Source organism: Oncorhynchus kisutch, linkage group LG3 (genome assembly GCF_002021735.2).
Source record: "Oncorhynchus kisutch isolate 150728-3 linkage group LG3, Okis_V2, whole genome shotgun sequence".
Lineage (NCBI taxonomy): Eukaryota > Metazoa > Chordata > Actinopteri > Salmoniformes > Salmonidae > Oncorhynchus > Oncorhynchus kisutch.
The window spans coordinates 41,563,668-41,793,933 of NC_034176.2; the positions used below are offsets into that span (position 1 = coordinate 41,563,668).

The following is a 230,266-nucleotide window of genomic DNA, read 5'->3' on the forward strand; positions in this document are numbered from 1 at the left end:
TTTATTTATTATTCTTATCTGTATTGTTTTGTTTAACTGCATTGTTGGTTAGAGGCTCGTAAATAAGCGTTTCACTGTAAGGCGAAACCTGTAGAATACTACACCTGTTGTATTCGGCGCGTGTGACTGATAACATTTGATTTGATTGGCAGAGCCAGATGTTAGATGATGAAGCGTATTATCGTGGAAAGCGCTCTTACTCACATGGCACACACACAAACACACTGCTGTGTGCATTCAGTCATATCATGCTTAGTGCTTAATAACATGCTAAGCATACTGCAATGAGTTGTCTTGAAAACAACACATTGCTATCCATTTGGTTCATTTTCAGTACTGAAATGACAGAAAGAGAGATTGTAAAAATGCTATAATTGTGAGTAAATCTGAAAGTACCTTTTGGCCTAATAGTTTACCGTCAGTAAGCTTTCACTGCTGTGACCAATAGAGAGACCAAGAGACAGATGAGACTTACTTTAAAGTCCCCCACAGCAGCGTGTTTTACTGGGGGGGGATTTCCTGTTATGACAGTCAGGCCCTCCCCTGCTGCATTATTAATAACTGAATACACACACACACACACACACACACACACACACACACACACACACACACACACTTTCCTCTGTCCCTGTCCCTGTCACCATCTCTGTCACTGTCACTGTCTCTGTCCCTGTCTTTTTCATTGTCTCTGACCCATTCTCTGTCTCTGCTGCTGCCAAGGGAGGAGAGACACGCTATCCAGTACGGAGTTTATTACACAGCTGGCTCTATAGATAAATCCTGTGTAGGCTATTTGAGGGGGAGTGTGTGTGTGTGTGTGGGGGGGGGGGGGGGGGGGGAGCATTACATAGACATCATGAGCATACTGTTTCTCAAGCAGCTCATTCCTTTGGACAATTGCAATTGTAAAAGTACTTTACAGTAAATGTTACTGTTCCTCTCCCACTCTCTAAGACCAACCCTCTCTGATTATGGAGGAGACTCTGAAAGAATGTGTATCTATCGCCTCGGATCAGACGTCAGCCCCAGAGATGAGGAGACATTCCAGGGATGCCATTCATTTTAACACACACACACAGACACACACACACACAGGCCCAAAGGAGTCCCCATGGGGCCTTCTCTTCTTGGTAGAGGCTAAATGCTTACAGGAGCAGCTGCAACACAAGTGTGTGATGTTCAGAAGAACCTGCTGCCGTCAAACAACAGAACCCCCCCCACCCCCACCAGAGTACAGCTCCACAGATTATACTGATATCTTTACACTTTCTAGTCTTTCTAGTCTTTCTAACGTTCCCCAAATTCAAAGGCTTTACTTCGTTATTCCAAACTGATTTCAGGAATCTGCCAACCAGGATGTCTGGAAAACCTTGGGATTTTATAATTTTGTTTTCACCTGAATTTTTAAACCCTAGTGGTGATTTACATAATCGACTTCACCTTGGAAAGTAGATGTGAAACGTGTCCTGCCTTTCACCGATATTGTTACATTATATTACACAAGTTGAGTTAATGCTGAATAAATCAATGGCCACAGTCACATCTCAAAGGTTGCATCTGTTTAGAGTCGGTAGGTACGAGGCGAGGTAATGACAGACTGTAGTTAATCTAAAACACTCGTTTCTGTCTCTCAGTGCTTCAATGGAGATTACAGCCCAACTGACAATGGCAAACGTGAGGAAGTATTTAACTACAGCCTCATTTACCACCACAGTAGATCAACAAGACAAAGGAGAACAGAGAGGATAACACGAGTTAACACAAATAGAAAATACACACAACACAATGGTCCTCTCCAGTAATAAACAACAGGATTCATCATTGAGATGATTTTCGCTCCCATCTGGGCAGATATTAGGTTGTTCCAGCTAGTAGCGGACCGAGAGAGAGAGAGAAAAACACACCCGGAGATAAAGATCAATCCTATTGTTGCATCACAGCTTGTTTACTGGAGTATTAGTTGTTATTGCCGTATGTTTATTTAACATGCTCTGCACTCAGTGGTTAAGAAGGGGGATTTGTATAAGGTTCTGGGGGGTTGGGGAGGGGGTGTCGGGTGTGTGTGTGTGTGTATGTGTGTATTTTGATTTTGATTCATTCCCCATCCCCATTAGCTGCTGCGAAGGCAGAAGCTACACTTCCTGGGGTCCAAACACAATTACATACAATCAAACAATGTGTTACACAACCCAGTATGACACAATACTTCACCTTAACATATCTACAATAGAAAGTCAACAATACAGTAAAATAACAATATTAAAATAGTAAAATGGTCATATGTATGTGTGTTTAGAGTGCTTGTGCCAGATTATAAACTTGTGCATGTGGTTTGGTATAATCCCTCTCCGTCAGATTATGAGCTTGTGTTTGATGTGTTTACCCGCTCTGCTGTGCATTAACCATCTACCTGAGCGGAGAGAGGGAATGGCGGGAGAGAGGGGTGAGGGAGGAAGTGGGGGAAGAGAGTAAAAGAGGAAAGAATGCAGCAGGAGGGGAGGAGGAGATGGGAAAGGGGAGACAAGAAAAGTGGAGGGAGATAAATGTGGAAAGAACTGAGGAGGGCAAATGAGGAGGTGAGGGGAGAAGGGGGAGAGAAAAGAGGGCGAGGCTCGTGGGAGGAAAGGAGTGGGGGAGAGCAGAGAAGAGAGAGAGAGAGCATTGGGAGGATGATGGGAAGTCCCCTGAATCTGGTGTTTGATTTAAAGCAGCTTGCCATAGCAGGGTTTAGGAGAGAGAGTTGATGGGCTGTCACTGGGAAAGCAATGGATTATGACAGATTCTCCTCAGCAACAGCGTGAGATGTATGGGGCCTTATACAGACAGCTACACACATTATTTCAAACACACGCACACGCACACGTACTCACACACATGCACACTCTCTCTCTCTCCCTCGTTGTCACACGGAGGCACACACAAATCCTGGGTTGGACCAGCCAAGCAGTCAGCTGTTGGTTGCAGTGGGGAATAACATCCCAGGGGGATTTAATATCAGCATCACTGATCCCCTCTGAGTGTGTGCAATATGTAAACATGTGGATGGGGGAGCATTGCTCTGTTGTTGTTTGTGACTGTATCAAGGCAGCGGCACATGTGCTGTTCTTATAGGACATATTTAAACGGTATGTTTGTGTGTACAATGCATTTAGAAAAATACTGTCAACAGACGTAATAATGAATGTCAGTGATGATTGCTTATCCTTGAACGTGAAGCGCCTAGGAGGTAGCCTAGTGGTTAGAGCGCTGGGCCATTAACCGAAAGGTTATGGATCGAATCCCTGAGCTGACAAGGTAAAAATCTGTCGTTCTGCCCCTGAACAAGGCAGTTAACCCACTGTTCCCCAGTAGGCCGTCATTGTAAATAAGAATTTGTTCTTAACTGACTTGCCTAGTTAAATGAAGTTAAAATAAAAATCAACTCTGCCTAGTTTCCAAATTCAGAAAAACCTTTGGTATTTCTAAACCATAAAAGTGCAGGTTTTCAGTGGTGACAGTTACTTAAAGTGTCAGGGATGGGGACAGCACTGACCTCATGACTATATCTCCATAAAATAGATGTTACCTATACTAATGGTGCTTGGCTTGTCTGGTTTAGTGGCAATGATGCTCGACCTCTGACTTGGAGTGTTGACTACGTGGCATCCAGGGTCGGTACATGCCAGATGAACTGATTGACCCCAGGTGGCGGTATGTGTATGTCTTAATCGCCCCAGATGAAGCCGGTGATCCTAGCAGGCTCTACATATCCCCAGGCAGTGACTCTGCAGCCAGACAGTGCAGTACAGTCAGCCCAGTGACAGCCGATCACCCACACAAAGAGCCTTGTAATGATGCAATAAAAGGCAACAGAACAGCGGAGTGGAGTGTGCAAGCACACGTCTGCCCCCCAGTTGATGCTTCAGACCCCGTGTGCGTGTATGTGGGTTCAGTGACTGGCTTTGCCTTTGTTCATCATTACGTATGTCCCAACTCGGCTCTGGCCACAGCCTCTGTCTCTGTCAGTACCACAGGGTCTCACTGTGTCCTAGGACTAATCAGATGCTAAAGACCTTGATGAGGAGAGGGAAATCATCAACTATGCCCACTGCAGCTGGGGAGAGTTGACCTCTCTTACGTCAATGGAGGCTTGGAGGCACGGGCAGAAAGAACTGCTCTGACTCTAGTGCTGCATAAGCAGGAAGGGGGGGCGGGGAGTTGGTACCGGTACTGTCTGCGTGTGATTTTCTTCAAATTGCTCATTGCTTTACTTGCAGTCTTGTCTGAGGACCAAAAAGACTTGCAGTGGAGATGTGTGGTGTTGTCCTGTGGATTTTAATGTGGTTCACTGTGAGGCTTACTACATGACAGTACTCTCTGTGGTAACGAAATACCCTATGCCACATATCATTCAAGCTGAGGCAGTATATTGCAGTGATGTCATTGAGGTTGAGTGTACGGAGTAGAGGCATGGTTGTCTGTTTTATGGTGTTGACAGTGGTTCAGCCATAGAGGTCCTGTGTGTCTGATCACCTCAGTGGCTTTAGCTCTTAGGTAAGATGACAGAGCACAGTGGACAAGGGAAGTGGTCAGGGGGAGGTTAGGAAGAGGGCCATACTAGGTTTGTAGAAAGGGGAACTACAGTATATTAGTGGTGATGATGTTAAGTCAGTGGTTCCCATATATATAATTATGCTTGACCTACTGGGAACCATGAGCTTCTTTGACACACCAATTAAACAACACAAAAACAGTCATAGATTGTTGGGCATTGTGGTTGTGGATTCAATTTATCATACGTGATAGCAACCCTCTATAAATGATTCCTTTCGACAATCCCATTCACAAATGGAAACAGTAAAGGAGTCTGTAAAGGCCTTAAAGGGCCACTCCACCACTTTTTAACCTCATATTCATTGTCCCCAGCACAAAACCAGTGTCTATGTATGTGAAAACAGCGCATTTCTATGATCTGTGGTTAAATATATGAGACGAAAGGTCCTAAAAAAAAATGCATCTCTGTGACATCACAGGGTAGGATTAAAAGTAGAAAAAAACAGCGATTTTCAAAACCTGCAAGTTTCTAACCAGAGGGAGGATATTTTCTTGTTCCCCCACGTCACCGCAAATCATGTTTTAACTTTTGATGATGTCATTGGGTACAACTTTTTTACTTGAAATATTTTAATACAAAACCCTATGTGCTGTTTTCACATTTGTGGACACTGGTGTTGTGCTGGAGATAATGAAAACGGGATTGAAAAGTGGTGGAATTGCGCTTTAATGAGCGTTCAATTAGGATATAATCAGATCCTACTCCCTCAACACAAAAACATCTTGTTAATTCATGATCAAAATCAAAACACCATCAAAAGCAATATATCTTCTTTTTTTTTTACTATTTACATTTCCCTAACGGAATCTTGGTGTAAAAATAGATTAGATGTATTTGGAGTACACCTACAGATGAGTCAGAGGAGTATTTCACATGTACCCGTTAGAATCTCTGTTCCATCCAGCCATAACACATAGACACTATTAACCATTCCATTCTCACAGCCTATTTCAGACCTGATAGAAAGCCGCTATTTTCAGACATAACAGATGAGCTGAGAGGTGAGAGATATGAATAGATCGTTGATGAGTCATACTCTTTTGTGACGTGTGGCATATGTTTACGTCTGTTTTCCCTGAGTCTGTGAGAGCTAGGCTTCGGCTGACTGAGACCTAGTTATGCAACCAGTTGGCTTGGCTCACAGGGGAGGGCAAACTTTTTGGCTTGATGGCCACATTGAGATTTCAATTTCTTTTTTACCGATTTGTTTGCCCACCCCTGATGTAGAAGCACAGAGTAGTGTTATAAAAGTCATTGTCACCAGGCTGAAAGAAATGAGGGTAACACTTTACATTAAGTTGCCCCTATTACTATGTAACTACACAGTAATAACTACAGTAACAACATAGTAGTTACATAGGTGTTATTATGTAATTACATGGTAATAAGTTTGTAGCACTGTAAGTTGTTAGAATTGGAACAAGGAATATGTAATTACACATCTACTGAAGGTTATTCCACATTTGTAATTACTGATGTTATTACACTATGTAAGTAATGTTTTGCAATTAAATGAATTAGCATGGGCGAAAGCGAAAGCATTTGCCAAGAATGTTCAAATCGGAGGTTTACATGAATTAGCATGTTATTAAATCAAATCCAAATCTGAGCTTGTTACATGTAACTACAAGGTGAATCTACATGTGATACCAGGGTTGATAAATAGACTAGGACCAGATAACAACAATTGTAACAAGACACACCCTGTTACTTAATTTCTATGTTATGACCTGGCTCAAAGGCTATACCAAATCAAGTGTAATGTAACCACAATGTAGTTACACAGGATATACTTGTAATGATCATGTACCTACCCAGGAGCTAGCAACTTAATGTAAAATGAGACGCAGTAGTGTATAACCTTCATAATTACAATGTAGTGACTATGTAATAACTTATGCAGACAATAGGCTAACCAGGATGATTAAGGATACAGGAGAACAGTTTTCAGTTGAACTTTTCTTTAATGTGTTTGAGAAATAATTTATATTAAAACAATTCCAATTAAATTCCCCATTTCAGACTCAAAGCAATAACTATTTTAGTAAGTAAAACATATTAACACAGGGTGGTAAATCTAGTTAGCTAGCATTTCCCCATTATTCAGTAATGTAGCAGCTAGCTAAGCACTGGCACAATGATAACACGTTTTCCAACTCAGTCTGTAATGTCACAGAATCATCACAAAACCCATGAAACATTTAGTTAACAATGTTATTTCACTATTTTGAGAGTTTCATTGTACTTGTTCACATTACAAACCTTTAAAAATACAATAAATTAAGAGAGAAATAGCATGTTCTCCAAAATTGAAAAAATAAATAATAATAATAATGAAACATTTAGATACTTCAGGATTTGTATCAACTTCTCCGGAGTCAGATGAACTCCATTTTTATGTCTCTGCATGCAGTTTGAAAGAAGTTGCTAACAAGCGTTAGCGCAATTGCTAATTAGCATTATCTAACTTGCATTAGCATAATGACTGGAAGTCTATGGTATCTACCATTACACTAACGCTAGTTAACATTGGTTCACAAAACTACCTCTAATTTCCTTCATACTGGATGCAGAGACGTAAAAATGATATCCATGCACATTCAAAAGAAGAAAAACAGGAAGAAAGAAAATACAGTATGACAGTTGGGTCTGACAGTCGGGTCTGACGACATCTCGCACCAAACTGAAAATTGATTTCGAGAAAATTAACAACTATGGAAAATGTTTCACTTCTCTCATTGACTTCTCAAACTCCAAACTCCGGCATGGTATACTTGGTCTGTTTCGCAAGCGTTCCCCGAAGTCTAGCAATGTTGCACCTTTCGGTTTAGAAACTCTGTGACAAGAAGTCAGAAGAACGCTGGGCTGTCACCATCGAAATTTGACGTTTGGAGAAACTTCGAAATTTGACGTTTAAAGTCATGTGGATTAACGTCAGAATCTGAAGTCAAATTGGTAAAACCATGAGATCTTGTAGTTTAAGCAGGGTTAGTTGAACCTCTGTGGGCCCCCTGGACCAGGTGTCCCTTAGCTCTGATTTACAATGAACAGCATTCAGGGCCATACATACTCCTACAGTAGCACAGTGATACAGAGTAGTCTATGAGGTTGTTGTCAAAATAATACCTTTGTGTATTATTTGCACTTAGTCATACAGAACAATGATGTCATCCTTAATGTCATCCTTGCTTTAGATAGACCTTTATGTGACCGATGACTTTAGTTCTGTTCTGTGATGTCAGTGTTTGATGAGAAGTCTGTGGCGGTGCTCCAAATGGCACCCTATTCCATATGTAGTGCCCTACTTTGACCAGGGCCCATAGGGATGTTTGAGATGTTTTTCTACATGGCCAAAAGTATATGGATACCCCTTCAAATTACCCTGGATACCCCTTCAAATTACCCCTGGATACCCCTTCAAATTCGGCTATTTCAGGCACACCTGTTGCTGACAGGTGTATAAAATCGAGCACACAGCCATGAAATCTCCATAGACAAACTTGGCAGTAGAGAGGCCGTACTGAAGAGCTCAATGACTTTCAACGTGGCACGGTCATAGGATGCCAATTTCTACCATGCTAGAGCTGCCCCGGTCAACTGTAAGTGCTGTTATTGTGAAGCCTAAGATCACCATGCACAATGTCAAGCGTTAGTGGTGTAAAGCTTGCGGCCATTGGACTCTTGAGCAGTGGAAACGCATTCTCTGGAGTGAAGAATCACGCTTCACAATCTGGCAGTCCGACGGACGAACTTGGGTTTGGCAGATGCCAGGAGAATGCTACCTGCCCAATGCATAGTGCCAACTGTAACATTTGGAGGAGGAATTATGGTCTGGGGTTGTTTTTCATGGTTTGGGCTAGGCCCCTTAGTTCCAGTAAAGGGAAATCTTAACGTACAGCATAAAATTACATTCTAGACGATTCTATGCTTCCAACTTTTTGGCAAAAGTTTGGAGAAGGCCCTTTCCTGTTTCAGCCTGACAATGCCCCTGTGAACAAAGTGAAGTCCATACAGAAATGGTTTGTCGAGATCGGTGTGGAAGAACTTGACTGGCCTGTACAGAGCCCTGACCTCAACCCCGTTCAAACACCTTTGGGATGAATTGGAATGCCGACTGCGAGCCAGGCCTTATCGCCCAACATCAGTGCCCGACCTCAATAATGCAGTTGATGCTGAATGGAAGCAAGTCCCTGCAGCAATGTTCCAACATCAAGTGGAAAGCCTTCCCAGAAGAGGGGAGGCTGTTATAGCAGAAAAGGGAGAACAACTCCATATTAATGCCCATGATATTGGAATGAGATGTTCGACAAGCATTTGTCCACATACTTGATTTGATATGTTTCTGATCCGCATTCTATTTCTGAACCACATTCCGAGATTCTGCTGCTCCACCCCCTGTAAATTCCATAAATGTTGGTAATTTCAAAGGAGCATTAGCTATGCATGGAATTCTATTGGTAATGAACTTGACATGCTTCAAATGCATGATATACAGTATGCTGTCTGCCAAGGTGTTGAAACCTAAGATACAGTGCCTTTAGAAAGTATTCATACCACTAGACATTTACATTTTCAGTAATTTAGCAGACACCGTTATCAAGAGCAACTTATCTTAATAAGGTACAGTAGCTAGGTAGGACAACCACATACAGTGGGGCAAAAAAGTATTTAGTCAGCCACCAATTGTGCAAGTTCTCCCACTTAAAAAGATGAGAGAGGCCTGTAATTTTCATCTTAGGTACACTTCAACTATGACAGACAAAATGAGGGAAAAAAATCCAGAAAATCACATTGTAGGATTTTTAATGAATTTATTTGCAAATTATGGTGGAAAATAAGTATTTGGTCAATAACAAAAGTTTATCTCAAGACTTTGCTATATACCCTTTGTTGGCAATGACAGAGGTCAAACATTTTCTGTAAGTCTTCACAAGGTTTTCACAAACTGTTGCTGGTATTTTGGCCCATTCCTCCATGCAGATCTCCTCTAGAGCAGTGATGTTTTGGGGCTGTTGCTGGGCAACACGGACGTTCAACTCCCTCCAAAGATATTCTATGGGGTTGAGATCTGGAGAATGGCTAGGCCACTCCAGGACCTTGAAATGCTTCTTACGAAGCCACTCCTTCGTTGCCCGGGCGGTGTGTTTGGGATCATTGTCATGCTGAAAGACCCAGCCACGTTTCATCTTCAATGCCCTTGCTGATGGAAGGAGGTTTTCACTCAATCTCACGATACATGGCCCCATTCATTCTTTCCTTTACACGGATCAGTCGTCCTGGTCCCTTTGCAGAAAAACAGCCCCAAAGCATGATGTTTCCACCCCCATGCTTCACAGTAGGTATGGTGTTCTTTGGATGCAACTCAGCATTCTTTGTCCTCCAAACATGACGAGTTGAGTTTTTACCAAAAAGTTATATTTTGGTTTCATCTGGCACTGCAGGGACACGTCTGGCACTGCAGGATTTGAGTCCCTGGCGGCGTAGTGTGTTACTGATGGTAGGCTTTGTTACTTTGGTCCCAGCTCTCTGCAGGTCATTCACTAGGTCCCCCCGTGTGGTTCTGGGATTTTTGCTCACCGTTCTTGTGATAATTTTGACCCCACGGGGTGAGATCTTGCGTGGAGCCCCAGATCGAGGGAGATTATCAGTGGTCTTGTATGTCTTCCATTTCCTAAAAATTGCTCCCACAGTAGATTTCTTCAAACCAAGCTGCTTACCTATTGCATATTCAGTCTTCCCAGCCTGGTGTAGGTCTACAATTTTGTTTCTGGTGTCCTTTGACAACTCTTTGGTCTTGGCCATAGTGGAGTTTGGAGTGTGACTGTTTGAGGTTGTGGACAGGTGTCTTTTATACTGATAACAAGTTAAAACAGGTGCCATTAATACAGGTAAACGAGTGGAGGACAGAGGAGCCTCTTAAAGAAGAAGTTACAGGTCTGTGAGAGCCAGAAATCTTGCTTGTTTGTAGGTGACCAAATACTTATTTTCCACCATAATTTGCAAATAAATTCGAAACAGAGACCTTTGGCTCTTACCTGCTAGGCTATCTGCCGGGGGACTTTCTTCATGTGCCACTTTATGCTTTTCCCCAACACTCCATGAAGGCAGTCATGACTTGTAGACCCAGGTCAGTAATGGAACCGTGTTTAGACAAGGCCGTATAAAGCAACAATCTTTCCCTCAGCCGACAAGTGGTCATATAAATGCACCTTTCAACCCTAGCGTCGCGTTCACATGTTGAGTTGCATTGTCTTTCAAGAACTAAGAACTCATTGGGGGAAAAAGCATTCCCAAGATAAAGATCAACTGGAAGATATTGAAGTGCTGGAACACTAAACTGTGTGCATAAGTTAACCATGTGAATCGCCAGTTTCATATGAGGAACTTTTGACTGGTCCAACAAGCTTGCCGGACCCGTGATTCTTGTCATCAACATCTCAGACCGAAAGGCAGCTTTGCAGCACATGGAGGTCAATGTCAACTGAGCAGCATAGAACATCAAAGGTTCATTTTGAGACCTGCCGTCTTTTACAAGTCTGCACAAGAGCATGTTTATCCAGCACAGTGAACTGTACAACAACACAATAGCCTCCAGAGCAAAGACGCTTAATGCATCAGTGCAGAAGAGAAGTCTGGGCTTCAAGCGCAATAGACATCAGTCGTCTCTGCGTATAGTAGTAAAGACAGACAAATACCAAGGAGAAAGGGAAGAAATAAATGCCTATTGGTTAGATTCTCTTTTAAACCGTTCTTCTTTAAATGCTGGAGCTTAGCATGTATTTACCTCATGTCCAGTTGGTGGAGCTTTGATGTGCTCGTGTAAAAGACCATGAGCTTGTGTGCTTAAATGGGTTGTTTCCAAAAAAATGTCTTTGGTGCAGTGGAGGCTGGTGGGAGGAGCTATAGGAGGACAGCCTTTTTGTAATGGCTGGAATGGAATGAATGTAACAGAGTAAAACATGTGGTTTCCATGTGTTGGATGTGTTTTATACCACTCCATATATTCCATTCCAGCCATTACAATGAGTGCATCAAAGCTCCACCAACTGGACACTTCCTCCTATAGCTCCTCCCACCAGCTTTGGTGATAATGGTTACCAGCACTATTGTACTCATTGCTGTCCAGGTTGGATGCTGTCCAGCTTGATGTTGCCTGAGGACAGAGAGCTTGTATCTGGAAGGGATGTTTTCAACCCCCCCAGTGCAGAACATGAAAAACAAGAAAAACCATTGGAGGGAAATGTTTACTACCAATGTTATTCACAATTCTGCCCAAGTAAGTCCAAGGAAAGTATGGTTAAAAAACCCAAGGACTGCTTCATAGAGTGATTTCTTAAGCGTGACATGGATCAAAAAGACTGTGTGGGGACTTATTGCAAATGCCTAATTTTGCTTGACAACTAGAATTCCTCATGTGTCACAACAACAAAAGAAGAAAATTCTCCCAAGGCACTTCAGATTCAACAGAACAAACACACACACAAATAGTACAACTATCAGATCAGGCCTGAGCGAACAAAAAAGTCCCTCACAACAACAGCACACATCAAGCAGGGAGTCAGCAGCAGTGTTTTGTCCTGCTAACTTGTGTAACGTATGTTATTAATCCTGGCTACTTCGCCGGATTGTTTACGTAGAGCAGGAAGTTGACCTGTGCTGGTGCAGTGTTAAATATGAATATGTTTTATCTGACACATCCCTTCACGTAAGTCATCTCAATATGAAGCTTGGACACAGTCCATACAATATTTTCAACATACAAAAACACACATGCACACACACACACAAGCTCAGGTCTGCACACACTCAAGCATCACCAACACGTGCACACTGACTCACACACACACACACACACACACACACACACACACACACACACACACACACACACACACACACACACACACACACACACACACACACACACACACACACACACACACACACACACACACACACACACACACACACACACACACACACACGCACGCACACAGTAAAGAGGCAGTGCAGTGACCAGTCTGCTCCAGTGGCAGTAACATGTGAGAGTTCAGGTTACCCACCTACACCTGTGGAAGAGAACATGTTCAGGCACACATACACACTTACACAAGCCAGACAGTGTCGTCGTAAGCAGCTTGTATCCCCATGCTCTTATAACACCACTTACACAATACCGTATCTCACACACACAGACACACACACCAGGTAGCTGAGACCACTGGGCTTTGATGCGTGTCCTGAATGGAGGGGCCAATAAGAGTTAAACTCACAGGACGTCTGCTTTTACACTGAGAACAACCACCGAATGTATATATAATTCTATAAGGTCTCATGTTGCATGAATGATAAACAGCTGAAGAACAGCTGTTTATAGGCATTAGGGTCTCTTGGTGCAGTGTTCTGAAAGCACACACACATACACACAACAAACATTGGCACAAATAGACACATTTCATTTTTTTTAATACATGGAGGGTCACCATTGAGACCAGGATCTCATTTGCAAGGGAGCCCTGTGAACATGAAAATACAATAAATATGCACTGTTTTCACTTTTAATCACAGGCCATTGACAGTAACGCAGTGTCAGGTGGGTTCTGAATGTCCCTGTCTATTTGAGAATGTTCAAGATCCCACTATCACAGTTCATATCCAGACGACATTCCAGCGTTTCTGATATGACAGGATCTCAGACAGAAAGATCAGCAGGGAGAGGGAAGGAGGACTGCATAAACACGCACATTGCCGTCTTTGTGTGCATTGCAATAGCAGCAAGACCCAGTGATGTCATCGTTCCACAATGTGGACGTGAACAGTGAGTTAAAGAAGAGAGAGAGGCGTGTGATTTTGATTTGATTGGATGTGAAATGGGTCATCATAAAGGTCAACCTACCGTAACACTACGAAGACGGAGTCTCTGCCAAAACATTGACCAAGCAGTCTGTCCATGCAACCAATCACTACGTGGCTAGAGAGAACCGTCCCACCTTACGCTTCAACCTTCCGTCATCTGAAGAAGAACCCAGATAACACAGGTGAGTGTGTAACTAACATGTCTGTCTGTTTTACAGGTGACCTCACCTGGGGAATGTTTCCCTCCAACGGTGATATGATGTCTGTGGTGGATGTGGAGATAACGTTCCCAGCTACTGCCGTACGTGTCTGAAATGATCTGCAGTGTTGCACACTGATACGACGATTGTAGCAGAGGTGGTTTGGTGAGCTATGCTCGCATGATGAATCAACTTGCCGGTGGACCTGAAGATTCTTGTTAGCTCCCATCGCTGATTCCTAGCTTTGTGTTAAAGCAATCTGGGGTCATGCAGATAACCCAAGTTGCATAACCAGTCAATCATACAAAAATATATGTAAATATATATGCAAATATATGCAGGTAAATGTAAAATAGACAGAAACCCACTGGGCACAGACGCCAATTCAACGTCTATTCCGTATTGGTTCCACGCAATTGCATTGAAATGACGTGGGAAAAAAACGTTGATTCAACCAGTGTGTGCCCAGTGGGAAGTAAACACGACGACAACATGTTTGGCTCAGGCTTTAATTGTTCCTGTTCGCAATAAAACCATTTAAAAAAGATCAACCCAGACAGGAGATGCAATGAGCAAATGTCACTGATAAGTCAATTCCCTTTACATAAACCAACTGTCTGTGGCATCAGCCAGAGTCCTCCATGTCCTCATGTCAATCCTTGTCCTTATCTCCTTAGCAACAGTCTTCTCGGACAATGGTCCTATTCTCTATGCATCTTAAAGTCTCCTTGTCAGGCAGGGCCAGACACACAAAGACACTACAGGAAGTTGCAGAGGGGAGGAGATAAGGAGGTTAGGAGGACGATAATTGTTACAGACACAGACATAAACACACAAACACACACACACAAACACACAGTGTATTGGGCCCCTATCAGATGAGGCTCAGTGGAAGGCTAGTATGCTGGGTGTGTTTGCACCACTGCCCTCCTCCACAGGGTAACGAGGGCATCCTGTCTGATGAAGCATCCTGTCTTTTCCTCTTTATCTGACTGTCCCAGGGAAAGATACGGAGATGTTTACAGGAGGTAGATGTTGTGTGAACTCAATTGAATCATGTCATTGAGCATGATACACTACATTTTCTCATTTCAAGTTGCAGTCTATTTGTTTTAGAGCAGTCTTGCCATTCGAAAAGATTATACCCAGTGTGTTTTTCCTCCAGAAGTGGAGTGCAAAGAGCTGTTTTAGTCAGAGAGGAGGCTTTTCTTTCTGTGACCATGGTGTACTGGATTAGTCAGTGAGTGCATCGCTTGGTGTTGGTTAGATGAGTGGACTCTCCTTCTGTCTCTGACAGTCAAACTGTCCTTGACTCATAAAGTCGGGTCGGGCGTAAAAGGGGGGGGGGGGGCAACAATTCTTTCTTTTTACTACTTGTCCATCACCAACAGTATAAAAACCACATGAAACCAAATCTTTTTCTGGGCAGCTGTCGCGTGCAGCTGGTAACCGGAGACGCAGAGCTCTGAGAGTCCCTTAATGTCCCACATGTGGCGTTACCTGTCCTGCAGGGATTGAAGGATTTCACGCAAGTGGGACAGCTGCTGCAGCCCTTAAGGCCGAAAAGGAGAAAAGAGAGAAGGAGCGAGGGAGGGCGGGGAAAACTGTAAAAATGCCCCTCTGAGACCCATATCATGCAACGTCCATCCATCCACTGCTGGTGATTAGCACCATCCCATTGGGCAAAAACTGGTTGAATCAATGTTTCCACGTCTTTTCAACCCCAAAATGCAATGGAAAACTGATTGGATTTGAAAAAAATCATCAACGTAAGAGAAGTTTGTATTTTCTTCACCAAACCTTTAACCTAAATCCAATGACACGTTAGTTAACAACTCAACCAAATGTAAATCAAAACTACACGTTGAACTGACGTCTCTGCCCAGTGGGATGTGTCTAGCCATGTCAAGGCCAGGCCAGAGGAGTAATGGGAAGCTGTCACCTCCAGAGGGTTTGTGTTTATGAAACATAACGACTCGCTACGCACTCAAGGGCTTTGGAGACAGACAACACAGGACAAAAGCCTATGGGGCAGAGGGGTGGGGTAGAGTCATTTTGGAACAATTGCCTGGTGGTGAAAATGTTCCTGCAACGGCCACTGCAAATTGATTGTGTGTAACATTGTAACACCAAATCAAATCAAATTTAATTGGTCACATACACATGGTTAGCAGATGTTATTAATGTGAATGTAGCAACGTGCTTGCGCTTCTAGTTCCAACAGTGCAGTACTATTTTTTTTGTTTTGTTTAACCTTTATTTAACTAGGCAAGTCAGTTAAGAACACATTCTTATTTTCAATGACAACCTGGGAACAGTGGGTTAACTGCCTGTTCAGGGGCAGAACGACAGATTTGTACCTTGTCAGCTCAGGGGTTTGAACTCGCAACCTTCCGGTTCCTAGTCCAACGCTCTAACCAGTAATCTAACAATTCCCCAACAACTACCCAATACACACAAACCTAAAGGGATGGAATAAGAATATGTACATATAAATATATGGATAAGCGATGGCCGAGCGGCATAGGCAACATGCAATAGATGGTATAAGATATAGTATATACATAGGAGATGAGTAATGTAAGATATGTAAACATTATTAAAGTGGCATTGTGTAACTAGTGAGTCTCTATGTAGGCAGCAGTCTCTCTGCGTTAGTGATTGCTGATTAGCAGTCTGATGGCCTTGAGATAGAAGCTGTTCTTCAGTCTCTCTGTCCCAGCTTTGATGCAGCTGTACTGACCTCGCCTTCTGGATGGTAGCAGGGTGAACAGGCAGTGGCTCTGGTGGTTGTTGTCCTTGATGATCTTTTTGGCCTTCCTGTGACATCGGGTGCCGTAGGTGTCCTAGGGGCTTCCCGTCAGAAAGTCCAGGACCCAATTGCACAGGGTGGGGTTGAGACCCAGGGCCTCCAGCTTAATGATGAGCATGGAGGGTACTATGGTGTTGAATGCTGAGCTGTAGTCAATGAACAACATTCTTACATAGGTATTCCTCTTGTCCAGAAGGGATAGGGCAGTGTGCAGTGTGATGGCGATTGCATCCTTTGTGGACCTGTTGGGGCGGTATGCAAACTGAAGTGGGTCTGGGTTGGCAGGTAAGGTGGAGGTGATATGATCCTTGACTAGTCTCTCAAAGCACTTCCTGACGACAGAAGTGAGTGCTACGGGGCGATAGTCATTTAGTTCAGTTATCTTGGGTACAGGGGACAGCAGACTGGGATAGGGAGCGATTGAATATGTCCGTAAACACACCAGCCGGCTGGTCTACGCTTGCTCTGAGGACGCGGCTAGGGATGCCGTCCGGGCCAGCAGCCTTGCAAGGGTTAACACGTTTAAATGTATTACTCACGTCGGCCACGGAGAAGGAAGGGGGGGGGCCCGCAGTCCTGATTAGCAGGCTGCGTCGGTGGACACTATTATCCTCAAAGTGGATAAAGAAGGTGTTTAGTTTGTCTGGAAGCAATACATCGGTGTCCGTGACGTGGTTGGTTATCTTTTTGTTATCCGTATTTGCCTTTAGTCCCTGATAGGTCTCGTATCTGACCCGTTTAATTGCCACTCCACTTTGTCCCTATACTGACATTTAGCTTCTTTGATTGCCTTGCGATGGAATAACTACACTGTTTATTTTCAGCCAAATTCCCAGTCCTCTTTCCATTGTTAAATGCGGTGGTTCGCGCTTTCAGTTTTGCGGGAATGCCGCCATCCATTCATGATTTTTGGTTAGAGTAGGTTTTAATAGTCAGAGTGGGTACAACATCTCCAGTGCACTTCCTTCCTTCACTCACCGAGTCAGCGTATAGATCGATGTTATTCTCTGAAGCTGTCCGGAACATTTCCCAATCCACGTGATCAAAACAATCTTGAAGCGTGATTCCGATTGGTTAGACCAGCGTTGAATGGTTCCAGTCAAGGGCACAACCTGTTTGAGTTTCTTCATGTAGGATGGTAGGAGCAAGATGGAGTCGTGGTTGGATTTGCCAAAGGGAGGGCGAGGGAGGGTGTAACGGCGTTCTTCGTTTGTCGAAAGAGAGGACCGAAATGCAGCGTGGTGGTTACTCATGTCTTTAATGAAGAAATGACGATACATGAAATAACTATTGAATACAAAACAACAAACGGAACGTGAAACCTAATTACAGCCTATCTGGTGAAACTACACAGAGACAGGAACAATCACCCACGAAATACAAAGTGAAACTCAGGCTACCTAAATACGGTTCCCAATCTGAGACAACGAGAATCACCTGACTCCAATTGAGAACCGCCTCAGGCAGCCAAGCCTATACTAGACACACCCCTAATCAACCACAATCCCAATGCCTACAAAAACCCCAATAGACAATACAATAACCCCATGTCACACCCTAGCCTGAACAAATAATTAAAGAAAACACAAAATACTAAGACCAAGGCGTGACAGAGGGCCTTGTATGCATTGCGGAAGTTAGAGTAACAGTGGTCCAGTGTTTTGCCTGCGCGAGTGCTGCAATCAATATGCTGATAGAATTTAGGTAACCTTGTTCCCAAATTGGCTTTCTTAAAATCCACAGCTACAATAAATGCAGCCTCATGATATATGGTTTCAGTTTACATAGTGTCCAGTGAAGTTCCTTGAGGGCCGTCATGGTATCTGCTTGTGGGGATATATAAACAGCTGTGACGATAACTTACAAGAATTTGCTTGGGAGATAATATGGTCAGCATTTGATTGTAAGGAATTATAGGTCAGGTGACCAGAAGTACTTGAGTTCCTGTATGTTGTTATGGTTACCCCATGAGTCGTTAATCATGAAGCATACACCCCTGTCCTTCTTCTTCCCAGTGAGACGTTTATTTCTGTTGGCACGACGCATGAAGAAACCCGGTGGCTGTACCGACTCCAACAACATATCCCGAGAGAGCCATGTTTCTGTGAAACAGAGAATGTTACAATTCTGATGTCTCTCTGGAAGGCAACCCTTGCCCTAATTTGGTCCACCTTGTTGTATGGACATTGGCGAGTAGTATACTCGGAAGTGGTGGGTGGTGTGCACACCTTCGAAGCCTGACCAGGAGGCCACACCGTCTACCTCTTCTGCAGCGACATTGTTTTGGGTTGGCCTCTGGGTTTATATCCACTGTTCTGGGTGGTGGTCCGAAGAAAGGATCCGCTTCGGGAAAGTCATATTCCTGGTCGTAATGTTGGTAAGTTGACATCGCTCTTATATCCAATAGTTCTTCCCGGCTGAATGTAATAAGACTTAAGATTTTCTGGACTAACAATGTAAGAAATAATACATAAAAAAACAATACTGCATAGTTTCCTAAGGACTCGAAGCAAGGCAACCATCTCTGTCGGCGCCATCTACATCTACCACGTATATGTAGACTACGTGTTTGTGTTTGTGTGTGTTTGACTATGTGGTTGTTGTTTGCGTGTGTACATAAGTGTATTCGTACGCATACTTGTTCGTATGCTTGTGTCTTTGTGTGTGGGGTGCGTGTTGGCATGCATTTGTTTTACTAAATGCTTGAGTATTAGAGAGAGGGTGTGTATGTGTAACTGTGTTTGGCCTCAGTAGTGTGCAGCTGGTATAGTATGTATTCAGCTGGGCTGAGAAAGGCACTCTGCTCTCACCCACACCTCCAGTACTCTCCTCTCTTCTCTTTTTGCTTTGCTGGCTCTGGTCTTGCAGCTAGGGAGAGACCAAGTCTATCCGTTCTTCTCACAGCCCAGGAGAGAGGGGGGAGAAGACATCGAGGGAGAAAGAAAGATCGAGAGAGAGAGGTTGGGAGAAAGAGAGAACAAGTGAGACAGAGAGAGAGTCACCTGTTGTGTTTGATGTGGTTATTCAACTCAGTATACAGACGGTAGTGGACCCTGTGAACCCCAGTCTATCCTAGTCAGCAACAGGCAGGTTCCCAGGCCTTCTCCAGTCCCGGACAGCCGGATGTACATGCCCTTTCTTGAGAGAGTTGGCAAGCTGAATATAACAGGAACTGACCTAACCCTTCTCTGCTGATGCAGGCTTTACATCAATGGTCTCTGGGTTAAACACACACACACATTGAAATGTTCAAGTGGTTATGATATCAAAGAGTTGATTCCTTGAAGTAATTAAGTGGTCTCATTTCATTTAAACCTTGTCCTTTTGATGTGTTTTAAAATGTCTCCATTCAGTGGCACAGCAGACTGTGAACTGTGAAAAATCTGAATTTGAAGTGTAATAAAGTGTAATGACACCGATCTAAGGCCGGTTTTGCATCCCCCCACTCCAATGGTTAAATCAAATCAAATCAAATTGTGTTAGTCACTTGCGCCGAATACAACAGTGAAATCCTTACTTACGCGCCCCTGACCAACAATGCAGTTTAAAAATATATGGATAAGAATAAGAAATAGAAGTAACAAGTAATTAAAGAGCAGCAGTAAAATAACAGTAGCGAGACTATATACAAGGGGGTACCGGTACAGAGCCAATGAGTGGGGGCACCGGTTAGTTGTGGTAATATGCCCATGTAGGTAGAGTTATTATTAAAGTGACTATGCATAGATGAAAACAACAGAGAGTAGCAGCGGTGTCAAAGAGGGGAGGTGGGGGGGGGGGGGGGGCAAGGCAAATAGTCTGGGTAGCCATTTTAGATGTTCAGGAGTCTTATAGCTTGGGCTTAGAAGCTGTTTAGAAGCCTTTTGGACCAAGACTCTGCTACTGCTTGCCGTGCGGTAGAGGAGAGAACTGGGGTGGCTGGAGTCTTTGACAATCTTTAGGGCCTTCCTCTGACACCGCCTGGTATAGAGGTGCTGGATGGCAGGAAGCTTGGCCCAAGTGATGTCCTGGGCCGTTGGCACTACCCTCTGTAGTGCCTTGCGGTCGGAGGCCATGCAGTTGCAATACCAGGCAGTTATGTAACCAGTCAGGATGCTCTCGATGGTGCAGCTGAAGAACCTTTTGAGGTCTGAGGACGCATGTCAAATCTTTTCAGTCTTCTGAGGGGGAATAGGTTTTGTTGTGCCCTCTTCACGACTGTCTTGGTGTGCTTGGACCATGTTAGTTTGTTGGTGATGTGGACACCACAATCCACAATCATCTTTGTCTTGATCACATTGAGGGAGGGATTGTTGTCCTCGCACCACACGGCTAGGTCTCTGACCTCCTCCCTAAAGGCTGTCTCATCGTTGTCGGTGATCAGGCCTACCACTGTGTCATCAGCAAACTTAATTAATGTGTTGGAGTTGTACCTGGCCGTGCAGTCATGAGTGATCAGGGAGTACAGGAGGGGACTGAGCACGCACCCCTGAAGGGGCCCTGTGTTGAGGATCAGCGTGGCGGAAGAGATTGAATCATCTGTGGATCTGTTGGGGCGGTATGCAAATTGGAGTGGGTCTAGGGTTTCTGAGATTACGGTGGTAAAACATGTTGGTATTACAGACTCAAATAGAAAGAGGTTTAAATGTTAGTGAATGTTGACCTGTTTAAAGGTCTTACTCACATCAGCTGTGGAGAGTGTGATCAAACAGTCTTCCGGAACAGCTGGTGCTCTCATGCATGTTTCAGTGTTATTTGCCTCGAAGCGAGCATAGAGGTAGTTCAGCTCGTCTGGTAGTCTAGTGTCACTGGGCAGCTCTTGGCTGTGCTTCCCTTTCTAGTCTGTAATGGTTTGTAAGCCCTACTCACATTCGACGAGCGTCAGAGCCGGTGTAGTACGAATCAATCTTAGTCCTGTATTGACACTTTGCCTGTTTGTTGGTTTGTCGGAGGGCATAGCGGGATTTCTTATAAGCTTCCGGGTTAGAGTCCCACTCCTTGAATGTGGCACCTCTAGCCTTTAGCTCAGTGAAGATGTTGCCTGTAGTCCATGGCTTCTGGTTGGGGTATGTTTGTACAGTCACTGTGGGACGACCTCATCGATACACTTATTGATGAAGCCAATAACTGATGTGGTCTACTCCTCAATTTCATTGAAGGATTCCCGGAACATATTCCAGTCTGTGAAAACAAAACAGTCCTGTAGTTTAGCATCTGCTTCATCTGATCACTTTTTTATTGATCTAGTCACTGGTGCTTCCTGCTTTAATTTTTGCTTGTAGGCAGGAATTAGGAGTATATAATTATGGTCAGATATGCCAAATGGAGGGCTCGGGAGAACTTTGTATGAGTCTCTGTGTGTGAAATAAAGGTAAAGGAATAAAGTTTTTTTCCCTCTGGTTGCACATTTAACATGCTGATAGAAATTTTGTAAAACAGATTTTGAATGAGCGACTTCTAGATCCCAGCAACATTATAAACTTAGATTAGAACAGTATTCCTCTCAGCCATAACATTATCTTGAATTCTTTCTGTCAGGAAATCTGATGTTCAAATGTGACTCACTAAAAATATCACACTAACTACTGTATGTGCAGTGTAGACTTAAATGACATCAGATCACTTAAGTGAGTCTCAATCATCTCTCCGTCTCACAATGGGAAAGGCTCCCTGAAACAAACATGAAAGGGTCTGTTGTGGATCTTAAGATAATGTTTTCTGACTCAAAGACTCTTCAAAGACATCTACTGTGTGTCTAAAAAAAGACAACGACAGACAGGTGAAAGCCTCCATGAACATGACTGATAATATCTCTCTCTCTTCCCCGCTCTCTCTTTTCTTTCTTCTTTTTCTTTAACTAGGCAAGTCTTTTCAGAACAAATTCTTATTGACAGTGACGGCCTACCACGGATGACGCTGGGACAATTGTGCGCTGCTGTATGGGTCTCCCAATCACGGCTGCATGTGACACAGCCTGATACCTCTTGCAGTGCCTTAGACCACTGCACCACACAAGGAGTCTCTCTCTGTTTCGCTCTCTCTCTCTCTGTTTCTCTCTCTCTCTGTCTCTCTCTGATTCTCTCTCTCTGTTTCTCTCTCTCTCTCTCTTTGTCTCTCTCTGTTTCTCTCTCTCTGTTTCTTCTCTCTGTGTTTCTCTCTCTCTCTCTCTCTCTCTCTCTCTCTCTCTCTCTCTCTCTCAGATTCTGTTCAATGGATGCCTTGCTCTGCAGTTGAAACTGAGTTTGAGTATGACAGCATGGTGAGTCATCCTGGACTTTCCAGAATCTTCTCTGATCTCTCTGGAACTCACCTTCAAACAAGACCCTTTTCATCTGCTGCACACACATATATACACACACACAAAGCCACACACTTCAGATCGCACCTAAGGCAGAATCACTTGGGGTAATAGAATTGAACACAGGGGTACTTAGTCTACCTCTCACGTTTGAAGCTATGTTGAAAACATGGAGCTGTGTTTTCGACGTGGTGTGAGAGTGTGCCACGGTAGAGGCAGGTTTCACACTCATTGTAACATCGACCTGAGACATGGTGAGTCGCTCTCAAATATGACCCCTCCTCGGTGCACTGGTGAAAGGACTGTGAAACACCTATGCCCCTTACTTTAAACCTCTCTTACCCAATTCCCTCAGGTAAGGGGAAATCTAAGCAGTTTGATGCAACTGGTATCAGGATCCAATAGGTGGATGTTTTGCTCCGTGTTGGATCCCAGAGGCGTAACTTACCGGAGTGATGTGATAAAGCCTTAATCCACATGAGTGTTTGCTCAAGACCCCGGCACACATACACAGAGCTGACACACTCCCTCACTCCATAGACTCAGTGGTCAGATGTGGAGATATAATTCCGCCCTCTCAAAGAAAGCATATGGGCATATGGTCCTGTCATGCAACTCCCTGATATTCATTCATTATTCAAGTCATTAAAACTAATGTACATTGTGTATGAGCACACACACACTGAACTGCTATGATAAGAGAAACCATTAGCTACGTAAACCTGGGCATATGGTGCTGTTTACACTGTATGAACACGCATGCACTCGCACACACACACACACACGCACGCACACACACGCACACACACACTCGCGCACACAGACAGACATTCTCTCTCTCTCCTCAGCCCAATGTGTACAAGCAAAATGTGACTGTTTCAGAGAGCCACTGTTAACAATCGGTTCTCCTGTCTCCTCTCAAAGTTTTTCAGTGTTCAATAAGAAAGTAATAGAGTGACATCCCCGCCCAGATGGTTATCTTTTTAAAGTTGTAAATACTTAACTGTTTGGTGTTTTATGGACTTTCTGACACTAAATTCTATTATGTATTCTGAACTGCAACGATTAAAGTGACTTGTTATAGTGAACACAAATGTAGGGTCCCTTAAATTATTAACCTTAAAAGAAAATGCCAGTGGTTGTGTCTTAATGTTTAACATTGTTTTATGCATTTGACGGTTTGTCAATTTAACCCACCTTAGCAGTCATTGTTGAGCACAGTACTCATACCTCTAGCAGTAACTGGGGGTAGAGCTGTAACCAGTCATTGTTGAGCACAGTGCTCATTCCTCTAGCAGTAACTGGGGGTAGAGCTGTAACCAGTCATTGTTGAGCACAGTGCTCATTCCTCTAGCAGTAACTGGGGGTAGAGCTGTAACCAGTCATTGTTGAGCACAGTGCTCATTCTTCTAGCAGTAACTGGAGGTAGAGCTGTAAGCATTACAGGCAGCTGCATTAATCTCTGTCATTAAGGGTCGTGCACATTACCTTGTTGACGGTGGGAATGGCTTGTCTCATTATTGTACGTCAATTTGCCCAACGGATTTGATATTCGTTCAACACGATCAATTAGGGACAGATCAAAATTTACTGTGGGAGGGGTGGTCCAAAATAAGGGAAGGTTGTGAAACTTTTCTTTTTGCCTCGGGGAGGGTTGTGTTGTTGTTTTTGGGAGCAGAGGGGAGGGTATTGCGTTTTTCCCTGGTTTACGTTTGCTCTTCTGCTCGTATTTTCCCTATAAACATTGGCTTGACTTACTTTTGACGTTACCCTGGTAAAGTTTAGAAGCGCTTGTGAAGGTTTGGTGTGGTGTGGCTATTATTAAGCTCTAGCTACTGCAGGCCTAAAATACGGAGGCAGTGCGCCCTGGAGCTTCAACGGACGCCGACAGTTGAACTTGAGGTATGGAAGAATGTCTCCTATAATCTAACACTATAATGCTTATCTTTATACAAAATATTCTGATTGAAAATGAACGAATTACCTTCCTTCTGTACGTCTATATCTATACAGCAGACTCAGTAGCCATCGGACATAAAGAAATGCATGTCTCTAGCTCCCTCTATCTCGCTGGGATTAGGCCTAAGCTTCTCTTCCTTTATATAGACTATATGTATCTATAAATTCAAATGTCAATATCATTCAGTGGACACCTAAGCCTATAGGCCTATAGGCATGCAATGCCCTGATACATGTACTGTAGTGCTCAAATCTCTGACAGCTGAACTGTGAGGTGGACAATTATTGTTTTAGGAAAGTAGCCTAAAAAACTCAACAACAAAAAATAGGCAAAAAATATGTTTTTATGAACAAAAGAGTGAGGTCTACACTCTTAGAAAAAAAGGTGCTATCTAGAACCTAAATGGGTTCTTCGGCTGTCCCCATCGGAGAGCCCTTTGAAGAATCCATTATTGGTTCCATGTAGAACCCTCTGTGGAAAGGGTTCTACATGGAACCCAAAATGGTTCTACCTGAAACAAAAAAAAAGGTTCAACCTGGAACCAAAAACACGTTCCCCTATGGGGACAGCCAAATAACCCTTTTTGGAAGCCTTTTTTCGAAGAGTGTAGGGAAGCTAGGAAGGGATGCTAGGATTCAACCTCCATATTGTGACACATTAGTAGAGGAGGTGAGATACCCCCTTACAAAAGTGCAAAAGTGCTATAAATGTAACTCATTCAAAATAATGACTAAATCAAAACCACTTTGATCTATTTCAGCAAAGTAAATAGTGTTTAAGCCCATAAAATGTGTTGAAAGCGCAAAGAGAGTGAAGAACCAACGGATGTAGCACTCCGACCTCATACTCCTACTGCCAAGATTATAAAAACATTCACAAAAATCTACAGATGTGTTAAAAGGTGCAATGAAGTTTGGCATCTCACGCTCTGGTCCGGTGCAGGAAACCACATACATTTACTGGACTGCCAGGCAGAAAAATCCAGCCACGAACACGCATACATCAGAGACACACACATGAGCACACACACTCGCCCAAGCACGCGCGCCCAAACACACACACACCTTCTACATGTTTTTTCCAGGTGACTGAGGCCACCGCAACCCAAACCTTATTTATTTAGCTGTAATACCTTGAGATACAAGTTTGGTTATTTAGGTGAACACATTAACATATATTATGTCCTGTTTCCTTGGTCATTTCCTGCTTAATGGGCTAGTTTCTGGTTAGGTGTACTGTATGTGCCAAAGGAGCAGAAGAAAGGTCCATGTCATTTTGGATGGATTAGAGTACAGAGGAAAGTTTCAGATGAGAGATTAGCAGTTAATGAAACATTGCTGAGACTAGAATACAACTCAACAGCTTGAGACTTGACACGACCAGAAAATGAATGAACAGTCTATCCCACTCGCATATAACAGTGTGTGCGGTTATTGTTCTGTGACATGTTAAATACCTTGCATCCCACACCTTTAGGGGAAAACATATAGAATACAGTAAGTCCTTGTCGACACATAACAATCACAACAGTGGAAACAGTTACTGTAACTGGGCTCACATGACTCCTAAAAGCCTCCTGGACTTAACTTCCTTTATTTTTTCGATGCTCAGACTATCAACAAACAAGACATTTGATGTAGAATGTCAGCTGTACTTTAAGCCACCCTAATAGTCAAAACAGTTGTTAAATAGAGCCAAAACATAAATCTTAAGTTGGCTTGTCATACATGTAGGTGTCAGACACTGTGTAATTACAGTAGTTTAACCCTTCAGATAATTTAGATGTTGCCAGGCTGTTGTGTTTTAAGTTTTTTTTTTAAGTGGACTGGTGCTTTCTAGAACCACACAGCCTGACCACATTAAACAGACGTATGCTTTGGAACGTAAATGTGTTCACCTCCATTTAGTATGATATGTTACATTATGCTGCAAATGCAGTAATAGTCTGGTTACTTAAGACAGAATCTAAAATAGGGAGGTTGGTCGGGGAGGATGGCTGGGCGTATACTGGGACCATCTAGCAATCCGAAGATTGGATGTTCAAGTCGTGCCTGGGCCAGCAGGACCATTTTAACTAACTCTTCCCCTAAACTAACCATTTCCTAACCTTCCTGATCTAATTCTCCAAACCTGCTCCGTAAATTCTCCTAACCTGTGTCGTTAGTTCTCCTAACTAATGTAAATTATCCCAACCTTTGCTGTTAGGACGGAACAAGCAGCCTGGTCTCAGAACAAGACCTACAATACTATATGTCCTTCAAGATGTATGGTATGTAATGTATTCCAATTCGTATGATATTGTCTGACCGGGTAAGACGTATGGAACTATACAGTGGAAGTCGGAAGTTTACATACACTTAGGTTGGAGTTATTAAAACTCATTTTTCAACCACTCCACAAATTTTCTGTTAACAAACTAAGTTTTGGCAAGTCGGTTAGGACATCTACTTTGTGCATGACACGAGTCATTTTTCCAATAATTGTTTACAGACAGATTATTTCACTTATAATTCACTGTATCACAATTCCAGTGGGTCAGAAGTTGACTGTGCCTTTAAACAGCTTGGAAAATTCCAGAAAATTATGTCATGGCTTTACAAGCTTCTGATAGGCTAATTGACATCATTTGAGTCAATTGGAGGTGTACCTGTGGATGTATTTCAAGGCCTACCTTCAAACTCAGTGCCTCTTTGCTTGACATCATGGGAAAATCAAAAAGAAATCAGCCAAGACCTCAGAATGAATATTGTAGAACTCCACAAGTCTGATCATCCTTGGGAGCAAATTCCAAATGCCTGAAGGTACCACGTTCATCTGTACAAACAATAGTACACAAGTATAAACACCTTGGGACCACGCAGCCATCACACTGCTCAGGAAGGAGACGCGTTCTGTCTCAGAGATGAACGTACTTTGGTGCGAAAAGTGCAAATCAATCTCAGAACAACAGCAAAGGACCTTGTGAAGATGCGGGAGGAAACAGGTACAAAAGTATGTACATCCACAGTAAAACTAGTCCTATTTTGACATAACCTGAAAGGCTGCTCAGCAAGGACGAAGCCACTGCTCCAAAACCGCCATAAAAAAGCCGGTCTATGGTTTGCAACTACACATGGGGACAAAGATCGTACTTTTTGGAGAAATATCCTATGGTGTAATGAAACAAAAATAGAACTGTTTGGCGCTAATGACCATCGCTATGTTTGGAGGAAAGGGGGAGGCTTGCAAGCCGAAGAACACCACCATAACCGCAAAGCACGGGGGGGGGGGGGCAGAATCATGTTGTGGGGGTGCATTGCTGTAAGAGGGACTGGTGTACTTCACAAAATAGATGGCATCATGAGAGGGGGAAATTATGTGGATATATTGAAGCAACATCTCAAGACATCAGTTGGGAAGTTAAAGCTTGGCCGCAAGCATACTTGGCCACAAGCATACTTCCAAAGTTGTGGCAAAATGGCTTGAGGACATCAAAGTCAAGGTATTGGAGTGGCCATCACAAAGCCCTGACCTCAATCTTATAGAAAGTTTGTGGGCAGAACTGAAAAAGTGTGTGAGATTGAGGCCTACAAACCTGACTCAGTTACACCAGCTCTGTCATGAGCAATGGGCCAAAATTCACCCAATTTATTGTGGGAAGCTTGTGGAAGGCTACCCGAAACATTTGCCCAAGTCAAACAATTTAAAGGCAATGCTACCAAATACTAATTGAGTGTATGTAAACTTCTCACCCACTGCGAATGTGATGAAATAAATAAAAGCTGAAATAAATCCTTCTCTCTACTATTATTCTGACATTTCACATTCTTAAAATAAAGTGGTGACCCTAACTGACCTAAAACAGGGAATCTTTACTAGTGTTAAATGTCAGGAATTGTGAAAACTGAGTTTAAATGTATTTGGCTAAGATGTATGTAAACTTCCGACTTCAACTGTAGGTCCTTTAAACTTAAAGGTCGCTCCACCATTTCCTACTTGCGAAAATTCTAATTGTTCGCCTAATTTCAGTTTATGTGACTAAACCGCTGTGAAATATATTTTCCATATCCCAAAATATTAGATTTTCAGCTGTTAAATCTGGTGTAGAAAATCGAAAGTATAACGAAACTTAAGAACGGGGAGCATAGAAATAGCGCACATAGAACAGATCTACCACTTCTTTCAATGAGAATTACGTATCTATAACTCACATTTATATGTGAATTTGGTCGGGGTTCCCAAAAAGTTACATATTGTAGCATATTGTGCCTTCAGACAGTATTCACAGCCCTTGGTATTTTCCAAATGTAGCTGTTTTACAGCGTGAATTTAAAATGGATTAAATGAAGATTTAAACAATTCTACACAATCATATAGAATGAAAAGCTTAAATGTCTTGAGTCAATGAGTATTCAACCCCTTTGTTATGACAAGCCAAATAAGTTCAGGAGTACACATTACCTTAACAAGTCACATAATATGTTCCATGGACTCAATCTGTGTGCAATAATAGTGTTTAACGTGCTTTTTGAATGACTACCTCATCTCTGTACCCCAAACATACAATTATCAGTTTGGTCCTTTAGTCGAGCAGTGAATTTCAAACACAGATTCAACCACAAAGACCAGGGAGGTTTTCCAATTGGTAATATGGGTAAGAATAAAAAAGCAGACATTGAATATCTCTTTGAGCATGGTGAACATATTAATTACACTTTGGATGATATATTAATACACCCAGTCATGACAAAGATACAGGCGTCCTTCCTAACTCAGTTACCGGAGAGGAAGGAAACCGCTCAGGGATTTCACAATGAGGCCAATGGTGACTTTAAAACAGTTACAGAGTTTAATGGCTGTGATAAGAGAAAACTGAGGATGGATCAACAACATTGTAGTTATGCAACAATACTAGCCTAAATGATAGAGTGAAAAGTAGGAAGCCTGTACAGAATAAAGATATTCCAAAACATGCATCCTGTTTGCAACAAGGCACTAAAGTAATAGTTGAAAAATGTGGCAAAGACATAGTATTTTTGTCCTAAATACAAAGTGTTATGTTTGGGGCAAATCCAATACAACACATTACTGAGTATCACTCTCCATATTTTCAAGCATAGTGGTGGCTGCATCATGTTATGGGTATGCTTGTAATCATTAAGGACTGGGGAGTTTTTCAGGATAAAAAATGAATGGAATGGAGCTAAGCTCAGGCAAAATCCTAGAGGAAAACCTGGTTCAGTCTTCATTCCACCAGACACTGGGAGATTGATTCACCTTTCACCAGGACAATAACCTAAAACACAATGCCATATCTACACTGGAGTTGCTTACCAGAGAATGTTCCTGAGTGGCCGAGTTACAGTTTTGACTTAAATCTGCTCGAAAATCTATGGCAAGTTGTGGAAATGGTTGTCTAGCAATGATCAACAACAAATTTCACAGACCCTGAAGAATTTAGAAATTTAATAATGTGCAAATGTTGCACAATCGAGGTGTGGACAGCTCTCGGAGACTTACCCAGAAAGACTCACAGCAGTAATCACATCCAAAGGTGCTTCTACAATGTATTGACTCAGGGGTGTGAATACTTACGTAAATGAGATATTTCTGTACTTAACTTTCAATAAATTAGCAACATTTTCTAATAACATATTTTACGTTGTCATTATGGAATACTGTGTGTAGATGGGTGAGATTTATATTTGTGTCACATCCTGACCAAAGTTTGCTTTGAATGTTTCTATGTTTTGTTTGGTCAGGGTGTGATCTGAGTGGGCATTCTATGTTGTGTGTCTAGTTTGTCTGTTTCTGTGTTTGGCCAAATATGGTTCTCAATCAGAGGCAGGTGTTAGTCATTGTCTCTGATTGGGAACCATATTTATGTAGCCTGTTTGGTGTTGGGTTTTGTGGGTGATTTTCTCCTGTGTCAGTGTTTGTTCCACACGGGACTGTTTCGGGTTTACACGTAGTTTTCTTATTAAAAACAAACATGAATTTCAACCACGCTGCGTTTTGGTCCTCCTCTCCTTCCCAGGAAGAACCCCATTACAATTTGATTGAATCCATTTTGAATTTGAGGCTGTAACACAACAAAATGTGGAATAAGTCAAGGGGTGGGAATACATTCTGAAGGCACTGTTTCATTCTAAAGGGAGACAAATATATCTCCATAATCTTACGAATTTCCCTGAGGCCATGTTGGATCACAACACTCCATCACCCTGCTGTGTGTTTTTGTATTGCTAATTTACCCATGGTTTGGAGGGCGGACCATATCTGACCATTGTTTACTCATTGTTGTTATAAATGTTGTTCAACTGCTGTTAGTGTAGGGTCAAATACTGTCAATACCCAGACAAGGTCTTGTCTCACATAGATTACATGGATAAAAATGCTTTAAAAATGTTGACTGCATTTCAAATCAGATGCATTGTACGTGTCCCTCTCTGACAGTGCAAAAGAGAACAGTCAGTCACAGAATTAGCATCATTAAAGTGTAGGAAAGAATCATCAACAAATACCAGTTCTCATTCTACTGCATAACTCTGCTGATTCAGAGATTACGAGGGAGACAAAGAGACAGAGTTAGACAAAAGGTCTGAAAGAATCAACCGCCATTTGAGTTATTGGAGCATCTTTTACACTAATTAGACGGTTGCTGTCACGAGAGACAATGTCAACCTCAATAGAACTGTCAGTGTGCATCAGACTTAAGCATTGCCGTGAAAACAAGGCTGGGAATAGAGAGCAGGATTTTTGGAAAATGAGGAAAGAAGAAGAGGAGCAGGAGGGAGAGATTAGGTGGAAAAGGAAGATGAGATAAAATGAGAGAAGGTGAACAAGTAAGAGATGGAGTTGGAGGAACATGTAGCTGAGGGCAACATGCATCCAACCACATACACCATACACAAACACTCCAAATCAGTGACAATGGGTCTAACTTGAGAAACACACATAAATGTTTTGCATCAATAAACATTTAAGTCAGTGTGACATTTCCCAGGAAATTACGATTCCAATTACTCTATCATAGATAGATAAATTCGTCGCCAAACCCACTGGCTCCAGGTCATCTATAAGTCTTTGCTAGGTAAAGCCCAGCCTTATCTCAGCTCACTGGTCACCATAGCAACACCCATCCGTAGCACGCGCTCCAGCAGGTATATTTCACTGGTCATCCCCAAAGCCAAAACCTCCTTTGTCCGCCTTTCCTTACAGTTTCCTGCTGCCAATGACTGGTACGAATTGCAAAAATCACTGAAGCTGGAGACTTATATCTCACTCTCTAACTTTAAGCATCAGCTGTCAGAGCAGCTTACCGATCACTGTACCTGTACACAGCCCATCTGTAAATAGCACACTCATCCCCATATTTTTTTTTGTTGCTCTTTTGCACCCCAATATCTCTACTTGCACATCATCATCTGCACATCTATCACCGTTTTAATTGCTAAATTGTAATTATTTCACCACTACGGCCTATTTATTACCTTGCCTCCCTAATCTTACTACATTTGCACACCCTGTATATAGATTTTTCTATTGTGTTATTGACTGTATGTTTGTTTATTCCATGTGTAACTCTGTGTTGTTGTTTTTGTTGCACTGCTTTGCTTTATCTTGGCCAGGTTGCAGTTGTAAATGAGAACTTGTTCTCAACTGACCTACCTGGTTAAATAAAGGTGAAATGCATTTTTTTTAAATAGCAAATAATGTTATGGCTCTAAAGCATTTACAATTTCTCTTAGTGTTTTCCATGCTCCATTGGCATCATAAACTAGGGTTTTCAAGCATGACATAGTGCTCTTTGAGCCTTTTAACCATCATCCCTGTATCCTTTATGAGATGCGTAGGAAAGTCAAACTGATTGTGTTTGACTGTGTTTGTGTTTGACGGCCAGATTACCATACGGCCCATTACCCTGTATTGCAGGGTAAATATCAGTAGCTGTTTTAAAGAGCTCAATGACTCCTTTATGTCAACATCGACTCTGTTCAGGCATCCTTTTTTGTTTTAGTAGATTGACATGGAGAAAAACAGCAACAGTTAACCATTGTTAACCATTGTTTATTTCTCAAGAAACGCAATGTGTTAAGTTTTTAAAGTTTTAGTAAATGTTCAAATGTAAAGCTGCTTTTTAAATGTTTACATGGACTTGCTCCACAACCCTTAGGTAGTCAACTACTTTACTATCTACTGTATACTGTCTACTTTACTATCTCAAAGTCAATGGTGAAGAGGCGACTCCGGGATGCTGGCCTTCTAGGCAGAGTTGCAAAGAAAAAACCCTATCTCAGACTGGCCAATAAAAAGAAAAGATTAAGATGGGCAAAAGAACACAGACACTAGGACAGAGGAACTCTGTCTAGAAGGCCAGCATCACAGAGTTGCCTCTTCACTGTTGACGTTGAGACTGGTGTTTTGCGGGTACTATCTAATGAAGCTGCCAGTTGAGGACTTGGGAGGCATCGATCTCAAACTAGACACTCAAATGTATTTGCCCTCTTGCTCAGTTGTGCACCGGGGCCTCCCACTCCTCTTTCTATTCTGGTTAGCGCCAGTTTGCACTGTTCTGTGAAGGGAGTACAGCGTTGTACAGTACAGGTCTTCTGGCCATTTTGAGCCTGCAATCGAACCCACAAATGCTGATGCTCCTGATGCCCAACTAGTCTAAAGAAGTCCAGTTTTATTGCTTTTTTAATCAGGACAGTTTTCAGCTGTGCTAACATAATTTCAAAAAGGGTTTTCTAATGATCAATTAGCCTTTTAAAACTATAAACTTGGATTAGCTAACATAACGTGCCATTGGAACACAGGAGCGATGGTTTCTGATAATCGACCTCTGTACACCTATGTAGATATTCCATTAAAAATCTACCATTTCCAGCTACAATAGTCATTTACAACATTAACAATGTCTACACTGTATTTCTGATCAATTTGATGTTATTTTAATGGACAATAACGTGCTTTTCTTTCAAAACCAAGGACATTTCTAAGTGACCCCAAACTTTTGAACGATAGTGTATGTTTTGTTGTACATTGTCCCTTTTCGAATAAACTTAGGGATCTATTCAATCCGTATCACAGAAGTTCAGCGTTACAGCGGGATTTAAATTTAAAGGCAATGTTAGCGGAAACTGCATTCACGGTAAACGCTGCATATGTCGGCTCAATCGGAGATTAGCTTTACATTTCTATTGTGCAATCTGTAACACTTCAGCAATACAGATTGAATAGAGCCCTTAATAATAATAATAACACTAATAATAATAATAGTAACTTTTCTTTAGGTGGTGAAAGTCTTCCTCCCCCCCTTCCCTTTCTCCATCCCTCCATCCCACCCTCATCCAGAACACTCTTTTCATTAGTAAAAGAGACATTTGGGTGAAATGTGCCTCTCTTTATGTCTGTCCAGACCCACCCAAAACCCATTGTACCCAACCAAAACCCATTGCCTCATAACACACACACACACATACGCACACCTCGCCCCTCTCTATCCCTCAGACCCTTGTATTTGTGAAAGGAACCGTCTCAAATATCTCTCTGCAGGAGTAACAGCTGCCACAAAGCCACCATGGCCCTCTCAGCACCCTACAGAGGCCCAACTCTGCTCTGTCTCCATCCCTCTATCCTCCAAGCCGCCTCTGTCCTGTCTATCTCCCTATCAACATCTATCTTCCTTCTATGCCTAATTCTCTTCATCTGTAAGGAGGAGAGAGAGAGAGAGAGAGAGAGAGAGAGAGAGAGAGAGAGAGAGAGAGAGAGAGAGAGAGAGAGAGAGAGAGAGAGAGAGAGAGAGAGAGAGAGAGAGAGAGAGAGAGAGAGAGAGAGAGAGAGAGAGAGAGATATTATGTTAATTGGGTTAATATTTTAAATCTCCAAGTAAGCTTTGGCAATATGTACATTCTTACATCACGCCAATAAAGCAAATTTAATTGAATTGAGAGAGAGAGAAAGAAAGAAAGAGTGAAAATAGTGAAAGAGAGAAAAATAGAGAGGGATAAGGACTCTTCCATTCATCCATTGTTTGTCTCCAGAACAGGCAGCACGTGCCCTCAGCCCTCTAATCTGCACTGTTCAGCCCTGAGGCCCGGGGCAGTGGCAGCTGCTATTAACACTGCCAGACACCCAGCTCTCCTTACACACAAGCAGACCCTCCTACACACACACATACGTACACAAACACTGAATCTCATCAAGCAGACACACACCTATACACCCACTCCTCAATATCGCGCGCGCACACTCACACACACACACCCCTCCACCCCCTCATCCTATTCAGGAGGGACAATGGAGCCAGGACAGGGGGGGGTTGCTGTCAGAGTGTGCCGTGACCAGGGGGGTCATTTCACAGTCAGTAAAATGGTTTTATGTTAGCTGAGTTTCAGCAACTGTTGGCAGCACGTGTCTCAATGATACGCCTCCCTCTCATATTGTTAACCAAGACAGTGGTTGAAACACACAAAGAAACACAAAAACACACACACACAGACATAGCCACTCGTGTATGCACACACATGCACATGCATACTTAGACATTATAAAACATTTTTACACTCATGATCATTTGGAAGCTGTATTTTGGTCTTTTGCACTCAAACAATCGACTCTTAATAAGGTACACAATAACACTCAATCTTTCTCTCCTCCCTCCCTCCCTCCCTCTCTCTCTCTCTCTCTCTCTCTCTCTCTCTCTCTCTCTCTCTCTCTCTCTCTCTCTCTCTCTCTCTCTCTCTCTCTCTCTCTCTCTCTCTCTCTCTCTCTCTCTCTCTGGTCAGATACTCGTGCTTCAACTGCAAAGAAATCATCACTGATTGGCTCTTTCCTTTGTTGGTTATCGCAGTTTGGTTCACAGAATGCTCTGCCTCAATCTCTAGCTGCCTAGGGCTGTTGCTGGCTTCGTCATTGGTTAGCTCTACCCCTCTCTTATTGGCTCAACTTCCAATAGGCTGTGTCTGTGATTGGTTATTTGATTGTGTCTCTGGTTAGCGTGTGTGTATCCTGAATGGTAGAGGAGCCGAACACTGTATACTGAACTCACCAGCAGCTATGGAGACTGGAAGAGTGGCTGATGAAAGTGTGAGTGGGTGAGCAAGCGTGTGGTTGTGTGCTGTGGGCTCGTGGGTGTGTGTGATAGAGGGTGAGGTGTGTGAGGGGGTCAGGACAAGTGGGCCATATGGCTGATGACTAAAGTACACACACACACACACACACACACACACATCTTACTGCAGCTTCGCACCTGCCACGCTGTCTATGGATGACTAAGTTACAGATTAAAGCCAACAAGCCCTGAGGGATCTTGTGTGCGCGCCTGTGTTATGTGAAGTCTGTCTGCGGCCTGCGTGCCTAAACAGTGCACAGTTCATTATTGTATATTTCAATTGTCATATTAGTGCTGCATAACACAGAGTATGGCTATATATCCATGTGTCTGTGTGTTTCTGTTGGAGACTCTAGATGCTCTGAATCCCAGCCAGTTGTTGTGTGTCTATGTCTCTTTGAAGAGGGCACATGTCTGATTGAGGCCTCTTCAAGATGAGTAGCCTGTTAAGCTGAATGGAGACATTGGGGATGGCTGCCCCAAGCTGCAGACAGACTACACACTCACACACACACACACACACACTTACACACACACACACACACACATACACATTCCAGTCAGAGACAGAAACCCAGATCTGTCACACTTACATAGACAGTCAGTCATGGACAGGGTGTTCAGGAGGTGTGGTACACAAGATGGAGGGAGATGGAGGGAGAGGGGTTTCATTGGGTCGGGGTGAGGGTGTTGCAGAGTGGATATGCAATGAGTGTGTCAGGGGGTTGGTGGGGATTCAAGTGTCTGTTAGAGTGAGCCATGTGGTAGGTACCCTCCATGACTGAAGGGTACAAGTTATCACCTATAGAGAAAGATGAACCTGGAGAAGAGTCCCCTAAGCAAGATGGTGCTTGGGCTCTGTTCACAAACACAAACAGACCTCCCTAGAGCCCATGGATAGCAACATAATTAGACCCAACCAAATGAGAAAACAAAAAGATAATTACTTGACATATTGGAAATAATTAACAAAAAAACTGAGCAAACTAGAATACTATTTGGCCCTAAACAGAGTGTACACAGTGGAAGAATACCTGACCACGGTGATTGACCCAAAATTAAGGAAAGCTTTGACTATGTACAGACTCAGTGAGCATAGCCTTGCAATTGAGAGAGGCCGCCGTAGGCAGACCTGGCTCTCAAGTGAAGACAGGCATGTGCACACTGCTTACAAAATGAGGTGAAAACTGAGCTGCACTTCCTTACCTCCTGCCAAATGTATGACTATATTAGAGACACATATTTCCCTCAGATTACACAGACCCACAAAAAAATTGAAAACAAATCAAATTGTGATAAACTTTCATATCTATTGGGTGAAATACCACAGTGTGTAATCACAGCAGCTAGATTTGTGACCTGTTGCTACAAGAAAAGGGCAACCAGCAAAAAATAAACACCATGGTAAATACAATCCATATTTGTGTTAAATCATTTTCCATCTGGTACTTGAACTATTTGTACATCGTTACAACACAGTATATAGCCATAATATGACATTTGAAATGCCTCTATATTCCTTTGGAACTTTTGTGTAATGTTTTATATCGTGTATTTCACTTTTGTTTATTATCTATTTCATTTGCTTTGGCAATGTAAACATATGTTCCCCGTGTGAATAAAGTCCATTGAAGAGAGAGAGAGAGAGAGAGAGAGAGAGAGAGAGAGAGAGAGAGAGAGAGAGAGAGAGAGAGAGAGAGAGAGAGTAAGATGGAGCACTGTTGCTAGGGACCCCTTGGTGTGTTAGTAGGGCAAATTAAAGAAAGATAGACAGAGAAACAGAGAGAGAGAGAGCGAGAGAGAAGGCAAGAGAGAAGGCGAGAGAGACCCTGGTCAATTAGGTCGCCCACTGAGGACCTTGGGGCAACAAGCAGACTCCTTGTGCTTCCCTGTTGGACCTCAATGAAAGTTGCCTTGTGCTGCGATTATCCATTCAGCTCACCCACAAGAGCGCGCACGCACACAAGAACACCCACCATATACGCTATCCCCGTATACCCACACACAACCCCCATCAAACACACATACGGCTCATCATAAACACACAAGAACATCACACCGCCCATCTATACACACACACACGCACAGACGCACAGACACACATACACACGCACCCACACACACACGCAGTCCTTTTCTCTGTTCCTTTGTGTTGTGCAGCAGATGGAGAGGAGTGGAGTGTGGTTGCTGGGTAGACTAAGTGGCCCAGGAGTCACTCAGCCAGTGGTTGGCTTTCACGAACTGTCAGAGGACAAAGAGCCAAGCCAGGTTGTAAACTTCGATTACTTATTCGATTACTACTGCCCTCCTTTTCCTCTCCTCCCTCTGCTGTTTGTCTCTATCTGTCAGGCACACTTTGAGTAAAAGTTTTAGGTGGATGACAAGATAGCATAGAGTGGGGCTTAGAGAGAGAACACAAACAACACAAACAACCAGCAATTAACATTTGAAGAAACACAAAAGGCCCCATGCAGACACATACAAACACACACTCTCCAACTGCATCTGCAGCTGCATCCTACATGGCTGAATGCACAGGGCTCTCTTGTCATAGACACACACAAAGGTCTTTGTACGCACACACTGCATGTTTAAACCTGTTACCCCTCAAAAGGGAAATAAATATTTTTGGGGGTTAAACAACCAAGACAACTGCCAAGAAGCAGCAGACACAAACCACAGACACAAAGGCATCATGATGAAAGTTATGAAACTTCATTTGATTGATAGGTAATCATGAATTAGCTCGGACGTCAAAGAAAATCTCCACACATGAAAGCCTCAGTTGTAGATGATCCTTTGTCTGGCTGATCCCAAGTCTTTTTAATCTTTGTGTAATCAGAGCAGATGATAACATCCTGTTTGATTACCATGTGTCAGATTAATAATCCACTCTGCCCGTCAGGAAGTGTTGCTGCCTGTTTGAATAACAGGGTTTTACACTGCATAGTATCCTCTAATTTTATTGCAGAATAAATACGAAGGCTTTTACATGTGATAAACAGACAATATGCAGGCAGTTAGCAAGGACAGTTAGCGAGGACAGTTAGTGAGGACAGTTAGCGAGGACAGTTAGTGAGGACAGTTAGCGAGGACAGTTAGCGAGGACAGTTAGTGAGGACAGTTAGCGAGGACAGTTAGTGAGGACAGTTAGCGAGGACAGTTAGCGAGGGCAGTTAGCGAGGACAGTTAGTGAGGACAGTTAGCGAGGACAGTTAGCGAGGGCAGTTAGCGAGGACAGTTACTGTAAAGTGTGACAGGTGCACAGTTGAAGTCGGAAGTTTACATACACTTAGGTTGGAGTCATTAAAACTCGTTTTTCAACCACTCCACAAATTTCTTGTTAACAAACTATAGTTTTGGCAAGTCGGTTCGGACATCTACAGTGCCTTGCGAAAGTATTCGGCCCCCTTGAACTTTGCGACCTTTTGCCACATTTCAGGCTTCAAACATAAAGATATAAAACTGTATTTCTTTGTGAAGAATCAACAACAAGTGGGACACAATCATGAAGTGGAACGACATTTATTGGATATTTCAAACTTTTTTAACAAATCAAAAACTTTAAAATTGGGCGTGCAAAATTATTCAGCCCTCTTAAGTTAATACGTTGTAGCACCACCTTTTGCTGCGATTACAGCTGTAAGTTGCTTGGGGTATGTCTCTATCAGTTTTGCACATCGAGAGACTGAAATTTTTTCCCATTCCTCCTTGCAAAACAGCTCGAGCTCAGTGAGGTTGGATGGAGAGCATTTGTGAACAGCAGTTTTCAGTTCTTTCCACAGATTCTCGAATGGATTCAGGTCTGGACTTTGACTTGGCCATTCTAACACATGGATATGTTTATTTTTGAACCATTCCATTGTAGATTTTGCTTTATGTTTTGGATCATTGTCTTGTTGGAAGACAAATCTCCGTCCCAGTCTCAGGTCTTTTGCAGACTCCATCAGGTTTTCTTCCAGAATGGTCCTGTATTTGGCTCCATCCATCTTCCCATCAATTTTAACCATCTTCCCTGTCCCTGCTGAAGAAATGCAGGCCCAAACCATGATGCTGCCACCACCATGTTTGACAGTGGGGATGGTGTGTTCAGGGTGATGAGCTGTGTTGCTTTTACGCCAAACATAACGTTTTGCATTGTTGCCAAAAAGTTTAATTTTGGTTTCATCTGACCAGAGCACCTTCTTCCACATGTTTGGTGTGTCTCCCAGGTGGCTTGTGGCAAACTTTAAATGACACTTTTTATGGATATCTTTAAGAAATGGCTTTCTTCTTGCCACTCTTCCATAAAGGCCAGATTTGTGCAATATACGACTGATTGTTGTCCTATGGACAGAGTCTCCCACCTCAGCTGTAGATCTCTGCAGTTCATCCAGAGTGATCATGGGCCTCTTGGCTGCATCTCTGATCAGTCTTCTCCATGTATGAGCTGAAAGTTTAGAGGGACGGCCAGGTCTTGGTAGATTTGCAGTGGTCTGTTACTCCTTCCATTTCAATATTATCGCTTTCACAGTGCTCCTTGGGATGTTTAAAGCTTGGGAAATCTTTTTGTATCCAAATCCGGCTTTAAACTTCTTCACAACAGTATCTCGGACCTGCCTGGTGTGTTCCTTGTTCTTCATGATGCTCTCTGCGCTTTTAACGGACCTCTGAGACTATCACAGTGCAGGTGCATTTATACGGAGACTTGATTACACACAGGTGGATTGTATTTATCATCATTAGTCATTTAGGTCAACATTGGATCATTCAGAGATCCTCACTGAACTTCTGGAGAGAGTTTGCTGCACTGAAAGTAAAGGGGCTGAATAATTTTGCACGCCCAATTTTTCAGTTTTTGATTTGTTAAAAAAGTTTGAAATATCCAATAAATGTCGTTCCACTTCATGATTGTCCCACTTGTTGTTGATTCTTCACAAAAATAAAGTTTTATATCTTTATGTTTGAAGCCTGAAATGTGGCAAAAGGTCGCAAAGTTCAAGGGGGCCGAATACTTTCGCAAGGCACTGTACTTTGTGCATGACACAAGTCATTTTCCCAACAATTTACAGACAGATTTACAGACAGATTATTTCACTTAAATTTCACTGTATCTCAATTCCAGTGGGTCAGAAGTTTACATACACTAACTAAGTTGACTGTGCCTTTAAACAGCTTGGAAAATTCCAGAAAATTATGTCATGGCTTTACAAGCTTTTGATAGGCTAATTGACATCATTTGAGTCAATTGGAGGTGTACCTGTGGATGCATTTCAAGGCCTACCTTCAAACTCAGTGCCTCTTTGCTTGACATCATGGGAAAATCAAAAGAAATCAGCCAAGACCTCAGAAAGAAAATTGTAGAACTCCACAAGTCTGGTTCATCCTTGGGAGCAATTTCCAAATGCCTGAAGGTACCACATTCATCTATACAAACAATAGTACGCAAGTATAAACACCATGGGACCATGCAACCGTCATACCGCTCAGAAAGGAGACGCGTTCTGTCTCCTAGAGATGAACGTACTTTGGTGTGAAAAGTCCAAATCAATCCCAGAACAATAGCAAAGGATGTTGTGAAGATGCTGGGGGAAACAGGTACAAAAGTATCTATATCCACAGTAAAAACCAGTCCTATATCGACATAACCTGAAAGGCCGCTCAGCAAGGAAGAAGCCATTGCTCCAAAACCACCATTTAAAAAAAACGACTACGGTTTGCAACTGCACATGGGGACAAAGATCGTACTTTTTGGAGAAATGTCCACTGGTCTGATGAAACAAAAAATAAACTGTTTAGCCATAATGACCATCGTTTGGAGGAATAAGAGGGAGGCTTGCAAGCCGAAGAACACCATCCCAACTGTGAAGCACAGGGGTGGCACCATCATGTTGTGGGGGTGTTTTGCTGCAGGAGGGACTGGTGAACTTCACAAAATAGATGGCATCATGAGGCAGGAAAATGATGTGTATTGAAGCAACATCTCAAGACATCAGTCATGAATTTAAAGCTCGGTCGCAAATGGGTCCTCCAAATGGACAATGACCCTAGGCATATTTCCAAAGTTGTAGCAAAACGGCATTAGGACAACAAAGTCAAGGTATTGGAGTGGCCATCCCAAAGCCCTGACCTCAATCCTCATAATGTTTGGGCAGAACTGAAAAAGAGTGTGCGAGCAAGGAGGCCTACAAACCTGCCTCAGTTACACCAGCCCTGTCAGGAGGAATGGACTAAAATTCACCCAACTTATTGTGGGAAGCTTGTGGAAGGCTACCCGAAATGTTTGACCCAAGTTAAACAATTTAAAGGCAATGCTACCAAATACTAATGTGTATGTAAACTTCTGACCCACTGGGAATGTGATGAAAGAAATAAAAGCTGAAATAAATCATTCTCTCTACTATTATTCTGACATTTCACATTCTTAAAATAAAGTGGGGATCCTAATGGACCTAAGACAGTTTTACTAGGATTAAATATCAAGAATTGTGAAATACTGAGTTTAAATGTATTTGGCTAAAGTGTACGTAAACTTCTGACTTCAACTGTAAGTAAGTAACCAGATACTGAGACGATACTAACAACAACATTGATATACTTAGCAAAAAAAAAAAAAAAAACTACAACTTTGTAAGGAGAGTGACAAACTTTTGTGAGACACAAACACTTTTGTGAGATACAAACACACACACAGCCACACACACACACATAACCACACACACACACTTCTAGCTGACCCTTCATGCCAAGATTAAATCAGAACCAAAGACAACTGAGTTGCCACATTCAGTAACAATAACAATTGTATTAAAACACACACACACTCACTCACTACCTAACCCCTGATGTCCAGATTATGACTATGGTATTTAATTGGCTTAGCAGCATTTGTTTATTTGATTCTCGTTCTTATTCCCCGCTGTGCATTCTTCCTTGAGTGAGCAGATTTAAAAAATCACCTTCTGTCAACATGCTGTTTGATAGCGCTGTTTGATTCACACACACTCATTATAATCCTCTCTGCCCATTGGCCGCTGTCAGAGCCCTGTCTCCAAAGCAACATCGGAATGCCGGGTGAAGCTCCGCCCCTTTGAGGAAGGAACGGTACGTAAACATGTCAACAAACAGTGCATGTGTCAATCCCAGCATGTGTCAGCGCTGTCTTTGAGGGGTCAACAGAGTGTTGCTCACACCTGGGTTGACCTCTAGGATTGATCTACTGTAGGATCAGTGAGATTATGATGGTTTCACGCTGGACATCTCATGCTTGGAAAACAGAGCTCTCCAGAGGCTCCAATAGTCCAATAACATGTTGATCCGATATGAATCCGTCCCATCCAAGCAGAACAGAGATGGGGAAATGGAGATATGAATAATAGAGTTTAGAGGGAGGCCCCATGCCACATGACCTTGTGCTGCAGAGGGACGAAAAGTACATCGTGGTCATAAGTCAGTAGTGGTATGCGGGAGATGCACACAAACACCCACACACTCTTTCCCACATGAACACTCACACACATGCGGACAAAGCTTTAGAAATCAAATTATCTTCACTTTACCGTCACATCCTCCTCTGTGAGAGATAAAAATACAGAGAGAGAGAGAGAGAGAGAGAGAGAGAACGTGTAATATAAAAAATAATTACAAGGTTATTAAACACCAGTGGACTAGGTTAACACAATCATAACAGTGCTCAAAATACCAACATGCTCTGGGACACCTATCCAATTGTGCAAGACCAGCGTCAGCCAATCACATCTCTGTTACCAACAGCAACAATCCCTGTTTGAGCTTGTGATCTGATTGGCCACTGCCACCCCAGCCCCTAGCAGAGGGCCCCACCCCTCTCTATATTTCACTGTGCTCTTCCCTCCATCCCTACAGATTAAGATACACCACCAAAACAAAAAGAGATTATTTTTGTTTTTCATTAATGGCAGAGCACCCATAAACACTGGGCTTGTTTTGCTTGAACTTGCTGATATCTGAAGGCATGAGAGAGAGAGAGAGAGAGAGAGAGAGAGAGAGTAAGATGGAGCACTGTTGCTAGGGACCCCTTGGTGTGTTAGTAGGGCAAATGTGACGTGTTGCTATGGAAAAAGCCCATGTGCAACCAAGAGGGGACGATTGCATCAGTTCCTTCAAAAACCTTACTGCACCCTATGAGCAAAATGCAATTGTTACCCTCAGTTCGTCCTTTGAGTGATAATGGATGGAATTCTAAACGTTTCACATACGTCTCCATGCAGACTCAAAACACTTTGTTATTCAGTCAGGCGTGGGAGAAAATGCTAAGTTTATTGTTATTGTTGACCGCCACTGTGCACATGTTAGTGATGATAACGGTAGTGCATTGTTCTCCCTAGGGATGGAGAGTGTGCGAGTATGAACACAGCTGCTGTTTGCTTGTCCTCTCACAGTACTGCGTGTTAGTCCGCGGACTGTTCTGAAAGTTCATGGACCTGTAGATAAGATGGCGGTGCAGGTGGCCAGTGGGACTTTACAACAGTAAGTAATGTAGACATGGTTCAGGGGGCATGGCTTCAGCGTATTCTGAAGATCATGCCCTTCTACCCGACATTCCCTACCCTACGCAACAACATGTTATGGCCCAGTATTACATCAGTCTATCTTGCATGTTTTTACATTCTCAACACACTTTCAAGGGGAAATAAGCTGTGTTTGTGTAAGGAGCCAGTGCATCATCATTCCCCTAATAACCCTGACCTTGGACACACAGCGACCTGAACACAAACAAGGCCTCTCTCTCTCTCTCTCTCTCTCTCTCTCTTTCTCTCTCTCTCCCCCCTCTCTATCTCCTCTCTCTCTCTCTCTCTCTCTCTCTGTTCACTCAACGTCCTTCTGGGTTTCTCATTAACATGGTTGGAGGGGCTACTGAAGAAGAGAGAGAGAGAGAGAGAGTGAGAGAGAGAGAGAGAGAGAGAGAGAGAGAGAGAGAGAGAGATTGAGAAAGAGAGAGTACTCTAGTCATGCTGTTTACTCTTTTAAGTGTGCTGGCCATTCTGTTTTTGTGTTACTCACCAGCCAAAACAACATGCCTGCCTTGACCACCTTACCCTCACAGAACTCTCACCCCAGATCTAGCCTGGTCCCAGATATTGAGTTAGCACCAACAGATGCAGATTGAGAACCACATGGGGAATGTGGAAAACAGTGAGGCTCTTTACCGATAATAGCATTACCGGCTTCCTTTGATACTTTCTAAAGGATAATCTCATTGTATCTAAGGAGCAACTTATTACAACAGAGTTACATCTTCTGTGTGTGTGTGTGTGTGTGTGTGTGTGTGTGTGTGTGTGTGTGTGTGTGTGTGTGTGTGTGTGTGTGTGTGTGTGTGTGTGTGTGTGTGTGTGTGTGTGTGTGTGTGTGTGTGTGTGTGTGTGTGCGTGTGTGCGTGTGTGTGTGTGTGTTTGGAGGGGTGGGGGGGGGGTTATAAGAGTCCGCATTGCCTTTTCGGATAGTCTCCAAATAGATCCTTTAGCCTGACGCAGCCTTTCCCATCAGATTTACACCTTCTAAACAGGCATCTCTCATTTCTCTCTCTCTCCTTTCCCTCGCACCTCTCTCTCCTTCTACCTATCCTTTCTTCCATCCATCCCACCAAATTGTACACCAGCCAATCTGCCTGTAAGTCTGAATACCCAGGCACCAGAGCCTGTTATCAAACGAATATGCAAATGAAGCAACAGACTGTAACTGCAGGGCAGCTGTCTCCTACAGCATGTGGATGAGCCCATTGATGGGTCAACCGTTGCAATAGCATTTTCACTTTCGTGTGTCGTACTGGCATTCAGTAGCATCCAAGTATCAAATGATCATGAAGGCATAACTGCATGAAAGCATGTGTTCTTATTGTAAATATATGTAATTCTGTGATGTACTTGTCTATTAATGTTGTCTCATGTCATGTTTTATGTTTTGTGTGGACCCCAGGAAGAGTAGCTGCTACTTTAGCAATAGCTAATGGGGATCCTAATAAATAACTAAAAATATATATATATTGCTCAAAAAAATAAAGGGAACACTAAAATAACACATTCTAGATCTGAATGAATGAATGAAATATTCTTATTAAATACTTTTTTCTTTACATAGTTGAATGTGCTGACAACAAAATCACACAAAAATTATCAATGGAAATCAAATTTATCAACCCATGGAGGTCTGGATTTGGAGTCACACTCAAAATTAAGGTGGAAAACCACACTACAGGCTGATCCAGCTTTGATGTATTGTCCTTAAAACAAGTCAAAATGAGGCTCAGTAGTGTGTGTGGCCTCCACGTGCCTGTATGACCCCCCTACAACGCCTGGGTATGCTCCTGATGAGGTGGCGGATGGTCTCCTGAGGGATCTTTTTTATCTTTTTTTTTTACCTTTATTTAACTAGGCAAGTCAGTTAAGAACAAATTCTTATTTTCAATGACGGCCTAGGAACAGTGGGTTAACTGTTCAGGGGCAGAAGGACAGATTTGTACCTTGTCAGCTCGGGGGTTTGAACTTGCAACCTTCCGGTTACTAATCCAACGCTCGAACCACTAGGCTACGCTGCCTCCCAGACCTGGACTAAAGCATCCGCCAACTCCTGGACAGTCTGTGGTGCAATGTGGCGTTGGTGGATGGAGTGAGACATGATGTCCCAGATGTGCTCAATTGGATTCAGGTCTGGGGAACGGGCGGGCCAGTCCATAGCATCAATGCCTTCCTCTTGCAGGAACTGCTGACACACTCCAGCCACATGAGGTCTAGCATTGTCTTGCATTAGGAGGAACCCATGGCCAACCGCACCAGCATATGGTCTCACAAGGGGTCTGAGGATCTCATCTTGGTACCTAATGGCAGTCAGGCTACCTCCAAAGAAATGCCACCCCACACCATGACTGACCCACAGCCAAACCGGTCATGCTGGAGGATGTTGCAGGCAGCAGAATGTTCTCCACGGCGTCTCCAGACTCTGTCACGTCTGTCACGTGCTCAGTGTGAACCTGCTTTCATCTGTGAAGAGCACAGGGCGCCAGTGGCGAATTTGCCAATCTTGGTGTTCTCTGGCAAATGCCAAACGTCCTGCACGGTGTTGGGCTGTAAGCACAACCCCCATCTGTGGACGTCGGGCCCTCATACCACCCTCATGGAGTCTGTTTCTGACCGTTTGAGCAGACACATGCAAATTTGTGGCCTGCTGGAGGTCATTTTGCAGGGCTCTGGCAGTGCTCCTCTTTGCACAAAGGCGGAGGTAGCGGTCCTGCTGCTGGGTTGTTGCCCTCCTACGGCCTCCTCCACATCTCCTGATGTACTGGTCTGTCTCCTGGTAGCGCCTCCATGCTCTGGACACTACGCTGACAGACAGAGCAAACCTTCTTGCCATAGCTCGCATTGATGTCCCATCCTGGATGAGCTGCACTACCTGAGCCACTTGTGTGGGTTGTAGACTCCGTCTCATGCTACCACTAGAGTGAAAGCACCGCCAGCATTCAAAAGTGACCAAAACATCAGCCAGGAAGCAGTGAGAAGTGGTCTGTGGTCCCCACCTGCAGAACCACTCCTTTATTGGGGGTGTCTTGCTAATTGCCTATAATTTCCACCTGTTGTCTATTCCATTTGCACAACAGCATGTGAAATTTATTGTCAATCAGTGTTGCTTCCTAAGTGGACAGTTTGATTTCACAGAAGTGTGATTGACTTGGAGTTACATTGTGTTGTTTAAGTGTTCCCTTTATTTTTTTGAGCAGTGTATATACGTATATGACATCGCTCCCCAGAACCTACATCTAAAGGCTATGAGTGGCTGGGGCCTGGAGATTCCTGGCATGGCCTAGAGACTTGTTCCTGATGGGCTAGGCTGAACTATGTCAGTAATGTGTGAGGCTTCATTCTGAGTGTTGAGGCTGCACTGCACCCCATATCTGGGCAAACACTTAGCATTTCCTCGCCAGTGCAAGACTGGCATCCACGATAAACTGGCAAAAATGGATGGCATGTGGGGAGAGTTGGAGGGTGGAGGGAAAAGAAAGCACTTTCTCCTTTAAAACCAGAACTGCTCGCTCCCACTACATGTTGGCACCATCCCACTCCGTGTTCAAACATTTCACGCGTCATTCATCTCAAACTATATGCATGTCTTTGCTCAGTTTTCCCTCCCCTCTCCATACTTCCGCTGCCAAGCTGTGTGTCTATACCAGGAGGTGCAGGCCAGGCATGGCTGTGTGGCCTCCCTAGGCTATTTAAGGAGCCCTTTCTCATTTACACTGATCTCATGTCGGCTTACGTAAGGGGACAGGCCTGAACCCTCAGCCTAATTTGATCAACAGGAGGGGAATGTGTTTGGCTTGACAGCGTCTTACTGTATGTACTAAGACCCTGCATGAACTAGATTGGGTTCAGTTAATGAAATGTCACTCTTTGACGTTTCACATTTTATTGTGTTTCAAGCCATTCTCTTTTTTGCTTTCTGTGCTAAGGATTTTTACAATTGCGTGAGTAAAATGCACTAACCTGAAATGTGATACGCCTGGTCTTAGTAGTTGCTTGCGAGGTTGTTTGAGGTTGTTATGCCGTGTGCATTCTTGGTGCGTCTCACCGTTTGCCTGTCCCACATCAGTTTGCCTGTTTGATATTTTCCTCGTTTGCATTTGATACCCCACAAACGTTATTGTTTGACGTACACTTTGGTTGGTGTTCTTCAAGGGAGGGGTGCACAACGACAACACATACAGTACGTCTACAAAACAGTGTACTTTCATGGAAATAGGGACGAGGCGTTTATTCACCAAAAATATCACACGTTTCACCCATTCCGAAACGTGATTACCATATGAAGAAGCCCCTGATGCAATGACTATGCAATGTTAAATAAATCCCCGTTGATGATTTTCATCAAGTTGAGAATGAGCATCAGTTCTTGCTTGATTAAACAAAGCCAAATGTGGGATTCTGCATTTAAACCAAATTAGCATGACAATAGACCTACAGTCTCATGTGGATTTTCAGGTTTTGCTTAGCAAATCAGGTACGTTATTGCAGGGCTGGGAGACAATACTGCAGAACCGCCGTTTTGTGACCACTAATGAACACTAGACCAAAAGACCTAGAGTATGTGTCCTCCTACCTAGGGGCCACAGTGAGGCTGTTAACTAATGGTCAAGTGAATGAGTGACTGTTGATCTTGGTCATCCTCCCTTCAGGTCAGAGACAGCTGTCTTACTGTGGCTGATCACAGGGCACTGAGCTAGCTACAGTCAGTCACTCTACAAAGAGTTTCAGTGGAGGTGAACTCATCGCTGCCTGTTACTAACCTCCCCCAACCCAGGTGTGCTGGGTCCATCCACCTCTACCTCTACTTATCCCCAGAGCCAGAGAGTGACACTGAAGCAAACTCTCCACCATGTTAACAGTGACACCAGGAAATCATTATTCCTTATCCATAACAAGGAGCAGTGTGGCGGACCAGAGCCCATATAAGTGATCTGTCAGTAAGCAGAAGCACCAGAGTAAAGCAGCTTCAGTCCAGTTTGAGACACATGCTTAGATTAGCAGCACATAACCAGCCCCAGCCAGCATGGAGCATGAGCTCATGGCATTAAACTAGGGGACAGGGGACAGTTGGAGGCACGTTGGCTGGCTTGGCGTCATCTGTCTGTTTGTGGTTAGTGTCAGGAAGGAGGAGCAGGGAGTGGGAAACTCTCTGTTCCTCTAGCCTGCCTGTCTGCCTGCCTGCCTGCCTGCCTGCCTGTCTGTCTGTCTGTCTGTCTGTCTGTCTGTCTGTCTGTCTGTCTGTCTGTCTGTCTGTCTGTCTGTCTGTCTGTCTGTCTGTCTGTCTGTCTGTCTGTCTGTCTGTCTGCCTGTCTGTCTGTCTGTCTGTCTGTCTGTCTGTCTGTCTGTCTGCCTGTCTGCCTGTCTGTCTGTCTGTCTGTCTGCCTGCTCCCAGATCTCTGTGTACTTTAGCCTAACTGATCTCACATGAATAGCATGACAACAGCAGTCAGTGAAGTTGGCTGAAGCACACATGGGAAAAACTGGTGCTGATCCTCTACCTTAACCAGGCATACATATCAGTATTACAGTTGGCCCATGTTGTGTGCAATGGTTTGGGATTGTTCTGAATACTAAACTGGTGCATGTTAAATGTCCAAAGCATGCAGAATGAACTTTTTTGAATTGGGACCGGTGAAATTAAGGATAAGCTTCCACACAGGGAGAGAGAACAGTGTCTGGGCTAGCCGTCTAACTGATAAACTCTCCATCTCCGGTTTACTCTCTCTCTCTCTCTCTCTGGATCACACTTTCATTTTCCCTCTTTGTCTATCTGAGCACAGATCTCAGCATAGACAGTCAGTATGTCTCTCTTAAGCCTTGTTTATACCTGTTGCTAACATGTGTCCTTTATCTTGATCTTATCCACATTCTAATCGTGCCCACATTGTAGCCATTGCATTTACACATGGTAGTAAAATGTGTCTCTTATCCGTACACTGTGTACACATTGTCACCAGATATCCTGGTCCCTCCCTGCAAATGATTTAACAGATATTCTTTCAAAATAATATTTATTTATTTTAAGACATGTTGATGCCACACGTCAATGGCGTCTCCTGTCAATGACTTTAGACCTTTAGATAATGATGATTTAAATGGTCCAGATCTGTCTACACTTGTAAGATATCCAGACACAATGCGTTTCTGACTACCTCCAGAGGTGGTCAGGAAGATCTGATCACAATCAGATCACAATGTGTCTTTTAATCATCTACACATGCCTAGAAATGTGGGCTCAGTCAGAATGTGGACAAGATCAGGACAAAGGACTTTAGGAGCAGGTATAAACAGGCTTCTGACGAGGTCTGTTGCTGCAGGGAGCTTCGAGTGGAAGAGAACATCAGGCAACACGAGGAGGTGAACTTGTTAGTAAACCACGAACACAGCATGTCTTTCTGTTTTCCAGCTGGAGCTCTATATTCAAACCAGAATAACCTTCTTCTCTCTCCACACTGGCCCCATGGTGCACCTGTAAAGAGAGGGTAAACAGACACGTTGTTTTTGTTCTGGGTACAAAGTTAAACTGGGTCGACTCGGGTAGAGAGACTCCATGCAGTTTCTCCACACATCCAGTAGCAGTGATCCTTTGTCTTCTTTTCACATTGGTTTAGGTCAGTCTTGTTGAGATACAATCACATTTCCAAGGAAGGTAGCTTATTGACCTAGGATCTGACATTTCATATTCTTTAGAGTCTAAAAAGATAGGGAAGGGGGGGCCATAGACAAACATGGAATTGTTTTAAGATGGTCATGCTATGGATTGTTTAGCTATTTGATTTAGAATTTTAGGACCCCTTTAGGAATCCCAAAAATATGTTTTAAAAATTATTTGATAGAATATTGATTTTGGCCGTTACTACTAAAGCCCAAATAAACGTGTCCCGTGACACTTGTGGGAGCAAAATAGAGCAAAATGGAGAACACCATGGTGTTCGTGAGAATCTCCCCTTTCCACAGTGGGGTCCCATTAGTTTGTAGCCAAGTTGATTCGGATGCTCCAAACAGAAGTTGGCACATCGATGGTACCGACTTCAGACAAGTCTCCTTTGTGGGGGTCGTAGAGCAAAACAGGACTCTCCCCTTTCCATAGAGGAGTCATTAATAGCTTGCAAGCCAAACCGTTCGGACGCACAGACGTTTACGTGAGAATACCGATTTTCGGGATGTCTTACGGTCTGACACCGCAGATGCAGAAGTGCGACACTGGCAGACGTGATGGATTGAGATGCATCCAATGCAACAAAAAAAAGCTGATATCTCTGGCTGACAGATTTTGATAGGTTTTTTGTTGTTGTTGTTATGGTGCGTCACCGGTGCGTCAATCGACTCTAGGAGGTTAAAGTCAATTGTATAGGGCCCCATGTAAACTAAGGCAAGGAGCTATCCAACAATTACCAGTTAAATGCTACTGACCGAGGCAATGTTTAACTAACATACATACAACATTTATATTTCTCCAAGATATGAGATTTATTTTATCTGGGGCATGACTGAAATAGTGCTTTTCATTTTTTTTTTTTTTAAATGGGTCAAGTGTGAGCAGTCAAGGAGCTGCTATTTCTGCGTCTTTCTATATGGTGTTAAAAGTTCAGACAAGTTGACTAAAGTCAAGGACTGGTGTGCTAGACTTTTGGCTTTAGTAATTATTGGCTTCAGGGCAAGTGCAAAAGAAAGAAGGACCCTACATTCACTGGAAATAGTCTTGATAGACCACATTTTGGGGAGCAATTTGTTGCCAAGACTATTTCAAGGGAGAGTGTTTTTTTTTAATCAGATAGGGACCTGCACAGCAAGACCCAACCAGCATCAGCAATATAGTCCGATTCTGCTTACATGAACACATTAAGACACTTCTTTGTTTTGTGGACTCACTGAGTTATTTTGGGGAGAATGTCTTTCAGTCATTGATTTACACAGCATGATTATTTAGATGAACATAAATCATTTTTGACTGCAAAACATATTGTCTTTTCAGTCTAGCAAAGAAATGTTGTGCTATAGTTGTTTCACTCCCCTTTAACTGAATGCACTTTCTGTCAAATTCTGTAAATGCAGTGCAAATGTACAAGTAATACTCCTACACATTGGAGGGATTGCAGTGGCTAGTCCAGTGCCTTCTAGTCCAGTGACTAATGGACAGGGGGAATTCCTATTGACTAGACTTCTATTAATCTCAACTCAGTTTAGCGGTCTTCTTCTCATAGAATAGCATGATGAGTGTTTACAGGAAGAGTGTGTGCGTGTGTGTGTGTTCCCCTTAACTCGGACTCTTTGATGTGGACGTGTTGACTGTCAGCTTAGGGCTACACCACATCCACCTTTCCTCTGACCGCCTGAGCCCCTTTCCAACTCACAGCCCCCAGCCCGGACTTTCAAGACCATGGCAAGGCGTGTGGGTATGCATGTGTTACTGGAAAGACCACATGCATACACATGGTAATTACTAATAGCTGTGCTCACTTTCCCTTTTGAAGAAGTTTGAATCTTTCCTTGGTTAGTGTAATGTTTTACGATAGTGTTTGTGCGCAAGAGCTATAGCATCTCGGAAACCTGTCACTCAGGATGTGCAAGTGTGCATTGCTGTTTCCTAACAGCGTGCAATCCCCTTCAGTGAAACAAAATGTGTGCAACTGTACTTCATGATTTATTAAGAAAATCCAGTTAGCACACTTTCCCGGTTACACACACACCACCAGCCCCCTCGCTGACAGTGCAGAAGCCATGCTCTGGAGACAAAGAGAGCCCTCTAAAGCACAGGCTCCTAGCCCCTCTTCTCCAGCCCGCCCCCGTCTCTGGCCCTCCCCAGCCCTGGTTGCTGGCTCCTGCGGTTGTGCAAGCTGTTGCAGTAAGCAGCTGGTGTATTGGGTGAGGAAAGGTCACTGCTTGCCTGCCTGAAAAAGCTTGTGTCTGAACCGCTGGTGTTGCAACTACCTCCTACCTGTCACCCAGTTATTCTTACTCTCTCCGTCAACCCCCCTTTGGGGTTCTTTGTGCCACACTTCCTGCCTCACCTATCTCTGTCCAATCAGATGCCACTTTGCAGCAGGTTCATCCTATCAGATTCCACTCCATCAGAGACAGGGTCAAGTGTGTGCAAATTGCGCATCACTGGAGATTGCTGCAGAGAACAATATATATTTTTTCAAATCACAGCATAGAACTTGGGTAAAGTTTAAAGCATTTATTAAGAAATTGTGTAAAATGTGTTTACAGTTTCATAACAAACAGAATGGCAGTAAAATAATCAATACAATTCATAGTCCAACAAATTGATGTTTGCCAAGTTCATTCAGTGGTAGGCTATAAGAACAGCTTGCATCATTTTAAGAAAGTTATTGTCTCTGAGTTTCAATCTGAGCACTCCCCAGTGTCTTTGTAAAACTTAAAAAATGAAGTCCAATATTTTCCTTTCTCTTCTGAGAACCTTCTGAAGTCCGTCTTCTTCCACATCTCTTTCTGCTACAACAAAACCACCTCACATCCAGCCATGTTTCACATTTTCACAAGTCCACCTCCTCTCTCTTTCTCTGACCATCCCCTCAGTTCACCCCTAACTGTTGACCTTAGCCATGGCAGCTATAGGGTCATGACCTGTCTCTGTGTACTGCAGAGTCCATTCCAGTTCAAGTCCCTATCCTGATCTGGGATTTCATGACATGACATGGGCCCAGTCCACATACACCTGGGCCAGTCCACATGAGTAATCCAGAACCACACTGCCTTCCCACACTGCACTCTGGGTCCTTGGTTACAGCCACAGCCTTATATTCCAATAGACAGGCAGGCTTCAAACCCTGAGGTTTCCGATTTATTTGATGCTTTCTTCGTCATCTTCATCATCGTCAAATGAAGCATGCAGAGGGTGTAGTTGTTCAGCGTTCAGGGAGGGTGATGGTGGGAACCCAGTCATACACACTGCGGCTCTCCTCACAGAACAGATGCAGTTTGTCCAAAGCAGGGTCTTTCCACGACTCAGCACCAGGGCTCTGTGAGGACGAAAGAGGGAGCAGGAATTAGAATCATGACAAACACATCAGATAGACAGCTACTCTATATCATATAGAATTAGATTGAATGAGTGACATGCTTATTGCTTTGTCAGCGCTCAGGGCAGCCACTATCAGCAAGACCTATGGGTAAAACATGCTGACTGGATGACTCGTGATCAAGCATGTAGACCAGGACGTACCGTGACAAGAATGCAATGTGCGTCCTTGGGTTCCCCAGTTTCGTCCGTGCCCACGAGGTCAGCCAGGCGCTCGATATCGTTTACTCGCACCACGTTGATGTCGTTATCGAAGCAGAAAGCCTGGATGAGGGTGAAGTGGATCTGGAGCGCGATGTCGCATTCGTACTCCTCGTCTGTCGCCAGAACGCAGAATGCCACATTGTCTGCGTCACTGTTGAAATAAACATGAGAGGCAGTTTAGAAGCGGGTCCTATTCTGTAATTGTACACTACGCCATACATCGGAGCATGAATACTTAGTGCATGACAAAAACCATTAGGAGTGTACTTACACATTCATAACTTTGGCAGACTCGTAGACTCCCACCGTAAGATAGTCCTGCTTCTTTGCAGACACCAACAGCTCCTCCAGGGCTGTGCCTGCAATTTGCAGTCTGAAGAGAAAAATATATATTATTAATCTCTGCACACTGTCATTACATAGTAACACAGTATCAAAAGGTTCCAACTGCAGTAGGTTTGCATTCGTTTGTAAAATGTGTAGGCTATTTACCTATCGGTGGTATCGAGTGCGCTCTCCTGTCCACGGATCTCTTCCAGTTCCAGAGTCATGATTATAATCCAAGTGTATATCGGGCTTGTTCAATAATTGATAGATAGATACAGGTTTACAGTTCACTGGCAGCTCTTGCGTTATTCTGGGCTCTCGCAGCGTTGCAGTTGTTATATAGCAGGTCAGCGGAGTTTCTCGGCAAGAGGCGTGGTTTTCCCCCGCTGACGGTCGTGATTGGCTTTGGGTATGTGCGGAGCCAAATGTCCCTGTGTGTTACAGTTGCGCTTGTTGACAACCCCACGTGGGGCAGGATTACAATATTACAAGAAATCCCCCCACCTTCATTGACTTTTGCCTTGACTCGCTGCCAACATCCAACATCAGCACTGTGCAAAACTGAAATTTCCCCTTTTATATCAATTTGAAAACACCTCACAGAAAAGAGGCTATGGGCCGCAGACTTGAAACGAATGAAACTTGCAGAACTGAATAAAGCTCCCAACCTGTACTCTTTGTTCAGTTACGGTATTAAAACATATTGACATGACGGTATTGACATGCACTCACTGGGCATGTGAAGCCTACATTTTATTGTCTCTTATAAGACAAAATGGAGGTCATGCATAATTCGTTTCTTTAGGGCTGTTTAGTATTGATAGGTAATAATGCCTTATTGGTTTGCAATTGAACCAATACCAAAAGTTGTAAAGGCTTTTGGTATCTGGGCTACTTGCAGCAACGTTAAACATAAAATGTGTGCCTTATCTATTTTCCCAAAGTTGTTATTGGTTCCAATACGTATCTGAGCAGCCAAGTGAAAGACGTTTTTTTTTTTTTTTTACGGAGAAATGACAAGCGGAAGAGAACAGCTTGCACGCGGCACACGCCAGTGTTTTGCATCTGAGGCGCAAGAACATAATTGCCCGTCTTGGCGCGTGGCGATTTATCGCCAAGACAACAGCCGCTGTCAGAATAATGGCGCGTGCCCCACCTGCCTCCTGTTCTTTCAGGATGAGAGTGAGGCCGGGGGGGAGTGGGGCCGGGGGGCAGTCAGGGTGTGTGTGTAACTGCAACAGTTACTGCAACAGCTGCGGACAGATGCACGTGCTCACTAAAGCCTCGTTCTTACCTGGTTCTAAACATGCTTCCTTTATTCTTATCTTGTCCACATTCTGATTGTGCCCACATTTTCAGAAATATGTGCACATGGTACTAAAATGTGTCTCTTATCCGTACACTGTGCCCACATTGTGACCCACATTGTGACCCACATCATGGTCCCTCCCTGTATGCAAATTATTTGACAGCTTTTCTTACAAAATAATATTTATTTATTTATTTATTTTAAGACACCTATTGATGCCATATGTCAATTGTGCCACCCGTCAATGATTGTAGAAGGTGGATAATGATTATTTAAATGGTTTCACTGTCCATATCCGTCTTCACTTGTAAGGTATGCAGACACAATGCATGCCGAACTACCTCCGAAGGTGGTCAGGCAAGATCTAATCACAATCAGACCACAGTGTGTTTTTTTAATTGCACAATGTGTCTTTTAATTGTCTAAACCTGTCTGGACATGTGGGCAAAATCAGAATGCGAACAAGATCAGGACAAAGGATGCATGTTAGAACCAGGTATAAACAGGGATTTAGAGTGGCACCGGCTGGCCCTTTCACTCTTTTATCATTCTGATGAATGGTTTTGATTGATACGTCTGATAGCTCGTTGAAAGATTCGACATACTAGCTCATTAACAGTTATCAACTATTTGTCTGCTATCCACACTCCCTTTTTACTCATCTGTCAGTCGCCTACGAATAATGACTTGATAGGCCATCTCATGAACTATTAGCTCTGGCCTAGGCTACTCAGCACTGAAATTGGAATACAATTCATGGCCAATCCTATAGGTACTTCACTCTACTAGGACTAACAATAGAAAGTTACATAATACATATGATTGTGAAACTTGTTATAATACAGTGACTATTACTAGATCTGATATAGGCCTACAATAGGCCTACATAGGCAGGCATCATTTAAAACAGTGTTGCCCCTTAGTCAAAGGATGGCTAAAACAGTTGAGCCCTACACGGGCATGAATTTTAAGCCCTACCCATGTCCGTGACGTTAAGGCCCTACCCTACCAAGGCCGGATTGCTTCTGCCAAATTTAAGGCCTGGCCCTGCCCTGCCAGACGCTCTAAATCAGAAATAACTTCCTCCATGAGTATATCCATAAACTGCTCCGATCTGTCTGTCACTCGCCTGCGCACAACTCACTCTGCATGCACTCTGCTCATGGCTGCTCTGAGTCTGTGAGTTTCCATAGCAACAGGCTCTGCTTGGGCTGCTCTGCTCAATGAAGAGACATGAGACATGAGATGGCAGTTAGCTGTCAGCTACTTTTCGTCACCCTAAACTCTGACAAAACTCAAGGAACATTATTATTTTCTGTGAAATAATCTCTCCTGTTGTATATTTGACGAGGTTTAAGTACGTCTGACACCATGTTATGATCTTGGTCAGATATCACTGTATTTACACAGCAAAGCACAAGCAAATGGCTCAACTACAAAATGTTAGCGATCAATTTAGTGATACCCGAGCCCTGCCTGTAGCCTAGTTATTGATGAAATAAACTGGTCCGACCAGGCCCTAACCCTCATATGTCAGGGCTGTCAGGCTCCAATCGGGTAGCAGAGCTCTACAAAACTGTGCAGAGGTCGCCACCCGGTGGTAGTAAATGAGAATGACCTTTACCCTACATTGCCAGACATAAGAGTTGTTGAATAACAAAGACTCATGATGACTCTATTATGAGTCATTTATTCCTTATAGAAGGTGGTGATCATGTGCTGTTATTCACTCTTCTGTTGTAAGTGATGAATCAATGATGCTATCACACACTATCCTATACTTCCATCCACCCCTCCAACCTCCTCTCATCCTTCCATCCACTCAAGTATTCCAGCATCTATCATCATACCTTCTTCACTCCATCCCTTTCTACATGCATCCCATCTTTAAAACATGTGTCTAGTGAAGTACAATTGTTTAAAACGAGGGGCCCAGATCTGCTAGCCTGGCCCCAGATCTGTTTGTGCTCTTGCACTCTACAGTCAAAGTGCACTAAAACTTGCTAAATTTTGGTATGACAATGAGTGACAGGGATTTTTTGGCATGATAGCACAGACTGGCACTCAGGCTAACAATTTGCAGATGTCTGAACACATTTATACTATGCAAAAATTAAGTGTAATTGTAGTATGCAGAGAGGACTGTTGGAGGTGGAATTGAATGTCTAACTATTAGGCCCAATGGCTGTCAATTCCCTATTTACTGAAACAAAAACTTAACCAACTTATAAGAGGAAGTCGTCAATGTTAGTTAAAAACCCTCATTTATTTAGAAGACATTTGACATTGAGCTTTGCAGCCCGGGTGTCTCCTCCTGCCTTCACGCAGGCTTGTGCTGCTGCGGACTGGGTGGGCTGAGAAGCCTCTACCTCTACCATTTTGATAGATGATACCAAATGAGCATCTTGCTCAGCTTCTATAGCTTCCAGTGGCCATGACTTTCATAACATTTCCATGATGACCCAATAATGTAGCCTATATTTTAACAAACCTATCTCATGAGACGGAAATAACCTCCTACCTCAAGTAATTGACTTACAACGAAGAAACCATTTATATGAGCATTTTGTATTGAAGATTGCCAACTAAACTTGAGCAAAACATGGTTTACACAACTAGACCATTTCATGTTCTTGATTTAACCGATTTGGAAGACCAGGTGTGATGAATTTAGTCCATCACTGGCCTAAGTGCGACACTTCAGGAACAGGGTTGCCAACCTATGAACTAGACCTTGGGAAAATCCCCAGAAAAACATATAGCTAGATCTAACAAACTGTGGTAACACCAATTTCTGCACAAAGAAACAACACACATTGTAAGCAATATTTGAGCACCATGGACAGTAGCACCAAACTCATGACAATCCTTAATAAAACCAAAAAATTTTAAAAGGGACTTTTAATAGTGAAGTTTAATGTCATACATTAATTGTTAAAAATGAACATTACAATCATTCCAGCCTATTTACATTCCAATTTCGGACTATGGCATATCAGTGCTTCTTTTCAACATGATTAAGCTACATCTAAATCTCTTCTTTGACATATCAAAAATAACAAAGAGTTCCAATACCATTTAGATTTCATAATTCACTGAACTGAAAAAAAAAAAAAAAAAGACAACAAAAATGCCTCACTGAATGAACTGACAGGTCATTACACTTGAGTATAGTTATACTGCAACACTGAATTAACATAGCTAATAGATTTTTAAAAAAATTGTTCACCTCCATATTACATACACTTAAAAAGTTGTCCAGAGGTTTACAGGGGTAAACATACTGTGGGTCCAGAGAGAGAACCACTGGATGAAGGACTCAAACAGCTCCTACCTAAAAAGGTCAAAACTAGTCACAGTTCCGTCACTGGCACTGGAAAATGGGGACTAATTCCAGAGCACTCCCATTTTCAGTCATTTAAATTTGTCAACGAGCTAAAAGCAAAACAAAGAAAACTCAAAAAGAAAGCATGAAAACCCTTGTTACAAGGAAAATACCAAGAGATGTCCACAAAATCCAAATGGCCAAATGTCCTGCAATGTCTAAAGCAGAGTATACAGACAGATCAACTACTAAGCTAGCATCATGAGTATACATTTACACTATGGATGCTGAATGTGCAAAGTAAACTAGCAGAGGACTAGAAATGCGCTATGGAAGGAATTGGTCATTCGCTAGCAAAGTGCTTAGCAACAAGACCTGTTGGAGACACGAAAACACAGATGGCAAGAACTAATCATTTTGTTATTCAAGAGAGAATTTGTGTTTTAAAGTCTTCAGCAGTCAAGCGATTCCAACAGATGACTATTCCCTTTCATAGTGTACTTCACCCCCCCCCCCCCCACCCCCACCCCCCCCCTAACGCATAACAATGGAAATCTCAGTAGTCCATTCTACCACTGGAACGGAACATCAGAACAAAGTGCTCAAAGAGGAACAGTAGTATCACCAGGAGAAGGAGGAACAGATAGAGGAATACTGTCATAACAGAACATCTACTACCCTTTTCCCACCGGGTTTCAATCAACATTATCAATAACAACTGAAACCTTTGATTCGTCCCCTTCATCCTAGCCCGCTTCATCCCTCTGTTAGTTGATTCAAATCTGGCTCTTATCTGTCTACATCTCATCCGAGCGGTGTTGCTGTATAATGATAGACGTTGGCTTCCTGTCGATCCAGTTTTCCTTGGTCCCTGGAACCTCGTAGGCCACAGGCGTTCCCACTGGATCTCTGGATCCCTCCTGCAGGCCCCCGGGCCCAGCCCCCGGCTTCAGCTCGTTTTGACCTGGTTTGGGGAAGTCTGCAGACGAGTTGCTGTTGACTCCGCTCTCTGTTTCCGACTGCTCCACCTTCTGGTAGTCCGGTGTGTGGTTCTGGCCTCCAGTGAACATTGCCTTGGGGTTCTCTACCTTGGCCACTAGGAGGAGGCTGAGAGGGGGCGGCTCAGCGCTGTCAGTTTCCTCCACAGGCTCAGAGTAAGCCAGGGGCAAGGGGTCTGGGGTGTCATCAACAGCCACGGAACGCAAGGTCCTGGACACAACTACAGTTCAAAGGGAAAAGGCTTGTTAACGTATTCTGCATTCTTACACGATGTTTCATACAGCACCTTAACTGGAAGAGACAGGAAATATTTGTGAACAATTGTAGATGTGGTTTATTGTTGTATACATAGCTATTCTTTGTACTCTAAATGAATGTTGTTTTCAACAGAAGAACATGTTATTCATAGTTTAGACATAGCATTTCAGACGACACTTCTCTCCTGACTTACCGGAAGAGGGGGTGTATATCTCCTTCTGTCCAGGGCTGCGGCCAAACGGGTTGACAGAGGGGAAGATGATGAGGCAGAAAGACAGCAGGAACACCTGAGCAGAGAAGAAAAAAAAACACAAGAAAGTTGTTAAAAATGTGGTGTGTGCGACCCAGATTTACAAACCCAGTAGATGAGATACATCGATCAACAAAGATGAACGCAAAAAGTATTTTACTGTGTAATTAAAAAAAAATAATCTTCCATTTGTTTTTCTACGCTAAAGTAACCTTGTTTTGTATAAGACCCAAGCAGCACTTGTCTTTTGTTAACCGAAGCGGAAGCACTTGTTGGTTTATGTTTCCAACATACCATTGTTTGGCAGTGGGACAAAATAATGGGTAGTCAAAGTTGCATTGGCCTCAATAGAACACTTTCATAAAATACACTAGTACAGTACAGGCAGGCACTCCTTGAGCACCATATAAAACCACAAGCAAGCCTCAATCAGGGTCGGGCTATCATGTCCCAAACAGTTGAAGCTATAAAAATGTCAACACAGGCTGAGCTGGCAACCTGAAAGAGCAGGATGTAGCACCCACCATGTTAAAGTTAACTTCCATTTGAAAAAGGTTGACAACCAAAATATCAACCAGATACATCTGCAGACGTAAACTTGTATGTGGGAGTCCTTCAGTACTAGTTTTGCTACTAGATCTACTCTGTGTTAGTCCTCTTACCATGACACAGGTGCTGGTGGTGGTTGTCTTCATGGTTGACATCTTCATCATGGACTGCAATTTCCTTAGCTGCTCTATCAGAGACCTAGACAGGGGGAGAATTATAATACCCATTGGACATTTTCTCAATATTAGTCTGCAAACGTTCATTCTCTGATACTCATCATAACAACATTCATTCCATAATCATGATAACAGCAGTGGTGTCTTACATGTTTTGTTTCTGCAGTTGTTGGACCTTCTTCTGCAGCTCCTGGTTGTGAGCGGTGCAGATGGAAACCCTAGGCACCAATCAGCAATAACTCAGTCAATCAACCAATCAAACTCTACTTAACACGAACACCTTTTGACCCGACGAAGACATAACAGGCTAAACATTGGTGAGGTGAAATGGTGAAATCAATCATACGATGACTAATACTTTATTAGTAGTGTGTGCTGGCTTTCAATTCATTTTCAGAGATCCCGCCATTCGTTCTCTCACCTGTTCTCCAGGCCGTCCACGTACACCTTCTTCTTCTTCCTACTCTCCTGGGCCGACTGCTTGTTGCGGATTTTCCTCCTCACCCTCTTCAGGGTCCTCTCCTCCGCCTGCGACAAAGACAGAGGAGGAATGGTTACCCATCACATGCTTGACATGATTGAGCGGATAGTACACAGTGCTGAGGAGCAGTCTGCCGTCACACTGCTGGAGCCAAACAAGCTATTTGGGACGGTTTCTCATTTGGTTTGATTGGAAGTGATTCTGCAGGGTTTTATATATTTTTTCTCATTTTGAAAAAGGGTCAACACATAATTACGCTGTAGTCAAACGTGCGTGCAGGAGAGATGTCTATTATTTAATAGACATTTTCTGTCCGCTGGCCAAATATGAAACATAGATTAGAGGAGGCTGGTGAGAATGGGCTCATTGTAATGGAATAGAGTCAAACGTGTTTCCATATGTTTGATACCATTCCATTTCAGCCATTACAATGAGCCCATCCTCCTATGGCTCCTCCCACCAGCCTCATATGATAGATTTTGCCTTCATAATAGCAAGCTCAACACTCTAAAGTAGCAACAAATTAGGTAGATTGTGTCACACCCTCCCTGGCTGTCATTTTTAAGGGGTGCTCCCTGAATGCCAATTAGATCAATGTTTACAATGGTTTCTAGGTTGGTCTCCAGCGCGTCAACAAGTATTTGTAATAAATCACTGGAGAAAATGACCTTAGTAAGAGGCATGCAGGACGGTATGGTTGCTCCTTCCTTAGCGAGAAGTCTCCTTTCCTCATCAGTCAGAACAATCTCCTTGAACTGGAACTAAAAGGGAAGAAAAACATTTATTTTTATGAGATGTGCTGAAGATCTGCTCAAGGCCACACGTACACCACTTTGCCACAAAGCTTAGGTCTTGTGAGATTACATTTTGTTCATGTCCTCCAGGGATAATAACTAGCAGCCGCGGGCCGATTATGTTCTCGAGCGGCTGGTCAGGGGGCCAGAACATAATTACAAATCATTTGCTGAATCTACTAGTTAATGATCCCTGGAGTACATTAACAAAATGTTCTCACACATTATGTTATTATTTCACCCTGCTGGTCATCTATGAACATTTGAACACTCTGGCCTTAATGGTCATGTACTCTTATAAAATCGGCATCCGGCACAGCCAGAAGAGGACTGTCCACCCCTCAGTGCCTGGTTCCTCTAGATTTCTTCCTAGGTTTCTTAGCCACTGTTCTCTCTACATCTGCATTGCTTGCTTGATGTTTGGGGTTTTTAGGCTGGGTTTCTGGCTAAGCACTTTCTGACATCTGCCGATGTAAAACGGGCTTTATAAATACACCCGCAGGCCAAATTCAGCCAGCCAGTTGGGGAACCCTGGTGTACTCAAATAATGTACAATCAATGCCATTCTTACTAAAACAATGAGTTTGGCAATAAGTTTAATGGTGAAACTGCCACTTCCATTTGCGATACTACATAAAAGAAGTTACTGCAAACAACAGACATGCGATACAACAGGATATGTACTGCCATTGTTTTTTGTACCACATTGGGCGACGCTCCTCACCTCCTCTTCGTCAACAAAACAAAAACAGCCTTTCCGGATGACATCTTCCGAGACTTCCTTGTCTATAATATATTAATTTGATTATGTGAAACTCACCAGATCAGCTTTGTTGTTCTGTGTAGAGTCCTCTATGGCGAGAGAACAGGGAAGTTCTTCACTGGAATAGATCTGTTCCACTTCCATCCCCTCACTGTCCAGGTCATCTGATGAACAGGAGAGCACAAAAACACAACATATTCATTTTTTTCTGTTCACATGAACAGTAAAGTTCTCAAACCTTACTAGGTTATTCTTTTGAAATCGTCTAGCCCAAGGACACGAGTCTAGTGACTGGACCAAATCTGCTAGACTTAATCCCCAAAACATAGAAGAGATAGCTGGAATTAGGTGGTGCGAGTCTAACTGATCTTTATAGTTTTAATGGGAATATCTAAGATGAATAAAGTTCATATTCAGTTAAGAGTGATTAACACAATACTTAACATATTTAAGTTTTCGCTTTCTGTAATACACATGATTTCCAGTGTTCTGTTCAAGTAAGGTTCTGTTGATAGGGATAGACACCAGACTGGAGGTACAAGGACAGAGGACACTGATTATTATTGTATTCTGTGAAACTGTGAAACTGTGACAACATTACTACATTCGATTTTGACTTCCTGAAAGGCTCTCAGCTGGCACTTACAGACCACTTGGTACCGTCTGATTACAATTAAAAATAGCATGTCTCCAAGAGGCCAGCTAGACATTTTCTCTGCTTCTGTTCTGGAGGTGTCTCCCTGCCTGTTGCAACTTGTAATAAACCAGATTGATTTCGGATAGATTTGATCAACGACTGCTCTCCTTTTGTTTCACCTGGAAATTCCCCATTACAATAGTTGATTGGCTGGTGTGCTACATTATTCACGATTCATGACCAGCTGGGCTAGTGTGTGTGTGTGTTATGTACGGTCACAACCTCTTCATTTGCAAAGCCCCCTAAAGTTAGTCTACAGTTAGTCTGTAGACGCTCAAACTACCAACAAACTATCCAATTAATTGAATTGTCAAGAGCCAATTTGATGTCATGCAACTATTCATACCACCCAAAGCTATGAACCTGCTAGACAAGTATAAAGGTCTAGATCAACATTTACCCAGATCAATAAAGACATCCATGTCAGGCTTCTCAGCCCTCACACTCTGTAGAGCATTCATGTCTCCTCCCTGAAGTAGAGAGTAGCTGTGGTCCGTTTGCACAGCCAGGGCTTCAGGGCTCTCAGCCTGGAGCTCCAGGGCCATCAGGGGACTGTCGGAGTAGCCCGGGCTGGGCTGGGAGTACCCTGGGCTGGGTGCGGTATCACTGTCACTCCCCTGGGGGCTGGGGCAGGCCAGGAAGTTCTGTCCAACTACGCCCCCAGTGCTGCTGTCATCAGAGATGCCGCTGTCGCTGCCCAGTGGAGAGTGTGAAGCACACGAGGCAGCCATGTTGTCTTCTCCCTCCAGCAGGCTGGACAGGAAGTCCTCAGTGTCCATGCCTGTCAGCATCTACAACAAACACAGCAGGATGTTGGTGTCCATTCAATGACTGTTTATTCCACAAAGAGAAAATGTGAAAAATTGTTATTCTGCTTTAAAGTAAGGAAGTAGTGCTGAGCAATCAGTGCTTTTCGAAGTCGTTTCGGTCGATTATAAAAAGATAATCAGGGTTTTCGATGTTGATATTTTTTTAGATATTAAATGCACTTTGCATTATGTGGGTTGAATGCTGTAACACTTTATAAAATAATGAATAAAAGTCCCATGATGGTAGTGGTTGCCCATTACTGCTTATCACATATGAATCCATCATTCAGTCAAATTACTTTACATTAATAAAATATTTTTTCATTACTATTATTTCATATCCAAGTCATCATCTCTATAGCGCTGTCTGACAAAATCACTATTTTAGTAGATCAAAGTAAATATGACTTCTGAATACCAACTTTCAATTACTTAGATCATGTATTTTCAGGCTCATGAAGCAACTGCTTTCTATCCCTGTCGATCCGCACGTTCTCTCAGTCTCAGTGTCTGCTCCGTTCAGACCGGACAAGTTTAAGCAGGCGCGCAATGGATTATGGTTATTGTAGTTAATTACTACGCTTTCTGCACTAAACTATGTAGAATATTGGCCTGCTGGAAACGACAACTACTACATCGCACAGTTCAGGCTTAATCTGATTTATCTCTACAGGAACTGCACATCGAGCTCACCAAACAAAAACAAAATAGAATTAAAAATATTGAACCAACATTGGTACAGTTAGTTGTTAAAAAAAAATCTAAAAAATAACTGATATTTCAGTTAATCGCTCAGCACTATAAGGAAGTTTATCACATTATTAAATTATTCTGCTTTACTAGATACCATTAAATTAATGGTTCGTTCCCTGACAATTACAAAACTCTATTAGCCTATTGGTTAGCAAACATAAAACAGTGTTATTCCTAAGTGGGAGACATACATCTTGCTCGGCGAGCCAGTTTTCTAGCCCATTCCCATCTGTGAAGAAGGGATCGTCGGCTCCAGTCTCTCCATACTGGCACAGGATCCCCAGAAGATCCACTCCATCCATATCAGGAAGATCCTCAGTGACTGACATCTGGGAAAACAGAATCAGCAATGTCACCATTACAATCAGGAAATATAAGACTTTGGTTTGGGGGCAGGTTCAGTTCAATGATGTGTGATAAGATAATTTTGACTGAACTCATTCTTGTTCAAATAAAAAGGCAAATATATAGGAATATCCTACCCAATAACTGTATCTTTCATTTTAAATTCTCTAACATGTAAATTCTGGACATGAGAAATTCTGGATAGAGACTAAAGTGAGAATTGACACCAGTCACTAGTGTTCGGCAGCCCCCACCCCGTATACAGCTGCGCGCTCCCATCAATGACCTCATTCTTATACATCGCCCCTCCCACTTCCCCCTTTGTCACATGAGAAGCAACAAAACAAGCCAGTCTTACCTGCCGCGTTCATATGAAAATCGGAACTAAGAAACTCGGAAAGGTCCGACTTGCTGATTCGTTGAACGCGGAAGGCGAATAAATACAACCAGTTAGCAAGTCGGAGATTTCCGAGTTTCCTAATTCAGACTAGTACATGAACGCGGCACAAAATGTTCGTGATAATATTGCACTTCAAATCTGGATGAAGTACTCACATTTGATATGAACTGCTGCTGCGAAAAATCGAGCTCACAAATAAATGTAAACCAGTTTGTGCTCAGTCGGCCGATGGTTAGTTAGCAAGCTTGCTAGGTAAACGTTAGCCAGATACATTTGTTGCCGGCCTAGTTTATCTAGCTTTCGTTAACTACAAGAAATAGCATTGTTAGCATAGAAATATAATGTACTGACAGTGCAGACACAAGGGTTAGTAGTTAACGTTAGGCTAGTTAGTTAGCTAATCAAGAGTTTGCTTGCCATACGCAACACAACTGCATAGTTGACCAGCCAATGCATGTTCCATGACCTACCAAATTTGACAAATAACTGAACATAGCATTTCCATAAAATATAAAGAATCGATGGTCATAAACTGCACACCACGGCTTTACACATGTTTAAACTGACAGCAGCTAACGTTATAACGTTAATAATGTGCCAGCACGACATATTAATCTGTGCAAATATTGCTGAGGGCGTGGTCGTTGTATGTGTTCGTTTATTAATAAAATAAATAGCATTCATTTATCATGTCTCAAATATACTTACCTTTCTCAGTATACTGCCTGACAAGTTACAATAGCATTCGAGTGAATCAGTGAAGCTATTTTCGTTTTCTATTCGCCGTTACTGTATGTAGAGTACACTCTCAAGTATGACTACTGTCTTCCTGATGAAATCACCTTGCAGTTCCAACAAGACAGAAATTGCGTCATCACGTATCGACGAGTCAGCATGCGCAATATTAGTCCATTATGGGAAATGTAGTATAGTGTGTGCAATACAGTATGATCACAGTACACAGACTCAAACTATACTAAACCATGAATCAAAGGCATCACAAATGGATGAGGTTTACTGCTTGTGAAAATGTATTCTTGATAGGATATAATGGCATTTTCTCTCATACATCTTTGATATTTTTGTTTCTTCAGAAAATATTGAGCTGCACGAAGAGAGACATACTGAGACGAGGGCACGACAAAGCCTATTTCGCCTCAGGAGACTGAAAAGATTTGGCATGGGTCCCCAGATCCTCAAAAGGTTCTACAGGTGCATCATCGAGAGCATCACTGCCGTGTATGGCAACTGCTCGGCCTCCATCCGCAAGGCACTACAAAGGGTAGTGCGTACAGCCCAGTACATAACTGGGGCCAAGCTTCCTGCCATCCAGGACCTCTATATCAGGCGGTGTCAGAGGAAGGCCCTAAAAATGGTCAAATACTCCGGCCACCATAGTTATCGACTGTTCTCTCTGCAACCACACGGCAAGCGGTACAGGAACACCAAGTCTAGGTCCAAAAGCCTTAACAGCTTCTACCCCCAAGCCATAAGATTCCTGAACAGCTAATCAAAGGTCTACCCAGACCCCTCTTTTATGCTTCTGCTACTCTCTGTTTATAATCTATGCATAGTCACTTTAACTCTACCTACATGTACATATTACCTCAACTAACCAGCACCCCCTGTATATAGCCTTGCTTGTTTTTTACTGCTGTTGTTTAATTATGTTACATTTATATATAGACTGTATATATATATATATATATACACACTTTTTAAAATGTATTTTTATTAACTTCTTAAAGCATTGTTGGTTAAGGGCTTGTAAGTAAGCATTTCACTGTAATACCTGTTGTATTCGGTGCATGTGACAAATACAATTTGATTTGATACTGTACATTAGGCAAACGCATATCATGCCCCCCTTCAGTTTCATCCACAGCTTAGAGTCTACATATGCCGATAAGCCTGATGTGTAGTCTAGTTACTGTTTCTGTACTGTAAGTAAGACATTAGGGTTGTTTCTTATTAGATACAGTTACCATTTATTGTCCATAATATAAACCCATTAACCCTAGATGAGAAAAATATGTTTTGCAATGAACATTGACATGTGAAGTTTATCAAAACATGACAGGACAACAAAGTATTTCAGCATTTTATTTAATATTTTGAAAATATATATTGGGCAGTAATATGGCATCATAACAATTGAAAATCAAATTATTGGCGTTGACAGGTAAGGTGTACAAATAACTGTCAACCCAACCAGGCCAATAAGGCCAATGTGTTCCTTTCAACCAGTTACCTGCTGATATCTAGCCTGGTCCCAGATCTGTTTGTGCTCTTGCCAACTCCATTGCTTATTGTCAAGCCAAACATGTTTTGCATGACAAGGAGTGACAAGGAGTTAGCACAAAAAGCAAAAACAGACTGGCTCTCGGGCTAAGAGATATAGACATCCCAAACCTCTCCTCGAGTACCCCCAGCCACCCCAGTTATTTTATGTATTCCAGAACTAGCACTGCTGATTCAACAAATGAAGGGCTTGATGATTAAGTAACCATTTGAATCAGCTATGCTAGTTCTGAAATACATCAAAGAAGAAGTGCACTGGCTGGGGCTACTCAAGGAGAAGTTGGGGAAGCACTGTGATAGGATATCATGTGCAAAATGAATAAAAATAACATGCATTTATGAAATAGGAGATGAAAATGTCTAGAATCATGATGGCATGTAACTGGAAAAAAAAATGTCTCTCAAAAACAGTGCAATAAAACATTCGAGAGATAATCACCTCCTGATTTCCAATTCAAATCATCACATTCTTCATTCTCATTAGCCTGGATGCTTGACTCTTTCTGCATTCCACAATGCTACATCTGGTTTTACCAAGCCTCAGTCGCTATACACCAGAGTTGTATAGGATTTATTGCTGCTTGAGGTCATATGAATATACGTATGCGTTAACAGTATATCACTTTGTAGAAAAGCGTCTGCTGGATGACCGTATGAACAATTTTAGCCTTGTCTGGTAAGATAAAGACGAAGAAGACGGGCACCCAGGCTAAAGTATATTCACACAGAGACTGATATAAAAATAAAACAAATCCTAACATCAATCCCAACATTTTGTCGATAAACATTCAAGACAGAAGTTGTACTGATTTAAAATTCACCACCTCATTCCTCATTCACAGTCACATAAATGTTTACTTTATTGACAAAAAAAACTACAACAAAAGTTCAACTATAGGAGCGAAGGCTTTTCGTCACAGAATCACACAGAGCTTGGAGGTGTGCCGTAAGCTGTGGTACGCCTTTAGCCGGTCCTTTTTACTCACGCTGGACCCGACCACATGTGTAACCACAGGCATGCTCTCCACCGCCCGCCTCTTGTGCGCACGGTGCAACAGAATCCTATAAACGCCCGTAACAGAACTCCTACAGTCCTTCCCCTGATTATTTAAGATATGCTCCGGGGTGATCCCTAGTATCTCCAGCGCCTCCCTCACCTCCGCCTCATCCTCCTCCAACTCTGAAGGCGTGCTCTCGGCCAGATAGGACGGGTCCAGTTTAAAGGGCTCCATGGCCCGAGGGAAGTCTATAGGCAGCAGCCACTCACAGCCCATCATCTGCTCCACACTGCAGCGGTCTGAGGGCTGGGGCTGGAGGATGCCTCTGATCAGCCTCTGGCAGGGCTCCTGTACCCAGGAGGGCAGCACATAGGCCCCCTCTAGAATGCAGCGCTTCAGTTTGGCCACCGTGTCCGCCCTGAAGGGCATGGTTCCTGTCACCATGAAGAACAGCATGACGCCCAGGGCCCAGATGTCTACGAAGACGCCTAGGTAGTGTTCGTCCCTGAAGAGTTCAGGCGCGGCGTAGGGCGGGGAGCCGCAGAACGTGTTGAGGGTCTCATCGCGGCGGCTCAGCGTGCTGAAGCCGAAGTCTCCCACCTTGACGCAGGTGCTGCAGGTGTAGAACACGTTCTCTGCCTTCAGGTCACGGTGGATGATGCTGTTGTCATGCTGTGGGGTGGGTCAAAGATTTATCTGGTTAACATACCGATATGTACCTTAAATACATCTCATACTCTTTAAATTACATTCAATGTTGCACAACGGAAAAGAAAAGAGACTGCATAATATTTATTTGGGTGGGCTCTGATGATTACACTGAAAAGTGTATGTAAGCAGGACTTCAGCCCTGAGCCATACCATGTGTTTGACAGCCGAGAGGATCTGAGAGAAGACGATCTTGCTGTCGATGTCCGACAGTTTCCCCTCCATGCTAATCTTGGTGTAGAGCTCTCCTCCACCAGCATACTCCATCACCAGGTGTAACCGTGACAATGTCTCCACCACCTGTCACCCGGCAGGAAGGCAGAGAGAGGATGGTCAAGTTGGCTTCTGATAAACTCTGTTTAAGAGCATTGCACTGATGATCTTAGCTTCTGACCAGGTTTTGTGTAACTCATTCCTTATCAACAGTGTGTGTGTGTGTGTGTGTGTGTGTGTCCGACCTCGTAGAGACGTATGATGTTGGGGTGGTGTAGTCTCTCCATGCTGGAGATCTCTCTGGACAGTAGCCTCTGGGTCTTCTGGTCCAGCTTGGTCTTATCCAGGATCTTAATGGCCACCTTGTCTGAAGGAGAACAGACAGAGGGACATGTTCATTAAACATAGAAGTTAGTACCAAAAAGAAGAGGCTGAGAGAAGGAGTAAGGCTATTTTAGCTTTTGGTGTTTTATTCTCTATTGAAAAGACTGTGCAATACTTTGTCGATGTCAACACACACTTCATTAGCATATCTGTATGCATAAGCAAGTTATGTGGCCGATTAAACGAGTGCATTCTACATTCTATTCCAAGCTAGGTGGCTTTCTCAAGTATGATGTCATAATAAGGACTGACATTTTTCATACTTTTCGGTTTCATTCTGTCACTATGATAATGGGATATTTATATTCAATATCAGTTGTGGAATGTGGTTCAATATTCCGGGAAATGCCCAAGTCCTGACTTAACACTTGTGGCAAGAGGATGTGCTTTACAGCGATCTAACCAAAGCGATCCAAAACGCATAGCTAGCTAGCCTATCCAAAGGCGAGTATCTGCAGATTTTTCTCGAAGTAGCTTGCTTGTTCTGCAGCATTGGCCATCAGTGTGTGCTTGGTGCTAGCTTCCTTTACTGCAGGAATCAGGAGAACCTGCAGGAGTTGACTGATTATGAGCCAGTCAATGTTGTGGATGTAAGTCCTGAGATGAGGCACGGGAGGAGATGGATAATGTTGACTTTAACTTTGTGGAACAACTGACCATTGAAAACCTCAAGGAGAGCTATTTGATGTCTGGGGTTCAGCTCATTCCGTTGTCCCCCAGCCTTCTCCTTTACCTCCATGGCTATAATTGAATGAACAGGATTACATACAACACTCCGCATGGTGCCTGGCAACACAGAAAACAAATCACAAACTTCCTAACTAAAATTTAACACTGCTGGGCATCTCCACCCATTATCTGGGGGTGCACCAGAGCAAGCAGCTAAAGCCTATGACTGTCTCCGGGACCAAATCCCAGGACGTAGTTTTAAAAAGAGCTGTAGAAGCCTAGACAAATCTGCAAACAGTTAGATATAGGCTTATGATGATATTGCTTTCTTGTATGCTATTGTATATTGTCAATTTTCTCTGAGGCAACTAACACATTTGTTAGAGAGCTTGATTTTCATGGAAACGCATTTTCTTGATTATAGCCTATTCTAAAACAATCAATTATAAGTATTACTCGTTTCAACAAGTACTTTCTTGAAGAGTCGTATTCGACTATTGATGAGACGACAGGACAGAGCACAAATAACCAAACGGAAATGATGATCACACATACTGTGTAGGTTGTAGAGAACAAAAAGAACATGAAAACATCCAATTGAACCCATTTAGGAGAAGGGTGAAGCTGGTTCAGATTTGGCTTTGGGGAGTATAAGCTCCTCAGAGGAGGAAAGGGAGGACCATCCTCCTCAGTGAATTTAATACAATTAAAAATAGTGAAACAACAAAAAAAGTTATCCCTTTTAGAAAAATTCTATACTAAATATACTATATATACAAAAGTATGTGGACACCCCTTCAAATTAGTGGATTTTGATATTTCAGCCACACCCATTGCTGCCTGGTGTATAAAATTGAGCACACCGCCATGCAATCTCCATAGACAAACATCGGCAGTAGAATGGCCTTACTGAAGTGGTCAGTGACTTTCAACGTGGCACCGTCATAGGATGCCACCTTTCCAACAAGTCAGTTCGTCAAATTTCTTGGTCAACTGTAGGTGCTGCTATTGTGAAGTGGAAACGATTTTTATATTTATTTTTATTTCACCTTTATTTAACCAGGTAGACTAGTTGAGAACAAGTTCTCAATTACAACTGCGACCTGGCCAAGATAAAGCAAAGCAGTGTGACACAAACAACAACACAGAGTTACACAAGGAATAAACAAACATACAGTCAATAATACAATAGAAAAAGTCTATATACAGTGTGTACAAATGATGAGATAGGATAAGGAAGGTAAGGCAATAAATAGTCCATAGTGGCAAAATAATTACAATATAGCAATTAAACACTGAAGTGATAGATGTGCAGAAGATGAGTGTGCAAGTAGAGATACTGGGGTGCAAAGGAGCAAAATAAATAACAATATGGGGATGAGGTAGTAGGATGGGCTATTTACATATGGGCTATGTACAGGTGCAGTGATCTGTGAGCTGCTCTGCTGGTGCTTAAAGTTAGTGAGGGAGCTGGTGCTTAAAGTTAGTGAGGGAGATAGGAGTGTCCAGCTTCAGTGATTTTTGCAGTTCGTTCCAGTCATTGGCAGCAGAGAACTGGAAGGAAAGGCGGCCAAATGAGGAATTGGCTATGGGGGTGACCAGTGAAATATACCTGCTGGAGCGCGTGCTACGGGTGGGTGCTGCTATGGTGACCAGTGAGCTGAGATAAGGCGGGGCTTTACCTGGCAAAGACTTATAGATGACCTGGACGAATATGAAGCGAGGGCTAGCCAACGAGAGCATACAGGTTGCAGTGGTGGGTAGTATATGGGGCTTTGGTGACAAAACGGATGCCACTGTGACTGCATCCAATTTGCTGAGTAGAGTGTTGGAGGCTATTTTGTAAATTACATTGCCGAAGTCAAGGATCAGTAGGATAGTCAGTTTTAGGAGGGTATGTTTGGCAGCATGAGCGAAGGATGCTTTGTTGCGAAATAGGAAGCCGATTCTAGATTTAATTTTGGATTGGAGATGCTTAATGTGAGTCTGGAAGGAGAGTTTACAGTCTAGCCAGACACCTAGGTATTAGTAGTTGTCCACATAAGTCAGAAGCCTCCAGAGTAGGGACGCTGGACGGGCGGGCAGGTGTGGCCAGCAATCGGTTGAAGAGCATGCATTTAGTTTTACTTGCATTTAAGAGCAATTGGAGGCCACGGAAGGAGAGTTGTAAGGCATTGAGGCTCGTCTGGAGGTTAGTTAAAACACAGTGTCCAAAGAGGGGCCAGAAGTATACAGAATGGTGTCATCTGCATAGAGGTGAATTAGAGAATCAACAGCAGCAAGAGCGACATCATTGACGTATACAGAGAAAAGAGTCGGCTTGAACCCTGTGGTACCACCATAGAGACTGCCAGAGGTCCGGACAACAGGCCCTCCAATTTGACACGCTGAACTCTGTCTGAGAAGCAATTGGTGAAACAGGCGAGGCAGTCCTTTGAGAAACCAAGGCTGTTGAGTCTGCCGATAAGAATGTGGTGATTGACAGAGTCGAAAGCCTTGGACAGGTCGATGAAGACAGCTGCACAGTATTGTCTTTTATCGATGGCGGTTATGATATCGTTTAGAACCTTGAGGATGGCTGAGGTGCACCCATGACCAGCTCGGAAACCAGATTGCATAGTGGAGAAGGTACGGTGGGATTCGAAATGGTCAGTGATCTGTTTGTTAACTTGGCTTTCGAAGACCTTAGAAAGGCAGGGTAGGATAGATATAGGTCTGTAGCAGTTTGGGTCTAGAGTGTCTCCCCCTTTGAAAAGGGGGATGACCGCGGCAGCTTTCCAAACTTTTGGAATCTCAGACGATACTAAAGAGAGGTTCAACAGGCTGGTAATAGGGGTTGCAACAATTGCGGTGGATCATTTTAGAAAGAGAGGGTCCAGATTGTCTAGCCCAGTTGATTTGTAGGGATTTTACAGCTCTTTCAGAACATCAGCTATCTGGATTTGGGTGAAGGAGAAATGGGGGAGGCTTGGGAAAGTTGCTGTGGGGGGTGCAGAGCTGTTGACCGGGGTATGGATAGCAAGGTGGAAAGCATGGCCAGCCATAGAGAAATGTATTGAAATGATCAATTATTGTGGATTTATCGGTGGTGACAGTGTTTCCTAGCCTCAGTGCAGTGGGCAGCTGGGAGGAGGTGCTCTTATTCTCCATGGACTTTACAGTGTCCCAGAACTTTTTGGAGTTTGTGCTACAGGATGCAAATTTCTGTTTGAAAAAGCTAGACTATGCTTTCCTAACTGCCTGTGTATATTGGTTCGGGGGGGCTATTTGATGCTAATCCAGTAGGTCCAGTAGGCAGTCAGGTCTTGAGTGAAACCAGGTCTATGTCTGTTCCTAGTTCTAAATATGTTGAATGGGGCATGCTTATTTAAGATGGTGAGGAAAGCACTTTTAAAGAATAACCAGGTTTCCTCTACTGACAGAATGAGGTCAATATCCTTCCAGGATACCCGGGCCAGGTCGATTAGACCCATTATGGACGCAGGCAATGAGGCAGTGATCGCTGAGATCCTGGTTGGCCGGGGTGTTAAGCATGTCCCAGTTTAGGTCACCTAACAGCACGAGCTCTGAAGATAGATGGGGGGCAATCAATTCACATATGGTGTCCAGGGCACAGCTGGGGGAAAAATGTGGTCTATAGCAAGCGGCAACGGTGAGAGACTTGTTTCTGGAAAGGTGGATTTTTAAAAGTAGAAGCTCAAATTGTTTGGGCACAGAGGTCAAGGAGCAACTACGGCTCAGCCGCGAAGTTGTAGGCCACACAAGCTCATAGAACAGGACCGCCGAGTGCTGAAGCACATAGCGTGTACAAATCGTCTGTCCTCGGTAGCAACACTAACTTCAGCACAAGAGCTGTTCATCGGGAGCTTCATGAAATGTGTTTCCATAGCCGAACAGCCGCACACAAGCCGGCTGGAGTGGCGTAAAGCTCGCCACCATTGGACTCTGGAGCAGTGGAAATGCGTTCTCTGGAGGGACTAATCACGCTTCACCATCTGGAATCTGGGTCTGGCGGATGCTAGGAGACCTCTACATACCCCAATGCATAGTGCCAACTGTAAAGTTTAGTGGAGGAGGAATAATGGTCTGGGGATTTTTTCATGGTTCGGGCTAGGCCCCTTATTTCCAGTGAAGGGAAATCTTAATGCAAACAGCATAAAATAATATTCAAGACAATTCTGTGCTTACAAATTTGTGGCAAAAGTTTGAGGAAGGCCCTTTCCTGTTTCAGCATGACAATGCCTCCATGCACAAAGCGAGGTAAATACAGAAATGGTTTACCGAGATTGGTGTGGAAGAACTTTACTGGCCTGCACAGAGCCCTGACCTCAACTCCATTGAGTTGGTGGTCAGATGGAACGCCATCTGTGAGCCAGGCCTAATCGCCCAACATACGCGCCCAACCTTACTAATGTGCGCTCTCTCTCTCGATTTGATTTAATTTGAGAGCTAGCTTTATTTCGATTTTCTTTTCTTCTCACTTTCACTTACCTGGCTAGCGAATGCAGCTAGCTAGTTTAGCCGACTCAAACACCTGGCTCAAACAGAGAGGGATGCTATGTTAGCTAGCTGGCTATCCAACACTGGAACTCTTTCAAATCAAGGTAAGGTTTTGGTTTTATTATTTTATTGCCACCGGGGCTCGCCGGTGTAACTGTTTTATCTGCCGGCACTGTACTGCATGATTGTAGTTGGTTTATTAACATGTTAGTTCTAGTACCTAGCTATGTTGACTATGACGTTAGCTAATATGGTGACAATGATGTAGGCTGTGTGTGTAGTGGTTAGTGATTATGGTGTGAAGGTTTGGCTTGGAAAGTTTTTGTCACCTGGTCACAGGCACTGAAGTCCACAAGCGAAGGAAAAAGTTGAGAGGAGGAGAGCGAGTAAATGCAAGAAGAAATTACACAATGAGCAACCATACTATTTGTATGTGGCTTCTATGAAAGTGAACTGTGTTTGCGGTGATCAAATCTGTTGATGAACTTTTCTTAAACAGAAGCAAACAGAACAAAACGGGGATAACATACCTGCATTTGTCCAACAGAAACTCTTGTTTGCAACTGCTGGACTGATAATTACACCTTAGGTCAGCTAGATACACACAAGAGTGTTCAAGGCGGTATTGAATGTGTCACTGTCTGTCTTTGATTACTCTAATTTGTCTCTTGACCTGTGCACCTACGTTGTAAACTTTCATTCATAGGCTAGGATGTATCAACCTCATGATGGGTTCAAGGAAAATTTGAATATCATGTAGTAGCCTAAACCTATCAATGTTACATTGAGCCGGGTGAATGGATTATGAATGACAGTCATCCAATATGCTGTAATAGAAATAAGGCCATGCTCATCTTAAACAGCTCTGACCACCCTGACCTCACCTGCAGCACCCATACTTGATATCAATAGCATAAATGAATTAATAATATAGAGGTCCCTAAGCGGTATGATGGTGCTGAGATATCTAATTGTGCTTTGACATGCATAATTAATTAAGACTGGTATTAGTCTCTCTTTCTGCTCTGCCACAGCTTTCAGTGACAGCCTTTAAAAAGGCCACGTAGCTCATTTTGCTTTGTCGGACTAAGCAAGCGATACCACACACGCACCCTCACTCACACTACATACAGTCTTTGATGAAGCATGCAGCAATTCCAGCCGTCGCTAGGGAAACACGAGATCTCTAATCAATCCATCTTTTCAAGGGCAGCAGACAAGCTGTCTCGCTGTGGCTGATTCCGACCACAGGCCCAAACCACTGGCTCATTAGCAAACAGCTATCTAAGGATACGTATTATTAGCTCATTGATGAAAACAGCTAGTCAGTCATCACTGTGGTTTGAGACTTTGCTGGAGCAGAGGAGCTGGGATTTTCCGAGAATGATTCAACTCAAGCCAGCATATTTAGTGAAGATTGGCCAGGCCTAAATATATCTTCTCACTTTTACTGGTCAATGAATTGAATAATTTAAAAGAGATTCAAAGGTTTAGTGAGCATCTACAGTACAGCAGTACAGTCTGTTATGTTAAACATCAGCTAATGTGTTTGCTGCTTGGCAGGGGTCTTCCTTACCGTTGGTGAGGGCGTGGATCCCCAGTTTGACATGGGAGAAGTTTCCACAGCCGATCTCCCCGCGGACCTTGTAGAAGCCGATACGTCGGCCCACTGTGAGCTCACGGACCACCCTGTCAGTAGGGTTACCAGAGGGGTTGCCAAATAATCATAATTAACAAAGGATCCAGAAAAACAATACATGATAATGAATTTCTTTCTTGTTGTGTTCTAAGGGAGCGTTGGGTGTCCTGGTTCTACCTGTCGTCCTGGCACATGTCGAGGTTGAGCCTCTCCAGGGGTGTGAGTTGGCGGGCAGGAACCCCCTCATCATCTGTAGCGATGTCTGAGCTGTCCTGACGGCTCCAGCGGGCATATCTCCTGTCCTGACCGCCTGTACTCCCAGCCCCAGAGCCCCTGGAGCTCCCCACCGTAGCCCCAGCAGGGCCTACCCCAGAGGGGCACACGGCCGTCATCCTACCCAGGATGCCTAGGATGGGGGTAGCTCATGGCTGGAGGGGGTTCTGATACAAGGCACCACCTGTGGGAGAACACACAGAACAGAATGATATCATGAGGGAAATACCCAGAGCCCTGTTCAATCCAGTCTATAAAACCCCTTTTCTGGGCTGCAAAAACACAGACTTCTTTTATTTTATTCATGATCTCATGAAAACCAAATTAAAAGCGAAGAGCAAAGTGTGAATCTCACCTTTATACATAGGGTCCATGTAGAGAACTTTTCTGTTGACCGAATGTCCAGACGACCGCAGATCTAAGCCAGCGAGACAAAACAGAGGCTACTATTCTATTCCTCAAGTGCGTCTCTCCAGACCTTCGATGGACTGCAGTTTGAACACTCCCTTAACCAAGGCGGTTGATGACAGTTTCTGACCCATAGCTCAAGGAAGTTAACCCCAGACCGTTTGTAAGCCCAACTCTAGATCATTCTTTGAAACAGAGGATGGCTTAGAGTGAACAACAGTTCACCTCAGTCTGCTGGCTCTCTCATTAGTGCAGCTGCGTTTTAATTGGCGCTTTGATTCCCTGAGATATAAATAGCCCACAGGTGGTGGAGGAGGGGGAGGGAGGAAAGGAATATGGCTGAACGTTAAGGTGCTGCCATGGGGTACTTCCTTAAACGCCCCACAAAGTTGTCCATCTCTTGGGGCGGCAGGTAGCCTAGTGGTCAATAACCGACAGGTTGTTGAATTGAGTCCCTCAGCTGACAAGGTAAAAATCTGTTGTTCTGCCCCTGAACAAGGCAGTTAACCCACTGTTCCCTGGTAGGCTGTCATTGTAAATAAGAATTTGTTGTTAATTAACTGACTTGCCTAGCTAAATAAAGATAAAAAAATGTCAATTGGAACAATGAACTCAGTTGAAACATTAACTTTAACATTCTCCCATTCTCTCGTCTCTTCTCTCTAAAACACTGGTGCAGGGATTAATGAAGACAGTTGCTACATCTTTTAATCCCGGCTTTATTCATTGTGTGTGTGAGCATGTGTGTGTGTGTGTGAGGGTAGTATACAGAATATGTGTCCATACTTGTGGACAAGTGTTAATGTATGTCTGCTTACCTGTGTGAACACTCAAACAAACTGATTAGAACATATTTTGTTTTCAGGAGATGATTAGGTGACAAGTGTGTGAGTGTGTGCAGGCGAATTTGTGCACGTGTGTCTGTGCTAGTTCATTCACACGTGTGCGTCTGTACGTGTGTGTGATTAGGTGATAACTCCTTGTTCTGGAAGCTCTAACAATGTCCCTGGAGTAGAGGCGGAGGTAGCTTTACACTCATTAATGTGTTTATTATGGATGGTAAAGGGAAACAAGGTTTTCTAACCTAGCACTAACTCACTTAGCACCACTGTCATGTGTCATGTCCAAGGGTCTAACCTATGCTCATAGGGCCAGTTTCCCGGACACAGATTAGCCTTCCCAATTAAGAACTTTTAATTGAGATTCTCCATTGATAATGCTTTTTTAGTCCAAGACTAGGCCTAATCTGTGTCTGGGTAATCTGTGTCTGGGAAATGCCAAACAGATTATAGGGCCCACTTTGTGATTATTAAGAATGAATCACAACGCACTCTTCAGCTGACGTATCAGAGGGATGCACTAACAGACAGAGAGAGAGCGAGAGGAGTAAAGAGGGTTTGAATCTTTGAAGGTGAGCACACTTGAGTTCATCGGTCTGAGAACCCACCCACACTATAATAACCTGTAATGCAGCATGATCCTCTCCATCATAGCAAAGGGTTAGGTCCTTTATCCTCAGCCCAAACACCAGACACACTACTGTTCTCACACAACCACACTGCTCTTTAATACTACACCGATGAATCTCAGACATGACCGGCCAATAGCCATACACCATCACCGACAGACAAACGTCAACAGAGGAGGGACGCCTGTGTATACAGGTTTTCAGTCCAATTCTAGGCATTTGCTATCTACATTTGCTTTTCCAGAATATACAACTACAGTACATTTCTACAAATACCGATTGATCGATTCCGCAGCAAGTACCAATCTAAATGTACATAATCATGATCTTATATAAACACCTCATTAAGACACATGATATCTCAAAACAGAATATCCCTCGTCTTGCCAGGAGCTCCCCTATTCAATGTCTATTAAGGGGAAGCAGTGGAGGTGGAGCATAGCAAATCAAAGAGATTCCCCTTTGTGACCTCTCCCATCTGTCCAGCCTTCAAACACCTTTCTGCCTTTCTGTGTCTCTCTAGCATGAATATCTAACGATTGATCTGAGGCCGACTAAAAGGACTCGCCAAGAGAGAAGAGGGCTCCGCTTTTACAGCACAAAGCGAACACTGCTCCGCAAAGTATAATTACGCTATAACAAGCACTGCACCTGCTATAACATCTGCTAAACTGAGCAATAAACTTTGATTTGATATTATCCATTTATGTGAGCGTGCAGACACACACACACACACACACACACACACACACACACACACACACACACACACACACACACACACACAAAGGTGTTGTTTATGAATTGTAATTGGCAGCTGATACACCTGAGTGTATAGAGTACCTAAAAGGTGACCTCAGTAAATCGATGGGCACCCGAGTGACACAGTGGTCTAAGGCACTGCAACTCAGCGCAAGAGGCGTCACTACAGTCCCTGGTTCAAATTCAGGCTGTATCACATCCGGCCGTGATTGGGTGTCCCATAGGGAGGCGCACAATTGGCCCAGTGCTGTCCAGGTTTGGCCGGGGTAAGCCGTCATTGTAAATAAGAATAATTTGTTCTTAACTGACTTGCCTAGTTAAATAAAGGTTCAATAAAATGGGAAATGTTTGTGTTTAGGGTCAGGTTGACAACTCCACTTGGTTGCTTGGCAATGGACAGTGAGCATATTTGTGTGCATCTCTCTTCTGGATTAGGTATTAACTGGTGAATGTGAAGAGAGAGCAGAGCACTGTGTTCACAATTACACATTGCTTCATTGAGTTTAAATCGCACACACCACAGGAGGTTGGTGGCACCTTAATTGGGGAGGATGGGCTTGTGGTTATGGCTGGAGCGGAACAGGTGGAATGGTATCAAATACATCAAACACATGGTTAGATGCCATTCCATTTGCTCCGTTCCAGCCATTATTATGAGCCGTCCTCCCCTCAGCAGCCTACAGTGACACACACATACATACATACATACACACTAGCTAAATGACGCTACCTTTCTGTATGGTGTAGGCAATATCAAATTAGAACTACATGGTAAAAATACTTATTCACGAGCCAGTAAAAGAGATTCAACTCACCAGTCAAATAGCAGCAGACAGGGGCTAAGGATCCATTAGGATGGTTGGTGGTGGAGGGCTGGTCCAAGCTCTGGTGATCCTCTTCGTTTACTCTGCAATAACAATGGCGAAAACTATAATGGAAGAATCCATCCACAACACGTAACGCAGGTCTGAAGTGCACTCCACTCTCCCTACATGTAGGCTACCAGTTGTATGAGAGGATGTATTTTCCTTGAGAGAAGCACTGGTACTGCAGCTCACAACACCAGGTAGCTTCGGGGAAATGCTTTCTATGAAAGGGATCCTCCTCTTCCTTTGACTAAAACTCTCTCTCACTGTCTCTCTCTCACTCCCACTGTCTTTTTCTCTCTCTCTCTCTGAATTCTCTCTCTTAGTCTTAGTCTGCTTGTGTGTGTGTGTGTGTCTGTAATTTCCTCTCTTTTACACACACACACACACACACACACACACACACACACACACACACACACACACACACACACACACACACACACACACACACACACACAGAGGGAGGGAGGGCTCTGGCCACACAAAGCTCCCCTGTGTGATAATTGAGATGTGTGGTTGTGGAGAATAAAGAGCTGAGCGGTGAAAGGACAGGGACAATAGCGGTTGTGGGCCTTAGTAACAGAGAGACAGGCCTCTCTAGAATCTGTGGGACAAACATTTCACATTTCCAAAAAGGACTGACCCAAATCTCCCCATTGCTATAACCCCTCTTGTGCACGCACACGCACACCAGAAATTGTCTCTGGCATTTTCCACACACTGGCTTATTACATTATTTGAGATAATAATAATTTTGCAAGAGAAAAACAAGTGAGACAGGCACTCTGGGCTAGAAATGGACGAGCCCATCTGGCATTTGCCCGAAACACCAGATCACCAGTCCGTCCCTGCACACACACACACACACACACACACACACACACACACACACACACACACACACACACACACACACACACACACACACACACACAATGTTCCCTTGCTCTGAGTCATGGAGCCCCAGCCAAAGAAACATAATCTGGGCATTTCTACAGGCCTGGTTAGGTACATGAGTGGGTCTGCTTTAAAAGCACACATGGGATGTGGTCAGTGCTGTTTTTACAGCTTGGCAAAAGAAATATTACAAAAAGAAAACCAGCCCTGTCGCGGACCAGGATGTCTTGCTCCCAGACAGACCAAAAAACTTCTTTGCTCTCTTTGAGGACAATACAGTGCCACTGACATGGCCCGCTACCAGAACCTGCGGACTCTCCTTCACTGTAGCCGACGTGAGTAAAACATTTAAACGTGTTAACCCTCGCAAGGCTGCAGGCCCAGACGGCTTCCCCACATATTCAATCAATCCTTATCCATGTCTGCTGTTCCCACATGCTTCAAGAGGGCCACCATTGTTCCTGTTCCCAAGAAGGCTAAGGTAACCGAGCTAAATGACTACCGCCCCATAGCACTCACTTCTGTCATCATGAAGTGCTTTGAGAGACTAGTCAAGGATCATATCACCTTCACCCTACCTGACACCCGCTCTAATTTGCTTACCGCCCCAATCAGTCCACAGACGACGCAATCTGCCCTAACCCATCTGGACAAGAGAAATACCTCTGTGAGAATGCTGTTCATCGACTACAGCTCAGCATTTAACACCATAGTACCCTCCAAACTCGTCATCAAGCTCGAGACCCTGGGTCTCGACCCCGCCCTGTGCAACTGGGTACTGGACTTCCTGACGGGCCGCCCCCAGGTGGTGAGGGTAGGTAAACAACATCTCCACCCCGCTGATCCTCAACACTGGGGCCCCACAAGGGTGCGTTCTGAGCCCTCTCCTGTACTCCCTGTTCACCCACGACTGCGTGGCCATGCACGCCTCCAACTCAATCATCAAGTTTTCAGACGACACTAGTGGTGGGCTTGATTACCAACAACGACAAGACGGCCTACAGGGAGGAGGTGAGGACCCTTGGAGTGTGGTGTCAGGAAAATAACCTCACACTCAACGTCAACAAAACAAAGGAGATGATCGTGGACTTCAGAAAACAGCAGAGAGAGCACCCCCCCCCCCCCCCCATCCACATCGACGGGACAGTAGTGGAGAGGGTAGTAAAGTTAAGTTCCTCGGCTTATACATCACGGACAAACTGAATTGGTCCACCCACACAGACAGCATTGTGAAGAAGGCGCAAACTTTTACAGATGCACAATCGAGAGCATCCTGTCGGGCTGTATCACCGCCTGGTACGGCAACTGCTCCGCCCATAACCCTAAGGCTCTCCAGAGGGTAGTGAGGTCTGCACAACGCATCAACGGGGGCAAACTACCTGCCCTCCAGGACACCTACACCACCCATAAAGATCATCAAGGACAACAACCACCCAAGCCACTGCCTGTTCACCCCGATATCATCCAGAAGGCGAGGTCAGTATAGGTGCATCAAAGCAGGGACCGAGAGAACGAAAAACAGCTTCTATCTCAAGGCCATCAGACTGTGAAACAGCCACCACTAACATTGAGTGGCTGCTGCCAACATACTGACTCAACTCCAGCCACTTTAATAATGGAAAAATGTCCATGGGAATGGAGAGGGGCTGAGTGGGGAAGCCCAGCTTGGACACCAGGGTAGCGTCCATAAAACTCTTATTGGAGAGTCAATGAGTACCCTGAGAGATTACGACAGGTTCACCCACAGCAGGATGGTGTGGAAAGCGGTGCGAGTAAGGGGAGAGGAAAAGTTATCCGTATTGCCCACCAGAGTACTCACCCCCACTAGTGAGCCTGGTCTTTTAGTGGACAGGAGGACATGAAATGACCAGTAGTCCCTCAATATAGGCAACGTCGTGTGAAGCCTGTGTAGACGTTCAGCTAGGGACAGCCTTGCTCTGCCTAGTTGCATCCGCTGAGGAAGAGGTGATTCAGCAGACTTCGGAGACTCTCGGGGGAACTCAAGAGTCCTCTCGGCAACGGAGACGTCGGGGACTTCTGGGATGCCTCGGAGACGAGGTGGAATCCTTGGGTGGGTAAGTGGAATCGGATCCCCTCTCCTTCCTGCGTTCCTGTAGCCATCCATTGATCCGGACAGTAAAGATCCGTCGGTAGTTCACGGGCTGCTAGTTCGTCCTTAACCTCCACCGATACTCCGTGCAGGAACGTGTCCAACAGCGATTCCGGGTTCCAGGCACTCTCAGTTGCCAACGTGTGGAAATCCACTGCATAGGTTGCCACACTGCGGGAGTCTTGCTGAATCTGGAGTAACTTCCGGGTAGTCTCTCTCCTGGACCATGGAGAATCGAAAACCTTCTTCACCTCTGCCACAAACTCCTCCAACAGTCAGCATACGGCTGACTGTTGTTCCCACACGGCCGTAGCCCAGGCGAGAGCCCTCCAAGACATCGGCGTGATGAGATACGCTATCTTCGAGCAGTCTTCGAGCAGTCTGAGGGGAAAGAGGAGGGCTGCAGCTCGATGATGAGAGAACACAAATTCCCAACTCTCCAGCAAATGGTTCCAGGGGTGGTAAGCGGAGCTCTCGGGAATCCAGGGTGGCCGGTGAGGCCACGCTGCCAACAACTGGGTCACTGAGGGGCTGGGAGGTTACCGTCGCGGTAGGCTGTCTGCCAGACAACCTGTGGATTTGCTCCAGCAAACAATGCAAATAGTTTGGGTAGCCATTTGATTACCTTTTCATAAGTCTTATGGCTTGGGGGAAAAACTGTTGAGAAGCCTTTTGGTCCTAGACTTGGTACTCCAGTACCGCTTGCCATGCAGTGGTAGAGAGAACAGTTTATGACTGGGGTGGCTGGGGTCATGCCTTCCAATAGTGGCTCCTTGGGAGTAGACGGTGTTGGAAAGCTGGTCCAAGTCTGCTGGGTCCGTCAAGGCCAGTTCGTACTGTCAAGGCTCAGGAAAAGACCCAGATGCAGATTGTTACTTTGAAACTAAAGTTTATTACAAAAACAGGGGGGCAGGCAAACGACAGGTCAAGGGCACGCAGAGGTTAGTAGTCCAGCGCAGAGTCTGAAAGGTACAGAACGGCAGGCAGGTTCAGGGTCAGGGCAGGCAGAGGTCAGTGATTCAGGGTGGTGTGACAAGGTACAGAACGACAGGCAGGCTCAGGGTAGGCAGAATGGTCAAAAAATGGGAAAGCTAAAAAAACAGGAACTAGAGACAGAAAGTAGCATGGGAAAAACACTGGTAGGCTTGACGAAACAAAACGAACTGGCAACAGACAAACAGAGAACACAGGTATAAATACACTGTGGATAATGAGGAAGATGGGTGACACCTGGAGGGGGGTGGAGACATGCACAAAGACAGGTGAACCAGATCAGGGTGTGACAATACTGGTACTACCAGGCTTGAAGTTGAAGTCTCAGAAAGTGTCCATCACACAATAAGGCAGTGGCTCTTAACCTTGTTGGAGGTACTGAACCCCACCAGTTTCATATGCGCATTCACCGAACACTTCTTAATTGGAAAAATAAAATGATTTTTTAAAATTCAAAACATAGGTATATATTTGACTGGTGCACAAAATGAACCGTGCATCAACATCACTGTGATCAAAGAACAAAATCATCAAAACATGATTCACACAAAAACAAAAACATAATAATTCATATTTACTGCAAATCAGTGTGACTTCTGCTGTTGCCTTTCAGAGACTAGTTCAGAAATGCGCGGCTTCACCTTGGCACCTTGCCACTCTGTCATTTTCGCAACAAAGTCTGTTCCTTTTCTTCGTTTTTATGTCCAGTCTCCTCCAAAAGGATTGCTCGCAAAGATATGTTGTAACAAACGGTATGAAAATCTCCAGAGCTTTCTTAGCAATAACAGGGTACGTTACCATTTGTTGACACCAAAACGTTGAAAGCGTTGTTCTGAAGAGCTGTTGTTGAACCTTGGATTTCAATGATTTCATCGAGGTATTCATCATTGACATCTGTTGTCTCAACACTAAACGTGAACGGCTGTCTCACCCATGCTGGATATGACTCTCTTGTAGGGAAGTATCCGTCGAGAGACTTTGCAAGCTCATCTAAGTGCGTGGCAATTGCTTGCTTCAGTTCCGCGGCTACAGAAATGTCTCCAATTCCAGATACATCTTCAATCTTACTTACACAGTCGTCCAGCAGGGGAAAGTTTGCGAAGTTATTGTTCTCTGTTCGTCGTTTCCATAACAGTAGCTTTTTTTTAAAAGCCTTCAGGTTTTCCTCCGCTTCGATGATGTTGACTCCACCGCCCTGCATCTTTTGATTGAGATGATTGAGAGCTGTGAAGATATCGGCCATGTACTCTAAAATGAGAATGAACTCAGATTTTTGAAGCAATCTGCATGACAATGTTGGTGCTCTTGCAAAAACAGGGCTAATTCCACACGCACGGCAAAAACACGATTCAGCACCTGTCCCCGGGATAACCACCGAACGTTAGAATGGTACAGAAGTACCTCGAATTCAGAGCCCATTTCTTTACACAGCTCACTGAAGATGCAATGCCGCAGAGGACTAGTTCGCACATAGTTCACGCATTCCACTACAATTTTTAATACTTCTGCCAGTTTTGGAGGCAAGGTTTTTGTTGCCAACGCATGCCTGTGCAGAATAAAATGCATAACAATGATGTGTGGTGCATCGGCTTTCACTAGCACTCCAAAACCAGACTTTCTTCCCAGCATGATTGGAGCTCCGTCCGAACAAACTGCAGAAACCATATCCCACGAAAGATTGACTTCTTCAAAGACAACATCCACAAGTTTCTTCACATCGGCTGCCTTAGTTGTTGTTGTAAGAGGCTTACAAAATAAAAAATCTTCCTTTATCACGTCGTCTTTCACATAGCGCACGAATACAGCAAGCTGGCTTAGATTGGAAACATCTGTGGTCTCGTCGAGTTGAAGGCAGAATTTTGCCGGGCTTGAAATCAGATCTGCAACTACTTGAGCCAAGATGTCTTTGCTCATGTCCTCTATTCTGTCGCTGATGGTGTCAATTGAAAGAGGAATTTGGGATAACTTAACTTCAGCCTCTTTTCCCAGCATGATATTCGCCATCTTCAACACAGCTGGTTTTATGAGTGTTTCACCAATGGTGTGTGGTTTGCCCTGCTTTGCGATCAGGTAAGCAACTTCGTACGATGCTGTGAGGATCGGTTTGTTGATGGGTACAAAGCCGAGAACAGGCAGAGTAGCCTTTTCATCGAATCTGGCTCTCTTCACCTTGAATTCAGCAAGCGTTGTGTTCTTGTATTTTCCATCTCCATGCAGCTTAAGGAAGTGTTCTTAGTTTTGCCGGTGCTAGACTAGAATTGCTCAATTTGGCATTGCAAAACATGCAGTTAGGACACGGACTCCCATCACGTTCCGTTATACATGTGAATCCATATTGTACATATTCGTCCGACCACTTTCTGTTTTTGCTCGACATAGTAAGTATGAAGGGATTCAAATATTAAGAAAGAAATCACAAGACGTACCATCACGACAGTCACAAGTCGACTACTGAGCGCACCAAATTCCCTGCAGCACAGATAGGCCAAGTGATGTAGCGTGATCACCTGCAGCCAATGATGGCCAAGCGGGGCGTGTCATCACGAATCATATGAATCGGATGTGTGTCTTGACCTCCGCCGAACCCCTGAGACTGACTCACCGAGTCAGTCTCTTAACCCAGGTTAAGAACCACTGCAATAAGGTAAATGCCAGACTGTAAAATTAAGCATTACTGACAAATGAACATGGAGATATAATGCATTCGGAAAGTATTCGGACCCCTTGACTTTTTCGACATTTTGTTACACTACAGACTACAGTCTTATTCTGAAATTGATTAAATCGATTTTTCCCCTCATCAATCTATATACAATACTCCATAATGACAAAGCAAAAACAGGTTTTTAGAAAGTTTTGCTCATTTATTCAAATAAAAAACAGAAATATCAAATTTACATAAGTATTCTGAACCTTTACTCAGTACTTTGTACAGCCTTGAGTCTTCTTGGGTATGACGCTACTATCTTGGCACACCTGTATTTGGGGAGTTTCTCCCATTCTTCTATGCAGATCCTCTCAAGCCCTGTCAGGATGGATGGAGAGCGTTGCTGCACAGCTATTTTCAGGTCTCTCCAGAGATGTTCGATTGGGTTCAAGTCCGGGCTCTGGTTGTGCCACTCAAGGACATTCAGAGACTTGTCCCGAAGCCACTCCTGAGTTGTCTTGGCTGTGTGCAAAGGGTTGTCGTCCTGTTGGAGGGGTACCTTCGCCCCCAGTCTGAGGTCCTGAGCGCTCTGGAGCAAGTTTTCATCAAGGATCTCTCTGTACGTTGCTCTGTTCATCTCTCTCTCGGTCCTGACTAGTCTCTCAGTCCCTGCCGCTGAAAAACATCTCCACAGCATGATGCTGCCACCACCATACTTCACCATAGGGATGGTGCCAGGTTTCCTCCAGAAATGACACTTGGCATTCAGGCCAAAGAGTTCAATTTTGGTTTCATCAGACCAGAGAATCTTGTTTCTCATGGTCTGGGAGTCGTTTATGTGCCTTTTAGCAAACTGCAAGCGGGCTGTCATGTGCCTTTTACTGAGGAGTGGCTTCCGTCTGGCCACCCTACCATAAAGGCCTGATTGGTTGTCCTTCTGGAAGGTACTCCCATCTCCACAGAGGAACTCTGGAGATCTGTCAGAGTGACCATCAGGTTCTTGGTTCCCTCCATGACCAAGGCCCTTCTCACCCGATTGCTCAGTTTGGTTGGGCGGCAGCTCTAGGAAGTGTCTTGGTGGTTCCAAACATATTTCATTTAAGAATGATGGCCAGTGTGTTGTTGGGGACCTTCAATGCTGCATACAGTTTTTGGTACCCTTCCAGATCTGTGCCTCGACACAATCCTGTCTCGGAGCTCGAAATCACATCAAAGTTTATTTGTCACGTGCGCCAAATACAACAGGTGTAGACCTTACAGTGAAATACTTACTTGCAGGCTCTAACAATAATGCAAACAAGGTATTGGGTGAACAATAGGGAAGTAAAGAAATAAAACAACAGATAAAAGTCAGGCTATATACAGTAGCGAGGCTATATACAGTAGTGAGGCTATATACAGTAGTGAGGCTATATACAGTAGTGAGGCTATATACAGTAGTGAGGCTATATACAGTAGCGAGGCTATATACAGTAGCGAGGCTATATACAGTAGTGAGGCTATATACAGTAGTGAGGCTATATACAGTAGTGAGGCTATATACAGTAGTGAGGCTATATACAGTAGCGAGGCTATATACAGTAGTGAGGCTATATACAGTAGCGAGGCTATATACAGTAGTGAGGCTATATACAGTAGCGAGGCTATATACAGTAGTGAGGCTATATACAGTAGTGAGGCTATATACAGTAGTGAGGCTATATACAGTAGCGAGGCTATATACAGTAGCGAGGCTATATACAGTAGCGAGGCTATAAAAGTAGCGAGGCAACATACAGACACCGGTTAGTCAGACTGATTGAGGTAGTATGTACATGTAGATATGGTTAAAGTGACTATGCATATATGATGAACAGAGAGTAGCAGTAGCGTAAAAGAGGGGTTGGTGGGTGGAGGGACACAATGCAGATAGCCCAGTTAGCCAATGTGCAGGAGCACTGGTTGGTCGGCCCAATTGAGGTAGTCTACAGACAATTCCTTCGACCTCATGACTTGGTTTTTTCTCTGACATGCACTGTCAACTGTAGGACCTTATATAGACACGTGTGTGCCTTTCCAACTCATGCTCAATCAATTGAATTTACCACAGGTGCACTTCAATCAACTTTAGGAAAGGGTCTCATAGCAAAGGGTCTGAATACCGAATGTAAATAAGGTATCTTTTTTTAGTTTTTATAAGTTAGAAAACATTTTTAAAAACCTGTTTCTGCTTTGTCATTAAGGGGTATTGTGTGTAGATTGATGTGATAAAAAATATATATATTTTAGAATAAGTCTGTAACGTAACAAAAGTGGAAAAAGTAAAGGGAGTGTGAATACTCTCCGAATGCACTGTATAGCCTTGGCCTAGTAATCACTCATGGGCCTCTCCACCCTATGAATGACATTCTGTGAACACTAGGTAAAGAACAGACGATTCAAACAAGAAACCCAGCAGACTTGATTAGAGCAATCATATAAAACGCCTTCAGAAGGGAGAGGAGTTTGATTACCTAGATAGCATCAGCAATTTGTCGGTGTAGGCAGAACAACAATCAGGAGAACGAGAGAGAGAGAGAGAGAGTGTGCGAGAGAGAGACAGGTTCATCTGATCAGAATAACTCAACTTCAATCAGTGAACACATTGAGTGACCACCACTCACCAAGATCAAGTAGAGCTGGAAACAGATCAAAGAGAATCTTCCTTTGAGACTAGTTCTAAATAGATCTATCTTACATAGTACAAGGTATGTGTTTTGTGCCCTGTTTGTGACGGGAAATAAAGGAAGCTGTATGAGGAGTGACTTCCAGGTCACACACACACACACACACACATCCCCGGGGGTCTGATGAAGTTACCATGACACTGTGCAGAGGGAGAGAGGTGTTTTCACACTGCTGTAAGCACTCGGGGGAACACATGCGCACCAACTAAAATGATGGCTTGGACGAGGTATCACCAGTGACTCATTGATTGTACCAACTCACTGGGCAAGTGCTATCCTATCCATGCCACATCAACAGAAACACATAAGGTGTTAGGTAGAGAACAGTCCCAGGTCAGTGAGAACAGAGTGAATTCTATGATATTCTACATTATATTTAGCCTACAACTGTTCTATTCAACTCTATGGTCTCTACATCCTAATGAATCTCTTTGGGACATATCTTTCATTTGTAAGCAATTGGCAATGATCTACAAAATAGAAAAGAGAAAAAGTGTTAAGAAGTTATGAGGTGCCTTGACCAGTGACAAGAGCCATTTCCGCTGCATTGTATCTCAATAATCTATTCACGTTCTTGTATTCTCTAATCTGAACACTTTAACGCAGCTTTTATCTTATAAAATCCAATTCATGTGTAATGTGCTCCGTGTGATGGAGCATCAAAGGCAAAGCAAACAGACAGTCTGTCTAACAGCCACACAACAGTAGCCTCCCCACATTTGAGTGTTTATAGAATTGTAATGGAAGTGGTCAGAATAATATATTTAGCCCTCAGACCTAATCACTAGGCATTAGCTCAATGGGATAAGGCATTCCTGAATTTCTCAGACAACCCAGGTTTGATAGCAGGTTAGTTGCGAATTCTGGTTCACATTACAGGGAGCATGGTATAAAGACCTCACAACTAATTTACCCTATCCATCCTACGAAACTAGGCAGCTTTGACTCAGGTATTCCATGCATCATTCTTGACACATCACAGAGAGAGAGAGAGAGAGAGAGATACACCTGTGTGTGGTCTCCCTCCACATTGGTGCTTCAGTCTCTAAACATCTAAACTTTAATGCTCAGTTAATCCCCTTTATCTATAGCAGTGAATCTCAAGTCAATGCTATTACATCACTCCCGACTATAGTAGCCTATAACCAATCTCTGCCCATTTAATCTGTCCACGAGAGAGTACTGCCCACTATGCTACCCCTAGACGTTGCTCATATGATCAATCTGTTGAATTAATAATAGGCCAACACTGTTCTTATAAGTTTCAGTGATGTTCACAACATGTCATGTACCTGGTCTGTTTCAACCACAGCCACAAGGTAGCCTAAACGTGACAATAAAACGACATCGAGAACAGCAAGAACAGAACAGATTGACACAGGGTAGGCTACAATAACATTCAGGACGTCAGAAGCGGCGTCACCTACACATAAACATCATGAGAACGCAGCCATCCAGCAGAATATTGCTATTAATTTTACTTGGCCAGCCTGTCAGCTATGCACAACACATGAAACACCCATGTCGCCTTACCTTTCTGAATTACACGCAGACGCCGATTCAAAAGGCAAAATTACCGACAGAATTTATTCGGAGGACAACTATTTTACCCTGTAGTGTTGCCACTGATGTCAATTGCCACTTTGCTTCGCAACCAGCCAGCTTGCGACAGAGGGAATCCCTTTGAGTGACAGTTTCTTTGGCGAATTAGGTACGGCAGGGTGTGTTATCTGCCTCTCTTTAGCCAATGCATAAATGCGTTTGATGGCCTTGGCTGGAGTCCACGGGCATAGACAGAGAATTCGTTCAGCACCACAGAGCTCTCCGTACACTGAGCTAGTCCTGTCTAAATTCTTTCTGCTTGCGGTTCAATTGTCAGTTCAAACAGGAGGGGGAGCGGGGAAATCCCTGTCTTGTGCCCCAATTTCATCAGATAATGTATTATTTGTGTACATTTTTGCTATATTTTTATTAAACATATTATTTCAGCTGGAAAGTTGAAAGCTTCCAAAGTTTTGAAAATAAAAAGGCAATTCAAGATGATAAAAGTCTTTGCAGCATCAACAGCCATTATTGATACATCTCTATCTTTTTTGTTGTTGTATTGTACTAAACTGAAACACGTTCTTCTATTTGTTTTGTATTTCATTTGAATAAACCCTGTTTGATATGTAGAAAGCAGAGGAAGGGAAGCGCTACTAAGGTACACAAGAGTACATTTTGGTAGACAGAAGTTGGTCTTTGGTAAAAGGGGTGAATTGGTCATCAAAAAGAAAGGAGGACCAAAGGCCCTCTTCTTATGATGAATTAAAATGCCTTTATTTGTAAGGCATGCTCAATAGAAACAAAAGTTTTAAAACCCGACGCGTTTCGGCTGCATGGACTTCGTCAGGGAGTACAAAGAAATAATACAGTGTCCTCTTTTGAACAATCGGAAAAGCTGTTGGAAAAGCTGTTCAAAAGAGGACATTGTATTATTTCTTTGTACTCCCTGACGAAGGCCATGCAGCCGAAACGCGTGGGGTTTAAAAAAAAAGTTGTTTCTATTGAACATGCCATACAAATAAAAGCATTTTAATACATTTTATGAAGAGGGCCTTTGGTCCTCCTTTCTTCCTGTTTGATATGTCTGGTAAGACCTTTTCCATTCTATTGCTTATAAGCTTTGTTCTTATTTTATTGTCACAATTTATTAAACTTGTTGGTCCACAATCAGCAGGGGAATCTTCAGATTGTCCTGGTTTTAATACAATTGAAATAACAGTTTGGTACATGGAACTAGGAAGTACTGATTTTGATTTGGGTGACATGTGTGGTCATTTGCGTAAATAGGGGTGGCTACTTTGTCACCAAAATGTTGAATATAATTCTATGGGAAAGCCATCCATTCCTGGTGCTTTTCTCCATGTGAACATTTTAACAGTATATATTATTTCTTATGTCTTGTCTGTTAATGAACAAAATAATCACCTATAGATTTCATTCATTTGGACTTAACATAATTCAACAAAGAAATATTCCATTCTATTGTTTTGAAAATACATTTTCCTTTTGTTTCTTAGGACCTGCCTAAACAAATGAGTAATGGATTTATTTTTGAGGGTGTCTATTCAATGTATTAAAATAGACACCCACCCACATCTGCACACCACTCCTACCACTCTTCCCTGCACAGGAGGTATTCAAAGCCATATGAAGGGAAGAATGTGGTAAAAATGGGCCAAATAAAATTTCAAGCAAAATACCGTAAATCCTACGTGAAAGCAGTATTGTAGTGTATTTGAGGTTTAAAAGGCTTCGGAAGTTTGTAATTTCCACTTATAGTAGACATTTCAGACTGTATTTTCCCTTATGAAAAATCTATCAACCCCTTAAAAAAATGTCCATTAATTATAACCCACTTAATAACTCACATTTCCTGTTGCTGCAGGATTATCTTCCAGCTGTAGCAAAGTGGCTCAAATTAAGATCCTACATCTGTACCTACTGTAAAATATTGTGGTGGACCTTTGATGTTGTGGGCCTATTTTGCTTTCACTGGTCCTGGGACCAAAAAAACCTGGTTGGCGCTGGCAGGAGGCTGAAACTTGGCTGCAAGTGTATCTTCCAGCACGACCATAACCCCAAGCACCCGTCAAAATTCACAAAAAAATTTTTTTAATAGGCCACAAAATCAACTTTTTGCAGTGGCCATCTGTCTCCGGACTCAGTCCCGTGTAACTGGTTTGAAATGGCTAGCTAGCCAGCGGTGCGCTCTAGTAACGTTTCAATCGGTGACATCCCTTACTCTGAGACCTCGAAGTAGTTGTTTCCCCTTGGCTCTGCAAAGGCTGTGGCTATCATGGAGCTGTGGCAATCGTGGAGCGATGGCTAACGATGCTTCGAGGGTGACTGTTGCCGGTGTGTGCTAGAGGACCAGGTTCAAGCCTTGGTTGCGATGAGAAGAGGGACAGGAGCAGTACTGTTACGTAGTTCAGCATTTTTACAATTGATTTGATAGTCTCTTCATCTGTTGCATATGGTGGCGTACAGGCCTTCTTGTTAATGTCATTTGAGATGCTCCTGCAGTCAAAGCAGCCCAGGAAACCCTCATTGGGCTCCCGTCTGTATGCTGCCCTCTCAAGGGCCTTCTGCTGTGGTGGCAAGAAGAGCACCAAAGCAGTAAATGACAGCAACAGTGGTTGACAGTCAGAACCAATGTGGTTTAAGTCAACCTTTTATTCACAAGCATATATAAAACATTTTTAAATAGCATTTAGTCCCAGCAGGTTTTTGTTCATTCTTGATGACTAGTAACCTAAACTTCCACGTCTCCGTCTGACACATTCGAAAGCATTGTAAAAAAAAAAATGTAATTGCAAAGTGTGAACACGTTTTGAGGATTCAATGTGTATTGATTACGCCACTCCCTCTTAATTGATCTGGACAAAGAAAACAATGCAATTATATGAACATTTGTTCAAATAAAAATAACATGTTAGCTTTTAATACTTTCTCACTTCTGGTTCTTAACAGCGTAACTCATAACAGTGTCGTGCATAAACCCCAATGTCTTGTGGGTACAGGGCTGTGCTGCAGGCAGAACAGGAAAGAGGTAGACGAGCAGGGGAATTGGTGGGCAGAAAACATACGTACACTAACAGCCATTATCTTTTTATTCAAATATTAAAGCATCCCCCCCCCCCCCCCCCCATCAGTTAGGACATGCACACCATCAAAAACATGCTCTTTAGTCAAGTGCTGAACGATTTATCAACAGATCTGTGCTTCAGATGGATTCCAACTGGGCAACAGCAGTCCTTAATATGTCTGCAGCTGTATGACAGTGAAACAGACTGTGCATTCCAATCAATAACTGGCGTCTGCTAGTGAAACCATTCAACGGAGTAGGGACCTTCACGGATCGCATACCGTCTTGGCAAATTAATTTTGATAATCTCAAATGTACATGCTAAAATGTTTTTAAAAAAACATAGAAAGCAAAAAAGAAAGAAAGCTTTTGATCGGTCTGTGACAAAACCTTGAACAGGGTCAGTGTAAGTGCATTCAGCAGGTATATCTCTGCCACAGACACACAGAGAGAAGACAGAAACATGCTGACAGCAGGTTCTAAAAAAAAATGATCTAAAAATGTGAGCAACTTCAAATACTTGTCTCTGTCCGTTACCCTATTAGTCAACAGGGTGAGGAGGTGGAGCTTTTCCAGTTTGACCATAACCAGTAGGCACATCTCAAATAAAACTATTTTCCTCATACAGTGCACTACTTCTGGTCAAAGCCAAGGTACTGTATTTATGGGTAACAGGGTACAATTTTAGATGGAGCTCCGCTCCTGCTTCATACATCCACAGTCTGTTGTGATTCCTCCTCCACCTGAATCTCAGAGTTCACCTGCCCCGCCGCTGACACCTGCACCACCCGGATCTCCACTCCTGCCTCCTTCAGTCTCTGCACGTCCTCCTCACACATCTCCGTCACCTCTTCCACCACCATGTCCGTTTCCTCCATGACTACCACGTCTACGGGCTCCACGGTAACATGCTCCACCCTCATCCCATCCTCCAGTAAGAGGGTCTCTCTCTCGTCTCCCTCCTCGTCCTCCTCCCCGGCCACTTCCTCTTGCGTTGCCATGGCACCGATGTCCAGTTCCTGGGTCATTAGCGTGTCGTCTGTGACACTGTGCAGTTCGCGGAGGTGTCGTCGCAGGTCGTGGGGCTGGGTGAACCAGATGTCACACATGGTGCAGTGGTTGGGCTTCTCTCCTGTGTGGGTCGTCAGGTGGTCTTTAAAAAGGTCCCAGCTGTTGAACACACTGCTGCACACCTAGAGAGAGCGAGATCATCTTAGAACCTCAGCAAGTGCACTATACAAGCGGTGTGATTGGCACACCATCAGCACAAAAACAGTACATTTTGACTCCTGATTAAATCAGGCAACAACAAAAAAAGGACTGTTCTCCGTACCTGACATTCGTAGACTTTTTTGCGTCCCTTCTTGGCCCCGACGCCGTTTTGACAGGCAGCCATGTGACATTTCAATGTGCTGTTCCTGGCAAAGCGCTCATGGCAGTCTGGACACTCAAACGGCTTCTCACCTACACACAAGGAACAAAAAAAAACGAATTTCATCCAATGCATAACTCAGGAGATCCTATTGAGGTGGTCGCATTCACATGAACAGGTCACACGGTCATCAACGCACATGATCATAGTCATAGAGGAGAAACAAAAAGGTTTTGTTGAAGTGAAGTCTTGCAAATAATTGCAATGAAATGCTGTGGATGCCGTTTTAGCCTGCCCAGGAACTGCACTTTGACACAGATGAACTCGAACCCCTAAATCACATGTCAAACTTGGAGGGCTGAGTGTCTGTGGGTTTTTACTCCACCCTTGTACATGATTGAAGAATCGAGGTCGCTAATTAGTAAGGAACTCCCCTCACCTGTTTGTCTAGGTCTTAATTGAAAGGAAAAAAAGAAAAATCTGCAGGACACTTGGCCCTCCATGGAATGAGTTTGACGCCCCTACCCTAAATGAATCCCTCTGGGTATTATCATTCTCACCGGTGTGTTTACGTAAGTGCTCCTTGAAGTGTCCAAAGTGGTCAAACTGCTTGTCACAGTAATCACACAGGTGCATCTTCTTCTTCTGGGACTGGCTGCGCGACAGCTCCTCTGCCTCGTAATGTAACGTGTTCAGGTGCTGCTTCAGCGCCGCCTCCCGCATGTACGCCTTACCGCAGTGGCAACACACATGCGGCTTGTCCAGGGCAGCCACGTGCGCACGCATGTGCTGTTTGAGGTGGTAGTAGAGGCGGAAGCTGCGGTCACATTTGTTGCAGCGGAACATCTTGTCCAGCTGAGAGATCTGGACCTCGACCACCTCCAGGCCCTCAAGAGTCTTGGGAGCTGTCACTGTCTCCTCCTGAGACACCACCTCCTGGATATCCTACACACACATACAACTTGTTTTAAGAAAGATTGGAAATGTCACCAAAAAGAATAGTCTCCTTATAATATTAAAATGAATGCTTTGAATCAAGGTTGGTCACTGTCCCAAGTGTGTGTTTTTTTACATGCGCATTAGAGAGGCCGAGTGCTTCGTTCACCTCCTCCAGTCCTTCCTTCTTCAGCACGTGCAGCATTGGCCCCCTCTGCTGGTACTTGCTGGTGATGTCAGCGAGCAGTGCCAGGGCCGAGTCGTCTGAGGCAGCCTGGGCGTTCCGAGCAGCATCCACCACCTCCTCCTCCATAGCAGTCTCCTCCACCTCGATGGCCCCCTCCCCGATCTCCACCTCAATCTCCACCTGCAAAGGACAGACTGGGGTCAGCACAGCAACACATATTAGGAGGAAAGGACCGAGGATTAGGATGATGATGAGGAGGATTTGGGACACTTTTCTTTTTTTATAGAACTTTATGCAGGTCATAATTCCATGTCATAATAACTCAACCATAATGTGCCATTGTAGACCTCTAACCTGCTCCCCCACCACTGACGGAAGAGTCTCCGCGATCCCGCTAAAAGTCTCCACTGGCTTCCTCTTTTTGCTCTCGCTCTTCCCCGCCGCCAGGGCCTGGTCCTGGGCCGGACTGACGGGAGTGCCATCACTCATCCTACGGACAGACAGAGAGACAGACAGAGAGACAGACAGAGAGACAGAGAGAGAGACAGAGAGACACAGAGACAGAGAGAGAGAGAGAGAGAGAGAGTGTTTTTAATTCCATCAAAGTGCTCTACGTTCAAATACACAGGGATAAAATATCAGCTAAACAAAAAAAGATGACAACCAAACAAGACAACACCAAAAAGGGACTAGCCTATATTGGTGGTAAGGGACTATAAGGAGTACGGGGCTATATTAGTAGTAAGGGGGTCCAGATGTTCTAATGGCAGGCTAACCTGATGGTGAGGGCCTTGATGGCCTCCTGCATCTGGAGGTACTCTGCTGCCTTCCACACGTCATTGACCTCCTCTGGCCCATTGACGGCAAGTGTAGCCGTGTACGTAAACTCCATCAGCTGGCGGAAGGCTGAGTTACTCACTCCTGGAGAACAAACACAGAGGATTGATGGGTGCACCGGGTTAGCTTGTGATAAGTCTTGTTTTTTGCTTATCTCAGGGCCTATAGAGCTCTTTCTGCAATTGTTTATTCTCTTGATATAACAGTAAGACAGAGGATGTGTCATTGGTTCAGCAGTACCAGGGTTTCTGCGCCAGACAACATGACCAAAAATATTTTAATTTACTGGCCAATAGAACATGACATAGCGGTGGGAATACACTACACTAGAAATACACTCTGCCAAAATTATATAATTACTTCTGTCTATATAGAAAGAAAGAAAAATACTTAAGCAGAAATCATGACTTGGTCAAAGAGGAATTGAGGATCATTATACTTTTTTACGGCTGTGGATTGTTTCAAATCACAAGCTTGTAGGTTTCAAATCACAAGCCCGTAGGTCTATGCCTATTTGGGAAGCCGGCAATTTGGGCAGCGTGCATGGCAATAGGCCTAGCTGATTATTGAGTAGTGGCTGTCAGTGAAAAGCTCTAAAATATGTTTGAAGATAATGCATCTTGAGTATAATTTTAAAATGTTGAGTGAAGAAGAAGAAGAGGGGTAGGTGGCAAAGATACTGTATAGGCGAGACTTTCTCCAGAACGGCTTAGCTGTCTCCCGTCGATTCTTGCGCATTCATTGTTTCATTGTGTGAATTGTTTTCCATTAGATAATTTTTTGGATCAATTCCCCATTACATATGTCACCAGTAGTAAATGTACTGTTAATCCCCGCCATTTGGTTACATTCATTTCTGTTAATGAATGTATTAATTTGTAATTTATCGTTCTCATTCTCGGAGTGAAAACGTTTTTTGCAGAGTTCACAAACTGCTACACTTGTGAGAAACAAGTTTTGGTTTATTTCATAACCATCATTTACGAGATTTATAAATTTTTCATTGTCTTTTGTTTGGAGTGCTTCATGAGAACAATGAAATATAGGATTTTTATTTTATTTTTTAACATCCATTGCGAATGATAATATATTAAAACTATAGTCCCTCACAGTAAGCTATTTGAAAAATCTTTACAACAATCTCCCCCTCGATAATCATCAATCTTCAGTGTGAAAGAGCAATGGAAGTTATAGTCCTACTGCAGCATTGGCCTATAGGCTATGAGTTCCATGCGCTAATTTCTTTAGCCGCCAATGGACCAAGGTGTATCAATGTGCCCATATGGCAAAGGCTGGTGATTATTCACATTAGTTCATTTATTTTTTTATATATAAATCATTATAATTCAGATTTTTCTGATAATGAGATAATATGAAAATCATAACTGGCACGCAGAACAGTAGAAATGGTAGGATAAATTGTAAGCATACCCAAACTAGCGCCGGCTATGAAGTCTTAAAATAATTGCCTCCACGTTTCCATGGTCGGATTTTGCTGATAGGCTACTTTGAAACAATGCAAGACATACCTCATAATAGGAAATAAAACATTCAGGTTCTTTTAATTAAGTATGTTTTCAAAATGTATACTGCCTCCAGTTCACATTGTACAGTGGTGGGTGACTCGCTGATAGCTTGCACTTGAATTGTGAATGGGAGGCACGCTTTAATTACCAGCTGAGAAATAAAAATAGTAGCTCTTTTTAATCCTGTACCAAAACTGTTTTTTAACACACAATTGCATTTTGAAATGTTGCGCAATGAATGGTTTATAAAAGCCCGTTTACTCCAGCAGCAACCAGCTGTGGAGCTGCAGGAAATATAATGCTCAAAATAGGCTTTATATGCTGTCCGTGTGTGATAGTTGTTTTGGATAAGATGCACGATGACTAATGAAAATACACACAGGCCAATTTAATTCCACTAAATTATGTAAATGAACCTATAAACATGGTGGTCAAATGTATTTCCATCGACTGATATTTCCATAAATGAATAAAAAGCATTATTTTGCACAACTTTTTGGCCGGCAACAGTTTATTTTATTTAAAAAAATAATTTTTAAAATTTTAATCCCTTTTGCCGGCTAACGGAAACCCTGAGCAATACACACCTTCAATCTCCACTAGTGGCTCTTGTGTGAAGTCCTGGAAGAACTTGTGGAAAAACTGACTGCATGCTGCCAACACTGCCTTATGAGCCCTGAACTGGTGCCCTACGGACCAGAGTAAGATGAGCCCATAAATGGTACAGCACAGAACATAATTAAATTGAATACTTCATACAAAGTGGACACTTGTCTTGAACACAATGATATCGAAACAGAAATGGTTTATTCTGAAGAAAATATACAACCTTAAACTGAATCTCCACTTTCTGCAATACAACAAGCGTCATTGAGGATGAGCTTACCATCCACTATGAGAGTGATGTCTGTGAACTGGTCCAACTGTCTCTGTTCGTTCAGTTTGTCCAGCATGACTTTATAGAGGGCTGGGAACTCACTGCCACAATCCACCTCGTCTGCCATGGCTCAGCCCCTCACCTAGGCACAAGGAAGAAATCCATGCAAAAATGGCACACTGTACAGATGATTACATCACCAGTAATGGTCTGTGTCTGTACAGTTACATGTGGGAAAACACGTTTGTTAAATATGACCAACATGCGCACAGCATGATGGACAGTACTGTGATTTTAACATTTTGATTTCAATAACATTTTATCATTGGGCATTTTGTAGCCTACTGAATATATGTTCATCATTATCTGCCAATGTGTGTTTATGTGAAGGGAAAAAACCGCTGTCGGACTGATTTCTCAACATTACATTATCAATTATATCTGGGGTCCTTGGGACGTCCATACCCTAACCACTTAGCTACCTAACCACTTAGCTACCTAACCACTTAGCTACCTAACCACTTAGCTACCTAACCACTTAGCTACCTAACCACTTAGCTACCTAACCACTTAGCTACCTAGCCACAAAGCTACCTAACCACAAAGCTACCTAACCACAAAGCTACCTAACCACAAAGCTACCTAACCACAAAGCTACCTAACCACAAAGCTACCTAACCACAAAGCTACCTAACCACGTCCCAAGGATTCCCGAAACTTCATGGTGGTAAACGCGTCAATCTCATGTATTATCCAATATAATAGTATCAATGCAAAGGAAAGAGGTCGAATTCAGCCAATCATGCGTTTGACAGCAAAGATAATCGTATTAAATTGGCCAATGGCAATGGAAGACGGTGGGCGCTATCGACATTGCAGTATACTTTAAAAGGCGAGGCAGATCTACAAATCACCTTGGTTCGTAAATAACTACTCAATATTATTTGTAGGTTAGTTCGTCAGTTAATTTACCCATGATACATCACGGATTTGATACTCTCAAACGCTAGCTAAATAGCTTAGTTACAGCGGAAGGCCTCTAGCTCTACTCTGGCTATAATTCAGAACGCAAAATCAAACTAACGATCAACATGTAATCATAATGTGTATCTAATCATACCAACGCTTTATGATACAGAATCCCGTTAATGTTAGCTAGGTAATCACTTCAAATAGGCCCCGTGAAGGCTGGCCATGTCGAGTTTGACCATCGCCATTACGTCATCAAATCGCGCATTAAAATACACTTTTTCCAGAGACATTTCCCAATTTAGACCTCATTTGGACGAAATATTTCAACTCATGCATCAGAAAACATACCTCAAGTTAGGTTCCGCAGCTTTAATTAGTTGTTTTTGCGTATATATCTCTCCCGACTCTAGCAGCGTTGCTCTACTTTCGTTTGTCTAAAAAGGGCGGTCACTCAATCGGGCCTCAGATTCCCGCAAGCCACTGCAAAAACCAGAGGACGCCGAGGCGTGTTGCTAGGCAACATACGGCCTTCCCCTTTCGATTCTCTGCATTTAGGTTGTCACTAGTTAACACCAACGATTGCCTATTATATTGACAAGATAATCGATAAACCGCGCTAATATGAAAAATACGTCCTCAAAGATGGAAGGCAGGCAGGAGGAAGCCATTTCAAGTGGGACCTATCTAGCCAATGAGAGGGCAGATACACGTGGGAAAAACAGGTAACTGAGATAAAGATTTTTATTTAACTAGGCAAGTCAGATAAAATAACACATTTTTATTTACAATGACGCCTTACCAAAAGGTCTCCTGCGGGGTCGGGGCCTGGGATATAAAATAAAAATACAATGTAAATATAGGACAATACGCACATCACAACAAGAGAGACAACACAACACTACATAAAGAGAGACCTAAGACAACAACATAGCAAGGCAACAACACATGACAAAACAGCATGGTAGCAACACAACATAACAACAACATGGTAGCAACACAACATGGTACAAACGTTGGGCACAGTCAACAACACAAAGGCCAAGAAGGTAGAGACAACAATACATCACACAAAGCAGCCACAATTGTCAGTAAGAGTGTCCATGTTCGAGTCTTTGAAGGAAGAGATTGAGATTAAACTGTCCAGTTTGAGTGTTTGTTGCAGCACTTTCCAGTCGCGACCCAGGGATGTGTGTGCTTTGGGGACTTTTAACAGAATGTGAATTGCAGAACGGGTGGAGGATGAGGGCTGCAGTAGATATCTCAAATAGGGGGGAGTGAGGCCTAAGAGGGTTTTTATAAATAATCATCAACCAGTGGGTCTTGCGACAGGTATACAGAGATGACCAGTTTACAGAGGAGTATAAAGTGCAGTGATGTGTCCTATAAGGAGCATTGGTGGCAAATCTGATGGCCGAATGGTAAAGAACATCTAGCCACTCGAGAGCACCCTTACCTGCCGATCTATAATTTATGTCTCCGTAATCTAGCATGGGTTGGATGGTCATCTGAATCAGGGTTAGTTTGGCAGCTGGGGTGAAAGAGGAGCGATTACGATAGAGGAAACCAAGTCTAGATTTAACTTTAGCCTGCAGCTTTGATATGTGCTGAGAGAAGAACAGTGCACCGTCTAGCCATTCTCCCAAGTACTTTTATGAGGTGACTACCTCAACCTCTAAACCCTCAGAGGGAGGGGCCAGCTGCGTATAAGACTGTATCATCTGCATATAAATGGATGAGAGAGCTTTCTACTGCCTGAGCTATGTTGTTGATGTATTTTGAGAAGAGCGTGGGGCCTAGGATCAAGCCTTGGGTGGGGTACTGTCTTGGTGACAGGCATTGGCTTAGACAGCAGATTTTCTGACTTTATAGACTGCACTCTTTGAGAGAGGTAGTTAGCAAACCAGGCCAAAGACCCCTCAGAGACACCAATACTCATTAGCCGGCCCACAAGAATGGAATGGTCTACTGAATCAAAAGCTTTGGCCAAGTCAATAAAAATAGCAGCACAATATTGCTGACAATCAAGGGCAATGGTGACATCTTTGAGGACCTTTAATGTTGCAGTGACACATCCATAACCTGAGCGGAAACCAGATTGCATACCAAAGAGAATACTATAGACATCAAGAAAGCCAATCAGTTGATTATTTACATGTTTTTCCAACACATTTGATAAACAGGGAAAAATAGAAATAGGCCTATAACAGTTATAACAGTTAGGATCAGCTTGATCTCCCCCTTTAAATAAAATATGAACTGTGGCTGCCTTCCAAGCAATGGGAACCTCCCCAGAAAAAGAGAGAGGCTTGGCGATGATGGGGGCAGCAACCTTGAAGAAGAAAGGGTCTAAACCATCTGACCCAGATGTTTTTGGAGGGTCAAGTTTAAGGAGCTCCTTAAGCACCTCAGACTCAGTGACTGCCTGCAGAATTGCCGTAGAGGCACCAGAACATACAATTTGAGAACATTTGGAAGATTGTTCCACAAAAAAAAGGGGGAATTGAAACTAAAAGTTGATTTGCCTCACTCAGTAGAGACTCTGGTATTTCCAGAGTTAGCCATCCCTGATGCCGGGTGTGGTAACACATATGTCTAAAGTTTAGTCATGATGTTAGGTACAGTGGGACCTTTTTGTAAAAGGGTTTTATAAATGGAAACATAACAATATATTATCCTACGTGACATAAAAGAGTGTCAACAAACTTTCTGGTAGAGAATGCAGTGATTAGTACAAAAATTGTTGCCCGTAATAAAGTGCAGTGCGCTATGATTAACTGCATCTAACGGCTTTAATGAAGTGGCAGCTGCATTCGTATAGATGTCGCCATAGTCTAGGACCGGTAGGAACATCGACGGAATAATCTACTTTCTACAGTTTAGCGAAAGGCAGGACCTATTTCTACCGAAGAAGTCCATTTTTATTAACCAACTCATCAATATGCTTTTTAAAAGACAGCTTTTCAACTATCCAGATGCCCAGATATTTATAAGCATGGACACGATCAACATGGACACCCTCCAATGTACATATGCTTAAAATCATCAGACGTATTTGTATGCGCTCTAAAGAACAACATATACTTAGTTTTACCTGCATTCAATACTAATTTCAGGTTAATAAAGTTTTTCTGTAACATAATGAAGGCAGACCGTAGTGCAGCTAGAGCCTGTTCAACCATGGGGGCAATAGCATACGCAACAGTATCATCGGCATACAAATGCAGGTTACATATTTTGACAGAGAAGTCGATATTGTCAATGTAAACAGTACAAAGTTCAGTACCCAGAATTAACCGCTGCAGGACACCTTTCGTAATATCCAGGAAACCTGATTTAACACCATCAGTAGCAATACAGTACATTGAGTTCTATCTGTCAAGTATTTTAAAACCAGTTACATGCAGCCTGGTCTAGGCCAATTTAATAAAACCTCTGAATTAGTAGTGAGTGATCAACAGTATCGAAATCCTTTGACAGGTCAATGAAGAGGGTAGCACAATGTTGCCTTTTATCCATACATTTATAACTAGGGATGCAGCAGAGACAGTGCTATGACCTGGTCTAAAACCCGACTGGTGTACATTTAGAATGCATTTAAAAAAGAAAAAATATCTTTGCTGAGAATTCATCAAGGATTATAATATTTTAGCAATCTAAATACACTATAATAATTGACTTCAATGTCTTTATCAGAGACAGAACCATTTAACCATGTTTCCAAGAGAACCAGAATGTCAGGACATGAGTCCTGCACCCGCATGTAAATCGTATAATAAAAAATATATATACTTAGCACATTTCGGTGCATTAGACCAAGCCTCTACGAGATTTAAAGTCAGAGCAGGTATTAAGCTCATTCCCATAAGATCTAACAGGCATGGGGTCATCTGCAGCGATTTGTATAGTGAGTGGAGACATTTCCAAGGTCCCTTGCGAACTATGTCAGAGCGGAGCAGACTGAACATTTGTTAGACCTCCCTCAAGTTTCTGGATGCAGGGGCTGGAGCGAGAACTAGGAGAGCAGTGTTGACAGAGCTCAGTACACCAGGATGAAGCTCCCACCAAACGAGGGGAGCTGCTGCAGGGGACCAGGGTTGTTGCCAATACTCCATTCTGGGTGTGCAGAGGAGGTCTTGGTGTCTCTCCTGTTGCAGGGTTGAGGATGCCATTGGGGGCAGGAGTGTCCCAGACCTGTCCTGGGGATGGGAGTAGGGGGGGGGGGGGGTATCTAAAACTAGCCTGGGAGGGAGGTTGTGGGGGAATTGAGGAGGGTGGTGTGGATAGTAGTGTGGCTGACAAAGCCAAGGGGGGGTGTTGGATAACACCAAAGGTCTGTGGTTGACACAGTTCAATTTCTCTGACAGTTAGCAAATGACTTATTTTGAAGAATTAAAGGCTTCATAATTCATAAAGGTCATGATAACCATCCCCCCTAAGAACTGTGTTCAATTGCTGACACAAAAAAGCTAAGTTTGGTAACTTGACCCTGAAGATTTGTGTGTTAAAATCTATTTTATACATTTTGTTTGAACATTTTTGAGTAATTCACTTTTAAAAGCTAAAGTCTAGGTCTTATTTTAATTCAATCAATCAAATATTGAAACACAATGGCATTGTACATCTCACTATTAATATCCTCACTATGATGTTTTGATCTAAGGTCCCTCTTTTAATTTTCCCACCAAATCATGTCCAAATCATCCTAAATTATCTAAATGCTATATAACTTGTAGACGATTTGGACATGATTTGGAAAATACAAATTCAGGGGGGGGGGGGGGGGGGGGGGGCTAGTTACTCCATTGGAGGGGGGGCATTTGCCCCCAACACACTCAGCTTCAATTTGACTGCTTTATTAAAAACATATTACATTTTGTTTTCTAAACAAGTGGATTATTTATCTTTATCTCAGCTAATGGTATATGTATAAAACATTTATAGATCTAATTTAATGAGATTATATATAACACTTTTAATAAATGCCTAAATATTAGATCAATTTACCTCAGAGTAACTTAACATGTTTAGATAATCAAGAGTAGTGGAAGGCAGGAATAGTGTTTGACATTTTTTTGGTGTGACATACAGTAAGTGTCACAGGTCAGAGGTCACCTTTGAGTGTACTCCCTGAGGGTGCCACCGGAGGGCATCCTTATGTTTTCTAGTGTCCAGGTGAGCCTCCCCTGGCTTATTGGGTTCATCTGGGAGAGACCACTCAACAAAGCTGCCGCCAGGGCAAGATTTGTGACAATAAATGCCAACCTGCCCATAGCAATGGCCAATGAACCAGAGGCAGAAAATGCTTACTAATTTCTGTTTTTTAGGACTACAAGCTGGTCTGGGGCCTCAGCATTTTCTTGAGTTTATTTTTACAGGGACAGTGCATATTAATCAACATTTCAGTAAAAGTGCTGGTTCCAGCCAGCTGGCAAATTTTTAAACTGCAGTCCCTGGGCAGGTTGTGGATAGAAGCATTACATTTGGTACAAACATTCCGTAGGTTTGTAACAAATTGGTTGTGACTAGATGGAGTACATCTGACTGAAAGTGACTTTTCATAGCCGGTTAGGAGAACATTTTAGCTAACCGTTTCCTTAATCTTAACATTATCCTAACTCTCCTAACCGGCTATGTTAATTCTCCTAACCTGCTGGGTAAGTTCTCCTAACCTGCGACAACAAAAGTCACATCTGGTCATAGCTGTAAACCACCAGGTCAAAACCATTCAAACTTAACTTGGAAGCAAGTTTTTTTTTAAATTGCTGACATAAAAGCTGTTATCTGACAGATAAAAGAGGAACTAATTAAATATTTTCACCAGGAAGCTGAATTCAAAATGGCCACCAATGTAGATGAATGAATGAATCCACAGTAATGAATCCACAGTAATTTTTAAAACACCTTTTAAAGTGACATTTTCATTTAAAAATTATGAAATAAACTACTAATACATCAAATGTCTTAAGTTCTGATTAGTGTAGAAAATAAAGTACTTAGGGCTCTGATTCGCTTGTGCCACAATGGCACAATGTAGTGCACGATAATCCGCAATCCTAGCATCGACACTTCTGAGAACATACATGATCACTTTTTCAGCCACACCTCCGGTGTTCTCTGCAAGCTTTGGCAGCGTCTTGGAAGAGTGTCCACAAAGGAGTCCAGTAATCAATTGTATTAGCGCATCCAGATATTTCTGGTGAAGGTCACCAGAAAGATTTCAGAATTGTCTTGTCATAAAGAACACAGCTGGTGTATCTCTCAAGCAATGTTAACCAGCAGATTGCTTACAGCTGGACTAGGGTCGGACAGGTTTCCTGTGTAGATTAAGACACAGCGGAGGCGGCAAGAGAAAGAGGTACCCAATAGAGGGATGAGAAATGCGTTGTACTCCCAATTGTTCCATTATCCCAACCGTTACACGAGAAGATTGAATGACTGCTAGCTTTTCTGGAAAACTGCAGTTTTCATCCTCATGCTAGAAAGCAGTAACCACGTAGCATTGAACAAAAAAGGGGCTGATTGGGTGACTCTGCCATTCCAAAATGATCAGGGACCCACGATGTAATTCCGTTTCCGTAATTCTGTTACCGTATGTAAATCCACTTTTTTTTTTTAAACTCAAGATGTCATGTCAAAGCTGACACCCCATTTTCTCTACAGACATCTTTGAATCTTAATTCGGAGCAGATATTTAAGTCTTTGGAAAACATTTTGGAAAAGATTTTACCGTAATCCTGTTTTCAAACTTTGCATCTGCACAGTTCTTCCAGTAAATGCATTTGATTTAATTATGTATTTACTAACTAAGTAATAACACAGAATTCACATACACACTTACATGAGACAAAAGTCCCTAGTGGACTGATAAGATATGACGGCTATTTACACAATGGAGAGCGGGTGGGGAAAGAGATAAGGGGACATTTATCGTGTATACATTCTATAACTATTCTCACATTAATCATATACCTTGCACATGAACCACCGCCTGTCTGTGTAAGAAATGTAATGTATTTATGTGTAGATGTCTTTGTTCGTCTCTCTGTTGCAACCAATCAATCCTTCTATGGGAAGGGCTTGATGGGTGTAAGGCTCTAGTTGTCCACCAGAGGTCACAATGTCCTTAGTTGTCCGTGCCTTCAATGATGCTCCAGTGATAGTCTGAGGTGAGCTTCTCGCCTCTTTTCTTCCTTGGGTAGGTAGTCAAAGTTCTACCCCTTTACATGCACAACTGCAGACTGTCAAGGTTTTGGTTTAGAGAGGTTATCATCTTCACCTAATGTTGAGCTTTTAAGAGTTTCTAACCATTTCAACAAGTAGCCACAGCTGCACGCTTTCAGGTCTGGGAGTTTCAGCCATTTGTAATGTTTAGCTAACACTTCACGTCTGCTGGTCTGAAGATGTTAATTCTTAGCAAGTCCTTTTAAGCACTCTGGTCGGAAAGGGTGGTTCCGTCACACTGACACGCTCTTCTGGCCTCATTCGGGGCGTGGCTTAGTTGATGTGCAACGGTCATGAAAAACCATTCTCATTAGAAAACCAAAATCACATTCCTATTATAACAGAAATAGTTTAATCTTTCTTCATATTGCATTAACATCATAATGGATGGAAACTTGAAAGCCGAAGGGGGTTTCCTTCCTAAGTTACAGTATTTGGTTCATACAGTTTTGAATAACCTCACAAAATGAAAAGCAATATGACATGATTATTCCCACTGACCATTCTTAACATTCCTGTCTTAGAATTATTGTTCCAATATTAACTGTTTGGGTGTTATAGTTTTGGCTGCAAAGGCATTCCTTTGGTTGTTACTGAAGAGCAGAGAGAGAGGGAGTTTCCCTCCACCACCAGCCATACTACTCGTTCTGTGTGTGATTTCCTGCAAGACCGGAATGTCAGTGTTCTGCCATGGCCAGCGACGAGCCCGGATCTCAATCCCAATGAGCACGTCTGGAACCTGTTGGATCAGAGGGTGAGGGCTAGGGCAATTCCCCCCCAGAGATGTCCGGGAACTTGCAGATGCCTTGGTGGAAGAGTGGGGTAACATCTCACAGCAAGAACTGGCAAATCTGGTGCAGTCCACAAGGAGGAGATGCACTGCAGTACTTTGCTGGTGGCAACATCAGATACTGACTGTTACTTTTGATTTTGACCCCCCCCCTCCTTTGTTCAGGGACACATTATTCCATATCTGTTCTGTGGAAATTGTTCAGTTTGTCTCAGTTGTTGAATCTTGTTATGTTCATACAAATATTTACACGTTAAGTTTGCTGAAAATAAACGCAGTTGACAGTGAGAGGACGTTTCTTTTTTTGCTGAGTATATATTATTCGTAGCCGTCTATTTACCACCACAGACCGATACTGGCACTAAAACCACACTCAACCCACTCTATACAGCCATAAGCAAACAAGAAAATGCTCATCCAGAAGACCTACCAGTGAAGCATCACAGGCTAGTATGAGCGGAAGCTCCAGGTTGCAGTGAACTAACACCTGGCTAGTAAGTAGATGTCTCTTAGCTTCCTCGAAAGCACTTTGGCTTTTCTGTGACCATTTCCATTTGACATCTTTCTGCAGTAGAGCGGTCATAGGCTTAACTATGATAGACAGATTTTGAATGAATTTGCCATAATAGTTAAGTAACGAAAGAAAAGACCTGAGCTCAGTGGTGTTTGTAGGAATGGGAGCCGTCTCAATAGCTTCAGTTTTCTGTTTCATGGGGTGTATCCCCTCTGCATCTATCACAGGACCTAGATAGGCTATGCTGTTCTGGAAGAAATACAATTTCTCTCTTTTAACCTTGATTGCACTTTCAGTCTTTTTAGCACATCAAGATTTCTCATGTGCTCAACTGTGTCACACACTGTGATAAGTATATCATCAATATAGCAGAATACCCCATCTATACCTTGTAGTATCTGATCCACAGGCGACACCACGAGGACGCCTGTTGACCTTAAACAACCCCTTATGCATATTAATGGTGAGATAGTGCTTGGAGCTAACTGTACTTGCTGGTATGCCTGATGAAAAATCCAGCTTCTCACCCCTTGCCAGCTTTGTGAACAAGTCCTGAGTACTTCTAGCCACGGATTGATAGTTACCTTGTAATCTGCTAATATTCTTACAGTATTTTCTGTTTTTGGTATACACACAATTTGGAGCAGCCCACTCACTGGAGTAAGAAACCCTTCTGACTCCAACGTGACTAGTTGTTTTTCAACAGCTTCTGTTAGTGCATACGGCACTGGGCGAGGCTTGCAGAACGTAGGTGCCGCCCCCTTAGTTACATGTATCTAGGCTGTGATGCCTTTTAGCATTCCCAACTCTGGCTGAAACACAGAGGAATATTTTTCACACAAACCCTCTAATGTCTCTACAGCTGTTACTCTGTGTACATGTGACCAGTCTAGCTTCAACTGACTGATCCAGTCTCTACTCAGCAGGGCAGGACCATTTCCAGCAAGTCTATCATTTTTTGTGCTCCCATTACACTTGACGTTGACTGAGATTTTCCCTCTTAGAACTAGTGACTGTTTACTATATGTTTTTTTAACAGTTTGCAGGGCTTTCGCCTTTTTGAACGTGCGGTTGTACAACCTCTCTGATATCACCGAAACTGCTGCACCTGTATCAACTTCCATTTTGAGTCTCACATCATCTACCCTTACGTACACACAGTACGGTTTAGTCATGTCTTTACCTGTATCTAATGTAAACAGTTCAGTTCCATTTACGTTACCCGACTCATATTCAGTGAAGAAAATGGCTGATCTCCCTTTTATCAGACGTCTGGCTCTCATTTGAGCTGTAATGCTCATCACTCTGGCGCTGGTGAAAGTTAACATTATGTTTCTGAATGACATCACCAAGAGGTAAAATATATAGTGAAAACAATAGTGGTCCTAAAACGGAGCCTCGAGGAACACCGAAATTTACAGTTGATTTGTCAGAGCACAAACCATCTACAGACACAAACTGATATCTTTCCGACAGATAAGATCTAAACCAGGCCAGAACTTGTCCGTCTTGACTAATTTGGGTTTCCAATCTCTCCAAAAGAATGTGGTGAGCGATGGTATCAAAAGCAGCACTAAAGTCTAGGAGCACGAGGACAGATGCAGAGCTTCGGTCTGACGCCATTAAAATGTAATTTACCACCTTCACAAGTGCAGTCTCAGTGCTATGATGGGGTCTAAAACCAGACTGAAAAGTTTCGTATACATTTTTTTGTCTACAGGAAGGCAGTGAGTTGCAGCGCAACAGCTTTTTCAAAAATGTTTGCGAGGAATGGGAGATTCGATATAGGCCGATAGTTTTAAAAATATTTTCTGGGTCAAGGTTTGGCTTTTTCAGGAGTGGCTATTACTGCCACTTTTCGTGAGTTTGGTACATTGGTGGATAGAGAGCCATTTATTATGTTCAAAATAGGAGGGCCAAGCACAGGAAGCAGCTCTTTCAGTAGTTTAGTTGGAATAGGGTTTAGTATGCAGCTTGAAGGTTTAGAGGCCATGATTATTTTCATCAATGTGTCAAGAGATATAGTATTAAAAAACTTGAGTGTCTCCTTTGATCCTAGGTCTTGGCAGTGTTGTGCAGACTCAGGACAACTGAGCTTTGGAGGAATATGCAGATTTAAAGAGGAGTCCGTAATTTGCTTTCTAATGATTATGGTCTTTTCGTCAAAGAAGTTCATGAATTTATCACTGCTGAAGTGAAAGCCATCCTCTCTTGGGGAATGCTGCTTTCTAGTTAACTTTGCAACAGTATCAAAAATAAATGTAGGATTGTTCTTATTTTCCTCAATTAAGTTGGAAAAATAGGATGATCGCCCAGCAGTGAGGGCTCTTCGATACTGCATGGTATTGTCTTTCCAAACTAGTCGGAAGACTTCCCGTTTGGTGTGGCACCATTTCTGCTCCGACTTTCTGGAAGCTTGCTTCAGAGCTCGGGTATTTTCTGTATACCAGGGAGCTAGTATCTTATGACAAATGTTTTTTGTTTTTAGGGGTGCGACTGCATCTAGGGTATTACGCAAGGTTAAATTGAGTTCCTCAGTTAAGTGGTTAACTGATTTTTGTACTCTGACGTCCTCGGGTAGGTGGAGGGAGTCGGGAGTGCATCTAGGAATCTTTGGGTTGTCCGAGAATTTATAGCACGGCTTTTGATGATCCTTGGTTGGGGTCTGAGCAGATTATTTGTTGCGATTGCAAATGTAATAAAATGGTGGTCCGATAGTCCAGGATTATGAGAAAAAACATTAAGATCCACAACATTTATTCCACAGGAAAAACTAGGTCCAGAGTATTACTGTGGCAGTGACTATGTCCAGAGACATGTTGGACAAAACCCACTGAGTTGATGATGGCTCCGAAAGCCTTTTGGAGTGGTCTGTGGACTTTTCCATGTGAATATATAAGTCACCAAAAATTAGAATATTATCTGCCATGACTACAAGGTCTGATAGGAATTCAGGGAACTCAGTGAGGAAAGCTGTATATGGCCCAGGAGGCCTGTAAACAGTAGCTATAAAAAGTGATTGAGTAGGCAGTATAGACTTCATGACTAGAAACTCAAAAGACAAAAATGCAGTTGCTTTTTTTTGTGTAAATTGAAATTTGCTATTGTGAATGTTAGCAACACCTCCGCCTTTGCAGGATGCGCGGGGGATATGGTCACTAATCTAACCAGGAGATGAGGCCTCATTTAACACAGTAAATTTGTCAGGCTTAAGCCATGTTTCAGTTAGGCCAATCACATCAAGATTATGATCAGTGATTAGTTCATTGACTATAACTGCCTTGGAAGTGAGGGCTCTAATATTAAGTAGCTCTATTTTGAGATGTGAGATATCACAATCTCTTTCAATAATGACAGGAATTGAGGAGGCCTTTGCTCCAGTGAGATTGCTAAGGCAAACACCACCATGTTAAGTTTTGCCCAACTTAGATCGAGGCACAGACACTGTCTCAATGGGGATAGCTGAGCTGGCCACACTGACTGTGCTAGTGGCAGACTCCACTAATCTGTCAGGCTGGCTAACAGCCTGCTGCCTGGCCTGCACCATATCTCATTGTGGAGCTAGGGGAGTTAGAGCCCTGTCTATGTTTGTAGATAAGATGAGAGCACCCCTCCAGCTAGGATGGAGTCCGTCACTCCTCAGCAGGCCAGGATTGGTCCCAGAAAGAGGGCCAATTATCTACAAATTCTATCTTTTGGGAGGGGCAGAAAACAGTTTTCAACCAGCGATTGAGTTGTGCGACTCTGCTGTGGAGCTCAACACTCCCCCTAACTGGGAAGGGGCCAGAGACAATTACTAGATGCCGACACATCTTTCCAGCTGATTTACACGCTGAAGCTATGTTTGCGCTTGGTGACCTCGGACTGTTTCATCCTAACATCGCTGGTGCCGACGTCGATAACAATATCCCTATACTCGCCAGTTTTAGCCTTAGCCAGCGCCATCTCCAGATTAGCCTTAACATCGGAAGCCCTGCCCCTTTGTAAACAGTGTATGATCTCTGGATGATTTGTTTTAAGTCTAATACTGTGGGTAATGGAGTTGCCAATGACTAGGGTTTTCAATTTGTCAGAGCTAATGGTGGGAGGCTTCGGCGTCTCAGACCCCGTAACGGGAGGAGGAGAGACCAGGGAAGGCTCGGCCTCTGACTCCGACCTGTTGCATAGTGGGGAGAACCGGTTGAAAGTTTCTGTCGGCTGAATTAGAGACACCGGTTGAGCAATTCCTACAGCATTTTCCTCCAGAAGTCATGAGAAAATTGTCCAGCTGTGGGGACTGTGCGGGGAGATTTATACTACTATCTGTACTTATTGGTGGCACAGATGCTGTTTCATCCTTTCCTACACTTAAATTACCCTTGCCGAGTGATTGCGTCTGAAGCTGGGCTTGCAGCACAGCTATCCTTGCCATAAGGCGATCGTTCTCCTGTATATTATGAGTACAGTGACTGCAATTAGAAGGCATAATGTTAATGTTACTACTTAGCTTCGGTTGGTGGAGGTCCTGACCAATCACGTCCGGTGTGAAAAAGTTTAATGAAAAAAGTTGAGGGGGGGGGGGACACACATATATAAAACGGTCATTAAAAAGTAAAAAACGTAAGGTTAGCAACAAACCGCACAGCGTCACTTAAGTCTACAAGTTGTGACCGGAAATGACATTGTTGCTCTCGTCTTCCTACAGTTGCAGTAAGTAGGCTTCTCTTTCAGTAGCATCCAGATGCTTGTTCCAATTCGCTTGCTTCGTGTCATTGTTTCCCACTTGACGCGAGCGGCATGCCCTGGCTATGTGTCCTTTCTTCTTGCAAACCCGACGCTCAAAATCTTTGTAGTGGCACTATTCTGGGTTGTGCCCTTTTCCAGCGCAATGGTAACATGGTTTACCTGTTGCTTCCGTTTTCTTGGCAATGCTTTTCTTCTCGACTGCATTTGCTTTAAAAGTATTTTGTGAAAACTGCTGGGCACTTTTCTTCGTTATTTCAAAAGAAAAAATGCATATCCACAGCAAGTGCTAATGTTACTTTTTTTGTGTGAGCTACATTCAGTAAACGGTCTCTCAGCTATGCACTTTTAACACCTCACACAAATCTATCACGTAATGACTCTTCAAGAAAGTGACCGAATGTGGCTGATAGCTAGTTTAAGAAAACTAAGTACTCACTTATCGACTCTCTCTCAGTTAACTCCTTGCATGAAACTTGCATCTTTCAGCAATAAAATGAATCTTTTCAACAGCATTTTTTCACTTGGTTCTGTGGCACACATAAGTCCATTAACAAATTGTGAGTCTTTCTGCCAACAATCGTCAGAAAAATGGCTTTAGACTTGAGCCCATTAGCTTCAAAATACTGTTCCAACCTTTCCAAATAGGCTTCTAAACTTTCCTCACTTTCCTCAAAGTGAAAATCCTCGGCCTTGCCGAACGCCATCTTCGGTGCTAGCTTTTCTACACAGACTGTGTCGATGGAGCTAACGCTTTCTTGCTCGCTCTGTTCCCCTTCGGACAAAAACTCCATTACCTCTGTTGCCAATCTGTTGCATCCCTTGTTAAAGGAAGCAGGGTTATTTTTAGTTATTGCAAAGAGAAACTCAATAGTATAAAGCATTAACATCCCAAAGAGGTTTATTTCCAACATGACAGCAGATACAACATAGCCGGTTTCAAGTCCATCCTAACCTGCTCAAAGGAAGCACACTAGAATACCTTGGCAAACAACCAATGAGGGTCTGCCAATAAAACTATGCGCATCCAATCAGATACATATTTCCAATATCATGCACTGAACATGTGCATACCATTTTAACCAGGTGTGCTGCTTATCTCTCAAACACTATAGAAATTATTACTTTTAGGTCACTGTGCTCGAAGATAAACCTTTTGGTTGCTAAAACCTCTTCATCATTGCCTTTCTCTGTGCATGCTGCCAGACAGTTCATAGGACAACTTTGGGGTTTGTCTTGCATTTATTTACAACACAGTGTAGCTTTCACGGGCAGCAAGTCCATATATGTTTTTTTCCATTTTACCTGTGTACTCTCCTCACTTTAATACAAACACACACACACACACACACAAACTTTCTCCTCTGTGTTAGAGTTCTCTGTTTTGTGTCTGTGTCCAGTTAGGCAATCAGCCAATGCATTTGTGTTGGCCTGCATAACGTGCTGGACACTGGCCAACCCCCACTCTCTCCCCTCATTCCCCTTTTTTCACTTTTCCCCTCCAGAGAAAAACAGATAGTCCGAATGTTGTTTAACCATTCTGTTTCAGGCCAATGAATGAGACAGAGGTGATCATGCAGTAGTGAAAAAATCGAATTAAGGGGAAAATATTGGGCAATTACGTTTTAGTCATGTCTTTATTTTCCTAATGCAATGGCAGACAACATACAACTATAAAGCTGTCACGAGAGAGTTCACTTTCTTTTCATGTAACCCTTTCACACGCTCGAGTTGCTTGCGCTTTGACTTGACTTTCAATCAAGTCCGGTTCGGAGGCGCTGTGAAACCAGAAAGTTCGACAGACAGAGAGCTGGCTGGTGGCCGAGATTACTTTCCATGTGTTCTGTGTACTCCCTTCATAAACACTTTTCAATTCAAATGTGATGACCATAAACTATTAATTACTAACTACAGTATGATGGTATTACAAAAAAAGTAACTTATTAAACTGCTGTAGTGCAGGAATCTGCACAGACCCCTTGTTGAACTTTGTCCTCCTTTCGGGCAGGCAGGAAAACAACACTGCTAGCATAAAAGGGAGAGCAGAGAGTTGAGGGTTGTTGTTCTTCCAGAAGCTACTGCTAGACCGAGCTGAGCCGACCGAGGGACTTTTTACTAGACAGTAAGTGACCGCAAAATAATTTCCTAACTTTTTGTGCATGTTGATAAGACCGAGCTTAATTAACTCGCTCTCTTTTTGACGTATATAACCCTGTGATACCTGATCACTTGAACAAATTGAGACAAAGTGTTTTGCTACTTCTTTAGCGTTGTTATTTAGCTTGTGTTGTCTCCATATGGCATATAGGCTGTATTTGATCATTTCCAGTTGATTGGCAATTGTGTGTTTCTAAAATATGAATACGCAGAGAGCGAAAGAGAACTTTCTGCACTTACCCAGCCTCACAGAACTTTATTTTTCTGCCGTTCATCAGTATGCCTTTGGTTGTGCAATATACTTTCTAAAATAACAAAACAACATCTATCCCTATAATAAAAGTCTAGAAATGTAAAACATTTCATACTAATCCCTCATTTCTTTTCATGTCAGCAAATAAATACCTTTCGTTGTCTCTCTTTTTTTTGAATGCCATTGATACAACTGATTTCCAGGCAGCATTGCTTTTAATTAATACGTCTGATAAGGGAATGACTGAGGGAAAGAGACGAAATATAGGAAGATTGGGACGCAAGCCAAAATTGAGTTGATCTTTAACTATCTTGTGTCCTACTACCAGACACAGTATTGGGACACAGAAAATGGTGACATGGCATTGAACTACTCTACAAACCCTGTCCTCATTACCTGAGCAGACTGGTACCTGACTTGCTTTATATATATATTTATCTCATGCACCCCCTCAGCAGATCAAGCCTGCGGTGCAGCACCGTGATGTGGGCGGGACTAAGCCTGCTCCTGGCTCTCTGCCTGCTCCCTGGGGGCGGAACAGAGAGTGAGGGGGAAGGGACCCGCTGTAAGCAGCCACCTGGTTGGAGTATTGGGGAGGTGGAGCCTATGAAGGAGGTCTTGGGCCAGGTCACAGTGGTGGCCCTACTCCAGGCCAGTTGATTGTTCTGCTTGGTGCAGGCATCCTTGTAAGTGAACCAGATAGGGCTCAGTTCCATTTTGGACCCTTAGCCACTTTCCTACCTGTAGTGGAGTGTGGTTGTTATGCCTGTTCTTTTTGTTATTTGGTGATTACTTTTGACCATCTCTCCGTATCCTCACGTTTCACTTCCCTGTCGTGTTCCTCTGAGCAGATTGGATGGGCTGCGCCTGAAGCTGGAGGGTCAGGGTCTGGAGAATGTGACCTATATGGTAGTGAACCACCAGGGGGAGCAGGCCCAGCGCCTACACACCCTGCTGAGGCAGAAACTGTCTGAGAACATCACGCTATACAAACAACAGCCCAAACAGGAAGATGTGTGGCAGACCCTGGCCGGAGAGAAGGATGACTTCCTCATCTATGACAGGTCAGCTCCAGACTGTGGTCTCTCTGTCTGTCTGCGGTCAGTCTTCTCAGAAATACAAACTGTGCTCATCATGCTGTCTGTTCCCCTAACAATTATCCTTCTCTCTACTCTCGCTGTCTCTCACCCAGATGTGGTCGTCTGACCTACCATATCTCCCTGCCCTACTCCATCCTGGGTACTCCCTATGTAGAGAACGCCATCAAGGAGACCTACTGCACACGCGTCTGTGGGGACTGCACGTATGAGGTACACACACACACACACTGGGCGTGTCTGTGTTTGTATGTGAGAATTAGCTCTGAGTTATGGAAAACAAACCGAGACCCCTCTTTTCCCCCACACAGAGCAAGGAGATCCCAGCAGAGTGCAACAGGACAGTAGAGGCGAAGCCTGAGGGAGAGGAGAAGCCAGTCACCGGAAGGGAGACAACTCATGGTGGACACGGCCATCATCACCATGGTCACGGTCACAATGGCAACCGCCATGGTCACAATGGCAATCGCCATGGTCACGATCACCATGGTGAGAGGGGGATGGGGCGCGGTCACGGTCGTGATCATGGGGCCGAGCAGCAGCACCAACATGACACTGAGGGGCTCCAACACGGCCAGGCCCATGGCCAGTTGCATGTTGGTCAGGAGCATATGGGTCAGCAGGCGGTGCAACTGGGCCAGATGCCCCAGGAAGGGCAGCGAGGCCATATTATGCAGAATCCCTGAGTGAAGGGGAGGTCCAGGTGAAAGGCGGAGCACAGCTGACAGTGGAAGGAGGGGTCTGATCTAAGTCCCTCTTCCAAGGCCAGCTGATGCTGACACTGACGGAGGCTGTTTGGCGATGGGGTGAGCAACGAGCCAATCGGGCTCTGACACTGTGATGAGGCGCTGCCCGCCTCCTGACAGTGACAGGGACTGATGGGCCTCAGGGAGACCTGACAGTGACGCTCGTCCCTCGCTGACTGACAGCAGCCTCAGCCAGTCATGTGAGCCTGACCCCTGGGTGTTGAGAGCTGAGGGTGAGGGCTGCTGTAAGCAGGGCCATGGCTCTGTGACAGTTACCTTGCTATACCTTATAGGCCTCAGATTAACATCTGTGAGACAAACACCCGGGGTGAACCGCTCTTATAACATCTTACCAACTAGTATTACCCTGGGACCGTGAAGCCACCCCTGACAGAGAGGGATGGGAGGACACACATTGGGTGTGGTAGGTGAATGCCAAGCCTAAACCCATTCCGATATGGGGAAAAGGATTGCATTTGAGATGTGACCATAGTGATGGTAAGACGGCAAGGTGGGTGTCCTCCACCATCTCCTTCTCTGTCAGTGCGTTGGTGTCACCCTCCCAGGAGTGTATGGGGTGATTATGTTAACGTTTCTCCTGCTCTGTTTTGCTCCCTCCATCCACAGTGAAGGCAGGCGCAGAAACTACGCTCTAGTGGCGTCTGTCTGATGTCCGGCTGGGGAGAGGGGAACGGGAGGGACTTATAATATGACCACCCCCTAAAGTTCAAAATATCGAGAGCTTTGGAAGGAGTATGTAGTAGTAGTTGCCTATGCTGAACAAACTGGCATGATGGCTGGGAGAGATAGACCTGAACCAAAGTTGTTATACTCAGCGTTAGCTAAACCAATTTGGTTCAAATACATTATTGATAGTTCAGATTTTTTTTATTAGGCCTCCAAAAAAATTGGTATCTGTAACATTTTACTTTTGCAATTTAATTAACTCTCAGCTGTTTTGGAGCAGTAGTGTGTTATGTAGATAAAGCTTTCAAACGTCAGTATCCATTGCTTACAGCTGTGAGGATGTGTGTTTAGTTAGTCACTGAGTTATTTTAGTTTGGCAATATTGCACATATGTATAATGCACTCTTTGTGAACTAGCAAAACAGAGTGAACTGTTTTGAACTAACAAAATAGTGAACACTTTTTTTTTTTTCAACTAACAAATTATCGGGAACACTTTTTAACTAGCAAAATAAACCGTCTAGAATGAGAGGTGGGTAAACAGAAAAGATTGAACGATTGTTTGAATCCATTCTGTACTTAATGAAGGGCTCTAGGGGAAGACGACTGTCACCTAGAACACCTGATGCTTTGTACAGAACACGTTCATTCTGACTGTGGACTGTTAGGTGGTGTAGCATGTAAGAAACAACGAATAAAGATGGTTGATGCACTCATTGCAATGTTGTCTTGTTTATCTACTCTGTGTGTGTGTGTGTTTGAGTGTACAGAGGGAGACAAGGGAATATTTAGCCTTTTATTTAGCCATGTTAATCTCTGGCCTGTCACCTGACAGACAGACTGATCTTTAGATTGATTTGTTGAAATGCAAACAAAACAAGCAGTGATTGCGTAACATTTTCAGTCAATCATTTGAGAAGCTTTTTGGAGTGTTTTCACTGTCAATGAATTTGACACGTTGCCTACACATGTCTGGCACTTCAGCACGTGACTCACATGTTAGTCAAGTAGTGGGAGTGATATGACCACGAAAATGGGTAACACTTTAATTTGGATAGTCCATCTATACATCCTCAACACACTATCAGTAACATTTCAACTAACCCTAGCTCTAACCCTAAACTTAACCCTGATCCTAAACATTAACCCTTACCCTAACTGTCACCTTAGCAAGCAGTTGCTTATCAACATATAGTATGACCATCTACAGATGGAAAATCTGGACGATCCAAATAAAGTGAGACCCCAAAAATGTATCGTTGTAATAATCACGGGCAACTTTTAAGTAGTTTGTGTGTAAAGTTTGATGCATGGTTTTAACAGTACATTAAAGCACACAAGTGCTTTTATTATTCTACATTGAAAAAAACTTTGCCTGCAATTCAGAACAACCACCACCAGATAGAAGAGGAGATCTGTAAAAGGTTCTAGAGCTCTCCTGCCAGAGTGAATCATTTTGTAGGTGCAGCCTGTAGACTAGTTCTTCTTATCAGAATGCAGGTTAAGAGTCAGTGTTCCTTTTCCTTTGCGCAGAATCTTGGTATCACAAAATAAATTCCAGGGAGGAAAATTGCTTCAAAATGTCAGTTGGGTCATTCCACCAATTCAGTGCCTGGTTGAAAAGACTTCATTTGAACATTCTGTCAGAAAGAGCACATGTTCAACTTCATAAGAGGTTAACTGATTTAAAAAAAAATACTATAGTAAGTGCCAAATAAAGTAACAGGGTTGACGATTTCTTCTTAAATCAGCCTTAAATCTACTTGTGACCAGGGGAATGGAAGCTTGCTGTGTACGACCGGGAGTGGCAATTGAATCAAGATTCACAAAAAAATTGAAATTATAAAAACAATTCTAGCCTGTCTATGGGTAACAGGGTTGACATTTTCTAATCTACCCACTCAGTTTCCCACCACATAACACCAAAAAATGTCCAAAAAGAGTAGAACCAACTGACCTGCTTTTTTACTATTAAATGTTAAAATATTTTTAAAGGAATAGTTTCCCCATAACAGGGTTGACCATAACAGGGTAGAATAGTTTCACGTAACAGGGTTGACCTTAATGAGGGACAGACGTAAATGAATCATTAATCACATTCAATAAATAACTTTCTTCAGAAATGACTTTGTCAAAGCAACAAAATAACTAGGGCTTCACGATGAGGGTGAACTTGGATACATGTTGGGATTAAGTGGGTTAAAATCTTCCTAAAGTGATACAGTGTTTGACGGAGGGACATGACAAAATGTTTAAAGGCTTGCTAAAGTGCCTAATTTCCTCATATAAAACGTTCTCAGTATGGTCTATATTATAGGGAACTTCATTTATTATAACAAGCCTTTAAAATTCAATATTGGTGGACAACTTCTAATTAAAATATCAAAAGGAACTTTTTGTGGAACAACCCAGTTATGACAATAGTCAACTCCCTCTCTGTCTGTCAGTGTAGGCTGCTGAGGGGAGGTTGGCTCATAATAATGGCAGGAATGGAGTGATGTGTATGATACATTTCCAGCCACTATACTCCATTCCAGCCATTCAACACCATTCCAGGGGCTCCCGAGTGGTGCAGCGGTCTAAGGCACTGTATCTCAGTGCTAGAGGCGTCCCTACAGACCGTGGTTCGATTCCAGGCTGTATCACAACTGGCTGTGATTGGGAGTCCCATAGGGCAGTGCATAATTTGCCCAGCATCGTTAGGGTTGGGCTGCGGTAGGCCGCTATTGTAAATAATAATTTGTTCTTAACTTGTCTAGTTAAATAAAGGTAAAAAATAAAAATGTCCAGCTAGTCCAGCCATTACTATGAGCTGTCCTCCCCTGAGCGGCCTCCATTGGTGTCTATATAGTAGGCATAATATTGCTGCAGAACGCTAATAATAGTTGTGTTAATAAGATTAATGATATACTGAAATCCTTAGTTTAGCTACGTAAGTGTATGTAAACTTCCATCTTCAACTGTATATTTAAAAAAAAAATGTTTTAAATCTTTTAGCTGATCCAAGATTTTCTCAGGTAAGGCCCTTGAGTCACCGTCACTGAATTCACATAGCTAGTCAACAAATCAAACAATCAAAACAGACCTTTTTACTGTGACCAGTAGGTTACCTTTGTGTGACCAAATGTGACAGACTCAGACCGATAGTGGTCAAGTTCCTAAGGTTCGAGGACAAAATGGCTGTTCTGGAGATTGCCAAAAACTTGAGAGGAACCAACATCTTCCTCAAAGAGGACTTCTCTGAAGATGTGTGCAAGAGGCAGAAGTAACCTATCCCAGCTATGCAAGCTGCCATAGAGCGTGGGGACATTTCCTACATCTGCTACGACAAGCTCAATGTCCACGCTCCCTCCCAAAAGCTTGGGAGGAGTGAGAGAGCCAAGCTTCTGAGTCAGTAGCTTCAGCACAACGTCACACAAATGCAGCAAAAAGAAAGGAGGACCAAGGCACTCTTCGTATAATACATTAAAATGCCTTTATTTGTATGGCATGTTCAATGGAAAGAAAGTTTCAAACACACACACACACACACACACACACACACACACACACACACACACACACACACACACACACACACACACACACACACACACACACACACACACACACGCAGATATACCAACTGACACTCACAAGTGATTGATCATATCTTCACTAACGCTGGAGAGCTTTGCTCCAAAGCAATATCAGTTCCCATTGGCTGTAGTGACCATTGTGAACATTGTGGCAATAACAAGGAAAGTCAAAGTGCTAAAGGTTGGGCCTAAAGTAATTTATAAGAGATCTTATATCTTCTTGTCGAAGATGTAAAAAATGTATGTTGGTCTGATGTGTACGAGGAATTGAATCCAGATACAGCACTGGACGTTTGAATAAAAATGAGTAATGCCAATTGTTGACAAGCATGTACCAGTTAATTAAGATAACTGTTTGACGCCCCCTGGATTGACAATTCATTGAAAAATGGTATGGTTCAAAGAAATTAGGTAAAAGAGTTGGCAAACAATCAATTGAGACATTTTGACATTTTACTGTCCCATTGTGATTTTGTGACTAAACTTAACAAAAAATATTAACTTATATTACCAAACCAAGATAAACGACAAAACACAATGGGAAAAGACTTTGCAGTACCTTCAATTATATTATGGGCAGAAAAGTTGATGGGATCATAACAAAATAACAAAACCTTCAGATATGATTGGAATGTAATTGGAATGCAATCATTCCAATTACTATTTCACTAGTAGAACTCAGAAGTGAAATGCCAACATTGAATCATCATATTTGTGTATACAAGATATACAGTAACAATGCTATTTTGAATTTGGTCAAGTTAGTGTTGCAGAGCTGGAAAATCGATTCTAACCCATCAACAGGGTTGGGGAGTAACGGATTACATGTAATTACATGTAAGGGATTACAAAAAACGGTAACTGTAATCCGTTACGTTACCAGCAAAAATATTGTAATCAGATTACAGATACTTTTGAAAACTAGATGATTACTTCGAGAATTACTTTTAAATTCAGAAAGGATGTTTGCGAAAAAATTATATTTGACACTTCTCTGTTTTCTCAATGACATTCAAATCAGAGGCCACTGTGATGACACACCAAGTGTGTTTGATTGATCACGGGAAAAGAGCAGGAATAGGCTTTTGTAGGCGTCAGTCCAAGCCATGTCTCAAGCCATTCCCACAATGGATCGACTGCTGTCGGCATCCAAAGATTATCCAACTTGAATAAACACTTGGAGGTAAGGAGGACAGCAGTGGTTTAGTCTACGGTGATACGGATATCACTTATTATTGATATCTACTTAGTGCATTGATGTGAATCACACTGCTGCTCTCATTTAGCTATTTCGCTTTACGGATTGTGGTTGTTGTGGATGGCAGTTCACAAATCTAAATGTGTATTTGAACCCAATAATGGTTGAATTCAAAGTTAATTTGACTATCAATCATTGTTTTTGAAACCAGTGGACAGCCAGTGAAAAATGTGCTCTTGCAACAGCTGCATAGTGCGGTTCCAAGCCTATGGAATAAATTTGGGGATTTTATTGCTCAATCTAATTGATGCTAATGAAAAAAAAATCCATATGTCTAATGGACACCAAATGGAAGCTTGCACACTTTTGATATACTTAAAAGGGGCAATCTGTAGTTGCTACATCCACACACACACACACACACACACACACACACACACACACACACACACACACACACAGTTGAAGTTGGACGTTTACATACACTTTTGTTAGAGTCATTAAAACTCATTTTTCAACCACTCCATGACCCCAAGCATACTTCACAGTTGTGGCAAAATGGCTTAAGGACAACAAGGTCAAGGTATTGGAGTGGCCATCACAAAGCCATGACCTCAACCCTATAGAACATTTGTGGGTAGAACTGAAAAAGCGTGTGTGAGCAAAGAGGCCTACAATCCTTATTCAGTTACACCAGCTCTGTCAGGAGGAATGGGACAAAATTCACCCAACTTATTGTAGGAAGCTTGGGGAAGGCTACCTGAAACATTTGACCCAAGTCAAACAATTTAAGGCAATGCTACCAAATACTAATTGAGTGTATGTAAACTTTTGAACTACTGGGGAATGTGATGAAAGAAATAAAAGTTGAAATAAATAATTATTCTCTCTACTATTATTCTGACATTTCACATTCTTAAAATAAAGTGGTGATCCTAACTGACCTAAAACAGGGAATTTTTACGAGAATGTAATGTCAGGAATTGTGAAAAACAGTTTAAATGTATTTGGATAAGGTGTATGTAAACCTCTGACTTCAACTGTAGATATTTCTAGTTACAATAGTCATTTACAACATTAACAATGGCAACTCTGTATTTCTGATCAATTTTCTGTTATTTTAATGGGACAAATGTGATTTTCTTTCTAAAACAAGGACATTTCTAAGTGCCCCTAAACTTATGAACGGTAGTGTATATATCCATTGATTCTTGAAGAATATAAATTATAAATGCCTCATGAGTTCAACTGTCACACTCCATGAGAACCAAAAATATAAGCTTGTTTTCCCCCAATGTTTGTAAACATTGTAAATGTAAACAAACACTGTATAGCCTCATAACATGGTCAAAACAATCATTTTTAAATCATGGATGGTCAGTAATTGCATTCATAGCTCTGTCTATTAATCTGAGAGTGGTTACATTTCTCCAGGCCCATCCCTCAGCTTTTTACCAAAACAGAGGCGGGGCGACTGTTTTGTTATTGTTTCATCTTTGGATTTTCCCTTTAAACAGCCGCATATTATCAAGATATCAAAGTGTCACCAACAAAAAGGTAAACAATAGGCCTATAGCAAATGAAGCTTATGATATTCATTTTTCACATGTAAATACCACTTTTCAGTCGTGCTCAAAGCATGTCATTCCATGAGTGCAGCATTTATTTGTCAACTTGAATCAATGAGCCCAATCAGTCCTCCATGACAACAAAATCATAAACAACAGAATAGTGCTGGCTAATAAGTGCTTAGTTTTGGGTTAAACAACTTGGCTAATCTATACTTCCAAGTCCTATTCTTGAAGATCAAGGAGTATAACATTTATTGGAATGACTGGAATTCGAATACACTTTAGTTTTTAAGGTATATAATTGAATCATATGTAGTAGAAAGTGATGGGTTAGAAGACTTACTTAACCAACCCATAAAGTACATTTTAACATCCATATATGGCCAGCTATGTAAACTTTAACATTGATTTACCTTGCAATAGATGTCGTTCAAATTGGTAACCATGTAAAAGTAAAAAATATATATATAAGTAATATAGTACACATCTCATAATTTGGTTGTAATCCAGAGAGGTTAGAAAAATTATCTAGATCCTCTGAGGCTGTGGAGGGATCCAAGTTTTAGGGCCTGGATTTCTAATCCCTTGATATTATTGTTGGATCTCATTTTAATAGCAAAAAATTTGATGGCCATAGTAAATAGATGTGCTGATAGTGGACAACCTTGTTTTACTGCTCTTGACAGTTTAAAACTTTCTGAGAAGTAGCCATTATTTACTATTTTACACCTAGGGTTACTATACATGATTTGAACCCATTTTATAATAGATTCTCCGAAATTGAAATGTTCCAGGCATTTATATATAAACTCCAGGCGTACTTTATCGAAAGCCTTTTCTAAGTCAGTTATGAATAGCAGGCCTTGTTTCCCAGTTTTGTCATAGCGTTCTATTGTTTCCAGTACTTGCCTTACATTATCTACAATGTATCGTGCACGCAAAAAAACATGTCTGATTAGAATGAATAATGTCCGACAAAACCTTTTTAATTCTACGCGCTATACATTTTGCTTGAATTTTTTGCATCACAATACTGAAGTGTAACAACACCTGTTTCAGTAATAATGAAAATCAGACCTTTTTGTTGAGTGTCTGATAATCTACCATGTACATAGGAGTGGTTAAAACATGCTAATAACGGCCCTCTGAGTATTTCAAAAAAAGTTTGGGTATATCTCAACTCGTACGCCATCCAGCCCTGGAGTTTTCCCGGATTTAAAGGCTTTAATTGCGTCAAGAAGTTCCTCCTCTGTAATTAGGCCACATGAGTCTTTCTGTACGGCTGTTAATTTGACATTTTTAATAGAAAAAAAATCCATACAATTAGCTTCGGTTAGAGGAGATGGAGATGACTGAAACTAAACATATGCTTAAAGTACTTTGCTTCCCCTTTCAAAATATAATTTGGTGAATCATGGGTGACTCATTTGCAACAAGTTTTCAGAAACAAACAGCAAAATGACCTTTTTTTTTTTTTTACAAAACAACATGGCACAATAGAGACTGTGAAATGACACACACACACACAAACGCACGCAGACACACTATCACACTCTAACACACATGATTCTTTAGTTGTATTGTTTGTATATCGTATTTAAAATGTGCGTGACTGTACTTGTCTGTCAGTGTATCAGTGTTTTGTTACTTATAGTGTTTTGTGTTTTTGTGTGGACCCCAAAAAGAATAGTTTGTGCTTTGGAAAAAGCTAATGGGGAACGAATAAACCAATCAATGTGACGTGTTTCTTCTCTTTCTTTCCTCATGTTAACACTGTAGCATGTATCACAACAATCAGTGCCTTACCTCTGAGGCCTAAGTTTGCCTGTTCACAGCACATATACTTAAGGGCTTACGTAATGGGGTCAAGGCATCCTCTTCCACTTATAAAAAGCACCTTCCAGCCTCCAGAACCATCGCTACAGCAACTCATCCCTGTTATTGGAGCTGAATGACCATTGAGAATGCTCCTCTAAAAAAGTGGAACAAGCAAGCAGAAGCAATAAACGAGGGCAGGGTGGGCAGCTAGCGTGGGCGTAATTGGCCTGAAGATCCAATACAGGGGGGAGTAGTGACTTATGGGTAATTACCTGCAATGTCCAGAGACGCAGAGCTGTGAGAGGCTGGCTCTCTGATCGAATCAGCCCCACACTGTGCAGCAGAGTACACAGGCTTTGTCTAATTGGCCGATCTGCTTTCCCCACGACACAGGGCTGCTTCCAGGACGCTTCCTGGTCCACTTAGTCACGGAGAGAGACACACACAGATGCATGGACAAATGCACACACTCTCATAAGTACACACACACTCTCTCTCTCTTTCTTTACTCCTTACACCGTCACAGTACATTGAGAACTCAACCTAAAGTGTGAAATATATTATTTCATTCCGCATTAGAAGGTTTATTAGTCAATACATTCAGGCCTTAGCTAAGTTAAATTATGCTCCTACTTCATTCTGCATCAGAAGGTTTATTGGTCCATACATTCAGGCCATACATCTTTGTATCTAAACAGGCACTTCTCCATGTTGTTCACATATTGTAGGTATTGTGAGAAATGACAATGTACAAATACGTAACTGACAAAGGTAATATATATTTATTGTGTACCTTTTTGAAAGATATTGAACATTAAACAAAAGAGGAAAACAATTCAGAACACACCAACTTAAGCATGAGAAACCTGTCGAACATCAAGCCCCTTGAACCAGATCCTGTCAAATGATGTCAAGCATGCTGTATAGCCAATATCATCACTAGCCAATCAACGTCAAGCAAACAAACAAAACCTGAGCCAGTGGAACATTTTGCAACTAAAACTAGAGTTTATAATGGACAAACTGAGGTAAATCCCTCCCCGTTTGCTACCATTTTAAGAAACCGTTTAAGAAACGTTTCGCAACAGAATCCGCATAATGATTTAAGTCACTATAGCCCCCTTCCTCGTCTCTCTTTTAATGTCAACATATGAAAATGTTAAGATGTCTTTGACACAAATGACATGGGATTGTAGAAAAGCAAAAGACAATATAGGGTTTAGTTACAGCAAGATATTACAAAATACTCTGTAGGAATGTTTCTTATAGGCTGATCAACACACACATTATCTTATCTTTCTGGTGAATATCAAGGCAATATTGTAAAGCATGTCATTGAAGCTTATTGATAGGTTTCTCCCTGTCCAATTCTTATAAACTCAGCAAAAAAAGAAACATCCCTTTTTCAGGATCCTGTCTTTTAAAGATAATTAGTAAAAATCCAAATAACTTCACAGATCTTCATTGTAAAGGGTTTAAACACTGTTTTCCATGCTTGTTCAATGAACCATAAACAATTAATGAACATGCACCTGTGGAACGGTTGTTAAGACACTAACACTTAGACGGTAGGCAATTAATGTCCCAGTTATGGAAAACTTAGGACACTAAAGAGGCCTTTCTACTGACTCTGAAAAACACCAAAAGAAAGATGCCCAGGGTCCCTGCTCATCTGTGTGAACGTGCCTTAGGCATGCTGCAAGGAGGCATGAAGACTGCAGATGTGGCCAGGACAATAAATTGCAATGTTCGTACTGTGAGAAGACAGCGCTACAGGGAGACAGGACGGACAGCTGATCGTTCTCGCAGTGGCAGACAACGTGTAACAACACCTGCACAGGATCGGTACATCCAAACATCACACCTGCGGGACAGGTACAGGATGGCAACAACAACTGCCCGAGTTACACCAGAAATGCACAATCCCCCCATCAGTGCTTAGATTGTCTACAATATGCTGAAAGGCTGGACTGAGGGCTTGTAGGCCTGTTGTAAGGCAGGTCCTCACCAGACATCACCGGCAACAACGTCACCTATGGGCACAAACCCACCGTCGCTGGACCAGACAGGACTGGCAAAAAGTGCTCTTCACTGACGAGTCGTGGTTTTGTCTCACCAGGGGTGATGGTCGGATTCGTATTTATCGTCCAAGGAATGAGCGTTACACCGAGGCCTGTACTCTGGAGCGGGATCGATTTGGAGGTGGAGGGTGTGTCATGGTCTGGGGCGGTGTGTCACAGCATCATCAGACTAAGCTTGTTGTCATTGCAGGCAATCTCAATGCTGTGCAGTACAGGGAAGACATCCTCCTCCCTCATGTGGTAGCCTTCCTGACATGACCCTCCAGCATGACAATGCCACCAGCCATACTGCTCGTCCTGTGTGTGATTTCCTGCAAGACAGGAATGTCAGTGTTCTGCCATGGCCAGCGAAGAGCCTGGTTCTCAATCCCATTGCGCACGTCTGGGACCTGTTGGATCGGAGGGTGAAGGCTCGAGCCATTCCCCCCAGAAATGTCTGGGAACTTGCAGGTGCCTTGGTGGAAGAGTGGGGTAATATCTCCCAGTAAGAACTGCCACATATGGTGCAGTCAAAGAGAAGGAGATGCATTGCAGTACTTAACTGTGTCCCTTTGTTCAGGGACACATTATTCCAAATCTGTTAGTCACATGTCTGTGGAACTTGTTCAGTTTATGTCTCAGTTGTTGAATCTTGTTATGTTCATACAAATATTACACATGTTAAGTTAGCTGAAAATAAACGCAGTTGACAGTGAGAAGGCGTTTCTTTTTTTGCTGAGTTTACAATGTAAAAACAGATTCTCCTATGCATTCATGATAGATAATTCACAGATACTTGGTTTAGTCTGAAATTCAAAAATATGGACAGGGAGAAACAAAATATGGATATATAACAGGTGTCCACCTACCTTTGGTCATATAGTGTATTTACTTTTTACTCCCACACATTTTCCCTGATATGCAAAAGTACTTGTTTCACGTCGAATGCTTAGCAGGAGAGCAATATGGTCCAATTTACACACCTATCAATTTAACACGTTGTCATCCCTACTGCCTCTGATCTGGTAGAATAATTAGACACCAACACTGCATTTGTAAATTATGTGAGTGTTGGAGTGTGCCCCTGGCTGTCCGTAAATACATTTTAAAAATAAGAAAATTGTGCCATCTGGTTTGATTAATATAAGGAATTTCATGTATAGCATTTACTTTTACTTTGTACTTTTACTCAAGTATGACAATTGAGAACTTTTTCCACCACTGTACATAAGTACATTTAAACTAGATACCTTTAGACTTCTACTCAAGTAATATTTTAGTGGGTGACTTTCACTTGAGTCATTTTCTTTTAAGGTATCTTTACTTTTACTCAAGTATGATCATGTACTTTTTTCCACCACTGCACAAATGGTAAACAGATGTCTCGTAAGCTTGAATAGAGTTGTTCTCCGTTCTCTCTTCCTATATCTGTAACTTTTCAAACATCCATAAATGTGACTCGTTTCAGGAAACTAGGCATATGTCACAGGTCACTACTTCATAGGAGAGCTGTTTTTTTAATCAAAAATATTTTTTGCTCTTAAACTTGTATGCCATCTGTAAATACAAATACATTGTTAAATTACGAGCCTAGTTGGTTTAGCCACAGAAAATGTGAGCAACCTTCTCGCTAGCCATGATTGGCTGAGATAATGAGTGGACATGCCGAAAGATGAGTTTGGATTGGTCTGCCATATAGCACACTTCTGTCTATTTGAGCTGGTCAGTATGTCTAGGTAATCCTGTCTAACACGGCTTTTGTTTTAATGTATTGAGTAGTAAAACTGCATAACTGTTGCTCTCCACTTTCTGGAGGACCGAGTTTTGAAATTAGTGGAATTCGAGTATGATAGCTAAGGAGCTGGAGAAACCACCTGTCTCCGGATTACATCTTCAAACTAAGGGCAACCATGGCATCCGACAGGAGATGGGTCCATCCATGAATCATGATGTATACGGTCTAGCTAGCTACATTTTAAGATAGTCTAGCTAGCTACATTTTCAGATATTACACATTTCTATTTTGACAGAAAGGGGTTTTATTTCAAGTTAAAGTGTGCTGTTAGCTAGCTAACGTTAGCTGGCTGGCTCGCTAGCTAACATTATGTGGATGATCTTAATATTTCGTATCTCAGAGCCATTTTCTTGGCTAGTTATAGCTGAATGTTAGCTAAGACAATTTCAAATTTTGCTAAATAAGACTGGTTTGAGCCGGCCTGTCACAAATGTTATATGAGTACTTAAATATTTAAATAATCGGATATCTCTTTCCTTATACTGTATATACACAAAGGCACCTCTGGCTTATTCAGTTTGTTGCAAAGTTTTAGAATGCTGCAGATAGAAATGTAATGTATAGAGCTGACACTTTTTCATATTCTACTACACAACATTGAATGTCGTCTGTTGAAGACAACGCATTTCGATCTCAACCTTGTGTGAAGTTGCACCCTAATGTATAAGCCCGCGGTAAGGCTGAAATGCAGGCGGGGAAATGTACCTAACAGCAACATTTCTGATTAGTAACAAAACAAAATACAACACACATAGTTGTTACGGCACTTGTAGATTTCTGTTTCAATGTTTGCATGCTGGTCTCATCAGCAATGGCAGCAATGGCGGCAGCAGCAGTTCACTTAAGAGAGAGAGAGCGAGAGAGAATAAGCATGCCAGAGAATGGCACACTTGAACAGGTTGTGTTGTGATATTATCCGTTTAAAAACACTTATCATCATTCATGAATTGTTGAATAGACAACTGAAAAGTGATATTGTCCATGATGAACTCTGAACTGAACATTCTTAACGTGCCGGCATAATATATGTTTCATATTTACGAATCGTAACGGTTCGGACAACTTCTGCTGTCCCCATAGAAGAACCCTTTGAAGAACCATTTTTGGTTCTAGGTAGAAACCTTTCGGTTCCAAGGTGGCGCAGCGGTCTAAGGCATTGCATCTCAGTGCAAAAGGCGTCACTGCAGTCCCTGGTTTGAATCCGGCTGGGATTGGGAGTCCCGTAGGGCGGCGCACAATTGGCCCAGCGTCGTCCAGCTTTAGCTGGAGTAGGCCGTCATTGTAAAAAATAATTTGTTCTTAACTGACTTGCCTAGTTAAATAAAAGTTTTTAAAAAACAAGTAGAACCCTTTCCACAGAGGGTTCTACATTGAACCCAAAAGGGTTCTACCTGGAACCAAAGGGTTTTCCTATGGGGACAGCCGAAGAACCCTTTTTTCCCCTAAGAGTGTATACGCTGAATGGATCTGACAGAATGCCACAGGCATACACAGAGACAAGACTCTCCAATAATGATGGCCCTGAAAGGTTCACATGAACCTTTAAAGCGCTCCATTGCCTATGAACAAGTATGACTACACTGTACAATGTCCAACACCAAACACATACTCCAGCTGCTCACCCAACCACTGGATCTGATGGTTTCTCTTCGGGATGAAGATGATCTTTCTTCTGATGATACATGTATAATCTGCTGTGTCTACTGAGCGTCTTGTCAATTACTAATGCAGATCAGATACACAAACTAGTACATTTCCAATTCACCACCAGTTTTTTTTTTTTACAACAATGTGTGTGCGTGTGTGTATGTCAGCTCAAAAGAAAAGTGGATATGGTCTTTTCCACGTTTTGAAATGGTGTGTGTGTGTGTGTGTGTGTGTGTGTGCTTGCTTGGGCATGTTTGCAAAGTTGGGTGCATATAGTAAACCCTGAGTGTCTAAGTACGTTTCACTACATCAAAAGAGGCTCATTCCACTATCATAAAGCTCAAGCGACAGCACATTAACATTGGCATTGCAACTGCATTGAGAACAGTAGAAACACAGAGAGAAAGACATATCCTAAGTACCTCTTTAAACATTTTCAGTTATTGTCCCTGCAATTAAAATGAAGGCAAAGTAGATCATACAAAAGCAGTCTTTCCTGTATTGTGAGACTCCAGTCTGTGCTTGTTAATGTCTCATTACACAAGTGAAACATGTTCGCTGTTATGAGCTGCCTTGTTCTCTATTTATTATGGTAATCAGAGTGAGTTTTCACATTGAGTACAGACAGGTTGTCTAATGGCTGTGTTCAATACTGTGACCTCAGTCTGGTAACGATTCGATGATTCTGCTGCAAGAATTCAAAGCTAAATATAAGCATGAAAATGTGCTACTAAGCAAAATAACGAGTGCTAAATGAACGACAATAGTCACCAATAGTCACTTTGCGCTCATTGTAGCGGTAAGTTTGACAAAACAGCACACTTAAGTGTTCTGTCAATTAATGAGGCGATAACGATGATGTAAATGTGTGCGCGTGTGTGTGATTGTATAAATGTGCTTGTTATTCTCCATTACATTCTGTTACTTGATCCATCTACAGTATAGTTAAGACTTAAGCCAATATGCTACAGATTTAAATATCTATATGTTATATGACATATGTGAGCTTGTTTCTTTACACACTTCTCTCTGACATTTCTATAATAGATCATAGTAGGAAACATTAAGGTGGGACTGGGTGTGTCTGCAAGGAAAAATGTTTACATAGCACTTAATCAGTCAAATGATAGATACTTAAAGGTATCAGATAACATACAACTAGAATCATGTCTGAGCTTGTCTGTCTGCGTATTTGTGGTGCATAAGTTTATCTGTGTGTAACGTTATATTAGAAATCTGTGCATTTAAAGGTTTCAGACTGTGGGTTTTTGGGTGTCTCGGTCTTAGTCAGACAGAGCAGTGTAAGATTTGTTCAACACAAGTCTTCCTTTAAGCTCTGTCAAACCAGAAAGGCCAATGTACTCTTTCCTCAAGTTCCAGTATCACTTATATAAAACCCAAACACAACATCGAAACGTTTCTCTTTCCCAGCTTCCCTTCCATCACCCTCTCAAACAAACATCGTGCCTGTCTGTCCCATAACATATTTGGTTTCAGGTAGAACAAGACTGTCTTTCTGGGATGATTACTGACTTCCTTGCCTGCGAACTCTGACCTCTATGCTCCAAGGCCTCCTGGGTGGTGTTTTTTTCTTTAAGGCAAGAGGTTGCCTAACAGGTCCGGGGTGAGGTACCCTATGGGCATTGTGGGCAGGGGCTTGGAGGGTGGTTGTGGGGGGCAGGAGGGGGACCCCTGGGGGGAAGGAGGGTTGAGGAGAAGGCTATGCTGGGAGTCAACATCTTGAACCACAGTGTAGTCCAAAACAGGGGGCAGGAACTGAGCAGGGGAGTTGGGAAGGATGTACAGGGACTGGTAGTCCCCTAGGGGGCTGGTATGCAGGAGATATGGGGGAGGTGGGGGGAAGGTGTGGTAAACCTCCCCAGGTGAGGAGGGGTCAGGGGTACTGATTTGCCGGCCACTACTCTCTGTCGTGTAGCCCCCACCCTCAGGATCCACCACCAGCAGCTGAGACGGCAATTTCTTATTTATTCTCTCCTCCTCCTCCTCCTCCTCCCCTTCACTCTCCTCCTCTCCTCCTTCCATCTTCCCAATCTTCTTCTTATCCTCCTCTGTTGTTATAGCATTCTCCGGGGCTCTGACCTGCTGGCCTGGTGAGAGCACCACCCCTCCAGCGGGCATTACATCGCTGACCTGGGCATAGAAGTTTATGTTGACCCAGCTATGAGGGCCTCCCAGCTGGGTCTGGACCAGGGGCCTCTCCCCTCCTTCTGGAGCTTGGAGCCTTGGGCATGGGACATCCAGCACCTTTAGAGCCGGGGGGTTGGAGTGGCTCCGCTGGTTCCCCAGGCAGGGTTCAACTTTTTCAGGTTGGCTGGACAGGAGGGCAGCCATCAACATTAGGGTCTCCTGGTCAGGCAGCTCTGGATCATAGTCATTATCAGGGATGCTGAGAGAGAGAGAGAGAGAGAGAGCGAGAGAGAGAGAGAGAGAGAGCGAGAGCGAGAGAGAGAGAGAGAGAGAGAGAGAGAGAGAGAGAGAGAGAGAGAGAGAGAAAGGAGGAAAGAGAGCGCGAGAGAGAGAGAGAGAGAGAAAGGAGGAAAGAGAGAGAGAGAGAGAGAGAGAGAGAGAGAGAGAGAGAGAGAGAGAGAGAAAGGAGGAAAGAGAGTTACCATTCCAGTCATCGCTACTGTAAGAGCTGCTTCATGCCTCCATAAGAGGCTCCAGTCTACACTTTCCTAATGTACAGCAGCCTACAGCTAGACACGAATGCGCATCCAATCCATCCAACAAGTATACGTTAATGACAGTAGGCCTACAGTTGACTCTTTCGGTTAGAAGCATACATTATTTTGGATTTGTGTACACATGTTTTAACGGCAAAACATAATTCAATGTTACGTAGGCATAGTTACACTTAGTGCATTTTCCGAGACCTACAAGATCCAGGATTCGTACAGGGTTTAATGTTCAATGTTCGAAGTCAATTGTTAAATGCTTAATAATGACAAATAACACCAATAAATGTCATTCATGTCAGGAAAGAAAGACGTGTTTTGTGTCACACGATCGGTGAAGACTCCAAGCAATCAACTCATGAATTATGAACAACTCATGAAATAGTGTGTAAACATGTTTTCATTCAACTATTATATTGAATGTCGGCTACCTGTTCTGTATGTGTTCATGTGTGTAAAATTGCCTCGGCTAAGAGGGTGGGCTACCAGCAGTGGTGTAGGCCTAGCGATGAGTAAACGCAAGTAAATGCAATTTACTCACTTTTTTTCCAGAAAGATGCAGTGAAAGTATAGGGAGTGTTACTTTTTCCACCTCCACCGGTAATCAGAGATTACCCACCAATTTCTTTTTACTGGCTGCCGGTAGGCCTGTTTGAAATTCACGGTAAATACACATTGAAGCCTAGTCATGTAAATTGACCATCTAGTTTTTCCTGGTACAGTTTCAGCCACATTTCAGCTGTCCCGGCTTTTCAGGCTACAAAATAGGTCAATTTGTAAGCAAGATGCATCAATAAAGATGCACTATGCAGAACTTTCCTGGTTGCAAAAATTCTAATAGTTCGCCTAATTTCAGTTTTTCTGACAAAACAAGCAAGAATAGTGTAAAGAAACATTGCGCCATGTAAACCGCTGTGAAATATATTTTCCAGAACCAACAATATTATATTTTCAGATGTTTGAAGCTGATGTATAAAACTGAAAAAGTAAAAAATGCAAAAATGAAACTTAAGAATGGGAAGCATAGAATAGCGCACATAGAATAAATCTACAGATTCTTAGACTGGCTTTCAATGAGAACGACAGACCTATAAACACACATTTCTACGTGAATTCAGAGGGTCATCCCCAAAAGTGACATATTGCAGCTTTAATGTAAGCCTAAAAATGAATGACCTTTTAACGTGGAATGAACACAACCAGTCATGATGTTGTCATCTGATTGTCTACCAAATCACTACAGAAACTACCTGTGCATGTTTGTCCAGTCCAAAATAATTCCAGCATCCAAACTGCATGTACCCTCGCCCCATTTGATGATCAAAAATAGAAATCTGTTTACAAAACAACAAAAAGTGTACCTAATGACATTCTGCAATTGCCATTGATTATGAACTGATGAATTATGGACAACTCATGAATAGGGTCTAAACTTGAATCAAAACAACTTATGTAGGCCTATTATATGCATGTAGGCCTATTATATGCATGTAGGCCTATTATATGCATGTAGGCCTATTATATGCATGTAGGCCTATTATATTGTATATAGACTTGTTTATACTGCATTATTGACTGTATGTTTGTTTTTACTCCATGTGTAACTCTGTGTCGTTTTATCTGTCGAACTGCTTTGCTTTATCTTGGCCAGGTCGCAATTGTAAATGAGAACTTGTTCTCAACTTGCCTACCTGGTTAAATAAAGGTAAAATAAATAAAATAAATAAATAAATATGCATGTAGGCCTATTATATGCATTGTATGGATACTGTCATTATTTTGGAATGGACAAACATGCACAGATAGCCTACTTTTTGAAGTGATTTGTTTGACAATCAGATGAAAACATTATGACTGGTTTATGCCACATTAAAAGGTAATACATTTTTACCTTTAAAATACGTCTTTAGTATTAGGTCCCCAAAAAATAAATCTATGCACGCGCACCCAAAAGAGACCCCCCCCCCCCCCCCCCCGAATGTCACGGTTTAATTCGCAATCTGGTTTCAGCATTAAATATACGTTTTTATTTTGACACACTTTCATTTATTTTACTATGTCAATATGTCATATTTTTTGTAAATGTTTTGGCGCCAGACTGTTGGCAGTTGTCAAAAGAGTTAATAGTTGATAGAGTTGCAGAGTTAATTGAAAATAATGCCATTGTTGATTAGATCATTAATTAGGCTATTTTCTCTTGAACCATATGGTCTATCTACTGGAAACTCATGGACAATATGACACAGACATACAAAATGAATACTACTGTATATACTGTATGAATACCAAAAAAAAGTATAAATTACCAAAATTACCATTGATTATTCCGGTAACTTTGGTAAATGACCAGTAGCTTTGCAAACCAATCCATACCTGAGGGTGTGAGAGCAGTCATGGTTTGTGCAGTGGTTGTTGTGACCCAGGCTCAGCAGTCTCTGTGTGTCCGAGCTCTGGTTGTCCTCCTTCTCCCCAGGCTCAGGCTCGTCTGCGTCCAGCTCGGTGAACTCCATCCAGGGCTCGTCCTGGTACAGGTCAGGGGGGTAGGGGTGGAGACCCCCCATGCCACCAACACTCAGGAGGAAGTTCAGCTCATTCAGCTTTCGCTTCTGGATAGGGCGTGGATGAGACAGAGGGAGAGATAGAGGCAGAGAGTGTTTGTGAGGAGGATATGGGTTTGAGACAGAGGTACTTGCATTTCTAAGCTCTGAATTCAAGTACTGCAAGCGCTTCAATCATCTTGTACCACATTTCACTGCCAAGCCCTAATTTTTTTGTTCAAACAAAGCCTATTCTATCAGTATAGCTTGCCCATAGAAATAGAATCTAGATTCTATTTCTTTGAGAGTGCCCTGATCATGTCAATTCCCAGCATATTACAATGTGTTATCTACTGTTCATAGGGACACTTAGACAAGAGCCTGAGATTTAAATTAATAATCATCTGTATTGCGCTCTGTCTGAGCCATAACAAACTTGTTTTCACATACTAAATATACTACATGACCAAAAGTGTGTGGACATCTGCTTGTCGAACCCCTCATTCCAATGGGCATTAATATGGAGTTGGTCTCCACTTTTGATGCTATAACAGCCTCCACTCTTCTGGGAAGGCTTTCCACTAGATGTTGGAACTTGCTTCCATTCAGCATCAAGAGCATTAGTGAGGTCGGGCACTGATGTTGGGTGATTAGGCCTGGCTTGCAGTCGGCGTTCCAATTCATCCTAAAGGTATTCGATGGGGTTGAGGTCAGGGTTCTATGCAAGCCAATCAAGTTCTTCCACACCAATCGACAAACCATTTCAGTATGGACCTGGCTTTGTGCCCGGGGGCATTGTCATGCTGAAACAGGAAAGGGCCTTCCCAAACTGTTGCCACAAAGTTGAAAACACAGAATCGTCTACAATGTAATTGTATGCTGTAGCGTTAAGATTTCTTTAACTGGAACTAAGGGGCGTAGCCCACACCATGAAAAACAGCCCCAGACCATTATTCCTCCTCCACCAAACTTTACAGTTGGCACTGTGCATTGGGGCAGGTAGCGTTCTCCTGGCATCCGCCAAACCCAGATTCGTCCGTCGTATTCATCACTCCAGAGAATGCATTTCTACTGCTCCAGAGTCCAATGGTGGCGAGCTTTACACCAGTCCAGTCGACGCTTGGCATTGCGCATGGTGATCTTAGGCTTGTGTGCGTGTGCGGCTGCATGGAAACCCATTTCATGAAGCTCCCGACAAACAGTTATTGTGCTGACATTGCTTCCTGAGGCAGTTTGGAACTCGGTAGTGAGTGTTGCAACTGAGGACAGGCGATTTTTACTCGCTATGCGCTTCAGCCCTCGGCGGTCCCATTCGGTGAGCTTGTGTGGCCTACCACTTCGCGGCTGAGCCGTTGTTGCTCCTAGACGTTTCCACTTTACAATAACAGCACATACACTTGACCGTGGCAACTCTAGCAGGGCAGAAATTTGACGAACTGAATCTATGACGGTGCCACCTTGAAAGTCACTGAGCTCTTCAGTAAGGCCATTCTACTGCTAATGTTTGTCTATGGAGATTGCATGGCAGTGTGCTCAATTTTATACACCTGTCAGCAACAGGTGTGGCTGAAATAGCTGAATCCACTAATTTGAAGGGGTGTCCACATGCTTTTGTATATATAGTGTACTTGATCAAACCTACTCACAAGACAAAATGCACGCGCACACACACATGCATGCACACAGTGTTTTTAGTCTTACCTTAAGCAGTTCTGTGTCAATCCCTTTGATTTTGGGTGCAGGAACAGGAGGCAGAAGAATCACCATAAGTCTGAGAAGAAGAGGGAGAGAGGAGATGAAGATGACAGAAGTGTGTGTGCATTTGTGTTTGTTTGTTTGTCCTCACCTCTGCTGCTGAGAGAAGATGATGAGCATGAGGAAAATGGCCACTCCCACAGCCCCGAAGATCAGGACCAGAGTCACAGTGAACGTGGACTCTAGAACAGGATCATCATCATCATCATCACCAAATCAATAAATAACAATGATTTAACTATTAGCATTATGTGGTAATCCTACCCTATCCCGGATAAGTGTCTTCCTTGCGCAAGATGGCAGCTATGTTTGTTCTTTGTGTAAACAACACTGTCCCTCCTCTCTACCCCAACCCGTGCTGCCCTGACCTCTCACCTTTACTGGGAATCTCTGACACATGGACAAAGATGGCATCACTGAACTCCCCAAAGTTATTGAAGGCCCTCATTGAGCAGTGCACGCGCACCTCATACTCCTCTCCTGTACTAAGGCCGTAGATTGACTTCTGAGTGCCAAACTCATGCTCCAACTGAGAGAGAGAGGGAGACAGAGGAAAACACTTTTGTAAGAGAGGAATACGATCGAAAGCTACAAAATGTTAAAATAAAAGGTTTATGTCTCCCTCTTATACATTAAATTACGTTTTATTCCATAAACACTCTTCTATGCCACAAACACAAACTTGGCTCTGTCGTTGATTGAGGCAGTCAACAACAGGATCTCTCTTCTTGTTATGGTGTCGACAGAGTTTCAGTGTGGTCTAGCACTCAAAACTGCAGAGGCCGCTGGGTAATAGCCCGGAAGTGCAGTCAGGGTATGTGTGTGAGTGTGCCTGTGTGTGACTCACCACTTTCCAGTGTGAGCTGTTCCTCCTCCTGAACTGGAGTTCGTACACCAGTGTCAACCATCCAACGGATACGTCAGCCGAGGGCGGGGGTTCCCAGCTCGCCATGATGTCATAGTTCAGGCCCGACCGGCTGACGTTCAACAGCGTCCAGTTCAGGGCCACCGGGGGATCAGGGTGCACTGTCAGAGGCCAAAGGTCAGTAAGGGAGTGCTTAAAATGATTAAAACGCATAAAAACTATTGTGATTGTGATGAATTGTCTTTGGGAAATAAAAATAGACATGGTTGTAAAAAGGTAGCATTAATATTGAATTAAATACAGAAATGTGTAAGCGGCTTAACTTAGCCTGTCCCACGGCTCAACTAACCCATACTCCAAGCTATGTTTTCAAAACTGTAATGTTTACATGAATTCAGATTATTTCCAGGGATACACAACATCCTGAAATAAATGTAGATATCTTTGTTAGAAAGAATACTATATTTCCCTAAACAACAAGATGCTGAAGGTAATAAATGACTTCATTTACCCTACTCTCCCCTATATGAATGACTAGTTACTAGTGACAGGACTTTGGGTGTATCTTAGTCTAAAATGGCTTCTTTCTCCTCATGCATTATCCACTGACTAGAAAGAAGTTGACCAGTGAACCAATATATCATGGTTTTCAATATAGACCTCAATTAGTTTCATCATGTGTTTTCGAGTTGGGCTGGAGCAAAAGTGTGTACTCCCTGGGACTCCCAGGACCAGAGTTTCACAGTCTATAGACTACAGGTTCCAAACTGCATTCAGCCATTGGTCATTTTTTTCTTGAGAGGATGGTCAAGATAATAACAAATCATTTTGGCAAGAAGCCCAAACAGATATAGTAGTTCACAAAACATAATCATTTATTACATTGGCATACGATAACATACCGTGCCTTTTGAAAGTATTCACACCCCTTGGCTTTTTGTTGTTGTGTTACAGCCTGAATTTAAAATGGATAACATTTTGATTTTTTTTGTCACTGCATGGCCTACGCCAGCGCTTAATTTGTGCCGGATCCTGCCGGAACAGGATCCGGCACCTCTCGATATTGGGCTGTTTCATCCAGGGAACCATTTGCTAGGATCCTATACCTCTCATGGCATGAAACATTATTTTCACTGTTTGCAATGTAAACATTTAAATAAAATCAGAGTTAATTCAAGTTGCCTCCTCTTTACCTTCCTGCCCCGTAAAAAATGTAAAGTGAAAACGTGCCTGATATTCTAAGAATTTATTGTTGGGCCGGCCCGGGTTTACGGTTTGCACACAATGTTGACTATAGACCAACACATGGCCATTGCTGTGGTGAGAGAGAGAGAGAAGATCCTGTATCTCTCACAGAACTAGAATGACATTTACTTTCTCCTTCTTTCTGCTCTGATAGACATGAGCCAACTCTCATTTCTCCAGCGTTGCACTTCATTTATTTCCTTATAGAATCACAGCCGCGAAGGGTGCTGGAGGTGCCACAGCACCCCTGATAAATTTAAATACATTTGCCAAAGATACAGAACTCCTGTTGTCTGTTCAGAAAGAAAGACCAGGAGTCGGCCTATAATTTAGTTACAGAGGATCAATAGCTTTTAAAAAATATATATAGCCTACAGTAGCTGTGGATTGTGTGTAGCCCAATCACAAGGCATGCCTACAGTCTGGAACACGTGGCAAATCTGTCAGTGAACAGCATGTGGCCATAACAGGCCTTTCGCAAATATTTCAAATACAATTGTGGGAAAACAAATTGTTGGGACGCAAAATAGATTATGCTGAAAAGAGAAGACTAATCTGTCTGTAGACTACCAAATATGTTCTCAACTTCAAAATAGGCCTATTGAGCGAACAGTAAAATGAGAGAGATAGGCTTTTGGCACGAGCGCATCAGCAATCGCTGGTGAGTGAGCTGCACATCATTGGGTGAGAAAGCTTTCTCAGGACTATAATTTCCTCCTCATATTATACGATATGTGTGTCTCCACACACCTAAGCATAGGCTATTGATGGATTCAAGACACAGTCGTTTCTATTGATCTCAGATTCTCAGTTTGTCAGTGTTATCATTTCGATCTTTTGTGAGTAATAAAAAAGATTCTTCTAAAGTCTCCATACATCTAAAAAGATGTAGAATTGCATGAAATGCATTTATAAAAAGGCAAAAAAAATTGTGGACCCTAGGCTTAAAAAACGATCCCCATGTGTGCAAGTGCCTCTGCTCTACCTCTCTATGCCAGCATGCAGAAGCGGTGATGATGCCTGCAATGCATTATTAAATATACTTTTTTTTAAAGCCCCGAGGTCGCCCCCCTCTCGGCTCACTCTGTGTGCAATAATAGTGTTTAACATGATTTTTGAATGACTCTCTCATCTCTGTACCCCACACACACAATTATAATTTAACACATAGATCCAACCACAACAACCAAGAAGGTTTTCCAATGTCTCGCAAAGAAGGTAAATGTGTATCAATTTAAAAAAGCAGTCCTTGAATATCCCTTTGAGCATGGTGAAGTTATTAATTTCACTTTGGATGGTGTATCAATACACCCAGTCATTACAAAGATACAGGCGTCCTTCCTAACTCGGTTGCTGGAGAGGGAGGAAACCACTCAGGGATTTCAACATGAGGCCAATGGTTGTGATAGGAGAAAACTGAGGATGGATCAACAACATTGTAGTTACTCCACAATACTAACCTAATTGATAAGAGTGAAATGATGGAAGCCTGTATAGAATAAAAAATATTCCAAAACATGCATCCTGTTTGCAACAAGGCACTAAAGTAATAAATTCAAACAATTCACTTCTATTTTCCTGAATACAAAGTTTTATGTTTGGTGCAAATCCAATAGAACACATTACTGAATACCACTCTCTGCATTTTCAAGCATAGTGGTGGCTGCATCATGTTATGGGTATTCTTGTAATCATTAAGGACTGAGGAGGTTTTCAGGATAAAAAAATAAATAGAATGGAGCTAAGCACAGGCAAAATCCTCGAGGAAAACCTGGTTCAGTCTGCTTTCCACCAGACACTGGGAGATGAATTCACCTTTAAGCTGGACAATAACCTAAAACAGGCCAAATCTACACTGGAGTTGCTTAGCAAGAAGATTGAAGTGAATGTTCCTGAGTGGCTGAGTTACCATTTTTACCTAAATCAACTTGAAAATCTATGGCAAGATCTGAAAATGGTTGTCTAGCAATGATCAACACCCAATTTGACAGAGCTTGAAGAATTTTGAAAATAATAATATTAATGTTGCACAATCCAGGTGTGGAAAGCTCTTAGAAACTTACCCAGAAAGACAGCTGTAATCGCTGCCAAAGGTGCTTCTACAAAGTATTGACTCAGGTGTGTGTATACTTATGTAAATGAAATATTTCTCTATTTCATTTTCAATAAATTAGCAACATTTTCTAAAAACATGTTTTCACTTTGCCATTATGAGGTAGTGTGTGTAGATGGGGGAGGAAAAACAAAAAGTTAATCCATTTTTAATTCAGGCTGTAATACAACAAAATGTGGAATAAGTCAAGGGGTATGAATACTTTCTGAAGGGACTGTATGTGTCTATATTTATGCATGGGAATACTTGGGAACAGATTTCCTGAATCAATCGCTGAGCAGATTTCCTGGTGACGTTACAGTCTTTTATATCCAACAACGAAACTTCTAAATTAATTTAATTATTTACTTGGGGGGCCAAATAAAATCACCCGTGGGCCGAATTTGGCCCGCAGGCCGACAGTTGGGGAACCCTGCTATAGACCATGTCTATCACACCGTCCACCTTACATCAGAAGAGCATGTCTGAAACTTGTGTCCCTGCCAGTGTACCAGTGTCCACTAGTCACTTGGCGTGAAACCTCCCTTAATAACAACACCTGCTGTGGTCAAACATTTTCATAATTTCTGTTCTGACTGATCATTATCCCCCCTTCTCCTTCTGTCCATCCCTGCTTTTATTCTTCTTGGAACAACTGGTGTCTGGTAAAAATGTCCTACATCCCTCGGCTATTGTCGGTCTCACATGCTGATAGTCGTCTTCTGCCCTTGGAGGGGGAAGGGATGGAGGCAGATGTTGCCGTGCATTTGTAACATTTAATTATTTTTCCTACTGTGTCTCTAATATGGATACATATTCCCATTGTTAAGGATAGCACAGACACACAGAGATCCAAATTACAGTGCATTCGGAAAGTATTCAGACCCCTTGCCTTTTCCACGTTGTTAAGTTACAGCCTTGTTCTAAAATTGATTTAAAAAAAACGAAAATACCTTATTTACAAAAGTATTCAGACCCAAGGGGCCTGAATACTTTTCCAAACTGTGGGACCGTCTAACAGTGTGTTGGTATGGTCTGATATTTACCAACATGTAACAGGACATTGGTGTTTTTCTGCTGTTTCTGGCTGAAAGTGATGATTGGCCAGATAGGCCTTCCTAGAAACCTGCCCCTTGTCCTGGGAACCCAGTGTGTTTGCAGGTTTTGATTTCAACCAATTAGCGTACTCCCATCATCAGTAATTAACCCCTCGCCCCATGACAATTTTTTCACATTTAAATGACATAATTAGCCAAAATCTCTAACACTTTTACATAAAGTCTAAGCTTCTTTGCATGCAGTCAGTTTTCATTGTTTTTAAACAAGTAAGCTACTAAGCCAGCAAACCGCAAGCGAAGTCCTAGCTCTCAAAAGCCCTTATTATCCGTAGGGTTTTCAGCGCTGAGCGTCGCCCACGGCTGGCTGCATGTGAACTACAATTCCGAGTCAGTAATCATCGCTTACGAAACAGTTTTCTAAAACATATGCTGATATGCCCCTTACCTTTCATATCAGCGAGAAATAATCTTTCAAATAAAAAAAGTCACTTTGTGTCTGTGTCTGCCTCAAGTTGACAAACTACACTTCCACCCCAGTTACACTTACAGGTGTTTCAGAGCACGCATGATAGCTAATTAGCCTATGTCTTCTGTAAACAAGCAGTGTAATATGGAGATAAGGTGTGTAGTAATTTAACCTTTTTTAAAAATGATTATTTATCACTGATACGAAAGACACGTACCGCAAGCGATGTATTTTAACATTCCGAACAAGCATCTGGGATCTTAAAACTCCCCCGGGCCAGAAGGCACTATCATCAATAGACACTGTTAACTACTATTAATGGGTTAGCAAAGTCCCTCTTTTCGAATGCAAACAAGCTGTGCGATGACAAGAAATTGAGAATGATGAATGTAGACTCTCCACAAGCATTCAAAGTTCAGAGGATACCATCACTGACAAAAGTGGCCGCTGACATCAGAGAGAAAATTGAGCTTATTCGAGAGGAGCTTAAAAAAACACTTTTGAGGATTTGCTCAGCGGACTTGAAATAACAACCCTCTTCCCTCAGTGTTTCTATCAGACTCCGAGGTTAGTGATCTAGGTACCCGACTGAAAGTTCTAGAATATACTCCCTGTGCGTCCGCTGACACATACAAAGAAAACAAACTCAGCCTGAACACCGAACTGTATTATTAAAACATGAGCCGAAAATGAAGGTCATAATGTGTGTGACTTCAGAAAGAAAACAATCACACAACGACAGACCAGGAGTTATTATTGCCAAATGAATCTGTCCTAAACACAAGGAAGCTATTATAAATGTCTTAAAACAACAATATGCACAAATAATCTTAATTAGCATAATAAAACAACTCCCATAAAAATCTGTCCGTTTATGCTAGAGATACAAAAGTATGTGGACACCCCTTCAAATTAGTGGATTCGGGCTATTTTAGCCACACCCATTGGTGACAGGTGTATAAAATCGAGCACACAGCCATGAAATCACCAAAGACAAACATTGGCAGTAGAATGGCCCGTACTGGAAATCTCAGTGACTTTCAACGTAGTACCGTCATAGGATGCCACCTTTCCAACAAGCCACTTAGTCAAATTTCTGCCCTGCTAGAGCTGTCCCGGTGAACTGTAAGTGCTGTTATTGTGAAGTGGAAATGTCTAGGAGCAACAACGGCTCAGCTGTGAAGTGGTAGGCCACACAAGCTCACAGAACAGGACGGCCGAGTGCTGAAGGGTATAGCGTGTAAAAATTGTCTGTCCTCGGGTTGCAACACTCACTAACGAGTTCAAAACTGCCTCGAAGCAACGTCAGCAAAATAACTGTTTGTCGGGAGCTTAATGAAAAGGGTTTCCATGGCCGAGCAGCCGCACACAAGCCTCAGATCACCATGCACAATGCCAAGCATCGGCTGGAGTGATGTAAAGCTCACCGTCATTGAACTATGGAGCAGTGGAAACGCGTTCTCTGGAGTGATGAATCACGCTTCACCATCTGGCATTCCGACGGACGATACTGTGTTTGGCGGCGGATGCCAGGGGAATGCTAGCTGCCGAATGCACAGTTCCAGTTTTTCCCTGCCAAGAACTTTACTTTAACTTGAGAGTTTGTCTCTATCCTTTGTTTTTGTTGTAATGCATACTTTACAGTCATGTTTTTCCCATCATATTTTAAATAACTTGTAGAAAATACACTTTATGACATTGTCAGGAAGCATTATGACCATCCTGTGTCACTTTACTTGGACTAACAAAACACACTTTATGACACTGTCAAGAAGCATTATGATCAACACCGGCTGGAATGCGCTTTTAACTAAATCAGCATTCAGGATTAGACCCACCCATTGTATAAATGCCCTTATATCAGTCATGAGTCAAAAAGAGACGGTCTTGTCCCGCTCCTGAAATCTGCTCCTGCATTCATCCCAGTCATCAGCAATAGAGCATTGTGGTAGGTGCATGTTATACATCAATGTGTGCACAATTACAATGATCATTTGACACAGTCAATTAAAACATTTTTTTTATATAACATAAACATACTGTTGACACCTAGGCTATGGTGTGATGGAATGTTTTGCCATGTGTGGTAGGTAGTGGGTTTTGGCACTCGTGTAGGTGCCATAACCAGCCATAAAATAAAACAATATATGTCACACCAGGTCTAAATATATGTTACGACAGTGTTATGATCATATAACAACAGATTATGACAAGCTATGTTTCCTGTTGTGACATATTATGACATGGTTTTGACCGTGTCGTTAGGTGTTATGACATATTATGACATGGTTTTGACCGTGCCGTTACGTGTTATGACGCTGGGGGTCAAGTAAAGTGTTAAACCATTCAAATAAAATCGACCAACACAACAAAAAAATTAACACAAGAAAGCTGTAACGGACAAAAATGCTACACTCCTAAAAACAAAGATGTACAAGAGGGTGTACATTAATCATGCCACCAGCAGCGAGCTATTGAGTCGAGTTTCCAAGACATCATAAAGGAAATGGGCACAGAGAAGCTCGCTGTCAGGGGAGGGCGGGTTGTGAAGTCTACACGCCGTTCCCCGATGTTAGGTCACATGTGGGTTCTAGAATGTTCAGCGCTGGAATATTGACTTGTCACAAGGCCCGTTCTCATTGTTTACAGCACCTTGGGCTGGATGTAGTTGGAGTGGCAGAAGCTCATTTATAGTACATTGGAAAAGTATTTAGAGCCCTTGACGTTATCCACATTTTGTTACGTTACAGCCTTATTATAAAATGAATTAAATAGTCCCCCCCCCCTTAATTTCAATAAGCATTTTTCTACTGCTGGCCATGTTTTCCACCTGAATACCCCTATGCCGGTCAACAGCTCTGCACCCCCCACAGCAACTTGCCCAAGCCTCTCCATTTCTCCTTCACTCGAATCCAGATAGCTGATGTTCTGAAAGAGCTGCAAAATCTGGACCCCTACAAATCAGCTGGGCTAGACAATCTGGACCCTCTCTTTCTAAAATGATCCGCCGAAATTGTTGCAACCCCTATTACTAGCCTGTTCAACCTCTCTTTCGTATCGTCTGAGATCCCTAAAGATTGGAAAGCTGCCGCGGTCATCCCCCTCTTCAAAGGGGGAGACACTCCAGACCCAAATTGCTACAGAGCTATATCTATCCTACCCTGCCTTTCTAAAGTCTTTGAATGCCAAGTTAACAAACAGATCACCGACCATTTCAAAACCCACTGTACCCTCTCCGCTATGCAATCTGGTTTCTGAGCTGGTCATGGACGCACCTCAGCCACGCTCAAGGGCCTAAACGATATCATAACCGCCATCGATAAAAGACAGTACTGTGCAGCCGTCTTCATCGACCTGGCCAAGGCTTTCGACTCTGTCAATCACTGCATTCTTATTGGCAGATTCAACAGCCTTGGTTTCTCAAATGATTGCCTCACCTGGTTCACCAACCACTGTTAGAGTTCAGTGTGTCAAATCAGAGGGCCTGTTATCCTGCAGAGGGCAGTCTCTATGGGGGTGCCACAGGGTTCAATTCTCGGGCCGACACTCTTCTCTGTATACATCAATGATGTCGCTCTCGCTGCTGGTGATTCTCTGATCCACCTCTACGCAGACAACACCATTCTGTATACTTCTGGCCCTTCTTTGGACTCTGTGTTAACTAACCTCCAGACGAGCTTCAATGCCATACAACTCTCCTTCCGTGGCCTCCAACTGCTCTTAAATGCAAGTAAAACTAAATGCATGCTTTTCAACCGATCACTGCCCGCACCTGCCCGCCTGTCCAGCATCACTACTCTGGACGGTTCTGACTTAGAATATGTGGACTAGAGGTCGACCGCATGGCCGATTAATTAGTGCCGATTTCAAGTTTAACATTTTTTTTTTTACACCTTTATTGAATCTTTATTTAACTAGGCAAGGCAGTTAAGAACACAATCTTATTTTCAATGACGGCCTAGGAACGGTGGGTTAACTGCCTCGTTCAGGGACAGAAAGACAGATTTTCACCTTGTCAGCTCGGGGGATCTAATCTTGCAACCTTACAGTTAACTAGTCCAACGCAATAACAACCTGCCTCTCTCTCGTTGCACTCCACAAGGAGACTGCCTGTTATGCAAATGCAGTAAGCCAAGGTAAGTTGCTAGCTAGCATTAAACATATCTTATAAAAAACAATCAATCATAATCACTAGTTAACTACACATGGTTGATGATATTACTAGATATTATCTAGCGTGTCCTGTATTGCAAATAATCTGACTGAGCATACAAGCATACAAGTATCTAAGTATCTGACTGAGCGGTGTTTATGACTTCAAACCTATCAACTCCCAAGATGAGGCTGGTGTGACCGAAGTGAAATGGCTGGCCAGTTAGCGCGCGCTAATAGCGTTTCAAACTTCACTCGCTCTGAGGTGGCTGTTGTCGTTGTGTTGCTGGTTCGAGCCCAGGGAGGAGCGAGGAGAGGGACGGAAGCTATACTGTTACACTGGCAATACTAAAGTGCCTATAAGAACATACAATAGTCAAAGGTTAATGAAATACAAATGGTATAGAAGGAAATAGTCCTATAATAACTACAACTTAAAACTTCTTACCTGGGAATATTGAAGACTCATGTTAAAAGGAACCACCAACTTTCATATGTTCTCATGTTCTGAGCAAGGAACTGGAACGTTAGCCTTCTTACATGGCACATATTGCACTTTTACATTCTTCTCCAACACTTTGTTTTTGCATTATTTAAACCAAATTGAACATGTTTCGTTATCTACTTGAGGCTAAATTGATTTTATTGATGTATTATATTAAGTTAAAATAAGTGTTAATTTAGTAGTTGTAATTGTATTTATGACAAATACATGTCTTTTTTAAATATTTTTTTAATCGGACGATTAATCGGTATCAGGTTTTTGGTCCTCCAATAATCTGTATTGGTATCGGCGTTGAAAAATCATAATCGGTCGACCTCTAATGTGGACAACTACAAATACCTAGGTGTCTGTCTAGACTGTAAACTCTACTTCGAGAGTCACATTAAGCATCTCCAATCCAAAATTAAATCTAGAATCGGCTTCCTATTTTGCAACAAAGCATCCTTCACTCAGGCTGCCAAACATACCCTCGTAAAACTGTCCATCCTACCGATCCTCGACTTCGACGATGTCATCTATAAAATAGCCTCCAACACTCTACTCAACAAATTGGATGCAGTCTATCACAGTGCCATCCGTTTTGTCACCAAAGCCCCATATATTACCCACCATTGCGACCTGTACACTCTTGTTGGCTGGCCATCGCTTCATACTCTTCGCCAAACCCACTGACTCCAGGTCATCTATACGTTTCTGCTAGGTAAAGCCCAGCCTTATCTCAGCTCACTGGTCACCATAGCAGCACACACCCGTAGCACGTGCTCCAGCAGGTATATCTCACTGGTCATCCCCAAAGCCAATTCCTCCTTTGGCCGCCTCTCCTTCCAGTTCTATTGCTGCCAATGACTAGAAGGAACTGCAAAAATCTCCCTCATTTGCTTTAAGCACCTGCTGTCAGAGCAGCTCACAGATCACTGCACCTGTACATAGCCCATCTGTAAACAGCCCATCCAACTACCTCATCCCCATACTGTATTTATTTATTTATCTTGCTCCTTTGCACTCCAGTATCTCTACTTGCACATTCATCTTCTGCACATCTACCATTCCAGTGTCTAATTGCTATATTGTAATTACTTCGCCACCATGGCCTATTTATTGCCTTACCTCCCTTATCTTATCTCATTTGCACTCACTGTATATAGATTTTTCTTTTTTCTACTGTATTATTGACTGTATGTTTGTTTATTCCATGTGTAACTCCGTGTTGTTGTATGTGCCGAACTGCTGTGCTTCATCTTGGCCAGGTCGCAGTTACAAATGAGAACTTGTTCTCAACTAGCCTACCTGGTTAAATAAAGGTGAAATAAAAAATATCTCCCTCACTAACTTTAAGCCTCAGCTGTCAGAGCAGCTTACCGATCATTGCACCTGTACACAACCATCTGTAAATAGCCCACCCAACTACATCATCCCCATATTGATATTTATTTTTTGCTCCTTTGCACCCAAGTATCTCTACTTGCACATTCATCTTCTGCACAGCTATCACTCCAGTGTTTAATTGCTAAATTGCAATTATTTTGCCACTATGGCCTATTTATTGCCTTACCCCCCAGAAATCTTACTACATTTGCACACACTGTATATAGACTTTTCTATTGTGTTATTGACTGTACTATTGTTTATCCCATGTGTAACTGTGTTGTTTGTGTCGCACTGCTTTGCTTTATCTTGGCCAGGTCACAGTTGTAAATGAGAACTTGTTCTCAACTGGCCTACCTGGTTAAATAAAATAAAATAAAATCTAATTTTATTTGTCACGTGCTGAATACAACAGGTGTAGACTTTACAGTGAAATGCTTACTTACAAGACACTTTGCTATTTACTTTGTTGAAGCACCTTTGGCAGCGATTACAGCCTTGAGTCTTATCGGGTATGACACTACAAGCTTGGCACACCTGTATTTGGGGAATTTCTCCCATTCTTCTCTGCGGATCTTCTCAAGTTCTGTCAGGTTGGATGGGGAGCGTTGCTGCACAGCTATTTTTACTCCAGAGATGCTTGATCGGGCTCAAGTATGGACTCTGGCTGGGCCACTCAAGGACATTTAGAGACTTGTCCTGAAGCCCCTCCTGAGTTGTCTTGGCTGTGTTCTTAGGGTCGTTGCCCTACTGGAAAGTGAACCTTCGCCCCAGTCTGAGGTGTGAGCGCTCTGGACCAGGTTTCATCAAGGAGCTCTCTGTACTTTGCTCCTTTCATCTTTCCCTCGATCCTGACTAGTCTCCCAGGCCATGCCGCTATAAAACATCCCCACATCATGATGCTGCCACCACCATGCTTCCCTGTAGGGATGGTGCCAGGTTTCCTCCAGACGTGACACTTGGCATTCAGGCCAAAGAGTTCAATCTTGGTTTTATCAGACCAGAGAATCATGTTTCTCATGGTCAGAGTCCTTTATCGTGGGAGAAGAGCTTTGGTCAGGGAGGTGACCAAGAACCCGATGGTCACTCTGACAGCGCTCCAGAGTTCCTTCCAGAAGGACAACCATCTCTGCAGCTCTCCACCAATCAGGCCTTTAGGGTAGAGTGGCAAGACGGAAGCCACTCTTCAGTAAAGACACAGAATACTGAGAAACATGATTCTCTGTCTTTACTGAAGAGTGGCTTCCGTCTTGCCACTCTACCCTAAAGGCCTGATTGGTGGAGAGCTGCAGAGATGGTTGTCCTTCTGGAAGGAACTCTGGAGCGCTGTCAGAGTGACCATCGGGTTCTTGGTCACCTCCCTGACCAAAGCTCTTCTCCCACGATTGCTCAGTTTGGCTGGGTGGCCAGCTCTAGGAAGAGTCTTGGTGGTTCCAAACTTCCATTTAAGAATGATGGAGGGCACTGTGTTCTGGGGGACCTTAAATGCTGCATATATTTTTTGGTACCCTTCCCCAGATTTGAGCCTCAACCCAATCCAGTCTCGGAACTCTAAGGACAATTCCTTCGATCTCATGGCTTGGTTTTTGCTCTGGCACTGTCAACTGTGGAACCTTAAATAGACAGGTGTGCCTTTCCAAATCATGTCCAATCATTTGCATTTACCACAGGTGGACTCCAATCAAGTTGCAGAAACATCTCTAGGATGATCAATGAAAACAGGAAGCACCTAGTTTCATAGCAAAGGGTCTGAATAGTTATGTAAATAAGGTATTTCTGTTTTTATTTGTAATACATTTGCTAACATTTCTAAAAAACGTTTTCACGTCGTCATTATGGGGTAGTGTGTCTAGATTAATTAGGTTAAAAAAATATTTGATCCATTTTAGAATAAGGCTGTAATGTAACAAAATGTGGAAAAAGTCAAGGGGGTCTGAATACTTTTCGAATGTACCGTATATATACAGTATATGGCTGTAAGAGTAAGTTAGCTAGCATGCTTTAATTGTAATGGTCGCATCATTTATTTGATTTTAAATTCAAACCTTTATTTAACTAGGCAAGTCCGTTAAGAACAAATTATTATTTACAATGACGACCTACCCCGGCCAAACCCAGATGAAGCTGGGCCAATTGTGCGCCGCCCTATGGGACTCCCAATCACGGCCGGATCCGATGCAGCCTGGATTCGAACCAGGGACTGCAGTGACAACACTTGAACTGCATTAGGCCCTACTAATTCAGTTATTTCCATGCTAACAGACGAATCACGAATCTACTGTACAGCCATCAACGCACTGTTGTCCTGCACATCTGCACTTCCTTGTGTCTCTCGTCAGTCAGTCAGAATAAACACCAATCAACTGGGGCCGCTGGCTGGACAGGCCATTCTTTAAAAACACAACGCAAGATCTGTTACACTGGTGCCGAGACCAGTCTTCTTGTCTTCGCAGGACATCTGTTACACAAGCTCTTTGGCTATTGCTTTTATTGCTAGATATGACTGCACTGTTGGAGCGAGAAACACAAGCATTTCGCTGCACCTGCAATAACATCTGCAAATCTGTTTACGCAACCAATAAACTTTGATTTGATGAACTAAAGTGTTACCAACTAATAAACAAGCCTGAAATTAACAAACTGTGCACGTACTGCCTTTTTAAACGAACGTTTGGGACAGAACCCGATGTACGTACAGTTTTATCCAAGCAAAACTTTGACGTGGAGTGGCCCCTCTCACTACTGAGACTGGTCGATACACAAACACTCTCTTAGATAAACGGGTATGTACTTTTGGTAAAAACGGTTTGTTCCACTGAAACAGAAGCTTGTGCCTTGCTTTTACTGTGGGTTATTATACAACGACATGAGGGATGATTGTTAATTCATCAGCTGTCGAGACAAAATTGTAATTTTAACGGTCTTGCTGAAAATAATACATGTGTAATTTTATCAGGTAACAATAATATATAATATATAAATAATATATAAATATTCTCCAATGGAGACGTTCCTTTATATGTGCCTAATTGTCATTTTATTTACTGCACTTAGTTTTTGGTTCATGCATACATGTATATAGGTTATGTTATGCATTATAGATGACACCTGTACCATGTTTGACTATGATTGTTTTTAGTGTCTCAAAAATCCATTTGAATGGTCCACAATGTATTTAAAACGACCTACTGTCGCATATTGTATCATTGGGGAGCGACACTTAAATAAATGTTTCTAAACTCTAAACTAAATTCGTTTTGGGAGGCCCATCAACCAATCAGGTAGATTTAACCAAAAACATGTCAAAGTTAACTGCCACTGCTGACGTCAAGAGTGAGTCCTCAAGACTTTATGACAAATGTTTATTTCAGACAGTCAAATTTGTGTTTTTTAAAAGACAATCAGTGACCTCCAGAAAATGAATGGGGATTTCTTTGCTGACCCAAGTAGGTGAGCCGGTCCAGCAGTCCTCTATATTTGTAATGTGTTTATCAGACCCATTCAGTTCCTTAAGTTCTGCAACTTGGCATAAAGCAGGGCTATCAACTAAGTGTCGTTAACTATAATAGTCCATATTAGCATGTCTTTTGTGCCCTCACCGATGTCCTGCAATTCGAAACACAATTCATCGTAGGTGATGTTCTGGCTTTTGGAGCTGAGCCGCACACAGTAGGTCGTCCAGATAACTGTGTTGTTCTTATTGAAGAAACATTCATTCTTCACAGAGGAGGAGTAGTCAGGGCACTCCCTCCATTCTTTCATCAAATCAGTTCTGAGGGAGCAAGAGAGAGAGAGAGATAGGACTAACACATTTTAGAGGTCTTTGGACTCTCGAGTCCACATGAGTCATTGATAAAAAGATAATATAAAACTTAAATAATTTTTTACAATACTTCCGGGGTATATAAAGCACACACACTCTTTACACGTTTTTCACTACTTTCCACTCATTCACTCACTCACTCACTTCTTCCAGTAGAACATTTGCAGTGCTCCGGGTTCCGTGAGATTCTGGAAGCTTCCGGCGCTCCACCAACAGCTAAACGTCACAAGCTCCCTGGATTTACACCCAGTGAAATGAGGAGCATGGACAAAGGGATCTGAGAGAGAGAAAGAGAGATCCACTTTAATTATCACAGAGAAGCATACTTTAAGAAAATGACACAGACTACTGTACAAGAAAAGATACCGTAATGTGAAGAATTATTAATCTGTTGTGTGGATCAAATCTTTCATGAGGATAAATCTGCCTCTGGTTTCTGAGGTGTGGAAGTGGAACAAACTTTGATATAGGGTTGAACTATGTCCAAACCCGGGCTAGCGGTGCTCTGCGCATTTCAATCAGGCAGAGCATTGCTACTGTAAAAAACACTAGCAATATAGCCCTTTACAGTCATACCCTTACAATATATGGGTTACAAATGGCTGATTTGGGCACGAATAAGAACCTACATTGGAATGTAGTGGCTGTACAGTAACATGCTATATATGATGTCAGAGCTCTGGCTCTGCGCTGTACAGGTTATGACTGACAGCCGTTCTGAGCTTGAGCACCGCGCGCGACAGGAAGTCGAGTGATGGAAATTCTGTCAATTAAGATCACTCAATGTATTTTTGAAAGATGAGATGTTGAAGATTATTATAGATACCGCTTAGATGTCATACAAGCGTGCACAACACCCGTGAGTCCAAACGTGCAATTCACATTTCCGAATCATATGGTTTATGATCACTATGTCTGATGTACAGTTACAAGATGACATGGCGTCATACGTTCTGAACAGAATGTTTATTTATTGTGAAGAAAATTCACTGCAGCACACGCACCTGAATGCACTCATGACTATGCGCACCCAAATTAAGATTCATTTCTCTGAATTGCCTTGTGAAAACCTAACAAGCATGCCTACCTGACCCAGATAGAGGTTTCTAAAGGACCGTTTTTGAATTGCAGTAATTGTGTGATGGGGGGGGGGGGGGGGGGGTTGCTCTAGTTCCTCAACGGCACAGCTAGGAGAGCTCAAAAAAGTACCTTATAGTTGAAGACTCTTCTTTGAGTCATAAAAGTGACTGGAAATTGCTTAGGTACTGGGCAGACTTTAGAGAGGTGTGTGTCCGCTTGCAGACACCAGTAGGTCCTCTCCCTCAAACCCTTGTCATTCTTTTGATCTTTTGTTGCACATACCCCACATTTTCTTATCATGTTACTGAATGTATCCAGAGTATTTTCTGATTTCGTTATCATCAAATGAGGTGAAAAGTACAGTCAATGGAAAATACAAATAAAATCAACAGAGTCATGTTTTGATTCAGTCTTGTGTCAGGTGAACTGTTGTGTTCTCAACTTCAGTCTGATCATTTCCCCATTATCTCCAAACTGTTCCCTTTCAGCTGCTACCATGGTTATGCATGTGCTTTTCATAATTCTTCTGTAAGAAACATTTCAATTGAGCCCTATCCATAGAAGCCAATTGCCACAATTGTAAAGGTCTAAGAACATCTTCAAAGCTTGGTAGGGCACCTGAGTGTAACCTTAATAGTTTCTTACCGTGTGGTTCCACTGCCACTTCTCTTCCATCCTTCTCCCCTCATTAGACCCATTTTCTCTGCCTCTACCCCCCTCCACAGACCCACCGGCCCATCCTCCCTCCGAGTCAGTTTGTCATCCATTTGTGAGGCTCTGGGTTTGGCGTTACCATAAATAAGTGACTGAAGGTGCCATTGATTTCTGCTCAGCGCTCTCGCACGCACCTCCGTGCACACACACAGGCGCACACACATACATACACACAAACACATTGTATTAGCTACAGTGGGCTCTCGACACTACCTAATGGGTCTGTAGTGTTTGCATGGCTTATAAAAAGGGATTCAGTAAAGACTTGGAGGGTGAGGCGGTTTGTTAAATGTAGCCTAGACATAAGGACTTTGAGTGTTATAGAGAATAACACATTAATCATTTTTTATTTTTTTATTTTTTTATTTTACCTTTATTTAACCAGGTAGGCAAGTTGAGAACAAGTTCTCATTTACATTCATTTACATTCATTTTCATGAAAGCATATGACACACCTAAAACCTATTTCATAATGTCTCTGTCATAGTCTCAAATCTTGTTTCAAAGTCTGACTGACTGCTGGCTGCAGGTTGACAGGGAGCTAAACAATCGCTCCTGGCCAGAAGATGGATTCCTACCTCCCTCTCCATCCCTCTTTCCTCCTCCTCTCCTTTATAGCTGAACTCTATAGAATATACATATTAGTTTACATGCGCACACACACACACACACACACACACACACACACACACACACACACACACAATTCTAGTTTATGGAGCTGCTTTGCCTTTGATACGTGGTAATGTCATCATCTTATACCATTATCATCACCAATATGGTGATGATAATCTATTTGGTTGTTAAACATAGGTCTACAGTGGGGCAAATAAGTATTTAGTCAGCCATCAATTGTGCAAGTTCTCCCACTTAAAAAGATGAGAGGCCTGTATAATTGTCATCATAGGTACACTTCAACTATTACAGACAAAATGAGAAGGAAAAAAATCCAGAAAATCACATTGTAGGATTTCTTATGAATTTATTTGCAAATTATGGTGGAAAATAAGTATTTGGTCAATAACAAAAGTTTATATCAATACTTTGTTATATACCCTTTGTTGGCAATGACAGAGGTCAAACGCTTTCTGTATGTCTTCACACACTGTTGCTGGTATTTTGGCCCATTCCTCCATTCAGATCTCCTCTAGAGCAGTGATGTTTTGGGGCTGTTGCTGAGCAACACGGACTTTCAACTTCCTCCAAAGATTTTCTATGGGGTTGAGATCTGGAGACTGGCCAGGCCACTCCAGGACCTTGAAATGCTTCTTACGAAGCCACTCCTTCGTTGCCCGGGCGGTGTGTTTGGGATCATTGTCATGCTGAAAGACCCAGTCACGTTTCATCTTCAATGCCCTTGCTGATGGAAGGAGGTTTTCACTCAAAATCTCACGACACATGGCCCCATTCATTCATTCCTTTACACGGATCAGTCGTTCTGGTCCCTTTGCAGAAAAACAGCCCCAAAGCATGATGTTTCCACCCCCATGCTTCACAGTAGGTATGGTGTTCTTTGGATGCAACTCAGCATTCTTTGTCCTCCAAACATGACGAGTGGAGTTTTTACCAAAAAGTTCTATTTTGGTTTCATCTGACCATGTGACATTCTCCCAATCTTCTTCTGGGTCATCCAAATGCTCTCTAGCAAACTTCAGACGGGCCTGGACATGTACTGGCTTAAGCAGGAGGACACGTCTGGCACTGCAGGATTTGAGTCCCTGGCGTCGTAGTGTGTTACTGATGGTAGGCTTTGTTACTTTGGTCCCAGCTCTCTGCAGGTCATTCACTAGGTCCCCCCGTGTGGTTCTGGGATTTTTGCTCACCGTTCTTGTGATCATTTTGACCCCACGGGGTGAGATCTTGCGTGGAGCCCCAGTTCGAGGGAGATTATCAGTGGTCTTGTATGTCTTCCATTTCCTAATAATTGCTCCCACAGTTGATTTCTTCAAACCAAGCTGCTTACCTATTGCCGATTCAGTCTTCCCAGCCTGGTGCAGGTCTACAATTTTGTTTCTGGTGTCGTTTGGTCTTTGGTCTTGGCCATAGTGGAGTTTGGAGTGTGACTGTTTGAGGTTGTGGACAGGTGTCTTTTATACTGATAACAAGTTCAAACAGGTGCCATTAATACAGGTAACGAGTGGAGGACAGAGGAGCCTCTTAAAGAAGAAGTTACAGGTCTGTGAGAGCCAGAAATCCTGCTTGTTTGTAGGTGACCAAATACTTATTTTCCACCATAATTTGCAAATACATTCATTAATAATCCTACAATGTGATTTTCTGGATTTGTTTTCTAATTTTGTCTGTCATAGTTGAAGTGTACCTATGATGAAAATTACAGGCCTCTCTCATCTTTGTAAGTGGGAGAACTTGCACAATTGGTGGCTGACTAAATACTTTTTTGCCCCACTGTATGTGAATATAAGCCTATATCTCATATTTCAGTGCATTCCTCTCTCCCACTCTCTCCCTCACAACAAGGACGATGTGTGGCTCCCTGCCCTCTTAATTCAACCCTCCCTAACTCTCACCCCTTGAATTCCAGCTGCCCCAATCAAAGAGTTGCTGCAGACCTTGAAAGCTATGATGCCAAAACATACAGCAGGGAGAATGGCCTGCCCCTGCCTAGATATAAGTACTGCTTTACTTTGAAAACATAGAAAAGGCCTGATTATGGGAATGGTGCTTAAAGATACTAGGAGTTCAACTCTAACTCCTGCCTAGAACCCTGCCAACTAAAAAAGATGTGCATTTAAACTTCTCCCATCAATCAAAGACAACACAAAAAAACAACAGAATAATGATTAGCCTTCCCTTGCCCTGCCTTGGAAATCACTGCAAAGCTAAATAATTAATCTAAGCATGAATGGAAATAGTGCATTAAAGAACACTGTATAATTGATAACTCTCAACATGTTTTCATTTTTACAGGTAGCCTACACAGTACATTGTTTATGAATGTCAAATCACCGCTTTGTCTATACATTACAGTTCAATGCATTTAGCATACTTCATTTCTTTTAAATCGAATAGAAGACGAAAGACATCTCTGAGCCAAACAGTCATTTCCCATCAAAAGGAGGTGTACTCCACTGTATCGAGCTTGTGTACTAGGTAGTGATGGGGGTAAAACAAAATGGATACAGTTACATATCAGGATATTCTTTTTGCCAATATATCATATCGTTTTGACAGTATCGCAATATTATTTTTGCGCCAGTCGGCTTTAACCAAACCTACAGTATATTTCCTTCATAGCTTCTTCTCCATCTTCTTTTTAAATAGGGAGCCAGTTTACTTACACATTTACTTCCATGACTGATCGAAACCAATTTTCCCATTTTCTCTCTCTTGTCCCTTTGCAGCAGACGTACGGTGAGCAATACGTTTTTGACCATGGGATCGCAATAAAACCACAGTATTGAATCGCAATACATGTAAAATCGTGAGAATCGAAATACATATCGTATCGGCATCTATGCATCGTGATAATATAGTATCGTGAGATCCCTGTCAATTCCCAGCCTTAGTACTAGGCTAAGTGAAATGATTGTGACGAATTAGTGCTGAAGTTGTAAATATCTTTGACGTCATTGTAAGTGGTTTTGGATCAAAGTGTCGGCCAAATTACCTTCATGTGCAGGAGGTCAAGGTTAACTGGGAGTTCTCTACTATTCTATCACCAACTGGACACATCTGCCCGGCCTCCAAGCCAAAAGTCTATCGGAGGTGAAAGGTTATGAACAACACCTGATAAACAGTCTCCTGCTCATCTGCTGATAAATAACATTTGATTTGATTTGCTGAGAGGACTTTTCAAACCTTTGGTCTGTGAGTTTTTGACAGAGGCCTAAATGATCGATTTTAAAAGGGAAAATATAAAATGTCTGTCTGGCCTTTTGTGACTCAGGGCCCTTTTTATTATGCCTGTTTGGGGATGTATATCAGAGGCTTTTCATAACTGATCATTGACAGAAGGTAATCTGTGAGAGAAGGGCATCTTGGTATGACAAATGGAGAAGAACATGAAGGACTGGATGGAGAACAAGGGTTTTTTTCTGATGAGAACATCAATTTTGTCTTCTTTCAGCAGGAGAATGGCACGACTCTTATATAACCAGCATGCTCCTAAAGCAATGGAAACACAAACATGTTGTGCATGCCTGTGTATGCTACAGACTGTGTGCATTTGTGCCCCCACTCCTCTCTCTCTATCAGGCTGAAAAACAGTCTTCCTCCCTGTACCAGTCCACACAGCGTAGCTAGGAAACAGAGCCTGACTCACTGACAAGACGACAATCATTAGGCTTAAAACAAACCCTCTAAAGTCTAAATAAAACCCTTTCTGTGAGCACCAAAGCCACAATAAATTGCGGTGTGAAAAGAGCAAAGGCGCGTTAGGGATATATCAGCGGGTATATTGCAAAACGGTTAGCTAATTGCCCTGAAGAGCCTGGGGGATATGGGGCTAATGCTGAGAATCACCACCTTTCCAGCTCATTTGGTAATGTGAGAGAGTTAGCTAACACTGGGCTAACAACACGCAGAGTGATTTCTTCAGAGAGATGGAGACAGGCAGAGGTTTGTGTGTGTGAGTGTGAGCGAGCAAGCGAGTGAGCAAATCAACAACAAAACATTCTTTCAACTTTCAGAATCTTTAGCAACTTGTGTGTCATCAAATGTCAAAGTCATAATCATCACGTTGACATTACTCTCAGATAATTAGCTAGTGGTTTCAATTTCACTAGTTCCCAAATCAGGCATGGTAAGATTTACATCCATCATGATGTGGCATTGCATGCACATTCTCCTAATGCTATAAAAGGCCATTACCAAGGAGAAGCAGCAAGAGATTAGAATATTATCTAGCTCACTATAAAGCAATGACCTTCTGATCCGTCTCAGCTACCGTTTGTTACCTGGGCAAAGAACACAGCTACATTTTTCATTCTGCATCCTGTTGCTTTCTTGCAGATAAGCCAATTAGGCACAGTGTGCATGTGTGTGTGTGTGTGCATGCGTGTGTGCATTTCTATATGCATACAAAGGACGTTTACAAGAACGAAAAATCCTTCTACTGTCATTCAATTCACAGGTTCATCAGAACCCCATGCTAGTGTTGATATTTTGTGCTGTTGTTTTGAAAGGACATTCAGTCTGTTCTTTTGCCTTAAATGTTTAGCTAGTAAGTGCCCTGTATCCATTCTAATGAGCCCACTGTAATAACCCTCTGCTGTATTGGACATTCTGTCCATTTAAACACGTCCATTCACAAACCTTGTTGCTCTTCCCACTTAAGTGTCTAAATCAGTGCGATTTAATGTGATTTCCGTGCAAATTGAGTTACTTCCTGCTGTGTCATCACGCACGCATGCACGCATGCACGCACTCACACACACTTGAAATACTTTATTTTAATCCACAAATCACATTACACCCATATGGAAAAAAACAAAAATATATATTTTTAGATACAGTTTTTAGGATACGTCAAATATTTAAAATTGTCCCAAAAAATGTACACTGAGTATACAAAGCCTGAAGAACACCTACTCTTTCCATGACACGGACTGACCAGGTGAATCCAGTTGAAAACTATGATCCCTTATTGATGTCACTTGTTAAATCCACTTCAATTAGTGTAGATGTAGGGGAGGAGACAGTTTAAAGAAGGATTTTTAAACCTTGAGATATGGATTATTTAGTATGTGTCCCATTCAGAGGGTGAATGGGCAAGACAAAATATTTAAGTGCCTTTAAATGGGGTATGGTAGTAGTGGTGTAAAGTACTTACCCCAAAAACTACTTAAAGTATTTTTAGTTATCTGTAATTAACTTTTACTTCACTACATTTCTAAAGAAACTAATGTACTTTCTACTCCATACATTTTCCCTGACACCCAAAAGTACTCATTACCTGTTGAATGCTTGGCAGTGATAAATCCTATTAAAATGTAACATGTAGTTTGTTTGTATCCTGTTTAGTGAATGATTACTGTGAGTATTAACGGAGTTTAGGCCATGAAAATGTGTGTATGCTAATTTAGAAATGTTGACCTAATCAGAGGAAATTGCCTAGGATCAGAGAGCAGGGTCAGGCGCAGAACAGAAGATGCACGGGGTGTGATTCTGACATCTGGCTAAACAAAGAGAGGACTGTGGACATTTCACAGGGGAAAGGATGGAATCTCATTGGGGTCATAAAATGTATAGCTGGGGAGGTTATGCCTACAAGGGAAGAGTATAAAATGTGTTGTGAGCTTTCTAATTGCATGCACTTAGCTGACTGTATCCTTGGTATTAAACACACTGGCGGACTCACTATACACATATGCTTCTTCTGTCAAATATGTCTGAGTGTTGGAGTGTGCCACTGGCTATCCGTAAAAATGTACAAAATAAATGAAAATGGTGCTGTCTGGTTTGCTTAATATAAGCAATTTGAAATTATTTATACTTGTACTTTTGATACTGAACGTTTATTTTAGCAAGTACATTCACTTTTGATACTTCAGTAATATTTAAACCAAATACTTTTAGACTTTTACTCAAGTAGTATTTTCCTGGTGACTAACCTTTGAGTTATTTTCCATTAAGGTATCTTCACTTTTACTCAAGTATGACAATGGGGTACTTTTCCCACCACTGTGTGGTAGTAGGTGTCAGGGGCACCGGTTTGTTTCAAGAACTGCAACGTATTTAGGGAGTTTCCTCCATTCTTCTCTCCAGATCGTCTCAAGCTCTGTCAAGTTGGATGGGGAACGTTGCTGCACAGCTATTTTCAAGTCTCTTGAGAGATGTTTGATCAGGTTCAACTCCGGGCTCTAGCTGGGCCACTCAAGGACACCTGCGTTGTCTTGGCTGTATGCTTAGGGTCATTGTCCTGTTTGAAGGTGAACCTTCACCCCAGTCTGAGTTTCTGAGTGCTCTGGAGCAGGTTTTCATCAAGAATCTTTCAGTACTTGGCTCCATTCATCTTTCCCCGAACCTAACGAGTGTCCCAGTCCCTTTTGCTGAAAAACATCCCCACAGCATGATACTGCCACCACCATGCATTAAACAAATCAAAATATAATTTTATATTTGAGATTCTTCAACGTAGCCACATTTTGCCTTGATGACAGCTTTGCACAACCTAATCACCAGGGTAGGGGTCAATTGCATTTAGTCAAATCAGGAGGTGCTTGAGATCCCAAATTAGTTATACAGGAAGTGCTCCAATGAAAAGGTTTGCGTAAATGTTCCTAAATTCTAAAACAGATATTTTTCAGAATAATAAAAATAGGTTTGAATGTCAAAGAGATGTTCACATGAATAATGTCTATTTGTCACATGGTATCTGTGCAACTTAATGTAAGGTGTAGGCTGAACAGCCTTACCTTCTTAACCCTTTGACGCGTACACACACATGGGTGTGATCATTCTACAGTGGTCCCTGCAGCGTACACTCAAACCAGTGTGATTAGAACAATTCATTTCAACGTATAGTTACGATTGACGCAACAGTCTGCGTTTGAGCTGGTCACTCTTGCATAAACAGTCTGTACAACGTTATGTCCTCAATGTGAGCAGTTTATTTTTGGATGCAATTTTCAGACATTCGCAGAAGTAGAAATGACATAACACAATTCTCATCCAAGTTGGAAAATATTGGATACAGTACATCAGTTCTAGCGCTAACTGAAGAAAGATTGAGCTGACACAAGCAGTCATATTAGGTCAACTGATAGGTACTGATAGGTCAGCTGATAGAAACCATAATATGAATTAGCTAATATAAATGATTATTTACAGTTCATCACATTTCAAAATAATTGAGTAAAACACTTTCTAAAAGTCTAAAGTAATCCCACGGTGGGTAGTTTGTGCACACCGTCATGTTCGTTTTTCGGCATCAACCAAAGATCAGAAAAGGTGACAAGCTGAGTTGGGTCTGAGTTGGGTCTGAGTATGCATTTTGAAGGGGTAGGGGGTGTTTCAGCTAGCATCATTCACTTCCCAGCCATTCACTTCTGGAAGTTTAAAGATGAGAACCATCCCTTCACCTTGTTTTGGTATAACATCTTTGGTCTGACAGACACCCAGAATGCATTGAATGACATCAACAAACATGGCTCCACACATAGCCGGCAAATAGCTTAGCAATAGCTGATCATAATCAGTACAACCTTCAACAAAGTATTTTACACACATCTTATGTGTCCATTACAATCTATGCAAAAATTGGAATGCATGATGTGACCAGTACTTGAAAACATGTAAATAAAACCATTTCCTGAAACGGATTTATTGATAAAAGTGGCCAATGTCGGTGTTATGGTACTGATGATTTGTCGCCACAAACGGTTTGTTTACATTTTTACCGTTGTGGTTAGATGGAGTAGCTAGGCCTACAACAGCTCTGTCTAGTGGTCGTGTCAGGGGCAGTTGTTGACAACTGTAGCATTTTAGCTAAGCCTAACCCTAACCCTTTTCCTAACCTTAAGATAATGGAGGTTAACATCCTACATTAATTCACCTAACCTGCTGCGTTAATTGTCCTAACCTGCCATGTTAATTATCCTAACCTGCTATGTAAACAAACCATCTGGGAAACAAATCATCATTATCACCACACCGGCAGCCAATCACGTCACCCCTGACACTCACTTGGAGCCATTGTATTGTTGTTTATGTAGCTAGTGCGGTAAGCTGTAGAATTATAACTCTATTTCAAAAGGAGACAACTCACAAATGTGGAAATTCAGGAGATTTTTGTAAATTGGGACAATGATTCTGAGTATGACAGTGAGGAATCAGATTATGACAGTGACAGTGAGGAGCTGCTCTCCAAACTTGTGACCTTCAAGAACGCTGAATCTGAGGACCCCTTGCCCACTGACGAAGTCCCAGGTCCGTCTGATGATGGTGGTGGTGATGGAGGCAGGCCAACAGTGGGTGAAGTACAGCAGGTCTGCAGTAGCTGGAACGCTGCCAGCCATTTCACCCATTCTGAACCTGCTGTTCACTTTGATGAGTCCCAGCTAAGAGCGCACAGCCACTTGCCATCTCCCTCTGAGGCAGAGTGCGTCAAGTTGTTTCTGACAGAAATATAGTGGAGGAGAACAATCACTATGTCTTGGAGCTACAGGAGAAGAGATAGCCACAGGGAAGGTGGATCACCTGATGGGAGAGTGAAAGATCAAACCAGACTGAGTGCTTGACTAAAATCGCAAAATGGGGGTAGTGGATAAGTCGGACATGATGAACAGCTTTGTGGCATGCTCTCGGAAAACCACCAAGTGGTAAAAGAAGATATTTCTCCATCTGATCAACATTGCTGTTCTCAATGGCCACATAACACTGCTTTAAAAATCATCATTGTGAATAATATAACCGTAAGAAACAGTAACGGAACAGCTCCACAAGGGAGCAGGGCAGGACAGAACAGAGTTATGCGAAACCAATTGAATACATAGGCCCCGGTCATGATAAGGCCAGGGCAGCTTCAAAGGAAACAACACAAGCTAATACTTCTCTGACTGAGCTAATAGCTAGCTAAATAAGCACAATTGAGTACAACACCATAAAGTTTATGAAATTAGTATCTCGCATGTCCGCGGTTATAAAGGAATACACACAGTACATTATTCTCCATACATATACATTAGGAACACCAGCTCTTTCCATAACATAGAACAGGGCTCCCCAACTAGCGGGCTGCGTGTGGTTTAAATTGGCCCCAAGTTCTTTGCGGAAAAAAATACAAAAACATTTTTTTTTAAATAATTTTCATTGTTGAAAATAAGACAGTAAAACCACCAGAAAATCAGCTCCAAGTGATTTTGTAAATCTGTTCCCAAATATGTAAATACGAATACAATTGTTAAATTATGAGCCTTGTTGGTCAAGTCACATAAAAAGACAGCAACCACTAGCCATGATTGGCTGAGATAATAGGTGGGCTGGACATGCAGAGAGAGGAGTTCGGATTGGTCTGCCATATTGAAGGCGTCTGTCTATTTGAGCTCGTGAGTCTGTGTTGGTAATCCTGTCGAATACAGATTTTTCAAAAATATATTGTGTAGTGGAGCTCCATAAGTGTTGCCCTCCATTTTCTGGAGGATCAAGTTTTGAAATCAGTGGAATTAGGGTATGATAGCTAAAGAGATGAAGTAAACACCTGTCTCCGGTCTACATCTTCAAACTAAGGGCAACCGTGGTATGGCATTCCTGACAGGGAGATGCGTCCATGATGCATGTTGATGTATACAGGTTAAGATAGCTAGCTAGGTATATTTTCAGATATTACACATTTCAAATTTTGACAGGAAGTGGTTTGTCCTTTAAAAGTTGCAGCGTACTGCAGCACAGCTTGCATGGTGACGCAGAATTCTATAGCACGTTATTTAAGTGTCAGCTGCTGTTACCATTAATGCTAGTTAATGCTAGTTTGACCACCAGAGGGCATCTTTGAGAAGCATTTGATAGCCTTCAATAGTGGCCGCACTAGAGAATTTAAAACCTTTTTTGGAAGAAAATTAGTATATGGGACTGATTTTAAGAAATGTTGCATAATTAATTAGATTAATATTATGGTGTTTCTATTCCGAGAAAAATGAAAAACCCTCAGGGTTTCTGTTAGGATGGAAAGGAAAATACGGTGCTGTACAACGTTACGGTAAAGAGGAGGCTACAGTACTAAGAGCATAACATTTCTACACCCTAATTGTAGTCTAACCAATACCCAAACAGAGATTCAGTAAAAATAAAAATCAAGACCAGTCCCCTTGCTTGTCTCAGAGCAGCACGAAACGGTGCTAAAATAGTTGACCACAGGGGTAGGCTATTGCTTCGAATCCTATTGATTCTAACTTCAATATGCTCTTTAAATAAATAAGACCTACACCACTTAACAGCACATTACTCAATACTAGTGAGACTCATATTGCCAATAATTACATATGGGTCTGCCGTAGTAAACATGCCGTAGTAAACATGCCAATGTTTACATTTCCAGCGAGACTATTCAAGCCATCGACTCGCTGATGAATGAAGATGATGAACGATCGGCAAAGGCCATCTGTAATCTGAAGAAACTTGCATTGACTTATGGAAAGGCTCAGTAAGACATGTTATACACCGCTCAAAAAAATAAAGGGAACACTAAAATAACACATCCTAGATCTGAATGAATGAAATATTCTTATTAAATACTTTTTTCTATACATAGTTGAATGTGCTGACAACAAAATCACACAAAAATTATCAATGGAAATCAAATGTATCAACCCATGGAGATCTGGATTTGGAGTCACACTCAAAATTAAAGTGGAAAACCACACTACAGGCTGATCCAACTTTGATGTAATGTCCTTAAAACAAGTCAAAATGAGGCTCAGTAGTGTGTGTGGCCTCCACGTGCCTGTATGACCTCCCTAAAATGCCTGGGCATGCTCCTGATGAGGTGGCGGATGGTCTCCTGAGGGATCTCCTCCCAGACCTGGACTAAAGCATCCGCCAATTCCTGGACAGTCTGTGGTGCAACGTGGCGTTGGTGGATGGAGCGAGACATGATGTCCCAGGTGTGCTCAATTGGATTCAGGTCTGGGGAACGGGCGGGCCAGTCCATAGCATCAATGCCTTCCTCTTGCAGGAACTGCTGACAAACTCCAGTCACATGAGGTCTAGCATTGTCTTGCATTAGGAGGAACCCAGGGCCAACCGCACCAGCATATGGTCTCACAAGGGGTCTGAGGATCTCATCTCGGTACCTAATGGCAGTCAGGCTACCTCTGGCGAGCACATGGAGGGCTGTGCGGCCCCCCAAAGAAATGCCACCCCACACCATGACTGACCCACCGCCAAACCGGTCATGCGGGAGGATGTTGCAGGCAGCAGAACGTTCTACACGGCGTCTCCAGACTCTGTAACGTGCTCAGTGTGAACCTGCTTTCATCTGTGAAGAGCACAGGGCGCCAGTGGCGAATTTGCCAATCTTGGTGTTCTCTGGCAAATGACAAACGTCCTGCACGGTGTTGGGCTGTAAGCACAACCCCCACCTGTGGACGTTGGGCCCTCATACCACCCTCATGGAGTCGGTTTCTGACCGTTTGAGCAGACACATGCACATTTGTGGCCTGATGGAGGTCATTTTGCAGGGCTCTGGCAGTGCTCCTCCTGCTCCTCCTTGCACAAAAGCGGAGGTAGCGGTCCTGCTGCTGGGTTGTTGCCCTCCTACGGCCTCCTCCACGTCTCCTGATGTATTGGCCTGTCTCCTGGTAGTGCCTCCATGCTCTGGACACTACGCTGACAGACACAGCAAACCTTCTTGCCACAGCTCGCATTGATGTGCCATCCTGGATGAGCTGCACTACCTGAGCCACTTGTGTGGGTTGTAGAATCCGTCTCATGCTACCACTAGAGTGAAAGCACCGCCAGCATTCAAAAGTGACCAAAACATCAGCCAGGAAGCATAGGAACTGAGAAGTGGTCTGTGGTCACCACCTGCAGAACCATTCCTTTATTGGGGGTGTCTTGCTAAATGCCTATAATTTCCACCTGTTGTCTATTCCATTTGCACAACAGCATGTGAAATTTATTGTCAATCAGTGTTGCTTCCTAAGTGGACAGTTTGATTTCACAGAAGTGTGATTGACTTGGAGTTAGATTGTGTTGTTTAAGTGTTCCCTTTATTTTTTGAGCAGTGTATATACAGTTGAAGTCGGAAGTGTACATACACCTTATAGGCTGACCACACCGCTCACGTAGCGTGCGCGTTGCAAAATAAATGTAGAAATCTATGTTATTCATAGTTATTCCAAGGGCTAAAATAGAACTCCTTTCTATTTCTGACGCTGATTCAGAGTTTGTTTTGATATTTTAGCCTGTGTGTCGTGATCGCGTTTGGTGTAGGGGGACAAAATAAATGTATGCACGATGGTGCACTCGCGCAGCCGGTTTTGGTTCCGTGTTAGCCACATACATTTTTCACAATCCCTGACATTTAATCGTAGTAAAAAGTATCTGTCTTAGGTCAGTTAGGATCACTACTTTTATTTTAAGAATGTGAAATGTCAGAATAATTGTAGAGAGAATAATTCATTTCAGCTTTTATTTCTTTCATCACATTTCCAGTGGGTCAGATGTTTACATACACTCAATTAGTATTTGGTTGCATTGCCTTTAAATTGTAACTTTCGGGTAGCCTTCCACAAGCTACCTACAACAAGTTGGGTGAATTTTGGCCCATTCCTCCTGACAGAGCTGGTGTAACTAAGTCAGGTAAGTAGGCCTCCTTGCTCACATACGCTTTTTCAGTTCTGTCCACAAGTTTTGTATGGGATTAGGGTCAGGGCTGTGTGATGGCCACTCCAATACTTTGACTTTGTTGTCCTTAAGCCATTTGCCACAACGTTGGAAGTGTGCTTGGGGTCATTGTCCATTTGGAAGACCCATTTTCTGGAATTTTCCAAGCTGTTTAAAAGGCAGTCTACTTAGTGTATGTAAACTTCTGACACTGGAATTGTGATGCAGTGAATTATAAGTTAAATAACCTGTCTGTAAACAATTGTTGGAAAAATTACTTGTCATGCACAAAGTAGATGTCCTAACCGACTAGCTAAAACTATAGTTTGTTAACAAGAAATGTGTGGAGTGGTTGAAAAACGAGTTTTAATGAATCCAACCTAAGTGTATGTAAACCTCTGACTTCAACTGTATAGCTTGGAAAATTCCAGAAAATGATGTCATGGCTTTACTAGCTTCTGGTTAATTGATATTATTTGAGTTAATTGGAGGTGTACCTGTGGATGTATTTCAAGGCCTACCTTCAAATTCAGTGCCTCTTTGCTTGATATAATGGGAAAATCAAAAGGAAATCAGAAATCCGACCTCAGACAAACAGTTGTAGACCTCTACAAGTCTGGTTCAACCTAGAGAGCAATTTTCAAATGCCTTAAGGTACCACGTTCATCTGTACAAACAATAGTACGCAAGTATAAACACCTTGGGACAACGCAGTCGTCATACCTCTCAGGAAGGAGATGCGTTCTTTCTCCACTGTCGCTGGACCAGACAAGACTGGCAAAAAGTGCTCTTCACTGATGAGTCGCGGTTTTATCTCACTAGGGGTGATGGTCGGATTTCCGTTTATCGTCAAAGGAATGAGCGTTACACCGAGGCCTGTACTCTGGAGCGGGATCGATTTGGAGGTGGAGGGTCTGTCATGGTCTGGGGCGGTGTGTCGCAGCATCATCGGACTGAGCTTGTTGTCATTGCAGGCAATCTCATTACCCTCAGAAATGTCCGGGAACTTGCTGGTGCCTGGGTGGAAGAGTGGGGTAACATCTCACAGCAAGAATGGGAAAATCTGGTGCAGTCCATGAGGAGATGATGTACTGCAGTACTTAATGCAGCTGGTGGCCACACCAGATACTGACTGTTACTTTTGACCTCTGTCACTTCCCACGAGCCAGGTTGTGACAAAAACTCACATTCATTCTTATGTTTAATAAATGTATTAGTGTGTGTGTGGCAGGCTTACAATGATGGCAAAAAAACTTTTTGTGCCCTGACCCTGGTGCTAGAGGGGGTACACAGCTGGAGGTTGACTGTTTCAAGGGCTACGGGACTATAAAATGTTTGGGAACCACTGCCCTAGACCCACTCCAATTCGCATACCGCCCCAACAGATCCACAGGTGATGCAATCTCTATTGCACTCCACACTGCCCTTTCCCACCTGGACAAAAGGAACACCAACGTGCGAATGCTGTTCATTGATTACAGCTCAGCATTCAACATCATAGTGTGCTCAAAGCTCACCACTAAGCTAAGGACCCTGGGACTAAATACCTCCCTCTGCAACTGGATCCTGGACTTCCTGTTGGGCCGCTCCCCAGGTGGTAAGGGTAGGCAACAACACATTTGCCACAGTGATCCTCAACACAGGGGCCCTTTAGGGGTGCGTGTTTAGTCCCCTCCTGTACTCCCTGTTCACCAACGACTGGGTGGTCAAGCACGACTCCAACACCATCATTAAGTTTGCAGATGATAACGGTTGTGGGCCTGATCACCGACCACGATGACAGAGCCTATGGGAAGGAGGTCAGAGACTTAGCAGTGTGGTGCCAGGACAACAACCTCTCCCTCCACGTGATAAAAACAGGAGATGATCGTGGACTACAGAAAAAGGAGGGCCGAGCACGCCCCCATTCTCATCAACAGGCCTGTAGTGAAGCAAGTCGAGAGTCCACATCACCAACATCACCAACAACCTATCATGGTCCAAACACACCAAGAAAGTCATGAAGAGAGCACGACAACGACCTATTCCCCCTCAGGAGACTGAAAATATTTGGCATGGGTCCTCAGATCCTCAAAAGGTTCTACAGCTGCACCATCGAGAGCATTTGGTTGCATCACTGCCTTGTATGGCAACTTCTCGGCCTCTGACCGCAAGGCGCTACAGAGAGTAGAACGTACAGCCCAGTACATCACTGGGGCTAAGCTGCCTGCCATCCAGGACCTCTATACCAGGTGATGTCAGGGGGAGGACTTAAAAATTGCCAACTACCCTAGTCATAGACTCTCTTCTACCGCACGGCAAGTGGTACCATAGCGTCACATCTAAGTTCAAAAGGCTCCTTAACAGCTTCTACCACCAAGCCATAAGACTGCTGAACAGTTCATCAAATGGCTATCCAAACTATTTGCATTGACCCCCCTGTTTTTTTACGCTGCTGCTACTCGCTGTTTATTATCTATGCATATAGTCACTTTACCCCTACCTACATGTACATATTACCTCAATTACCTTGACTAACCTGCACCCCCGCACATTGACTCAGTACCGGTGCCCTCTGTATATAGGCTCATTATTGTTATTTTATTGTCTTAATTTCTTTTTACATTTATTTATTTAGTAAATATTTTCCTAACTCTTATTTTTATTTTATTGTTGATTAAGGGCTTGTAAGTAAGCATTTTATGGTAAGGTCTACAGATCTATTCGGCGCTTGTGACAAATAACATTTGATTTGATAACACATCGATCATTTTCTAAATATATTTACTTACTTTAATAGGTTCTCCCACTTCCTCCATTTTCTGGGTCCTTAGAAAAACGAAATAACGGGCAATCTTTCCGAAGTTTCCGTTGGTAGCAAAACCCAGCCAGCTATATGGACAATTGGAGGACTTCCACCACACTGACTCTGGTCTCCCAACATGGCGACTGGTGTGGTTGCTAGGTGATTTTTTTACGCAACTGCAACCACTCAGTAGATAATTGGCAAGCAGCGTGACTTGGTTTGAGGGCAGGGCGGGTTAACTGTCCTGTTGAGTAACAATCCAATTTTGGAACAGTGACACGCAAAAAGAAAAAAACACACTGGGGGTTCCATTAAAGGTATTTGGAACTCACAAACTGAGGCTCCATCTTTGTTTCAAAGTGAGAAGCTGAGGATGAGGTATGGGTTGTGTACGTAATATTTACATGTTTGTAAAGGAAACCTGAAATATGTCTCTGTGATGTACATACATCAGCAAGTTGAAGTTGAATAATAATATATGCCATAGGTCTATCTTCATAAGTTGGACAGGCTGAGGGGGCAGTGTTAGGCGACAGCCTGTTTTCTGGACAGGAACGAAGCAGGCAGAGAAATAGAGAGAGCGAGAGAGATGAGACCCACTGAACACCAGATACACAGAAGGAGGTGAGTAAAACAGGTGTTAAAAGTAAGTGCCAACACACACGCACACTCCAACACATAAATTCACACGGCTTGCTTCGGGACATTGGAAATGTTGGAACTCGATACAAGACATTTGTTACCAACCACTCTTAAAGGGACAATCCTTAGTTGCTATATTGAGTTTTGGACTTGTAAATTAATGATATGTACCTATTGATTCTTGAAGAATATAACTTATGCCTCGTGAGTTTAGTTAAACTGTGGCAGTTGCACCCTATCAGAACCCAAAATAAGTTTGTAACCAAAGTAAATGTAAATCACACAGTGTACAGCCTCAAAACGTGATTAAAACTATAATGTTGATGTCATGGATGGTCAAGTCCCTGCATCCATAGATATGCCTATGAATTTGAGTGGTTATATTTCTCCAGCACCATCCCTTTACAGAAACAGTGTTCAATGACAGCCTAGGAACAGTGGGTTAACTGCCTGTTCAGGGGCAGAACGATAGATTTGTACCGTGTCAGCTCGGGGATTTGAACTTGCAACCTTTCGGTTACTAGTCCAACGCTCTAACCACTAGGCTACCCTGCCGCCCCAGTGTCAGGGAGAATGATTTGTATTGTGTCAACTCCTGATTGCCACTTTAAACAGCTCACACACACAATGAATCTCTCTTGTTCCCAATATGTCCATAAAAAAACAAACCCCTGTGTGCAAAGAAAAGCTCTACAAAAACAACCAACAAACCTCTAAGAAGAAAAATAGAGTCCTCCATTGGTTCTCTGGGCATCCATCGAAGGTTGAAAATCAATTAAACTTGTCAATGTTTACACCGTATCACTATGTTCACAAACTACTATCTGCACGTACACAACTTCTTATTCTGCAAAGTGGACACCAAGCTGTTAAAAGGAATTGATCAGGTAGGTTTAACGGTAGTACCCCAAACCATTTGGTGAATGTATTTGTCCATGGTTAAAGAGCTACAGTTGAGGTCACAAGTTTACATACACCTTAGCCAAATACATTTAAACTCAGTATTTCACAATTCCTGACATTTAATCCCTGTGAAAAGTCCCTGTCTTAGGTCAGTTAGGATCAACACTTTACTTTAAGAATGTGAAATGTCAGAATAATAGTAGAGAGAATGAATTATTTCGGCATTAATTTCTTTCATCACATTTCCAGTGGGTCAGACGTTTACATACTCTCAATTAGTATTTGGTAGCATTGCATTAAGATTTTTTAACTTGGGTCAAACGTTTCGGGTAGCCTTCCACAAGCTTCCCACAATAAGTTGGGTGAATTTTGGCCCATTCCTCCTGACAGAGCTGGTGTAACAGTCAGGTTTGTAGGCCTCCTTGCTCGCACACGCCTTTTCAGTTCTGCCCACAAATTTTCTATAGGATTGAGGTCAGGGCTTTGGTATGGCCACTCCAATACCTTTGCTTTGTTGTCCTAATGCCATTTTGTCACAACTTTGGAAGTATGCTTGGGGTCATTGTCCATTTGAAAGACCCATTTAGGACCAAGCTTTAACTTCCTGACTGATGTCTTGAGATGTTGCTTCAAAATATCCACTGAATTTTTCTCCCTCATGACGCCATCTATTTTGTGAAGTGCACCAGTCCCTCCTGCAGCAAAGGACCCCCTCAACACAGTTTTACTGTGGATATAGATACTTTTGTACCCGTTTCCTACATCATCTTCACAAGTTCCTTTGCGGTTGTTCTGGGATTGATTTGCACTTTTCGCACCAAAGTACGTTCATCTCTATGACGGCTGCGTGGTCCCATGGTGTTTATACTTGTGTACTATGGTTTGTACAGACTAATGTGGTACCTTTAGGTGTTTGGAAAATGCTCCCAAGGATGAACCAGACTTGTGGAGGACAACCATTTTTTTCTTAGGTCTTGGCTGATTTCTTTTGATTTTCCCATGTCACTGAGTTTGAAGGTAGGCCTTGAAATACATCCACAGGTACACCTCCAATTGACACAAATTATGTCAGAAGCTTCTAAAGCCATGACATCATGTTCTGGAATTTTCCAAGCTGTTTAAAAGGCACAGTCAATTTAGTGTAGGTAAACTTCTGACCCACTGGAATTGTTATACAGTGAATCACAAATGAAATAATCTGTCTGTAAACAATTGTTGGAAAAATGACTTGTGTCATGCACAAAGTAGATGTCCTAGCCGAATTGCCAAAACTAAAGTTTGTTAACAAGAAATGTGTGGAGTGGTTGAAAACCGAGTTTAAATGACTCCAACCTAAGTCTATGTAAACTTCTGACTTCAACTGTACATAGCTAATACTTCTATGCAAGTTTGATTCAATTGAGCCATAGGACCATTATCCCCATTCTCATTTGAAATATGATAGCCGTAGTCTACCCGGGGTCGACTCACCGTCCCAGCCAGATTAGCCAAATTGAACAGGAATACCCTCACAACCACAGCACTTGCTGAGAGTAAATATAGATACGTTGGTTGGGTTACAGTTACCCCTCTCAACACAACCACGCACACAGACACACAGAAACACACACAGAAATGTGCACAGTGCTCTGACAGGCATACAGTACATACATGTACTCAACCAATATTACTGACCGGCTGAGGTGGTTCTACCCTAAATGTCAGAGGTAACTCGTTTTTGTGTGGGGTTTTGGTCATGAGCCAACATAAAATATTTTCACAACAGTCTATGGATGAAGTGAAATTAGTTAAGGGTTAAGGTTGTTCAAACTGGGGGAAAAAACATGCCGATTAAACAGAAAGAACTTGAAGCTTAAGTTTAGGCATTAATTCCCACTAGTTAAGGTAAGGCTAAGGTTCAAAACAGAAACAATTTTAACGAGTGCCCAGCACTGCGATTGAACCTGCGATCCTCAGAGGTGAAGCGAGCAGTTGAAGCCCTTCCTATCCCCATCCACAACTCCCTAGCAAACCGCGAGCCAACTAGATGGAATTACAGTGCCAGAAAGAATTCATACCACTTGACTTATTCCATATTTCTATTCTACAATACCCCATAATGACAAAGTGAAAACTTGTTTTGAGAAATGTTAGCAAATTTATTGAAAATGAAATACCGAAATATATAATTTACTTAAGTATTTTGTCTCCCAGTGTCTGTTGGAAAGCAGACTGAACCAGGTTTTCCTCTAGGACTTTGCCTGTGCTTAGCTCCACTCTGTTTCTTTTTGATCCTGAGAAACTCCCCAATCCTTAATTAACGATTACAAGCATACCCATAACATGATGCAGCCACCACTATGCTTGAAAATATGGAGAGTTTGCCCCAAACATAACATTTTGTATTCAGCACAAAAAGTGAATTGCTTTGCCACATTTTTTGAAGTATTACTTTAGTGTAAGGAGAGACGCTGGAGACGAGAAGCAGGTACAGGGAGTGAACCTTTAATAACCAATGGACAGAAACAGAATACGGACAGCATCTGGACAGGGGAAACGTAAACGACAATAATGTTGACACGGGGAACCAACGAGGGAACAGACAGATATAGATGGGGCAATCAACCAGGTGAAGGAGTCCAGGTGAGTCCAATGAGTGCTGATGCATGTAATAATGGTGACAGGTGTACGTAATGAAGGGCAGCCTGGCGCCCTCGAGTGCCAGAGAGGGAGAAGGGGTGACATTTTAGTGCCTTATTGCAAACAAGAGGCATTTGTTGTGGAATAGTTGTGTTCTGTACAGACTTTCTTCATTTCACTCTGTCAATTAAGTTAGTATTATGGAGTAACTACAATTTTGTCTCCTATCACAGCCATTAATTAACCTCTGTAAAGGTTTCCTTCCTCTCCAGCAAGTACAGTAAGTTAGGCATCCTTCCTATCTTTGTAGTGACTGCGTGTATTGATAGACCATCCAAAGTGTAATTAATAACTTCACCATGCTCAAAGGGATATTCAATATCTTTATTTTTTATTTTTTTACCCATCTACCAATAGGTGCCCTTCTTCGCGAGGCATTGGAAAACCTCCCTGGTCTTTGTGGTTGAATCTATGTTTTAAATTGACTGTTCGACTCAGGGACCTTACTTATAATGTGTGGGGTACAGAGATAAGGTAATCATTCAAAAATCATGTTAAACACTAGTCTATGCAACTTATGTGACTTGTTAAGCACATGTTTTACTCCTGAACTTATTTAAGCTTGCCATAACAAACGTGTTGAATACTTAGAGAAGGCATGTCACTTTAAAAAAATAATTATTTTGAAAAAATGTCAGGGTTGATTTGTCCCGTATTTCAGTCAGACATTCCAACTTGTCTCCTACAGTCACGTTGCATTATTAATGCAATCCTCTACCACACGGAACCACACGGAACCCCACTAATCTACTGACGGAGCGCAGGAGGTGGCTAACAACAGACCTCCATCCTATGCTAGCTTGCTACCGATGCCCTGGCTAGCTGTCTAAATCACCAACCAACCTCTCCACTCACCGGACCCTTTTGATCACTCGACTAAGCATGCCTCTCCTTAATGTCAATATGTCTTGTCCATTTCTGTTCTGGTTAGTGTTTATTGGCTTATTTCACTGTAGAGCCTCTAGTCCTGCTCACTATACCTTATCCAACCTATTAGTTCCACCACCCACACATGCAATGACATCTCCTGGTTTCAACGATGTTTCTAGAGACAATATCTCTCTCTTCATCACTCAATACCTAGGTTTACCTCCACTGTATTCACATCCTACCATACATTTGTCTGTACATTATACCTTGATGCTATTTTATCGCCCCCAGAAACCTCCTTTTACTCTATGTTCCAGACGTTCTAGACGACCAATTCTCATAGCTTTTAGCCGTACCCTTATTCTACTCCTCCTATGTTCCTCTGGCGATGTAGAGGTGAATCCAGGCCCTGCAGTGCCTAGCTCCACTCCTATTCCCCAGGCGCTCTCTTTTGACGACTTCTGTAACCGTAATAGCCTTGGTTTCATGCATGTTAACATTAGAAGCCTCCTCCCTAAGTTTGTTCTATTCACTGCTTTAGCACACTCTGCCAACCCGGATGTTCTAGCTGTGTCTGAATCCTGGCTTAGGAAGACCACCAAAAACTCAGACATTTTAATTCCAAACTACAACATTTTCAGACAAGATAGAACTGCCAAAGGGGGCGGTGTTGCAATCTACTGCAAAGATAGCCTGCAGAGTTCTGTCCTACTATCCAGGTCTGTACCCAAACAATTTGAACTTCTACTTTTAAAAATCCACCTCTCTAAAAACAAGTCTCTCACCGTTGCCGCCTGCTATAGACCACCCTCTGCCCCCAGCTGTGCTCTGGACACCATATGTGAACTGATTGCCCCCCATCTATCTTCAGAGTTCGTGCTGCTAGGCGACCTAAACTGGAACATGCTTAACACCCCAGCCATCCTACAATCTAAACTTGATGCCCTCAATCTCACACAAATAATCAATGAACCTACCAGGTACCTCCCCAAAACCTTAAACACGGGCACCCTCATAGATATCATCCTAACCAACTTCCCCTCTAAATACACCTCTGCTGTCTTCAACCAAGATCTCAGCGATCACTGCCTCATTGCCTGCATCCGTAATGGGTCAGCGGTCAAACGACCTCCACTCATCACTGTAAAACGCTCCCTGAAACACTTCTGCGAGCAGGCCTTTCTAATCGACCTGGCCGGGGTATCCTGGAAGGATATTGATCTCATCCCGTCAGTAGAGGATGCCTGGATATTTTTTTTAAATGCCTTCCTAACCATCTTAAATAAACATGCCCCATTTAAGAAATTTAGAACCAGGAACAGATATAGCCCTTGGTTCTCCCCAGACCTGACTGCCCTTAACCAACACAAAAACATCCTATGGCGTTCTGCATTAGCATCGAACAGCCCCCGTGATATGCAGCTGTTCAGGGAAGCTAGAAATCATTATACACAGGCAGTTAGAAAAGCCAAGGCTAGCTTTTTCAAGCAGAAATTTGCTTCCTGCAACACTAACTCAAAAAAGTTCTGGGACACTGTAAAGTCCATGGAGAATAAGAACACCTCCTCCCAGCTGCCCACTGCACTGAAGATAGGAAACACTGTCACCACTGATAAATCCACCATAATTGAGAATTTCAATAAGCATTTTTCTACGGCTGGCCATGCTTTCCACCTGGCTACTCCTACCCCGGACAACAGCACTGCACCCCCAACAGCAACTCGCCCAAGCCTTCCCCATTTCTCCTTCTCCCAAATCCATTCAGCTGATGTTCTGAAAGAGCTGCAAAATCTGGACCCCTACAAATCAGCCGGGCTAGACAATCTGGACCCTTTCTTTCTAAAATGATCTGCCGAAATTGTTGCCACCCCTATTACTAGCCTGTTCAACCTCTCTTTCGTGTCGTCTGAGATTCCCAAAGATTGGAAAGCAGCTGCGGTCATCCCCCTCTTCAAAGGGGGGGACACTCTTGACCCAAACTGCTACAGACCTATATCTATCCTACCGTGCCTTTCTAAGGTCTTCGAAAGCCAAGTCAACAAACAGATTACCGACCATTTCGAATCTCACCATACCTTCTCTGCTATGCAATCCGGTTTCAGAGCTGGTCATGGGTGCACCTCAGCCACGATCAAGGTCCTAAACGATATCTTAACCGCCATCGATAAGAAACATTACTGTGCAGCCGTATTCATTGATCTGGCCAAGGCTTTCGACTCTGTCAATCACCATATCCTCATCGGCAGACTCGACAGCCTTGGTTTCTCAAATGATTGCCTCGCCTGGTTCACCAACTACTTCTCTGATAGAGTTCAGTGTGTCAAATCGGAGGGTCTGCTGTCCGGACCTCTGGCAGTCTCTATGGGGGTGCCACAGGGTTCAATTCTTGGACCGACTCTCTTCTCTGTATACATCAATGAGGTCGCTCTTGCTGCTGGTGAGTCCCTGATCCACCTCTACGCAGACGACACCATTCTGAATACTTCCGGCCCTTCTTTGGACACTGTGTTAACAACCCTCCAGGCAAGCTTCAATGCCATACAACTCTCCTTCCGTGGCCTCCAATTGCTCTTAAATACAAGTAAAACTAAATGCATGCTCTTCAACCGATCGCTACCTGCACCTACCCGCCTGTCCAACATCACTACTCTGGACGGCTCTGACTTAGAATACGTGGAAAACTACAAATACTTAGGTGTCTGGTTAGACTGTAAACTCTCCTTCCAGACCCATATCAAACATCTCCAATCCAAAGTTAAATCTAGAATTGGCTTCCTATTTCGCAACAAAGCATCCTTCACTCATGCTGCCAAACATACCCTTGTAAAACTGACCATCCTACCAATCCTCGACTTTGGCGATGTCATTTACAAAATAGCCTCCAATACCCTACTCAACAAATTGGATGCAGTCTATCACCATTGCGACCTGTACGCTCTCGTTGGCTGGCCCTCGCTTCATACTCGTCGCCAAACCCACTGGCTCCATGTCATCTACAAGACCCTGCTAGGTAAAGTCCCCCCTTATCTCAGCTCGCTGGTCACCATAGCATCTCCCACCTGTAGCACACGCTCCAGCAGGTATATCTCTCTAGTCACCCCCAAAACCAATTCTTTCTTTGGCCGCCTCTCCTTCCAGTTCTCTGCTGCCAATGACTGGAACGAACTACAAAAATCTCTGAAACTGGAAACACTTATCTCCCTCACTAGCTTTAAGCACCAACTGTCAGAGCAGCTCACAGATTACTGCACCTGTACATAGCCCACCTATAATTTAGCCCAAACAACTACCTCTTTCCCAACTGTATTTAATTTTTATTTATTTATTTATTTTGCTCCTTTGCACCCCATTATTTTTTATTTCTACTTTGCACATTCTTCCATTGCAAAACTACCATTCCAGTATTTTACTTGCTATATTGTACTTACTTTGCCATCATGGCCTTTTTTGCCTTTACCTCCCTTCTCACCTCATTTGCTCACATTGTATATAGACTTGTTTATACTGCATTATTGACTGTATGTTTGTTTTTACTCCATGTGTAACTCTGTGTCGTTTTATCTGTCGAACTGCTTTGCTTTATCTTGGCCTACCTGGTTAAATAAAGGTAAAATAAAATAAATAAATAAAAAAATTAAAATATCATAAGGATGTGGTACTGGTGATGTTAAACACTTCTCCAATCGTTGCTGAGATCTGATATGTGCAGCGCAAAAAGAGAAGTAGACCAATGTCATAGACCAATCGTCAAGCAATCACATTTCTCCCCTTCAAATTAGTGGTTGGGTATTTCAGCCACACACCTGCTGCTGATAGGTGTATAAAACCAAGCTCATATCCATGCCATCTCCATAGACAAACATGGGCAAACACCTCTCCACCTCTCCTACCCTGCTAGAGCTGCCCTGGTTCAACTGTATGTGCTGTTATTATGAAGTGGAAACGTCTTGGAGAAGCAATAGCTCAGCCGCAAAGTGGTAGGCCACACAAGCTCACAGAACGGGACCGCCAGGTGCTGAAGCGTGTAAAAATCGTCTGTCCTAGGTTTCAATACTCCCTACAGAGTTCCAAACTGCCTATGGAAGCAATGTCAGCACAATAACTGTTCATCAGGAGCTCTATGAAATGACATGGCCGAGCAGCCACACACAAGCCTAAGATCGCCATTCGCAATACTAAGCGTCGCCTGGAGTGGTGTAAAGCTGAGTAGTGTAAAGCTTACCACCATTGGACTGAGGAGCAGTGGAAACACGTTCTCTGGAGTGATGAATCACGCTTCACCATCTGGGCGGCCAACGGACTAATCTGGGTTTGGCAGATGCCAGGGAACGCTACCTGCCTGAATGCATAGTGCCAACTGTAAAGTTTGGTGGAGGAGGAAAAATGGTCTGAGGCTGTTTGTCATGGTTCGGGCTAGACCACTTAGTTCCAGTGAAGGGAAATCTTAACACTACAGCATACAATGGCATTGTACACGATTCTGTGCTTACTACTTTGTGGGGGAAGGCCCTTTCCTGTTTCAGCAAGACAATGTCCCCATACACGAAGTGAGGTCCATACAGAAATGGTTTGTCAAGCTCAGTGTGGAGGAACTTGACTGTCCTGCACAGAGCCATGACTTCAACCCCATCGAAAACCTTTGTGATGAATTGGAATGCCGACTGCGAGCCAGGCCTAATCGCCCAACATCAGCGCCCGACCTCACTAATGCTAGTGGCTGAACGGAAACAAGTGCCCGCAGCAATGTTCCAACATCTAGTGGGAAGCCTTCCCAGAAGAGTGGAGGCTGTTGTGGCAGCAAAGGGGGACCAACTCCATATTAATGCCCATGATTTTGGAATGAGATGTTCGACAAGCAGGTGTCCACATACTTTTAGTCATGTAGTATATTTTCTGTTACTTGTCTCGCTCTGTCACCTGAGACGTAAATGTTTCCTTGGCCAAATATTCCCAGATTTGCATAAAAACAGCCATACATGTGGTCTCTCATTTCTGCATGAACAAATTTGGCGTGAGGCAACAGAGTAGGCTACGAATGCTTCAATTAGCTCGTTTGGTGCAGTGAGAGTAGGGCTGTAGCGCTGCCGGAGCTCACCGGAGCATTGCTCTGCCACGTCACAGAATGGTGCTCGTTTAGTGAAGTTAGAGCAAAGCTGAATCCATGTCTTGGAAGATCCCACAATGATTCATTTGTATTCTACATAACAAAATCAAATATAATAGCATAGTATAACTGTCACACCAAAAAACACCACCGCAGTCATTTCCACTGAGATTTTAGGATGATTAGCTGAATTGTCCCCCAAAAATGATATTAAGGCCAAAACTCAACAGCGCACACCTCTAGGCAGAATTTGTTTGGATTTAAACAAAATACAGGAAGGCTGTATAGTTTGACGACACCATCTGCTCTAATTTTCTCATAGAAAAGTAATTGAAGATCTAAATGCATATTCCCATGAAACTGATTGAGATTAAATGATTGACATGCAGTTGAATGTTTCACTGGTAAAAAAGGTAATGAATGCTGCCAACATTTTGCATTAATTAGGCTACACTGTCCCACGAATGTCCCGCAAAATCATCCTGTTGTGCCGCATTTGGGCATTTTCGAATGTGGTCACTATACCCTTAACTAGTAGCATATTAGAAGTTTATTACCCTAACATTCTCACAATGTTGTGGTCCTAGTTGAAATACACTCCTCATACCATACATCCCTCCATCTCTCACCCTTTGAAAATTATCCGCTGGTTCTTCTTCCATTCTTTCCCAGAACTGCTTGTCTGCATCTTTGAGCCCTGCTTCTCCTTAACCCTGCTACAAACTGTAAACACACCTCAGTGCTGCTCTTTAAAGGGTTCAGACTGAGGTCTCTGAAATTGTAGTGTGTGTGTGTGTGTGTGTGTGTGTGTGTGTGTGTGTGTGTGTGTGTGTGTACACTCTAGCGCAAATAAATGTAGCTTGAGATTTCCAGGAAGTACCTACAGAACTTGCAAATACATTTAAAGTGTAGAAAAGACAAACAACCACTTTGGTAGAATTACCGTTAGATTTCTTAAAACGCTACTAAACAGGAGATCAAAGAAAACTTGCTTGCAACCAAAATCCCACAAGAACAAACTAGCAGGTCAGTTGGCTAAATAATACAACATATGCCATAAAAATAAAACCCTACATTTTAATTTGATATTTGTTTTGATTAGAACTCAGAATTGACTTTATTTAGGGGGCGCGTGTGAGCAAGCCGTGGAGTAGGTCACGAGCTCCGGATGAAATTGCATTTATTTACTACTTTGTTTGTGCTTTGACCCAAAAAGAACTAGGAAACACAGCCTTTAAATGACGTGCTTTACATTGTTCAACTTTTAGTTTTGTTTTAATGCGTAGATGGCGCCTAACCTGCAAAAGTTCAGCGGAGTCACTGACAAAAGAGAGAGCACTAGGCCCATGACGAGGAGCTCAAGTTCTTCAACAAGTGAAAAAATGAACACCACGGATTTGAAATTCGAGGTTCTTGCTGCCCTCAGAGCAGACATTTCATCTATACTCACGGAACTCAAGAAGGTGCTCAGTGAGGACTTAAATTTTATTAAGTCGGAGTTATAAGCAGTAGAATGAACTTGCAAAGCATACAGCAATGGTTCGTACTGAACTGGATACAGTTAAGAAAACTGCCTCCAACATGGAACAAGGCTTGTCAACATGCTCAGACAACACAACAAACCATGTGGCTAGCCTTAAGGAACAATGCATATATTTACAATATGCAAAGATCCAATATCAGGGTATCGGAGGACCTGGGCTCAAGTTCTACTTCATCTGTCTCAACGTTATTGATGGAAGCCCTCAAATTGGATAAAGACGTCCTTGTAGATCGCTCACATCAGGGCTCTCAAGTAAGAAAGCCTGGCGGAAAGCCTGGTGGAAAACCTTGTGTCATTGTGGCTCAACTACACTAGTATCAGGATTGTATTGATGCTCTTCGGCATGCCAGAGCACCCATCTCCATCTTCCCAGACTATGCCCCCCAGCATGACCGTGCCTCTTTCGATGATGTCAAGAGTCTGCTGCGTGGACGGACCGACGTTCGGTATGATATGGAGCCGGGCAGGAAAAGCCACATAACATACAACGGCTCTGAGAAAGAGTTCCAAGACCCCCCCATAAAGCGATGGCCTTCATAAAGGTAAACGTTCTACAGAGGTCAGATGAAGCAAATGGCTGAATGTTTACCTATTTGGCAATTAGGGTAATGGACGAATGGGTCGACCAATGCCGACTCAGTCTCTCTTTTGTAGATACTGTATAGCGTTGCCAGTGGTATCAGTTGAGATTGTTATTATTAGGTAACGTTAGTGCCTAAGTTCTGGTGAGTCAATTCTCCCTTTGTGTCGACGTGTTATTTTATTACCATGAAGCTGCTATAACCTAATAATAGAACTGTGCTTTATGTCATTTCTATTTATCGATGGTACCCGTATCCAGTGTAGATAACCTAATAATAGAACTGTGCTTTATGTCATTTCTATTTATCGATGGTACCCGTATCCAGTGTAGATAACCTAATAATAGAACTGTGCTTTATGTCATTTCTATTTATCGATGGTACCCGTATCCAGTGTAGATAACCTAATAATAGAACTGTGCTTTATGTCATTTCTATTTATCGATGGTACCCGTATCCAGTGTAGATAACCTAATAATAGAACTGTGCTTTATGTCATTTCTATTTATCGATGGTACCCGTATCCAGTGTAGATAACCTAATAATAGAACTGTGCTTTATGTCATTTCTATTTATCGATGGTACCCGTATCCAGTGTAGATAACCTAATAATAGAACTGTGCTTTATGTCATTTCTATTTATCGATGGTACCCGTATCCAGTGTAGATAACCTAATAATAGAACTGTGCTTTATGTCATTTCTATTTATCGATGGTACCCGTATCCAGTGTAGATAACCTAATAATAGAACTGTGCTTTATGTCATTTCTATTTATCGATGGTACCCGTATCCAGTGTAGATAACCTAATAATAGAACTGTGCTTTATGTCATTTCTATTTATCGATGGTACCCGTATCCAGTGTAGATAACCTAATAATAGAACTGTGCTTTATGTCATTTCTATTTATCGATGGTACCCGTATCCAGTGTAGATAACCTAATAATAGAACTGTGCTTTATGTCATTTCTATTTATCGATGGTACCCGTATCCAGTGTAGATAACCTAATAATAGAACTGTGCTTTATGTCATTTCTATTTATCGATGGTACCCGTATCCAGTGTAGATAACCTAATAATAGAACTGTGCTTTATGTCATTTCTATTTATCGATGGTACCCGTATCCAGTGTAGATAACCTAATAATAGAACTGTGCTTTATGTCATTTCTATTTATCGATGGTACCCGTATCCAGTGTAGATAACCTAATAATAGAACTGTGCTTTATGTCATTTCTATTTATCGATGGTACCCGTATCCAGTGTAGATAACCTAATAATAGAACTGTGCTTTATGTCATTTCTATTTATCGATGGTACCCGTATCCAGTGTAGATAACCTAATAATAGAACTGTGCTTTATGTCATTTCTATTTATCGATGGTACCCGTATCCAGTGTAGATAACCTAATAATAGAACTGTGCTTTATGTCATTTCTATTTATCGATGGTACCCGTATCCAGTGTAGATAACCTAATAATAGAACTGTGCTTTATGTCATTACTTTAAAGATGTTGCTGCTAACTTAGTGGAATTGCTGTAAGATGTGACTTATAAAATGTTTTATACTTTCTTTTAAAAACAGCCTAGTTTTGGATTGTAGATAAGTATTTCTTAGTTATTTATTATGCACAACTTGTTTTTAAAATCATTCACTATCTCATCTCAGCAGGGCTCTCTACTCGATAGGTTTAGTGTTCCCCACTACAAGCACATTATGTAAGGATATCTTTTCTTGGGGATTAGCAGTTACCTTATTCTATTAAATTACATGGGTGGGATTTCTTTTTCATACCAGACTTCAGAGTAACGTTTGTCTATGTTTTTTATTCTTCTTCAACTTTTTGTTGTTATGTTTGGACAAATGTTTAATGGATCAGTTGTTATTGTAATCTGGTCTCTATCCTTTTCCCACCTGACTTTACATGGCTAGGCCTAATATCACGAGAGGGACGGCTGGTTGTTCTGTCACTGGAATGTTAAGTCACCCAGTGAAACGAAAAAGGGCTCTCTCATTTAAAATCACCTTAAAGTGGATATCCGCCTTTCTTCAGGAGACATCTCCGCACTTTCGACCACTCTCGTTTCAAAGGAGGGTGGATCGGTCAATCATATCATTCCAACGTTCGTTCTAAAACTAAAGGAGCTGCCATTTGAATGAGTAAAAACATACCGTTCGCAATGTCAACTGTAGAGGCAGACTCAGCCGGCTGTTTCATTTTTGTAGTGGGAAGACTGTTGTTTTCTTGTCTAACATCTACGCACCAAATTGGATAACAGTTCATTCTTCACAAATGTATTTTCTCGATGACCTAATATGGACACACACCACCCAATACTAGGTGGTGATATGAATTGGGTAATGTCGCCCAATCTGGATCGTAGCGCTCCTAAAGTATCATCTTCATCCAAGACAGTATCCACAACTCAGCTATTTCTTAAGACATATGGCATATCTGATGCGTGGGTGTTTCCGCAATGCCACAGCTAGGGAGTATTATGCTTTTCTCACCAGTTCATAAGACCTTCTCACGTATAGACTACTTTGTCCTAGACAATAGATTTCTGCCACTTATCACGGAGTGTGATTACCAAGCCATAGTCATTTCGGATCATTCTCCGCTTACTATGAAACTACTTCTACCAAATACACAGCCTAATTATCGCCCTTGTTATCAGAAGAAACCTTTGTCGCTTTTATATCATCTCAAATTGAGCAATTTCAAAACTCTGGAATGTCTCCTAAAATAGTATGGGAATCAACAAAGGCTTATTTCAGGGACCAATTTATTTTGAACAGTGCAGGATTAAAGAAGTGCAATATGCAACGCCTAGGGGAATTTACAAATCAAATCTTGGATTTGTATATGGCAAAAGATTTCCTAAAACAACGTTTGCCACTTCGGAGAGTTTGATCTTCTTTCAACTCGACAAGCTGAAAATCGAATGAGCAAATCTCGATGCAAAAACTACGAACACGGAGAGAAACCGGAGAAAATGCCAGCACACCAGCTGCGTCAGAGAACCGCAAATCAAACCATACCTGAGATGACTGACGAGCTGGGTAACAAATGTATTGATCATTTAGGGGTCAATTCATGCTTTCATAACTTTTACTCACAATTATACACTTCGGAATCCGCTGGTAATACCACCTTAAATCAACACCTTTTGAGTTCTTAGGCATTCCTACAGTGGAGCCTGAGAGTGCTGTTGAATAAGAAGAACAGTGCTCTGCAGAAGAGATTGTGTTGGCAATTAAATATATGCCGTGTGGTAAATCTCCTCAACCTGCCGGATTTCCGAGCAAATTCTTGAAAAACATTCTCAGATCAACTCTCTCCTCTCTTGCTTTCCGTATTTCAGGAATCAGTCTCCTCAAACTCTTTACCCTCAACAATGAGACGAGAATATATTTCACTTATTTGGAAAAAGGAAAACAAACCTCTAGTGTGGTTCATATAGGCCGATTTCTTTACTGAATTTTAATGTAAAGGTAGTTTCTAAGATGACTGCCTGCCATTTTGAGTCAGTCCTTCCAATATCACCACAGATCAAACTGGTTTCATTAAAAAAAAAACGTTATTCTTTTTCAACATCAGACGTCTTTATAATTAATATACATTATAACCCTCCGTAAGCCAACCCAAATTAGATTTTGTATAATTATTTGTAATCTTTATTTATTTACCATTTGATTATTACTCATTGTATATCATGCCTGCTTAAAGTCTGGTTGTGGGGTGGGGCTCTGTCAGAGAATGGGGGAGGGGGGTTGGGATGGGTTTGATTTGGTAGGGGATGTTCTGCCATCTACCCGTTCTGTCATCTGTATAATCATAAAAATGGCAAATAAAAACGATTTTACTTTATTTAGTTACAAATATGGACAGTCCTGGGATATTTTACACCCAATCTTGATAAGAAATGGCCATACCAGAAACTTCTTTTAAAGACCGTTGTAGCCTATTTAGTGAATAACATAAATTGGAAACAAATAACATTAGTTTTCCATTCATTTTCACAAAAAAGGAAATACTTTATTTCAGTTGTACGGAATGATTTTCAAAGAGATATATTGCCCTCAGGATCAAATTGAGGGCAAAATTGTCTTGACAAATGTTGGTTGCAATGAGGACTAAAAGATAACCCTGACATCTGTATTAGGAGCGGTAAATCGGTGGCCAATGCTGGTTGTAATTGAGATCAGCTGTGCTGGTGATGTTCGTGTGCACTGACCGTTTAAACGAGGAATCAGCTGGTGGCCATCAATGGTTGCAATAGGTGTGAGGGAAAAATTATGTATTCACCTTATTTGTTGGCTATGTAACAATTATTTACTTAACGAACAGTAAGATATATTTCTGTCCTGCTATTGCTGTGTTTTATGGTCTTTATAGACTCTCAGCCTAACAGTCAGTCAAGACTGGTGGGCTGACGGTCTCATTATTGCAATAATTAATTGATATTAGATAAAGATGATTGTTTGAAGAAATTACCGAGACCAAGTCTCTCTCAGTACTGAATTTCCATGACATAGGCCCTAGAGTTTTCTAAACAAAACATACCCACATAAAAAAATACTATAATATTCACTGTAGTGTTTTTGCAGACTGTAGTATTTAATGTAGTATACTGGTGTATTTACAGTTAACTATAGTAGAAATACTGTAGTAAAAGAACTGTAGAATATACTATAGTAATTCATGTAATGTTTTTACAGATTGTGGTATACTGTAGTATTTACTATAGTGTTTTTGCAGACTGTAGTATTTACTATAGTGTTTTTGCAGACTGTAGTATTTACTGTAGTGTTTTTGCAGACTGTAGTATTTACTATAGTGTTTTTGCAGACTGTAGTATTTACTGTAGTGTTTTTGCAGACTGTAGTATTTACTATAGTTTTTTTGCAGACTGTAGTATTTACTATAGTGTTTTTGCAGACTGTAGTATTTACTGTAGTGTTTTTGCAGACTGTAGTATTTACTATAGTGTTTTTGCAGACTGTAGTATTTACTATAGTGTTTTTGCAGACTGTAGTATTTACTGTAGTGTTTTTGCAGACTGTAGTATTTACTATAGTGTTTTTGCAGACTGTAGTATTTACTGTAGTGTTTTTGCAGACTGTAGTATTTACTATAGTGTTTTTGCAGACTAGTATTTACTGTAGTGTTTTTGCAGACTAGTATTTACTGTAGTGTTTTTGCAGACTAGTATTTCCTGTAGTGTTTTTGCAGACTAGTATTTCCTGTAGTGTTTTTGCATACTGTAGTATTTACTGTAGTGTTTTTGCAGACTAGTATTTACTGTAGTGTTTTTGCAGACTAGTATTTACTGTAGTGTTTTTGCAGACTAGTATTTACTGTAGTGTTTTTGCAGACTAGTATTTACTGTAGTGTTTTTGCAGACTGTAGTATTTACTGTAGTGTTTTTGCAGACTGTAGTATTTACTGTAGTGTTTTTGCAGACTGTAGTATTTACTGTAGTGTTTTTGCATATTTACTGTCGTGTCTGTGTTTTATTATCATCACTGACATAGAATTGGAAGCTTTCTCCTTTAGAGCAAATTTTTCATAACCTGTAGGTAGGACAGGGGTCTGAATGGATAGCTCAGCGCTTCTGCTCTTTTCTAGAACCTGTCGGTAACACCATTTGGTCTATACTCTAACCAATAGTGCAAAAAAGGTATTAGGTGAACAATAGTTAGGTAAAGAAATAAAAAACAACTGTAAAATGACTGAAAAATAACAGTAGCGAGGCTATATACAGTAGTGAGAATATAAAGGTAGCGAGACAACATACAGACATCGGTTAGTCGGGCTGATTGAGGTAGTATGTACATGTAGATATGGTTAAAGTGACTATGCATATATGATAAACAGAGAGTAGCAGCAGCGTAAAAGAGGGGGTGGGGGGGCACACAGTGCAAATAGTCTGGGTAGCCATTTGATTACCTGTTCAGGAATCGTATGGCTTGGGGGTAAAAACTGTTGAGATGCCTTTTTGTCCTAGACTTGGCACTCCGGTACCGCTTGCCATGTGGCAGTAGAGAGAACAGTCTATTACTAGGGTGGCTGGGGTCTTTGACAATGTTTTAAGTCTATGGCCAACTGTAGTATTTTGCTATACTGTAGTTAAAAAAGTGGTGTTTTTGCAGACTGCAGTATTTTTGCGGAAATTACTGTAGTATTTACGGTAGCATTCTACAGTATACCACCAACATTCTATAGTAACTTCTACACATGATCAAGAGATAATACAGTGTGTAGTATAGTATTATACAGTTTACTATAGAATTCCATAGTAAGAACTGTAGGATTCTATAGTAAACTGTAGAATTTGTTCATGTGGGCACTTATAATTTCTCTTACAGGTTGGGGTAAAAAACTATGACGGGGACCTTTATTAGGACTAAAAGCACACGTGCACGCGCACATCATCATCTTCATCATCATCATGACTTCAGAAGGCTGCTGAAAGGAAAGACTGGGGTCTGTAAGTTAGGAGTGTGTGTTTGCTCCCACTATCAGCAGCTGTTCTTTGTGTACAGATGTTTCACGGTTGTTGAGGACCACTGGCCAGTTTGCCATAGCACAGCAGTCGTTGGCAACCAATCAAACGAATACAGAACTCTGTGGTTCCCGGAGAATACTTAGCCCATGACTGCGTCCCAAACGACACCCTATTCCCCATAGGGCTCTGCTCAAAAGTACTGCACTACAGTATAGGGTATAAGTATAGGGTATAAGTTGCCATTTGGTACACAGCCTCTGTTTGAGGACCCGTTGTTATCTAGATAGTATCAGTAGTTTTTGTAAACTGGAAGCGATAAAAGTGTTTGCAGCCTATTCCCAGGGGAACTAAGGACCATAGGTTAACGACCGACACTAGCATTCAACTATTTGTGCATCATTTTAGGTGCCCCCAGTTGCAAGGTGCTGCATGTTCCTAACACTTCAGTAATGCATGTCAAGAACTCAAAACCAGAGAGAGCTCACTAGTGACCATTTGAAAACTAAGAAAGAACAGTACTAAAAGCACCAGACTTGTTATGATTCTCGTTACGTAGCCAATAAGCAAACTTTTCAAATGGTTAAAATGACATGTTCTGTCACCTGCCTGAAGCGTATCCATACCCGCATCTAACTTTCTAAAAGTCCACAAACAAAGTGAGGCTTAGTTTCATCCCATAGTCTACATGTACTAGTGTGAGAGGAGAGAGATTCCTGTGTGGGATCCCTCTCCTCTCTCCTTCCAAAGACAGGTGGCCAACAGAGACTCATAACTTGGAGGAGAAAAGGAGGAGGAGAAAAGGAGGAGAATAGGAGAAAAGGCAGAGGAGAGAATTGAGGACTCCCTATGGAAGTGAGTCCTGTTAAACCACTACCAGACAGGCACAGAGAGAGACATTCTAGATCACTCAGATTGACCCCACCATTGTGTGAGGGAACAGTTTCTACAAACTGGCCAAGAGCTGTTCACTTTAACCCACTTCCAATGGACAGAGTCCATTTGAGCAGCAGCCAGTGCGTCGCACCACTGCGGGTCCAGCTCTCTCGGTTACTCCATATGCTGAACTCAGAGACTGGGAGCATAGTTTAACAAACAATGTGGTAACAAAATATGGCCAATTGGACATTCCTGAAATATGGTCCCTGAGATTGCACCATTCAGGAGACACGGCATTTTACATGGTTATTATATATACCAAAACAATTGCGGTTTCCCTCTTTTCACACATGATTTATTTTGTTTAAATTGGTTTTACATATTTTTTGTCCTAGAGTAGCAGTGGTTATTAAACATATATTTAATGCATGTCTTCCCGGGCTGTATGGGGGGGGGGGGGGTCAACATGTCATCATGTCCCTCTGTCCGTCCGTCTGTGTGTCTGTCTGTCCCTGTCACAGCCCAGTCCACCTTCACTACTGATCCGATGCGGTTTGACTGGCTAGAAAAGAAAAGGCTGCTGTTTGCTCAACCACCCACCTTTTCCAATGTGTGCAAATGCAGGGCTCTGCAACTGATGTCTGACATAACATTTGATAACAAGCGTCAATGCCATGTACTATGCAATATTGAACGAAACAAGAAAGGACATTGATTCACGTGTTGCAGATTTCAAACAAAAAGAGAGCAAGAGATCTGATTGAGAAACATTGGTATTGTGTTATACTGTGTATGAGATGACTGTGAGAGCTGAATGTCAGTAACAGTGAGATACAATATGAGTGTCATATGTTTTACTCTCTACAGTGGTAAAAATGACATGAGACAAACATGAGTGTGTGAGGCGAGTAGTAGCAGCCTACCTGATGATGTCACAGCAGACAGCCAACCCAGGGAGGGGAAGAGGAGGAGAAAAGATGGAGATGCCATGACGGGGGGGCTTCACTTTGGTGGAGAGAGAGGGGGGGGGGGGGAGAGAAGGATAATCGTCATCGATGACATCTCCTTGTAAAATATTAAGCCAGACTCTACCCAGTGCTCTCTCTCACTTTCCCTCCCCATCTCTCTCTCTCTCCCCCTTCTCTGCCCTGTTAGCACAAACTGTGACTGCCATGTATTTTCAGCTGGCCAATGTAAAACCTATCCCCACACATAATTAACCTGCATAAGATATGTCAGACCGTGTGTTTGTGTAGTGTGTGTGTCCTTAATATCAGAGGTATAACTTGCGTGCATATGGAATGGTTCTCTCTCAGGCTATATGCATTGATTGTACAGACGCAAGATCTTCATTTGAGACAGTCTGCTACAGCAGGAAAATAATCCTGTAGCAACAGGAAATGTCAATTATGTGGATTATAATTCATGGAAATGTATGGGGTTGATACATTTTTCGTTTTTGGAAAATTACGTCTGACATTTTAAAGTGGAAATTACAAACATTAGAAGCCTTTTTAAACCGTGAATATACGACAAGTTGGCATTTCCTGCTGTTGAGGAAAATTCTCAGCCACAAAAGAGTGATCATATTTAGAGCCTTCTGAACAGAACCACTATTGTTTTCATTACGTTTCACTGTTCCGACCAGCATAATAAAGTTCTGAACCGCTTAGAACCAAAACAAAAGTGCCAGTTTACATCGTTGACTTTCTGTTCCTTTTTTGACCTGTGAAATTGACATTGTTTTTACATTTAGATCATTAAATTACTCAACCAATCAGTGGGGATAGAGCAGCTTGCTACGCTTGTTTACAAGTGTACTACATTATAATCCATTTAGGATATTAGGAGTAGGCCTATCATTACTTCACTGAATTACATAGCTAATTATAACTAGCAGCTAAGATACCTACTGAGGAGCTGTTAATATGGAGGAACTTTGAACATGAGTTGCCTCAATGCCCTGGACAAGAGCAAGCTAACAAGCTTGTGTGTGGGGCAGCGGTACCAGAATTCAAAACAAGTCTAAGCTTTTGGTAGATAATAAATACATCTGGCCCCTCTTTGGACACTGTGTTAACAAACCTCCAAACGAGCTTCAATGCCATACAACACTCCTTCCGTGGCCTCCAACTGCTTTTAAAATGCTAGTAAAACAAAATGTATGCTCTTCAACCGATCGTGCCCGCACATGCCCGCCCGACAAGCATCACTATGGACGGTTCTGACTTAGAATATGTGGACAACTACAAATACCTAGGTTTCTGGCTAGACTGTAAACTCTCCTTTCAGACTCACTTTAAGCATCTCCAATCCAAAGTTAAATCGAAAATTGGCTTCCTATTTCACAACAGAGCCTCCTTCACTAATGCTGCCAAACATACCCTCGTAAAACTGACTATCCTACCGATCCATAACTTCGGCAATGTCATTTGCAAAATAGCCTCCAACACTCTACTCAGCAAATGGGATGCAGTCTATCACAGTGCCATCCGTTTTGTCACCAAAGCCCCATATACTACCCACCACTGCGACCTGTATGCTCTCGTTGGCTGGTCCTCGCTACATATTCGTCGCCAAACCCACTGGCTCGAGGTCATCTATAAGTCTTTGCTAGATAAAGCTCCGCCATATCTCAGCTCACTGGTCACCATTGCAACACCCACCTGTAGCACGCACTCCAGCAGGTATATTTCACTGGTCATCTCCAAAGCAAACACCTCCTTTGGCCGCCTTTCCTTCCAGTTCTCTGCTTCCAATGACTGAAACGAATTGCAAAAATCACTGAAGTTGGAGACTTATAGCTCCCTCACTAACTTTAAGCGTCAGCTGTCAGAGAAGCTTACAGATCGCTGCAGCTGTACACAGCACATCTGTAAATAGCCCATCCAACCAACTACCTGCCTACCTCATCCCCATATTTGTTTTTCTGCTCTTTTGCACACCAGTATTTCTACTTGCACATCCTCGTCTGCACATATATTACTCCAGTGTCAATTGCTAAATTGCTTCGCCACTATTGGCCTATTCATTGCCTTACCTCCTTACTTTATTTGCACACACTGTATATAGACTTTTCTATTGTGTTATTGACTGTACTATTGTTTATCCCATGTGTAACACGGTGTTGTTTTTGTCACACTGCTTTGCTTTATCTTGACCAGGTCGCAGTTGTAAATGTGAACTTGTTCTCAACTGGCCTACCTGTTAAACATGATAACTATAGCATCCTTAACTAGCCTAGGAAACATGCTGGCAGGCACTTTCTATTCTGGTTAGAGCCAGTTTGCGCTGTTCTGTGAAGGGATTTGTATACAGCGTTGTATGAGATCTTCAGTTTCTTGGCAATTTCTCGCATTTCTCAGAACAAGAATAGACTGACGAGTTTCAGGTCTTTGTTTCTGGACATTTTGAGCCTGTAATGGAACCCACAAATGCAGATGCTCCTCAACTAGTCTAAAGAAGGCCAGTTTTATTTCTTCTTTAATCATGACAACAGTTTTCAGCTGTGCTAACAATTGCAAAAGGGTTTTCTAATGATCAATTAACCTTTTCAAATTAAAAACTTGGATTAGCTAACACAACGTGCCATTGGAACACAGGCGTGATGGTTGCTGATAATGAGCCTCTGTACGCCTATGTAGATATTCCAATAAAAACAAATTAATCATTTCCAGCTACAATAGTAATTTACAACATTAACAATGTCTACACTGCATTTCTGATCAATTTAATGTTATTTTAATGGACAAAAAAAGTGACCCCAAACTTTAGTGTATATATATATATATATATATATATAGAGAGAGAGAAATATAATATAATATATATGAAAAGTGTACTGTTAGATAGAGGCGTGTGACCAGAAAGCTAGCTACAGTTTGTTTTCCTTCTGTATTGAACACAGATCATCCCGTCTTCAATTTTATCGGTTATTTACGTTAAAAAAATACCTAAAGTTGTATTACAAAAGTAGTTTGAAATGTTTTGCAAAGTTTACATGTAATTTTTGAGATATTTTGTAGTCACGTTGCGCAAGTTGGAACCGGGGTTTTTCTGGATCAAATGCGCCAAATAAATTGACATTTTGGATATATATCGACGGAATTAATCAAACAAAAGGACCATTTGTGATGTTTATGGGACATATTGGAGTGCCAACAAAAGAAGCTCATCAAAGGCAAGAATTATATTTTTATTTCTGTGTTTTGTGTCGCGCCTGCAGTATGAAATATGGTTTCTCTCTGTTTATGGAGGTGCTATCCTCAGATAATAGCATCGTTTGCTTTCGCTGAAAAGCCTTTTTGAAATCTGACATGTTGGCTGGATTCACAACAAGTGTAGCTTTAATTTGCTATCTTGCATGTGTGATTTCATGAAAGTTTGATTTTTATAGTAATTTATTTGAATTTGGCGCTCTGCATTTTCCCTGGCTTATGGCCGCACATGTACTACTCCAAGTGGAAGTTGCAGCAAAGATGCACAGGACTCCGTGACCCTGACCCTATTGCTCATTTTGTAGGCCTAAGCATGGCTCTCCAAATGCTGTTGAGGAGTAGCAGTGTATAGTATTTTCAGAGAGGGAAAAAAAAAGTTTGTCTGTAGTGGGGAATCGAACTCACACATTTGCGAAATCTAAAAGATTACAAGCCTAGCACACTGGCAGTGTAACGGCACTCGTTGGTAGAAGGAAGAGTGGACCAAAGCGCAGCATGGAAACTGTTCATGATACTTTTATTTAAAAATAATAATAACAAAAGTGAAAACGAAAGCGCACAGTTCTGTCAGGTACGGACACTAAACAGAAAACAAGATCCCACAACACCCAAAAGGAAAATGACAACTTATATGTGATCCCCAATCAGAGACAACGATCGACAGCTGCCTCTGATTGGGAACCACACACGGCCAAAAACAAAGAAATAGAAAACAGACTTTCCCACCCCCGAGTCACACCATGACCTAACCAAACAGAGAATTAAAAGGATCTCTAAGGTCAGGGCGTGACAGGCAGCTTCCATCCCCTACAAGCAATGTTAAATAAGGGGGGGGAAAGTTAATTATTGACTTTGCGCGAAAGAATCACACTTTAGCTGCATTGTTATAATGATTGTCACATATGCGTTATTTGACTCTGCGAGGAGCAGCAATGGATCGTTTTTTTTTCATGATGCTCCCGGCGAACAGTTACTGTGCTGACGTTGCTTCCTGAGGCAGTTTGGAACTCAGTAGTGAGTTTCGCAACCGAGTAGAGACGTTTTTCTACACACTACGTGCTTCAGCACTCGGCGGTCTCGGTCTGTGAGCTTGTGTGGCCTACCACTTCGCGGCTGAACCGTTGTTGCTCCTAGAAGTTTCCACTTCACAATAACAGCACTTACAGTTGACAGGGGCCGCTCTAGCAGGGCAGAGATTTGACGGAGCCACGTTGAAAGTCACTGAGCTCTTCAGTACGGGCCATTCTACTGCCAATGTTTGGCTATGGAGATTGCATGGCAGTGTGCTGTCAGCAACGGGTGTGGCTAAAATAGCCAAATCCACTCATTTGAAGGCATGTCCACATACTTTTGGCCATGTAGTGCATCTCCTTCTTCGCATTCGTCTTTAGGCTGACACTAGCAGAGGTAGTCTTTGAAATTCATATTTGGCCTTAGTCAACCATTTAGACTGGCGCATCTTTCTTATCATTAGCTAGTTCCAGGCCAAATATTCCTTACCGAGCAGTCTATCGGTATAGCATGTTTCATTAAGGATGCTGGCTGTATGAGTTGAGGCTGAGGGCTGCAGTAGAAAGATGAGGAAGTTCAATGGCAATTGACTTTAAATTACTTATTGGTAGGAGGTGAGGGATTGTCACAATTGCAGTTCTTTACAGAAACTCTAACATCAAGCTAACTTTCACTTTGTTTAACGTAGCTTGCCTACCATGGACTTAAAAGTCTACAATGAATCTGGGACAGTAGATGAAGTGTAGGTATCTCCTTCAGAGACCAGACCAGATTGTGTTAAAAATGTGTTCTCTCAATGAAAAGAGTCCTGATGGTGAGCTATTTGTTTACAGTACAGAGATGTGATCAATGTATTCGTTCATACAATCCCAGCTAGCACAAATGATATGGCCCAAGGAGTCTGGCAGGCCAAACCTAATCCTGCTTGCACAGTTTGGTACTCGGATCCAGACGGAGGTCTGATGGTACAGTAAAGGTGGGGCCTCCCCATCCCCCAAACAATGCGGGGGGCACCACTGAGACATTTAAATGCCAAACACGCATTTACAGATTACTGCAACTAGCTTGTACCCCTGCACACTGATTCGGTACCGGTGCCCCCTGTATAGAGCCTCATTATTGTTATTCTTATTGTGTTACTTTTAATTATTACTTTTTATTTTTGTCTACTTGGTAAATATTTTCTTCTTCTTGAACTGCACTGTTGGTTAAGGGCTTGTAAGTAAGCATGTCACGGTAAAGTCTACACTTGTTGTATTCGGCACATGTGACAAATAAAGTTTGATTTGAGAAAACTTGTTCATTGAAGTGTTTAAAATTCCTCTTTCTGATAAGACGGGTTTTGGATCTAGGTATTCGCACATCCCTGAAACATTCAATATGACAATGGTCACTTATATCTGAGGAAAACACCCCTCTTAACATATTTTTCTGGGGTTTTGAAAATATAAGGTTGATCAAGGTTGATTTTGTAGGGTATTCGGCTTCCACGGCTCATGACATGCAAACACTGGCCAGTCAGACAACGACAAACGGAAGGCGGAGATGCATCCAACAAGCCCAAACACCTTCCAGCCACCAGCATAGAAAAAAGGTAAACATTCCACTCTGCATTTTCCCCAGTTTCTTACGTAGACTGGTGACCTGCTTGATCAAGGGAGCCACTTCAATCGTATAATCCTCTGGAAGCAAACAATTGCCACATTGGAACTCCAAATGATCCAGCTTGCCCCGAAACAAAGCGTAGTAAATACAGCTCCTACAGCGCTGGATCCATTCCTTTACTTCTCCAGACAAAATGGGCTCCACTTCAAAACTAGTTAGCTAACTGATTGGCTAGCCGATAATGTCACGACACGCAGAATCAACTCATCCTCCTGTTGAGCCTCAGTCTTATTGGATGTGCGCACAATCTTCCTAAAATAAACTGTCTACTTGGTCGCTAATCAGAACACTGACCTAGTAATAGTCCCATATATAAGTCCTTTAACCTCTCTGAGCATGGAACCCGGTAGCGGGCTGAAATTCCACAACATATGGTGATCGCTACATAAATAGTCATATTAAACATTCATGAAAATACAAGTGTCTCACATGTATCGAAAGCCTAGAATCTTGCTAATCCAACTGCGTTGTCAGATTTTTTAAAAGGATTTACTGTGAATGAATAAGATGCGATTATCTGAGGATAGAGCCCCATAAAAAAACAACTATTTCAACCAGCACAGGCGTAACAAAATCACAAACTGAATTAAAATAAATAGTTTACCTTTGACGATCTTCGTCTGTTTGCAATCCCAATGCTCATTGTTACACAATGAATGATCTTTTGGTTGATAAAATCCGTTTTTATAACCTAACACGAAACATTTTGTGAACCGCTTGTGTCGTGAATTCCGTCTCATTCCATTTTCGATGACACATTCCAGGTAAATACCAACACAAAACATGACTTTTCCAGTCATGTTTGGTTTCATTGCAATCAACTGGTTTGTTTGTAACACAACGGTTTCTTTCCGTCAATACGTCCCGCGAAATGGCCCATCAGGTTTGGTTTGTTTGTAACACAACCAAACCTGATGGGCCATTTCGCGGGACGTATTGACTGAAAGAAACCGTTTTGAAGACAACAAGTAATGACATCACTGTGCACCAATGATATGACCACTGTTTCGTTGATTGACTGTATTTTAACCCAATGACCACTGATAGTCTTGAAATCTAGCTGGGTAGATAGCCAATGAGCTGAGGTAAACGGCAATATGCAATGGTTATGTGTTGGAAGACCAACCCATGTAGTAAACTCCGGCGTAAAGAGAGTCATTCGCTATTGAAGTTTTATACCGGAAGGAGCTACGCATATTACGCACAGCATTGTTTTGGTAAATGTGCAGATTCAGCTGTTTATATATCAATCAGTATGGCGACTAAGTCAGGGAAAGCTAAATCTAAGTCTAGATATACAGATGTACACACAATTTTAGAAGAAATTGATCGGAAAAGTGAGACAGAGATTGTTGTAGGATGATTCATTTAGCGATTCCGAAGTGGATGAATATTTTTTTGAACAGAGAGGACATCGTTTTGGACTGGTAAGTTCTTCTCATGCTATAGCCCTTGTTTGAAATTAATAATATAAAATATTATTTGTGATTCTTTTAAATTTTGGAAGCAATATACACTACTCAAAAAAATAAAGGGAACACTAAAATAACACATCCTAGATCTGAATGAATGAAATATTCTTATTAAATACTTTTTTTCTTTACATAGTTGAATGTGCTGACAACAAAATCACAACAATTATCAATGGAAATCATATTTATCAACCCATGGAGGTCTGGATTTGGAGTCACACTCAAAATTAAAGTGGAAAACCACACTACAGGCTGATCCAACTTTGATGTAATGTCCTTAAAACAAGTCAAAATGAGGCTCAGTAGTGTGTGTGGCCTCCACGTGCCTGTAACACCTTCCTACAACGACTGGGCATGCTCCTGATGAGGTGGCGGAAGGTCTCCTGAGGGATCTCCTCCCAGACCTGGACTAAAGAATCCGCCAACACCTGGACAGTCTGTGGTGGATGGAGCGAGACATGATGTCCCAGATGTGCTCAATTGGATTCAGGTCTGGGGAACGGGCGTGCCAGTCCATAGCACTAATGCCTTCCTCTTGCAGGAACTGCTGACACACTCCAGCCACATGAGGTCTAGCATTGTCTTGCATTAGGAGGAACCCAGGGCCAACCGCACCAGCATATGGTCTCAGATGAGGATCTGAGGATCTCATCTCGGTACCTAATGGCAGTCAGGCTACCTCTGGCGAGCACATGGAGGGCTGTGCGGCCCCTCAAAGAAATGCCACCCCACACCATCAAATCAAATCAAATTTATTTATATAGCCCTTCGTACATCAGCTGATATCTCAAAGTGCTGTACAGAAACCCAGCCTAAAACCCCAAACAGCAAGCAATGCAGGTGTAGAAGCACGGTGGCTAGGAAAAACTCCCTAGAAAGTGGCTAGACTGACCCACCGCCAAACCGCCAAACCGGTCATGCTGGAGGATGTTGCAGGCAGCAGAACGTTCTCCATGGCGTCTCCAGACTGTCACATGTGCTCAGTGTGAACCTGCTTTCATCTGTGAAGAGCACAGGGCGCCAGTGGCGAATTTGCCAATCTTGGTGTTCTCTGGCAAATGCCAAACGTCCTGCACGGTGTTGGGCTGTAAGCACAACCCCCACCTGTGGACGTCGGGCCCTCATACCACCCTCATGGAGTCTGTTTCTGACCGTTTGAGCAGACACATGCACATTTGTGGCCTGCTGGAGGTCATTTTGCAGGGCTCTGGCAGTGCTCCTCCTGCTCCTCCCTGCACAAAGGCGGAGGTAGCGGTCCTGCTGCTGAGTTGTTGCCCTCCTACGGCCTCCTCCACGTCTCCTGATGTACTGGCCTGTCTCCTGGTAGCGCCTTCATGCTCTGGACACTACGCTGAAAGACACAGCAAACCTTCTTGCCACAGCTCGCATTGATGTGCCATCCTGGATGAGCTGCACTACCTGAGCCACTTGTGTGGGTTGTAGAATCCGTCTCATGCTACCACTAGAGTGAAAGCACCGCCAGCATTCAAAAGTGACCAAAACATCAGCCAGGAAGCATAGGAACTGAGAAGTGGCCTGTGGTCACCACCTGCAGAACCACTCCTTTATTGGTTGGTGTCTTGCTAATTGCCTATAATTTCCACCTGTTGTCTATTCCATTTGCACAACAGCATGTGAAATTTATTGTCAATCAGTGTTGCTTCCTAAGTGGACAGTTTGATTTCACAGAAGTGTGATTGACTTGGAGTTACATTGTGTTGTTAAAGTGTTCCTTTATTTTTTGGAGCAGTGTATTATAGCAGGGTCTTTTTCGAGCAGGGCTGTTAATTCTCCACACCGAAGATGTATATGGCAGCTATTTTAGCGTGTCATATAGGAATTTATGGTTCCACTCCAGTGGCTCATCCCATGGCTGTGCGGTTTTTAAAAAGGTGTCTAAGACCGGTTTTTAAGCCTTTTGCGCCCACTTGGGATTTGGATTTGGATGTGCTGTGTGAGGGCTCCTTTGAACCGATGGAGCCTGTGCATCTGAAGATCCCCTCCTACAAGACCACCATGCTCATGGCTTTGGCCACGGCTTCAACCCTAAAGGTCGTGACTATGTCCTACAGGTCTCTAGCTTTTGAGCTTTTCGCCTCCTCCATTTGCTTCTGAGGAGCTGTGGTGGTTACATGTCCGGTGTGCAGTAGGAGCGTTACACATGTACATTGAGCGGACTAGGGGTGTCCGTTTGTGTGACCAATTTGTCTGTTGACCTGGTGCAATTTCATGGTTCCTTTGACTCCAGCGAGTTTGTTTTGCACAGCTTCCTCGTACTTAGTGACATATGCAAACGAAAAGAACTTGATACTCGATCCACTCTTCAAGTATTTCGAAGAGCTCCCTGGGAGTCTGCACATCTTCCCCCCCATTAAATGTGTTTGTCTGCACAATGTTTCACAGCCCCACCCACACCATCTGTTGCCCCCTTCCCATTGGCCTTTTCAGAAAAGTTCCAGGTGATTTGTTTGAATCCAAAAATATATGGCAGTGTGCTAAGTAGGTACACGTTCTTCTTGTTTCTGTATTGGGTGACGGGTGACCATCGCTCATTATGTGGAGTGTCATGATTTGTGGATTCTTGTTCTTGACATCTCTTAGGACTGGCTCCATGTGAGCCCAGACTGCTATCTCATCATGTCTAAGGGAGTCAGATATGGTGGCATAGGACTGGCTTCCCTCTGATGTTTATGCAACACTTGCATGGATTGTAGCCTGCTGTCTACTCCCCCCAAAGTGGAACACCTGGATTTCTGTGGCCAATTAGCAACTGAGTCAGCAGTGTCCTGATGATACAGGCATTTACTTGATAGAGGCATCTGCAAATTGACCCTCAATTAAGACACAGAAAAAAATGTTATTTATGCAAACTTATTTTCAGTACAAAACTGACATAAAAAACCCTTATCCTACAAAAACGTGTGTTTTTACTTACTAGGCGATAATATGATGTATTGTGTGTAAAAATAATAATAATCCATATTATTTGTAACTTAAATTTGTACATAACGTTTCTGCCACCGTCTCTGATCACCAAAAAGAGCAGGACAGCGATTACTCACCTCGTACTGGAAGAAGATTTTTTCTTTAACAAGTCAGATTTACTTCAGACACCCGACAAGGCCCCCATCATTCGCAGGAGAAAGAGACAGATATCGCCGTCATAGGTCGGGATGCCTTGTAAAGATCCGACGGCGAGTGAGTAATCTGCCTTTACCATCGGTCCTATTAGCCAACGTACAATCATTGGATAATAAAATAGACTACGATCACGTATATCCTACCAGCGGGACATTAACTGTAATATCTTATGTTTCACAGAGTCATGGCTGTATGAATAACATACAGCTGGCGGGTTTCACGCTGTATCGGCAGGATAGAACAGCCACCTCTGGTAAGACAAGGGGTGACGGTCTATGTATATTTGTAAACAACAGCTGGTGAACAAAATCGAATTGTAAGGAAGTCACTAAGTTTTGATCGCCTGAGGTAGAGAATCAAATGATAAGCTGTAGACCACACTATTTACCAAGAGAGTTTTCATCTATATTCTTCGAAGCTGTCTATTTACCACCACAAACCAATGCTGGCACTAAGACCACACTCAATGAACTGTATACGACCATAAGCAAACAGGAAAATGCTCAGCCAGAGGCAGCGTTCCTAGTGGCCGGGGACTTAAATGCAGGCAAACTTACGTACATACCCTAACCAGAAGCCATGGGGATTACAGTCAACATCCGCACTGACCTAAAGGGTAGAGCTGTCATTTTCAAGGAGCGGGCTCTAACCCGGAAGCTTATAAGAAATCCCGGTATGCCCTGCGGCGAACCATCAAACAGGCAAAGCGCCAATATAGGACAAAGATTGAATCATACTACACCGGCTCCAATGCTTGTCGGATGTGGCAGGGCTTGCAAACTATTACAGACTACAGAGGAAAGCAAAGCCGCAAGCTGCCCAGTGACACAAACCTACCAGGCGAGCTAAATTACTTCTATGCTCACTTCGAGGCAAGCAACACTGAAACATGCATAATAGCATCAGCTGTTCCCGACGACTGCGTGATCACACTCTCCGTAGCCGATGTGTGTAACACCATCATTAACTTTGCCGATGACAACAGTGGAAGGCCTGATCACCGACCATGATGAGACAGCTTATAGGGAGGAGGTCAGAGACCTGGCCGTGTGGTGTCAGGATAACAACCTCTACCTCAACGTGACAAAGACAAAGAGATGATTGTGGACTACAGGAAAAGGAGGACCGAGCACACTCCCATTCTCATCGACGGTGCTGTAGTGGAGCAGGTTGAGAGCCAACAAACTATCATGGTCCAAACAGACCAAGACCATCGTGAAGAGGGCACGACAAAGCCTATTCCCCCTCAGGAGACTGAAAAGATTTGGCATGGTCGTCAGATCCTCATAAAGTTCTACAGCTGCACCATCGAGAGCCAGGCAGTGGTTGCAATACTGCCTGGTATGGCAACTGCTCGGCCTCTGACCGCAAGGAACTACAGAGGGTAGTGCGTATAGCCTGGGGCCAAGCTTCCTGCTATCCAGGACCTATATACCAGGCGGTGTCAGAGGAAGGCCCTAAAAATTGTCAAAGACTCCAGCCACCCTAGTCATAGACGGTTCTCTCTGCTACCGTATGGCAAGCGGTACCGGAGCACCAGGTCTAAGTCCAAAAGGCTTCTACCCACAAGCCATAAGACTTCTGAGCAGCTAATCAAATGGCTACCCAGACTATTTGCATTGCCCCCCCCATTTTACGCTGCTGCTATTCCCTGTTTATTATCTATACATAGTCTCTAACTCTACATTTTACCTCAATTACCTCGACTAACCGGTGCCCCCACACATTGACTCTGTACAGGTACCCCCTGTATATAGCCTCGCTACTGTTATTTTACTGCTGCTCTTTAATTATTTGTTACTTTTATTTTTTATTTATCACTTAACACTTATTTTTCGTAAAACTGCATTGTTGGTAAAGAGCTTGTAAGTAAGCATTTCACTGTAAGTTCTACACCTGTGTATTCAGAGCATGTGACAATTAAATTGTGATTTGATCATATTGACATCATTCAGTACGACAGTTTAGTCATATGGTGAATTTCTGGTGACTCCGAATGATAATTTTGGTTACACAATATGACTTTCCTCACCTAAACATGTTGTAGAGGCAACTGCTTATGCACCCATGTGAACACTTGACTTTGGCATCAAGTATGTATCTTGGGTATCTAAATTAAATAAGCTTTTCAGATAATTCATCATTTTTATTGGTTTGTAGTGGTCGCACCGAATTATCAGATTTTTGGGGTAAAACTTGACAGGGAGTGAAAATGTAAACTTATCAAACATTTACGAGAGACTTGCTTACCTTTATTCTTAGCCAAAGGGTATCTCACAGGCATCGTAATGATGTCACATCCTGTCACGTGAGTACCATAATGTGATTTGATCCAAAATTGTGACTTTGCCGGTCGCACTGAACGATAGTTATGATGGCTATTTAAAGTAGTTAAAACCGTTCTGCCTAACCTGTCTTACCATACATACTTACCATACAGACATAGTGCAATAGACGCTTTAAAAAATCATGCCAGAATAATCGTTTGATAGTTTTGTTATGATTTGAGATGTTTTATTAACATTTATATAGGTTGCATTTGTCTTAGGACAGTTGTATGACTTTAGAGCACCGAAAGTGACAGTTTTGTTCACATTTAACCATGAACTATTTTAGGACTAAATAAAAGATTAGGGGCATAGTTACATAACATAAAATGTGTATAAAATGGTTGTTGATTTTGGAAAACATTTCATTCAGACCACAAAATATGCACGTCACGTCATTGACCCAAATGTCTGCAATCCAGAATTCGATCCTTTGTTGTTGTTTTTTACGTTCATACTTGCATCTAAAAACACATCACTCTGATTTCTCACTGCTCTTAGCATTGTATTACTGAAAGAACATTAGATGTCGCTTTTACATTAATATTGTAGGCTGGTTAGGCCTAACTCATTTGTATTGGAGCAAGACAGGGCCCAGCAAGACAGCAGTATGTAATACAATGCAATAAAATCCGAGTGCTATACATTTAATGTAACACCCACATAAAATATTTGACCTTTTATTTACCTAGGTTGACAGTAATTGGCCAGCCAAATGACTATTACAGTCTCTGTAATAATAATAATAATATAAATAGATTTTTTGCCACACTTTCTCCTCTCCTCCACTCCTGACTGCATGTGCTGCCATAGATATAGAATGAATAGAACAGGCATCCCTATTCAAGTCAATAATGGCATAATGGGTGGACTGGTGGCCATTGTTGTGTACCCATAGGTGCAAAGCAGGAAGTAAAAGCAGGAAGTGTACCCATCAATATGTGCTGTGATTTGTTGATTCAACACAACTGACATTACAAAAAAAGACTTTCCAATACATGAGTCACATCAGTTAACATCATTTGATTGAACATTCTACATTACCATGGAAATGATTGCAACGCAGCCATTAAGGCAGCCATTAAGAGTGTGCTTGTGAGTTTACCAGTCGAATTGCCAGTGTTAGTGGTTCCAAGCCCATTTCATTCTATGTCTATGTTAGCTGCTGCTGCACCTTGCTTGTTTCAGCAAGAAGGCAACAAAGTTTCATCACGTTGTTAAGAGTCAATGTCACTGCAGAAAAGGACTAAACCTATTTTATGAATGGCCGGTTTCAGTCAGGTGTTTGTCCCCCCCCCCCCCATAAAATGGTTACCATGGTTATTTTACACTAATTGTGCCAGCCATACATAAAATTGGATTTTTCTGCTTTTTTCTCACCTTTCTTTAAACATCTGTAAAAGGCGTTGTTTGGTTAGAGATCTAACCAATCCACATTTCAAGTATTTATAAATGTAGTGACATAAATTAAAAGCCCTTGTCAACCCACTCTGTACCCAGAGGACCACTCAGACTGACAGACAGGGGGACTAGTGTTAATGTAACATAAAACAGAGAACCCTCCTCTCAATCTTTACTGCTGTTCCCACAAACACTGGGATTGACAGGCCCATCATTGCAGCCTGAGATTGGAGTGTGTGTGTGTGTTTGTGTGTTCATTTAAGGGTTTTTAGAGAGCTGGACTTGTAGAAGGTAGATTTAATGGTCTATGTGGGTGGACGTATACTACAAATAGAGCTGATGGAACTGGTCTCTTTTAAAAAGCCGTCTGTCCTCATTTATAAAACTCTGTTTTTAGCCACATGCAGTACATTACGTATGGCAGATAGCCTGCACGCCCATCCATTACAGAGACAGACAGTGGAAGTGGCCTCTGAAGTCCAATGCTATTCACTATCCTAATTTCTAAAAAGGTCCCTATTGCTGTCCTCTGCACTGAGCACTCAGACGTAGTTACAAAATGGGGAAACAAAGTTTGAGGTCTGTAAAGCCTATGCTATAATTCTATTCAGCTCATTTCTGCTCAACCCGTACCCGATTCTGAATAGTGAATGACCATGCACTAGACCGGGGGTAGTCAAGAACTATTTGAGAAGGTACGGTCCCAGAAACTCTTTAGGTGGCAAAGGCCTGAATAGATACTGTCATTTATCGGCGTAGTAACCAACCCCCATCTCGCAACCCATGCGATCCCAAACTGTTCAAACAGTTCACACCCTTCTTGATGGCGGAGAAATATTTTTAGTTTTAAAACTCCTTTCCTGCAATTCTACACATTTTGCCATGCATTATGTGTGTTCATATGATACCAGGGGTCGAAGCCCAACTCAGTCCCCCCCCAAAAAACTGTGGCCCGTATTGACCCCGTCCGGATCCAGGGTCCGGATCCAGGACGTGGTCCGCCTGTTGAGTATGGGGGCACTAGACCTCCACACCATAGATTAACAACAGAGAGTTAATGGAAGCCCTCTCTTATCAGCTCTCCAAACAACAATTTTTAAAACAGATGCATTTTTTTCACTCCAATATTGTGTTATTTTTTCCTGATAAAGAGAGGCTAATTAAAAATAAATATGGTTAACAATTTACAGTATCACTCAGCCAGTGGTCTCACTTTTCTTGGTCATGCAACAATGTACACACGTACGCACACCACACACAATTCCTTCACCTTATCATGACCACCTGGAAATGATGTGAGATGTGGTATTGGTTTCCATTGCAAGAGTCTCCCCAATGGATATTACCCCCATGGCTGAGGCAGGGGTGTGTATGTGTAGTGGCATCTGCATGTAGGCTAGGAATAGGGCTGGGCGATATATATCGTATTTGAAGATTTATGGATCCACATACTGGTGTGGATTTTTACATGAAGATCTATAACAATATTTTGATATAGTGCTAAGTAAATGAAAAGTGGTACAAATTGGACTACTTCACAGTCAGTTTTGTCCTAGTTTGGTTGAGCAATCAGAATGGAGAAAGACCATTAAAACCATTTCGATTTTTTTGCTGCTCATGCACTAGTCCTCCTAAAAACGGTTTCTAACTTTTATCATTCTGAAACATGAAATACCATGAAATACCACTATACCGTCCAAAATGTGAAAACATATTGAGATATGATATTTTGGCCATATCGCGCAGCCTAACATGCTGCCCAGACAGCCCGCGTTGCATATGCAAGCGGTGCAAAATAAATGTACACATACATGTTATTATTCAATAATTTCATCCAAACTGCTTGAACACGCGCGTCAACGGGAGCCTGCGTAGCCAGGCCCTAAAATAGAACTTAGTTCTATTTGACACTTGACGTGCTGCAAGTCCCACCTCTACCATCTACTCATTGGTTTTTACAAGCAGATACACATGTGGGGGGATTGAAAGATGAACGAGCTCCACACTCCAGTTGGTGGCGTTAATGCATCTTAAAGTTGGTTGCCAACCTCCATATAAAATCAGAAGAAGAAGAATTGAGGAGAGATTAATCATAGACAACTAACTCAAAACTAACTATGACTCATAAATGGGTAAAAATTCTAAAAAGCAAAAAAAATTACCATATGCATTTCAGGTAAATTAGCAACCCAATGTTTATCTCCCAGAACAAATTAGCTAGTAACAGCAAGATTGCTAAATGTCCATGAATGTTTCCAATGTGTTTCAAACTCTCCCCAAATGAATATAGTTGGTTCATCAGGTACATCTGCCCAACAAGACGGGAATCAAAATGATTTAGACATGATGTTACACCAACATTCCATTCTCAACTATTGAGGAATAGATAAAAATACACCATGGATCACATTCCTACGGTAGATGCACCCACAACATTGCACCTCAAGTTTGATCAATAAAGAACATAGAATATTGTATACTTTCATAACTGCCATTGCATAGCTTGTAGCCTGTTTAATGTAAACTCCTAATAAAAACATTTGTTAAATGCATGAAGTATCCTATTGCATGCATTGTCTTTTTTTTTATTGTGATATGATATTATTTTTAATATTATTATTTTTTTATTCCTGGACATTCATCATATTTCCCATGCAAAAACCTAGCCTTTGAGTGACCCAAAAATTATTATGGTTTTACAACAACAAAAAATATGACATGGTTTGTTTACGCCCTGCTTGCAATAGGTCACTCCATGCATTTGGAATTGTAATGCAATAGGTCATTGCCATTCTTCACATTTGGATTTTGTGTCGTTGCCATTTTAGACTAGGCTATCATCCACAAACTGTCAACAGGGGTCGGTCTCGGAGCCCTGTGAAATCATTAGGGAATGGAGAATCTTTAACTATTGAAGCAAGAATGGTACAGCATAATGATGGATTAAAGCGTGTTTAAATAGTGAATTCCAGAGGCGTGACCTTCCTGTTAAAACTACTGAACTTCTTATGGAAACCGAAACACTCTTAACCACCTTCATCTGCATCTTCCATGCAAATAAATACCAAACGCTAACATCGCAGAAACGTGCACCACACACATGTGCCTCATAATCGCTTAGGGCAGATCAGTCAAAATAATGAAAATAACTATTTCCTTTATATTTTCCGCAAAAAAGAAAAACAGCTTTAATCAATAATATGGAACAATAAAATGGAATTGTACACCCTTACAATACATGTAGCAACAGATGGTTGATGTTGAACAGCGACTCATCAAAACTTTTTGCTAGTCCCAGTCTGCGAGATTCATCCCGCGAAAAGCATTGAGAAAACATCTCAAATGAAATTCATTTTTTATAAAGGCAGACGATTGCTAGCATAATTGTATTATATACACACACTCACCTAATACTATGTTGTCAGCTGGAAAAATTCGTGAGTGGTGTCGACTTCTTACGATTTGTTCATCTGACAGAACCAGGACAGACACAACTGGTACGCCTTTTAACTCCACGATGTAGCCTAACCCCCTCAACGGACAATGTAGCCTTAATAAAGAAACCAATCCAATGTTAACATTACCATACTTCAAGCTATGAGTGATCACTACTAACAGCTATTCTTTTTTGATTGATTCCTCTATACGACCAAATTGACACTATCGCTATATTATTTCGTCTGGGATGAAGACAAGCACGACAGGGATTCATAGAGGTACAGTGAGTGCTCCTTTTACAGCTCCGGGCTCTCTCAACAGTAAAGCGTGAGAATAAGCGCCCCCGTCCGGAAAATGTTCACGAAATTTCTCCGCGAAATCAAGAGGGTGAGATACATTTGAAATCGTCAGAATTTCTAGAGATAAGCTAACCCTAACCCTTTAACCTAACTCCTAAACTTAACCCTAACCTTTATCCTAGCTAATGTTAGCCACCTAGCTAGAATTACTAAACATAAAGAAAGTTTTGCAAATTCGTATCGAATTGTAATTTTTAACATATCATACGAAATGGGGGATGGACATCTACAAATTAATACATACGATACGAAACGAAACATATCAATCTAGATGGAGTGTCTCGGATTTATGTACAGAATAATACGAAATGCTCTGAGTATAGCTGCAGGTCTTACACAAGTTCAGATTTCATTCACAAAATGCCTTATGAACTAACAATCAGACTTGAATCTGTCTGAAATTATACCTTAAGTCTGTAGCTTGACAGCAGTAGTACCTATTTCTATCATCCTTCAATAACTGTTTGAATAAATCAGGATGTTCACTGGCATCAAATACAATGTTTTTGGATCACTAGAAAGAAAATTGATGGATACATTCCCGTGGGGGAAATCATGGGACATCACAACATTACAAACTACTGGAGTCTATGGAGTCAGACTACTAGAAGAGATGAACAACACCTTTTATATTAAAACTACAGAAGGACTTGAAAGAGAAATATACCACTAAATATACCAAATACATTTACATATTTAATTTATTTAACAAAACAAACTATGACAAATAACATAATTACAGCAACACAATGGACACATCACTACATGTCACAGGAACTGAATGGCTACTGAGAGTGGATTATGGTTGTACACCTTAGGAAAAAAGGTGCTAAGTAGAACATATAGTCTACTTCTGCTTGTCCACATAGGGGAACCACATTTGGTGCTAGGTAGAAACCTTTGCAGATGGTTCTACCTACAATATACAACAATAAGATCAATCACTGTGTTTGTGTGTGTCTGTGTGTTTGTGTGTGTGTGTGTCAAATCAAATTGTATTGGTCACATACACGTGTTTAGCAGATGTTATTGCAGGTGTAGCGAAATTCTTGTGTTTCTAGCTCTGACAGTGCATATCTAACAAGTGATATCTAACAATTTCACAGCATGTACCCAATCCACACAAATCTAAGTAAAGGACTGTAATTAAGAATATATAAATATATGGATGAGCAATGTCAGAGTAGTATAGACTAAGATACAGTAGAATAGTATAGAATACAGTATATAGATATGAGATGAGTAATGCAAGATATGTAAACATTATCAAAGTGACTAATGTTCCATTTATTAAAGAGGCCAGTGATTTCAAGTCTATGTATATAGGCAGCAGCCTCTATGTGCTAGTGATGGCTATTTAACAGTCTGATGGCCTTGAGATAGAAGCTGTTTTTCAGTCTCTCTGTCCCAGATTTGATGGACCTGTACTGACCTCGCCTTCTGGATGATAGAGGGGTGAACAGGCAGTGGCTCGGGTGGTTGTTGTCCTTGACAATCTTTTTGGCCTTCCTGTGACATCGGGTGCTGTAGGTGTCCTAGAGGGCAGGTAGTTTGCCCCCGGTGATGCGTTGGGCAGACCACACCACCCTCGGGAGAGCCCTTTGGTTTCAGGCGGTGCAGTTGCCGTACCAAGCAGTGATACAGCCCGATAGGATGCTCTCAATTGTGCATCTGTAAAAGTTTGTGAGTGTTTTAGGTGCAAAGACACATTTCTTCAGTCCCCTGAGGTTGAAGAGGATCTGTTGCGCCTTCTTCACCACACTGTCTGTGTGGGTGGAACATTTAAGTTTGTCAGTAATATGTACGCTGAGGAACTTGAAGCTTTCCATCTTCTCCACTGCGATACTGTCGATGTGGATAGGGAGGTGCTCCCTCTGCTGTTTCTTGAAGTCCACGATCATCACCTTTCCTTTGTTGACGTTGAGTGAGAGGTTATTTTCCTGGCACCACCCTCCCAGAGCCTTCACCTCCTCCATTTAGACTGTCTCTTCATTGCTGATAATCAAGCTTACTACTGTTGTGTCGTCTGCAAACTTGATGATTGAGTTGGAGGCGTGCTTGGCCACGCAGTCATGGGTGAACAGGGAGTACAGGAGGGGGCTGAGAACGCACCCTTGTGGGGCCCCAGTGTTGAGGATCAGTGAAGTGGAGGTGTTGTTTCCTACCTTCACCACCTGGGGGTGGCCCATCAGAAAGTCCAGGACCCAGTTACAAAGGGCGGGGTTCAGACCCAGGGCCTCGAGCTTAATGATGAGCTTGGAGGGTACTATGGTTTTGAATGCTGAGCTATAGTCAATGAACAGCATTCTTACGTAGGACTTCCTCTTATTAAACCTTTAAAAGACCATCGTTGTTCATTGTTTATCCTTGGATCCCATAGAAGTTTGCTGATGCCACAACAGTGGTAGGCCTGGTCACCGACAACGACGAGACAGCCTATAGGGAGGAGGTCAGAGACCTGGCCGGGTGGTGCCAGAATAACAACCTATCCCTCAACGTAACCAAGACTAAGGAGATGATTGTGGACTACAGGAAAATGAGCACCGAGCACGTCCCCATTCTCATCGACAGGGCTGTAGTGGAGCAGGTTGAGAGCTTCAAATTCCTTGGTCATCAACAAACTAGATCGGTCCAAACACACCAAGACAGTCGTGAAGAGGGCACAACAAAGCCTATTCCCCCTCAGGAAACTAAAATGATTTGGCATGGGTCCTGAGATCCTCAAAAGGTTCTACAGCTGCAACATCGAGAGCATCCTGACCGGTTGCATCACTGCTTGGTATGGCAATTTCTCGGCCTCCGACCGCAAGGCACTTCAGACGATAGTGCGTATGGCCCAGTACATCGCTGGGGCAAAGCTGCCTGCCATCCATGACCTCTACACCAGGCGGTGTCAGAGGAAGGCCCTGAAAATTGTCCAAGACCCCAGCCACTCAGTCATAGACTGTTCTCTCTACTACCTCATGGCAAGCGGTACCGGAGTGCCAAGTCTAGGACATAAAGGCTTCTCAACAGTTTTGACCCCCAAGCCATAAGACTCCTGAACAGGTAACCAAAAGGTTACCCAGACTATTTGCATTGTGTTCCCCCCCCCCCCCAACCCCTCTTTTACGCTGCTGCTACTCTCTGTTTATCTTATATGCATGGTCAGTTTAACTATACATTCATGTACATACTACCTAAATTGGCCCGACCAACCAGTGCTCCTGGACATTGGCTAACCGGGCTATCTGCAATGTGTCCGACCACCCGCCAACCCCTCTTTTTACGCTTCTGCTACTCTCTGTTCATCATACATGCATAGTCACTTTAACGATACCTACATGTACATACTACCTCAATAAGCCTGACTAACAGGTGTCTGTATAAAGCCTTGCTACACTTTTTTCAAATGTCTTTTTACTGTTGTTTTATTTCTTTACTTACCTACACACACACACACACACACACACACACACACACACACACACACACATATACATTTTTCCCCTCGCACCATTGGTTAGAGCCTGTAAGTAAGCATTTCACTGTAAGGTCTACACCTGTTGTATTTGGCGCACGTGACAAATAAACTTTGATTTGATTTGATAATGTTGTGCTCTATGGGGAAAACCAAAGGCTGTGCAATGTGTGTCCCTACCCTGTGAACAATACAAAGTTGGTTTAAGGTCACTAGGTCACATGGTCAAGGAGCTACTGAAAGTCAGAAGTTGAATTAATAAATTAAGGTAAAATAAAAAACAAGAATGTAGCTTGGAATGTAGCCTCATGCTTTGATGTCATCCTTCAGAAGAATAGGCTGACAGTAAAAAATCATGGATCATCTAGAAATTGCAGATTGTGAGACAGTCTATGATGAATATCTGTGTGACCAAATTTCTGAGTAAGCACTGCCAAATGCAGTGAAACTGATTTTGTTTCCGGTGTGGTTGAAAGAGAAAATGTTGTCTGATATGTGAGATTGCAGTATTTAATAAAAGTTGAAAAAACGGTTGTTCGGGATCACTTGGAGGTCCTACTGGATGGCTGTTTGTGGTCCCTGAATTTCAGCTGTCAATGAATGTGACCTCTGACCCCAACAGCCATCAAGTAGGGGAGGGGCTGCACTGCCTCAAGTCTGCAAGCCCTGCCTCTGCTCGTGAGAGGGAAAAACTCAGCACTTCTTTGCACACATACCACATTGAAGAGGGGATGTTTTGTAACAGTGCCCATTGGCATAGGCCTACCGGCAAGGCACATATTTGTAAACATTTAGCCTGTTCTGAGAATGTATATTTTTGGGTTGGAGGGAGGTTCTGAGAACATTTTTCCCCTGAACATCTTCCTGGGAGGTTTTATTTTTGTTCTGAGAACAGAAATAATAGGTTATTTTGATTTTTTTTTAAACTTTCACTGAATGTTTCAATCAGACTTAATAATACCGCTAGCTTAGGTTAAATGTTTCATACTCGAAGCACAGATAGTGACATATGGAAATTAATTTGCTGAAAAAATAATCATACAAACACATTCCTTTATTAATGTAGCAAGGCATCAATCAGTGAGATTTGAACCTATGATCTTCTGTTTCCTATCCATGGAATTAGTCCACTGCACCACCAGGATAGAGTTAGCATGTCATGTTTTTTAACTCATACAAAGCTGTTCATTTTAGTCATTTTAAATGGACCCCATTTCAAATGAGTGCTTGTATGGACCCCATACAAGCACTCATTAAGATCAGATGCGGCCAATTAGTGGGTGTGGCCAACACTCCTGAACACACTTAACAACATTTTTATAACATTCTTAGAATGTTTTTTAACATTACTCATGTTTTCTTGTGTTTTCTTATGGAAAGTTTTCATAATGTTCTGAGAACATGACTTTAAATAGAACCACGAACAAACCTGCAGAAAACGTTATTCTGAAGTACTGATATTCCCAAAGAAGAACGTTGTTTCTTAACGTTCTCTGAACTATTTGAGAACATTCCCAATGTCAAAACAGTTGGATAACATTCCTAAAACATTACCAACATTTTAATTAAATGTAACAATGTTAAACTTTTAGGAAACGTTCTGTTAAAGTAATGAAATACCAAGAAAATAACGTTATTTTGTCAAGTTCCTGAAATGTGCTGAGAATGTTAAAAAGCCAAGCAACTTTGCTGCACCTTTCCCTCCCAGAACGTTGTGGGAATGTTTTATGCAAAATAACCCTAGGACAACCACATTCTAAAAAACATATGGTTCTCGGAACATTATGTGCTAGCTGGGATAGTTACACTAAGAAAACTACAAACTATACTGCAGCCCTTTTTGGAACACTATCTTTCTTTCTCTCTCTTCCAAATACCCACATAAAATGCAAATCTCATATATCAATGCATGCATAGACATTTTCCCTATTAATTTGACAATCTAGGCATTTGCTTGCTGGTGTGGAATTTGCCATGCTGCATTTTGCATGCATGCCTCGGCCTGCATAACTATGGCTGGTAGAAAATGCCTGTAATATCCAAAGTGCTCAGCAGCCGAGGGCAGCAGCCCGGTTTTTCTGGCCATGTGCCATTTCTATGTTTGCCTCCAGATTGCTCTGCTGATATCAATTGTGCTGCAGAAGGATAGATCTATAGGGCTCAGAAGTTACGGCTTCCCCTGTTTTTCTTTCTTCTGTGCTGTGCATAAAACGCTGTGCAGGTGAGCGGGATGGATCCGATGTAGCAAAATATGGAAGGATGAGTGTAAAAGGGGAAGGACTCCCCGACCCCAGTGCATCTGTTAATGTGTTTTAGAGAAATGCATCTCTCTGTTTGCAATTCAACCTGGGAGTATTCACAGAATTTTTCTGTGAGGTCAGAGATTGGGGCTACACGTGACACTATTGCTTTGAGTTCAAGACAGTGTGATATTTGGCAAAGAAAATCCATTACCCTTATATACGGTTGCAAAGATCTGGCAACGGTCCCAAAATTCCCTGGTTTTCCAGAAAACCTGGTTGGAAGACTCCCTGAACGGAGGGAATAAGCAGGAAATCCGGAACCCTCCTACCAGGACTTCTGGAAAACCTGGGACTGTGGGAAAATTAACGGATTTTTGCAATCCTACACTGGTATGATCCATCACAATGTATTTAATGGGTAGTTTAAACCAACACGTTTTTCCTCTAAACACTTGGGGTATAAGGTGTGTGGAACAACCCTCTTATCAGTTGTGTTATTTAAAAGCACAGTATACCAGAGCTTTGACTGGATGGAGGGCCAATAAAAACATATATTATTTAGATGTTTTGTTCCCTTTTCGTTCACCTCTGAATGATCGGCGGGGGGGGGGGGGGGGGGTAAATTAAATGTGACAATGAGAACAATACAGCTGACCCATATGGCCTGGATCCACCTCGCTCTTGTACTGAAGTGCAAGTCTGGCTGCTTTTCTGTATTATCCTCTGGGCCCTGCTACAATCCTTTTATTGGATTTTTGGCCAACAATTTTAGATGGTACTTAACATGACTGTGAAAAACTGCATCATGTTCCACAACACAACAACAGATAGTGCAAAATGAGTGTTGTTGACCTTGCTGAATAGGGTCAATAGGCTACAGTGGGCGATGAAAGAAGAGTAATTGCACACAACTAAATATAGCACTAAGGCTGAACAAGACATGAAAAAAATACTTTTAATCAGGCTTTGTCAGAACAAGTTACTTAACGCGAAATGCTTACTTATAAGCCCTTAACCAACAATGCAGTTCAAGAAAGAGAAAATATTTACGAAATAAACGAAAGTAAAAATTATAAATGATAAAAAGTAACACAATAAAATAGCAATAATGAGGCAATATACAGGGGGGTACCGGTACCGAGTCAATGTGCGGTGGTACAGGTCAGTCTAAGTCATTCGTACATGTAGGTAGGGTAAAGTGACTATGCATAGATAATAAACAGCAAGTAGAAACAGTGTAAAAACAAATGGGGGGGTCAATGTAAATAGTCCGGGTGGCCATTGGATGAATTGTTCAACATTCAGAACATTTTGAGGATCTGGGTCTCATGCCAAATCTTTTCAGTCTTCTGAGGGGGAAAAGGTGTTGTCGTGCCCTCTTCACGACTGTCATGGTGTGTTTGGGCCATGATAGTTTGTTGGTGATGTGGACACCAACGAACTTGAAACTCTCGACCCACTCCACTACAGCCCCGTCAATGTTAATGGGGGCCTGTTCGGCCCGCTTTTTCCTGTAGTCCACGTTCAGCTCCTTTGTCTTGCTCACATTGAGGGAGAGGTTGTTGTCCTGTCACCACACTGCCAGGTCGCTGACCTCCTCCTTATAGGCTGTCTCATCGCTGTCGGTAATCAGGCCTACCACTGTAGTGTCGTCAGCAAACTTAATGATGGTGTTGGGGTCGTGTTTGGTCACGCAGTCGTGGGTGAACAGGGAGTACAGGAGGGGACTAAGCACGCACCCCTGAGGGGCCCCAGTGTTGAGGATCAGCGTGGCAGATGTGTTGTTGCATAGGCCTACTTCATGCGATGATGAACCACAACCATTTCTCTGTGGCCATGTATCACTACAATGTCTGTAGCTGATCAGATCTGAGGATTACTGTAAATAAAAGAGAAAAATCTACAATACTTAGAACATTTTATACAATGTTAATTCCTCAATCACTGTTATTGTGGTCAGTTGAAGAAAATGAAGACAAATAAAACATTCCTGTCAACCTTGCTATAGCAATAAGCAGTCCTGAAGTTGCATGTCCTAAAGCTTGAGCGTTGAGGTGCTGTTGCTATTGCTGTCCTTTCAGAGCAGACAGGGACTGTTGATCATGTAGCCTGTGATTTCTCTGGGTACACATACTGTATCTAAATAGGGCTTGGACACCGGAGATTCAGAAAAACATTTACTAAGCATCACCATGGCTCTGAGTGTCACCTTTAAACCACATTAATGCAGATGTGGAGATTTTGAACCAATCAGCATTTCTTTACCATCACATGATCAAATGGATCACATTCACTGCCTGGAGGTTGGGAATGCCTAGGATTCATAGATGCTGTCAATCTTTCCTGCGTCTTATCTCGGTGATATGTCTGTGCTAATAATTACATTTGATTGATGTCCCACAGCATTGCATGATGGCTAAGAAAATTATAGAATAATACTTTGTGGTGAATACACATGTCAAATGGGATATTTTCTGCCACTATCTTCTCCTACTGAATTGGTATGTACAGTTGAAGTTTACATACACCAAATACATTTAAACTCCGTTTTTCACAATTGCTGACATTTAATGGTAGTAAAGATTCCCTGTCTTAGGTCAGTTAGGATCACCACTTTATTTTAAGAATGTGAAATGTCCGAATAATAGTAAAGATAATTATTTATTTCAGCCTTTATTTCTTTCATCACATTCCCAGTGGGTCAGAAGTTTCCATACACTCAATTAGTATTTGGTAGCATTGCCTTTAAATTGTTTGACTTGGGTCAAACGTTTTGGGTAGCCTTCCACAAGCTTCCCACAGTAAGTTGGGTGAATTTGGGTGAATTTGGCTCATTCCTCCTGACAGAGCTGGTGTAACTGAGTCAGGTTTGTAGGCCTTGCTCGTACACGCTTTTTCAGTTCTGCCCATACATTTTCTAGAGGATTGAAGTCAGGGCTTTGTGATGGCCACTCCAATACCTTGACTTTGTTGTCCTTAAGCCATCTTGCCACAACTTTGGAAGTATGCTTGGGGTCATTGTCCATATTGAAGACCCATTTGCAACAAAGTTTTAACTTCCTGACTGATGTCTTGCGATGTTGCTTCAATATATCCACATAATTTTCATTCCTCATGATGTCATCAATTATATGAAGTGCACCAGTCCCTCCTGCAGCAAAGCACCCCCACAACATGATGCTGCCTTACCCGTGCGTCATGGTTGGGATGGTGTTCTGCAGCTTGCAAGCCTCCCCCTTTTTCCTCCAAACATAACAATGGTCATTATGGCCAATCAGTTCTATTTTTGTTTCATCAGACCAGAGGACATGTGTCCAAAAAGTACGATCTTTGTCCCCATGTGCAGTTGCAAACCGTAGTCTGGCTTTTTTATGGACGTTTTTGGAGCAGTGGCTTCTTCCTTGCTGAGCGGCCTTTCAGGTTATGTCGACATAGGACTCGTTTTTACTGTGGATATAGATACTTTTGTACCTGTTTCCTCCAGCATCTTCTCAAGGTCCTTTGCAGTTGTTCTGGGATTGATTTGCACTTTCGCACCAAAGTACGTTCATTTCTAGGAGACAGAACGCGTCTCCTTCCTGAGCGGTATAACGGCTGCGTGGTCCCATGGTGTTTATACTTGCGCACTATTGTTTGTCCAGATGAACGTGGTACCTTCAGGTGTTTGGAAATTGCTCCCAAGGATGAACCAGACTTGTGGAGGTCTACAATTTTTTTTCTGAAGTCTTGGCTGATTTATTTTGATTTTCCCATGATGTCAAGCAAAGAGACACTGAGTTTGAAGGTAGCTCTTGAAATACATCCACAGGTACACCTCCAATTGGCTCAAATTATGTCAGTTAGCCTATCAGAAGCTTCTAAAGCCATGACATCATTTTCTGGAATTGTTCAAGCTGTTTAAAGACACAGTCAACTTAGTGTATGTTCAGATCCACTGGAATTGTGACACTGTGAATTATAAGTGAAATAATCTGTCTGTAAACAATTGTTGGAAATATGACTTGTGTCATGCACAAAGTAGATGTCCTAACCGACTTGCCAAAACTATAGTTTGTTTACAAGAAATTTGTGGAGTGGATGAAAAATTAGTTTTAATGACTCCAACCTAAGCGTATGTAAACTTCCGACTTCAACTGTACCACAAAGGCTATGTTTAATTTAGTTCATTTAATTCAAATTCAAAAATGTATCCTCCTATTCTTCACTTAATGTCCCCTATAATGCATTTAGTAAGGGTTCACACCGAGTGAGTAGCCGTTCACCACCACTGTCAGCAGCTTGCTCTCTATTGAATTATGATGGCAGGAGCTGAGAGCGCTGCATGCTTCACTCACACGTACACTCACACTCCACACACGCATGCATGTATGCACAACCTAATGGCATTCATGCTTTCATTGGGAAGGACAGGAGTGTGTGTGTGTGTGTGTGTGTGTGTGTGTGTGTGTGTGTGTGTGTGTGTGTGTGTGTGTGTGTGTGTGTGTGTGTGTGTGTGTGTGTGTGTGTGTGTGTGTGTGTGTGTGTGTGTGTGTGTGTGTGTGTTTGTTTGGAAATGACAATCAAAGCATAAAAAGTCATATACCGGGTTTTGCATACTTAGAACTGACGTAAGTCATAAAGAAGTGAACCCTATACACAAGTCCACTTCATCTCATTTACTCAACAGGGACCGGGAATATGTGAGAACACATGTCTATATCTGATGAAGACTAATAGCCTCACATCGGGTCTGTCAATGGGTTTCACCCGCCATTTGCGCAATGCATCTTGACTCCTTACCCAGTCAGACGCATAAAGAAAACCCACATGGGACGGATGGAGGGATGGACTGAGATGGGAAAATTGAAGTGGATTGGTGTAGCTTGTTTGGATGTGGAGGATCTACAGAGAAGCAGCGTTAGAGCCCCAGTCAGTGGCAAAACAAGACAATTAAAACAGACGCCCACTCTAATCACTGAATGCATCATGCAAATGTTAATTTATAAGAGTCTGTTTGTGTTTTAATGTTGGCTGTTATCACAGAATATAAATCAAGGACTTAACACTGATGAAAAGAGGGAAGGTGGGGGTGGAAAGTGAGTACAGGAAGGAACCCAGGGATGAAGAGAGAAAGAAAAAGATGGAGCATTTAAAAGAAGGAGAAAATCCCCCAAAATAACATGGTGCAAGACTGAAACATTGTGAAAACAAAATAGAATTGCATTTACTTTCCTATCACTTTTACTTTGTTATTACTACATGGCTAATTTGTATTATTATCTTGAAAGGAGCTTGACATAATTAAGTTTCAAGATGTACTTGTCATATGTACGGGATACACATGGTATACACCATCCAACGTGAAATGAGAGAAAGGGATTAATGAAGGGGTGGTGACTGAGGGGGTTCTCTTTATTGTCATTCCAAAAAATGTATTTCACATTTTGTGTATTTAAAATGTAGAATAAAATGTAGATGCTACATTTATCAAGAGAACTTGGCTCCTATTAAATAAAAACTGGACAATGTGCACTGCATATTTGTAAGGTAAATGTGACTTTTTGCACATTGGATTCGATAAAATCAATGTCTGTGTGAGATAAATAGCCAGGCAATAACAAACAGCATATTCAAACATCCTCTCTCCCAGAGCAAGAGTGATTCGTTATGGAAGCCACCCAGGGAGGAAAAAATCATTGAAAGATAGAACATTTAAAAGGAGGAAAAAAATCCACAAGCTAAAACTTCGGGTGCAGGAGTGAAAGATTGGGAAAACAAATGAGAGAAAGGGATGAATGAAGGGTTGATGACTTTTACCTGTTTATGTTTTCCACATATGGTGGATTTAGATCTGTAAAATAAGATGCATAGATGCAATATGTATAAAAGTGACTTGAGTCATGTTATATAAGAAAAAACTGGAGAATGTGCACAGCACATTTAATAATCATAAAAAAACAACTGTAGACTGTATTTCCAATGCTCAATGCGCATATTTGTGAGGTAAATATGTTTTTTTGCACTTTGGATTCAATGAAATCAATGAAACCATGTTTGCTGTCTGTGCGGGATAAATAGTCACGCGACAACAAACAGCATATTCAAACATGCTCTCTCCCAGGGTAAGAGTGATTTATTCTGCTTGTCAGTTCGCAGTTTTGATTGAAAAGGGAACCTTACCCGAGACGCTCAGAAAAAGTGCCTTTGGGAAGTGTGTGCGTGCGTTTCAATGTGCATGTATGAGTGGTAGACAAGGTAAAAGAGACTCTTTTTTTTTAAAGCAGCTCATGCCAAAATCAACCATAAGCTTTGAATTTAGGGTTTTGCCAATTGTGGGGTATAAACCACCAATGTTTGACTTGTAACTGTTTTAAATAGTTTTTTTTTTTAACAGACTTTAATCAAACCATTATTGACATCACTACAGTATCTACATTATATACTGAGAAAACATACTCATACAGAAATCTAGCTAGACTAGGCAAGGGGTCAAATATGACTATGGAGACTATACAGGAGACACTTCTCTGTCCAATACATTTCCTACATTACATAAAAATTGAGGTAAGCCTGGTCTGATCTTATTTACTCAGAGAAGAGAGACAAAGAGACGTGCTAAGAGCAGCTTGTCGCTTATGCCGTGTACTGAACATTTCAATATTTTGCAATCACGGCAATGACATCTTTCTGTCTTTCTCTGCTCTCCCTCATTGACCTTTGCTCTTTCACTGTCCTTGTTCCCTCCCTTTCGTGTGCACCCTTTATTTGTCTATATTTTACTAATCACCCTCTCCAGGAGCTGACCTAGAAACCTATGGTTGTGTTTGGTTAAGCTGTGCAACACTGTTCACATTGTGTCATCTCCTAATACAGCACAAATACATCCCACCAGGGGATTCCAGCCTACCATGGGACTTCAAGTTTCTCCAATAACACATGGTTGCATTGAATTGTAATGTTTTTGATAACAGTTGTGTAATTACATCAGGTTCTGTATACATGTAACAGCTGACTATTGACTGCATGAAGAAGTAAATTGGTTTGTGCGTAGTGTTCTGTTCACTGTTCCCACTGACGCACACACACACACTTATCCAGCATTGTTGCTTATGGCTGTGAGGCTCTTCACACCAGTCTTTATTAAATGGTTCTCTGGGATGCCACACAAACCAAGCCCGGAAAGAGAGAAAGACAATCAATCACTTAATCACTCACACACACAAATACTCTATTTCTCTTCTCTCCTCTTCCACAAGACGTCACATATCCTGGAGGGAAGGAAACCAGAAGCAGCCGTCGATCTGGAACCCATCCCCCTTCCAGAACATGACCCTTGAACCAGCCCCACCCTCCAAGTGTATAGATTTAGCTCCAACTCTAGTTCCAGTCTCAGTCCCTGCCTTGGGTCCAACCTCCAGTCCCTAAACCCCTATTCCATACAAATCCAAGCCATCTCCATTTCCCTCTGTGGGTAGAGGCAAAAAAGACTTCCCTGCCCCTACTGGGTTCCAGCAGACCGCCAGACAGTAATAACAAATTATATTAATATTCCCTGCATAATGGGGGGGGGTTCCCACACTAGGTGGAACACCCACACAGGTGTATGCACACACACACACACACACACACACTTTCAAATTAGGGATCACTCATGAGTTTGTAAATGTGTAAAATCAACCTCCTACAGAGGTTGTCAATATATAATTGAATATTACTGAAACTGAAGAAAAGGCAGAAGGGGCAATTAAGTTTCATTTTCAATATTATTCAATATTACATTTACACCCCTAAAACATCCAGCTGACTGTGTCCGTGTGTGTTTAAGTGACTGAGTAGAGGGAGAAGCAGGGAGATACAGTTGAAGTCGGGAAGTTTACATACACTTAGGTTGGAGTCATTAAAACTCGTTTTTCAACCACTCCACAAATGTCTTGTTAACAAACTATAGTTTTGGTAAGTCAGTTAGGACATCTACTTTGTGCATGACACAAGTCATTTTTCCAACAATTGTTTACAGACAGATTATTTCACTTATAATTCACTGTATCACAATTCCAGTGGGTCAGAAGTTTACATACACCAAGTTCACTGTGCCTTTAAACAGGTTGGAAAATTCCAAAAAATGAAGTCATGGCTTTAGAAGCTTCTGATAGGCTAACTGACATAATCTGAGTCAATTGTAGGTGTACCTGTGGATGTATTTCAAGGTCTACCTTCAAACTCAGTGCCTCTTTGCTTGACATCATGGAAAATAAATCAGCCAAGACCTCAGAAAAAAAATTGTAGACCTCCACAAGTCTAGTTCATCCTTGGGAGCAATTTCCAAATGCTGAAGGTACCACGTTCATCTGTACAAACAATAGTACGCAAATATAAACACCATGGGACCACGCAGCCGTCATACCGCTCAGGGAGGAGACATGTTCTGTCTCCTAGAGATGAACGTACTTTGGTGCAAAAAGTGCAAATCAATCCCAGAACAACAGCAAAGGACCGTGTGAAGATGCTGGAGGAAACAGGTACAAACATATCTATATCCACAGTAAAATGAATCCTATGTCGACATAACCTGAAAGGCTGCTAAGCAAGGAAGAAGCCACTGCTCCAAAACCGCCATAAAAAAGGCAGACTACGGTTTGCAACTGCACATGGGGACAAAGATCGGAAAAGGGGAAGGCTTGCAAGCCGAAGAACATTATCCCAACCATGAAGCACGGGGGTGGCAGCATCATGTTGTGGGGGTGCGTTGCTGCATGAGGGACTGGTGCACTTCACAAAATAGATGGCATCATGAGGTATGAAAATTATGTGTATATACCTAAGCAACATCTCAAGACATCAGTCAGGAAGTTAAAGCTTGGTCGCAAATGGGTCTTCCAAATGAACAATGACCCCAAGCATACTTCCAAAGCTGTGGCAAAATGGCTTAAAGACAACAACGTCAAGGTATTGGAGTGGCCATCACAAATCCCTGACCTCAATCCTATAGAAAGTTTGTGGGCAGAACTGAAAAAGTGTGTGCGAGCAAGGAGGCCTACAAACCTGACTCAGTTATACCAGCTCTGTCAGGAGGAATGGGCCAAAATTCACCCAAATTATTGTGGGAAGCTTATGGAAGGCTACCCGAAACATTTGACCCAAGTTAAACAATTTAAAGGCAATGCTACCAAATACTAATTGAGTGTATGTAAACTTCTGACCCAATGGGAATGTGATGAAATAAATAAAAGATGAAATAAATAATGCTCCCTACTATTATTCTGACATTTCACATTTTGTAAATAAAGTGGTGTTCCTAACTGACCTAAGACAGGGAGTTTTTACTCCCTGGAGTAAATGTCAGGAAATTTGAGAACCTGAGTTTAAATGTATTTGGCTAAGGTGTATGTAAACCTCTGACTTCAACTGTACATCCTGTTTAGAGCAGCCTGCTGTATAAAAGGGGCAGTTGTCACAGTAAAGCCATCACTCTTCTTCTATTACGCCCAGTCTGATTTCACCATCTAGAGAACGCTGCTGCCATCTCCCTTCTCTATTCACACTGGATTTAATGCACCCAAATTGCACCAATTATGACTGCATTCTAAATCTGTATTTCCGTGACGATGATTACTACAATTTTGCGACCTTTTGAGACGGGGGTGCAGAAAAGAGAAGGTTAGGGAGACGATTCTCCACTTTGTTGCCAAGGGAACTAGAACAAAAGACAGGTGTTAAAGTACATCAGTGCTTCATTGAATTTGGCACATTATCCTATTACAGTTGACAGTGTGTGCAAGGGAGGGATGAAAATCAGTTGCTTACGTCCACAAGGGACATGAATAAAACAAAATGATAAAAGTCACTCGGTTTCCTGTCCGCCCATATCTGACATGAATGGATAGGTCAGAGCAAAGGTGCTACTGTAGTCACCTACCAAAGCATGGTCCGTCAGAGAGACGTTAGAGGAAATAGACAAATCTGGTGCATTTTCAAAGAACTGTATTTGAACAGGGTTTATGAAAGAGGTCATTTAGTCAACTCTCTTATACACCTCTTTCAATCTATGCCAGCCAGGGGTTTCATGGGGCTCAGGCTCTTAATGTACTGTATCAGACAATAACATCCATGCTTTATCTTTCAGCAAACAGTTCATTCTTGATTGTGTTTAGACATTTTAGGTTTTGTTTTTCACACAAAAAGCTCCAACTAGTCTACATTCTACACGGCTTCCCCTGGCCCTGAGAAGCAGGAGCAGGCCTGCTCCCTGGTGATGGAAACAGGAACATTCGCCTCCCCCTGTCAGACAGATGTGAATTCATTTCAGCGTGCCAATGCTGACCTCAGAGAAAAATAACCACCCAGAACTGGTATAGCAACCTGAGGCAGGGGGTGCATCTCATAACTTTAAAATGGCTTCCTCTCTTTGTCTCCTCTCCTTCCAGTCTACACTCATCTGAAAACATGGAATAGGTGAAAGGTGTCCCTTTCTTCTTCATATCTAAATATAGTTGAAATCGGAAGATTACATACACCTCAGCCCGAAACATTGAAACTTAGTTTTTCACAATTCCTGACATTTAATCGTCGTAAAAATTCCGTCTTGTGTCAGTTAGGATCACCACTTTATTTTAAGAATGTGAAATATCAGAATAATAGTAGAGAGAATGATTTATTTCAGCTTTTATTTCTTTCATCACATTCCCAGTGGGTTAGAAGTTTACATAAACAATCTAATTGAGTGAAATTGTTTAACTTAGGTAAAACATTTCGGGTAGCCTTCCAGAAACTTCCCACAATAAGTTGGGTGAATATTGGCCCATTCCTCCTGACAGAGCTGGTGTAACTGAGTCAGGTTTGTAGGCCTCCTTGCTCGCACACGCTTTTTCAG

General features: G+C 42.5%; 6 protein-coding genes across 20 annotated transcripts; 1 reads left to right on the forward strand and 5 right to left on the reverse strand.

Moving 5' to 3' along the window:
* Window positions 1-53,494: 53,494 nt before the first annotated feature.
* Window positions 53,495-55,224, reverse strand: LOC109883147 (growth arrest and DNA damage-inducible protein GADD45 gamma). Its single transcript, XM_020475198.2, has 4 exons — window positions 55,070-55,224; window positions 54,849-54,950; window positions 54,518-54,728; window positions 53,495-54,314 (listed from the first exon to the last, which is right to left on the reverse strand). Exons 1-4 carry the CDS (start codon window positions 55,126-55,128, stop codon window positions 54,201-54,203), a joined length of 486 nt encoding a protein of 161 aa, XP_020330787.1. The 5' UTR covers window positions 55,129-55,224; the 3' UTR covers window positions 53,495-54,200.
* A 3,875-nt stretch (window positions 55,225-59,099) lies between these two features.
* creb3l3l (cAMP responsive element binding protein 3-like 3 like) lies at window positions 59,100-67,668 on the reverse strand. Its single transcript, XM_020475207.2, has 10 exons — window positions 67,521-67,668; window positions 66,259-66,396; window positions 64,906-65,296; window positions 63,866-63,972; window positions 62,920-63,012; window positions 62,192-62,298; window positions 61,920-61,988; window positions 61,708-61,792; window positions 60,989-61,082; window positions 59,100-60,757 (listed from the first exon to the last, which is right to left on the reverse strand). The coding sequence occupies exons 2-10, from the start codon at window positions 66,394-66,396 to the stop codon at window positions 60,336-60,338; spliced, it is 1,506 nt and encodes a 501-aa protein (XP_020330796.1). The 5' UTR covers window positions 67,521-67,668; the 3' UTR covers window positions 59,100-60,335.
* A 1,233-nt stretch (window positions 67,669-68,901) lies between these two features.
* Window positions 68,902-93,221, reverse strand: nim1ka (NIM1 serine/threonine protein kinase a). Of its 2 annotated transcripts, XM_020463666.2 has the most exons (8): window positions 92,890-93,221; window positions 81,951-82,042; window positions 78,853-78,915; window positions 78,402-78,681; window positions 78,162-78,274; window positions 71,278-71,399; window positions 70,973-71,119; window positions 68,902-70,783 (listed from the first exon to the last, which is right to left on the reverse strand). In XM_020463666.2, exons 4-8 carry the CDS (start codon window positions 78,614-78,616, stop codon window positions 70,028-70,030), a joined length of 1,353 nt encoding a protein of 450 aa, XP_020319255.1. In that variant the 5' UTR covers window positions 78,617-78,681; window positions 78,853-78,915; window positions 81,951-82,042; window positions 92,890-93,221; the 3' UTR covers window positions 68,902-70,027. The 2 variants fall into 2 exon arrangements, with proteins under 2 accessions (XP_020319255.1, XP_020319259.1); XM_020463670.2 differs by lacking the exon at window positions 78,853-78,915.
* A 2,309-nt stretch (window positions 93,222-95,530) lies between these two features.
* On the reverse strand, window positions 95,531-103,336 carry LOC109883168 (zinc finger protein 131-like). Of its 9 annotated transcripts, none has more exons than XM_020475225.2 (9): window positions 103,042-103,336; window positions 101,731-101,863; window positions 101,432-101,533; window positions 99,258-99,402; window positions 98,836-98,971; window positions 98,464-98,661; window positions 97,919-98,303; window positions 97,320-97,450; window positions 95,531-97,179 (listed from the first exon to the last, which is right to left on the reverse strand). In XM_020475225.2, exons 2-9 carry the CDS (start codon window positions 101,846-101,848, stop codon window positions 96,694-96,696), a joined length of 1,701 nt encoding a protein of 566 aa, XP_020330814.1. In that variant the 5' UTR covers window positions 101,849-101,863; window positions 103,042-103,336; the 3' UTR covers window positions 95,531-96,693. The 9 variants fall into 9 exon arrangements, with proteins under 9 accessions (XP_020330814.1, XP_020330803.1, XP_031662219.1 ...); XM_020475214.2 differs by having other exon boundaries at window positions 98,431-98,661; window positions 103,042-103,197; XM_031806359.1 differs by having other exon boundaries at window positions 101,731-101,900; window positions 103,042-103,197.
* LOC109883193 (selenoprotein Pa) lies at window positions 103,257-121,599 on the forward strand. 5 transcript variants are annotated; one of them, XR_004205708.1, is made up of 6 exons: window positions 103,257-103,415; window positions 117,949-118,062; window positions 118,806-119,036; window positions 119,202-119,414; window positions 119,543-119,660; window positions 119,759-121,599. XR_004205708.1 is itself a non-coding variant. In XM_074933791.1 (5 exons), exons 2-5 carry the CDS (start codon window positions 118,834-118,836, stop codon window positions 120,440-120,442), a joined length of 1,218 nt encoding a protein of 405 aa, XP_074789892.1. In that variant the 5' UTR covers window positions 117,932-118,062; window positions 118,806-118,833; the 3' UTR covers window positions 120,443-121,599. The 5 variants fall into 5 exon arrangements, 3 of the variants coding, with proteins under 3 accessions (XP_074789892.1, XP_074789894.1, XP_074789893.1); XR_004205706.1 differs by lacking the exon at window positions 103,257-103,415 and adding an exon at window positions 117,483-117,820; XM_074933791.1 differs by lacking the exon at window positions 103,257-103,415 and having other exon boundaries at window positions 117,932-118,062.
* An 8,205-nt stretch (window positions 121,600-129,804) lies between these two features.
* On the reverse strand, window positions 129,805-213,640 carry ghra (growth hormone receptor a). Of its 2 annotated transcripts, XM_031806390.1 has the most exons (10): window positions 213,325-213,640; window positions 195,607-195,688; window positions 157,251-157,383; window positions 156,883-157,055; window positions 142,383-142,561; window positions 141,911-142,064; window positions 141,627-141,717; window positions 141,482-141,551; window positions 139,617-139,849; window positions 129,805-136,954 (listed from the first exon to the last, which is right to left on the reverse strand). In XM_031806390.1, exons 2-10 carry the CDS (start codon window positions 195,671-195,673, stop codon window positions 136,141-136,143), a joined length of 1,914 nt encoding a protein of 637 aa, XP_031662250.1. In that variant the 5' UTR covers window positions 195,674-195,688; window positions 213,325-213,640; the 3' UTR covers window positions 129,805-136,140. The 2 variants fall into 2 exon arrangements, with proteins under 2 accessions (XP_031662250.1, XP_031662254.1); XM_031806394.1 differs by lacking the exons at window positions 195,607-195,688; window positions 213,325-213,640 and adding an exon at window positions 174,956-175,133.
* Between the last annotated feature and the right edge of the window lie 16,626 nt (window positions 213,641-230,266).

Bases quoted from the DNA above. Each gene is read 5' to 3' on its own strand.
- creb3l3l (XM_020475207.2), bottom strand. From the start codon at position 66,396: ATGTCAGTCACTGAGGATCTTCCTGATATGGATGGAGTGGATCTTCTG. The intron at 63,013-63,865 runs GTGAGTTTCACA...CTTCCCTTTTAG, and splicing joins AGAACAACAAAGCTGATCTG to TTCCAGTTCAAGGAGATTGT. The intron at 61,083-61,707 runs GTAAGAGGACTA...TTCTCTGCTCAG, and splicing joins CCACCAGCACCTGTGTCATG to GTGTTCCTGCTGTCTTTCTG.
- LOC109883147 (XM_020475198.2), bottom strand. From the start codon at position 55,128: ATGACTCTGGAACTGGAAGAGATCCGTGGACAGGAGAGCGCACTCGAT. The intron at 54,729-54,848 runs GTAAGTACACTC...TTATTTCAACAG, and splicing joins TCTGCCAAAGTTATGAATGT to TGACGCAGACAATGTGGCAT. The intron at 54,315-54,517 runs GTACGTCCTGGT...TCGTCCTCACAG, and splicing joins CACATTGCATTCTTGTCACG to AGCCCTGGTGCTGAGTCGTG.
- ghra (XM_031806390.1), bottom strand. From the start codon at position 195,673: ATGGCATCTCCATCTTTTCTCCTCCTCTTCCCCTCCCTGGGTTGGCTG. The intron at 157,384-195,606 runs GTAGGCTGCTAC...TCTCTCTCTCAG, and splicing joins GTCTGCTGTGACATCATCAG to ATCCCTTTGTCCATGCTCCT. The intron at 136,955-139,616 runs GTATGGATTGGT...TCTCTCTCTCAG, and splicing joins GACTGCTCTCACACCCTCAG to CATCCCTGATAATGACTATG.
- LOC109883168 (XM_020475214.2), bottom strand. From the start codon at position 101,848: ATGGCAGACGAGGTGGATTGTGGCAGTGAGTTCCCAGCCCTCTATAAA. The intron at 98,972-99,257 runs GTTAGCCTGCCA...GTCTGTCCGTAG, and splicing joins ATCAAGGCCCTCACCATCAG to GATGAGTGATGGCACTCCCG. The intron at 98,304-98,430 runs GTAAAAAAACAC...ATGTGTGTGTAG, and splicing joins TCGGCCTCTCTAATGCGCAT to GATATCCAGGAGGTGGTGTC.
- nim1ka (XM_020463670.2), bottom strand. From the start codon at position 78,616: ATGACGGCCGTGTGCCCCTCTGGGGTAGGCCCTGCTGGGGCTACGGTG. The intron at 78,275-78,401 runs GTAGAACCAGGA...CCCTACTGACAG, and splicing joins GACATGTGCCAGGACGACAG to GGTGGTCCGTGAGCTCACAG. The intron at 71,400-78,161 runs GTAAGGAAGACC...GTTCTCCTTCAG, and splicing joins GATCCACGCCCTCACCAACG to ACAAGGTGGCCATTAAGATC.